The sequence below is a fragment of the Eutrema salsugineum genome, unplaced genomic scaffold (genome assembly GCF_000478725.1).
Source record: "Eutrema salsugineum unplaced genomic scaffold, Eutsalg1_0 scaffold_9, whole genome shotgun sequence".
NCBI lineage: Eukaryota > Viridiplantae > Streptophyta > Magnoliopsida > Brassicales > Brassicaceae > Eutrema > Eutrema salsugineum.
Window position 1 is genome coordinate 1,285,022 of NW_006256342.1, and position 216,764 is coordinate 1,501,785.

General features: G+C 37.4%; 49 protein-coding genes and 2 non-coding genes across 65 annotated transcripts in view; 24 read left to right on the forward strand and 27 right to left on the reverse strand.

Moving 5' to 3' along the window:
- Window positions 1-2,797: 2,797 nt before the first annotated feature.
- Window positions 2,798-6,481, reverse strand: LOC18008848 (phosphatidylinositol 4-phosphate 5-kinase 2). The gene is made up of 8 exons (XM_006389998.2): window positions 5,352-6,481; window positions 5,108-5,272; window positions 4,837-5,002; window positions 4,570-4,680; window positions 4,295-4,488; window positions 4,064-4,194; window positions 3,871-3,964; window positions 2,798-3,497 (listed from the first exon to the last, which is right to left on the reverse strand). The coding sequence occupies exons 1-8, from the start codon at window positions 6,479-6,481 to the stop codon at window positions 3,197-3,199; spliced, it is 2,292 nt and encodes a 763-aa protein (XP_006390060.1). The 3' UTR covers window positions 2,798-3,196.
- Window positions 6,482-10,779: 4,298 nt separating this feature from the next.
- On the forward strand, window positions 10,780-14,124 carry LOC112090229. The gene is given in 4 exon segments (XM_024160999.1): window positions 10,780-10,813; window positions 11,533-11,673; window positions 11,940-12,047; window positions 13,841-14,124. Coding segments are annotated over 4 exon segments (567 nt in total).
- A 1,988-nt stretch (window positions 14,125-16,112) lies between these two features.
- LOC18008374 (oxysterol-binding protein-related protein 1C) lies at window positions 16,113-17,309 on the reverse strand. Its single transcript, XM_006390000.2, has 2 exons — window positions 16,819-17,309; window positions 16,113-16,490 (listed from the first exon to the last, which is right to left on the reverse strand). Exons 1-2 carry the CDS (start codon window positions 17,218-17,220, stop codon window positions 16,113-16,115), a joined length of 780 nt encoding a protein of 259 aa, XP_006390062.1. The 5' UTR covers window positions 17,221-17,309.
- A 327-nt stretch (window positions 17,310-17,636) lies between these two features.
- On the reverse strand, window positions 17,637-21,186 carry LOC18007897 (probable serine/threonine-protein kinase mps1). The gene is made up of 6 exons (XM_006390001.2): window positions 20,769-21,186; window positions 20,044-20,445; window positions 18,961-19,829; window positions 18,672-18,872; window positions 18,411-18,572; window positions 17,637-18,304 (listed from the first exon to the last, which is right to left on the reverse strand). The coding sequence occupies exons 1-6, from the start codon at window positions 20,920-20,922 to the stop codon at window positions 17,780-17,782; spliced, it is 2,313 nt and encodes a 770-aa protein (XP_006390063.1). The 5' UTR covers window positions 20,923-21,186; the 3' UTR covers window positions 17,637-17,779.
- A 323-nt stretch (window positions 21,187-21,509) lies between these two features.
- Window positions 21,510-23,261, reverse strand: LOC18008177 (ubiquitin-fold modifier 1). Its single transcript, XM_006390002.2, has 4 exons — window positions 23,058-23,261; window positions 22,831-22,928; window positions 22,106-22,138; window positions 21,510-21,851 (listed from the first exon to the last, which is right to left on the reverse strand). Exons 1-4 carry the CDS (start codon window positions 23,123-23,125, stop codon window positions 21,760-21,762), a joined length of 291 nt encoding a protein of 96 aa, XP_006390064.1. The 5' UTR covers window positions 23,126-23,261; the 3' UTR covers window positions 21,510-21,759.
- Window positions 23,262-23,428: 167 nt separating this feature from the next.
- LOC18008395 (thaumatin-like protein) lies at window positions 23,429-25,016 on the reverse strand. The gene is made up of 3 exons (XM_006390003.2): window positions 24,889-25,016; window positions 23,985-24,648; window positions 23,429-23,703 (listed from the first exon to the last, which is right to left on the reverse strand). Exons 1-3 carry the CDS (start codon window positions 24,947-24,949, stop codon window positions 23,574-23,576), a joined length of 855 nt encoding a protein of 284 aa, XP_006390065.2. The 5' UTR covers window positions 24,950-25,016; the 3' UTR covers window positions 23,429-23,573.
- Window positions 25,017-26,907: 1,891 nt separating this feature from the next.
- LOC18008871 (auxin transporter-like protein 3) lies at window positions 26,908-29,481 on the forward strand. Its single transcript, XM_006390004.2, has 7 exons — window positions 26,908-27,093; window positions 27,175-27,360; window positions 27,443-27,555; window positions 27,651-27,834; window positions 27,940-28,037; window positions 28,141-28,606; window positions 28,956-29,481. The coding sequence occupies exons 1-7, from the start codon at window positions 26,926-26,928 to the stop codon at window positions 29,148-29,150; spliced, it is 1,410 nt and encodes a 469-aa protein (XP_006390066.1). The 5' UTR covers window positions 26,908-26,925; the 3' UTR covers window positions 29,151-29,481.
- Window positions 29,482-35,717: 6,236 nt separating this feature from the next.
- LOC18008479 (DIS3-like exonuclease 2) lies at window positions 35,718-40,138 on the forward strand. Its single transcript, XM_024157110.1, is given in 8 exon segments — window positions 35,718-35,993; window positions 36,274-36,468; window positions 36,471-36,661; window positions 36,760-36,813; window positions 36,905-36,973; window positions 37,064-39,217; window positions 39,306-39,377; window positions 39,475-40,138. Coding segments are annotated over 8 exon segments (3,195 nt in total). The 5' UTR covers window positions 35,718-35,878; the 3' UTR covers window positions 39,820-40,138.
- Window positions 40,139-40,412: 274 nt separating this feature from the next.
- On the forward strand, window positions 40,413-42,498 carry LOC18008774 (probable N-succinyldiaminopimelate aminotransferase DapC). The gene is made up of 2 exons (XM_006390006.2): window positions 40,413-40,698; window positions 41,191-42,498. The coding sequence occupies exons 1-2, from the start codon at window positions 40,519-40,521 to the stop codon at window positions 42,343-42,345; spliced, it is 1,335 nt and encodes a 444-aa protein (XP_006390068.1). The 5' UTR covers window positions 40,413-40,518; the 3' UTR covers window positions 42,346-42,498.
- A 1,243-nt stretch (window positions 42,499-43,741) lies between these two features.
- On the forward strand, window positions 43,742-45,801 carry LOC18008683. Its single transcript, XM_006390007.2, has 3 exons — window positions 43,742-44,977; window positions 45,085-45,313; window positions 45,463-45,801. Exons 1-3 carry the CDS (start codon window positions 44,055-44,057, stop codon window positions 45,619-45,621), a joined length of 1,311 nt encoding a protein of 436 aa, XP_006390069.1. The 5' UTR covers window positions 43,742-44,054; the 3' UTR covers window positions 45,622-45,801.
- A 7,554-nt stretch (window positions 45,802-53,355) lies between these two features.
- LOC18007867 (ethylene-responsive transcription factor ERF013) lies at window positions 53,356-54,345 on the reverse strand. The gene has a single exon (XM_006390008.2). It carries the CDS (start codon window positions 54,278-54,280, stop codon window positions 53,537-53,539), a length of 744 nt encoding a protein of 247 aa, XP_006390070.1. The 5' UTR covers window positions 54,281-54,345; the 3' UTR covers window positions 53,356-53,536.
- Window positions 54,346-58,803: 4,458 nt separating this feature from the next.
- Window positions 58,804-61,053, reverse strand: LOC18008882 (lysM domain-containing GPI-anchored protein 2). Its single transcript, XM_006390009.2, has 5 exons — window positions 60,185-61,053; window positions 59,709-59,826; window positions 59,469-59,630; window positions 59,344-59,375; window positions 58,804-59,250 (listed from the first exon to the last, which is right to left on the reverse strand). Exons 1-5 carry the CDS (start codon window positions 60,840-60,842, stop codon window positions 58,946-58,948), a joined length of 1,275 nt encoding a protein of 424 aa, XP_006390071.1. The 5' UTR covers window positions 60,843-61,053; the 3' UTR covers window positions 58,804-58,945.
- A 553-nt stretch (window positions 61,054-61,606) lies between these two features.
- On the forward strand, window positions 61,607-67,139 carry LOC18008119. The gene is made up of 16 exons (XM_006390011.2): window positions 61,607-62,124; window positions 62,282-62,428; window positions 62,563-62,730; window positions 62,811-63,092; window positions 63,182-63,276; window positions 63,357-63,414; window positions 63,539-63,751; window positions 63,864-63,923; window positions 64,073-64,152; window positions 64,266-64,486; window positions 64,576-64,667; window positions 64,734-64,860; window positions 64,994-66,171; window positions 66,281-66,549; window positions 66,702-66,860; window positions 66,937-67,139. The coding sequence occupies exons 1-16, from the start codon at window positions 61,858-61,860 to the stop codon at window positions 67,028-67,030; spliced, it is 3,510 nt and encodes a 1,169-aa protein (XP_006390073.1). The 5' UTR covers window positions 61,607-61,857; the 3' UTR covers window positions 67,031-67,139.
- Window positions 67,140-67,197: 58 nt separating this feature from the next.
- Window positions 67,198-69,616, reverse strand: LOC18008065 (UDP-galactose transporter 1). The gene is made up of 5 exons (XM_006390010.2): window positions 69,205-69,616; window positions 68,711-68,960; window positions 68,415-68,622; window positions 67,802-68,033; window positions 67,198-67,692 (listed from the first exon to the last, which is right to left on the reverse strand). Exons 1-5 carry the CDS (start codon window positions 69,298-69,300, stop codon window positions 67,468-67,470), a joined length of 1,011 nt encoding a protein of 336 aa, XP_006390072.1. The 5' UTR covers window positions 69,301-69,616; the 3' UTR covers window positions 67,198-67,467.
- Window positions 69,617-72,548: 2,932 nt separating this feature from the next.
- LOC18008073 (sister chromatid cohesion protein PDS5 homolog A) lies at window positions 72,549-83,195 on the forward strand. 2 transcript variants are annotated; one of them, XM_024154896.1, is made up of 32 exons: window positions 72,549-72,763; window positions 73,253-73,486; window positions 73,610-73,791; window positions 73,895-74,081; window positions 74,165-74,386; window positions 74,554-74,770; window positions 74,871-75,016; window positions 75,115-75,272; window positions 75,362-75,511; window positions 75,582-75,630; window positions 75,728-75,916; window positions 76,213-76,392; window positions 76,639-76,778; window positions 77,542-77,668; window positions 77,860-77,997; window positions 78,099-78,167; window positions 78,524-78,660; window positions 78,835-78,952; window positions 79,369-79,503; window positions 79,595-79,788; window positions 79,865-79,982; window positions 80,066-80,209; window positions 80,289-80,375; window positions 80,490-80,882; window positions 80,960-81,027; window positions 81,104-81,155; window positions 81,604-81,690; window positions 81,807-81,850; window positions 81,954-82,057; window positions 82,318-82,361; window positions 82,494-83,036; window positions 83,139-83,195. In XM_024154896.1, exons 1-31 carry the CDS (start codon window positions 72,668-72,670, stop codon window positions 82,527-82,529), a joined length of 4,245 nt encoding a protein of 1,414 aa, XP_024010664.1. In that variant the 5' UTR covers window positions 72,549-72,667; the 3' UTR covers window positions 82,530-83,036; window positions 83,139-83,195. The 2 variants fall into 2 exon arrangements, with proteins under 2 accessions (XP_024010664.1, XP_024010688.1); XM_024154920.1 differs by having other exon boundaries at window positions 80,499-80,882.
- LOC18008044 (long chain acyl-CoA synthetase 9, chloroplastic) lies at window positions 83,140-87,183 on the forward strand. 2 transcript variants are annotated; one of them, XM_006390014.2, is made up of 12 exons: window positions 83,140-83,297; window positions 83,640-84,139; window positions 84,227-84,307; window positions 84,560-84,814; window positions 84,975-85,106; window positions 85,200-85,373; window positions 85,530-85,759; window positions 85,846-85,963; window positions 86,111-86,242; window positions 86,330-86,464; window positions 86,559-86,765; window positions 86,849-87,183. In XM_006390014.2, the coding sequence occupies exons 2-12, from the start codon at window positions 83,690-83,692 to the stop codon at window positions 87,014-87,016; spliced, it is 2,082 nt and encodes a 693-aa protein (XP_006390076.1). In that variant the 5' UTR covers window positions 83,140-83,297; window positions 83,640-83,689; the 3' UTR covers window positions 87,017-87,183. The 2 variants fall into 2 exon arrangements, with proteins under 2 accessions (XP_006390076.1, XP_006390075.1); XM_006390013.2 differs by having other exon boundaries at window positions 83,142-83,297; window positions 83,627-84,139.
- A 1,222-nt stretch (window positions 87,184-88,405) lies between these two features.
- LOC18008046 (filament-like plant protein 1) lies at window positions 88,406-91,832 on the forward strand. Of its 3 annotated transcripts, XM_024153254.1 has the most exons (5): window positions 88,406-88,543; window positions 89,209-89,336; window positions 89,435-89,633; window positions 89,720-91,212; window positions 91,308-91,832. In XM_024153254.1, the coding sequence occupies exons 2-5, from the start codon at window positions 89,247-89,249 to the stop codon at window positions 91,689-91,691; spliced, it is 2,166 nt and encodes a 721-aa protein (XP_024009022.1). In that variant the 5' UTR covers window positions 88,406-88,543; window positions 89,209-89,246; the 3' UTR covers window positions 91,692-91,832. The 3 variants fall into 3 exon arrangements, with proteins under 3 accessions (XP_024009022.1, XP_024009026.1, XP_024009017.1); XM_024153258.1 differs by lacking the exon at window positions 88,406-88,543 and having other exon boundaries at window positions 89,082-89,336; window positions 89,720-91,231; window positions 91,308-91,821; XM_024153249.1 differs by lacking the exon at window positions 88,406-88,543 and having other exon boundaries at window positions 89,083-89,336.
- Window positions 91,833-92,027: 195 nt separating this feature from the next.
- TRNAQ-UUG lies at window positions 92,028-92,099 on the forward strand. The gene has a single exon. It is a non-coding gene; the product is annotated as a tRNA-Gln (tRNA).
- Window positions 92,100-92,384: 285 nt separating this feature from the next.
- On the forward strand, window positions 92,385-93,051 carry LOC18009280 (acetyltransferase At1g77540). The gene is made up of 2 exons (XM_006390017.2): window positions 92,385-92,727; window positions 92,835-93,051. The coding sequence occupies exons 1-2, from the start codon at window positions 92,452-92,454 to the stop codon at window positions 92,907-92,909; spliced, it is 351 nt and encodes a 116-aa protein (XP_006390079.1). The 5' UTR covers window positions 92,385-92,451; the 3' UTR covers window positions 92,910-93,051.
- Window positions 93,052-93,633: 582 nt separating this feature from the next.
- On the reverse strand, window positions 93,634-95,337 carry LOC18009025 (indole glucosinolate O-methyltransferase 4). The gene is made up of 4 exons (XM_006390018.2): window positions 94,799-95,337; window positions 94,347-94,657; window positions 94,162-94,226; window positions 93,634-94,060 (listed from the first exon to the last, which is right to left on the reverse strand). Exons 1-4 carry the CDS (start codon window positions 95,269-95,271, stop codon window positions 93,761-93,763), a joined length of 1,149 nt encoding a protein of 382 aa, XP_006390080.1. The 5' UTR covers window positions 95,272-95,337; the 3' UTR covers window positions 93,634-93,760.
- A 965-nt stretch (window positions 95,338-96,302) lies between these two features.
- On the reverse strand, window positions 96,303-96,391 carry LOC112087180. The gene has a single exon (XR_002899943.1). It is a non-coding gene; the product is annotated as a small nucleolar RNA R12 (small nucleolar RNA).
- Window positions 96,392-96,904: 513 nt separating this feature from the next.
- Window positions 96,905-99,814, reverse strand: LOC18009097 (protein disulfide isomerase-like 1-2). The gene is made up of 10 exons (XM_006390019.2): window positions 99,593-99,814; window positions 99,358-99,388; window positions 98,971-99,258; window positions 98,676-98,864; window positions 98,453-98,578; window positions 98,076-98,213; window positions 97,854-97,973; window positions 97,644-97,761; window positions 97,448-97,560; window positions 96,905-97,354 (listed from the first exon to the last, which is right to left on the reverse strand). Exons 1-10 carry the CDS (start codon window positions 99,763-99,765, stop codon window positions 97,124-97,126), a joined length of 1,527 nt encoding a protein of 508 aa, XP_006390081.1. The 5' UTR covers window positions 99,766-99,814; the 3' UTR covers window positions 96,905-97,123.
- A 1,388-nt stretch (window positions 99,815-101,202) lies between these two features.
- Window positions 101,203-104,497, reverse strand: LOC18008045 (nitrate regulatory gene2 protein). The gene is made up of 4 exons (XM_006390020.2): window positions 102,851-104,497; window positions 102,465-102,664; window positions 102,153-102,376; window positions 101,203-102,073 (listed from the first exon to the last, which is right to left on the reverse strand). Exons 1-4 carry the CDS (start codon window positions 104,334-104,336, stop codon window positions 101,335-101,337), a joined length of 2,649 nt encoding a protein of 882 aa, XP_006390082.1. The 5' UTR covers window positions 104,337-104,497; the 3' UTR covers window positions 101,203-101,334.
- A 1,916-nt stretch (window positions 104,498-106,413) lies between these two features.
- On the reverse strand, window positions 106,414-108,930 carry LOC18008059 (L-ascorbate peroxidase T, chloroplastic). 3 transcript variants are annotated; one of them, XM_006390022.2, is made up of 12 exons: window positions 108,662-108,930; window positions 108,454-108,588; window positions 108,217-108,337; window positions 108,040-108,140; window positions 107,855-107,942; window positions 107,674-107,741; window positions 107,484-107,570; window positions 107,307-107,381; window positions 107,111-107,188; window positions 106,928-107,032; window positions 106,730-106,804; window positions 106,414-106,636 (listed from the first exon to the last, which is right to left on the reverse strand). In XM_006390022.2, the coding sequence occupies exons 1-12, from the start codon at window positions 108,854-108,856 to the stop codon at window positions 106,463-106,465; spliced, it is 1,302 nt and encodes a 433-aa protein (XP_006390084.1). In that variant the 5' UTR covers window positions 108,857-108,930; the 3' UTR covers window positions 106,414-106,462. The 3 variants fall into 3 exon arrangements, with proteins under 3 accessions (XP_006390084.1, XP_006390085.1, XP_006390083.1); XM_006390023.2 differs by having other exon boundaries at window positions 106,414-106,639; XM_006390021.2 differs by lacking the exons at window positions 107,855-107,942; window positions 108,040-108,140 and having other exon boundaries at window positions 106,414-106,639.
- Window positions 108,931-109,430: 500 nt separating this feature from the next.
- LOC18008675 (aspartic proteinase Asp1) lies at window positions 109,431-112,147 on the forward strand. Its single transcript, XM_006390024.2, has 9 exons — window positions 109,431-109,740; window positions 110,136-110,253; window positions 110,343-110,569; window positions 110,663-110,896; window positions 110,988-111,126; window positions 111,230-111,427; window positions 111,518-111,590; window positions 111,689-111,776; window positions 111,896-112,147. The coding sequence occupies exons 1-9, from the start codon at window positions 109,541-109,543 to the stop codon at window positions 112,023-112,025; spliced, it is 1,407 nt and encodes a 468-aa protein (XP_006390086.1). The 5' UTR covers window positions 109,431-109,540; the 3' UTR covers window positions 112,026-112,147.
- Window positions 112,148-112,653: 506 nt separating this feature from the next.
- LOC18008884 (replication factor C subunit 5) lies at window positions 112,654-115,131 on the forward strand. Its single transcript, XM_006390025.2, has 9 exons — window positions 112,654-112,941; window positions 113,274-113,487; window positions 113,695-113,774; window positions 113,866-114,025; window positions 114,124-114,205; window positions 114,301-114,430; window positions 114,526-114,589; window positions 114,660-114,728; window positions 114,857-115,131. Exons 1-9 carry the CDS (start codon window positions 112,755-112,757, stop codon window positions 114,954-114,956), a joined length of 1,086 nt encoding a protein of 361 aa, XP_006390087.1. The 5' UTR covers window positions 112,654-112,754; the 3' UTR covers window positions 114,957-115,131.
- Window positions 115,132-115,497: 366 nt separating this feature from the next.
- Window positions 115,498-124,006, reverse strand: LOC18008530 (protein CELLULOSE SYNTHASE INTERACTIVE 3). 3 transcript variants are annotated; one of them, XM_024156026.1, is made up of 8 exons: window positions 123,890-124,006; window positions 123,473-123,654; window positions 123,045-123,137; window positions 119,828-122,894; window positions 116,935-119,482; window positions 116,318-116,772; window positions 116,123-116,239; window positions 115,498-116,008 (listed from the first exon to the last, which is right to left on the reverse strand). In XM_024156026.1, exons 3-8 carry the CDS (start codon window positions 123,107-123,109, stop codon window positions 115,847-115,849), a joined length of 6,414 nt encoding a protein of 2,137 aa, XP_024011794.1. In that variant the 5' UTR covers window positions 123,110-123,137; window positions 123,473-123,654; window positions 123,890-124,006; the 3' UTR covers window positions 115,498-115,846. The 3 variants fall into 3 exon arrangements, with proteins under 3 accessions (XP_024011794.1, XP_024011814.1, XP_024011774.1); XM_024156046.1 differs by having other exon boundaries at window positions 123,045-123,131; window positions 123,499-123,654; window positions 123,890-124,000; XM_024156006.1 differs by having other exon boundaries at window positions 123,499-123,654; window positions 123,890-124,000.
- Window positions 124,007-125,976: 1,970 nt separating this feature from the next.
- On the reverse strand, window positions 125,977-127,457 carry LOC18008771 (NAC transcription factor 32). The gene is made up of 3 exons (XM_006390027.2): window positions 127,133-127,457; window positions 126,760-127,034; window positions 125,977-126,672 (listed from the first exon to the last, which is right to left on the reverse strand). The coding sequence occupies exons 1-3, from the start codon at window positions 127,299-127,301 to the stop codon at window positions 126,298-126,300; spliced, it is 819 nt and encodes a 272-aa protein (XP_006390089.1). The 5' UTR covers window positions 127,302-127,457; the 3' UTR covers window positions 125,977-126,297.
- A 1,794-nt stretch (window positions 127,458-129,251) lies between these two features.
- On the reverse strand, window positions 129,252-131,401 carry LOC18008034 (proteasome subunit beta type-3-B). The gene is made up of 7 exons (XM_006390028.2): window positions 131,298-131,401; window positions 131,044-131,225; window positions 130,823-130,930; window positions 130,598-130,687; window positions 130,299-130,383; window positions 129,648-129,742; window positions 129,252-129,552 (listed from the first exon to the last, which is right to left on the reverse strand). The coding sequence occupies exons 1-7, from the start codon at window positions 131,301-131,303 to the stop codon at window positions 129,504-129,506; spliced, it is 615 nt and encodes a 204-aa protein (XP_006390090.1). The 5' UTR covers window positions 131,304-131,401; the 3' UTR covers window positions 129,252-129,503.
- A 608-nt stretch (window positions 131,402-132,009) lies between these two features.
- LOC18009158 (caffeoylshikimate esterase) lies at window positions 132,010-133,957 on the reverse strand. Its single transcript, XM_006390029.2, has 8 exons — window positions 133,667-133,957; window positions 133,564-133,593; window positions 133,336-133,465; window positions 133,106-133,252; window positions 132,896-133,026; window positions 132,666-132,803; window positions 132,471-132,569; window positions 132,010-132,382 (listed from the first exon to the last, which is right to left on the reverse strand). The coding sequence occupies exons 1-8, from the start codon at window positions 133,919-133,921 to the stop codon at window positions 132,164-132,166; spliced, it is 1,149 nt and encodes a 382-aa protein (XP_006390091.1). The 5' UTR covers window positions 133,922-133,957; the 3' UTR covers window positions 132,010-132,163.
- Window positions 133,958-134,440: 483 nt separating this feature from the next.
- Window positions 134,441-138,917, forward strand: LOC18009060 (beta-galactosidase 16). 2 transcript variants are annotated; one of them, XM_024151762.1, is made up of 19 exons: window positions 134,441-134,602; window positions 135,107-135,202; window positions 135,300-135,412; window positions 135,504-135,570; window positions 135,641-135,733; window positions 135,794-135,952; window positions 136,029-136,123; window positions 136,213-136,318; window positions 136,408-136,492; window positions 136,567-136,685; window positions 136,768-136,929; window positions 137,009-137,190; window positions 137,298-137,386; window positions 137,473-137,582; window positions 137,723-137,827; window positions 137,911-138,018; window positions 138,102-138,247; window positions 138,334-138,697; window positions 138,777-138,917. In XM_024151762.1, exons 1-19 carry the CDS (start codon window positions 134,441-134,443, stop codon window positions 138,885-138,887), a joined length of 2,472 nt encoding a protein of 823 aa, XP_024007530.1. In that variant the 3' UTR covers window positions 138,888-138,917. The 2 variants fall into 2 exon arrangements, with proteins under 2 accessions (XP_024007530.1, XP_006390092.1); XM_006390030.2 differs by having other exon boundaries at window positions 135,809-135,952.
- A 131-nt stretch (window positions 138,918-139,048) lies between these two features.
- Window positions 139,049-140,580, reverse strand: LOC18008521 (pentatricopeptide repeat-containing protein At1g77405). The gene has a single exon (XM_006390031.2). The coding sequence runs from the start codon at window positions 140,560-140,562 to the stop codon at window positions 139,207-139,209; it is 1,356 nt and encodes a 451-aa protein (XP_006390093.1). The 5' UTR covers window positions 140,563-140,580; the 3' UTR covers window positions 139,049-139,206.
- Window positions 140,581-140,696: 116 nt separating this feature from the next.
- LOC18008292 (proline-rich receptor-like protein kinase PERK2) lies at window positions 140,697-141,953 on the reverse strand. Its single transcript, XM_006390032.2, has one exon. It carries the CDS (start codon window positions 141,686-141,688, stop codon window positions 141,008-141,010), a length of 681 nt encoding a protein of 226 aa, XP_006390094.1. The 5' UTR covers window positions 141,689-141,953; the 3' UTR covers window positions 140,697-141,007.
- Window positions 141,954-143,168: 1,215 nt separating this feature from the next.
- On the forward strand, window positions 143,169-145,978 carry LOC18008405 (cyclin-A1-2). The gene is made up of 10 exons (XM_006390033.2): window positions 143,169-143,596; window positions 143,732-144,151; window positions 144,234-144,326; window positions 144,487-144,620; window positions 144,713-144,788; window positions 144,877-144,953; window positions 145,044-145,077; window positions 145,173-145,322; window positions 145,430-145,564; window positions 145,664-145,978. The coding sequence occupies exons 1-10, from the start codon at window positions 143,405-143,407 to the stop codon at window positions 145,724-145,726; spliced, it is 1,374 nt and encodes a 457-aa protein (XP_006390095.1). The 5' UTR covers window positions 143,169-143,404; the 3' UTR covers window positions 145,727-145,978.
- A 4,320-nt stretch (window positions 145,979-150,298) lies between these two features.
- LOC18008407 (amino acid permease 3) lies at window positions 150,299-152,659 on the forward strand. Its single transcript, XM_006390034.2, has 7 exons — window positions 150,299-150,594; window positions 150,690-150,923; window positions 151,021-151,114; window positions 151,207-151,421; window positions 151,547-151,686; window positions 151,787-152,145; window positions 152,228-152,659. The coding sequence occupies exons 1-7, from the start codon at window positions 150,501-150,503 to the stop codon at window positions 152,520-152,522; spliced, it is 1,431 nt and encodes a 476-aa protein (XP_006390096.1). The 5' UTR covers window positions 150,299-150,500; the 3' UTR covers window positions 152,523-152,659.
- Window positions 152,660-152,959: 300 nt separating this feature from the next.
- On the forward strand, window positions 152,960-154,910 carry LOC18008691 (pentatricopeptide repeat-containing protein At1g77360, mitochondrial). The gene is made up of 2 exons (XM_006390035.2): window positions 152,960-153,060; window positions 153,265-154,910. The coding sequence occupies exon 2, from the start codon at window positions 153,296-153,298 to the stop codon at window positions 154,742-154,744; it is 1,449 nt and encodes a 482-aa protein (XP_006390097.1). The 5' UTR covers window positions 152,960-153,060; window positions 153,265-153,295; the 3' UTR covers window positions 154,745-154,910.
- On the reverse strand, window positions 154,909-156,486 carry LOC18007903 (keratinocyte-associated protein 2). The gene is made up of 5 exons (XM_006390036.2): window positions 156,365-156,486; window positions 156,091-156,257; window positions 155,848-155,899; window positions 155,367-155,433; window positions 154,909-155,242 (listed from the first exon to the last, which is right to left on the reverse strand). Exons 2-5 carry the CDS (start codon window positions 156,244-156,246, stop codon window positions 155,152-155,154), a joined length of 366 nt encoding a protein of 121 aa, XP_006390098.1. The 5' UTR covers window positions 156,247-156,257; window positions 156,365-156,486; the 3' UTR covers window positions 154,909-155,151.
- Window positions 156,487-160,015: 3,529 nt separating this feature from the next.
- Window positions 160,016-162,933, forward strand: LOC112090240. The gene is made up of 5 exons (XM_024161087.1): window positions 160,016-160,085; window positions 160,189-160,259; window positions 160,717-161,466; window positions 161,793-161,843; window positions 162,433-162,933. The coding sequence occupies exons 1-5, from the start codon at window positions 160,016-160,018 to the stop codon at window positions 162,931-162,933; spliced, it is 1,443 nt and encodes a 480-aa protein (XP_024016855.1).
- A 3,313-nt stretch (window positions 162,934-166,246) lies between these two features.
- Window positions 166,247-167,628, forward strand: LOC18008345 (1-aminocyclopropane-1-carboxylate oxidase 5). The gene is made up of 4 exons (XM_006390037.2): window positions 166,247-166,445; window positions 166,524-166,756; window positions 166,858-167,223; window positions 167,301-167,628. Exons 1-4 carry the CDS (start codon window positions 166,344-166,346, stop codon window positions 167,527-167,529), a joined length of 930 nt encoding a protein of 309 aa, XP_006390099.1. The 5' UTR covers window positions 166,247-166,343; the 3' UTR covers window positions 167,530-167,628.
- A 310-nt stretch (window positions 167,629-167,938) lies between these two features.
- Window positions 167,939-174,243, reverse strand: LOC18008658 (DNA topoisomerase 2-binding protein 1-A). The gene is made up of 16 exons (XM_006390038.2): window positions 173,895-174,243; window positions 173,741-173,783; window positions 173,532-173,653; window positions 173,109-173,216; window positions 172,277-172,415; window positions 172,112-172,203; window positions 171,779-171,872; window positions 171,188-171,668; window positions 170,896-171,038; window positions 170,405-170,772; window positions 170,136-170,300; window positions 169,647-169,937; window positions 169,112-169,561; window positions 168,823-168,896; window positions 168,407-168,497; window positions 167,939-168,240 (listed from the first exon to the last, which is right to left on the reverse strand). Exons 1-16 carry the CDS (start codon window positions 174,072-174,074, stop codon window positions 168,163-168,165), a joined length of 2,919 nt encoding a protein of 972 aa, XP_006390100.1. The 5' UTR covers window positions 174,075-174,243; the 3' UTR covers window positions 167,939-168,162.
- Window positions 174,244-174,509: 266 nt separating this feature from the next.
- On the reverse strand, window positions 174,510-179,827 carry LOC18007863 (ubinuclein-2). 2 transcript variants are annotated; one of them, XM_006390039.2, is made up of 14 exons: window positions 179,430-179,827; window positions 178,646-178,732; window positions 178,404-178,496; window positions 178,227-178,303; window positions 177,690-177,822; window positions 177,238-177,606; window positions 176,769-176,850; window positions 176,573-176,685; window positions 176,398-176,481; window positions 176,083-176,208; window positions 175,637-175,774; window positions 175,476-175,523; window positions 175,230-175,340; window positions 174,510-175,072 (listed from the first exon to the last, which is right to left on the reverse strand). In XM_006390039.2, the coding sequence occupies exons 1-14, from the start codon at window positions 179,670-179,672 to the stop codon at window positions 174,716-174,718; spliced, it is 2,061 nt and encodes a 686-aa protein (XP_006390101.1). In that variant the 5' UTR covers window positions 179,673-179,827; the 3' UTR covers window positions 174,510-174,715. The 2 variants fall into 2 exon arrangements, with proteins under 2 accessions (XP_006390101.1, XP_024011670.1); XM_024155902.1 differs by having other exon boundaries at window positions 176,398-176,484.
- A 2,008-nt stretch (window positions 179,828-181,835) lies between these two features.
- LOC18009302 (histone-lysine N-methyltransferase ASHH2) lies at window positions 181,836-191,227 on the forward strand. Of its 2 annotated transcripts, none has more exons than XM_006390040.2 (18): window positions 181,836-182,044; window positions 182,339-184,810; window positions 184,945-185,149; window positions 185,519-185,691; window positions 185,784-185,863; window positions 185,989-186,120; window positions 186,197-186,313; window positions 186,464-186,556; window positions 187,154-187,231; window positions 187,418-187,474; window positions 187,680-188,403; window positions 188,487-188,542; window positions 188,734-188,813; window positions 188,914-188,996; window positions 189,086-189,165; window positions 189,406-189,485; window positions 189,885-189,930; window positions 190,075-191,227. In XM_006390040.2, exons 2-18 carry the CDS (start codon window positions 182,350-182,352, stop codon window positions 190,981-190,983), a joined length of 5,454 nt encoding a protein of 1,817 aa, XP_006390102.1. In that variant the 5' UTR covers window positions 181,836-182,044; window positions 182,339-182,349; the 3' UTR covers window positions 190,984-191,227. The 2 variants fall into 2 exon arrangements, with proteins under 2 accessions (XP_006390102.1, XP_024009200.1); XM_024153432.1 differs by having other exon boundaries at window positions 181,857-182,044; window positions 182,336-184,810.
- Window positions 191,212-192,896, reverse strand: LOC18009392 (glutathione S-transferase TCHQD). 2 transcript variants are annotated; one of them, XM_024153439.1, is made up of 3 exons: window positions 192,791-192,896; window positions 192,068-192,305; window positions 191,212-191,952 (listed from the first exon to the last, which is right to left on the reverse strand). In XM_024153439.1, the coding sequence occupies exons 2-3, from the start codon at window positions 192,274-192,276 to the stop codon at window positions 191,361-191,363; spliced, it is 801 nt and encodes a 266-aa protein (XP_024009207.1). In that variant the 5' UTR covers window positions 192,277-192,305; window positions 192,791-192,896; the 3' UTR covers window positions 191,212-191,360. The 2 variants fall into 2 exon arrangements, with proteins under 2 accessions (XP_024009207.1, XP_006390103.1); XM_006390041.2 differs by having other exon boundaries at window positions 192,720-192,873.
- Window positions 192,897-196,565: 3,669 nt separating this feature from the next.
- Window positions 196,566-200,030, forward strand: LOC18009388 (probable receptor-like serine/threonine-protein kinase At5g57670). Its single transcript, XM_006390042.2, has 10 exons — window positions 196,566-196,917; window positions 197,031-197,128; window positions 197,239-197,491; window positions 197,588-198,289; window positions 198,383-198,631; window positions 198,721-198,884; window positions 198,974-199,047; window positions 199,118-199,265; window positions 199,361-199,507; window positions 199,593-200,030. The coding sequence occupies exons 1-10, from the start codon at window positions 196,746-196,748 to the stop codon at window positions 199,836-199,838; spliced, it is 2,253 nt and encodes a 750-aa protein (XP_006390104.1). The 5' UTR covers window positions 196,566-196,745; the 3' UTR covers window positions 199,839-200,030.
- Window positions 199,974-203,530, reverse strand: LOC18009183. 2 transcript variants are annotated; one of them, XM_024158612.1, is made up of 6 exons: window positions 203,044-203,530; window positions 201,482-202,871; window positions 201,147-201,372; window positions 200,699-200,787; window positions 200,378-200,496; window positions 199,974-200,085 (listed from the first exon to the last, which is right to left on the reverse strand). In XM_024158612.1, exons 2-5 carry the CDS (start codon window positions 202,868-202,870, stop codon window positions 200,410-200,412), a joined length of 1,791 nt encoding a protein of 596 aa, XP_024014380.1. In that variant the 5' UTR covers window position 202,871; window positions 203,044-203,530; the 3' UTR covers window positions 199,974-200,085; window positions 200,378-200,409. The 2 variants fall into 2 exon arrangements, with proteins under 2 accessions (XP_024014380.1, XP_024014417.1); XM_024158649.1 differs by lacking the exon at window positions 199,974-200,085 and having other exon boundaries at window positions 200,168-200,496; window positions 203,044-203,112; window positions 203,292-203,530.
- Window positions 203,531-204,226: 696 nt separating this feature from the next.
- LOC18008033 (probable methyltransferase PMT10) lies at window positions 204,227-207,459 on the forward strand. Its single transcript, XM_006390045.2, has 9 exons — window positions 204,227-205,125; window positions 205,277-205,426; window positions 205,530-205,800; window positions 205,893-206,003; window positions 206,099-206,258; window positions 206,395-206,652; window positions 206,732-206,854; window positions 206,942-207,019; window positions 207,100-207,459. Exons 1-9 carry the CDS (start codon window positions 204,496-204,498, stop codon window positions 207,296-207,298), a joined length of 1,980 nt encoding a protein of 659 aa, XP_006390107.1. The 5' UTR covers window positions 204,227-204,495; the 3' UTR covers window positions 207,299-207,459.
- A 211-nt stretch (window positions 207,460-207,670) lies between these two features.
- On the reverse strand, window positions 207,671-208,276 carry LOC18008991. Its single transcript, XM_006390046.2, has one exon. The coding sequence runs from the start codon at window positions 208,274-208,276 to the stop codon at window positions 207,671-207,673; it is 606 nt and encodes a 201-aa protein (XP_006390108.2).
- Window positions 208,277-208,508: 232 nt separating this feature from the next.
- LOC18008729 (PHD finger protein EHD3) lies at window positions 208,509-211,735 on the forward strand. 2 transcript variants are annotated; one of them, XM_006390047.2, is made up of 5 exons: window positions 208,509-208,695; window positions 209,056-209,381; window positions 209,869-210,180; window positions 210,401-210,490; window positions 210,599-211,735. In XM_006390047.2, exons 2-5 carry the CDS (start codon window positions 209,133-209,135, stop codon window positions 211,508-211,510), a joined length of 1,563 nt encoding a protein of 520 aa, XP_006390109.1. In that variant the 5' UTR covers window positions 208,509-208,695; window positions 209,056-209,132; the 3' UTR covers window positions 211,511-211,735. The 2 variants fall into 2 exon arrangements, with proteins under 2 accessions (XP_006390109.1, XP_024012652.1); XM_024156884.1 differs by having other exon boundaries at window positions 208,550-208,695; window positions 209,059-209,381.
- Window positions 211,736-212,080: 345 nt separating this feature from the next.
- Window positions 212,081-214,094, forward strand: LOC18008782 (probable acyl-activating enzyme 4). The gene has a single exon (XM_006390048.2). The coding sequence runs from the start codon at window positions 212,246-212,248 to the stop codon at window positions 213,875-213,877; it is 1,632 nt and encodes a 543-aa protein (XP_006390110.1). The 5' UTR covers window positions 212,081-212,245; the 3' UTR covers window positions 213,878-214,094.
- LOC18008795 (tetratricopeptide repeat protein 33) lies at window positions 213,590-215,620 on the reverse strand. The gene is made up of 5 exons (XM_006390049.2): window positions 215,298-215,620; window positions 214,707-214,845; window positions 214,563-214,594; window positions 214,225-214,311; window positions 213,590-214,126 (listed from the first exon to the last, which is right to left on the reverse strand). The coding sequence occupies exons 1-5, from the start codon at window positions 215,568-215,570 to the stop codon at window positions 213,989-213,991; spliced, it is 669 nt and encodes a 222-aa protein (XP_006390111.1). The 5' UTR covers window positions 215,571-215,620; the 3' UTR covers window positions 213,590-213,988.
- Window positions 215,621-216,215: 595 nt separating this feature from the next.
- Window positions 216,216-216,764, reverse strand: part of LOC18008166 (protein LAZ1 homolog 1) — a 3,287-nt gene continuing 2,738 nt past the window's right edge. The window contains exon 9 of the mRNA XM_006390051.2: window positions 216,216-216,720. Within this exon, the coding sequence (XP_006390113.2) occupies window positions 216,422-216,720 (299 nt within the window). The 3' untranslated portion in view covers window positions 216,216-216,421. The remainder of the gene's footprint in view (window positions 216,721-216,764) is intronic.

Genomic DNA, 216,764 nt, shown 5'->3' on the forward strand with positions numbered 1-216,764 from the left:
TAAATAAGATTCTCCTGGATTCAAATTTGTTCGCATTACCGCACGAGGATATTTATAAACAATTCAATATAAATTACCTAGTTGAAGGCAATTAGACAAAACGATTGTCTAGGGCTACATGTATGATGTATCTATCACAAATTGTCGTGTTAGAAAATCCTAGTTAAAACATCTTATGAGTCTATTACAGAATGACAAAAACACTACAGCAATAATTAATTGTTTTCCTAAGAAAATTAAATCTAAAAGTTTTATTTTAGAGTTTATTAAATCTTGAATTCTAGGTGCAGACTTGCTATAAAAAAAATAACGAGTATAATTCCCTTTCTAGTTACAGTTATCCTTTTGAAACAGTACATAGATTTGTTCATCTCACTTGTTGTCGATCATCGATAATATTTAGCGTGTTGTGTCATATTTCTAATTTAGTTTGGCTTTACATTCATATTGTCATGCATATATTACACACACACACAAGAAAATCGGAAGATGTATAAAATATTAAATCATTTCGAGAAGACAAATTAAACATGACAAAACAAGACAGATCGATAGAACAGACCTCTCATAGAAAAAGATCTTACTGTATCTTCGCAAGCTTATTGGCTTATAGCCCAAATCAGTAAATAAGATTGTTCATCTTTTTTTATAAGGTAACACGAGAAACAAAATGGTTTCAAAAATTAAACACATGAGAAACAAATAATAACACGAGTAAGAGAGATTGTTGAGATCTGTGACATTTAATTAAAGGGCTTTTTAGGCATGCAAGTTTTTGGCAGACCTAGCTACTGTTCAAGGCTCTGTCTTTTTCCTATTTTCTCGTTTAGCGAACAGTTGTTTCTTTTATTTATTTACATCATAATTTATTTATTCATAGAGTACGTACAAGATACACTTATATCTTCTTCTTCTTTTGTCTCTTTGTTTATCGAGAAAACCGTAGTGAAGATTTGTATTTTTTTTTCTATTCGTTTTGTGATTGAAGATCTGTATAATAATGAAACTTTTGTTCATTAGCTTTTTTGTAACAATCAAATTATAGTACTCCCTCTGTTCAGAATTATTTGATGTTTTAGAAGGTTTTTTTTGTTCAAAATTATTTGATGTTCTCACTTTTCAATGCAAAATTTAATGAATTTTTATAGTTTTTGACCTTTTATATTCTGCAGATTGTCTTCTTATTGGCTGAATGATATTTAAATGGATTATAAATAATATTTTTAGTATAGAAAAAATAAAAATTAAATGAATCCTTAAACTATGTGCAAAAACCTTAAAAATCAAATAATTCTGAACAGAGAAAGTATTATTATTCGCTTTGAAATTGGGATGAATGAAATTTTTGACTTGTCACCTGCCTGTAAGAGGGCAGTTCGTTATTTAATGCGGCAGAAAGAAAGTCTCGTCGATTTATGTAAAAATAACCAAGTGAATACAAAACTTGGCTCGCAAGAAATATGAGCGTTGGTCCATTCTTATATTTAAGTAGTAATATTAATCCCTACATTACTGCTTGAGAAATGAAACAGTATAATTTTATAGAATGTTCTTCTTAGGAATTTGGACTCTAGGATCTGAAGAAATATGAGAAATGGGCACATCATGAGTCCATGACACGTATTTGTTCACAAAAATGTTCGAAAACCTGTTACTTTATAGGGAATTGTTCATAAATAATTTATATAATTTGACTTTGTTACACTCCCTCCTCTCCTCTGGTAGTGGTCGGATTTCATCTTTAAAAAAATCGTAACTCCCCAGTAAACATTTTTTAATACATGTACTGTTATTGAGCAAATTATAGTGGATTATAAATGTTTTTTATTCCGTATACGTACAATAATTGTATTTAAATTTTTGGTTATGTCCCAATGTGTCAAGATAAAATAGTTTTTGGCAGATATTGGCTCTAATAGAAAACTATTAACGGAATTTGCTCCAAAAAAAAACCTATCAACGGAAACAAAAAAAATGGTATTCTCACTATTATACTACTCGTCTAAAAAGACCATCTCTTCATTAAAAAAAAAAAAAAACAGCTTTACATTTAATATGAAGTCATACTAATAAATTTACACCGTAATCGACCAAAAAGTTTAACACCGCAATAACTAGGCAACGTGGACTGGTGCTCCTACCGATTAGATCGGACCGGAGAATATATAGAAAAAATTGTCAACATACACATTATTTTACGTGTTCTTCAAAACCCATACTCGAAAATTATATAAATAAATAGTAATTAAATATGATAAAGAAAGCGTAATGTGAGATGTTTATTCAGAGTTTACAAAAGAGGACATGTGGTCTTCTCTCTATGCTTTCTCTTCTTTTCATGTTAACACAACCTCAATTTCAAGCTCTCTCAACTTTTGACCATAATATTGTGTACTTTTTTTAATATGAGTTATAGTAACATCATATCAAATATATATCCACGATAGAATATATCATTTCTCTATTTTTATGAATAGACAGATCACTGGTAAATGTATTTTCCATATATAGAACATTATCATCCGAAAATAACTGAATATCTCCTTGTTCAAATTGAGAAAATTTTATATTGTGTACCGAATATGTATTCCAGAAACATACGACTCAAAATAGAGTTTGAATAATAATTGGAAAAGTATCTTTAGATGCGAAAAGCATGGTGAAGAGAGAAGATGGATCCCATGGGAATATGGGACCTCTTTTGAAGATTTTAATAAATCTTTAGCTTTTTCTTTTGTCGCAATTTTAAAAAAGAAATTAAAGTATACTTCCCCACAAAATTACACAAAACAAATAATTTAATGGAGAACTAAGACAAATGGGATTAAAATAAACCACCCATCCTTTTCATAACTTGTACACTTGTCTTATTCCCCATTTCCAAATCTCTCAAACCCAATTTTTTTTAAAGCCTATGTACTTTTTTTCTCCTTCACAAATCTATATTCACATATATCTTCTCTGACCCTCCAAAAAAAAAATTCCCCACCCAAAATTTGTTTTGATCACCTCTAACTCTTCTCATATATATAAATGAAAGAAATCAAATCGTCTTCTTCCCTTCTTCGAGCTTTTATCAGACGCAAGGAAATTACCTTTTTTGACCTCATGCCGGCCGCAGCGTCTTTAGACCTCTCAATTTGAGGTAAAAGAGAGGAACTTTAGATTAACATTTCCAATGATGAAATACCTCTTATTAGCCGTCTTCAATGAAGATTCTGCTAATGAAATCTCTAAATCTCTTGGAGTATAGTTTGGGATCAACGGCTGAGATCGAAGCAGGATCGGCTTGAAGAGACTTATAAGCATGCTCAATCTTCTTGCTAATGTCGTAATCTTGCAAAATGTCAATGATTCCAAAATATAGAACCACTTCGTAAACCTCTCCGTGAGATAAATAGTTTGTTCCCCCCGAGGAATATTGATCAAAGTCGCTTCTTCTAGCCATTCGTTCTGCTCTTGCAGGCATGTTTGTGCCTAGTCTTATCAACGGTTTCCTGCAAAAATTAATCAAATTATCAAAATGGTCAATCTGTGGTTGATCGATCTTTTCAGAATTAGTTTAAGTATGGAGCAAAAACGACAACATGATCTGTTACGCCCCCACAAAGTTATTGTGTGTTTTCTATTGAATGAAATAGCCCCCACAAGATTTCCAAGCAACTTTTAATACAATAATGATGCGTTGAGATGTAACATTGTTATCAGATGAAATCATTCGTAATCAGAAAATGAAACTCTCAACCACTCTCTCTGTAGTAGTAATTACCAAGACTATGAATGCAAAAAGACTGTTATGGTAGGTCAACTTCTTGTGCTAAGAATTAAACTCACTGTAATGATTGGCAAGAGAATAAATTATTGACGTACCTGCCAGCTAAAATGCGGTCCATGTCTTGAAGTTCAGCCTCCAGAAAGCGACAACCGCGCATGAATTTCTCGTTTTGATATGACTCTATCTTACCTGCAACAATAACACATGAACAAAAGTCATCAAAACGGGTCTGGTCGAGTCTAGCTGAATAAGAAGACTTGTGGAAGAGGAATGGTAAGTGCAACTAACCAGATCTCAAAACGAACGGAGAAAGCCCCATCTTGTCTCCTGTGTTGTCATCGCGGAAGTGAACTCCAATCAACAGGCTATAATCCATTATTCTCTCAGCTTCCAAGAACTCACAATCGCGTTTAATTTGCCTGTTTAATGGAAAAATGAAGGCAGATTAATAATTTGTTTGACCTTTCAAACAGCCAAATAGCAGAAGCAAAAACCTAAGAAGGAATTAAGGCAGCTTACGTCATAAGCTCTTGGTACCAATTTCTCTGAAGACGGAAAGAAAAATTGAGATCAAGGTCCTTAAGAGTAGTGGTCTCATCAATTTCCGCTTCAGGTTTGGAGGTGGTACGTCCATGGGAAGACCCTTTCAGGTCAAACCGTCTCTGGATTCTATATTCGGAGCAGAACAAGTTCCCCATTACGATAAACCGAGTCTGGAAAGATGGTAAACAACGTGAGAAAAATGTCCATTGGAAACAAAAGAGTCTTATGAAACATAGATGAACAACACAAACCTTCTGGCCACCAACAGGTTTGATACAATGCACGCCGTAGAACTTCGTCACAAGTGAATTCTCATACTGGCAGACATGTTTGTAGTAACTTGAAAGCATTCGTAGAAGGACCTGGATAAAGAAAACAATCACTTCAGGTCAAATTTCCTTAGCTAACCACACTTAGTGGAGTATATGATTAAGAATGTAATGTGAAAGCAAAGAGAGAATAATACAAAGGAATTTCAAACAAGACAGAAGAAGTCAAGAAGAGAGCCAACGACTAACCTTGACTTCTGATTTCTTCACTGTCTTAATCATAAATCTGTCATCTTGAGTTAAGTAAAAAAAACTTCCACTCTTTCCAGGTGAAGACAGTTCTCGAAGAGCATCGTTTCCACATATAGCTAACATGTAATCCGCAGGATCCACCGTGAAAAGCTCCCTCAGGCGTCTATCAAAAGAATTGCCGGAAAGAAACACATCATCACAAACACTGATATAGAACAGACACATTGATACAAAATAGAAGACCATTTAACTGCAAAAGAGTGAATACCTAAACACCAAAGGGCAATAGTCCTTCCATCGGAAATCCACAGACTGATGCGGCGGTGTGGTCTTAGAACCCTCCGGAGGAAACCTTGTCCAGAACTTTTCACTCGGGTCGAAGTCGCTCTGTTTGAGATCTCGAACAACTGACGCATGTTTGCCGACAGAGTACCTAAAGTATCGCACTTTCGTAAGCACACAGATCCAGAAACTCATAATGGCTACACCATTCCTTGGGTTTAAGAAGTTACCTGATCCCATGTTGCAAGTTGAGCATCAGATCGTATTTCTTATGCCCCTTGGATATGGTCTCTCCAGGTTTCTTTGCCTCGCCGCTGAAACAACAAGGATTCTTCCTAAACTGACGAAACCCATCTCGATCAACGGAAATCCTATCTCTGTAAATCACCGATGCATCAAGATTATCAACGATGTCACAAGTGATATCCCCAGCTTCGCCATCTGATTCCCATATACAGATTCTGGGGAAAATCTTCTCCCCACTCAAGCTTCCAGCTCCACTATCAACAGAGGATCTCTTCCTCGTCGCCACAATCAACTCATTCTTCTCGATCCCGTCGAAGAAACTTCTTATGAGGTTGCTGCTTTCGTTCCAAGAACCGATCCAAGAGCTTCCATCAGCCCAAGTGAAAACACCACCTCCTTTGGGAACTCCGTTCTCCCATTGTCCTTCGTATCGATTCCCATTGGGCCAAGCAAGCACACCTTTCCCACAAATCACTCCGTTACGCCATTCTCCAGTGTACTGATTCCCGTTCAACCAAACGTATCTTCCACGTCCGTCCTGGAGATTGCGCCGCCACGTACCCTCGTAGAAATCGCCGTTCGCGTAACGCTTCTGGCCGTGACCCTGTTTCCGGTCAGCGACCCAAGAGCCCCGGTAAGTATCTCCGTCGGCTCCGATGAAGGTCCCGAATCCTTCCATCCTCCCAGACTTGAATTCCCCTTCGTAGGTTGCACCGCTCGGCCATGAAAACTTGCCTTTCCCCGAAGCCTTCCCACGCTTCCATTCCCCTTCGTACATACACCCATCCTTCCACAAATACTTCCCGGATCCGTTCGGAAACCCGCCGGAGAACGTTCCCATATACAGATCTCCGTTTGGTAACGGTTTCTCAACGTCCACCGGAGGCGTGGGTGTGACGCGCCTCGTGGTTCCTTGAGATTTCGATCGCACCATCGGAGTTAGAGCTAATAACAACAAATCGTCGCGTCTCTCTTCCTCCGCTTCGTCTCCTTCTCCAGCTCGTAGCTTCTCTCTCTTGCACACCTCTTCTAGAACCTTCTTCTCGACGGCGACGCTGCTGCTCAGTAAGACTTCAGTAGCTTCTTCTTCGCTCACCAGCGGTTCACGCATCATCTATTCATCAGATAAAACCCTCGCTTCCACCCTCGATTTCTTCTCGATCTTCGAAATGGCATTCGACTACGCAACTCGATTCTGGAGAATCGAAGATTACAGCTAGATCCGTCGGAACAAATTGTAAACTCCGGTGAGAAAGAGGAAAACAATTTCCGGCGTTTCGAGCCGTGGATTTGAAATCAAGGAGGAAAATCTCCAGATTATAACTCCGTTGAGAAACTTTTCAAATCTGAGAAGAAACCTTGGTGAGATTCCTCCTACAAACGCCACAGGGAAAAAAAGAAAAGAAAAGGAGAATGAAGCATCAAAAGAAAAAGAATAAAGAGACAGAGAGAGAGAAAGAAAGAGAAGGAGAGAAATTATAAAACCTTTGAAAAATGAAATTGAATTTATTAGGGTAAATTAGTAAAATTCCATTAAAGGAAGAAAGAGCTGCAGTAGTAGTAACCTGTCGACAAAAAAAAAACGTTGCAGTAAACTATTGGGAAGTGGCCACAAAAAGCCCACCAGCCCGAGGAAAAAAAAAAGTCTTATTGTTATGACCAATGTATTGACTTCAGTAATTACGGGATTTGGGAAACAAATATTACGGGATATATTATTACACACAGAATATCAATAATTTTTGTCACACAAGAGATAATTCATTATTAAATTGAATAATACGACAGTGTGTGGGGTACGTGTTAGTATTTTCGATGTGTAAAAACTTCCGAGAAAGGGTAAAAAACAAACAATAATCACCTGACCAAGTTTAACGTATGTGTGTGTGTTTTTATTATTTGACAACAACCAGTTTATGTAAGGATATTTTAAAGTATAATATATATATATTCTTTTTTTCCAATATATCTCAACTTTTATTATGATTCTACTATAAAACATCTTATTTTAATTATAAAAAAAAAATAACACTAACCAAACAAATATTAACCTGTTCAAAACTGGAGTATATTAACAAAAGTTGATACGTCAAAATTTAATCAAATTTAATCATTTAATAAAATCATGATCATTTATATCCAACATTTTAATTAATAAACAGGTTATTGATATCTGTATTTCTACTGATTTAAGAATTTAGTTTGGATTTTGCTCAAAAGTTCATCTTTGTTTATTTGTTATAATCAGGAATGAATAACTTTTTTTAAACGAAAAATAACATAAAAATAAAATTGTCGGATAGCGTTCGTTGTTTTAAAGTTAAACATATGAAATGTAGCAATCTACTGTTCACTTGTGAAATCAACACATTCACAAAACAAAGAAATTACTCTAATGAACATACAAGGATAAATACTGGCAAATTTTATGCATAGGAAACTATTTTACTCGTCAACACATAATCAATGCAGATGGGTATGCGTGCATGAAGTAATATGTTCACTCGTCAACATATAATCGCAGTGAGTTAACTTCTTCTACCGTTTGAACAACAATAAAATCATTAAAATATTAGATCTCGAACCTTACAACTATTCACTGGTTATTAGTTTACTATACGTTCTTAAATACAAGTCGTAAGGAATAATTGTAATAAAAAATAAATAAAATTAAACTAGTGCCGGCGTGCCCTACGTTGTATGGATTTAATGTGACACCCACGTAAAAGACCAAATGATTAGTTATGTTTATCTCCTTCTTCGAAAAACACCTAACAATTAAATATATTTTGACGATTATAACAATTAAATATATTTATAAATAAAAATGTGACCAATTATCAACAAAATATCGTCGCTAACGGAATGAAGTAATAAAACCAGGTGATAGTGTTTGATAACTACATAATAGATAAAAAACTCTGTTATCATGTGTGATTTTATCATGTAATGTTTGCTCAGTCGCCGATCGGTGTTCAATTTCGGTGCCCCGTTGTATTTAGAGTCGAAGATGAATCGAAGTGCCATATATTGAGGAATTGTTATACTGTGTAGATTCATATACGCACATACACAATTGTAAAATAATACACATATATGTTTATCAGTTTTAGTATATATACACTGCATTAGATTAAAAAAACGTATATAGAAATAGAGCAAATCGTTATTTGATGATCTAGTACGAAGGTGAAGTATGTTCTTTTTAAATTACAAATATACAAGTATGTTCTTCTTAAATTACATATATATATATATATATATATTAGTTTTGAAGTTTCCGGTTATATAAAAGATAAAGAAGAGAGCATCTACTATTATATTTTTGTATATTTATTCGCCCAGACTTCTACATCCGAGACTATTAGTCGAGTCTCAAATAATCCAATGCAAAGTTCTTAACTTCTCTTGTGAATTATGATCACAATAAGAATATATCACCATGCAGTCGGAAAAAAAAAGATAATAATATATTACCAAATTCAAGAACCCAATGTCATAATTCAATATTGATATATGCTTATGTTTTCATGATTATGCAACTAGAATATTGCTCTCAAAACGAGCAAAATGGCAACTGTAGTTTTCTTTACTGTAGCGTTAAAAATTGATTTCAAGTAAAATCGAAGGTTATTCTACTTTAGAAAAGGCCAAAAAAAAAAGAAAAACCGTTGAAGATTCTTATTGTATACAATGCATCGTTCTCACCAATGATCAAATAAGTATAGGATCTCATTCTGTCAGATAGAGCTATATAATGTTTAATTATTCAATAGCTTCTTATTGGTTAATTTGATTAAACTAAAGTGTTTTAAAACAGTGGGATAATACCCATCTTTTTTTTGTTTTTTTTAATACCCATCTTAATAATGCAGGAAACTACATGTTCCCCCTTTATATTTTGATAGGGTCTATTTTGATATCGATAATAATATAAATAATATTCCATGACTGAGCGACGTTGTAAGAATTTCATTAAAATATTTGATCACATTAGATTTGGATTCGCCATGATTCGGGAAAAAGAAGGACATTAGAGACAGATATGATAAGAGACAGAACGACTCCTAATTTGACGATAAATAAATAAAATAAATCCCTAATTACGCGTCATTATCTTTGATAGTATTTCAATTACATAGTAGAGAGGCGAAGAAGAAGCTCTTTTCTACAGTTGGAAACGATCGAGCTGAGCTGGCATGTATATGGGACCTACCTTTCGAAACATTGGCCTGTCACGGCCCACCAAATACCGTCGTCTATGAAGAATCCAACGACATAGACGGTGCCGCGTGTTGAACAGTTTTGCGGTCACGATTGTAACCACGTCATCAGAATTTTAGAGCGAACCACCTGTCTCGGGCTAGCGTCAAAGATCCTACGAAGATTACGTTTCTCAGAGTAATCACGTGCAAGTGTGCAACGGCCTTGTTACACACGTGCAACGGTTAAGATTATTTTTTGAGCTCGTGAAATTTGGGGAATTTGAGTTAACCTTTTTTTTTTAATTCAACAACCAGCGAGTAATTAGAATTTGAACGAGTAAACAAATCAAATCAAATCAAAATATTCCACCATTCGATATAGGTATCAAATTGTTTCGATAATAAGATAATTCGTAAATTTGAAATGACAATAGTGATAGTTATATTTTGTTGACCAGGAGAAAAAGAATTAATAATAATAAAAATGTATAAAATGCAAAGATGAAAAGAATGAGAAGAGAAAAGACAAAGAAGATGAATGACCGGGATAAGTCAGATAGCCGTCCGCCGACCTACAACGTACGCATCAAACCAAAGCCTCACAATTTATATTTCCCAATTCCAAACCCTATTCAAATTATATATTTCACTAGACAACAGACAAAAATATCATCTGATTATAGCTGAATGTCGTTTTTTTCTTACATGAATCTGCTTTTTTTTTTACCAGCCATATAACTATAATTTTAGATATCGAAATGTAAGAAAAGGTAGTCATTACACAGTAGGTAAACGACATTTAAATTTTCTACAACATTAGTACAGCTTAGTAATTAAATGAGAAGAACAAATTATTCATCGATTTTTCTTCTTTCTGAGTGATTCTACTATAATTACTTTGATAAATCAGTAAAAATAAGAAAATTTATGTGTCACTTACTCTACTATTTCTGCTCATTTGACTATACCCATCAAATCTATATTGGTACGAATCAAACAAACTATCTTTATATATATATAAGTATATATATTTTGGGGGATAAAAGAGTGTTCGAATGAAAAATTTCAACTATGGTTAAAATTGGTATGCTTTTTGTGTAACCAGGAGTTTGTGAGCGTAGTGTACTTCTTTGTACATTAAAAAAAAAGATTATTGTCCAATGAAAGAAACTAGAAATATACTATTAACTTTTGGTCACGCCAGGATATGAAATGTATCGTGGAGGTGGTGACGTACGCAAGTAAAGCATGGAGAGAGAAGCTCAGATATTGATGTAACAACAAGATTTCGTTGGTTCTGAAGAAGAATCAAAGCCCATTCCTCAATAAGCCTTACACCAACGTCTTGTCACTCCTGATTTCACCAAACTCATCCTTCCTTACCATTTTATTAATTATATTAGACTGAAAATCCTCAATTTTATTCACAATTTCAGCCAATTTATTTACGTTTTTGTAAGACCATCTTCAACCATGCACCAAAACACCAAATTTGGTGTTGATTTTTCTCCAATGATGTACCAAATGTTGCACCAAATTTTTTTTTTTGTGTTTTGTGAATAGTGTTACACCAAATTTGGTGCAACACTATTCACAACACCAAACATTAAAATATTATTTTTTTCTCATTTACTCAAATAAGTATATTACTATTTATTAATTAATTAAATTATATTAGTTTTAAGAATGTAGGATCCATTCTTGTAATTTAGAATTGCACAAAATTTTGTTATTAATATATAAATAAATTAAGATTAAAAATTCATAATAAAATTTAATTAAACATTTAAACATAAATTATTAAATTAAAACAAAAAAACATTTAAAAAAAACTAATACAACAAAATAATTTTAAAGACATAATATAACCTTAAACAATAATCTAATAGTCTGGATTACCATTTCCGCTAAAATAATGATAGTACGGGGTATAATCTTGTTGGTCACTTGGTGATATTAGGTCTTCTTTTTGATTTTGTTCTCCTTGGATATGGTCTCCTTGAATTTGTTCTCCTTGAGTTGGATCTCCTTGATACTGAAATTCTCGATATTGAGATTCACGATATTGGCTTCGAGAACTCTCTCCGTGCCCTCCATATTGGTTTGATGGCGATCTTCTACTCAGAATTTCCGCTCTTTGACTTTCAATATATGCACGACATGCTGGATCGGTTATAGAACTCAAATCCGCGAATAATATTTTCTGCTCTTGTTTCATTCTTCGTAACTCAAGCTTCTGTCTTCGAATTTCAACTTTTTCAGAAGAATGTTTAGCAAGAGCTTTGGTAAGCTTTTCATTTTGCTCCAAAATTTTTTGAAAATTTTCATCATCTTGTTGTTTTTTCTTTGCTTTTTTCACACCCATAGGTCTCTGAGATAAATTAGTAGTGGTTTCTTCGTTATTCATATTTAGATCAAATGAATTCATACCAGGGGATGGCGATGATTCATCTTGGAATGATGGAGATGACATCACATTACGACTTTCTTCTTGGAATGCAGAGAATCTAGAATTCTGACTGTTTGAAAATTTTTCACTTCCTTTAAGGATGGGCCAGACATGATCGAATTTGAATCCAGACTTGTAATTGGCATCTTGCATTAATAGCATCTTCGCTTGGTTTAGCTGATTTAATATTAACAAGAAAAAATGCAAATAAGTTAGGAAGTACAATAAATTAAGATAGATAGAGCAAGTACAACTAATCAAAGTTAAAATATACTTCCAATGTCTTGTTCGGAAGCACCGCTGGGATTCTTATTTTCAATTTGGTTAACACATCCCCTCAGCTTGGAGACTGCAGACAGAATTTTCCCCATTCGACTTCTTAAAGATCTTTGTGGTCTTGGTCGAGTACGAAAGAACTCAGATTTTTCATATTCAGCATGAACTCTTAACCAAAACCTATCGGATGTTTGATTTATCCCTATGATTGGATTTTGGGAAACATCAAGCCACACATGAGATAAATGTTTATCTTCTTCAATAGAATATGAAACAGAGCGACTTGTAGTCATTTTAGAAAAAAAAATAGAATGTGGTAATAAAATGAATGGAAGATGTGTGATCATTCAAAGAGAAGTATAGGTTTATATAGAGAAGTTGGATCTTGGCCGCAGAAATCCAACGGCTGAGATTGATCCATATTTTTCATAAAGATGATACAGACATTATTTGACTAATGAATGCAACGGTTAGATCTTTGCTTCAGAAATCCAATGGCTGAGATTGATCCGTTTTTTTCTCGAATATGATAATTGATATAAAAATGATGTGACTAATGAATGCAACGGTTAGATCTTTGCTGCAGAAATCCAATGGCTGAGATTGATCCGTCTTTTTCTTGAATATGATAATTGATATAAAAATGATGTGACTAATGAATGCAACGGTTAGATCTTTGCTGCAGAAATCCAATGGCTGAGATTGATCCTTCTTTTTCTCGAAGATGATAATTGATATAAACATGACATGACTAATGAATGCAACGGTTAGATCTTTGCTGCAGAAATCCAATGGCTGAGATTTATCCTTCTTTTTCTCCAAGATGATCATTGATAGACAAGATGTGACTAATGAATGCAACGGTTAGATCTAGGACGAAGAAATCCAACGACTCAGATCAATTTTCCTGCACTATAAAATGAGTATCATGTTTAGAAATTGTGAAGAATATCACCATCAAATTCTATTTAGTTTCATAAAAGATGAATTTCAACTATGGTAGTTCATCTTATATACCAAATTCTTCGTCTTCTTCTTCTTCTTCTTCTTCATCTTCTTCAGAGGATGATGATTTACAAAAGCAAGTAGTAGCTCAAATTATTGCAAACAACAATTTTCTCATGAACAATTACCTATTTAACTCGGAGGGTTCCCATGGTGGATCTATTCCAGGTCATATAGTTATCAACCGCGACCGGGAAAGTGCTTCTAGAGGCTGTAGCCGATTATGATCTTTGGATTTGGCATGCATTTTTTGGGCTACCTGGATCTAACAATGATATTAATGTACTAGAGGCGTCTCATCTTTTTGCTAATCTAGCTGAAGGAACTGCTCCAACCGCTAATTATGTTATTAACGGAAAAAATTATAATATGAGTTATTATCTAGCTGATGGTATATATCCGAAATGGTCCACTCTTGTTCAAACAATTCATGATCCACGTGGCCCCAAAAAGAAATTATTTGCAAGGAGGCAAGAAGCATGTAGAAAAGACGTGGAACGTGCATTTGGAGTATTGCAGTCAAGATTTGCAATTGTGGCAGGACCATCACGCTTTTGGAGTAAGAAAGTTTTACATGATATAATGACAACCTGTATCATAATGCATAATATTATCATAGAGGATGAACGTGATGTTGATGCAATAATTGAAGAACGAGTGGAAGTCCCATCTGCAGAAGTTGAGATGGCGAGTAATGAAGATGTTCGATTTCAAGAATTCTTAGCTCGGCATAGGCAAATCAAGGACCGAGAAGCTCATATTGAACTTCGAAATGCATTAATTGAACATTTGTGGTTAGAATATGCTAATTCTAAAAATTAGTATAATGTAATTTCTTTTTAGTATTTTTTTTTTATTGATTATAATTTTTGTTTTTTATCACCGAATGTAATGTTATAACAAATTTATAATTAATCTATTTTATGAATAATAAGTACTCATCAAAATATGAAAAATAAAGAGAATTTTAAATTTAATAATATAATAATATAAAAGATTGTTTTTAGTGTGAGATTTGGTGTTGTTGTTGGAGATGAAAAAAAATACTATTCACTTTTACACCAAATTTTACACTATTTGTGACACCAAATTTGGTGCTATGGTTGGAGATGGTGTAAGTATCTGGTTCCAACGTGCGGGATGTTTCTTTTGACCCAACGTCAGAACAGAACCGCAGCAAATCTTGTGGTTAATTACTTGGGGGTCATGTAATTCAAAGTACGCAGATGTTTTGTTTTCTATTAGTAATTATTAACGAGTTATAAAGAAATGTGTCACGTACTATTGTCCAATGAATATAGAAAACAAGTACAGCCGTATTTAAAGTGTTGTCCATTTTTCTTGGTTTATCTGAGTAATTTTTTAATGAAGAGAACACGTTGAACTTGAAGTTTCAATACGTTTATTCTCCTTTAAATTAAAAAATGGTTATATAATTTATTGGACTTGCGTAATGGGTTTTAAATTTGGGAGAGACTACAAATACGTCTCTTTGTCGTGTAAGCTTGAAAGGGAAAGCCCATGCTAGTAGTTTTAGTCTTTTCTTTCGTACTTTTCTGCTTCATTCATTTTTCGATATACGAAACATTTTTGTTTAATAAAAAAGAAAGAAATATAAAACTGAAAAGGAAAGCTTTATTATCAGATTGAACAGTCAGTCATACGTCTTCATCTTTGGCAGATATTTAACCCGTTTTATGTTAGCTGCATTCTATTCTTTTTTTTTTGTGGTCTTAAATATCAACTTAAAAAATTAATCTGCTAAGTAGTAAGTACATTACATGATTCGATGATTTTAATATTATTTTAATGCTTAGTCGTGAGTTCGTGTCCATTATGTAGTGTTTTCATGCATTAGATTAATTTGTTGACGGTGCATACAGCTAACGACTACGTTAAATAATTACATTCATATATATGGATAATGTATTATAGACGTTTACAAACTTCATAAGGCTACTTTGAATGCCCCAATCAAACTGAATTATCACATACATTGACTTCATCAATATCTTAAACCAAAAATTAAAATTGTAATATCGACATTTATAACCTAATGATATGTTTAGCAACGCGCGCGATCCGTGGAGTTTTGAGATAATTAATGTATTTTGCATGCTTGACTAACTTTAATACAAAGTAGTGTCCGCCTGTAAGCTCGTCCATTAAAACTATTAAATCTTGTTGTAATTACAACAAATCTCATTAGTTCGTTAAAAAAAAAAATCTCATTAGTTTAAAGATAATGTGATTTGTATCTGTAAGGTATTATTGACCTAATCTCTCATTAGATACCGAATCTGATGGTATTTGCAATTATCAGATTCAAAATTTTGACCTGTGTGGCTGTTTATATTACTTTCTATAAATTGTTGGATAAGTTTTGGTTGTTATATATGTTATGAAATGTTTACTGAATATTTTGAATTCACAAAATATTTTTTTTAATAACATCTAGGAGTTTAACTTATAATTTTCCTTTTAATTCTGCATCATTTTTATTTGATATTTTACATTAAAAACATGCTTGACTCGAATAAAAAAATAGTTGTTGGGTTTATAACTTTACAAATTCTTTGTAGGGTAGACGATTCAAAATTAATTTTCAAGATTTACATGAGAAAGTCTAATTGGGCCTAACCTGTATAGACTATACGACAAACTCATGGGTTTCACAAAATGGCCCATAATTTACACGAGAAAACCATATCAAACAATGGCTTTTCCATTATTACGCTAAATAATCGACTTTAATTTTATTGCCAAAACAAATTATACGTTGAGAGAGATAATTCATGAGAAAAGATTGTTTACTGGATCATAGATTTGTTATTAACGTTCTTGAGAGAATCTACGAGATGATATTGGTATTGCTTAAGCGTCATGACCTCATTATGCAATGCGACGAAATTGTTCTTCATTATATCTTCGCAGTCTTTAATGATTGTCTCGTCAACTTCTTCTTTCATTAATCTCTGTCTTAGCTTCTCGGTCGAAAGTGAGACATTAGTTGTCGTTGACATTAGCTCTTCGTTTGACATTCGTGGAAACGTTTCTTTAACAGCTTCCAAGGCTTCAATCCAAGCCGTACGATCTTCGCTTGTTGCTGCTCGTAGATGCAGACTTTTCGTACCGGTGAACACAGTAAATCTCTTGCCGTCTGATATGCTTTGTCCGATCGTTGAGACCTGTTCTTAAATACAAGAAGTCAATCACTTATGCAATTGGGAGTGGATTTGAAAAAATAAAACTGATTGTGATGTATCTTACATTTTGAAATTACTGGCGTATTCCAAAATAAATCGAAACCTTGAGATGAATTCGGCTGAGAATCACATATGCAACTAATTGGGAGTGTATGTTTTATTTCTAAAATATATGGGGCACATTTGAAACCTTTCGTAAAATTTGGCTGATTACTGCAATTTGTGTATGTTTTGTAATTTGTAAACGTTTGGGGTACATTTAAAATGTTTATAAAAGACTGAGGTGTTGCGCGAAATAAACAAATCAAACCTTGAGGTGAATTTGGCCGAGCGGTTTTCCGGGACTATGAACATCACCGCGTTTGCTGTGGCGGCAGATGAACCGTAACGATTCGCCGCCGATTAGTTTAGATCGCCGATCCATCTCGACGGAGAGAGAGATCTTATCCGGACCGTGGATTCTGTAATACGACAAAACTCCATCGTGGAGGACAAACCACCGTCGTTTCCACCCTTTGCCGTAGTTTACCCATTTGTAGAGGATTCCGGCGATGCCGTTTCCCGATGGAGGACGATCCTCGTTCGTACGAGGACCAGCAGAGAGGCTATACCGGAGATCGTGGTCGCGATTGGTGGTAGTCGATTGTGGGATGTTTAAAGAAGCGGATCGAATCGTCGTCGGATTGGATTTCGCGGCGACTGGAGAAGACATTGTTAGAGAATAATTGGAGAAATTTGGTTTAAGGAGCTAAACCGGCGATTGAAAGGAGTGAAAGGAGGGGATGATTAAAAAAAAGTTATGGAGAGAAAGAGAGAGAGAGGAATAAGGAGAAAGAATTTCCAAAGTTGCGAAGTTTGCGTGGGACGCAAGGTCGCTTGAGGTGCTAATATCTGTGGAGAAACAATGTACAAAGGTTTAAAAAATGGAAGAAAAGTTTGAATTTAGGTGAAGTGTCACGTTGTATTATAGGATTAGAAAACTAATATCGTATTATTTGATAGGATTGGTATGAAATTGTGTATTAAAAATATATATGAAGGAGAAACCGACGTTTGGTTTTATATTTCTAAAATAAATATCTAAAGAATATGTAGACTCATAGGTTTCATCTGCTTGAACGTGGAGAAGACTAAAATGATACCATTCCATTACACAAGAAATCAAACAAGACACACTATAAGCAAACGTCTCCTCTTCCAATGCTAACAATTAACATACCAATTTACAGGATCCCAAAAAAAAACCTTAGAATCAATCAGACAACTACTACTTACTGTTTTTCTCCTTCAAGACCTCGTAAACGATCCTGGAGTTGAACACAAAGTTCTAACAGATCATTTCTTGGAAGAGGAACAGGATCTATAAGCAGTTGCTCAAGCTGAGGAATGGCTTTATGGTCATCACTACCAGAAGACTCAGCTATGTGACTGAGCAGTTGAATGTTTCGGACTCGAGGCTCAGGTGGAATAGGCGGGGCAAGGAAAGGATGTTGGAGAAGCTCAGGGATTCTCCATCTTTGATTACGGTCCCAAGCTAGACATTTCTTCATTAGGTCGATAAGCCACGGGTTCGAGAGTTGATTGTAAGTAATCTCATGGTTTGGATCGGTTATGACTTTGAACTTTGCCCAGAAGGTCTTATAATCTGCAAAAGGTGTCCTTCCATACACCATCTGGTAAAGTATGCAACCAAGTGACCAAATATCTGATGGCCTTCCACATTTTATAGTGTTTCCATTTTCATCGCTTTCGTTGCACATGAATGCTTCTGGTGACATGTAACTCAAAGTCCCCACCTGTCGCAATACATATCCCGCTGATATCAGTAGCAGGCAACTGAAAACAAGTATTTGTATTAAAGAGGATGATGATGACAAAAACAGAAACTTGGGAGGATTTTACCTGTGAATCTCGTTGAATATTCGTAGTGTCGCTATTAATGGCCTTGGCGATACCAAAATCAATAAGCTTTAAAAAGCCTCTGACAAGAAGAAAATTTGCAGGTTTCAAATCAGAGTGCACAATTCGTTCCTCATGTATGGTGTTCACAGCTTGAAGTATTTGCTGCAATCGTTTATAGTTAATATGAGAATCAGTGCTTCTTCTAGTATCCTTGTAACAAGGCCCCAAAAATAAAAAAAAGTTGATGGGTTGTGTAAGAACCTGCCAGTAAAACCGAAGCCAATTTTCATCAATTGTCCGGTCAGATCCTTCAATTTCCTTCCATTTTTGGGACAACATGTGAGCCAGATCGATTTCTCCATATTCTAGTACCATATATATAAATCCATCGTCCTTAACTCTTCCATCTTTGTTGATCATTGTGCCATTCAAAACCTCCTGGAGTAAAGTCTTATCCGTGACCTAATTGCAAAAGAGAATGTTGTGTTATGTTTGTGATGGAAATTGCCAACCATGCACTTAGATCACCAAGCTAGCTAAAAGGAAGTACCTCATAGTCTACTAGCTGAATGATGTTGGTTTTCCCTTTCAGCTTCTTTAAATATCCAATTTCTTGGCAAAATCCATATGCCGTAGCATAGTCACGACCCTTGAGCTTGATTTTTTTGAGAGCATATATGGTACAATCCGAAGAAATAACCTTGTGGACCTCACTGCTTCCTCCGCTTCCTATCTTGCCAAGCCTCTGATAGAGCTTCCCGTTGACTTTAAAGAACAAGTCTGGATCATAATTTTTTTTACGAGGCGCGGATGTCCCTTTGCTACTTGCGACCTTTTCATGCTTATCTGGTTTTTGTGGCTGCGAGCTAACACTGGTATGCAACTCATCAGGTAGACGAGCATTAGACTGACTGGAAGATGCCACTGGAACTTCAATTTCTGTGGTGCACTGTTGATGCTTAGACATATTTGTCTCCTTCACTCTTACTTCTGGATCCATAGCTGAGCTTGGCATCTCAGATAAAGGAGCATCCTTATTGACATGCAGAATGTTGTTGTCCTTGGAAGAAGGATGAAAAGAAGGCAAGTTCCCTTGAGTTTGAACAGCATGGGCATTTACATTCTGATCAGCCTCAACATAAGAACGAGAGACTTGGGTAGTCGCGTTTAACATAGGAGCTGAAGACGAATGAATTAACGTAGTTGTGGCACATGATGACCCCATGACAGAACATTGAGATGCAGGTTGATTCAAGAAGTTGCGAAATTCTCCCAGCTGACCCTGCATCTTTGCCAATGATGATGAAACCCTGTATTCAGATTTCAAACTGATCTCAGAGTCAACAGATTGGAGATTCTGATGTTTACGAGCACCAAGATTTGATGCTTCTGCCTGATTGGTTGCATCCCATTCCATATCTGCAAGGACAAGTCATAAAGATTCTTAGCTCAAACCGGACAAAAAGCATGCCTGTGTGAATTGAGCCGAGGAGAGATTAATTGATAGTTGTTAAAAAGAGCTGAGTATCGTATAAGATACCAGTGGTTCAGCTTTCTGGCAACTTTCAAGTATTACATACAACAGCAACGCAAACAAATAAGGGATATCCAGACGAAAGGCGAGGGACATTACCATGAGATGTGAGGGTGCTGCCAATGAGAGATTGGACCTTTTTGTGTGCATTTTCGTTCCGAGATCCTACAACATCCAGATTGCTTTCTAAACTAGCAAAAGCAGGAGGTTTTGTCAAATCCATCTGTCTGTCTGATGGGTTGAAATTCTCGCCAAACATAGTTCCTGAAAGCGAAGGAGGCGTAATGGACGCATTCTCTATAGATTCTCCAGCAACAGAAGTGGCTAAGTTTCTTGAATCCTGTGTCAAAGTGTTGGCAGCAAGACTCTGACTCAGCGTAACAACATCCTGAGATTTCGGCCCTTCAGCTGTAGAAACTGTTTCCAAACGGGAACTTCTTGAAGGTTGTCGTTGCGGAACAACACTTCGCCGAGGCCCTATAGTACTCGTCTGCATTTTATCTGGAGACAAAGCTATAAGAGATCCGTTGCAACTAAGGAGTTTAGGGTACCCAAAAAAACAAAATCAATAATGGTGAAACCAAAATCAAAAGGATTGAGAAGCATATCCCACACCACAATCCACAAACCCAGTAGCCTAACGATTGGCAAGGATTATGAAGTAGACAACCTAGCGGAACTAAACTTTCCTGAAAAGCCCTAAATCCTAGGGTGTAAAACGAGATGAGAGAAATGCGAAACCCAAAGAAACCATAAATTAAACAAATGAAAGTTCCAGAAATAGTGATTCCTCTTCACAGCCCAGAAAGAGATAGAGAGATTACTGAGTGGGCGGTGGCGCTTGAAAGCGGCTTGAAGATGGCGTATAAGTTCAGGCGAGGAAGAAGAAGAAGACGACGATTCCTGGTTTAAGGTGGGGCGGACCATACTCTTCGGAGGTTTATCCGGTGGGACCGGAAGGTTAGCCTCCCTGTCCATGGCTGGATCTCAACTGCATCTCCGAATTTGCTACAGCGTTGAACGGAATCACAACGAGAGAAGCAGATTCAAATCTTCAATTTCTGGTGATTACAAAGTGTTGAGGCTCCAATTAGTTTACTGCCATGGCCGTCGAAGAAGAAATCACCCACACTCTCTCTCTCTATCTCTATCTCCAGAGATTAGTAGACACAAAGAAATGGTTTGAAATTCATGGAGGAAAGGAAAGGAGAGACCGAGAGAGAATGTGTTTGAGATTCGAACTCCCTATTGCCGCTTCTCTTTCTCTCTCTCTATTGAGACACTTGATTTACACTTCCAATTAATTAGAATTAAGATCCATTGGGCCTTTTGAAAAAACAAATAATCCACGTGTTTTTTGGGCCAATAGTACAGTTCTCTTCTACGACGTCGTTTGGTAGATGCAAAATTGCAATCGCCTGTTTCTCTTCTTCCATTATCGTTGATTTCTTCTTTTTTTGATATGATTAAATAAACTACAAGACAAACGTTTGTTTGATGTTACTTGAAACCTAATGGCTATAAACGCAAATATCTGACACGAATAAACAAGCGCAAGACAAATGAGAGACTCACAGACATTCAAGTTTGCATTCATAGAGAAGCATACTCTGTATAGTGCACATACATCATATGAAGCATATATGAATATGAATTGTACCCAGAAATATATAACTTTACCCAAATCCAGTTCCCTTTAATCCCTAAAAGGAGGAGGATGTGAGCAGTACATATTTATTCAAAGAGCAAAGTTGTACATTAGGCATTTCAATATGTTGGTTTTTTAAAAGGTATGAACTGAGTTTTACTCATTGCTTAAAACAACCATGGATCCATAACAAACGCAGATCCAACTCTATCGCGCGGGATCAGTCTTAGCTCAGAGCCATGCTTGAGGAACACATTTCCTGAGATCATTCATACACACCACATTCATTAACATTTGAACAAAAATTGGTGGAAAGCAAAAATAATCATAGATCAAGAAGCTTGATTTCTATTTATATGTAATGGCCACATTTCTCTTTAGTTGCTGAGCTTTTGAAATGCAAACACTTGGAATGGCATAAAAGATAGAACTGAGAGAAAGCTTTAAGTTTAGGATTTTGCAAACCAACAAAAACAATCATCCAAGTCAAAATGTTTAGGATTATGAAATTACCTGCACTTTGTTGGGGATTGATCCCGATCCCATCTGCACACATTAATACACAGATACATCACACCAGAAATCTTGAGTATCGATAGATTGTGGATAGAATGAGTCGAGACTTATTAATGGGTGACGACTACAATCAAAGATTAGTTGGGTGTGTCTCTTCAAGATCTACCGGCACAAGAAAGCTTTGATTTTTAAACTTTGTAGACACAGAAAACAAGCTGAGAGAAAGAGTTACTTGCAATACATAATTCATGTCTAAGAGAATTCTTGTGACAAATCTGTGAACATAAAAACGAACGAAATTCGAAAGGGAACACAGTGTTTTTTTTTTTAAAAAAGAGTTCGATCTGTATCCTGTCTTCAGGCTAATCCTTTCTAGATCTTCTCGCACAAGAATGCTTTAAATCTTCAGATTTTTTTTAAAACAATGTAGACAAGGAAAAAGCTGAGAGAAAGAGTTACATGCACTCTAAAATTTAATGGTCTAAGACTGCGAAAAACATCAGTGAAGGAAATATATGCAATTATAAGCTTATCCCCTAGGTCTAAAGAACACAATTGGGATGTTCTTATTTAGGTTGAAGATTCATTAGGAGAACACTTTTCAAATTCACCTATCGTACAATATCAAGACGGTAAAAATGCCCAAAATTCGATAGTTAATAGATTCCGATTGATTTCGATGAAGCTACGAATCATATGAATATCATGGAGGTTTTAATTACCATTAGTGATGATGGCGCTGGTTTGCGGAGGAACCTTGAATTCCTCTGCTGCAAATTTCAGAACCGCCGTGAACGGAGCTCCCTCTGGAACGCTGAAACTGGAATTCACCGATCCGGAAAAGACGAAAAAAAAAAAAAAAGATCAATCACAATTCACAAGCGAAATCAAACGCGTATAAGACCGAAGAAAAAAAAAACGGAAATCCGAAAAATCACGATTCGCATACACTTTGAAAGGAAGCTTAGGGTCCGAAGTCAAAGTGACTTTGAAGGAGACTTTTCCACCAGTGGCCATTTTCCGATGAGGGAGGAGATCAGGCTAGAACGGTGAAAATGGCGTTTTCGATTTCTTCCTTTTGTTTTCGTCGCGTTTCAACGACGCATACACCAAGAGGGTTCACGAGTCGTGTGTGAAACCAGATAAAATGCCAACATAAGTTGGGTTTCTTTCGGCCCATTTATTGACATTTTTTAGACCCATTTAATTCCGGTGTTCATCCTTTGTTTAAGGTAACTAATTACACATTTTATGTAGATAACTATTTTTTTTTTGTTTGCAATTATGTAACTTCATCTTTCTTTTGACGCCCAAATCAACCTTAAATTTACTTTGAAATTAACTTTACTAACACACGAAAACTTATAACATTAGCAAGCAAATGAGAACTTTTCCGCGAGAAAAAAAAAACAGTAAAAAAAACTTGTTTATCTATAAACGTAGTCACGAAATTAGATAGCTAACATTAGCTAAAAACAACAAGAGACAACGTCAATAAAAGCCACAATCTTCCAATAATCATCCTAAATCCACCAGAGCCGGTACCATCGCTGCATACCAACTTGTTATCGTGGTACGTGCACACCGGCTTCTTCCTATTCACATAAAACATACAAAAATAAATGAAAAAAAAATTGTTCAAAAATATAAGAAATGAGAAAGTTTATATAGAACGAATCATGGTTAAAGACTCAACTGTTTATTTTCTGGTTTCAAAATTAAACATTATAGCTTGCTTCTAAATGTTAAAATTTATTTACATATATATTTGAAATCTAAACCACTTGTTAATCAAATATTGTGGAAATGATAAATGCAAAATCGATACATAGTAAGAAAATTATATGAAAGATTGTTTTTTTATTTGTAGACAAACCTGGAGGAACAGAAAGAGATGACGTAATCAGTGCCGGAACAAGTGAAGATACTGGTCGGATCATCATAAGCATAACTATAAGCAGTAGGACAAGCTTGCTTGAAGATCTTCGAGTAAAAAGTTGGTTGACACACCACAGGATTCCCATAAACTCCTCTGCAACAATATTCATCTCTATCGAACACATCACAAGCACTCCTACACGATATCACTTTGCCGTTTGATTTCACGGCGAGCTCCTTCGGACATTGCGGCCTCAGGTCGGCGACGCAGCCGGCGACACTACAATTTCCTTTTCCGTTCATCGGAGTCACCGACATCGGGAGATTAAATCCGTCGACGAGACTCACGTCGTAGAAATCCACCGCGGCTAGTGTGAATTCCGCGAGTGAAGCTGGTGGTTTTCCCGAGGCGGAGCATTTTAGAGTTGAGCCGCATGAACCGGTTTCGCAGGTTCCGGTTCCGGTTTTGTCGAAATTACAACCGGTTCGTCCCCATATTCGACCTGACCAGCCTACTGGTGCGTTGAATACGATGGATTGTCCCGGTTTGAGCTCGAATCCTCCGCCGTTGAAGTTTTCTCCGGGAGTTATCGCCGGCCAGATTATTTGGTTACATGAGTTCACGATCGTGAATACTCGAGCTGATTCGGACCATTTTGTCCCTGTGGATTTTTATATTTTCACAGGAGTTATAATCACTAATCAGTACTACCCAACCCTTAATATTTAGGGAGATGAAACATTAAACATATCCATGAAATCGTATAATATGCCAGACAAAGATACTAAGATCTAACTGGCAGAGGAAGTTGAATGTGTATACGAATACATGTGTATACGGGGGTATATATAGAGACAGACATTCACGATGTGAAATATAATATAAAAATTGAATAGTTTACCTGATAATAGTGTGAGAAATAGTAACAAGATCCTTTGTGACAAATTGAAAGGAATTGGCATCCTAACGATTAAGATGTCCTACTTTTTAGTTCGTGTAGGGTTCAGTTTTACGGATAATTATTGAAGTGAGATTGCCTGTTTTAAGGGAGGAAGATAGAATAACTTGCATGGAGAGTCTATAGGTTAAATTATAATAATCGTTTCAATTAAGGTTCCTTGTTTCGGTATTTCGGAAAAGTTAAACTTATTCCTTTCCTGATGGTTCATGCAAGTATTCTTTGGGATGATTTTTTGGTTAAGGTTATCAAGTCTAAAGGGTTGTGATATACATACATAATAAAAATCGTGTTATCAAAAGAAGATAAACTTATAGATATATTGATAACTACATATATTGTTCTTTATAGTGTATATATATCTATACTTATTGATAATAAAAATTAGCAGTATATGTAAATTTGGATTATTTGTCATTTACAGATAAAAAATTATATCTGTCTAGTTCTTTTACTGTTGCTGTAAATTTGAATTATTCTCTTAATCTGTCTGCTATGGGCTCATGATTTAAGAATGTAGTAGCCTAGTTAACGGGTCAGTTGACCCATTGTGTTCGAACTCGAATGACACGTTCTTCAGCCCATTTCATGCAGTTTGTTTATGAATCTGTCCATCCCTATTCGTCACACTAACAGTGTTAGGGTAAATGTCAAAACAAAAAAAAGTGTGTTAATGTATATTTTTCTTTGTTTCTAAGCAGATATCCTAATGAAGAAAGATTCCAAACAAATATCACAGTCTTTGTCGTTGTGAATATCATTTTTATATTACGCACTAACCAGTAGGATTTAAATCCCGATTTCATGAGATATTAACTTATATAACTACAATCAATCGGTGTTTTTGTCAATATTATTATCAATGATATCTGAAATCTTTGCTCTATTTAGGGGAGATGATATTTATTTCTTTTGAAAACAAAATTGATGGTCTACTTCATTTAGCCTATAAAGGGAAAATCACAAGTTATACAAAAGAAATTTGTAAACTTGTGATCAGTTTTCTTTCCGCTGCATCCATTTTGGCCGGGTTAAAAAGCTATAAAGATCTAAAATGATGATTCCGTCTCAATAATAATTCGATCCATTGTAAAAGTTAGGGGCCAAAAAGGAGCAATTTTAAAAGAAAGGGATATATAGTGAGATTAAATAAGACTAAGACAGCTAGACACGTGTGGTAATTATGCTCACCACTAATCCCATTTGATTAGCAATCATTCTTTCCATTGGATCCATTCCCGATCCTCGATTAGCCTCACAAATCACAATTACTTATATTCTAAGTATTTTTTTTCTACATCAAAATCTAGCGTTTGGATGTGTGGTTCTGCTGGACAAGGGCATGGTTAAATGTATTTTCAAGTTCCAATTAACAGCTATACAATATAGTCGGACAAAACATGAAAACTTAGAATTATCATTGTATCGATATTATTTTTGCATCAAATAGACGGAAAAAAGGACCAGGATGTATTATTCATTGTTCTAGTTGCTGCAATCATCATGGTTGAAATAATTATTAATGATAATAGTAGTTTTTGCTTTTCTTTGTAAAAAACCATCATTGTCGTCGCTTCTATGATCAATTTTTAAAAACTCTATTCCCTCTTTATGTACCCTCTTTCTTGCATATTATCGGGGTCAAAATATAATTAATAATCTCAAAGTGGGCCTACCCCGCTCGTGTAGTGCTCAGTAGATATGGCCCATAAGCCTAACGATAAAATGAGGCCCATTAAAATACAATCCACGCTCGCCGAAAACAGTAACAGTCACAAGCAGGTGACATACACTTCGTCACCAACCAATCATAGTCACACCTAAGGCTTTGTCCCCGACATTCGTAGCTCAATTATTGCCTGCGAGAGAAAATCCCATAAAATAAATAAATGAAAAGGGAACTTAAAAAAAAAAAAACTCTATTTAAAGAGTGGAAGAAAGAAGCTAAAGGAAACTGTGAGAAAAAGAAGTGAAAAAAAAATGGCGGCAGAGAAAATAGAGACAGTAATCGCAGGGAATTACTTAGAAATGGAGAGAGAAGAAGAAATCAGAAGTAATAAAAATTCTTCAGCTAAAACAAAACTCTCTAATTTTTTCTGGCATGGAGGTTCTGTCTACGATGCTTGGTTTAGCTGCGCTTCAAATCAGGTATGTATATACATAATCTTTACATATAGTTTGTATGTATCGTCGTCTCAAATATTAAACTGTATTAATTAATAATGACAGGTGGCACAAGTACTGTTGACTCTACCATACTCATTCTCACAACTTGGGATGATGTCGGGAATTTTGTTTCAACTCTTTTATGGATTAATGGGAAGTTGGACTGCTTATCTCATCAGTGTTCTCTACGTTGAATATCGAACTCGTAAAGAGCGAGAAAAATTCGATTTCCGTAACCACGTTATTCAGGTTTATTTCACACCTTTAAATTTGTTAATTACAATTATAACTTTTGGTTATGTTAATTTCTTGCTTTTATTTCTTTAAAAAGTGGTTCGAGGTGTTGGATGGATTGCTCGGAAAACACTGGAGGAATATTGGATTGATTTTCAACTGCACTTTTCTTCTCTTTGGATCCGTTATTCAACTCATTGCTTGTGCCAGGTTAATTTAATAACATATACATTCACTTTAATTTGCTTTATTATCTTTGTTGAAAATATTGGGAAATTTATTTATATATGATTAATTAATTGCAGCAATATATATTACATTAACGACAAATTGGACAAGAGGACATGGACATACATATTTGGGGCGTGTTGTGCAACAACTGTTTTTATTCCTTCGTTCCATAATTATAGAATTTGGTCATTTCTTGGACTCGCTATGACTACTTACACTTCTTGGTATCTCACCATTGCTTCCCTACTTCACGGCCAGGTAATTTCTTTAACCCAAAAGAAAACTTGTTTTGTTTAATTAGTATAATATATTGTCGTGGTTAATAATTGTTATGTATTTTTAACCTTGTTAATAAAAATAAAGGCTGAGGATGTGACACACTCGGGTCCAACCACAATGGTTCTCTACTTCACCGGAGCCACCAACATTCTCTACACCTTCGGTGGTCACGCCGTCACCGTGTAAGCAATTTTTATTTTTACGAGGAAAATAAAACTTAAAAAGTTGCTCATCAATGTTTTATTAATTAATACTATATACGTATTGAAAAAAAAATGTAATTAGGGAGATAATGCATGCGATGTGGAAACCGCAAAAGTTCAAGGCAATATATCTACTAGCGACTATATACGTATTAACGCTAACGCTACCTTCTGCGTCTGCGGTTTATTGGGCGTTTGGCGATCAATTGTTAACTCATTCCAACGCACTCTCTCTCCTTCCTAAGTCCGGTTTTAGAGACACCGCAGTGATCTTAATGCTTATCCATCAGTTTATAACGTTTGGATTTGCGTCCACACCGTTATATTTTGTATGGGAGAAGTTGATAGGTGTGCATGAGACGAAAAGCATGTTCAAAAGAGCCATGGCTAGGTTACCTGTGGTCGTACCCATATGGTTCTTAGCCATTATCTTCCCCTTTTTCGGACCAATCAATTCTGCGGTCGGATCTCTCCTAGTCAGCTTCACTGTCTACATCATCCCTGCTTTGGCTCATATGCTTACTTTTGCTCCTGCCCCATCTAGAGAGGTTAGATCTTTTTTCCTTCTTCCACACATATATAATTGTATAATTATCTTCTTTTTTTTCATAAGAAACATGCACTATTAATTAAGACATAAAAAAAAAAGCAATTGGTTACTAGTGAATTTTGTTAAGTGGTTTTTTTTTTCTTAGACTGTCAAGTGGTTTTATTTTGTGCATGTGAGAATAATTTTTTTTGGGGATAATTATATATATCTTAGAGCAATAAAATATTTTTAGGTTGTGTGAAAATTGTCAGAACGACTTTTATAATACATCTAATTATTGAGTTTCTTGTTGGCTAAATCATCATCTACTTAATTATTGTTACTTTTGATTAATATATCGTTAACAGAACGCAGTGGAGAGACCGCCGCGAGTGGTGGGAGGATGGATGGGGACTTATTGCATAAACATATTTGTGGTGGTTTGGGTGTTCGTCGTTGGGTTTGGGTTCGGAGGATGGGCAAGTATGGTCAATTTTGTTCGCCAGATCGACACTTTTGGTCTATTCACCAAATGTTACCAATGCCCACCTCACAAGCATTGATATTTACGTATTTAACCATTCAAGACCTTCTAGACAAGAGTTTCATCTCAGAGGTTTTTGTTTCAGGATCGAATATTATATCCATGCTATTATAATTTATTGAAAATCACATCTCTTTGTATTTGTTTGACGACAAATAATCTTTTACTTCGGTTTTTTTTTTGATTTGTTATGTTCAGTTGTACTTAGTAGATTTCGGGGAGGGGGTATTCCTTAGTTAAGGTGTGATGGCTATATCTTATGCCAACCATGTTATTATTAATTAGTGTTCTTCCCATAGATACTGTGTGTGTTTGTATGTGGTCTCTTTATTTTTCTACTACCAGAAATATAAAATTCCAGAAATTTCCTCTGCTTTCTTGGATTTTTTTTTTCACTTAAAGAGACTAATTAAATTTCATTATTCGTTATGAACACTAAGCTATTGATGAAAATTAAAAACAAATCCTGCAATCAATCAGTGCAATTATGGATATGGATCATTTAACTAATAAGTTTTTATCCTATAATGTGCATATGTTAAATAATATAGAAATTTACTGGCTTTGTTAGAGAATTTCTTAATTTCTTTAACAAATGCAACAAGTTATCGTCGAAGCATTCAAGTATAGATCTAACATTTTTTTTTTTGAAAAAGACTATGGATCTAACATCTAATTTTCTGTTTCTGAATGCGAGTGATCGCGAAATATTTCCATCATGGGCAAATTAGCATCACATCAAAAAAGGAAAAAAAAAGAGAAAAACAAATGAAAGGCGATTATTCGAAAAAAAAAGTTTCTGACTAAAAATAAGAGAAAAAGAGGCAAAAAGGCTATGGCAGGCTGTCAGTGTATTAGGACTTATATGAGTTGGGGAGCCTTTTCTTTACAGTCAATTGGTTGGTCATCACAATCTTGTTAATCTCAAATTACTACACCGATCGATTTACTGGGTGGTTAGGACGCTTACGCTTTCATAAAACCAAAACAAATCATTCCACTAAATACATTGCTCTAGTTTAGTTTTCGTTATGATGTAATTACAGTGTAAGTAAAACCCATCGATTTATCTTTTCAGCTGGTAGTAATTGAGTAGGAACAAGCTTGTTGTAAGAAGAAAAGTAATGATAAGTAGGAACAAGCACACTATCAAATTAATCCGAAACCTGACATTTGTGTTGATTTAGCGAGATGTTGACGTTTGACTAACCACTTTTATTATGTACTATCCAAATGAAATTCGTTCCTTTATATTTCGATTTGATATATCAATAAATAAAAAAAAAATTCGACTAAATTAATAAGCAGCTTTCTTTTCGTTGATCATAACCAATGTCTTTTTTTTTTTATGTGTGTGCAACTTGTCTATTTACTCGCGAAAGTATCCCGTCAGAGTCATTTTTCTGGTAACAAGTCTTTTTGTTCTGGTAATAAGGGGGAATATAAATTTCTAAATGTTTTTTAACACCTAATTTTTATATGTCTAGCATATTTCAAAATTTTATTAATTTTGCAACAATACCAGCATGACGGAATAATATATATTGATTATAGAATGAGAAAAATAAAACAAAAGTCAGGATTCGGAGTGTCAAAAGATTTTTGTTAACAAACACTATAAACGCTTTAATGCTGCTTTTTGACTAGCTTTCTAACTTCCATACTCCAATCAATCTCATGGGAAGTCGGGTCACCATTCTGCCATTTTCTTTACCTGCTAAAGAAATAGACAAAATAATAAAAACTACAACAACAACATGGCCAATATGAAATGATACAAAACACACTATCATAATCTTATCCCTGAATATATATTTAACCTAATTTGTGTTGCAGTGAGATATTGCAATGGAAGAAGTTAGCCAGGAAAAGGACGAACTTTGGCAAAGTTTAAGAAAAACAATTTACAATCTTTCCTGATTTTTTTTTTTGTATATTCCCTTAACTAAAATACTACAAAATAAATCTAAGCCCTGTTAACTATTTTGTTTTCTCTGTTTAGTGTTTTCTATCACAAACAACCAAATACGTATGTTATGGTTTGCTTGGGCACATGAATTCCAAAACCAAAATTTGTGATATAATTTTAGAATTCGAAAGGGTTAAATTAAGTTTAGCTAGTACTTAATAAGAATGAATGTTCTGTATTCAGAAGAAAATCCGAAAAGAGCAAACTTTAAACCATCAACAGAATTTAAAATAGATTCAAAGAGTGTAGTTTAATCATTAATCTCATTTCAAGTTGCACTAAGACATTACATAGGAAAACTAAAAGAGTCGAATTTTGACAAAGTTAGGGGAATTTTTTTATTAAAAAAAAAATTAAATTTTTTTATTGAAATGTTCTATTATGGGGGCAAAAGCTTGTTTCAAATTCTGGTGGATAAAATTTAAAATCGTTATAAGAAAAAAAAATTTATATATACACTTTATATAGATGTAATCATCATAAAAAAAACAAATAAGATGTGGGTTAAGATTTAAGAGTATTACTTGGATGGGATATGGATTTTTTTTTAAGTCCGACAAGAACAAACATTAAATCATTAATAGACAATTAGATAGAATTTACAACAGAAGAAAAAGAGTTTTCGATCAATTTCTAGAAAAGTTACGAGAACACGACAGGACACGAAAAATCAAGATGAACACGTTCTCGCGTTGCGTTCAACCTTCGTGTATGATTGCGAAACAAAGAATGCAAATCTATCTACTAGTGAACTGAATTTTCTGCAAGTGAGCAAAGAAATTGAGAAAAGGAATGACAAAAAAGCGTGTGGATAAGGCTCGCACGTGCATGGGGTGGCCTGGTGAAGAAAAAAAATCATCTTCGATATCTTCACCCTTTTTCATTTTCCACAACCTAAATTTCAGAGAAAAAGCGACAAATCACATGGCAAACTTCAGATGGCTTTCGTTTAAAAAAAAAAAAACATTTTCAGCGGCATCATCAGTTTCTGTTACTAAATATAAAACCATTGGTTCTTCGTATTCAAAATTAATATTTTAATTGTTATTTGTTAATCGCATCTAACATATTGGCGGATATCCACTTTTCTATAAAAATATACAGCACAGCTAAAAAACTAAGATTGTATGAAAACTCTATCTAACTTTATTTTCAACTTGAAATCGATTTAGAATATAAATTTATTTAGAACTATAAGGATATGTCGCCAAAACGTAATTTATAAAAGTGTCAAGTTAAGAATGTTTTGAAAACATCCATACTAGTTTTAAAAATGTTCGAAACATGTTTTGAAAGCATTGATTCCAGATTTGAAAACGTTATGGTTTTCATGATTTTAATTATAAACCCGTAGCTAGGGACATGAATAAGTTAAAAGTGTATGAATACTTTCGTACTTTTAAACTAAACTAAAAAAGAATAAATAAATCTTAGAAAAAGTTGTTTTAGTTTTTTAGCTTTTTTTATAAACGTGATTTAAAAGACAGTTCTATGTAATCTTATGTTTTCAAAACCTCTCTGTTTCTTATATTAAAAATCATATTCGATAATTTTAAAACATTTTACTTCCACATACACGCATCCGGTTCTATGCAACCCTGCAAAAGCATAGTTTTAAAAAATTATGATAATTCAAATGAATAGATAATTAACCCAAATGTTCTATGTTTAAACTATTATCGTTTGATATTCGAACCAAAACACTCTAAGTTCTAACTAACAGTTGTGATTCAGTTGTAACCAACTATATATCGAACTTTTTTCTTAGTATTTTCCTTGGCATTTATAGTTTTTTAACTGACAAAAATATTCAGTTTTTTACATGTTTTAAAGATAGTTTGAACTTCATCATATGATATATCTTAGTTACAGAAGAAAACATTATAAATTTACGTTAAAGTAGGTTTCACAAATAAACAAAAACAAAACAGACAAAAGATGGGTATATACGTGACAGATTTGTAATCTTATGCGTTGGAGTGTTTCTCATAAATATGTATGACGATTTGTAAGCTTTTGCTTTGAATATATATGCATGTGTTATATATATATATATATATATATATATATATATATTTCTTTTTTGGGGTGGAGGGGGGGGGGTGGGGGGAGGCAATCGTATTGTCATTTCAATTAACGTATCAGCATAGTTTTAAAATTGAAGATGTTTGAATTATAATATGATTAAAATGGATGATATTCTATATTTTTGTTATAAGTAAGTAAGTAAGTCTGACTCATAAAAAATCAAAACTACCATTTGAAACGCCTACTTAGTTTAATCAAGAAAGAATTTCAAATGAGACTCGTGTATTGTAGTAAACTTCGATCATCATAGGAGGGTTTGGAATTTTGGGGATATGATTTTATAGTTTAAAGCAGATTCTAAAGAGCCTGAAGTCTCATCTACATTAAGCTATGGGCTTCTTCATACACACACATGTTTTATTCTAATTAATTAAAAACTGATATGGTTTTGGTTTATAGATTAATTAATGTTTCTACCCTTGGTTTGTTCCATACTTATATGGCTTTGCTCTCTGACTGGTCCATTTTATATTTATGGTTTTATCCTCTAACTATTTCATATTTATTTCTATACATTTGGTTTTTTTCAATAAATATGGTTTACCTTATATTTCTTCCATATTTGCGTATGTACCCTCGATTGTTTCATAAATATGGTTGTGCTATCTGATTGGCCATTATTATGGTTTTCACCCTCTGATAATTCTAAATTTGCGTATTTTCCCTCGGGTTTTTACTTGATATGTATTATGCCCTCTGGTTACCATATGATTGGTATATATTTATGTAAATGCAAATCCATTATTACGTAACAAACCAAGAGCAAAGGGGACAAAAAAAGGAACATGAGAGTGAAACACTGAAACTGTAAATATAGTTTAGCCAGTACAAAACAAACGAGATGTATACGCTAATATGGAGCAGTTAGATGTTGAAACGACTATTCAGAAGGAAAAACAATTATTATTATGAAAATCAATCTCTCCTCCATTGTAAGTTTTTATATATGGATAAAATCTTTCTATTTCATCGCTTTTTCATATTAACAGAATTGAGAACAAAATTTATAAAGAACAGCCGAGTTAATATATTTCTAATTAACGTTGCCGAATTCAATTTAACTCGGTTCAAGACGTATCCAAACTTCGAAAGGAAAATCACAAAAATTATAACAAGCAGCTTGACTATATGAAATAAGCTTAATGCGATTACAAAAAATAATGGCAAAAAAAAACAAACTATTTAGAAAGAGATATCACATTTGTAAATATGCTCTCCAAAACTTCACCAATACAAACCACAATCAATGGACTTTATATCTCTTCAAGATCGCAAACAAACAAAAACACACCGACTTGGTGAAGAAATCAATATTCCAAATAAGAAAATGGCAGTTAATGGAAGAGTGATTATAATATCAATGGCAATGGTGGGCTATGGTAAAAACATTGGTTGAAGGAGTCACCGAGTCAGTCCTGAAGAGTTAAAGAGTTGCATCGAGAGTTGTATACCGATTACGATTACCGGATAAATACATGCATCCTGCATGAGGCTAATGATCTGACCATGTGCGAGAAAGCATGTCGCAAGTATTGCTTTCAAATCGTTCGTAAAGCTCCTAGTGGTGGGTTTGTGGAATTAAAGGATTTTCTGCAAGTTCTGGTGTAAGCCCTAATTAATGATCTCAACATCATTAATAATTTCTATAAATATCTATTTTTTTCTTTTTGTTTGTAATTCAGTGTGTTGGCAATTAGTAAGTTAGTATTATGTTTTTTTTTTTTTTTATCTACATCACTGCCAACGTTTGGCAAACTACATAAAAATGATGTAAAATAATAATAATTATATACTCATGTCTTTGGCTGTATGCATGCAGGACAAAAACATTTCTGGAATTCTTAACCGGAATTTAGAAATAAACCAAATGACCGGAATCTCAATTAACCTCCCCTACTGATTCTTGATGAAGCATGAATAATATCCTCAGTATTGTGTTTCGGTGTTTCCTAATATTGTTCCAAATATTTAGGTATCCGTCGTTTCTAGTTAATAAATGTGCCCTCCCCACTGATAAGAGGGTCTAAAGCTAATTACCAGAAATTTGGGTGAATATGCTAAAACGTAAACAATAAAGGGGGGATAAGTGAAAATAATCCCTCAAGTAAATCACCTACTTTAATTAAAAATATAGTGTAGCTCAATAGCCGTCCGATGAAATTCTAAACACACGTGTTACACGATGAAGCAACCGAGTCAAGCTCTGTATAAAATAGTAGATGCCAAACAAAAAAAAAGAGGAGAAAATTTAGAAAGAAAGCAAATTGGAAAAGGCGAGAAAGTGAGAAAGAGAGAAAAAAGAAAACATTAAATAAAAGGAAAGAAAAAGAAAAGAGGGAAGACAAAAGGAAAGGCAATAACAAGTCGGCGTAATCCGCCGACCAATCATCACGGTCGTTTTCTCTCTTGCCCAACCAATAATATATACATTTTTTTTAAAAAAATTCTTCTTCATCTAATAAGATCCAGGATCTCGTTTTCTTCTTCTTCTCATCGTCGCGATTTCTACTGTCTTTTTTTTTTCTTCTTTTTCTTTGATTTGTTTTCATATTAGGTGGTTGGATTTTTTTTTTTTCCATTTATGTTCTTCCGTTTTGTTTTTTAAATCTGATCGGAAGATACCCTGGATTTTAGCTTCTAGATTTGTACGTAGAAATCAATTGGAGTTAGTAAGTGTTTTACTTTAATCAATGAAGAGTGCTTCGCCGGAGCAATCATCAGTTAAAGCTGGTGAAAGAATCGAAAACGGCGACAAGGATAAGAAGAAGAAGCGCAGAACTAGTCGTCGATCCAAGAACAGCTCAGGTAAATAATTTTTGAATTTTGTTTGCGAATCGATTTCCTAATGTACGTTGCGTTTTTCTTTTTCTTTTATGGATTAGTTTGATTGAATAGTTAGTTAGGATTTGAACTTAGTTCTGAAACTGATTAGGTCCTTAGATTTGCTTCGGTTTTAGTATCTATCGTTTTATTGGTAATTCTGAGGTGTTTTTTAGTTTGAATCGATTGAATATTAGCTACTTAGCTTTTGAGTCGGATAAATGTTAGTTGCCTTACACAACAACCTTAATGTCTGGGAACACAGTAGGTTGTGCAATAGAAGACATCAATTTAGAAGCATCGGATGGACGAACCAGTTTGAGTAAAGCAAAAGATTGTGCTTCTTCTTCACTTTGTACTAAGCAGAGATCAGGCTTGGATGATTCCAGTGAATTAACGAGAGCGTCTAATGTTGCTTTCAATTCTATGCCGCCTTTGCGTTTCGAGGGTGGTGTCCCGAGAGCTCTGGAAGTCCCCTGGTCCGTTCTGCTGAAATTAGTAAACAGTTGTTGTCCAAGTCGTGTCCTGATCCTAGGGATTGTGAGCAGTCTCCTAGAATGGATGGTGACTTGTTCCACCAAATTGAAGGTTCCTCGCAGCGAAAGATTTTCCCTTCACACTGGTCTCTCGATGCTGTGAAAGAGGCTTTAGAGGTTTGTCTGAGATGTTCTCTTTATTATTTTTCTCATGTTTTCTTCAAAACAAAAATGGTTTAAGTAATAGTTGTCTTCTCCTGTATGCATCTCTGTAGAAGGGTGAAGCTTTTAAGGCACTATTTCGGGTGAATGCTCATAACCGCAATGAGGTTAGAAGTAACATCTCATTTTCCAAGAGACTTAAAAGTTCTTAACCGTCTGTTTCTTCTATTCACTTTGAATTCGTTTTTTCCTTTGAAGGCTTACTGTAAGATCGATGGAGTCCCTACAGATATTCTAATCAGTGGAAACGTTGGCCAAAATAGAGCAGTAAGTTTGGATCATCAACCTTCCTGACTTGTGTTTTTTGGCAGAGAGGTTTTATTTAATTCAAGTTCATACTTGTGTTTCTGTATATAGGTGGAAGGAGATACTGTTGCTATTAAACTGGATCCGCTCTCACTGTGGCCTAGGATGAAAGGATTTGTTACAGAAAATGTTGCAAAGTCTGAAGAAACGAGCAGTCCCCCAGATAAAGATGAGCATGTCCGCCATTTAGGAAGGGACGAGATAAATGCTCAAGTGAAAAATTCTGTTGGTGTGGTGGAAGGTTTTGAAGATGGGTATTCGACAAACAAATCTTCAGTTATAGGACACGGGGTTAAGAACTGTGTTAGTCGCGGTTTTACTCCATTACTGGATTCATGTTTGGGCTCTTTTAGTGAGCAGAAAGGAGTTGGCAGTGCGGCGGAGAAGCTATGCGCTATCATTAGTTCTTTCCCCAACAAACGACCAACTGGACAAGTAGTTGCTGTCGTTGAAAAATCACTTGTAAGAAATTCTATTGTTGGTTTGCTGGATGTGAAGGGATGGATTCATTACAAGGAAGGTAATGAAAAAACGAGCAAGTCTCCTTTGTCTCTTTCTGATGATGAATACGTCCAACTGATGCCTGCAGACCCTAAGTTCCCAAAATTGATTGTTCCCTTCCATGTCTTACCTGGAAGCATTAGAGCAAGACTTGAGAGTATGGATCCGACTCTCGAGGCAGAGCTGGTAGCTGCCCAAATTGTGGACTGGGGCGAAGGGAGTCCATTTCCCCGAGCCCAGATTACACATATGTTTGGCCGAGGCAGTGAATTGGAACCCCAGATCAATGCGATATTATATCAGAATTCGGTTTGCGATTCTGAATTTTCTCCTGGCTCTCTTGCTAGCCTTCCACGTGCTCCTTGGGAAATCCCAGAAGAAGAGGTTCAACGCAGAAAAGATCTGAGAGACCTGTGTGTATTCACCATCGACCCCTCGACGGCTACAGACCTCGATGACGCTCTATCAGTACAAAGTTTACCCGGCGGTTTTTTTAGAGTCGGTGTTCACATTGCTGATGTCTCCTACTTTGTTTTACCAGACACTACTCTTGACACAGAAGCTCAGTTTAGGTCGACAAGTGTTTACATGCTGCGGAGAAAAGTACCAATGTTGCCTCCATTATTATCGGAGAACGTTGGTTCACTTAACCCAGGAGCTGCTAGGCTTGCTTTTTCTATCTTCTGGGATTTAAATAGAGAAGGAGATGTGACAGATCGCTGGATTGGTCGTACTGTTATACGGTCGTGCTGCAAGCTTTCGTATGACCATGCTCAAGACATTATAGATGGGATGAATGACGTTGCAGCGAATGCCTGGCCTGCTTTGTACGGACCTTTCGAGTGGAGTGATGTAATTCGATCTGTCCAACAGCTTAGTGAGATTTCCACCACTTTAAGGCAAAAAAGGTTTAGAAATGGGGCGTTGCAGCTGCAGAATTCCAAACCCGTTTTTCTCTTCGATGAACATGGAGTTCCGTATGATTTTGTGGTGTGCAGTAGAAAGCCTTCAAATCTCCTTGTTGAGGAGTTTATGCTTTTAGCAAATATGACAGCGGCTGAGGTGATTTCTCGAGCTTACCCTCACAGTGCATTGCTCCGGAGGCATCCAGAACCTAATATGCGTAAGCTCAAAGAATTTGAAGGCTTTTGTTCAAAGCATGGTATGGAGTTGGACGTTTCTTCTTCTGGCCAATTCCAGGTGTCATTGGCGAAAATCACAGAAAACCTCAAGGATGACTCAGTTTTTGTAGACATTCTCAACAATTATGCTATAAAACCAATGCAATTTGCATCTTACTTCTGCACTGGGAACTTGAAGGAGGATGTTGCTGAGTGGGGACACTATGCACTTGCTGTTCCTCTCTATACTCACTTTACATCTCCTCTTCGACGATATCCCGACATAGTTGTTCATCGTGCGGTTGCGGCTGCTCTTGAAGCTGAGGAGTTGTTCTCAAAGCTGAAGCAAAAATCAGGTGGTGAATTGAGAAGCTGCTTCACTGGCATTCGTTTCGATAAAGATGCTGCAGAATCTATGGAGGGCAAGGAAGCATTATCAGTCGCTGGTTTGAAACATGGTGTTCCCTCCACTGAAATACTCTCTGATATCGCTGCTTATTGCAATGAGAGGAAGCTGGCGGCTCGAAAAGTCAAAGATGCATGTGATAAGCTTTACACTTGGTGTGTGTTGAAGAGAAAAAAGGCAAGTAAATTAGAAACTTTTGCATCACATAGGGTTGTTTTTTATGTTTATGGTTGTTAAGAAATCTCATTTATTTCCTCCTCTGCAGGTTTTTCCGTGTGAAGCTAGAGTAATGAACTTGGGATCAAGATTTATGACTATTTACATTGGCAAGCTTGGCGTAAGTCTCTGCTGATTCATTTGCCATATTTCAAATTATCTTGATCGTTATTTTTACAAATCAATGTAACTCTTCTTAACCATCGATGCTGTTACAGATTGAACGGAGAATATACTATGACCAGATTGAAGGCTTGTGTGCAGAATGGCTAGAGGCAACATCAACCTTAATCCTTGATAAACTCTATTCCAAAAGAGGTGGAAGAGGCTATTTCAAGCCCTTGAAAGAGGTTGCTTATTTGGTGAGTCCTTGTGACCTATGTGTTGCCAAATACAATGCACTGTCTGTCAATGACACCGAGCGAGAAGACGAGATTGCCCCTGCGGTATTTCCTTTGACCATCCAGCTTTTCTCGACCGTTCCTGTGGTTCTTCACGCTGTTGGTGGCGATGACGGTCCGCTAGATATAGGAGCGAGACTCTACATGACTTCATATTATTGATGATTGGAGCAAAGAGATCTCTGAAGATGCAGATTATAGCAACTGTTGTATATTTTTTTTTTTTTTCACATTACAGTTGCTGAAAAAGCAATCATGTCGGACGAGAATACAGCTCCGTAGTTGGATGATATAGACTAGACACAAAGAGACCAAATGTGGAGACTTGCCGTTGTTTTTGGTTCGGTTTGGATCCACATTGGTTTGAAGTTGTGTTAAAAATGTGTTTCTATTTTTTTTTGTTTTCATGGATTTCGCTTTCCCAATATGTTTTAGTTTTGGGTTAGCTGAAGAAATCATCAAAAGCTTTCTTGTTTGGTGACTTGCCGTTGTTTTTGGTTCGGTTGGGATCCACATTGGTTTGGTGAACTTTGCCACTAGCGACTCTCGTCCAACATGTCTTTATTTAAACTGATTCCTTGTTTTTTCTTCTTGTTCTTTGTTAGAAGATTTGTACCCCAAAAAAACATACATACACAAAATTAAAATTTGGCGGGGTCATCTAAGGCGGCTAGGCCCACAAATCATACTGTAAAAGCCCACTGACGTCAACAAAAAAGCTTGCGACTTTGGGAAAAGCTTGTTATTTATTTATTTTTTTTGTCAAAAAGGGTTGCAACTTGCGACTTTGGGAAAATTCCTGAAATTCGAGCGAATCAAAAGCCCTAAAAAGCTTAGGGAATTTCTGGTAATGCGGAGTCAATGTACCTGGACACACATGGTGTGATGCTCAGACAATTTAGCTTCAGATCCTCTCTTCTCCCATTTTCTTCTCATTCCCAACGAAGCTTTCTGAAGTCAGCATCCTCGACCCACCCTCGAATCGGAGCCACCATGGCCACAATTTCGACCCAGAACGAGTCGACTCAGAAACCCGTTCAGGTGATCTTTTCTCTTCATTTTCTCCATTCCGTGGGGTCTCTATCTCTTCTTATTGGGTAAATTAGTGTCTTTGCTAATCAAATGATGAAAAGGGATTGCTTCGATTCTCGCGTTTGGAATTTGGGAGATTTTAGTTTTGAATTTGGCACTGCTTTTGCAACATTGGAAGCTGCTGTTCTGTCAATTTGATGTTTTTTTGTTTTGATTTTCCTCTGTCCAAAATTATGTCAAAATTGGATTTTTCCGATCTGGATTCCACTTAGTTCATGCGGTACGGTCCCACGATACCTTTACAGATTACACTATGCCCATCAATCCAAAATTTCTTCCTGAAGCTTTTTAGCTCGTTTTCTTAAATAAGCTTAGTTATATCGGTTTTGCTTTATTGCCAGTTTTCCTGTAGACTTTCACTTGTAGGCAGAGTTGAAACCCCAAGAACTGATGAACTGATTTATCTATACATTTTGAACATTTTGAAATCTCATCTCTTAGGTGGCTAAGCGGTTAGAAAAGTTCAAGACTACGATTTTCACTCAAATGAGCACATTAGCTGTCAAACACGGAGCAATCAACTTAGGCCAAGGCTTCCCCAATTTCGACGGTCCTGATTTTGTCAAAGAAGCTGCTATCCAAGCCATTAGAGACGGTAAAAACCAGTATGCTCGTGGCCACGGCCTTCCCCAGCTCAATTCTGCTGTAGCTGCGCGGTTTCGTGAAGATACAGGTCTCGTTGTTGATCCGGAGAAAGAAGTCACTGTTACCTCTGGCTGCACAGAAGCCATAGCTGCAACTATGTTGGGTTTAATCAACCCTGGTGATGAAGTCATTCTCTTTGCACCCTTTTATGATTCATATGAAGCAACGCTCTCTATGGCTGGTGCTAAAGTAAAAGGAATCACTTTACGCCCACCAGACTTCTCAGTCCCTTTGGAAGAGCTGAAAGCTGCGGTATCTAACAAGACCAGAGCCATTCTCTTGAACACTCCACACAACCCAACCGGGAAAATGTTCACAAGAGAGGAGCTCGAAACCATTGCATCTCTCTGCATTGAAAATGACGTCCTTGTGTTCTCGGATGAAGTATACGATAAGCTTGCTTTTGAGATGGATCACATCTCCATAGCTTCTCTTCCCGGTATGTACGAAAGAACCGTGACCATGAATTCTCTTGGAAAGACTTTCTCTTTAACCGGATGGAAGATCGGTTGGGCCATTGCACCAACTCATCTAACTTGGGGAATTCGACAAGCTCACTCTTACCTCACATTCGCCACATCAACACCGATGCAATCCGCAGCCATTGCAGCTCTCAAGGCACCAGAGTCTTACTTCAAAGAGCTGAAAAGAGACTACAATGCGAAGAAGGAGATTCTGGTTAAGGGTTTGAAGGAAGTCGGGTTTGAAGTGTTCCCATCGAGCGGGACTTACTTTGTGGTCGTGGATCACACGCCATTTGGTTTGGAGAATGATGTCGCTTTCTGTGAGTATCTTATCAAAGAAGTTGGGGTCGTTGCGATCCCCACGAGCGTCTTTTATTTGAATCCGGAAGAAGGGAAGAATTTGGTTAGGTTTACGTTCTGTAAAGACGAAGAGACGTTGCGTAGTGCAGTTGAGAGGATGAAGCTCAAGCTCAAGAGAATAGTCTGAAGTTTGATACTTTGACTCTGAAGATCTTCATTTAAAAAAAACAAAAAAAAAAGCTTATTTGAATATGTTGTTGTGTTGTTTGTTCTTCTTCGGTTTCCATTTGAGGAGAGATTTTGATTCAGTAAAGGAAGCTAATAAAGTAAGTTCACGTTATTAAATGAGTAGAGTAAGTAGTTCAAACAATTAAAAAAATTAAGTAGGTAGACAACTTGTTATCGTAAGTCGTAGATTGGTTAATTAATAAATTAAGGTTGAATATTCTCTGCAAAACTGAAAATGATGTGATTATTGTATTTTTGGGTCGGATTATCTTTCCTATGCCGAAAGTTTAAAAGTAATTGAATGCATCAGAGAACTTAAGACTTTTAGATCTCAGTGAAAGGCTTAATAAATCAAATACTAAAAAAACATTTCATCAATGTCATTAGCTTAAGATTGTCGCTTTCTTCTTTTTGATAAAAACTTTAAGAAATATAATTTGACTATCTTACTCTGATCCAACGGCTATTATGTAACTATCTCTAATTCCGAATCTCATTATCGCCAGGTACCGAGATGACTAATGTTTTCCCCTTTGATGTTTTCAGAGATAAACTTGTAAAACTGGAACGTAAATGAACTATTTCTCTAGTAGAGATCATATGAATATAATTATTTGCTTGTAATCACATGCGAATTTTTAAAAGATATAAGAAAAACATCATAGGCCTACTATTGCGGAATGCACCATGCGACTATGCGAGGATGTTTGGTAAATGTTTTGTTTTCATTCACAATTTGATCCAAACCCATTTTTTCTTGTTTCTTCTCTTTATTGGTATATCAATTTCCTTATCAAGTAATTCATCTCGACCGTCCGATTTGGTAGATTACCAACACTTTACAGTTTTCACCAACTATACCCAATATGAATCGTTGATTCATTTTAGTCTATGGTATCGTACACTTTCAGACATATATAAAATAAAGTAGACTTACCACGAATATAGACTAAAGTTTATAAACATTTCTGTTCAAGTCCAAATCAACTGTTATTGATTAATATAGAAAATTCCCCCCCCCCCCCCCAAAAGCAGAGATATTTCAACAAAATTTAAGTTTTAAAAATAAAAAGTTAAATTAAGTTTTTTTAATTTAATTAATAGATGTGTGTGTAGCGGCACGTGCCGGCCTGCAACAGTAAAGCTAAAAAGCGTCCGCCTCCTAATATTCCCGTCAAGACCGGGACTTCTTCTTCTCTTACTCTGATCCAACGGCTACGGTTCTTTGCTTTCGCTAATCAACCGTCAGATTGAATCTAACGGTAGGTATTGAATCTAACTCCATCTCTTCTTGACTTCTTAAAATAAGCCCAAACTCGCTCCAAAGCCTTCTCTCTCTCTCTCGATCTCTCTGAAGCCAAGTGAGCTTCTTCTTCTTCTTCCTTTCGGCTTCGCCATGAATATTCTCCGGTACCGTAAAACTTTGAACAAGATTTTCTGGAGTTAGAGATCTCTCGCCTGCTTCTCCGTCAGCTATGCTCAGCACGGTGGTGCAGTGGTGGTTAACGTTTTTCCGTCTGAGATTTGGGCGGAGAAATCGAGAAAGAAAGTGGTGATCACTCTGATTAGGCTCTTCGCCGAGATCGAAGATTTTGAGATTTTTTGTTTTTTTTTTAGGTTAAGTTTGCAATTTTTTTTAACGCGAGATTATCGGAGCGAGGGGGAGAGATGAGCCAAGCGAAACTGACGAGGACTCAATCGTCGTTGCTCAGATCATCTCCGACGATAAGATCATCGATTCACAGCCTTTCTTCAATCACAGAATGTGACTTCGACGATATCTCTCACCACCGCGAACATGATTTGGAATCCGGCGAGAAAGAGGAGAAGCAGAGGAGAAGAAAACCGCCTAAATCATTCGGGTCAATTATTCGAACCGGGTCGACCCGAATAAAACCGGGTCTCACCTTCACACTCGCTTCCCTCTCCTTCCTCAGCCTCTCGTCTTTCTTAATATTCTTCGTCTTCTCTCAAACCGATGCGATTCTCACGTCGGAGAATCTTCTACTTGGTTTGATCTTCGTCGCCGTCTCTCTGTTCTTCGCATCGCGAAACATGGCGGTTATCAACAAAGCAGTATTCGCAATCAAAGAAACCAGGAAAAAGCTAAGATTCCGAATCAAACACAAACCGAAACCGGTTCAATGGTACATCGGCGACTCGAATCCGGAATCGATCGAAAACCAGAGAGAAGAAGAAGAAGAAGAAAAGAGACTGGTCGTCAAAGAAGGAGTCCAGTTCTTCAGCAATGGAGATTTCTACGAAGGGGAATTTCACAGAGGAAGATGCAATGGAAGTGGAGTTTACTACTATTTCGTTAACGGAAGATACGAAGGAGACTGGATTAATGGAAGATACGATGGCTATGGAATCGAGTGTTGGTCTAAAGGAAGTAAGTATAAAGGACAGTACAAGCAAGGACTGAGACATGGTTATGGAGTTTACTGGTTTTACACCGGAGATTCTTACTCCGGCGAATGGTTCAACGGTCAAAGCCATGGCTATGGTGTTCAAACCTGTGCTGATGGAAGCTCTTATGTTGGAGAATTCAAATTTGGTGTCAAACATGGACTTGGATCTTACCATTTCAGGTTAACAAAAAAAAAAAAATTATTCTTTTTTACGTATACAGATGTCTCTGTTTAATTTTCTGAGCTCTGGTTTTTGAGTTTTTTTTTTTTGTTTGTTGATGTTGTAGAAATGGAGATAAGTACGCAGGAGAGTATTTTGGAGATAAGATCCATGGATTCGGTGTTTACCATTTCGCTAATGGTCACTATTACGAAGGAGCTTGGCACGAAGGTCGTAAGCAAGGCTATGGCACGTATAGATTCAGGACCGGTGATACCAAATGCGGTGAATGGGATGATGGTAGTCTCGTAATCCGGCTTCCTCCAGAAACCGGCCCGGTACATAGAGCGGTTCAGGTATATAATAATACCAAAAGGATTAAACTTTTTGTTTTTTTTTTCAATTAACAAATGCCGGACTTTAGTTAAAGACTGAAACTTGGAAAAGTCACACATTGTTTTGATTCAAAGATACTTAAATCGTTTAACTTGGTACTTAATTGCAGAGTGCTCGAGATATGGCGAAAAAAAGTGTAAATCAGAGACGGGTCGATGAACAGGTGATGCGAGCGGTGGTTGCGGCTAACAAGGCTGCGACGGCTGCGAGAGTTGCAGCTGTGAAAGCCGTTCAAAATCAGATGGATGGTAAACTTTGTGAAAATTGAAAATGATTAGTAAAGATGACATTAACAAAGAAGTCAAGTTTTTTTTTTTTTCTTTTTGTCTTTTTATTGTAGCCCTGGTGAGCTTGAAATTATAAGAAAGCTTTACCATGGAGGTTTTTTTGTTTTTCTTTCTTGAACTAAGAATGTAAATGTATATAGAAGAAGTCATGTTTTGTTCTTCCTTTTTGTACAAAATTTAGGTGGATGATTGATTGATGTTTTGATATTGATCCGAATCACTGACAAGATATATTTTTCTAGTTTTGATTAAACGTTATCCTCAAATCGGAATCTGTGTTCCGTTTCGTACTTGATTTGATTTCCTTTTTCTAAAAAAAAATGCAGATTTTAGTATTATTATTACTATGACTTTTTAAAAAAGAGAAGAAAACAATGAAGAAGATTCTTCGTACCCAAGACTTGTCAACGTAAGCTATATGGTAGCCATTTCAAGTAAAAAAAGAAGAAGTAAAAACCAATGGATCGCTATGGCCTGCAACTGAAGTGGTCTGACCAAATTAGTTGCAACAATTCAAAACTTCTCGGAAACTCTCTTCATATTATGCATTATTAGGTGAACGCATTAAATTATTTTATAGGTACTATAAGAATCACTAGTTTTTTTTTTTAAATAGTTACATATATAAATCGTACCTGATCATGATTCTGTGATTGAACAACGGAATAAATAGGTTAGTAATTTTAAGAAAAAAAAAAAAGACATTCTTGAGTGTACGAGCCAGTTCAGTTCAATCTCAATGCGTCATCTTATGTACTCCATTGATTTTTCTGTTAAAGCAAGATTGAATTATATATATATATATATATATATATATAGGTGGATAGCTAAGCATCATCTCGAGTCATTCATTCTTTCAAGTTATATCTAATCACATTTATGGATATGAATAACAGAATGAAGTTTAAAACAAGCTTTTATCAGCCTTGTCATCATAACATCAACATTAAATTTTAAACTTTGATTACGGCAAAAACACGTCCAAAGCATGCCTCGTACGTTAATAAATGGTAGAAGAAGTCATGCATGTGTCCTCATCATAACTATCTCTCGAGGATGTTATTCTTAATTTTTGCTTTTATATACATCTTTATCCTTTTTATTTGGTTTTATAATTATATATCCTTCTTTACCAAAAAAGTAATTATTATATATCCGTATCTTCTCTTATCTAGATATAGATATACGTACATTCTTTTGAATAATTTTTATATGTTTGCAATGGCATGTTCTAGTGATAAAATATTCATCTATATCAAACATGTTAGTGTGCCATTTATGTTATTAATACATCTATCCATTTAAAATAATACTGTATTTACGTGATAGACTGATAGTTATTATGTTAAGAAACTTTGAGACTATAATTGTCGGAATAAGAAAATCGTTAACACTAATCTACATTCTAACACCTAGCCATGCTTGAGTTAGAAATGAATCATATTTTAGCCTCAATTCTTTAGCAGCAGGCCTGTACATCTATATCATTTGTCTTGATTCCTTGATTCATTTGGGCTGATTCATATCATGGCTACGTCTTAAATTGAATATTTATATATTATTGTAAATCGAATAATCGGTACCCTACGGGAGGTAACTGAGGTCATTGTAGATTTGCTTACGGAGTTTGACCCAAATGTTTGCATATTCAAACTTTGAAGTCTTTAACCACTTAGCATGCATAATTCCTCTAAGAAAAAAGCAGTCGGTCCAATTTTCCAGCTCCATAAACAGAAAATGTACTGTGCCCAATAAATGAAAACCAATTGGCATTAAATATTTCCATATACATGGCTATGAGTAAAAAGCATTTATTGAAATTATTGATATATTTAATCACTCACGACATGTAATTTAATTCTTTGATTGGTCAACTACAGATTAAGGCTGCCATGCTATTCGATATAAGACATATACGGACAGCCAATAATTCGTATCATTGCATGTAAACCATTTATTAGATGATTGATTATTACAGTTACACCCTTTCCATCTGTTTCAGAAAAAACAGTATCGTCGTAGTATCGTAGAGTTATTTTTTAAAAAAAAAAAATCGTATTTTTTCAATATCGAGGATTAAAGAAAAATTCAATATCAAATTTTCAATCTAAATAATAAAATTATCCTTTATCTAAAATTAACAATTGTATATTCAATTCTATTTTAAGTTAATCATGAATATAGTAAATCTATGTCTATTTATATAATTTAAAGTTTTTAATATATATAATTTACTGAAATAATTTGAAAGGAAAAAGTTATAAATAATTAAGAATATTTGTGAACAAAAAAATACTTATTTCCGTAGTATTAATGTACATTAGTTTAGTATGGAGTGGTCTAGTTTTTATGTAAATTTTTGGCATATGATACAGCTATTTCCCAATTTTACATATTTTATGTAATAACTCAATTCACAAAGCTAGCTGATTATACATTAAAGACTTCTTCATTTGTGTGAAATCTCTACAAAATTATTCATCAAAAACATATGAAGTTTCTAGATTTATATTGAAAATCTTAAACAACACTTTAAATTGTAATGAAATTCTTAAATAACACTTAATTTAAAACGGGAAAAAATTAATCATTGTTTTTTTTTTGTTACTTTCTTGAGATTTCATCATTCCATGTGACATGCATGTCTATTGCCTCGTTTACTACAAAGTTTGTTACATTCAAAGACTGAAGGTATCACACTAATAATTTTTATGGCGCTTCTTAAAAATACTAAACTCACGTATTAATATAAAATTAGTTAAGGGAGTGATCAAAGTGTTTGTCCAATGGGTTCATATTGGTCAAATAACTTTCCACGCGACACTCCGCATTCAGTGATGTACGCTAATACGAGGGGAAAAGGCCGTACCTCAACACCACCAGTACCAATAAATACCCAAATAATTTTGATAGGTTAATTAGTACCTGAACTTATTAAAATCGGTAAATACATACTTCAATAATGTTTTTTGGCCAATTAGTACATTGATTTTCTCTCTATTAATCAAACCCGTTAATTTGCAAACGGAATCCGACTCAGATGCCACGGTGGCAGTGCCGTGCTTAAACTCATCGAAGCTTTAGGCGAATCGGAAAAATGTAGCTTTTTTTTATAAATAATAAAATATAATATTATCATTAAACACACAATAATATTATTTTAGTATATTTTGTATTTTTCATATCATACATTATTATAACATTTGTTAACATATGTGGATCCATATTTATAAAAATGAAAAATATCATGAACAATACTATTATTATAGGGTTTTCAAAAGAATATCCTAACCATTTTTACCAAATTATATATTGGTAATTGTCTAATTTTTAACACTATAGGTACGGTTCTGCACAGTGGATACTGGTGTTCGAATAAAATCAATACGACATCATTTAAAGTTAAAAATCAGGGAAAAAAAGACAAAACGACGTCGTTTTAAATTTAGATATATTAAATAAATGCCGCATCTATATCTTCTTTCGTGGGAGAAAAAACATCGATAGTTAGGATTTAGATGGTGTTCAAAATCAAATCGGAATGACTTCATCGTCGAATGCTAACGCTTTTTCGGAGATTCATGGTAGGTTTAGGTTTGCAATTTTGGTTTTGATTTTGTTTCAAACACTTTTGGAAAATCAAATCGAAATTTTCAATTTTGATTTTTTTAATGTATAATAAATTTAAAACGACGTCGTTTTTGTCTTTTTCCCCCTGATTTTTAACTTTAAATGATGTTGTATTGGTTTCATTCGAACACAGTATCCACCGTGGCATCTGAGTCGGATTCCATTTGCAAACTAACGGGTTTGACTAACAGAGAGAAAGTCAATGTACTAATTGGCCAAAAAACATTATTGAGGTATGTATTTATCGATTTTAATAAGTTCAGGTACTGATTAGTCTATCAAAATTGTTTGGGTATTTATTGGTTACAGATGATAGTGTTGAGGTACTAATCGGCCTTTTTCCCCTAATACGAGTATAAGTTTATTCGTAAACATGATCAATTCACAACTTCGATACAAAAAAATCCTTTAACAAAAAAACAAATTCGATACAAAAACTTCCTTTAACAAAAAAACAACTTCGATACAAAAACAAACAATTGGTTTAATCTTTATTAAAAGAGAGATTATTTTTAAATTTAAAAACAAATTCAGATATATTCCATACTGTGGTGACATTCACTTATAACGTTTCGACATTCTTTATATCACTTACAACGTTTCGACACTCAAAATAACATTATTTATGCAGAAATCATCTATCCTCAAACAAATTAATTCATTTAACCTTTTTTTTTCTCTTTATGGATGATACATATACCACGACGAGATAAATAAACAACAACAACGAATTTCTCAATCATTCAACTATTATGTTGTCAGAAACATTTTTTGGTCAGTGAATATTGAATTCTATAATGCAGTTAAACTTTTAATATGTACAGTAAAGAGAACGATAAGTTTTTATACTCAATTAATCTAGAAGTTTAGCACAATATTATCTAACAATTAACCTCTTCAAATTACCAATCAAACAGGAGGAGACAAATGGTAACCTCTCGAAACTCATGCAGTCATGCTCTCTTTCTTCCTTTAGTTTATTTGATCATTAATATTTCAAGTGGATTGCTACAAAACATGCAAAGCAGACAACATAATTACAAGTTGCATTATCAACACTAAAACTAAAAAAAAAAAGCAAACTGACTTTTCATTTGTTGTCATTCTCGAGTTTGGCATTTACCAGTTACCACCTTTTGGTGGACCATTTCATTTCTCAGTCGGCCCGCTCCTCTCTTCCAGCAAATGTTTTTTGTTGAGTATTTATTTATTTCTGCTGACGAAAGATTTAATTATTTATTTTAGTTATAAATATATATATATATATATATATATATATATATAATGTTCTTGATTGTTTTGGATTTGAAATCTAACGAAGACTCCCATGTTTCATGATTTCAGCAAACAACTCAATTAAAGAAAATTTGGTTTCAGAAGAAGCATCCGTTTCAGAAGTGACCAACACTAGTGACAATATTGTAAGAGCAGCTTCATCAGGGCTTTTTACCCATTTTTCAGCACAGTTTCATAGACAAATCAATTAAATTTAAATGAAAAATCCAACATTTTTGACGGACTGCTCCTTAGATAAGGAGCAGAGGAGACGGTCTCGTCGATGACGTGGAAGAACGTCATTGATTCGTTCTTTTTTATGTTTTATTTGTTAAAGATATTTTTTTAGTTAGGAAAATTATTTCCTCATTCTCGACCAAAAACCCGACTCTCTCTATCTCTTTTTCTCTCGTTTGTAACGATGACTTTTCTTTTGGCCGATGATTTTCTCTCCTACGTCGACTTCTGGTAATTTATCTTCATCTACTTGATCGAAATTCCCAATCTCTTCTTTTGCAAATTTTATTTTTTATTGTTTTGTTGGGTTCAATTTCAATCCCATCCTGATGCGTTTTCTATTAAACCCAAGGATTAAAGATCTCAGCAATGGCGGTGACAAGTGAGAAACAGAATTGCGAAGCAGTGGTTCATTGTTTTCTATTAAACCCAGGGATTAAGCCATTGTTTATTATGATCTGCGAAGCAGTGGTTCATCGATCATTTTTGTCTACTCTGTGTTTTTTTGCTTGAGTTACACTAATGGAGGAGATAAATAAAAGAGTCTCTTAACTATTCTCATCTTCCAAAAAAAAATATTAATTAAATCCTAGAAAACCCAAAATGGGTTACACTAGTGGAGATGCTCTAAGCCTCCTCTTTCTTTTTCGCGTTTTGGTGAGGAAATTTTTTTATAATAGAAAATTCTTTCTTTTGGTCTAATGTCAACATGCCCAATGAGGCAATGATCATCATAATCAGAAATCAGAATGCTATTGATTGTCGCTTAATATATGTTTATATAACCTCGTACAAAATAATTTAACTAGATTTTTTTATTTTATTCTTCTAATATATAATATCCTCAATAATCATAATACTAATCAGAAAATCGAAAGCTATTGCTTGATTTAAAGCTGAAGTTCTTGCTCCATTTTCATGGATTTAGAAGATTCAGAGGCAGATAATTTCTTAGGAACATGATGCGGACATTGTATATATATGTTGTTTTAAGTTTAAGCTTTTTAACATTGTTGTTATAAGTTTTAAACTTTTTGGGTTGTTCTCTTCTTTTTTTGTTAAAAGTTTTTTTTTTGTTCATAACAAAAGAAAAAGACTTTAGAAATTATAATTCTACATACTTAACTATTTTATCTATATAAATAATCTGGCATAATTTATCTCTAGGAAAATTTTGAAAAAAAAAAATACATATCTTTCATACAAGAAAAAATTAAATATAAGGTTGGTCTATAGAGATTTCTTATAGGAGATACCAAGCCCAAGCCCAAGCCCGTAAGAATAGTATGTTTATATTGTCAAAAACCAATCATGTCCAAATCACAAAACCAAGACATTCTTAGCTATGATCAGATTATTCAGATCCATGGCGTTTCCACTAAGATTCTCAAGTCTCAAGTCTTCAAAGGATGTTTTCGAATTCTTCCACTAAGATTCTCAAGTCTTCACTAAATGTTTTCGAATTCTTGGACGAATCTCTTTGATTTCAAAGTGTTTACGAGATTCTCACCAAAAGACAAAAATCGCCACATAGACATGCTCCGCTCCTATAATGGTAGAATCTCATATTATCCCTCATTATAATCACCTCCCTGTAACTTCCGACGCCAAACGCATGAATGTGTGACAAAATGTTAACAAGATTGGTTTCTAATTTTCTATATGCATCAGCTACTTTCACCAAAAAGTACTATGTAATAAGTAATATATAGGTTTTCTTTCAAATTTAATTTTGATGTAGTATATATGGAATAATTTTATTGTTGTTTCTAGTTTTAGGAATTTTAGGGCCGGATCTGGATGCGGTTCAAGAAAACAATTGAGATGGATGGTTCAATTATTCGTTTCCAATAGCACAAAAAGAAAAGAAATAAAGAAACATATTCAAAGATAGATTTCAAGTTTCAAAGATATGAACTTCGTGCATTATTTGACCTACCACGCTATGTAAGGCACATATGAATAATGGAATTATAAACTCTTATATATATAATTATTGATTCTTATATAAATATCGTATATAAATTTTTGGGCTTTAACATAGTAACATGCATGTATGTACTAAATAAAATAAAGTATGAAACATCTATTAGGGAAAACTTGTACACATAGATTTTGTTTTTCCTCATGTTGTACATACGCATTTAATGTATCATATATGTATAGCTGTTTTATATAGACTCTAGTGATTGAGAGCTTTCATATCTAAGGTATAGTCAGGTATACCGTTGTGTATCGTGAATGGTTGATTGTCATTTATACCTCTTATAGTGTTTTGGTTTTTTTGTTTACTATAGTGTTATGCTACAAGTTGAACCATAGATTACTCCATACAATTCGAAACGCTTCTTTTAATTATTAAAAAAATAGAAAAATCAGAGGTTTATGAATCGAAATCCAGACTAGTATGTGATACTATTTCTTACTTTATTTTATAATGGTTTGAGTACTATTACTTATTATAAGTTTAATAAAATAAACTGAAAAAAAATATATGAAAAAGTCAAGAAGTGACAAAAAAAGGCTTCTAGTTCATGTGATCTTCTTTTAATTAGTGTGTATATAATCTGTGTGTGTATAAATACATATTTGTCGTTAATTCGCTCCGAGCAAGTAGCAACTTGAAGAAACAACAACGAATGATAATTGTTACAAAAAAAAAAACAACGAATGATAATTGATAAATTTAAAAGAATAAATTAAATGAAATAATGTGAACCGAAAGTGTTTCGTAGTATAATATGGACCGTTCGATCAACTGAAGCTCCATAACTGAATATCAGCATCGTCGTAGAGGTCATCCAATATCGTTGTCTTCGAGCTAATCAATTGTGGAGAATAATCAAACGAAGCTCCGTTGATGAAGTACATCTCATTATCATCATACCATGATGGAAGATCCATCAAAGAAACATGTTCATCCACGAATGATCCCATTAATGACACCAAATCATCATCATTTTGGTGATCTTCTGGCGGAGAAGATGCAGCTGAAGAAGAAGGAGATGGATGGTGATGGAGATCACTATCATGCTCATCATCATCATCATTGGAGGAGGAAGGAGGGGCAATAGGGTCAGAAGAGATGGAGATAGCGGCTTGAGCGGCGATCTTTTGGATGGATTTGGGGGACAAAAGAGTCTTTTCATCGATGCCAATAAGAAAAGGAGGAGTAGTAGTGATGTAGGGGAAGTTGAGATTGGCTTTAGGGCCTTTAAGACACAAGAGAGCAGCGTCGTAAGCCCTAGCAGCTGCTTCTGCGGTTGAGTAAGAACCTAACCAGATTCTTGTCTTTTGATTTGGTGCCCTAATCTCCGAAACCCATGATCCCCAGCTTCTCATTCTCACCCCTTTGTATTTCTTTATCTTGTTCTTACAAGATTGATGATGCAATGTCAACGAGGAAGAAGAAGAGGAAGAAGAATAAGAAGAAGAAGAAGGTTGAGACAGTGACGATGAGGAAGTGGTAACTTGGAGCTTACGTTCTTGTTTCACCATTGTGTATAATACTTTTGTGTTTGATTGGAATGTTTGATACAAATTTTGATGGAAGAAAGATTATTTTGGATGAGAAATAATGTTGACGGAGAGGAGATTATATATAGCAATGGATTGATTTGATTTGGCGAGTGGGGGGCGTGGGGATAATGGTTTATTTTATAGATTAAAAATTTAGTCAATGAAATAGTATGATTTTTGATTTTTTTGTGTATGAATGTATGACGTATTTGGTGCATGACAGGTGGATATGTCAGATTTGTTTTTCTGATGTATATAATATGATTTCCATATATCCTACTACTATTTAATACAATAAATTGATTTACCGGTTAATTAATAGGAGTATGTTTTTTTAAATATGTATTTGCTTTGGAATTCGAATACTACGTTTTTTCTTTTCTTTTCCGAATACTACGTTGTTTGTTATATTTGTATAATATATATGTAAAACATTGGTGTTACCGTGTTAAGGTGAATAAACTTGAAGATCAGTAAAACACACATAGTAAATATATATATATATATATATGAATATATATATTTCTATATATCTACGATAGCATTGGTGTTACCGTGTTAAGGTGAATAAACTTGAAAGGAACTATCGGAATTAAATAACATTGTTGTCGGGGAAAAAAACGAGTGTACAGCTAGCTGTACGGAATCTACTTAATGAGGAAATCGAGAATTGCTTTTATTCGTAATAAGTTGAGGCTCAGATTTTTATCTGTAATAAGGAAATTGATTTTGGTCGAAGGAAAATGAGGTTTTAATATTGAAAATTTTGATGACTTATTGCCATCGCTTTCCAGAAATGCAAATTACAGCTGCGTTTGAATGTGTCAAATCCTACGATTTTTCGAAGAAAGTGACTCTTCAAACCTGCTCAATTCATTGGTCTATGTTTTGTTTTGTTTTTTTTTTTTTTTTTTAATTTCAAACGAATTAGTTTTACATTCTGTTATTTTACATTGTGCTTTAATCCATGGGTGGTAAAAAAATGCCGAACATAACATGCAGAAGGAATACTAATTTTATACTATATACACCAAAGTGATATGTTCGGAGAGTGTTTAACTTGCATCCCATTTCCCAAGCTACTCTTTTCTTAATACCATATTTTACTCTATAATACTATATCAATTGGATTAACTTAGCACCCAAAAAAATATCAATTAGATTGACTATAGGCTAAATCGTAAATTCTGTTTTTACCGAAAAATGAAGAATGATTGATATATAATGAAGTTAATAAGGATAAACCAAAAGGGAATAATAAAGAAAATACATAGGATTCTGATATGAAGGGGCAACGAGAGGCAGCTTCGTGAAGTAACATGTTAGGTCTCTCTCGCAAACAAAAATGATCATAAACTAGAATAAAAAGTTTATTAAAAAAAGGTCTAAACATCTATCAAAATTTCTGTGTACTTGTGCTGTAAATTATAAGATATACTATGATAAGATAAGAAGATATTTTAATAAAATATCAATGGAAATGGAAACGCGCAGCCAAATAGTGAAGAGCAAATATATTGGCGAAGACTGGAGTGAGTGAATCACTTCAAACAACAGCTGTATCCACTCTGTCTGAACAAAACCGCGTTTTCTCTCACTCTTCATATTTTATTGGTTAGAAACATTATTTATATTTCGCTATTTATATTTTGTTTCGTATGATCATACGCTCTCAACACTCCTTTATACACACAGAGAAAGCTGTAAACCGAGATATCGACAGTCAAAAATCTCTAAACCATTATGGTGTGAGTTTATACTAATGGTCAATAAGTACTATATTGATATCAGCGTAACAAAAACTATATGACTACAATATTTTCCTTTTTCTTTTTATAACATTTTCAAATAGAAAGGCAACAAAAAAGTTAACCAAAACTGAAAAAGGCAAAGCAAAGTTACGTGTGATTAGAGACTGAAGGAATCATGTGTTTTTTGTTCTTTCTTATTTTCCATATAGATTCAATTAATACACATCATATTTAAGCAAACGTTACTTTAAGTGTTAACTTTCCCCTTTGCTCTTTTAAGTCCGTTTTGTGAACTTTGAGGAGATTCTCCACGTCGAATCTAGCTAAACTACACAACTAGATTTACCTATCTGTTATACTTAAACAGCCAAATGATTAAAACTTTTTTCCAAATTCTCCATGCATATTGTATTTCTGAAACTTTTATACAAATCAGAGGATTATAACTCAGTATAATTTCATGTCTTTGGTTAATCAATAATTGATTTACATTATTACTTAGAATGTATCTGTCGAAAGTGACATAATTAAGGTGAATATTGGATATTTTTGTTTTTATTGTTTTGCCTTTATTTGATCGTTTCTACGATCAGATTTGAAATCCAGTATCATAACAGCATATTTCAAAATTACTTTAGATTTTCTGATTTACGAGACGTCGAGATTCTATATATATACTAAAAATAAGTTAGATACCAAATTAATTAGTATGTTATAGACCAAAAAAAGAATAATTAGTATGTGCATGCATGTGAGAGAATACGGAGGTGTGTAGATAGATACTAAACCAAGATAATGATTTTAAAAGAAGCATGTGTATTTTGGAAAAGCCAAAACAAACCTTATATGACTTTAAGACACACAAGAGCACATGTTGGAAAAAAAAAAGACACACAAGAGCACATGATCGAAGAGTGGAGAGATGGCATGTTCTTTTTTGGGGACAGCCTTGACTTTCTCACGAAGCCTTAAGGGCTTATGAGACTTGTCTTCCCTTAGACATTTCACACTTTGGTCCTAAGCAAACCCTTAAAGGGTCAAAGAGAGACGATTTTTGTCAGCTTTCCAGCAAAAATTACTTTTTTTTTTGCATGAAGAATTTAAGAAAATAAAGCATGTGGAGGCTTCTTGATTCCATTTCCACTATAAGGCCAATTCTGGCGATGTATTTTTAATTTGATTATTCCTGCAAGAAAATTCTCCATGCAAGAAATTGTGTGTGTGTGTAAATGTGTGTTGGTTTGTAACAATTTTTACCGGTATGAAACATTAACCGTACAGTACATCATTTTCGATATTAAATTATTATATCCAGACGGAAATTTTCATAACTATCACGCGACTTATTATGACATAGCTACTGACAGAGATTTACAAAACATATGTGATTCCATGTGTGGTATAGTTAAAATATTTTGATGTCAAGCTGGTATACGAACAATCTTATGCAGTTTTTTTTTAAAAGAAAATGGTGCACACATTGGGAAAATAATGTCACTTTCCCAAAATAGTTTTCATCGCACATATAGATTAGTGTTTCCATACACGCACACGTATACATGTATCCTTTCTTCACTGAGAGTATACTATTTCATAGCTATAGTTGGTTCGTTGGGTTCGAGTTCGATGGACCTAGATAACACGTCGTCATTTGGATAGATCAAAGTAGTGTTATTAGAGTATGTCCAGCAGGGATTTATCAAGAGTTCATGACACATGTTTTAAGACGAAATTCAATAAAATAATAATTTTAAAGGTAGAGGTTTATGGCTAAAATTCTTCCCAACGAACCTGAAGAATCCAAGTTCATCCAGATTCATCATACATGGAGCATCCTGATTGGTCCAAAAAAATAATTTTCGAATTTAAAAAAATAAAAAAACAAAATAAAAAAAAAGTATTATTATATTGGAATGAACCTCTTTCTCAGAAGTTCACTGTGGACATCGTCTTAGATTACCAAACATTTGGTAATTTGTGAATAACTTATATGACAAATGTTTTGTATTTGTCAACAGTATTGATCATGGCAAATGTTTACAAATAGTTATATTATTTTATTTTTTCCGAAATTTACATGAACAGCATATTGGTTAAGCGGTAGCCCATACCTGGCGGCTTCACCGACGCACCGTACTCCCTCCGTACCTTCCCAACAACTAAACAAAGACACGACCTTTACCATCACATCACATATGTTATCTAACAATATCTTCTTAATTTTTTTTTTGTTAAAACTTTCTTCAATTACATAGAAGATTAAAAAAATAATATTATCGTTCTCTTAATTAATTCATGTAGGGGCAAATAATTTAATGCGATATCCAATATAATAAATTTTTAGACACGCTGAGGAGAAAGTTCTAGGAAAATAGAGATGCCTTGGGTTTCATCATTATGGCTGGAGATATGCTCATATATAAATACTTAAATTACACTAATCATCCTCATTGTCACCAGTTCACCAGATTTTTTTTTACTTTCCTAGGTTGCATAGTTTCAGTAAGATAATCTAATTTCTGTTTCAGGATTAAAAGATTCAACATTTGACCTTCAACATTGGAGCTGTATACACAGGTTCTTCTCCTCATCTACCTTGTAGTTCTTGTTCAACGGATTTGGTTCTATAGCTTGAAATTTGGTTTTGGTAGTATTCCGGTATTCATCTTGTAGGGTATTGTGATAAGATTATCTACTTGCTAGACAAGTTAACCGGAAAAATTTCAAACCGGAATAAACTGTTGGCCGGCTTTCCATCGATACCAAGTTGATTCAATCACTAGTGCTTATATAATTGAACAAACAAAAAAAAGGGCTAATGATGAGATCTTCTTGCATCACACCAAGAAAACTAAAGAGTAAGAAGCAATGGAGATAAAAAAATCTTCTTGCATCAAACCAAGAAAACTAAAGAGTAAGAAGCAATGGAGATCAAAAACGCAACGAATGAGAAATAGCTCAATGAGGAAGAAGCAATAGAGATACTCCCGGCGGGACCATTAGCTGGATTGCCCGGAATCGAACTGCTTGAAGAAACCGTAGATCCTCTTGGTGAAGCTGCAATGGATCCTCCACCAACGACACCGTCAGACTCTGGTGAAGGTGTAGGTGTAGGTGAAGGTGAAGGTGAAGGTGCATACATCAGTTCCTTTGGAACAGTATCAGGTGGGGCTAAAAGCGGCGCTAACTGTTGAGGTCCTGCAAAATATTTTGCCAATTTTGTACTTTAGTTAGAGACCAACCATTTCATTCATTCATAGAGAGGACATGATGAGTCATCATTATACTGACCGGGACATCGAGGTTGGAGAGACATGGATAACCTGAAAATCAAACCGAGAGAGATAGAGATCGGTTAAATAGGTTGTTTTAGACTCATTAGCACCTGAAATTGCGATAAGAAAAAGACTCATTACGTGGTCAAGATAGTGCCATTAGCGAAACCGTTGTAACTACAAGTAGTAAGTTTACAACCAGCGCTACTCTGCTGCGAAGTGATGTTCCCAAGCATGAACTTGCTGTTTCTACATTGCATACTAGAGCAAGAGACTGCCAAAGAAGCAGGCTCACAATACATACTGCATCACACCACAAAATTGCAAATGATCAGCTAGTTAGCCAAAATCGACTTAACACAGAACTCAACCGCTAATTACCTGCGGCTTCCGAGTGCACAGCTGCATTGTACACAGTGGCCTGCGGTGAGGGCATAGCTTCCATTTGGAATGATCAATCCGTAATCCGTAGCGTATTTGGGGAAATTCGAACCACAAGCTGTGACGTTTTGGTACAAAAGAACAACAAAAACATTCAACATCTACGTAGTTACACAGAAAGATTGAGACTTAAGACTTCTTATGCCTCTGAATCGAAATTTTTTCTAGAAAGATTGAGACTTTAGACCTCTTATGCCTCTGAATCGAAAAATTCTATAGAAAGATTGAGACTTTAGACCTCTTATGCCTCTGATCGAAAAATTCTATAGAAAGATTGAGACTTTAGACCTCTTATGCCTCTGAATCGAAAAATTCTATAGAAAGATTGAGACTTTAGACCTCTTATGCCTCTAAAGATAATTTTTCTGATTCCAGGTTTCTAATTCAACAAGGAAGAGAGAGAGCGTGAGTCTTACCTAGCAATGGGACAGCGAGGATATCGCCGGGATTGATATCAGGAGCTCCCATGGCATTGACGTTTGTTAAATCCGTAACAGAGGTCGAGAATCTCTTTGCGATTCCAGTCATTGTATCGATTGGTCTCACAACGTAAGATAGATAAAGTGCCGGGAGAGATTCGTCGGTACCATTGAAGCAAGCGCAAGGAAGGGGAATCACAAGGCTTGTACCTACATCGAGAGTAGAAGATTCAATCGCCGGATTCGCCACCTGAATCTGCTCCGGCGAGACCAGACCACCGTAAACAGAGTCGGCGATCGATCCTAGGGTGTCGGAAGTACGGGTTTTGTAATGGGTAGAGAGGGATTTCCTGATTCCGTCGACACATGAGCAAGTGATTGGGATTTTGAGGAAGAGGTTTGAGGGGAGGACATGGTTCTCGACGTCTGGGTAAGAGATATCGATGGAGTTGGAGAGGAGCACGGAGATTGGGTCCACTTGGAAGAGGGATGCGACTTCTGTTACTTTGAGATCGGCGTAGAGTGTGTACCCGAGCAATGAATTACAAGTGTCGCTCGTGGAGCAGGGCTCTATTGTGGATTTTGCAGTCGCCATTGAAGATAAGCTCGAAGCTAGAATTAGAAATAAAAGTAAGGGTTTTTCTGGGTTCTTCATATCTGATTTCCCTTCCACAACAGAAAATAAAACAGGTAATTGCTAGGGTTTTACGAATTTCAGAATTTGTAAGGTTTTTACACACACACACACACACTCACTCTCTCTTTTTCTGGAAAATGCTAGTATCAGCGGAGAGTACAAGCAACAAAAGAAGAAGCTCAGAAACAAGATTACAGGTGATTTTGGGTTTGGAAATCTCTTCGTCCTCTTCCAAGGAGAGAGAGAGAGAGAAAGGAGAGAGAGAGAGAAAAAAAAAAGTTACAAACTTTTTGTAATACACTATTGTAGTTGAGAGCTGAGTGAGCAGCAGACAAAAGACAACGGTAGCTTTGCGATTTTGCAGTTAACATATTTTGCTATGACGGATTTGCCCCTCTATGTATCCGTTCGGTTTGACCCCACCATGTAGGTACATCATTGAATAATTCACCGGTTCAAGGGTTAACAAACGTAAATTAAAACTTCTTTTAAATTTTCATCAGTTAATTTTTAGTCAAAAAATAATTCATCAATTACAGTTTTCTTATGATAAATTATATATTTAAAATAAATATATCATTTGAATCCTGTAAACTAAATATTTCATATCATTTGAATCCTGTAACTTAACTTCAACCGGAGTCGGTTAAGTGGTAAGAGGTAAATCCGGGAAATTATGTCCCTCAATTGAGGCCCACTTCAAAGCCCACTCGCCTTTTTTTTTTGGAGCTAAAGTGCTAAAGCGAAGAGATTGTCACTAGTGTAAAAGAGCTGGGGAAAAGCTTTGATCCAAACACGGTCTTCAAGTTTAGCGGGAAAGAGAAAAACAGAATCTTCTTCCCTCCAAATAAACAGAATCAATTTATCAAGAGTTGTTATTTACATCGGACATATCGGTTTTCTTTTAACCTTCAACGTCGTAATTTTATCTTAACCAAGATCCCCAAATTCACACCAAAACCCTAGATTCTACCGTAAAACTCTGATTTCTCGAAATTCAAGTTCGTAAACACTTAATTGACGATTTGTCCCCATGGACGAATTAACTGAGAGAGACGGGATTGCCGCGACGGTGATCGAAGTGGATCAGACTCCACGGAGGAATGTTCGCCGGAAGTTGGTTCAGTCGACGCTGGTCCCGCATAAATCGGAGGATGTAATTGAGTCCAATGGGGATCGAACCTGCGATGCCGGTAATAAGGATGAAGGCGAAGGAGGAGATGGAGATCTCTGTAGCAGTCAAGGGAAGAAGACGAGAAAACAGAAAGAGAGGACTCCGAAGAACGGAGCTACTAAGAAGGTTGGTTCGATTATTTTTTCATGCCTAGATTACGGTGTTTAGCTTGCTATGTTTGTCCTCCCGAATTTGGCAGCTAGGAGAATTTAGGTAAGGACTCTACAATGTGCATTACTTTAGAGAAGATTTAGTAATCGTGGTCTCTTTTTGTTTGATGCAGTTGGCTAAGGGAAAGTCGCCTCGAAAATCAACGCCTAAGAAAAGTTCAACTAAAAACGGGATTGTAGCTGGTTCTGATCAATCGATTTCTGCCAATGTCTCAACTCCAGTTCCCAATTTGCGGCTTGAAGCAAAATTAAGAGCTGAGGTAAGTAAATCATCATCAGAATTAAGCACAGATGTGAAGTAGCTTTAAACACTTGGGACAAAATTTGTTGTGACCTTTGGCCTGATGTAAATTGAGTCTGAATTTTGGGCATTTATTGGTTTCTATATGATCAGGAAGATTCGAGGATGTCTGCAGGCAAGCAAATACATCCGTTTTTCTCGTCTTGGAAGGGAGGTAAGAAAAATCAAGAAGCAGCCGCAGCAGAGAATGGTAGCTGTCAGGGTCAAGGAAGAGATAAATTCGTCACCATCGGCCCCATCCATGTATTTGAGAGGTTTCAGGTATGCCGTATAGATAAAGGGTAACTTCCTCGATCGTGTTTACTAACTAAGCAATCCGAATAACGAAATCTTCTTCTTAGGATGTACATCGGACCATTGATTGGAAGAACTGGACTTTCTGTGAGCAAACATCCACCACTTGGAGTTCTGATCAACAAAAAAAGTTCGACTCTCTTGAACGCCGACCCAAGGAATTTGATCTAAATGAACTGCCGCCTCCTGACGTGTGCATCATCGATGATGAAGAGCCTAAACAATGTGCTAGTCAATCAGAAGTTGACATAGAGGTATCTCCGGTAGTCTTAGTAGCGTATCAGGAGGAGAAACGTGGGTACCTTGGCTCCTTGGAAGGAGCAGAAGCGGTAATAAGCTAAAAATTTCCAGTTTGGTCTTTGTTTTTCGTTTCTTGGAACCATTCATGACAAAGGGTCCTTCACGACATTCTTTCTAGGGTTGTGAAGTTCATGAAGCAGTTAACTTGTCTGATCGTGCTGGTAGTGCAGCAGACATTTCTTGTGAACTGCAAAGCATATCATGTCGAGAAAGGTGGCAATTTTGTGGTTTGATATCACTAGTAGAACACATGTTTGACCTTTTATTTCTAATCTGTGCAATAATAATTTCAGTAGCCAGCCTCGTAATAGCTTATGGGTAGATAAGTACCAGCCAAGAAGTGCCTCGGAGGTAAGACAATTTGAACATACTGCCTTCATAGTGGAATATGCATGTTTATATCTTCTGGGAAAATATGATTAAAGAAAAGCAGCAAACTCAAGTTTCTCATATTTTCTTACTCGAGTTCTTGCAGGTATGTGGTAATACTGAATCTGTAAAACTAATGAACGAATGGCTGTGCCTATGGCATGAGAGAGGATTTCAGCCAAGCAAAGAGTTTTTGAGTAGTGATGAAGAGAAATCGCAAGATGCTGATTACAACTGTTCTGAAAGTGATTCTGACTCAGAAAATATTGGTGCCGAAGAATGCCTGAAAAATGTTCTCTTAATCGTTGGTCCAGTTGGGGTGTGTGATAAGATATTCTGCCATGAACTGACAGTTTTTACTTCTACATTGCTTTCTGAGTTTCATGAATGGGACTCTTACATTTGTGAGTATGATTGTGGATGTGTTTCAGAGTGGGAAATCTGCAGCTGTTCATGCATGTGCTAAGGAGCAAGGATTTAAAATCCTTGAGGTATGAACGTGTTACTACTAAATGTATCTGAAGTGTTTTATTCTGCAAGATGACCCTTTTTTCTCTTCTGGCATGGAAATATTTACTTTTGGAAATAATCTCTAGCTAATGTATAGTGAATGCCTCTAATGACTTTTTTTTGGCTATAGTCGAACGCATCAGAATGCCGAAGTGGAACAGTTGTTAGGCAGAAATTTGGGGAGGCTCTCAAGTCATATAGCTTGCAAAGGTAAATAGAGTAGCAGCAGTTATGAATGTTTAAATCTGCTATTATCTGTTTTTTCATCGGTGCATGCAAAGTCAAGGATACTGTGTTTATATTCACGTAATTTCTTTTGTCAGATCCTTGGACCCTCTTTTCTATTCCTGTAGTGATGGTACTGGGGTAGAGGATGTGATTGAAGTGACACCTGTATTGCATATCCAGAATGACAGAGCTAGCGTGAAGCCTTTAATTCTTTTTGAGGATGTAGATATTTGCTTTGCTGAAGATCGTGGTCTTGTTTCTGCTATCCAGCAAATTGCTGAGAAAGCAAAAGGGCCTGTGGTATTGACTACCAATGGTAGTATTCGTTCAATATACTTTTTTCCCTCACTTGTTGTGTATCTTAATTATCTAATGATAGCGTCTGTATTACATGGATATTTACAGACAAGAATCATGTTTTACCAGACAACTTGAAGAGGATAGAAATACGCTTTTCTTTACCATCAACAGAAGAGCTGTTTAGCCACCTTTCTTCGGTAAATATTCCGATGCGTAACCTCTGATTGTTAATTGGATTCTTCTAACATTTGTTTGGTTCACAGGTTTGTGCGGCAGAGGAGGTTAAAGTTAATCCTGGTTCACTAGAGCAATTAACCAATTTTAGTGGTGGTGATATACGGAAAGCAATGATGCAATTACAATTTTGGTTTCAGAGTAAATCCAAAAGAGGTACATTCAAAGAAATATTTTATTTTTAGTCTCCACAGGTTCACTAGTTAAAGACTAGGTGAGAATATGTTCAGCTATGTATAAAATATGTTCTAACGTCTGATCTCTTTACATTTCAAATTCCAATACCCAGCTAGAAATGCGAAGAACACTGGTGATCCAGATTTCTTTGATCATGAAGCTAGTCACGTGCTCCTTCCCAAGATAATTTCACGGGATTTTCCTTCTCAGTTATCTCAGTTTGTGGAGAGTGAGATTGCTAGATCATTATCCATGGCGGAGGAAACTTATAACACAGTTGAAGTATTTGTTGAAGAGGTTGAAGACGAAAAAATGCTTAATAGATTGTGGAGGCGGGGCACAGAAAAGAACAGCATAGAATCCAAAAAAGCAGCCATGTTAAGGCAGAACACTTGTTTTGAGGATTATGATGAATTAGAAGACGTCTTAAGTATTCCGTTTGACCTTAGCAACACTTCCTACCAACCACTGTCTTTCTCTCAGCCAAACAGAAGGAGGAAGCTCAATGTCGTGATGTCCTCTGACTCAGAAGATGACCCTTTAAGTGACATACGGGTTTCAATTTCAAGACATCAGAAGGACGAAGGACTAGTTGTCCAAGAAAATGGTACGGTGTCCTCATATTGTCCAGATATGCAAATGGAAACAACCCCACTAGCTGATCCTTCAGTTCCTTCCAGGGCAGAGATATTAGAAACAAGTTGTTATCAGTATGAGAAATCAATAGTCTCTTGCATTAATGAGGTGTCCCAGTCAGTTGATGTATCGTGTGTACCAGAATCTTCATATGTTCCAGAAACTTTAATGGATGGTGATGCTGAGCTGTCCCCAAGAGCGGTATCTTGTGGTCATTTTGATGGAAGAGTAGAAGTGTCCATGAGTGAAGATGTTGTACATAATTCCCCATCAAAAGAGATATACATAGACAGATTTCCGAGTTTTGATTGCTTAAAGAATACATGTGAGAACACTGCAGAATCTTCTGATGGGGCAATGATGGAAGATTGTTTTAAGGAATTTGTAGGGAGTTCCCAGAAGATGCAACAAGTAACAGATGAATGCAGCCGTATAGATTTTGGTATGACAGTCAAGACCGCTCAAAAATCGAAGGTTAATACCTCAAGATATACGGTGCAAGAATCATGGAAAAAACTCAGTTCGATTCAAGCTGATCTGAAGCCATACTTGGATTCAGAACCTGTAGAAGCTCCAGAAGTTCTTGACATCACTCATCAGATAACCAACTTAATTTCAGAAGCTGACCTGACGCATTCTAGATGCCTGAAGTTTGTGAGTATTACATTTACCCTTCAGCTTCCTTTATTTCTAGATTTACATTCTAGATTACACTCACAGTTGTCAGGTCGGACGTTTTTAACTAATGGAATTTACTTCTTAGGTTGCTACGGAGCCAATGATGAACACTTCTGGAGATCTTGACACGTCTGGTCTACCTCATGTGCTTGAACATATGACTTCCACCGTGGCGCAGCATGGATTTAGCTTTTTCACAAATCAAATTGCTACAACAGGATCTGTCCCTACTTCATCAGCCACCATGGTACCAGAAAGAGGTTTGGTAGTAGACGAGACAAGGCAGGATTACACATCGAGCAGTGGAAGCTGCTTGGATATGAAACCAGAAACACATATAGACGTATTGAAAAGGTAATATCATCCTCCCAATATATTTGAGCTAATCATTTTCACTGGGTTTAACTGTTGCAATGGCAAATTTCTTGCTGATACAGTTATCTTCCAAAACTTTTAACTGTTAAATCTTTCTCATTATTCGAGCTGCTGTTTTTTCTCGAAAGCAGTGAGCGAATGGTACACCTTTCCAGCATATTAAAGTCAGTAGTTCCTCCGAGATCATTGGAAGGAATCGCTTTCCATGAATATGCTTCATTCATAGGGCAGATTTCAAGAGCAGATCCCTCTAACTTATCCGGAGCCTTGGAGAAAAGCAGACGGCGAAGGTCAGTACGAATTGCTTCACGATATATTCTTCGTATGATTGAATTCTCTCTTAATCTCCATTTCTCCTCGATTCAGGTCAAGAGAAGCTCAACACTATCTGTCAATGGATCTATCCTCAGAAGATATTGCATTCTTAGGTCAACACAGCACATACAGAAGAAATGAATAACAATAGACTAGTTTCAGTTGTATATTATTTAGAAAAGCTCCACACATAGGAAGAGTTTTTAACGTGTTTGCTCAGCAACAATTTAGCAGGGATTAGGGATCGATCTTTGGGACCTTGCTTTAGGCATGAACTTAGTATAGTTTCTTCATTTATATACACAGAAAAAATTCAGAAAGCAGCAGTTGTTGTAGTTCTCTCCTTCCGGTTTTGAAAATGTATTCGATAAATTAAAGATTCTACATATCACAGAGATATAAATAGTAGGAACCATTATCTCTTCTATGAGACCCAAAAACAAGACGAAAAAAAAACAAAATGTTACTTTTTCTCTATTAAGGTTTTCGAGTAAACTGCATATTTAGTAAAAATTCAACGCCTCTTGTGTGAATGCTTCTCTTCTGCAGCAGCAGCTTGCACCAGTGAATACTGAATTAAGTTCAGACTTTGCCTTCGAGTTTATCGTTATTAACGAGAGGGAGTAGTTCCATCTTGTTTCTTGGGGTACGAGGAGTCCTAGGAGTTCCAGGCGTTTGCTGCGAAAGCATATGCCTCACGTATCCATAAAACGTGCAGCCCAAAAGCGTAATTCCGCATCCAACAGCATTCATATACGATATTGGGTTACGGAATATCAACCATGACACCAATACAGCCACCGCAACCTGCAAACAGAGTATGAACCATGCTCAAGACATAGATGCGGAGAAAATAAACTCAAGAGCAATTTGAAAGAAATTGATTAGTTACGTGGTTTAGGATTGTCTTTGTTACCTTAAGGTTTCCAGCTACGTTGAATGTGACTGCGGTTGTGGAGTGAATGACATAGAAGATGGAGAAGTTGAGACAGAAGGCTAACACACCAGAACTGAATATTATGATGAGAGCTGACCATGGAGACGGGTGTGCTTCAAACCAGCTCAGAATTCCGTTGCCTTCCAGTAATAATGCCGGTATCCCCAGAATCATGGTGGCGAAAGGCGCCATGTAGTATACTGTGTTTATGCTATATAAAGAAAAACAGAAAAAAAAAATCAAATCTTTCTTCTTCGCAGATGAATATTCAATCACAGGCTCACTTCTCCAAAGGTGATGTGATTGACTCAACCAGAAATAGAGATATATCAATCACCACTGAGGCTAAACCCAATTAAAGTGACTGTTTTTTCAATTTGGACTAAGATACCATCACATGATTATCTAGTGCAACAGAAGCAATTGATTGCATATCAAATCCAAAAAGACACAACAGGAAAATACAGACACTGAAATTGGAAACTACATGAAGTTTTCATGACTTAGCACCCATCATGGAAAATAAAGTTCAAAACTGAATGGTATAGTAGCAAGAAATTCATGAGGATATCCACCAGGTAAGAGCACTGACCTGTCAAATTTGTAACCATGAAGAAGAGATTCGGCTAGAATGGTCTTTGTGGAGGTAGCTAAACATCCAAACAGGGCAGCACAGAATCCAAACATGTTAAAACTAAGTTCTGTGATAGATGTCAGAAGAATTCCTCCAACAATGGGCACAAGAGACGCCCAAATACGCCAATCGAAGTATTTCCTCCATACCAGCCACTGTAACACAACTGCTCATACATATATGTATATAGGAAACATCAGATTCTATTGAGATCCAAAGATCAGTAACTGCAAATTCCATCTCAAAACACTAACCTGTAGTTGCTGGAGTGAATGATTTAATCGTCTGCATAAAAGAAACCGGGATGTACCGAAGGCTGACATTTCCCAACACTATGTTGATACAGAACACGAAAGACATTGGGAAAATCCTCCTCCACCGATCTTCTGGATCGACCACAATCAATGGTTTAAGCTTGAGAACTTTGATCACAATGTATGCTCCAATCGACGAACATATGAAGTGAACACATGAAACCGATAGTGGAAACTTGAAATCCAGTTTCTGCATAAGTTTTCAAAACACTATCATCAGTCTGTGAAGCTGAAACCCCAGAATAGACTCATCCGAAATCAAATTCAATTTTGAGAAAAGAGGAATCTCAAATCAAAACGCCAAACATTACAGTTTTTACAATTACGGAGACAGATCAGATCAATAGAAGATAGATTAAACGAAAAAGAGGATTATACAAATTAAGTAAAACCTAATACCAAGGAATCGTGGGGAAAGTGACGGTAAAAGATACCTGGAAGATCCATTTGTTCATGATGATGACGGTAACGTTGAAACCCCACCACTGAAGAATCGCTAGTAGAGATCTGAACACACTTCCCTCTTCCATCTCTCTCAATCTTATCTCTCCCCCGGAAATTCAACGAATTTCGGAATCAGATCGCAAAATGACAAAAACCCACAAAAGTTAACGAGTTTTTAGAAGTGAATCCGTGAGAAAGAGAGAGACCGAGAGAGCGAAAGCTGCGCAGCTAAATAGAGGAAAAGAGGGAAGAAGAAGAGAAAACCCTAATGAAAGTGAAAAGTGGAGAAGGTAACGGTAGCAGTGAGGTCTTCTTCCATGTGATTTGTTTCGAATTCTCTTCTGTTCATCAATCTCAAACGTCTCTCTCCATCTTTCTCTCTCTCTTATGCCATGAAAATAGTGTTTTGCTCTTCCGTAGGATTCCATTTAGTATAAGAAATTAAAAAAATATATAATTAAAAATTAAAAAAACTATTTGACAATTAAATTCTTTTGTTGAGCTTACTGTAATTCAATTCATCCGAAAGTAAAAGTAAAATCTATCGGCAACACAGAAAAAAAAAAAAAAAGAGTTCAAATATCACGAAATAGTATTTCCATGTTATGTGGAGGTTGAGTCAATTGTCAATTTCCAAATCTCAAAGCATATGGTATATTGGTATTACAATATCTTTTGGCGACAAGGTTTTATTACATGTGTAATATATATTTTGTCAACAATATGTAATATATTAATTTAAACATATAATAGGAAAATTAACCTAAATGTGATACAATAAGTCAATACACTATGTATAAATATCACTTGACTAAACGTGATGACTAATTTTATATCTATAGAATATAAACCTTTCGTGCATGTCTAACTAACATATGACTGTTTTATATTAGCACTATTAAGTTTGGATAATAGCCTAATATCAAGTAAAACTAATAGTGATGCTGAGTATACAAATTTTCACCAATACAAAGCTAAATTTTCACCAATACAAAACTCTGTAGTCTCCCTTTTCTTTTTGAAAGTTTGTGTTTATGTTTTTTTCTTTGTATACAAAGCTAAATGCACAACTAATATCAATGCGGTTGTTTTTTTTTTCATGTGATAAACGACCCATTTTTGTTTTGTCACAGGATTTTGCTATTGTCGCAATTAGAAAACAATTTTAGAAAAATAATATTTGTTCTGTGGTATATTGTCCCACATAATTCCGAGTATACGGGGAGATCACTGCCGTCCGATGAACATATTTTTATCATGACGTTGACATGCTATGCTACTGTCTATTTTTATTGGTTATGAAATATCCCTCTAATTTATTGGTTACAAATTTTTTTATTGTTAAAAAAATATAGGGGGAAATTTTAAAAATACATATTTTTTGTGGGTGATTTTCAAAACTACAACTGTTTCATGTGTTGTGATATATTGGTTACTGTTTTAACACTTTTGTTCTATTAAAGTTGAGCGTTTACTGTCAACAAGTTAGACGTTCTATAGTCCACATTTAATTTATTGTTTAGACGTTCTATACTCTAAATTAATTACTCTAACGTTATTACTTTTGTTCTGGAGTACTATTTGTACGCTAAAGTTAAATTTATCAAAATTATGGACCAAGCTACTCAAAAAAATGCAAAAGGATATACTGAGGAAATTTACGAAATAGCCTTTAAACTTTAATATGGTCTTAAGTTTTCTCTGAATATAGAATAGGTTTGGCAGCCAAATTTATTTAAATAAAACGGCGACGCTATTTAGCCATGGACATCATTTATTATATATTTTCAAAACTCTTTAAAAAAAAATTAATGTATACGATATCACGAGCAAAATGCATATAACATTTATATAAATTTACATACACAACCCGAATTTAACATGTTTTACGTACGACCATCCATTATTGAGTTTTTACTGACTTGGTCAAACCACGAGAAGGCAACCCATCTGATGATCTAACTTTATGTGAACAATAAGACAGGGTATATACATATATATATATATATATTAAAATAAGAACTTCAACAAAAGTGAAAGATTCAATTTCTTGAATGAAGTAGGCAGCAAGTTTTGGTGTCCCTTTTGCATAGTGTAAGCAATGAATACTAATTGTGAATTAACTACATGTGTGAAATGCAAGGCAAGTACTAGTTTTCAAGCTAAAATATCAGAACTTTAGCGGTCGCCTATAACTAAGTGAAAATCATTTTTCCTATCAAACTTTAGGCGGTCGATAAACATAAAAGGTTAGCCAAAAAAAGAAAGATAAGTATAATATAGTGAAGACGCTGCTTGCGTGTCGAAATGCATAATAGTATTAGCTAGGGTCTGTATGAACAAGAGAAGCTGAGGATATTGGGTCTTGATTTGATTTTGTTTTCTTTCCTCGAGGTCTTGGTTACTCGTAAAATCATAAACAGAAGGAAAAAAATCATTATTCAAATGTTAATTATGAATTCATTTTCATATTTGCTCTCCATAGCGACCAAAGTCATTTTCCCACATTACTAATTTACTCATTGATTACACATAAACCAACCTTTCACAAACAAACAAATGAGGAAACCCACTTGAGAAATAGGGGAAGAAACCTACAAAAGTCAAAAAAGCATCTATTTAGAGAAACTTGTCGTCTTAATTATCAACCACCATTATTGTTATTCCTTATGCGGGTTTCAATTATTGAACATTGATCCAGAAGTTACAAACCCAAAAATGAGATGAAGGCAGAAAATGATTAAATGATTATTATGGCAGAGACTAGTGTGTGTTGCCACTAAGTGTGTATGGTTGTATCATGCACATGGGTGGTATTTGTCCCTTTTGCTTACTACAACACCAGTTAATGAGTAGAATCTGATCTACAACACCAACCAATAATAATAACTATATGATATGAACAAATCATAATTACCTATTCTAAATGTTTTAAAAATTGGGAGACGCTGACCAAGTAAGCAATTTTACCATTTTTTACATTTTTATACTTCAAAAACTTTAAAATTTGTTCTCTAAATTAAAAAAGTAAGAATTACCTTTCCTATATGCAAATGTTGACTTCGAAAAAAAAAGAAGCGAACGTTTCCTCTTCGTTACATATAATTGAGGCTTTTGAGGGATTTTTAAGTGGGCCTCGTAGGCCCATTTTGATAATCCTTTTTCTAATGAGCCCAGTAAGTTGTCACCATTCTCAGTAGAATCTCCAATGGGGGCAGTGACGACACGCAGAGATTTTTACTACTAAAAGGAAAATAAAAAAAAAGAGGGAAAAAGGGTCCCTCCCGCCCAAAAGCTCCCTCCCCTCCTTCCTTGCTCCGCAGACACACCGTTGTATTCAGATTCGCTCTTTCTTCAGTTCAGTGAGGAGGAGTAGTATCTAGGGTTTTTTTTTTCTTCTTCTTTTCCGTTTCGTCTCCATTTTGATTTTGGTTTCAACTAGCGGTGTACGGAATGGAGAAAAATCCGACGCAGATTGTTTCCGAACTGGGTTCTCGATTGCTTCAGTTATCTCGCCCGAACAAGGGTTCTCTGGTGAAATCACTACGGGTAATTTTTCTAAAGCTGATTCTGATGAGATGACTAGTTTCCAACATGCAAATAAGAACTGGGTTTGTTTTGATTTACTAGATTTTGATCATTTTGGGTTTGATTTCTCCACTGTTGAAACCTTGTTCTTACTCCTAAATAGCTCGATTCCTCGGGAATCGACTTGAATTTGAGTGGGTTTGTGACTGGGTGCGATGGGAATCTAACTTGCGAGGATTTCTTTATACCTATTTCAGTGTGCCTTGGCTCTCAAGGGTTTTGTGGTAACTGCATCTCTCGCTTTGCACATTTGAAACCGATTTTGGGGGTTTTTTTGTTTGTTTTTGTTTTTTCGTTGATCTACCTGTAAGCTAAGATCTGACGGTGATATGATATATCTATATTCTAATCAGATCCGAAATAGTCTATTGGGACGATTTAGCTTCATGGCCACTTTAGATCATGTTATTGTGCAAGAGTTTGCTTACACCTATTTCTGTAACTCTGCAGGAAGCTGCTACTACCCTGTCACAAATCGAGCAGCCTTTAGTCACCGAAATTGTGAATAAGAAAAAAGCTCTGAAACTGCTCGAAGCTGAGCTAAGACCTCTGAAGAATTCCATTTTAAAGCATGACCTCCTTAAAAATCGTGATAATGACGTGAGTCTTTTAGTCACTGTTTGTGTCAGCGAGATTTTTCGGATTCTGGCACCTGAGCCACCTTTTGAAGACAAGTATCTCAGGGTATGAAGATTCTTCAAATCCACCCCAATAAACATATTTCTTGTTATTTTTTTCTCCACATTGGATCCTCATCTATGGATATGGTTAATGTTTGAGCAGACACTTACGTATTCACAATTTCAGGATATTTTCAACCTCTTTCTTGCTGAGTTTTCTGAGCTATCTGATACTGTAAGCCCTTATTTCTCAAGAAGGGCGAAAATCTTGGAGACGGTTTCTCGATGTAAATGTTGTCTGCTAATGCTGGACGTGGACTGCCATGATTTAATTCACGAGATGTTTAACATGTTTTTCTCTGTTGCAAGGTAAGAGTTGAAAAGATTTATTTCGTACTTTCACGGCTACTCTGATATTTTCTTGGTAATAATGAACTGTATTAAAATGGCTGTTTTTCCATTTGCTTTACAGAGAGCACCATCAACAAAATTTAATTCAGCAGAAAAGTTCTAAAATGCAGCAGCGAAAGGCTACCACGCAGCAATCACAACAAAGTTTATTTAATGACATTTCAACTATAATGAATGATATCCTGAAAGAAGAGGCAAGTTCGTCGCTTGTCGATGTTATTCTGGAAAATCTTGTGAAGGAGGGACAGGTATGAATGTACGGAGTTTAAGTCTCCATTGATTATGATTTTCAAAATTATCAGATGATTATTTTACTCTTGTTTGCTTACAGGATGCAACTCCTGGTGCTAATAACCTTGCCAGTTCTCTCATTAAAAGCTGTACCGACACGCTTGAACCGTTCATTTGTAGCTTTCTAACATCCTGTTTTATGGAGAAAGATTCCATCCAGAGCAATCTCAAAGATTCTTATCATGAGATCATATTTATGGTCTCCTTAAATGCTCCCCAGATACTGCTAGCAGTTATCCCGAACTTGACCCAAGAACTACTGGTATTTACTATACACTTGCTTTTAAATAAACATATGATCTAACTTTTCTATGAAATTGGTTAAATTGTGTTATTTAGGAAGGTATATACTGCTTTGTTTTAAATTAGTTTTTATGTTCCTGTTTGGTTTTTTGGCTATTCACCTGGGCTGCTATTTTCTCTGTGCAGACAGATCAGGTCGATGTGCGAATAAAAGCCCTTAACTTAGCTGGAAGGATTTTTGCACAGCCTAAGCACTGTCACGGAGAGATATATCAAGATCTTTTTGCGGAGTTCTTGAGACGATTCTCAGATAAATCTGCAGAAGTCAGAATGGCTGCATTGAAATGTGGCAAACAGTGTTACGTGGCGAATCCCTCTGGAAATAAAGCATCTGGAGTTCTCAGTAATATTCATAAAATGCTTTCCCTTTTTGCTTTGGTTCTTCCTCTCTGCTTATCTTCTAATAATCCCTGGTGTCCTTTATTGGCTTTTCTATGTCTCAGCTGCCATCCAAGAACGCCTATTAGATTTTGATGATAGGGTTAGAACACAGGCTTTGGTTGTTGCTTGTGATATCATGAAGTTTAATATGAAGTATGTTCCTTTGAATCTGATTTCTGAAGCCAGTGAGAGACTTCGGGATAAGAAGGTACTCTACTTTTCAGTATATGAGGCGTTACTAAGGGGGCTATTCTTTTTCCAGATTACTCACCACCTTATTTCTTATTGTGTTTTTTTTTGAAAAAGATATCCGTTAGGAAGAAGGCTCTGCAGAAGCTGACAGAAGTATATCAAGATTATTGTGACAAGTGTTCAGAAGGATACATGACAATAAATGATCAGTTTGAGCAAATCTTATGCAAAATCTTGCTGCTTTGCTGCGATAAAGATTGTAAAGAATTATGGTAGCATAATTTACTAACTATTGTTGAATTGTTTTAAAGAAAAAAAATATATTTTTTGACAAACTAATATAGTTCTATGAATCCCGTAGGTCCCAAAATATGGAACTTGTGCTCTCCGATGATCTCTTTCCTCGCCATCTTCCAGTTGATGAGAGGATGCGGCACTGGGTCCAATGTTTTGCCGTCATGACCCATATTCACTTGAAGTCACTCAATTCAATATTATCTCAGAAAAGAAGGTATTCATTAGAGTTCACCATCTAATATAGGTTTAAAGGCTTTCTTATTATTCACTCAGTATGTTTTCAGGTTGCAAAATGAATTGCGGCATTGCCTGACCCTGTGGCGGGAAGCTAAGGTCTACATTTTTCTCTTAAGTTTTGGTGCTCATAGATCCTGAGGGCTTCTGGGTTTGCATTACTAATTTTAATAATTTGATCTGATGCTTGCTTTAGGATCACAATATAGAAGCAGTGCAAAGAAAACTGAAGAGCTATTTTGCAAAGCTTTCTACTTGCTTTCCAGATGCCTCCAAGGCAGAAGAGTTCTTTCAAAAATTAGACCAAATGAGAGACACGACAATTTTTGATGCCTTAACTCTACTGCTGGATGAACTGACATCCACAAAAGCCCAGATTATCAGAGTAAGTCCAAAATTTTCTGAGCATCAGATAGATTATTTACTAATGTGTAATTTATGCTCAATGTCTTCACAATTCATAAGGTTTTTACTTTTGCTCTGATATCATTAGTATTCTACTCTTTTCTATTCTTGAAAAATTCTATGATGCATTATTTTAGTATTATCAGCAAGCGTATTTACTGGAATTGCATTGGTATTCAGAATGAAGAAAATAAATTGACCTTTTAATGTGCATAGTGCATTTATCTACATATGTGAGCATTTTTCTCATTGTTTTTCTTTACTTATTGTTTTCAGGAGAAGTTTCTCGAGACGATTGGTGCTAAACATCATCTTTTCGACTTCCTGCGCATACTTTCTACAAAATGTTCGCCTAATATATTTAGCTCAGAACATGTCCAGTATCTTCTGAATCAGCTTTGTAGCAACACCTCTGTTAACACGCAGTTGAAGGCCCCTTCCATCAAACTTCTTCTGGTAAGAACAAATGTTGGGAAATATGCTGACATTCTCTAATTGTTATCCTTATATTTAAATTTTTCCTTGTTTCCAATTGATATTTGTACTTTGTTCATTTTAGGTGTTCCATTGTTAACTTTTAATGTTCCATGAAAATCTTAACTTGTCTTTTAGATATATCGGCGTTCGTAAGTATACATTAGTATAATGCTTACATCGACTTCGAATATGAGAATGAGACAGAGTTACTGATTTCTAAATTAGGTTATCCTCAACATGTTCCCTTCTTACCTGAGAGGTTCAGAGAAACAGTTTCTGAAGCTGCTAAAGGAGAATGTTTCAGTTGGTGACGAGCTAACTGAAGCTTTATCAAAGGCAGCTCCTTATATTTCTGTCAACTTCGGGTAAATCTCTCCACCACTATTTGGCTTGCAATGGATATAGGTTAAGTTATCATTATTATATGTAGCGATCCTGTATATTACTGTGGTCTAGTAGTCAGAGTACAATCTGGAATGCTAGAGCTACTTATGATATCTTATGAAAATGTTCATCCAGTTGGAGTACATATATAGAATCTTAGTGTTGGTAGAGAAATCTGTTAGTATGGCATTTTCTACTGAGTTTGTTTTCGTACCTAGACACAAAGTAAATAAAACTATTTTCAAAGCTAATTGATTAGCCAATTGTTTGATCAAATCAAAGTATTTCCTGTCTGTCTCTGTATTTTACAGAGTCTACTCTCTGAAATCCGGTCCTGGAGTGCCAAGTTTACAGACAATACCGTTCCATTTACCTCCACACTGCAAATTTGTTGTGCTGATATATAATATAAACTCAGCAAGCTGTTAGGCTTAATAGTTCTGCCTGTTGTTTACTGAAAGTGTACTCCTCCCATAACTGATCGAAAGTCTGTGATGGAAAAATAATTAAAAGATATTATTGTTCGAGAAGATACACTAAACATTCTTATTACAAACTTTTAGGTATAGTCACGTTATATAGTCTATTTTTAAACAGTATTTATATTTTATTAGATGCTTTTAAGTTCGTCTTAGATATTTTTTCTTCTTAAATATGGCTTATGTAAGTTAACCTAGACAACTAATATTCTTTTATGAATTAGTTAGATCTGGACTACTTTAGACATTAGTTTGCCTTTTGCAGTGACTATTACCCTGCTCTGGAGAAGGTGTGTCTGGAGGGTACTCGCTCTCAAGCAAAATATGCTGTGTCTGCCATTGCTTCATTGGCTGGATCATCTGACAAATTTGTCTTTTCCGAGTTATGCGAGGTTATTTTTTCCGCAACCTGAATGTGTGTTTATTTTTTATACTCCACACTTACGTGTTCACTTATGGATTTCCTAGATTGAAGGCTTCGATATATTTCACCTTCACCGTACACCCTTTTTATTAGTGATAGTTTTCCTTTTTAGAGAAAGTTGAGTGTTGCCATTGATTGTTTTGCTTTCCTCTTACTCAGATGCTCATAGATTCTTTGCTGGGTGGACGGAACATTCCAACAACTTTGCAATCTTTGGCGTGTGTTGGGCAATATTCTGTTTTGGCATTTGACAGTATATATGAAGATATCAGTAGATACGTATACCAGGATTTTCAAGTAAGTGACAAGAGGTGCTATTCTTGGAAAGTGCTATGGAGATATCCAGCTAGTTCATTGTTTTCTTATATTTTCCTAATTGTTGATGGTAATATTTATAGGCGGAACCATCTGAAAATCAGCCTCCCTGTGACCAGTCTTCTGGTTGTTGTAACTCGTGCAAGCTTAAGGCAAGTATTAGATAAATAAACACTTTTGCTTTCCGTGTATTAGTGTCTGAGAAAGTTTAGGTCTTTAACATGTAATTACAAAGTTTGCAAGCGAGCCGGCTTCTGCTCAACATGTTCCAGTTATATGAGTACTTTGGACGAAGTTCAGCATTTTCATAGATTAATGCCGAATTTTTAGGAAAACTGCTGCCGCATAAAGCATTAAGTGTGAATCACATTATCGTTAAGAATGATTCCTTTGGTAGTTAGACAAGGATTAAAGTGTGAGACTTAAGATTTTAAGATGTTTGATTTACGATAAGTGCAACGAAGTTCTCAAATATACATCATCAGTTTTGACATGTTATCTTTGGCAGATATATGGCCTCAAAACACTTGTGAAAAGTTTCTTGCCTCGTCATGGTCGTGGTCAAGTCGTAAGAAAAATCGATGACTTGTTAAACATTTTGAAGAAAACACTAAAATCACGAGGATTAGATGGCATCAGATCATGGTATGTTCTTTTGGGTTGTTATGCAAATCAACCATGTCATACCGGCTCTTAACACGAAGCAGCATTTTTTCATGAGTTTTCACAATTCCATTGTCAGTGTTCTCTTGGTCCATTCCTGATCCTTGTTGACTTCTCATATGATCTAAGGTGCTTACCTGCTCTTGAAATTTCTAGCGATGACACAGGGGCTAATGTTAGATTGGCTGCTGCGAAAGCTGTTCTATTGCTTTCAAGGAAATGGGACCATCATATTTCTCCTGAAATTTTTCGTCTTACCATCTTGATGGGAACGGTAAAGTAACTTCCATCTTGACCAACAACCAAACAGTTTTTAAAAGATTCTTGAATATTATGTTAACTGCTTTTTTTTTCAAGTATTTTTTTGTTAAAGTGATGGCAAGTCATGAGTCCACTGTTACAGCGGCCACGTACTGCATCCTGCATTTTATAACTTATGAGAGTATCTATCCTTGCATATACGAAATATCCATAAGTTTCTCTAATAGAATTGCCGTGGGTTTATGGTAATATATTCCTGAAGAAAGAAATGTTTTTAGTAGTGTTAACCATGTAATGGCAGTGAAGGCTTTTAATTGGTTCTTTTGGTCTCTTGTACAGGATATTTTGTGATTACAAATTTGGATTCATTTGGTGAATTTATGGTGCACTTAATTGTCTTTCTGACCGTTTATCTTTGTCTTCTACCAGGACTCCAACGCCTTTATTACCAGGACTTTTCTCACCAAATTACACAAGCTGCTGACGGAAAATATGATACCCAGTAGATATGCATGTGCTTTTTCGTTTTCCTTGTCTGGTCCATGCAGAGATCTGCAAGATGATGTAACTATCTCATACTCACTCTAAGAAGGGAATATTTCGGTTGTTTTACCCTATAGGTTCTCTGAGAAATTTCTTGTGTCTTTTTGTTCAGTCACTTAGGTACATCAATGGATTCATCAGAAATGCTACAAGAGAAGCTCGGGCACATCGTGATTTAGATCAAGGGGAATCACTCACTGAAAGTCCAGCTTACATGATAGTGTTCCTGATCCATGTTCTTGCACATGACCCAGAGTTCCCTTCAGAAGACTGCAGGGATGAGCATGTCTATGCTCGGTTTTGTGGGTAATTGCTAAGTTCCTATTATTGTTGGTAATTCGTTTCTATTTGAATTTTTGTTCTTACTTCTTCCCTTTGGCAGCCCTCTGTTGTCGGTCTTACAGGTGCTACTTGGTAACAAGGAAACAGCCCCTTTCTTGTTTTGTATCTTCCGTGCAATTAAAAGAGCCGAGGATGCTGTTTATGCTTGTATAACTCCTGTAAGTGTGGCGTGATAGCACTGAATAACACAGATGCTCCTTTACCATTCTTAGGCCTAACAATATTTTGCTTTAAACTGCAGAGGCTGCATATTCTAGCTGATATTGGTTACGCAGCTGTCAACACATTAAAATGTATTGCCGTCACTTCCCCAGAAGCTCCACGGTCAATTTTACTACCATCGTCGTTGTACAAATTAAGCGTCACTAGCATGTCCGATAGCCAGGCAAGTCCTGCATTGCGTCAATATTGCTCCACTTGTGACATTAACTAACATTTTATGATTCTGGGAATGCACTTTGCAGAATAAGAAGAAGTCAAATACTCAAAATGCTTTGGAACAAAGTTTCACGGAAAGAGTGGTTCATATTTTCCAATCACAGATCTCCATGGTATATCCACGTTGCCACTTTTTACTGTCCTTTTACCAGTTTACTTGCTTATATTATGCTATGTAAGCTTTCCTTTTCCTGATCCTGTTTCTGCCAACTATAACTCTTTCCAAGCATGATCAGAGGTGTCAAGAAGATATCCCAGCAGTTGTTTTGGAGGATAGAGTTTTGCCTTCATTATTGCGCAATCAAATCGAAACCTCACTGACTGGTTCAACCGAAGCCAGCAAAAACAACACAAGGTGTAGCAGGAAGCGGGCTCATTTGGGATTGCCTGAAAAAAGTACTACATCCAGAGAGAAGAAGAATTCTTCTTCAAAAAAGTGTAAAACAGTAGAGGGCGCAGAACATATATCATGTAATTCCATATCTTTGAGAACAGTTGAGTCGGAAATTCCTATAAAGAAGCTAGAAAGACACAGTACTTGTTCAAAGGAGAGTGTTGGGGCAAGTGCTAGCAATAATGTTACATCTTCCAGTCACTCCGGGGTAGTATCTGCTATAAAGGTAAATGCATAAGTGTATGTTAGATCTTCATATATCTATCTTTATCCTCCTGTAATACCAGAAAATGATTGTCACAGGATATCAGCAACCATGGCGAAGCAATCATTGGACAGCGGATTAAATTACTCTCCCCTACTGATGGATGGTAGAAATTTTCTTATAGACAGACGACCAAATATATGCCGGAGTTTCTGTAATATTTTTTTTTCTTTTTTTACCAGTTTCTATCCGGGCACTGTCGAGAGGTTTAATTCTAAAAGCAACGCTCACAAGGTATGCCTGTGACTTCTGAGCCATGTTATTCTGTTTTTTTTTTTCTTTCGTTCATGACTGTTTATCCATTCGTCCCCATGGGTGTTGGCAGTAATTCAATACGAAATTTGTCAAATTCTATACTTAAATTAGTGCAGAATACTTCTTCGTTGTAGATCCATGGCATATGATCAGATGAAGGACAATATTTATTGTCTCATCATCGTATCTTCGTTTGTACTAATTTCGGAAGACATTACATTCTTGGAGATATTGAACATGCTTCCTTTGATTGAAATTTCAATAGTATGAAGGCATCATTAGTATTTTATTTTCAAACAATCTTCTGCTTTACTTATGAGCTGTCTATGCTGGAAGTTGGTCATATAAGATACATCTTTGCATGGCTTTTCCTATGACTTTTGCTTTTTCATTGAGTACTATAGCTTATGTTTTTGCTTTATTGCAGATTGCTTTTGATAATGGCGATGTTGAATTGGTTTGCTTGAACAGCGAGAGCTGGGAGACCCTGAGTCATGAATCCTTGGGGCAACAGGTAAATCGAATGTTTTATGTATAATTCATCATTCAAGTGCTAACATCTTGGAATCCAAAATGAACCTGAGACATGTACAATAGTGTAACATTTATGTTTGGCTTCCTGTTATTCAGGAATTATTGGGAAAGGAGACAGAATCTTTTGGTTCTCGGAATTGGTGAGTTACAATTAACCGACTTTCTTTGAACTGCTGCATCTCTGGTTGCTCTTTTCCCGTGTCATCTGTAATGATCCAGCGAGAGATACTTTGCTTTCTGCAGCGTCCCTGAAATTACTCATGCAAAGGCTAATAACGACCAAAAGAAGAAAACTACAACAAAGCAGCAGAAGAAAAAGATGCCTACTAAATTGATAACTCCAGCTGGTAAAGTGTTGCAAACCTCTCAAGTCCATCTGTTGGAAACATAAACATATGAGGTTTCCATTAACCATTAACCATGATCCATGAATGATTCGCATAGTCCTTTTTATTCTCATAAATGAATAACAATTTCAGATTTGCTCACATTTGGTTGGTTATTCATAATGTTCTTCTTGATTGCATTTGGATTTTGAAATCTAACGAAGACTCCCATGATTCATGATTTCATCAAACAACTCAATGAAAGGAAATTTTGATTTCAGGAGAAGCATCAGTTTCAGAAGTAACCAACACAAGTGACAACATTGTAAGCATCCTCCTCTATAGACAAAAATCTTGTTTTTTTTTTTTTTTTGTTTCATCTAATGTTAGTATGCCCAATGATCGTTAGAATGCTATTTTGCTTGATTGAAAGGTGAAGTTATTGCTTAATTTTCAGGTACTTAGAAGAAGTCGGAGACAGCGAACTTCTTGAGGAGCATGCTGCCCGAACAACGGAGTTGCTAAATATATATGTTTATAACCTCGTACAAAATAATTAACGAATCCTTGTCTAAATCTAAATTGTTAATGATCGAATTCATGCCAAAAAAGAAGAAGAAAAGGGTAAAAATATAGGACAGAAAAAGTCGTTTAAAGCTCTAAACTGTGTTTTAACATTGTTGGGTCTTCCCTTGTTCATTTTGGGTTCTCGATTTCATAATCAATCAGGTGAAGTCACTTTCAAACGTATCTAATTAAAACCCAAAATATACCCAATTTCACCAAACTTATTATTAATAATATTAATATTATTTTAGTTTGTTGTAAATGCAGTTTAAATTTGGTTGTGGAATTAGGTGCGAAAGGTATGAAAATCGACAATTAGAGCATTTTGTGGAATGAGATTTGGCGTAGCAACTGGAAGAAGTTATTTTGCATTGCATGGCCGTTTGTCAGATGGACCTAACTCACATCCTACGGCCCACATCACCCTCCACGTGTATGGACTTGTTATTTCCTCCTCAAACTCAAATCATTTCAAAACAAAAACCAAATTCTTATTTCTTTATTAATTGCTCGTTTCGTCTTTCCGCCCCCACAGTCCTCTCGACGTCTCCGCTAAAAGACCGTTATACCCTCGATCGCTGTTCTCCGTCTCTAAAATTGGAGCTTGCTTCCATCCCTGCTGCTTGTTTTTTAATTCCCGACGACGCTTTCGTCTTGCTTCTCTCCAATCCATTCATCTGCTTTCGATCACACGGTAATTCCCATTCTCTACTTCTTCTTCTTCCTCACAGTTCTGATTACATTATTCGAATGTTTCATGGAAGTCTTTTCGTCACTCTCTCCCTTTTTCTCTCTATGCGGCTTTGATTAGTTTGTTCTACTCTCGCTTTTCTCAGATCTTTCACTCCTTTTGTTCGCTGATCAAACGAAATGAATAATTCTTAGTTCACGAGAGTGTTCTGCTTAACCAATGTTATTTGTAGCTCTTCTCTGTATTATATATAACTATCCTCTGACGTGTTTGCCTTGTATTCAAGTTGGTTTTTCGCGAAATTGATTACATTAGTAATGAATGATGTTCAGCATTTGATTGCAGGAAGAGGTGTTCATTAGCTATTATATTCATATAGTGAAATCTTCTGGAAGATGGTTCCTTATGCTGCTGGTGTCATCGTGCCTTTAGCTTTGACGCTTTTGGTTCGGAATTCGAAGAAAGAAAAGAAAAGAGGTGTGATTGTTGATGATGTTGGTGGAGAACCAGGTCATGTCATTAGGAATCACAGGTTCACTGATCCTGTTAGTTCCCATTGGGATGACATCTCAACACTTCCAGAGCTCTTTGAGGTATCGTGTAAAGTTCATGCCGACAGGTTTTTCCTTGGAACCCGTAAGCTCATCTCAAGAGAGGTTGAGACTAGTGACGATGGAAAATCATTTGAGAAACTTCATTTGGGTGACTATGAATGGATGACGTTTGGGAAAACACTTGATGCTGTCTGTAATTTTGCTTCTGGTTTGGTTCATATTGGACACAAGTCGGAAGAACGTATCGCCATTTTTGCAGATACTCGAGAAGAGTGGTTTATTTCCCTACAGGTGCGTTTCCATTTTTTTTCCCTACTGTTTTCATTTGAATGCATTGCTGATTCAGCTGTGAAAATATGCTGTGATTCACTTTTGCAGGGTTGCTTCAGGCGCAACGTCACTGTGGTAACTATCTATTCATCTCTGGGAGAGGAAGCTCTTTGTCACTCGCTGAATGAGGTAGCGCCCTTGCTTCTCTTCTCTGTTTCATCTCTATTATGGTGGCCTATATCCATGCCATCACCTGTACCGCTTATATGTTCTAGTTAGTTATGGTGTTTTGTACACAGTACGGTATGATATTCCTATTGAATAGGGTGAATGGGCTTTTTGTTATCCTGTTATTAAGTATATATTTTATATTTTTGTATGCTTTCCTCTTCTTTTTTTGTGCTTTCATGTGTTCATGATTCCCTTTCTTTTACTCTCCAGACGGAGGTCACAACCGTCATTTGTGGTAACAAGGAACTCAAAAAGCTTATGGACATAAGCCAACAGCTTGAAACTGTGAAACGCGTCATTTGTATGGATGATGAGTTCCCATCTGATGCAAGCAGTAGTTGGAAGACGACTTCATTTGCTGATGTTCAGAAACTTGGCCGTGAAAATCCTGTCGACCCTAATTTTCCACTTTCAGCAGATGTTGCTGTCATCATGTACACCAGTGGAAGTACTGGACTTCCCAAGGTTAGAAGGTTTTCAAAACCAGTTTACACTTACCTTTATTGTTTCTGAAATTTAATACTTTTTTTTTATGGGTTTCGGAAAATGTCTTTATCAGTTAAGAATACTCGGTTGTGCATAAAATTTCTCATTCTGTGATTTTCCCACTTGCCAAATTGTATAGGGTGTTATGATGACACATGGCAATGTCCTAGCTACAGTCTCAGCAGTGATGACAATTGTTCCAGACCTCGGAAAGAGGGATATATACATGGCATATTTACCTTTGGCTCACATCCTTGAGTTAGCAGCTGAGGTATCTTAAGAAACTTTATTGCTCAATGCGTTTATTCAGCATTTCTGTGACTCTCAATGCGATTTTTAAACGGCCTGAATATCGTTGTTGTAGAGCGTAATGGCTACTATTGGGATTGCTATTGGATACGGGTCTCCTTTGACGCTCACTGATACTTCAAACAAGATAAAAAAGGGTACAAAAGGAGATGTAACAGCACTAAAGCCCACTATAATGACAGCTGTTCCAGCCATTCTTGACCGTGTCCGGGATGGTGTGCGCAAAAAGGTTTGTGCATGTTGAATACATATTGAAATTCTTTGGCTTGTTCAAGCAGTTGAGCTGTTGCTCTGCTAGTTTTTTTAATGATATCAGCCATCTCCCAGCAACCAAATTGTGCTAAACCTTATAATTGCAAGAGCACTGACAATTTCTGATCGTCAGGTCGATGCAAAGGGAGGATTTGCAAAGAAATTGTTTGACTTTGCATATGCTCGGAGATTATCTGCAATCAATGGAAGTTGGTTTGGAGCCTGGGGATTGGAAAAGCTCCTATGGGATCTGCTCGTGTTTGGTAAAATCCGTGCAGTCTTGGGAGGTCAAATCCGCTATCTGCTCTCTGGCGGTGCCCCTCTTTCTGGTGACACTCAGAGATTCATTAACATATGCGTTGGGTAAAAGCATCCCTCTTTCTGGTGACACTCAAGAGATTCATTAACATATACCATTTTCTCTGATCTAACTTTCTGAAATTCCACAGGGCTCCAATCGGTCAGGGATATGGACTAACAGAGACTTGTGCTGGTGGAACCTTCTCTGAGTTTGATGACACCTCGGTTGGCCGTGTGGGTGCTCCACTTCCTTGCTCCTTTGTAAAGGTAACCTCTTTACCTTATAGATCCTCTAGTTTTGTTTCATGTCTTACGCACACAGGTTGTTCATCTTAATGCTTTGTTAGCTATTTATGGTTTATTCAAATTGGATGTAGTAGTCTCTTATGGTCATATGCTTATATCTTATTTCAGCTAATAGACTGGCCGGAAGGTGGGTATCTAACCAGCGATAAGCCAATGCCCCGTGGTGAAATTGTAATTGGTGGCTCAAATATTACGCTTGGGTACTTCAAGAATGAAGAGAAAACTAGAGAAGTTTACAAGGTGGTAAATCATCATTATCGGGCTTCTGCAATGTTTTAGATTTGTTAATTTTTGCTCTAACCGTTCTATAAACATTAATGTTCAAAGGTTGATGAAAAGGGGATGAGGTGGTTCTACACAGGAGACATAGGACAATTTCACCCCGATGGTTGCCTCGAGATTATAGACCGAAAAAAGGATATCGTTAAACTTCAGCATGGAGAATATGTCTCCTTGGGCAAAGTATATTCTGAAACCAAAAAAATTCCTCTTGTTTTTACTCTTTTTTCACTCAGTTCTCCAGATAAGCTTATTAAGTAGAGTCGTGTCTTTGCAGGTAGAAGCTGCTCTCAGTATAAGTCCCTACGTTGAAAATATAATGGTTCATGCTGATCCATTTTACAGTTACTGTGTGGCTCTTGTGGTCGCGTCACAACAAACTCTTGAAGGGTGGGCATTAAAACAAGGAATAGACTCTGCCAACTTCGAAGAGCTGTGCGCGAAAGAACAAACAGTGAAAGAAGTTTATGCGTCTCTTGTCAATGTATGTTCATCATGAAAACGCATTCCCCAGTGATTTGAGTCCACCAAATCAGATCTCTATAATATATGTGCTGTGTTTTGTAGGCGGCTAAACAATCGCGATTGGAGAAGTTTGAAATACCAGCAAAGATCAAATTGTTGGGGTCTCCATGGACGCCAGAATCAGGCTTAGTCACAGCAGCTCTAAAGCTTAAAAGAGATGTAATCAAGAAGGAGTTCTCTGAAGATCTCACCAAGTTATATGCCTCCTAGATCTTCTTCTTCTATTCTTTTTGTTTTTTCTTCTTCCCAACGCATTCGAAATACATAAACAACAAACAAACAAAACTCAGTCTCCAAAAGTACACTGTACACAACGTGTGTGCCTTTCTCTTTGTTGTTTGCATTGCCTGGGAGATGAAAAAAAATAGTTGTGGCCACAAAACTTCATTAGGAGTCTCAACAATCTCTAGGCTTATAGCCCATACCACTTAATGGGTCTTTATCAAACTAAGGCAATTGTTGTCAAATCTTAATCCATCTGTCATGAAGCCAAGACTAACTGTATGAAACAGCGAAATTATAGTATTGTTCTTGATAAAACTATAGTTTTTAATTTGTTATCTCTAGTCTCGAGATAAACGACACTAAGTGGGACTAGTAAGTAGTAATGGTGATTTGGAGTGAATATAAAGCTATCTTACCAACTACTAACGATTAAGATTTAATAAACAGGAGAGTGGGAGTTAATAAAGCACTCGATGTTTAAATTAGTGTACACTGTAAGAATAAATAAAAGAAGTATATATAGATCGTAGAAAAGTAAGAAACTGGAAAGACAAAGGAATTTAAAGCAGAGTAAGAGGAGCAATATCCGCCGTCAGATAAATTGTGTATCTCACTGATTTGTCAGGGAATCCAATGGTCAGCGTCAGCTCTTAATCCCATGTACTTAACTTTTCCATTACAACCTTCCTTAAATTCAAAGCTGCTTTCTATGTTCGATAATTTTCTTAAAATAAATTTCAATAATACTTTTGCACACAAAAAATTTCAATAATACTTGATTAGTATTTTTCTAGCGTGAATTGAGTCAATTGTGGCGCAATATAGTTTTATTTTTGGGAAATTTTTGGATCTGCTTTTACAAAACTAGAGATCTTACTAATTTATTTAATTTTCAGTATCTTTTCCTCAATTCCAGTTTTTCTTTTCTTCCTATGTAACGGCCTTTTTTAGAAACGGGGAAAAAATGCAATGGAGACAAGAAATAATTAATGTATGTTTATTCACGGGCGGGAATTGTAAGCAAGTTTGGTTTTGAAACTCATATAGTGGAAGATCGAAAATTGAAGTACTTTTTTTCAACAATTCAAATTAAGTGTAGTTACTACTGTTTTTTTTATAGAAAATACGTTTCTTCATACATTAGTACATTTACATAAATAAAATATTATTCAAGATATAAAAAAAAATAAAAAAGCTGGAAAAGTTAGATTTTAATGTTTGAGTTCACAGCTCCACATACAGAGGATCACATGCCTTCTCTCTCTCTCTCTATCTTTTGAATTAAAGAAGGAATATGTTTTAAAAATTAGAAAACTTAAATTAGCAAAAAACAAAGATATAGAGCATTCTCTCTCTCTGCGCCTTGTCGCTGTTAAAAATCGTAATAGTGTTCCAGACAGTAGAAGAAAGCTTATTCTTCTTTTTTTTCTTTCTTAATCGCTGATTTTTGTTTCCATTGGGACGTTTTGGGATCTCAAAGTTCTTCAGACAGTCCCCAGGCTTCGGACAAAGGTAATTTTATTTCATGCTCGTTTGAGCTCTTGTAAGATTCTCTCTTCCACAGTATTATTTTTCGTATTTCATTGCTTCTTTAATTGCTTTTTGTTTCTGGAGAGGCCATTGTTTGGAAATGTCTTTAAAGAGCAACTTATTTTCTGGAGTTCCGAATCATCAAACGAAGATTTAGACTAATTTTATCAAAAAAGAAAAGATTGAGACGAATTAATACTGTTTCATTACTGTGTACTTCTTTGATGTGATGGCCTTGGATTTGAGTTTTCGGGAGATTTCAAATTAAGCAAATGGGTAAATATAATCGAAAATTTTCGATTTTGAATGTGGTTTGAAGCAAAAGGTTTCAAATTTAAATTTTAAATCTTCCAAATTGATAAGCTATGTAATTGTCTTGTAGCTTTCTCTGTTGTTAGTGGATATTTAATAGTATGAAACGGACATCTGGAACAAACAAAGGCACATTTGGTTTGATATAAGACAAAATGAGTTTCTTTTTAAGATAAATGATTGGGTTTACTCAAGATTTCTCTTCTCTTGCATGTTAGTTGGTTGGCTGAGCTTACTTCATCTCAAAGTCTGTTGCTTTTATTTTATTTTTAGGGGAGTTGAATTGGTTTCAACGTTTGGAAGAATCAAATTGTGTGTTTCTCTTCTCTCTTCAGATCCTGAGACTGTTATGTGCTGATTGATTACTGTTGCAATGGAGAAACGAAAGAGAGAGTCATCTGAGAGAAGCTTTGGTGAAACAGAGTCGGTGTCTTCACAATCTGAGAAGGATTCTGAAATTCAAGTAAGATAAAGAGCATAGCTGGTTTTCTTTTTTGAAATTTCATATTCTAGTGTCGTTTCTATCTAAAAGATCCTTATGATGCGTATTTTTTTCTCAAGCCTGAGAGCACAATAGAGTCTCATGATGATGGGAAACAATCAGTGGAGGAGGTTTCTTTGGAAGTAGAAACCGAAACTGAAGACTTGAAAGATAGCATGAGGACTTTAACAGAGAAACTTTCAGCTGCTCTTGCAAACGTGAGTGCTAAAGATGAACTAGTGAAGCAACATGTCAAAGTCGCTGAAGAAGCTGTTGCTGGTATCAGTCCTTTTCCATTTTCTGGATTTTTTTTTTGGTTATGATTCGGTGAATCTTCTTAGAGTGAAACATATGTTCTCTTGAAGGGTGGGAGAAAGCTGAGAATGAAGCGGTTGAGTTGAAGGAGAAGCTTGAAGCTGCCGATGATAAGAATAGAGTGTTGGAAGATAGAGTTAGCCATCTTGATGGAGCTCTCAAGGAGTGTGTTAGACAGTTAAGGCAAGCAAAAGATGAACAAGAGCAGCGAATTCAAGACGCTGTGACCGAGAGAACTCAAGAGCTGCAATCTTCTAAAACCAGCCTAGTGAACCAGATTCTTGAAGCTGCCACCAAATCCGAGGAGCTTAGCCAAATGGCAGAATCTGTGGCGAAGGAGAACGTGATGCTGAGACACGAGCTTCTTGCACGATGCGAAGAGCTAGAGATCAGAACGATTGAGAGAGATTTGAGCACGCAAGCAGCTGAAACTGCTAGTAAGCTGCAGTTAGATAGCATAAAGAAAGTGGCGAAACTCGAGGCTGAGTGTAGGAAGCTTCGGATGTTGGCTAAATCATCATCATCGTTTAATGATCATCGATCTACTGATAGTCATTCGGATGGAGGAGAAAGAATGGATGCGAGTTGCTCAGAGTCATGGACATCATCTACATTGATTGAAAAGAGAAGCCTTCAGGGAACTTCTTCTTCAATTGAAGTTGATCTCATGGGTGATTTTCTTGAGATGGAACGTCTTGTAGCTTTGCCCGAGACACCAGATGGAAATGGTAAGAGTGGACCTGAGTCTGTCACAGAAGAGAACTTGTTGGCTGCTGAAATAGAAGTATTGACTTGCCGGAATAAGGAACTTGAAGAGAAGTTGGGGAAGCTAGAAGCGGAGAGAGATGAGCTCGTTAAATGTGAGAGAGAAGTGGTGAGCACATTGAGATTTGAGCTCGAAGCTATCGTTTGTGATAAAGTGGAGCTAGAAAATAAGTTGGAGAAGTTAGAAGCAGAGAAAGATAGGCTCGAAAGCGAAGTGAAATGTAATAGAGAAGTGGAGAGCACATTGAGATTTGAACTTGAAGCTATAGTTTGTGATAAAGTGGAGCTAGAAAATAAGTTGGAGAAGTTAGAAGCAGAGAAAGATGAGCTCGAAAGCGAAGCTAAATGTAATAGAGAAGTGGAGAGCACATTGAGATTTGAGCTTGAAACTATAGTTGGTGATAAAGTGGAGCTGGAAAGTAAGTTGGAGAAGATGGAAGTTGAGAAAGCTGAGCTGCAGATATCTTTTGATATAATCAAAGATAAGTATAAAGAATCTCAAGTTTGTCTCCAAGACATTGAAACAAAGCTAGAAGAGATACAAAAGGAGATGAAACTGGCCAACGAACTAAAAACAGAAGTTGAATCTCAAATCAAATCCATGGAAGCAGAGGCACAGAGTAAATGTGCAAAGATCGAATCCTTGGAAGAAGAGGTGAGAAAGGAGAGGTTTGCTTTAGATGAGCTTAGAAGAAAATGTGAGGCTCTTGAAGAAGAAGTGTCTCTCCATCAAGAAAACGCAATCAAGAGAGAAAATATAGAACCAAAGATCAAACAGGTCTCTGTCCACAAGTCAGGTCTTAAGTAAACTTTTGCTCTGTGTTCCAAACTCAATCCTTTTTACTCACTAAACTCTTGATTATGCATTTTCAGGAAGACATGGTAACAGCTGCGGGGAAACTGGCGAATTGTCAGAAAACAATAGCTTCGTTGGGGAAACAGCTGCAATCTCTCGCAACGCTTGAAGATTTCTTGATCGATACAGCGAGAATTCCAGTGGCTACAAATGGTGTAAGCAGCAGTAACACAGAGAGTTGGAAAGTACACAAGAATGAAACTTTCATGGCGAGAAATCATCCCGAGTCCATCAAACCAGCTAAAGAAACATCTTTATCTTCATCTTCTTCTTCTTCTTCTTCTTCTGTTGGTGCTGCTTTGGCGCCAGTTTCATCAAATCGAGGGAGTTCAGAGAAGAATCGCAATGGATTTGCTAAAGTATTCACTCGAAGTAAAGACGGGATCCATCTAGCCATTTAGCATAGCTTTGGCTCTAGGCAGACACAATCTTCTGTTAGGTTGAAAGATCCTTTTAACGGTTATTAACACCTCTTTGTTCCTTTTCCAGATTTTGTATCCTAATCTATAATGTTATCTTTAGTGTATTCAAGGGATTTTCAATGCATGATGTTTCTTCTTCCTCTTCCGTTTTTGACAACATGAATGATCTTTCTAAAGATTTCAATTTTGTTTTAAGTAAGCTTTTATGTGATGTTCTGAGTCATAAGATGATCATAACAACGTTGATCATGAGGTTGGTTGGCAGTCAAAACGTCATCGTAGAAATACAATCAATGCAACAGAATAAGCATCTGTGGTTCTATGGTGTAGTGGTTAGCACTCTGGACTTTGAATCCAGCGACCTGGGTTCGACTCCCGGTAGGACCTCTTTTTGTCCATTTTTTATATTTATTCCATGATTTCTATTTTCTTGGCCTTTCCAAACCATTTATGGTTAGTTCGAACTATCTTAAGTGATAAAGAGTACGGGCCTTAATAAAATGTTAACGTTAAGTCTCTAACTAAAACATGTAGTCAACAAAAAGAATTATAGTTCAAAATCAAAACCCTTTGTTTTTTGACTATATTTAAGGGTTAAAGGCCTACTTGAAAGCCCATTAAATGAATCATTAAATATCAATAGTAAAGCCCATTAAAAGGCCCAAATATGATAATTGGAAGGATCAGATGAAGAAACTTTCCTTTTTGATTTCACATTTTACAAAAGTTTGGACAAATCATGACGACGAACACGGCGGCGACATCGGAGGCGAAGATGGCGGTTGAGCCACCGAAGATAGTGTGGAGCGAAGGGAAACGCCGGTTCGAGACGGAGGATCACGAAGCTTTCATCGAATACAAGACGAGAAACAACGGAAAAGTGATGGATCTGGTCCATACCTACGTTCCTTCCTCCAAACGAGGGTTAGGTTTAGCTTCGCATCTCTGCGTCGCCGCTTTCGAACACGCTTCCTCTCACTCCATCTCCGTCATCCCTTCCTGCTCCTACGTTTCCGTATGAAAATAATTTTTATAGTTGTAATCATATATATATATTCTGCTCTCGAAATTTCCTGGATTTGTTGAAAATTGAATCGGTGAGTTTTCATGTGATTTTGCCAGGATACGTTTCTTCCTCGAAACCCGTCATGGAAGCCTCTGGTTTATTCAGAGGATCATCTCAAGTCTAGCATCTGATGAAGAAGACTCGTTTTCTAATCATCTCTGATTGTAATCAAAGCAATGAATAATTTCTTAATCGAAATTTGGGTTTTTTTTATTTATTTATTTTGGCTTGTGCTTCTGCATATGACTAGAGATAAGAAAATGGCAAAGCACGCAATTAAAATAGTAAAAACCATATTTTACCTTTAATATGAGGATACAATACCTGAAAGTGATTAGGCCTAGTCTAACAAAACTTTCATGAGCCCAATTTCTTACTAAAACAATATAGAAACGTTTTAAGACAAGGAACAAAATTTCCCGACAGGAATTTAAGCATTTGAGACAATGTCTCAGTTACAAGCCTAATGTTTTCATACTTATCGGAATGATTAGACTCGGTTTTATTCTTTTGAAGAATATTTTACGATCACATTCCGTTTAATGCTAAACAATCACTATAAAACTATACTCCCTCCGTTTCACAAATAGTGTCATTTTAAGGTTTTATTTTTGTTTCACAAAGAGTAACGTTTTATATTTTTAATGCAGAATTTTAAACAATATTCCAGTTTTAACCTCATTGATTTAATCTATTAATTAGAGAAAAAAAGTTTTTTAATGTATTAATGAAGGGCAAAGTAGTATTTTTAATAGTTTTCTTAATAAGTGTGAAAAATGTAAGAATGACACTCTTTGTGAAACGGAGAGAGTATTACATAATAAAATCATTAACAAACTAAATTAATAAGTTCCTCTCATCAATTTATTAATTTTGCGCACACACACACAAACAGGATTTTACAACCACTTTTTTTGTGAAATCATTATTTTGTTTCACATGCACCAGACCCAATCATTATTTTGTTAAACAAAATCCAAATCTATTTGTGGAATTCGATAACAGAATATGAATAGGCAGGACAAATGATTTCACATCGAAGAAAACCTGAACGGAATGCTAAATCCTCGAACTGCGAAAGCGATCTCTCTTTACCACCCGAGCATTGTGTCAGCATCAGCATGTCCATAGCATACACAGTGTTACAGGAAAAATCACCACCTTTTGGTTCTGTTGGTGTAACCATATCTACAATTATCACTTTTCCTTTTTCTGGTAGACTCTTCCAACAATTTTTAAGAAGCTTTATACAATGTTCGTCCGTCCAATCATGCAGGATCCACTGTCAATAATTTCACCATTTTTATATTAAAAAAATTGGCTCAGAAGATAAAAATATTTATACTCATTTATATATAGCCACATATTGACATATATACTTACTTTCATAAAAATGGCATCTCCCTTTGGAACTTCTACAAACATGTCTCCGGAGACATGCTCCACTCCTATAATTAGTGAAAATTAAAAAAAAAAAAGCAAAAGTTTTTAAGAGGTAGTTACCTAACTAAAATTTGCACTAATTCAATATACAACTTAATTATCAAATATATTGCTGAGTTTTGTACCTGAATAAAAAGGAGCATGAGCTAAAACTTGAGGCAAGTCGAAATTAAAACCCTTGATATGAGGATACTTGGAAGTCACCAGACCTAATGTGGTGCCAGTTCCTCCTCCAACATCTACCAAAGTGTTAACATCTTCAAATCCTCTGTAAACTTCTAGAACCTTCTTGATGATCATGTTGGAAGGTTCCGACATGGCACGATCAAACACTTCAGCAAATTGTTTATCTGAACAGACGTATTCAAAAATTCCCATGCCATGGGCAGAGCTGAATGCATCTCTTCCTTCTAGTATCACATCTTTAAGATTTGTCCTGTGAACACAAAAAATATATACATTTATATATACAGTAGAACATTTTGTAAATCAGTTTAATTAGTTAGTTGTTTATTAAATGGTTTAATGATCACTAACTCGATTTGACTTATTTAGTATAGAACAATGAAGCACGTACCAAGTCTTGAAAAACACTTCGGTGTGGAGCAACATAAACAGAGACACCAAAGAACCTGAACCGTCACTGTCTTTCAAGAAATATTTGCAAACCGGTTCGGCTGCATAAACCCTCTCCATCTTTCCGGTTCGACCGTTTTCTCTGCTTTCAACCATACGGCACTTCAAGATCGAGTGGCTTACGAGCAACCGCAGCATCCGGTCGAGCAACACTGGCGCCTCCGGGTTGGTGGGTTTGGTTGGGAGACTACGCGCTATCTCATACGGTGAGAGCCACGCGCCTTTTTCTGCCGCAGCGACTGTGTCGATGACGCCAAGCTCCAAGGCGGCCTTGAGAACCATAGGGAAAGCCACGGTGTTGACGATACTCTCTGCTTGCAAGCTCACCATTTTCTCATCGGTTTCTTGTTCTTCTTTGGTTAATACCGGTTCAGGGTAAGTGGTGGTTAAGGGATCTTGAAGATGTGTTGACATTGTTGTTGTTGGTTAGAAGATTGAATAAAAAGAAGATAAGATTGCAATGGTAGAGTTTTGATTCGAGAGTGTGGTTTTAACAGTCATAGTTAGTGCCATTTTTATAGGGAAAAACTCTGAGTCAAGTGTACTGATCCAAGAGTATGGTCAATAATATTTTATTCATGGGGATTTGCGAAATGATGTCAAGATGTAATGTGAGTGGAGCCATGGACCATCCCCAAAAAAGGAGAAGGTTACACAACACCTAACGTATTTTTTATACTTCAATTTGATTTTTCTTCTTCGTTCTGATATTATATTACGTAATGGTACGAAACTAGAACATGTACAAGACCACAAGCACTAATTCTCAAATAGCCTATAGTCTACACAAGTACTTAAAAGACTTAGAAATATCAAAAATGTATTTAAAGATATATTTTAGCTTTTGTACCTGTTCGTTTGTGCTTTTCTTTAATATTTATAGGATATTATTTCCAACCAGAGGGGTGGGTAATGGAAATGAATAGATTAGATGTATATTTATTGACCAACCAGAGGGATGACACCAATTACACTCCATCTAACACATACAGGGCAGGGACAGTAGTCACGTTACAAAGAGCCAAACGAGAAGAATAGCCTTTTGTAAAGTTAAATAAGTTGCACCTAATAAACAATAGGACTCCATAGAACCAAACAAGGAACGCATAACAAAAAATATAATGCGGAACCTTCCAAAAAACTGAACCTAACAACAAAAATATTAACTACGCATCAAACACTAGGAAAACCAATTACATAACCTAGGAAAACCAATAGCTACATAAGACTGAAAGCGAAAGTCATTCGTCACATTTTGAGCAATGAAAGAAACCCCTCTATTTGAAGATCTCTTATATATCCACTTCCACTCTCCAATTAGTTCCAAAAACTAAAAACACACAACTTTTAACATTTATATAATACTCATTTAGAGGAAAAAACTGATGATACCCAATGATTATTATTATTTTTTTCTTTTTGAAAAGTAAAAAGCATTGATGATGATGCGTCAAAAGTAGCTGATAAATTATCACATCTTTCCCCGGAGGAAATCAATGGGAATCCGAATGATATTTTTTTTCATCACCCTCAATACCCAAAGATATGTAATCATGAGATTGATTAAAAGGTCCACAAATCCACGTGAATCAGGATATCACTTTAAAGGAACCAAACAAAGAATGATTGATTCATTTCTTTCTTTATTTGAATATACGAATAACTGGTGGAAACTTCATATATATTTATCATGTGTTGAATATCGCCGACAACGCCATCGTCATTGACAACTGAGGTTTAGTAATTTAATCAATACATCGTATCTCCGCAGCGTCATACAGATTCTCGTCGGATTAGTTAATTGAATATAAGTTGGAAACACAATGTTCAAAATTGTTACAATGTTTGCAAGCTGAAGATGAGAAAAAAATATGTTTGATGCTAACAAAACTAAAAATCTTAAAAACCATTATAGTATCCACCTTTTCGATTCATTTTGTTGATTAGAGTAAATTGATAAATTTCTTCTCTCATGGATTAAAATCAAAGAAGGACGATTTGCTTAAAACGTTCAAAAGAAGTTGAATTAAACTGAACCATATACCAACAGTCAAACGAATTAGATGATTATTACTTTATTAGGTTTCTTTTGATCGAAACTTTTATTGGTGAGAGACTTTTGAGTTCCAATGGCAGAAAAAGAGAGAGCAAAAAAAAAAGAAGAAGAAACTGTAACTATAAAATAAAAACTCGGATGGATAGGGAGAAGAAGAGAAATGCTCCTACTCAAATTCCATTAGAAAACAAATAAAAACTCAAAAGACTTTTACAGCTCGTCCTTTGCGGCCGATTCATCAGTCTTCTTCGATTCCTCAGTCTTAGTAGTAGAATCTTCACCATGAGAAGTTGGCTTGTTCTTCTCAATAAAGCTTATGAAGTCTTCCTTTGTTCTGCTTCCTTCGTACGGTACAATGTTTCCACTCGCTGACCTGAAGTAAATGGTCGGGAAGCCTTTAACATCGAAGGGTTCACTTGGGATATCATTTGCGGTTGCGTCCTGTATGTACACACCAGACATTTGCGGTTAAGTCCATCCTGTAAAAGATTGATTTACATGTAGACAAAACAGAAACACGAGAAAGAGGCTTACTAGTTTCGCTATGATCACACTTGGGTCGTTCTGGAACGACAATGCCACTTCGTCCAGGATCGGGGCAAGTTTTTGGCAATGTCCACACCACGGTGCATAGAATTCAATCAAGACTGATTGATAAATTGATTGCTTAATCAGTTTTTGATTTGCAAGAAAATTTGAAACGATTATTAGAGTTTTCATATGTGCTCACCGTTCTTTCCTGACTTGAAGACTATGTCGTCAAGGGTCTCAGCTACAACAACCTTCACTGGTTCGTTGTTCTCAGCTGGAATAGGCTGAGATTTTTTGAAGGCTGCAACTTTCCCATCCTGTAGTAAACATGTACTTTGGTTAGTTTACATTGATTTTATGTAGTTCTTTTACATAAAACTCACGAGAATGTGTGTAAAGAGAATGAAACCTTGAAGTCCTTCATCCATGATTCAATTTGGTCAGCCTCAACATTTGCTTTCAAATACTTCTTGCTATCAGTAGTCTGGATGATTACGAGTGGAACTTGGCTCTCTTCGAGTCCGAAGTACTGTTAAACCGACACATGAAAAGAAATACTCTGCTTAGTGATGCGTATAAGCTATTAATTAGCAGAAGAAAATAATTGGGAGAGACAAACTTAGATGGCAACCTGCAAAGCGCCTTGGCTGTTCTCAGCATCACCCACAAGGAAGGCAAGACCTTGTCCTTTGTAGGATGTAGCAACTTCACGGAACTTTGATTTTAGAGAATCAGCTGTTTCTCCGGTGAAGTTTACAAACATCATTGCCTGAATTTCAACATATAACCACCCATCAAAACCAGAGGATCATATATGACTTTGTAAGCAGGAAATTTTTTTTTTGAAAACCAGAACCACACAGATGCTTTGTTAGTACTACGCAACCATGAACAACCTTCAAGCAAAAACAAAATAACTAAAACTACCTTCTTCAAATAATATAGAATAGTTTTTCAGTAATAAAGCATAACAAAATGTCCATTTATGATATCTAACATAACTTTTACCTTAGTGGCAGGGCTGTCAAAGAATTTGGCAACATATTTGTGGTTGCTTGGATCACTATCAAAGACGGTGACAAGTGGAATGCTTGATTCTTTGACAAATTTCTCTAGAGCTTCCCCATTGAAATCCTGAATTCATTATTCGTAAAACAATCTGCATCATTATTTCATATAACATATGACAAGCCATTGATGTAATGTACAAAATGACAAGTTTCCCATGTACCTTGGAATCGACAAACAATTCATCGAAAGGCTTGAATAGCCTCACTAAAGGTCCTGCAACAGATGACTCTCCACGAGGAAGAAGCTTAGCATCCAAAGTGTGTGCGAAATCATAGTCAGCGCGCAGTTTCTCAGCAAGGGCCATGAAAGAATCAAACTCCTCACCGGATAACTTAGGGAACACACCAACCTAAGACAACAAAAATAGACATCAACAGCTGCAAGACATGATGAATCAATGGAAAAGAAAGTATTTTTTTCTTTTTCCAAAATGGAATAACATCAGAGGCACTTACAGCAACAACATTCTTGTCACCCACAACCTCAGAAGCAGCAGCAGCTGACTTAATTTCAACTGAAGCAGGTCCACTTTGCTTCTTCAGGTAAGTTACAATACCCTCAGCCTCACGAGGTCCGTTGTAATCTTGAATTGATTTTCCTCCATTTCTCAGAATCTTAATAGTGGGGAAACCCTGAATCTTGTACTCTTTTGCAAATTCTTTGTTTGATTCCTGACTAGCATCAATCTTGGCGAGAACGAGGGGAGGATCATGGCTTCTCAACTCTGCTGCAGCCTTCTCGTACTGTATGCAAGCAAATATCGCCCGTGTTAGTCTTAAGCTGCATTAGTTTAGCAATGTTTAAGTTCATCTAATTAAGTAATTGAAAAACCAATATATCACCTCGGGAGCAAGCTTCTGGCAGTGACCACACCTGAAAATTAGCATAACAGAGATTTTTAAGATGATATGATTTCACGCATCAATTACAGACGAACATAAATTAAGAATCATTGACCCAAATCCACAATTGCGACAAAACAAATGCCTATGGAAACCAATCAACACTCGAAACACAATCAATGTCAACAGAGATCTCTCGATTAAGATTAAGAAACCGGAGAAAGAAAGTAATTACCAGGGGGCGTAGAACTCGACAACGATGAAGTCGTGCTTGTTGATGGTTTCGGTGAAGTTAGAGTGATCCAGAGTCAAGACGAATTCCTTCGTCTCCGACTGTTCGCTTCTTATGGACGAAGCGAACAAAGATAACAAAAGGATCGAAAACCACGCGAAACCCTTAAACGCCATTATCGCTCTCTTCCTACTCTGCACCAACGTAATATCCTCTTTGTTTTTGTGTCTCAGAGGAAGCACTGAAACGAGAAGCTGTATTTATATTAGCGTTTTTTTTACACTGGAAAATTAGTCAAATTACGAAAACGCTGTGTCCTAAATGGTCAGAAATACACATGGCCAGTTTTCATTGGATACACCTCGTCATTGTTTTTTTTTTTACTAACTTGGAAACGAATTTTATTGACTATTGACCACATCGGTTATTAAATATTTCATGATTTACTTCCTTATCCAGCTTGTGGAAATCATAATGAGGATTCCACAAAATTGTCAAGGAAAACCATTTCTAAATTTTACCTTGTGGAAACCACGTGGCACTTTCTAATTGATCGTCTCTTAGTAGTTTTGGTCCCCCACTGGGTCAAAATAAAAATTAATTCTCTTTTTTTTTTTAAAATGGATGACTAAAAAATGTAACGTAGGTTTGACTTCGATAATTCGACATGGATTAATCTAATACTCCCATAGATGGTGCCTAACACATATTCTCTCCCTCTGTTTCTATGTTGCCATATTGCTTCACAATGGCAACATTGCTCTTACCAATTTTTTAACATTTCTCTTACAATATTAGCCCTTAAGAATTAAAAAGTTAAATGTAGGTTTGACTTTGATGATTCGCCAGGATTAGTATAATAATAACAATACTCCCATAGATGATGCCTAACACATTTTCTCTTCTTCTGTCAATATGTTGCCATATTGCTTCACAATGGCAACATACCCCTATATGAACAGTGCTCTTACAATTTTCTTTCAAAACAATTTGGAAATGTATCCCACTTTGTATCATAGAAAAACCGATTTTGTTCATCTATAACAGATGGATATAATTTCCGGTAATGAATGAAATAACATGTAGACCGTAATGCACATAACAGACTATAAACGAATCCAAAACATGGACATTCTTGAGACTTTTCTAGTTTATGCATCTAAACTTGTCAAAAGTTTGAACCCATTGCCTGCAAGGCTGAACATTTTACGATCGTATTTGTTTTCAATAAAAATTCAGCAGTACCTTATGGGATCATATGTAGTTTTTTTTCTTTTCTTTTCAAAACAACGATCCAATAGTAACCAATTGATAATAGATTAGTTTTATATGGTCATGCCTAACCATATTCTCTTCTGATCTGTTCTACATACATATATCCTCACCAAGACACAATGTTCATGTATACTATTTTCTTTTTGAAATCCTTGATACTCTTGTAATCTTTCCTAAGCTATGATTGATCATTTACCATTTTCTATTCAAAAAAATGGGCGCATATAAGTAAATAATTTCAATATCCTCTAAGTAATTTAAATATCCAAAACTGGATAATTTCTCTTCGCAATTTGAACCGGATTACAAAGCAAACTAAATAACACCTAACCAACCAATAAATGAATATTAAAACTTATTCTATACGGCAATTGCCTATATGAACCTACAGTATATCTATTTTTTTTTTTTTTGTGGTAACAAAACTTCAAAACGGTGCGAACTGTGGCAAAAAGGTCCACACTCTCTACTCAAGAAGAAGTCTGAGGATGTTGAAGCCTAACAACTTCATGAGCTTTCACAACTCCTGCGGTGAATTTTCTCAATGCACCAAAAATGGGAACTAAACCAGCTTTCAAGCTACTCGAAGACGCATTGTTCACAAGCTTGATATTTTCTTTACCCTTGCCTCTCTCATCTACTAGCTTCTTCCTCATCGAATCTAAATCCACTTTCAGATCATCCAACACCGATATCGCACTCTCTGACCGACCTCTCGAAACCACGCTTCTTTTGTCTGACTCCGCATCTCGATGCTCAAGTTCCGCTTTTATCCTTTGTTCTTCTTCCTCTTGCTTCTCCCATAGCTCGTGTAGGCTTGACGCGAAACCTTGCATTGCATTGCTCACATTCTCTCCAGATATTCTTCCCATTGCTTCTTGCCAATCTTTGCATATGATAAAAACGGGAGGCGCGCCAATCTGGCTAGGAGAGAAAGGAGCGATTCCGTCCTCTGTTGCCTCGGGTTCATAGTGAAGGCATCTCGAGAGCCATCCGTTTAGAGACTGGACGTATGATTTCTGAGTGTTGATCCAGTCGTTGAAGCTCTTGCACCATTCTCTAAGCTCCATCTCAAGATCAAGAATTGCTCTCGAACCAGAGTCTCTTTGTAAGACGGTGTTCGCCTTCACAGATCGAACCTTGCTCTCCATGATTGCCTTGAACTGTTTCTGGTGGCACTTGAGCATCGATCTCCACATTCTTATCAACCTTCATAGAACAAGTGTCAGTTTTCTTACAGCTTACTAATCTGTATGTAGATATCAAAAATGGATAAAAGTTGATGTACCCATAAATTAACTGTGTGATTTGTGGCTGCAATTCTTCATCTCTGAGTTTATGGATTCTATTGGAAATAGAATCAATAGATCTTATAGAGATATCTATTTTGGTCAGAAGCTTCCTGATATATGCTCGAGTAGCGTCGATCTTGCTAGATTCAGCTCCAAGACTATCCATTTTTTTCAGTGTCTTGCACTTCTCTTCATAGATGGCACGGAGCTTTTCTTCGTCCTGCCATCAAACACGAATCACAATGTAACGAGATGCAAGAATAAAAAAGAATAGCTAAATCACATTGGAGATTCGTAAGCATCAATACCTTGACTTCCGTGTACAATTTCTTTTCCCACGCATACAGTTTCTCCAAGGTTGATGAAAGGTTTCCATTGAAGCCTCCATTAACATCTTCTCCGTTATATGCTTTCGCCATTTTCAGTGTCCTAGATGTTAACCGTATTGGTCGTTCGGGCTGAGAGCGCGTGGATGGTGCTACCAGATACATGATTCTGGATAAAATAACTGAAATAAAACATTTTGTTTAAAACATTACTTCCAAAACATGAGATAACATTGCAAAATTTGAAGGCACGGTTGCAAAGCAGATGGTTTCATTTGATTTGTAAAACTGTATCTATATACCGAAACGCAAATGATTCAAGAGTACAGAATCTCAGACAGGTAAGACATGAGTGAAGACACGGTTACCTTTAAAGCCACTGTTTTTATGCTGATAAGGTAACTTGCTGACCTCAAGTAACACAGCAACCTCCTTCCCATACGAAGAAGCAATCTCGAATTCACTCTTGATCTCCTTGACAACTTCTCTGAGTTCTCTAGTGGCATGGATCGACAAACTGGATAGGCTACTAATCTTAGAGGATTCAACATCAAAAGAGGAAGAGCTCGTCTCCTCCAACTCAAAGCTCACTCCTTTCTTCCTCCCATACTCATCTTCTACTTCTCCCGAGCTCTTCGTTCCCATGATCGTCTCGTGACCGTTTGAACTGTTGCTGCTCTTTCCCTCACCGCTCTTAACATAGTGAAACTCAGATTCTACATCACTTCCTGAAAACGAAGACACTGTCTCTGAGTCGACGGAGCTCTCAGTGACTCTTTCCGGCATTGGCTCTGCCTTGGGAGTTTCTTTGCCAACATAGCCTCTTCTGCGCTCAGGGAAATTGTTGTTCTTGCGCTCGTCTCTGTGTTCTTTGACCTTCTCCAACCCTGGTCTCTTAGGACGTCTATATGCTTGCTTGATCACTTCGTGCTCTGATTCTTCCTCCAGCTCAGGAATCCCTTCCCTCTCTCTAACTTCCTTGGAATCAGGGCTACTCGAGATTGACGCCATTCCCGGCGGATAGTAGCTCGAAGCACGGTGGCTATAATCATAGGCATCAAACACATTCAGGAAATCCCAAGTGGAAACCGTAGGTGGTGATGGAGGCGCCGGAGACGGCGGTCTCCGTTGGATTCCTGAGCTTGGAGGAGGAGGGTAACCGGAAAACCCAGGATTAGGGGAATAACCCGAGAATCCGAACCCAGAACCCGACGGCTCCACTCGGTGATTTTCCGGCTGAAATATGAACGGTCGAGATGGTGGCGCAGATTTCTTCATGAAATACATACCTGGATTCGCGTTACCAGCGAATCCCCATCCTCCAACCGCGTATGGGTAACCCGGTGGATAACCCGATGGATAACCCGGTGGAGCATAGCCAGTTGGATAACCGGAGGAAAATGTTTCGGTTGACCGGTTTAGCTCTTGTTCCGGAGTGCTGTCAATTTGGATATGAGATCCAGCTTCAGATCCCGATTCGGATTCAGATCCGGACGATAGATGCAAATGTGAATCCTCTGTATCTTCTTGCTCGAGTTCTCGTCTGTCTTCGATGACTGAATGAGAAATCGAGGTTGAAGAAATCGAGCCCTCGTGTTTCTTCGGCTTCCCTTCGTCGGACGGCAGTGTAAGAACAGGAGAATCCGGCGAATAAGACGACGAAGAACCAACTGCGATTTCCTCGTCGACGAAACGTTGAATAGCTTCGCCGACGTCGGAGAGAGACTGGAAGTAAACGAGGTGAGCGACGGCGAGAGCAGAGCGATGATGCGACGCCGCTTTAATCAGTTCCTTGCGCTCTCTACAAAGAATCACAAGCTGCTTATCATCTACCTTAGATCCTCCGCAACCCATTTGATTTTAAGAACAGAGAACGTTCTCAGAGGAGTCTCATTCTGCTTCCAGCCCGATAATTCATCATCGGACATGGAGCAACCATCACTAAGAAGCAAAATCTCAGGGGTTTGTTCGGAAAAATCGGAAGAAGAGAGCAATTTTTCTTCGAAGAAACAGAGCAAAACTGTGTTTGAAGAGCCCTTTGTTCTCGTGTATAGACGAATTTTTATACATAAACACGTGCATGAGTGACAGAGAAAGGAACAGAAGAATCCATGGCTGCTGATTTATGTGAAACGTGAATACACGAATCAGAGGAAAGAGACAAGAGAAAGAAAACAAAAGAAAAGCCTGTCGTGTTGCAAATAATTTAGCTTTACTAAATTTCTTTCAGTAGATAGAGATGTGCGAAAGCTAGGGGATCTGGGTAAAATATTAATTGCAAATTTAATTGGGGAAGAAGAAAGTGGGAGCGACGACTACGAGGAATGCAAATAAAAGTATATAAAAACTGACATTGTTTTTTTTTTTCTCTGAAATTCTTCGCAATTCACCGGGAGAAAAAGAAGTGAAAAAGAAGAGATACTGTATTTGTTTTTTTTCTTTTTAACCATTTCTACCCTAATATAAAGATTTATTTAATCGTAGCCCTTACCAATTTTGCCAATATTTCTATCTTTGTGCACACAACACGATACTGCGGTATACAATTTGTACATACATGTCCAAAAGTGGTAGATTAAAGCTTTTTCGTTCTATAAGACTATATAACACACATAGACAAAATAGATTCCATCATTTGGATTGCTTGTAAAATTAGGAAAAGACAAGAAAAATGGATTATAGATTACCAAAAAAAAAGGCAAATAAATCGGATATTGTGAATCTTTTTTTTTTTTTGTATTGGTCCATTCCCAATGACCCCTTGTTCTCTTAATTTCAGTTGCATATCTCCCCACATCTTAATGTCGCTGAGGATTCATTTTTACAATTTGATAGTCACACTCTTCAAACTTTTTTTCTTTTCTCATACTGAAAAGATAAAAGAGATCAAACAGTATTTAAGCCGTTTGTATCACTAGGGGGCGTATTGAACTTTTTTTTTATGCAAGTGTTTAAGAGAATCAAAATGTAAATTAGTAGATATCGTCCCTTTTTCAACCGAAGTTTCATTATTTTTAAATTTGTAACAACTAACAATAATGCTTTTTTTTTTTGATAAAGAAATTGTAACAATAATGCATATAAATAACATGAGACATTGAGACTGTTGGGTAAAAAAGGAAGACAGGTGCTTCCAAATCCAATTCACATGCACCACCTCCTTATCCTAATCACCAAACGACCAAATCATAACTTAATCTTTCGTTTTTGTCCTCAAAATTAATTTTATCCCTTAAAGTTACATGATTGGCACTTGCTTTCTCTTTAGTTAGCTCTGATTTCGTCATAACAAACGAGAAAATATGATCACATTTTATAATATACAAATACAATAGAAAGAAAAGAAAAAAAGGTTTCAGATATCGATTATAGAACAATGGGAATGAGTCTGAACAACCCCATCGGCTCATCGTAAGCTTCTTGCGTCATTAGAGAGGTAGGAAAATCGTTTTCCATACCAACCATTCATAATTTAATATTGAATCATAATCAAACTTTGGTTGTTGTAAAGGAAACATTGATATTCCCAACAAGTAAATATTCATGAGATACATCGAGCATCACTTTGCACGTCCATGTCGCACGTGGTGTTGCAATCTTGAAAAGTTCATCATCTAAGTTAGTGGAGTAATTTTTTAATACCTTGTGTTCGTATAGAATTAGAAACAAGTACGATGGTTAACCTAATCCACGAGAGAAGACTTTCTTTTTTTTTTAAGTAGGAAGAATCTTGGATGAATCTAAAGAAAGGTCTATCGATAAAACTTTATTTTAATCTCCACAATTATAGTCGTGCATATGCGTAACAGCGATTAACACACTGCTCTCAAAAACATTTTAATCAATGCAAACTATATAACAGTGATGTGTTCGTTTGCAAAGAATATATATATATATATATATATATGAACACCACGTGAACCCTTATGTATACAGGTAAGATAAATCAAAAATATATATACTTTTTCTAATTTATGCAATTAGAAACCAGAGTAATCGGAGTTGTTATTACCAAAGAAAGTGAACAAGAGGACCAAAACGCTGATGGCGATAATGATGTTGAGGAAGTAATTAGTGGGTAAGGGCTTATTTGGGCTTCCTCCAATTGCTTCATACTCTGCTCTTATCTTCTTCTTCATTGACTCCGAAAGCTCCTTCTATTTAGAAAAAAAAGAATCAATCTCCTCAAAAAATGTATATTACAGTAAGCTACAAACACTTTTTTCTCTTGTGTACTAAAGACAAACCTTTCCAGTGGAATACTTAGCGGCTACGAACTTCTCTGGAGTTCCTTGTGCAGGGTCGTTGTCAATGATGATACCCTGATTAACAGCAACATTAGCAGTTTTAGACTATGTTTAATGTTGGTTAAGTCACTGAACTGGATTTAAAACGCATAGTTAACACTAGTGGCTCGAGATAAGATTATTGTCTTTAAGATGTACCTCAGGAGGATCAAATTTAGCCCCGAGATTGCTGAGCTTGGCATGAGCTTCAGCGTAATCCTTGAAAAATGCAGCCGGATCTTCAGCATACTTCTCTGCATAGTTCTGTACAAAAAACAAAGTGTCAAAAAAAGAGAGTAGGAACTACTAGTTCTGTGGCATCTTATCACTGGTTTTGTTAACCTTGAATGAAGGATCTTCAAATAGCGCAGCATCAGTTGGTAACACGAGAAGATCTTCGTCCCTCTTTTCTTTGATATCCTGCAAGTCATACAACTAAGAAACTGAGGATCTTATTCATATATATTAACTTGTTGAAAAACTCTTCTTCATTCCCCAGTCCAAGCTACTTAAGACAGACAGAGATAGAGAGGTAGACCTTGAAATAGGAATTGTCAAACTTAAGCCATTTCACCGTCCAAGACTGTCCCCCTGCTTCTCCAGGTCCAGTTTTCTGCCAGTTTTGAACGTTTACATAAGATCTCTACACTGTCATCGCTACGACCACTATTATAAGAGAGCTTTACGTTTTGTCGTTTATTCAATATGTATATACCGTGTACTTTGTCTCAGGTTTTCCCCAACCGCTACGTTCTGGTCTGGCTCTTCCTAGGGTATGTGCACCAGATAAGGCAACAATCTCCTGCTTGAAAAAAACAACATTCGACTGTCAGCATAAAAAAATGAGAGTAATTCCTGTTTGACATGAGCAACAGAAAATGAGACAAAAAAAAAAAAAAAACGACCTGATCATTGAGTCCCATTCTGTAGAATACATCTCTCAAATGATCAGCTGGTGAAGGCGGTCCAGCATCTAAACATAACATAAATTTTCACCCTCGTTATTTCAATTATTCCATAAACAAAATCTGAAAACAAACTCAATCGAAGCCAAGAAAACAGACAATGCTAAAAGATTAGTTTAACCAGGGAGTCTTCCTTCTTCTGGACATTGGTCTGGTACCGAGACATCAACTCTCCCATATTTCATCGGGATCTCAGGACCACCAGCCTCCTGAAGTTTTTTTTTTATCTAAAGTTATCAGTAAATTTTCAAGACCAACTTAGTATCACACTAGCTAATTCAGAATAATGTAAACTTTTAGGACGACCTCCACTGCAGTGGCACTAGCTAACTGGAATAAGTCGGCGTAAGAGATGTTAGAATACTTGTCTTTGATAGGCTGAATTAGATTTAACGCACTAATGAGACCTGTAGAATGTAAAGATGAAAAAGCGGTAAAACAAAAGCAAGTCTTGAGGAGGCTAAAGACAAAACAAGTGTATACCAGCATTTGCAGCATGCTTAAGCTCAGCCTCAAATCTAAGACTTCCATTAGCTCCACCTCTCTGTGGCCACTCCTCGATGTTCTTGTTATATGTGCCAGCATCGTGCCATCCCAACCTGACCTGCAAAATGTAAATATTTGTCAAAAGACAAAAGCACAAGAATTTCAATTCTTCAAAATCAAGGGATAAGAAGAAGAAGAAGAAGAAGAAGAAGAAGAAGACAAAGGATACTCAACGAATATCGGATGGCAAAACTTTGTCCGGAGAAGAACTTTGATATCTTCTTTAGCGCTTCTCAATTGAGCTGCATCAGAGGCGGCACATTTCGTGCTACAACCTCTGTTCTTCGTCCCATTAATCGGATATTTTCTCTGTAACCAACACAAATTGTTAAACTTTACAAATTTCTTCTGATTCCGAAACCGAAATTCGGCGATTGATTACCTGAGTAAAGGAGAAATGTGGAAATAGAGAGGAAGATTTGACGCTTCGGAGAGAAGAGAAAGAATGTGGTTGTGATGAAGAGGAAGAAAGAGCAACGAGAGGGGCTGAGGAAGAGACGGCGGGGGAAAGAGAGACTTTGGTGGAGGCGGAGGAGCAGAGTGATGAGTGAGAAGCGGCGGAGAGAGAAAAAGCCATTTTGTCTACGGCGGCGAAACGGCGGAGGAGAAGAAACTAAGAAGACATGTGTCAGTGACTTAAAGCGATGCCTTTGCCAGTTGGATGTATTTGGAGTCACTCACTCGAAACTGGATAACGATATCTTCTATCACCTAATTCGCAAGTGATTCTCACGCTCCTTGTATCTATCTACTAATTGACAAGTGATCCTCACGCGCCTTCACAACCAAAAATAGCCAATTCCTGTGAAAGTTTTTTTTTTGAATTATTAGAAGAAAAAAAATCTGATATAGAATTCACTCAGAAATGGTTAGAGAAATTATAGAAGACAGTGGAAAAATTGAATTTTCTAAAAGTTATATAAACTTGATTAAAAAACAATTAAGGAAATTAGTATTTTTCTAGAGTTTATGGGCCGAGCATGTTGGGCCTAGTACATCTGAATAAAACTCATCGGTTTTTGAATCAATTGTGCTTCGCGCGTGCTTTACACGGGTCAGTGAGCGTTGCGCGTTGAGATTTTTGAGCCAAAGTCCAATCTTCTCAATTAGCTTACGGGGACTTAAAAACCTCTGTAGCAACTTGCAAGAAATTGAGTGAGAATTCCTAAAGAAGCCTCCTTTCTGTTGCCTGGTGTCAACTTTTCTTCTTCAAAAGGGAAACTTTCTCGGGATTTGGTTTCGCTTTCTTGGGGAAAAGGAAATGATGAATCCGAAAAGGGAGACAAGAAAGCTGTTCCCAGGGGTTTACTTCTTCTTCTTCATCTATTTGCTCGTCCTCTCTGCTCGCTTTCAACCCTCAGAAGCTACCAAAGATTCGTCAGTTCGACAGGTCAAGTTACAGAATCATCGACTTGGCTCCTCTATCGTGTTTCCTGTCTCCGGGAACGTTTACCCTCTTGGGTAAGCTGATCTCTCTGTGGAAATTTCACATCTTTTGTTTGAATCTCTCCTTTTCTCGGTAGTTTCTAGTGACCCATTTGCGAGTTGGATCTTCTCCGTTTGATTTCTGTTTCGGGATTCTCGACTCATGTCTGGATTTTGGGTTTGGTGCGGAAACTTTGTGCTTCTTGCATCTGTGGGGAATCAATCAAATGCTTGAGAAGAAAACTTTTAATGTGAATTCTTGATTCTATTGATGTGAGGGGATTTCAAATTGCAGGTTTTTTGGCAATGTGATTCCGAGATCCACTTAGATTTTAAACGCCCAATTTGATTGCTTAAGTTCTTGTTTGCACTTGAAGTCATTTTTGGCTCCTTTCACGAATTCATCTTTTTCTTCTACGGGGTTTTTTCAGGTACTATTATGTGTTGCTTAATATAGGAAACCCACCAAAGCTCTTTGACTTGGACATTGACACTGGCAGTGACCTCACTTGGGTTCAATGTGATGCACCCTGCAACGGATGCACAAAGGTATAACTTTGATTTGCATTTTTTAGTGTGTGACATAATAAGAAAAGGTCTTTTTTGAATCTAGAATCTATCTGTCTCTTCCTGTGCAGCCTCTTGCTAATCAGTACAAGCCTAATCGCAACACTTTGCCTTGTTCACACCTCTTGTGTTCTGGCCTAGACCTTCCCCAGAGCAGACCTTGTGCTGACCCTGACGATCAGTGTGACTATGAAATTGGGTATTCTGATCATGCATCGTCTGTTGGGGCTCTCGTTACTGATGAGTTTCCTCTGAGACTCGAAAATGGCTCCACTATGCATCCCCATTTGACATTTGGGTTAGTTTTCCCACACATTCTAAAGAAAGATAAAAGACACTGAATAGGTGGGCTGTAAAAGTTGGTGATTTTTGAATGGATTTCACTTTTCAGATGTGGGTATGATCAGCAGAACCCTGGTCCACACCCTCCTCCCCCAACAGCAGGAATCCTTGGCCTTGGCAGAGGCAAAATAAGCATCTCATCACAGCTTAGTTCCTTGGGGGTAACAAAGAATGTGATTGTACATTGCTTCAATCATAATGGTAAAGGCTTTCTCTCTATCGGAGATGAGCTTGTTCCTTCTTCTGGCGTTACATGGACTTCATTGGCTCGTAATTCACCTAGGTGAGCAACCTTTGAGCATCATCTTCTTTGTCACTTAACTTTTTTAATTCCCAAGTTGGAACTCATGGTGCGACTGTTCTGTTTTCTTTAGTAAAAACTACATGACTGGACCAGCAGAGCTTCTCTTTAACGACAAGACTACAGGTGTCAAAGGCATTAACTTAGTTTTTGATAGTGGAAGCTCGTACACTTACTTCAATGCTGAAGCATACAAAGCAATTCTCGATCTTGTAAGAGACAGTTTCTTCTCTGAAAGAAAAAAAAAGATTAGTTTCACCAGTTGTGTTTTACCACAATTTTATGACTAAATTGGTATGTGTATATCTCTTGCAGATAAGAAAAGACGTTAAGGGGAAGGCTTTGATGGACGCAAAAGAAGATAAAAGCTTACCGGTCTGTTGGAAAGACAAAAAACCTTTGAAATCAGTTCATGATGTCAAGAAATACTTCAAGACGATTACTTTACGATTTGGGAGTCAAAAAAGTGGTCAGCTATTTCATGTTCCACCTGAGTCATATCTCATTATCACTGTGAGTCACGTCTATACTGACTATATTATTGACTATAATCTCCATAAAAATCCATGGCTGAGAGTTTGTTTCTTCGTTTTGGGTTTTCAGGAAAACGGAAACGTGTGTTTGGGTATTCTAAATGGAACTGAAATCGGGCTCGAAAACTACAATATCATTGGAGGTAAGCAAATAGATATGCTAAGTTTCCGGTCTTAAATGTTCTTGGTTTGTCTATGTTCATCACTTGACAACAATATCTGATGGCTATTTGTGTGACAGACATATTTTTCCAAGGGATAATGGTGATCTACGACAATGAGAAGCAGAGGATTGGATGGATTCCTTCAGACTGTAACAAGCTTCCTAAGTTCTGAACCTTTTTCACCTTTCTTTCTAGTTGTTGTCTTCCTCCAGTTTCATCCAAATCTATAAAATACAACTCTGCTTTTCTTATTCTTTCTATTTTTGCCTTTTTTTTCTTAACAGTTTGGATCAAGACTACGGAGAAAATTTGTCGGAGGAGGCATATCCAAGAGGGTTTGGTTTTCTAGGAGGGCTTTTCTCAGGAACTGATTCTTCTAAAAACAAGAACTTGGTCTCAGATGGAGAGCTATGACACAGAGAAGAGTTTTTAGTCGTTCTAATAATAAAAAAAAAAAAGTAAAAACTTTTTGAGGTTATGCGGTTATCATAGAAACAAGGAAATATTTTGTGAATATATATACCCCTTGTGTATCATATGTCATCAGATGTAAACATATAATGAAAAAAAAAAAAAAAGAAGAATCAAATCTTTGAAGAGCAAAGTGCAGTGTTCCAGCAAGATATGAAAACTTTCCTTCTCTGAGTGAGGTATTTGAGTCTGGTGTAAGAGAGATGTGAAGTAGAGAATGCTTAAAAACTTTTCTCTACGCATGTAACTCATATCCTAATTTTTCTACAGATTTTGCTCTTTAAGCCTACATGAACTTTTAATTTCTGTAAATTATATTTGTAAAATATAAAAACAAACAAGTCAAATATGTTATAAATGTTGAAATAATATTCTTACTTTGAAGCTGATGGATATGAGTAAAACATGTTTTAATCTAATTTAATTTTTCTACAGTATATTTCACATATATTTTGAATTTCGGATACAATTGAGTTGGGCTTTTGTTCTCTAGGATATAAGCCCAAGCACAATTCATTTCTTGAGGGTAAAATGGGAAATAACGAGTAGACAAAATGGCGGAGGAAGGAAACCTCAAAAATTGGAGCTTGGCGCCATCAGCGAGAGAGAAAGAGTGAAAAGAGGGCTGAGTGAGAGAGATTCCGAAGCAATTTTCGTTTTTCGGCGGCGAAGATGACTGATATAACATCTGCGATGGACATTGACGTAGACGAAAATCATTCTCGCAAGCCGAGTAACAAGGGCAAAGACATCGCCGGTTTTGGTGGTCCGCCGCAGAGTAAGGCGACGCCTTGGGTCGAGAAGTATCGACCTCAGTCGCTAGATGATGTCGCAGCACATCGTGACATTATTGATACGAGTAATTGAACTTACACACTCTCTCCCTCTCTATTCTCACCACCTAGGGTTTTCTTTTCCAATTTTAGGGATTTAGTTCTATTTACAGTTTTCTATTTATCCATGGAGAGATTTCTGAAAAAGCCTAAAAGATTGTGGTTTGAGATTTTGGGTATTTTTCTACTTACAAAACTATTTGAATTATGGCATTGTGCTTCTTATATTGATAAGCCAAGGCTTTGTGTTGCTGAATTGAAAACTGACTTTGTTTCTACAAAGTCTATCAAATTATCTAGACTAATTGCTCATTGAAGCTTCTGATTTTTGTTTTTTTTTTTGGTGATTTGAAAACAGTTGATAGGCTGACCAATGAGAACAAACTGCCCCATCTTCTGTTGTATGGTCCTCCCGGTACAGGCAAAACATCGACCATTCTAGCGGTTGCCAGGAAACTGTATGGACCAAAGTACCGTAATATGATTCTTGAACTGAACGCCTCAGATGATAGAGGAATTGATGTTGTAAGGCAGCAGATTCAAGATTTCGCTAGCACGCAGAGCTTCTCACTGTGCGTGATTCCATCTGTGCTTTTGATTTCTTGGTTTGTTTATCATAGTATTTGAATGCATCAAATTGTTTTCTTTACCTTATAATATGGAATGCAATTGCGTGGCTTGAGCTATGTTTAAGTGTAGCATCATGCTAAGTAGAACAAGATATTCTTTTGTGTAGCAAGTTTGTTGTCTATTAAAAAAATAAAAAATCATGGTTGCAGAGGAAAGTCTTCGGTTAAGTTGGTTCTGCTAGATGAAGCAGATGCCATGACAAAAGACGCTCAGTTTGCTCTGCGTAGAGGTAAAACTTTATCTTATTCCTAGCTCTCAGTTTTTCTGTTTAAGTACGGTACTAACATGTTTGGCATGCTTATTTTCTTAAATTTGGCAAGTGATTGAGAAATACACGAAGAGTACTAGGTTTGCGCTCATTGGAAACCATGTCAATAAGATCATCCCAGCTCTACAGTCCAGATGTACCCGATTTAGATTTGCCCCTCTTGATCCTGTTCATGTGAGTCAACGTCTTAAACATGTCATCGAAGCTGAAGGGTGAGAATAAAAGTTATCTCTTTCTTAGAAACGATTTTGTTGCTGTTTTTTTCTCCACCCTTCTCTTTGTTGATTATTTTTATTTTTAATTGGACTAGGCTTGATGTAAGTGAGAGTGGTTTGGCGGCTCTTGTACGGCTGAGCAATGGAGACATGCGAAAAGCCATGAACATTTTGCAGGTTCTGTAAATGTCTCCTTTTGCAGATTCTGTCTCCTAATGTACAATTGTAAATCTACAGAAGAACGTCTAACGGGTTAATGTGTGTGTGGGCAGTCAACGAATATGGCGTCAGAGAAAATTACAGAGGAAGAGGTTTACCTCTGCACTGGAAACCCACTACCCATGGACATTGAGCAGATATCTCACTGGCTTCTGAATGAACCATTTGCTGAGAGCTACAAAAGTATGTAAACCATAACTTATATCGTATTTTATGTACTATAGGTAAATTGATTTCAAATTTTCCTGGATCTTGATTGTTATTTTCACTCTCTGCAGATATATCAGAGATGAAGACGAGAAAAGGACTTGCCATTGTTGATATCGTCAGAGAGGTTACCATGTGAGTGACATACTTTCTACTTGTGTGTTATCTGTGGGCGTCTGAGAACTAACTCTTGTTTCTCCATCAGGTTTGTTTTTAAGATCAGCATGCCATCAAATGTCAGAGTTCAACTGATAAACGATTTGGCAGACATCGAGTAAGTATCTTTTGCCAATATCTTGTTATAAAAACTTTGCAGATTGGTTAATTCTAAAATGCCTGGAGTAGAGTGTTAGCTTGTTGTGATTATTTATTTCAAGTCGTTTTTTTTTTACGGGTTTATAGGTACAGATTGAGTTTTGGATGCAACGACAAACTGCAGCTTGGAGCTATTATTTCTACTTTCACACACGCCCGGTCTGCCTTGGTTGCTGCAGCAAAGTAAACACTCTGTGTTTTTTTTTTTACCCGCAGTAGCTTTGTATGAGTTGGTTTTTAACTCAACAAAACAAGAATGTTTTACCTCGGTGATGTCTGCTTATTTTGAAAGTTTCAATTCCTCGATCAAAATGTATTCTACTTTATTAATGAACAAAACGAGTAACATACTTAGAGAAAAAGAGTGAACTGATGTGTCCATACCAACAGCAACATATTGAAACATGGTTCAAAAAAATTCGAAACATACCGGTCGGTATAAAGATATGCTGAATTCTACTATGATGAAACTTGTGCACTTTTATTTATATATATTATAAATGTTTCAACCATTAGATATTTACAGAGGCTCATTACATAAGTAGTTTGGTGTAGAATCTATGTCTCTCAAAATTTTGAGAGCATGTTTCAGTCATATGTATCATGTATGCGGTTTCTTTTGGATACATATAGGTCATATCGTACCTGAACCGGACTCATCTTAATATATACTTCTAGAAGGAAAGACGTTGCAGGTGTGATATTGGTTACTCGTATGAAATCAGGCAAAACAATGGTATAATAAAACATCGCTGCAGGAATCAGAGCACTTCGTGCTGCTTAGCTGATCCCCGAGCGAAAGAGTTTCCATAAACAAACTGACAATACATAGCGCATCGAAGCCAATAAAGAAATAGAATAAGAAGAGAAACAAACTATACAAAAGGCTCTGTTTCTTGCTACGTAGGAACTCTTTGCTTATACGTTCCTTTCCACACACCATTACTCATTACTCATATACACGTATTTGCTATACATCTGCTGCAGACTTCGCTTTCGTTCTTCTCCTACCAAAATGCAACCATTAGACAGTTGACGAGCTGCAATGTGCTTGTGAAATTGGAGTTGTTTTATCCATCAAAGAGTGTCATCTGTTGTTCTATTGGACCATGCAATCTCAATGTCCAGTGATCTGGAAGAAGCATCTTTGCTGTTTTCATGATTCAGGCTTAGTGATCCATTGTACACTCCTTCAGTCACGACTTTGTCGATTTGGATAGTGACACGGCCTAGAGTTGTCTGCAGAAAAAAAAAAGGAATGTATTCTGTGTTACAAAAAGACCAGTTAACTAGATATAACATATCGAAGATCTCTTTCAAATTCCAACTCTGCAATTAAGATTACAATGTTACCTTCCCGAATGTGCTTTTGCTCTTGCATATGATGTGAAGCTTTTGTCCTTTGGGGGGAACATCAAATCCCCAAGTAAAGCCTTCTTTCCACTCAGGAGAAGTGCTATTGCTCACAATCTGGAGTAAACGAGACAAAACCCATTATGTACAAAGAAAAATGTTATTGGCAATGGAGACTATATGAATAAGGTTTACCTTAGTTTGGCGTGGAGGGCAGTTTCCTATTGTTAATTGACAAAAGGCGTTTGTGGTCCCCATAGACTGCTTTAAGTTATTTGCACGCATAACGTTCACTGTTAAGCAACCTGGTAAGCAGTGCAATAGGCTGTCTGCCTTGTCATGGAACCTAGGCGGGCATGTTTTCATCAACATTTGCAGGACGGGAATTGCTTCAGCTGCAATCATGGCTTGAGACTTTGCAACATCTATAGCCATATTTGTCCACGAGTGTCTTAGCAAGTAGAGAATTTCCAATACTAATCCCTGGACATCTTCAACACCAGACTTGAGTGCCCCGACCAAATGAGGGATGCAGAACGTAGCAGCTTCTGAGGCACGGAGCTTAGGAAAATTGGAGAATATCACATTTAAGGTTCTCAAAACTTCGATATTGATTGTTGCTGTAGACCACAAGCCTCTCTCAAGTGCAGCTGCTCAACAACAATTGAAGATACGAGCAAAGGCATCATCAGAATATTAAAAAAAAAAAAAAAAAAAATCTGGAACAAAGGCCCTGAGGAAACGCTAGCACTTTATTGCAAGAGTGGCAGGGACATAGGATTATAAACGTAAATTTTAAAATTGAAAGGTACCCGTTAATGATCTTATAAGCTCATTCGAGACATATTCTTGGAGTGTGTGGTTGGAGAACAAAAACTTGACCATCAGTGCAGCCTGCCCAGAAACTTCTGCATTGCAAGAAAGCAATAGCTCCTGAATTAACAATACGCCACCAGCCTCTGCAACTGCTCGCCTATTCGTTCTACTATTCATCACAAAATTCTGCAACGCACAGATGGCCACCACTTTCATTTCTTCTGTCGGTTGTTCTTCTAGCACGCTAATGAGTGCACGGCAAGCAGAAACAGAACCACTGGATCTAGAAAGCCTTTCATGCTGAGAAAGGTCCCCAAGTGCTAGAGCAGCAAGAAGTCTACCAGAGTCTGATTTTGTCTGAGGATCCAATAGATATTGAGAGAGTGGTGCTATCGCATATTTGCATAGCTTTAACTCTCTTACCCTCGGGTTGTTAAATATTACTTCAAGTAAGCTTCCCGATTCTTCCTCGCATTGATGAGATCTCAGGAGGTCCAGTAATGCATCGATTGCGCCAAGCTCAGCCATTTTTACGGTGCTTGAAGAATCGTTCTTCTCATGAATCATCAATGCTTTAAGAGCCAGCATCACTGTGCTTTCGATTGTCGAGAACAACAACTTCACTAAAACTGGTAGCTCGACTCTGAAAAAGCATTCTGCATCATACTGTAGAACATTGGAGAGAACAAAAGCAGCTGACTCCCACAGCTCAAGAGGTGGCTGAGGATCTTCTTGAAGAATAACCTTGGATAGCTCGAAAATACCTCCAGCATCAAGAACAGCCTTAGGCCAGGTAGCAGATATCTTCTCCAGTGCCTTTATCGCAGTTTCCTGGATCCTCAGTATTCCAATTCCAGCAAGCCGAACCAGAGGAACCACAGCACTCTGTGTTGTGATGTCTTGCTGGAAGTCTTCCATTGTAAGAAAATGGCTCAGAAGTTCTGCTCCAAGCTGCTGGATAGCTTGAGATGAAGACTCCAAAAATGAAATCAGAGGCACTATGGCTTCACTGGGTGTAAAACTAAAAGCGTCAAGGCTTTGTTGTTTTTCCAAAATGTTTACAAGTGCTTGTAGGGCACTATGTTGCCCCCATAAGGTCAAGTCTGATCGGAGCAAGACCATGAAAAGAGGTTCTACCGTTTTTGTAACATCTGGTCTTCTCGCGATTACTCCACTATTTGTTAGAATTCGAAACAGCTCTGCAACAGAGGAACATAACGAACTTGAGGCTCCAGGTAGTAGCTCAAGACATCGATCAATTATTCCAGCTTCCACCATATCCAACTTGCGTGGTACTCTGTCTTTCCCCAACTTAATGAGAACTGATAAGCTAGCCTCAATAATCCTGTAATGTTCTCCGCAAACCAAGCCAACAAGAAGCTCCTGAATGTCATGAGCTGCCGCGAGTTCCAACTGTTGCTCGTCATCCAATAATATCTTAATAGCACAAACTGCAGCTTCAACTGCTGCACTTCTTTTAGAGTGCATAAGTGTTATCAGATGCTTCATGCATCCGGAGGCGGATGAACTTGTTCTGACGTTTTTATTCGAGAAAACAACAGAACAAAGTCTGGCAGCATTTATCTTCAACTCCTCTGAAGCAGAAGCAGATGATAATATTTTGTTCACATTTTCCAGCAGACTTTCTTCCACATCAACCAGAAGAGCTGTATTCGAAGTATTTTCTGAACTTAGCTTAATCAATGCAGAGAGAGCTACCTCTTGCTCAGTCTCTGATACAGTACCGAGCATGTCCATCAATGGTTGAGCAGCCTGGCGGGCTATTTCAGTATTTCTGACGTTTTCAGCATCAAAGAGTTCATTCAGAGCCCCAGCGGCGCTGTTTCTTGCACTTCTCGACCCCATACGAAGTACTGCTACAAGCTGATTCAAGGAACTTAGTGTCACTTCGTTTTGTCTAATCTCGTGGTTGCTAAATAATACTCTAAGCAATTCAGATATGATGTGTTCCGTTGAATCTTGCGGGCTTAGAGAAAGGTATTTCGTTAAAGCTTCCACAGCTCCAGCTTCAGCCATTTGTAATTTATTTGTGTCACTCCCATCAGCAATGCGAATCAGGATTTGGACGGCAAATTGAGGGGCTCCTGGCCTATCTGGAATTGGCCTTAAGAGATCTACAAGCAGTGGGATAGATTTGCGTGCAGTGGAGCCAAGCCTCACATCTTCAATTTCGAAGAGGTGTTGAAGAATGACTTGATCAGGTTCCTTCACCAGAGAAAATTCATTTGCCAAAGCAACCAAGTTCAGAATCTCTGACTCCACATAGCCAAGAATGTTTATTATCCCAGAAACAGCACCTGAGTTTGCAATTGTCAGATTTATTCCTCTGTTCCTAGTACAAACAAGACTAGCCATTGCGTGGGCAGCAAAATACCGATCTATCAGTTCATCAGATCTTAGCAGAAGTGCAAGCGTTGGAATGATTCGCATCGTCGTTGATGACAAGGACACATTGTCATCCTGGAACATGATAGCCAGGAGGAGGGCGCTAATCCAAATGCCTTCTGTATCCTCAAATTCAGCCTGGTATAAACAATTTAGCTCAAGATTATTTAAGGGGGAAAATTCGTACAAGACATCTTTGCCACAAAAAGTAAGAATCAAGTCAAACCTAAGAGAAAATAAGAGCAGTGTGATTCAACGCCAAGATGCACAATTCGTACTTGACAAGTCTGAAACGATATAAAGAAGGGATAACTTCTGAAATCTGACTGTAATCTGTAACAGAACCACTGAACTAACAAAAGGCCCTAAAAATTTGATCCACAAGTTGTATAACACAACACAGAAGTTGGCTAATTTATTTTTAAGACATACCCATGACTTATAAAGAATATAATTATTTCTGTCCGAAACAGAAACATTTACCTGAGGACTGGATGTATACCTAGCAAGCTTCCCAGAGAGCACCTCAATTCCGCCAGCTTCCAGGACAATGAGCTTGGACTTGGCATCAACGGAAGTGAGTATGCATAGCAGCCACAATGCGACTGTACCACCCAAGATTTTAGCTGGATCAGGAAAATAAAAGCCACCTGTATCCTGGAAAACGTTTTTTTCCATAAAACCTTTAGGTGTCAGGACTTCATTTTCTATAGAAAAGCATTTAGAATTGTGCTTTATCATATCTACTAGGGCATGTAACAAGAGTTTTAAGAAACCAGACTGATCAAGTGCCTCCGTCATCAGCTGCTTCTTTTCTTTTGTAGCACATAAGAGCAGCGCTGTCCCCCCAACTCTCACTTCTAAGCTGGATGCATTTACTATTCTATCAGCCAAAACCCTAATTGACTTGGGTCTTGAAACTATAACTTCACTGAGTAGAAATTGTTGATCAGAGCAAAGCCTAGACAATATTTCTATTGCCTTATCTTGCACAAGAGTACGGCCTTCAGCAAGGCATTGCACAAGGGTCTCCAGGCTTGATGGCACTTCGGCAAGGACAACCCATGGAGGGTAAGAGAAATTCACCCCATTCTTAGTCCGTGCCAAAAGTGAAACTGCTTCTAATACGTTGAAAGCATCTGGGCTATCCATATCTAGTGATTTTAGAGAATCAACGAGTGAAAGTAGAGCAAAACGGCACTGAGCACTTCCCTTTAGCACATCACAAACTGGGAAAAATTTAAGTAACTGATGAAGTGCCCGTGATGCATTTCGCTTACCCTCTGAAGATCCATCAGCCAAAATTCTTGTGAAAGCTGAAACAACATCTTCAGCTAATGCTTCTGCAGCTATATCCGGATCAGTCATAAGATTTGCCAGTGCAGAAACTGCATTTTCTGCAGACTCTATGGAAGAGTCCTTAGCCAATTTTATGAGGGACTTAAAATCTCCTTCTGCAATGTAAGACTTCTTTTTATTAGAATTTTTCCTAACTGGGCGGGAAAGTGCGTCCAAAGCCCTCGCCACCTGTTTAGCCACATTCTGATTGTTGTTTGTAAGGAGCTTGATCCAGGGATTAATAATGTCATCAGTCGCAAGATGATCACAGATATCTTGTCTTGAACTGAATAGATCAGCTAAAACAGAAGCTATATGCTCCTTAGTTTCTTCTCTGGAAGATGTAAGGGACTGGACAAGAGATCTGAGTCCTTTGTTAGCGGCACATTCTTTATGAATAAGATCCTCTTGTGAAGCTTTGGAGAGCACATGACCCAATACTTGTATTACATGAACCTTGGAAGTCGGATTATCTCCCAGAAGTAAAGCCAACAATTGATTAATTGTGGCAGGATCAGCTGTACAAACAAGCTTCAAAAGTGTCTTTGTAGATGTTTCCTGGGAATGAGGTCCACCGGTCTTCAGTAGCCACAAGAATGCTGGAATACCACCAGCTCTTTCAACACAATCGCGGATTTCCTCACTGTGACAGCACAAATTCCAGAGGATCTGGGCAGCGTCTTCTTTGGCCTTGTGAGATCCAGTCTCGAGCAACTGGACAAGTGGCGGAATCCCCCCGGCTGCGGTTACAGCCCATTTACTATCATCGACCTGAGCCGTCAAAATTTCCAACATTTCAACAGCATATTCTTGGTGTTGCTCACTAGACAAACCTAGAAATGATATAAATAACTGGATTCCTTCTCTCTTTCCAACTGCCTCCCAAATTCCAACCTTGTCATGGCATAAGCGAGACAAGCAAGCTATTAGATGTTCTCGTACATCAGCAGATGCCATAGTTATGAGAGCTATTAGGACTCTCTTAGCTTCTGCATCATCTAGGTAACACGATAGACTACTGTTTCCATACAAGCTCGCCATAGCCTCCAAGATCCGCTCTTGGATTAACTTTGTGTCACGAGGCTTTAGTAACTTCACCAAAATGCTTTCTATCACTCTTGGATCCAATATCTTCTCTGAACTCTCTGGTTGTTTGAAAATCATTAGAGCATAGGCAAGGGATCCAATTACATCACCAATTGGTTCTGTTAGACGAGGGGATTGTGATACTTCTCCAAGATATATAATTAGATGGCGCATCCCGCCAAACACATTTGCCAAAGCTCCAGTTGCATGTTCTTGTAGAGATTGTCCATGTTTTCCCTGCATACACTCTTTCGATGGAGCAACAATGGCTCCAATGAGAGCATGAACACCTCCTGCATCTTTAACACATTTCTTAGCTTCATCGGATCTTGATGAAAGAGCTTCCAAAGCATCTGCAGCACTAGCACGGACATAGATATCATTTTTCTGTTCCAAAAGATGTATCAGAGAGTTGACAACTCCAGAATTTAATATTTTCTGGATGCTATCACAAAAGGATAGTACGAGACGAGCCAGCAGAGAAGCAGCATTTGCTTGAGAGTTGGGATTATCAGATGACAAAAGAGATACAACTATGTCTACACCACTACCCTCTAGTGTCACTCTCCAATAACCATCATCAACGCCACAAAGATTCCTCAAAGCACCAGTAACGTACCCTTCAACTACGGTGTCCTGCTTTCCTTTCAGACTAAGTTGATCCCACAAAGTTGGCACCACACCTTCTGTGACAAATATTTTCATGCCAATGTGATCATTGGAAATTCCAGCAGAAGAAACCTCATATATAGCTTCTGCCGCTGCTTTCCTAGTGTCAATGGTTCCAGACTTCAAAACCGAAAGTAATGGTGGGATGCATCCTCCTAGAAGCACTTTTAGTCGCAAGTCTTTGTCTTTGCATAATACGGAAAGGATTGAAGCGACGTTTACTTTTGCCAAACTCGTGCCATTTCTAAGCATGGAAATGAATAGAGGCATTGCTTGGGCATACGAACCAATCAGCCTTCTTGCCTCTCTTCTGCCTTTTGCAATACCAAGAAGGCGAGCTGTTGTGAGTTCTTTGTCTTGAGGAGACGATGTTTTCGAGTGAAGCTGCTCTATGAGCTGAGCAACCGTAGCCATTGCCTTCTCTGGATCATCCATTTCCAATTTTGCATCGACTTCCCTGCACATATATAGGCTATGAGTTCTGATTTTATTTATCATTAAAACGAAAATTGCAAAAAGAGAATGAAAACTGATTAAAGAAAGGAAGGAGTTAGCAAAAATTTAGAGTATTTTCTCTAAATACTTTTCAAATATAGAAAGTGCCTACCTGGACTGCGAGGAAGATAATGTTTCCTCCTGCGTTTCAGGAAGGAGAGCCTTCAACATCTGCATAGCAATCGCCTTTAGCTTCAACCTAACACTGATTGAGTTTGGGTAAGTAAAAGAAAATAGAAACTTTGGGTAAGTATAAAACCGCGATTGACTGAGTTTATCAAACATTCAGCCTATCTTTACACCTACACTAACGAAGTGAAACTAGTACTTAAAACAAACAAAAATGGAAGAGTCTATACGAAGAATCTTCACAATATTTTGGAATAAAAACTCCTCAAGATTTCATCCTTGGAATTCAACTATGCCAAAATTCTACATTCTCCATTACAACTCATCCAGTGCCAAAAATATCGACCTCTAGCTCAAACATATTTGCAAAAGAATCTACATTCTAACACAGATAGTAAATAAGAAAATTACATAGACTTCGTGGATGATGCATATACCTACGAAAATCCTTCCGCCTTGCGGGACCGAAAAAATCATCACCGCAGAATCTCCAAACGCCGCCGGGAAACCAGTTCCGAATCAGAATCCATCTCTCAACGACGGCAGCAACCAATCCAAAACCAATGCTAAAACTCACCTTCGAAGCTCCGCTTCTGGAAATTCAAAGAAACAGCAGAAGCTTACTGAATCAGAGACGAGGAGAAAGAAGAAACGAAAAGAGATTGGATCACAGAAGCCTAGGGCAAAAACCAAAATTGAAAACAAAGAGTGGATTCCTAGTTTCGTTGGATCAATTGGCGGATAAAAAAACATATATATTATTAACAAAATGGAAATCGTAACGAGCATTATGATTTTCAAAGACGAGGAAGCTCCCAGGGAAATCACCTTTTCTCTCTTTGTCGTTGGCGAAATTGAAATGCCGAATTACCTCGAAGGAGGAAGAAGAACGTACGAGCAGAGAGAGAGAAGAAGAGAACAGTCCCTATATTATATTTTCTTTTTCTCTTTAATTTTTATTACTTCCATTAATCATCCACTCTTTTTTTCTTACCTTACCCTTAATAATCCGTTGTCCTTTGTTAGTTAAAAACTTAAAATTATACATTTTCTCTCATCACAGAGCTTGTAATTGTATTAATTGAAAATGGAATTGAAAGTCTACTCTCCCCTGTTCCTCGTCTCATAATCTCAAATTATTATTCTTCATATCTTAGTTCAAAAAATATATTGTATGATTCAGAATTTGATTGTTGAAAATTACACGGCAGCCATAATAATGGAATTAGAATTCTGAATTACCAAGCATGATGTTGCCCAATCTAAACAATAGGACTATGGTTAGGTTTCTATAATCCGAAACTTGGACTTTTTCAATGAAGTCTGATTGAGTCTCAATCTTTTGAGCTAATTTTTATTCAATTTTTTTACATGGTTTTTGAGCGTTGACACTTGACAGCAAAAAAAAAACAATGGTTGCCCAAGATATACTCTCTTTTTTTTTAATTACAAGATATACTTTTTTTCATTTTTCTTTATTTAACATTGTTATGGATCATAACTTCTGATTGAATTCGACGGGTTGGAACTTGGTGCAGTTCTTAATCGTGTTATGCATGTTATTTAGAATCTAAATCCAATTCGGTTAAAAAAGACCTAAATACGTATATAATAGTTTTAAAGTCTCTAAACAATTTATTTATGTGTTTAAAGCAAGAATGTAATATGAACAACGATGTGTGATGTGCCAATGAATCTTCTTGAGTCTTGACCAATCTCAGTCGGGTATAACTCAGAATCATACATAAAACCAAATAATATGTCGTGATAATACAAAATGATTATCCCGTTTGCATTAATAACAGTAAAAATTATCCATCTTATCCATACAGCAAAAAATCTCACACACAACACAGGCTCTCGTAAAACAATATAGCCCTTAAATTTAACCAAGGCAGAAAAAGATTCTCCTGGCAATTGTAATTTAAGCAAGGCGTAATCCTCGGATCTGCCCCTCAGTTTTGTTAAATTATTATATACGTGTACGTAATGTGATCTTACTATTTTTCTATTTGCAACGACAAAATTTATGTGCATCTTTTATACAATGTCATCAGTGATGTAAGTATTCACAAATACATACAATGCAATACAAATGTGAATTCAATCAGTCAAATAGAAATTATTAAATATCTGTAACAGTTGCGAGTTTAAACACAACACAACGCTATATATGCATGTGGATAATAGATTTACACTATTTAATACATCACATGCAAATGATATCATATATGAAGAAGAGAAAAAAAAATAGATATATGATTGTAAATGGTTATGTTGCTACATTGAAGACATGAATAAGAAATTAGTATAAAGTGTAAAGATAGATTGGTTGTAAATTGAAAGTGAAAGTTGTAAGAGCAACAACAAACATAGCTAACATGGACTTAAAACCCCACTTCCCCAGTGATACTGATTGTCTCCATTTTTTTCCAGTCCGCAACAATATATCTGGGCCCCATACTTAAATATCCCATCAAGTCTCACTTTTTTGTAAATCAATTTTACCTTTTCTTCTAGCAACACAGTTTTATACATTTAAGTTATGAGATGCTAATTATATTCCCACAATTTCAGTCGATTGTTTGCAATGGATAGTGATGTTGTATTTGAATTGGAACCCGTGTTAACCTGAAAATTCCACCGGTTAAACTAATTGTATTACATAGAATAATAAACTCAAGACAAAATCTAATAAATAAACAAAAGACAAGAAAAAAATTGTAATCAAAGAGAAGAAGGGGATTTGTTTGGATGCAAGTTGCAACGATAAGACTGTTATCTGACTAAGGGCCTACCTTCACCGACAAGTTCCAATACGACGGATTCACTATGTAAAAGCGGATCTCGAGCTTACGATATTTTTTCGCTTTTTTATTATTATTACACATCAATTCATATTTTCTCTGATACAATTTACTATTCAACGTATGGAATATTATCCATTCCATGATTGTATTATGAAAACAAAAATTCAGTACTACAACTTACAGATTTGATTCAAAAATGAATTTATTGCAAATCAAATATCGTAGAGAACCATGGTATTACTATGTTGGATCATACAAATACAATTGCATAGTCTAGCTTGTATTAATCGAGTAGAAAAGCCAAGGCCCAGTTGTTGGGGAAAAAAGCCCATTCCGTTCCTTCAGGCTCAGCTGGCGGGTTGGAAACCGGTTATCCGGCACGTGCGACGATAATCATAGTTGTTCCACTAACTCGCACGTGTCAGCTCAAAAAGTTCTCTGCTGAACCACAAGTGGATCAAACGTCGACCACATCTGATTCCCGCCCAATAGCCGTGAGACAATCTCGTTATTGGCGATGGCATCTACGTAATTAAACGGAACATCAAGGGCGTTACTCAACCGACCGTCGCTCCACCTACTCGGCTCGCTCTCAGCCTCGCACGTGAATTCGGGTGACACCACATGGTGGTCCGAGCAGCTCGAGCCGGCGATAATTTCCGGTCTGTCGAAGTTTAACTTCACCGGAGCCGCTACATGACACGTGTCGGTCATAGGCTTCACGTCACTCTCGGTCTCGCTCCGTCGCTTCTCGATGACACCTTTCTTGTTGTATATACGACACAGTACCCAATCGTCCAGCTGTTTCAAATGAACACATCCGGTTAACAAAACCCAACCCGGTTTTAATAATATTCAAGTATGTATTTGAACCGATAAATCACTCACTCTTAGACTGTTTTTCATGCGAACCGACCGGTCAACGTCGGCAAGGCGGTATTCGTGCATAATCCAATTGGTTTTCTCTCCTCTAGGAGGTTTTCCGGAATAAAACACTAGAGCCTTCTTAATACCGACCGGTTTAGGACGACCGATTGGTTTATCAGCACCGGTGGCTTTCCAATAACCTGTACCAGCCGCCCGGTTCGGTCGTGAGCCGTTTGGGTACTTTCGGTCTCTTGGTGAGAAAAAATACCACTCCTTTTCTCCGTACAAAGCCATGTCTGTAAAATGAGAATTTTCAGTTGGTTAACTCTTGGACCGGTTAAAGGAAACCGATTATTCGTTTTATGGTGATTTAAGCAAAAGGAAACAACCGTACCGGGAAGGTCCCAAGGATCATATCGGTATAGGTCGAGTTCGGTGATGATCGGGGCAGGGATCGGCTGCGACGCGCATTTACGGCAGAGATACATGAGGACGAGCTCCTCATCCGTGGGATGAAATCTAAATCCTGGTGGAAATTGCAGATCAGCCCCTGGTTTCATCATAAATTCACCTTTTTCCTCCTTGTTTTGTTCTTTGTTTGTTTACAACAAAGAGAACTAGAAAGATGTTTGAAACTTCTGAAAGCAAAGAAGAGAGATGAATATATAGGACGAGGGGCTTGGACACGTGGCGGATAGACAGGGGATTTGTGCTGGTGGAATGGAATCTCAACAAAAATAGTAAAAATGTTTTCGGAAATAGGAGTGAGTGTATAGGTTAAATTGTAGTGGGCGTACGATTCATTGATGTAGGAAGGACACGTGGCAGACGATAATGTAGGTAAGTTTTGTCATTGCTTACGTCAGACTATTTGGACTATAGCGGTCCGAAGCATGTCGATTTTGGGAAAGAGCGACGAGAATCGACACGTTCGATCTCACGCGTGGTACTTTCCAAACGAGACCAAACGTTGACCGTATCAAAAAATATTTCTCTCTTTGATCTCAAGAGATTTCAAGGCTCGTTCATTTCGATCTTTTTTTTTTGTTTGTCATCTGTAAATTTTTATTCATCAAAATCTGAAACAAAAACTTGGACAAAGTTAAAGCCGACAGAGTCAATGACTTCTCCAGAAACAAAGTTGGAAAAAAAAAAAAAATTCAGAACCAACAGCCGATAGAATATAAAAACATCTCCGAAGACTAAGATAAGCTAAAACTAACTATAAGGCATGAGCAAACAGAAGCAAACTAAAATCACAATAATGGTTTCGCGTCCTTCTTTGCCAATGAGTATCTCAAAGCCGCGTGGTCCGTGTGCACTATTACTTTGGAGCCCACCAAGTAAAACCTAAACTTCTCAAAGGCGAAAACTACGGCGTTTCTAAAAAGAGAAGTATCTGCGAACTGAAAGATGAAATGAAGCAGAACATCCAACAGCCGATTTATTGAAGCTGACACCCTTAAAAAACTCATTTTATTGCTCCGACGGATCATGGAGCCACAGAGTTGAATTCACAAGCAGTAGATCAACCGAGATAGACGAAGAAACACCTTTTTATCATTCGACGACCCACGACTTGATGCTATAAGAGCCGAAGCTCCTTTTCCTCACTATCGAGTCGGAGAAAACCCAGCATTGACGATCATAAGACTTGTTGATTTATATATGAATTGAAATGTTAGTATATAAAAAACACTTGTTGATTTATCTAATGGAGATATTTTTATTCACTGACAATCCATTGTAAGCTAAAAAAATTGGTTAACGAAGAGTAAATGTGGAGCCACATTAAAAAGAAAAAATGACGTTGCTTTCATATTATTTGGTGTGTCACTTGGTCCACTTATGAAATTTAAGGGTACCTATGGTAGGAAATCTATACTTTTACAGTTTTACTTTTCAAATTCAAGTTCGAAAGTTTTTAAACTTTCTTTCTTTATAATTTATAAAAAGAACTAAACAGGTCTACGGTTGATAAAATGAATAAAATCACCTCATAATTATGTATGCCAATGCCACTTTGACTCGGTTACTTTCTATAATGGAGTGCACAAAATAATGTCATCTCGAGCCGCATTTGCCACCGAATAGATAGACGCTTGGATCTTTGCCACGTGGAGCGGTAATGTAAGTTCGGCCGCCTTTTATTTTGGTGTGTCGAATTTGATAAAAAAGCTGAAAAGTGACAGAAGATCTAGACACGTGACAGGATGTAGGTGGTTCATGGATTTATAATCGCAATAATCAGAAGCATGAATTTACGAGCATCGCTAATGATTGACGAAGTAGAACATTATGTATATACACACACACATCTATATATGAATATCCACCGGCCGAGAGAAATGAGGTCGGCAGGATTTAATTTATATTCGTGGAGCGACCAGAACGATTGCACATGCCACGTGCTTTTATTACAAACCTTTGCACGCATGTATTTCACGAGTTTTGCGAGCGGATTTTAGCTACTCTTGCTCAATATAACGCCATGAACCGAACCAGCATACACGTACACGCAAATCATTCACGTCGATGTGACATATCATCCATCATTCATCATCGTTAACGACGAAACTAAAGACAATATTTGGTACGAAATTTTTAAATCAGAACCAAAAGGGACATCAAGCGGTCGAGTATTTGAACAAGACAACAACAAGCGCTTTTCTTAATTTTCTGTAAAAGTGAGTAACCAACAATATTCAATTTCTACTTATCCGGATTAAACCGAACTCGGATGAAAGCAGATATGTGATTGTAGATCAATCCATCCTTCCCTTGAGGATCCTCTCCTTGACCTCATTTGGTGTTCTGAAAAACATCACCATGAAAATGTTTTACTCATCAGATGCAAGATGTGAAAAGAAGAAGAATAAGAAGACGACGATGAGGAGAACAAAACTTACACAACGTAGACATGTCCTCCCCATCCACTCAGACAATCGCGGTCAACGGAAGAGAGAAGTGCTTGTGAAATTGTCTCAAACAATTCCTCAGCTTCCTGAAAATCCCAATTTTTTAAACCAAGGATCAGCCCCAACCTTAACGTTATAATATACATTTTCATGAAATCAAGTCTGTTACCACAATGCACGTCCCACTTCTTAGAATGATGCTTTTCAATTTCAAACTTCATTTATACAAACTTATAGCAGGGAACACCGCAGTATAACTTACAAGCCTGAACTATGAAACACCTCATTTCTAGGACAGATTAAAATTATCGGAATTCCTTCATCTACGACCAGCATTATGCACACATCAAACCTAGATTCTACGATATAATTCTTACAAAATAAAGGATTTTATTAAACAAGATCGAACTCTGATACGCCTCATTCCTATGCAAAATGAAGATATTCCGTCATCTATGACCAGCATCATTATGCAATCTATGACCAGCATCATTATGCACACAATCATTCCCACCAAATCCAGTTTCTACAACAGAATTCCTACATATGAAGGATTTTACTAAATTTTCAGGCGAACTTAGCAACAGAAATTGAGTTTTCAGTGATCCGGTAAAAAAAAAAGAGGCTTTTAAAAGCACATACCATATCTGGTTTGTACATGGCTTCACATGCACCATATAGTGATTCTGAAGCAGTTCCAGAGACAACAAAGTCTTTAGCCAATTCCCTACGTTTAGAGAGAACAAGTGTCATTGGATGAGAAACGACCAGAACAAGATTCCACTAAAACCAAAATCCTGATCCACTACCCTTGTGGTTCTCCTAGCAAGATTCAGGACTAGACTCACTGACTAACAACACTAAATGGCGATACAGATGAAAAATGAGAGATAACGTTTTGAATAATAGGAGACTCAGCAAAGAAATGATGTGAAACATACTTGGCTCCAATCGAATCCATTGTGCAAATGAAGGGTTTGTTATCTTCTCCCAATCCAGCAATCACAGGTTGGCACAAGTATGGACCAAATCTGAAATTAAGTAAGTAATTTAAAATCCATCAAACATTCAACTTAGTCCCGGAATTGTAACATAAATTATGAAAAAAAGCAGCTTGATTAAGGCAAGCTACAAATGGGAGAAGAAGGCATTTTAGTTTTACATACCTTTTCTCATAGAGAATAGCAGATACAAGACTAGCGAAAGTGTCTGGCTTCATGTCTCTCTCTTCTCGAAGCTGATATAGTTTATGACGAAATACGAGTCGCTGGTACCTTCAAAATCCCAAACGCAAACAAAAAAGAATCCATAATTTATGAAATTCGCCTATTTTTTAGGAGAAGAGGAGAAAACATATGAAAAAAGTGGAATAGTCAGGAGAGGTCACAGTGTCTGGACATCGGTGGCGAGACCAGAAAGGCCGATGAAGAGATGATCATGGATCTTGAAGATTCTCTGAAAATCGGTAGCGATAGTCTGTAACTGCACACCAAGCCTCCGATCACTTGCTATAGCGAAACAGTTCTTCCCCACCATAGCCACGACGGCACTTCCATTGTACTCAAAGATCTATATCACCACAATGTCCATCAATCATTTCCCAAAACAAACAAAGATTAGAAATCGCAGGGGAAGACTTACCGACATCGGAAAACTAGGGTTCACTGAAACTTGGGGAGTTTTTCTAACGGAGAGAAGAAATCTGAGCAAGAAAAGAGCAAATTGTAAAGTCGACGGTGGCTTACTGGCTTGGACGAGACTCTAGACAGTTTGCTTTATTAATGGGCCTCGTTATTATTGGGCTTTCAGATAACTTTTATATATCATTCAATCATTCTTCATTCTTCTTACTCTGTTTATTTTGACTAGAAAAAAACAAAAATTCACTAGAAATATGCTTTGACTGCTTTGAGCCTTTGAGTATCCATATCCATTCTAACTGCGAAATTCTAAGTGCTTTGAGTATTCATTCTAATTGTCTGCATCAACAAGTGTGTTTTGATTTCATTCACACAACACAATGCTGTCAATGCATAGATGTCAAGAAGCATTTTTTTTTTTGTCCAGGCAATTCTATAAACATAATTAATTGGTCAATGTAAGTGCCACCACGGTTCTGCCTACAATCTTCAGGGGAGCCGCCCAACAGTCGATGATCATCTGGACGACATTATCAGTTGCTCAGTGTTTATAGACATAGTAGGTCCAAATTTTGTGGAGATCTTGCACAAAATTAAACAATTGTGCATTTTTCATATGTATAGTTTTCTTTGCCGGTGTTATGGTCTTCAATTTGAGTCTGGGTATAACTTTTGCGCAGCCAAACACTACTAACTACCATTTGCAAGATGCAGCCGAAGTAGCGTTAAAGGCACTAGCTAAAGAAGCAAGGGCCAAGATTATGTATTCATTGTAAGTCAGATTTTTTTTTTTGTTTTTTTCAACTTTATTCAAATGAGAGTAAGACAATAATAAATAGGGTAGGACATTGGAGATATACTCTCATTTTACTTGGGAGCGGAGCGGGCATCGAGCCAAGCAACGATGTCGTTGATTACGGTGAAAATATTATCGTCTGTGTCACCTTCTAGAATGCAATGGTAGCCACCTGGATAGAGTTTTAGAGTTTTGTCTTGGCTGATTGCTTGCTCGTGAAGGAATTTGCTCACAGTTGGATCTGTGACTCTATCTGCCGCTCCATGTAGTATCAACAATGGCAACGATACCTGCAACATAGAAGAGACGGAAGTTATTAGAGACGAGCCTATCTATGACAAAGAAGTTTCCTTTATTGTATTTGTTTCTACAACTAACCTTATCAATTTGCATTTCAATGTCTCTTGTGGCATTTAAAAGTTCAACGGCGGTTTTCAGACGCGTTTGGTCATCGTAGCATATCACATCATAGTCGCACTTGATCCATACGGAGAGCAAAAACATGGCAAAAGGAAAAAGTCAGCAACAAAATGCTTCAGAAAGTGGTCTGTTGAAAAACTTAAGAGAAGGTACCAGTTTTCTTTTACTCGGGTCTCTGAAGAACATATCGCTCAAGTCTTTCTTTGGAAAGAGCTTTGCTTTCGGAAATAGTGTTGACATCAAGATTAACGCATTCAGGACTAGCTTAGGAGGTTTTACATCTTCTGAAATCTTGGAAGTAACTCAAGGTCACGTATTTCAAACACAACTTAAGGTAAAAAAAATGTGAGTAGTAAAATACTTCCAAGCAGGGTTTGACTTACCTTACACATTGGAGCCACAAGGACAAGACCATCCCAAGCTAGAGGTTCTTTCAGATGAATTTTCAAGGCAATAGCTCCTCCCATTGACTGTCCGAATAGGAACCGGGGCACATTTCTCAATTCAGGTCTCCCTAATAAATCATAGCAGTTTAAAAAAAAACCGAAAAGCAGATTCAACACAAAACACAGGAACAGGTAAATTTGGGGTACCTTTCATTTTGGTGAACTGTTCAATAGCATTTTCAGCTAAGTAATCAAAATTTGGGATGTGACCATGTAAACCATCTGAGAGACCAAAACCAGGGTGGTCTATAGCATAGACGCCATAACCATAACCTGCTATTTGCTTTGCTATGCCTGTAACAACAAACCCAGAACTATAATAGAAGAAGAAGAAGAGCCTGATGCAAATTATGATTAAGTAGAAATATCTAACGAACCATCAAAGAAGAAAGTGCAAGTGCTGCCATAGCCATGACAGAAACACACCGCCGCTTTGATTTCAACGCCGGCTTCAGGCAACCAACTCTTGCAGAAAATTTCGTCCCCTTTCGAATTTCTCTCATACCACTTTCATATACAGAAGAAGAAGATTTAACAACTACTTTGACTTAGTATAAACTACAAGCAGAAGGCTAAATGAAAAAAGAAAAAAAAAAGCTGCTTACCTCCTCTGTTCTGATCCCAATCGGAGCTTTCTGTCACCAGATTCAGATGATTAGAGACGAGATCATGTTCGATTTTGCTATAAAAATAAAATAGTCAATGCACCTTGAACAAGCAGTGATCGAGCTGCTGCTGCAAGTCAGCAAAAGCGGAACGCACTCGCCTTCGTGCTGGAGCTTGATCTAACTCCTGAGAGGCGATTAGATTCAGCTCATCACTCACTCCATCGATCGGAGATCGTTTCGCGGAAACAATCGCCGGCGCGAATCGTCGAGTGATGGCCGGAGAACTCGTACGGCTGTTTCGGAAAGGGGAGAAAGTAGACGGAATGTCAAAACGGGAAGTTAAAGCACGATCCATGGATGCCGGAGAGTCAATTCAAGGATCCGAGATTGTAAAATCAGATGGGGAAGAAGACAAAAGAAGTACTATACATTTGTGCGGGAAATCTCGCACGCGCAACACGTGCTTCTAACTGTGCGTTGACGACGAGTCTTTAGAATGAAGATCGGCGTCTTCCTCTTCAAATCCGGTTCGACCGCAACCCGAATTTACTATCCGGTTTGGTTTAGGATAAAAGCAAGCGGTATGAGGAAGCCAGTCAAATCTAAACCCGCGCGTATTTAAACAACGTTTTGTTTGGGGCTTATTTATGGGCCTCTCCAATGTTGGGCTTTTGTAAAAAAATCTATTTTATTCCAGCTGCATCGTATAAAACCGCATTTTAAAAAAATTATAAAAAGAAAAGAAGAAATTTCGATCCGAAACGAAACGAAGGTGTGATATATACAGTGCACAGTTTCGCCCCAAACTATAAAACAATCTAAAATCCTCAAAATCTCAGTGCTGAACGATAATCGACTACAGTTTAGGAGAGAAATGGCGTCGTTTCGGTATTCACTGGCTATGTTCATTCTCATGGCGGTTATCGGAGCCGGTGACGCCGGAAACGTAACCTACGACGGGAGATCGCTGATCATCGACGGCCAACATAAGATCCTTTTCTCCGGCTCAATCCATTATCCTCGCAGCACACCTCAGGTATTCTCTCTTCATCTCCAGCTTCCTCTTCTTCTTCATATTCTCTCCGTTAATGGAAGTTTCGTAGCGTCGTTGGACTTTAATTTCTGCAACCTCTCGACGAAATCGCGTCGAGCAGTCACGTGAATTAGCACACTGGAGTCGGCGGTAGGTTTGCGAAGACGAAATACGTGAGCCGTTAGAGAGAAAGAGAAAGAGAGAGAGAGAGAGGATAAAATCGTCTTTTTCAATATCTTGGCCGTTTTGAACTTATGGAATTTGCGAGAATAAGTGCTCTCATTTTCTGATATATTCTCATTCCACCCCAAATATTCTGATATTGTTTTTTGGTTGCTGAATTTGCGAGACTAAGTGCTCTTATTTATGATTTGTTCTCATTTGACCCCAAACATTCTGATAATGTCTAAAATCCCTTCAAGGAAAGCTTCTATGTCTTTTAAGATTTGGCGGGATCTCTTCTTCTTCTTCTTCCTCTGCAAATATTAATGGAAGTCGAACTCGCAGATGTGGCCGTCTTTGATAGCAAAGGCAAAATCTGGAGGAATAGATGTAATAGACACATATGTCTTCTGGAACATTCACGAGCCGCAACAAGGCCAGGTTTATCCCTTCTTCTCTATATCTTCTATTCAGACGAATCCAAGTATATATATGTACCTATAGGTGTATAGGATTGATGAAATTTTGCGATCTGTAGTTCGATTTCAGTGGACGGCGTGATATCGTGAGGTTCATCAAGGAAATACAAGCGCAAGGCTTATATGTCTGTCTTCGGATTGGACCATTTATCCAGGGTGAATGGTCATATGGGTAAGCTTTTCCCGGCATTAGTTAGTTACGATTTTCCGATATGAAAAAACCAAATTCATGGAATTTTAAGTGTTTCAATACACATTTGCAGGGGTTTGCCTTTCTGGTTGCATAATGTCAAGGGGATTGTCTTTAGAACAGATAATGAGCCATTCAAGGTAAAAATTTTATTGAACTCAAATGGTTTCCATAATTCTATGGTTTCACGAAGATACGTTTTATTTGCAGTATCACATGAAGAGATATGCACAAATGATTGTTCAGTTGATGAAATCGGAGAACTTGTATGCTTCCCAAGGAGGACCTATTATACTCTCACAGGTTTACATTTTTTTTTTCCCATGTATGTTTCCTTCAAAGTTATTTTAACTGATCTCAAAGTTATGGGAAAAACAGATTGAAAACGAATATGGAATGGTAGCTAGAGCTTTTAGACTAGAAGGGAAATCATACGTCAAATGGGCAGCAAATATGGCTGTGGAGCTTGAGACAGGAGTGCCATGGGTCATGTGCAAGCAAGATGATGCCCCTGATCCTTTGGTTGGTTTATATGTTCTTCCTGCAGTGTTTTGCCTCTTAATCTGTTATTTATCTAGTTGTTTTAATGATGCACCAGATTAATGCTTGCAATGGGAGGCAATGTGGAGAAACGTTTAAAGGACCCAATTCTCCAAACAAACCTGCCATATGGACTGAGAACTGGACGAGTTTGTATGGTCTCCATTCAGAATCACTACGTTTCTGTTTAATTCCCAGTTCTCAGATAAAAAAAATAACTTTTTGCTGCTCCCTTTGTATAGTTATCAAACATATGGTGAAGAACCATTGATAAGGTCGGCTGAGGATATAGCATTTCAGGTTGCTCTATTCATCGCTAAGAATGGAAGTTTTGTAAACTACTACATGGTACTTTTTCCAGTCTCACTCTCTGTTTTATCTTTAATTTACAAGATATGCGGAAATGAATGATAGATTGACACAGTATCTTATTCTAGTATCATGGAGGAACAAACTTCGGAAGAAATGCTTCGCAGTTCGTAACCTCGAGTTACTATGATCAGGCTCCACTTGATGAATATGGTATACTCTAAACCATTTCGCGCCAAACTCAAAACTCTGATCTGAAAGTATAGCATTAAGGGTTGGTGCTACAGGATTACTTAGGCAACCAAAATGGGGACACCTTAAGGAATTACATGCTGCAATAAAGTTGTGTGAAAGGCCTCTGCTTTCTGGACTGCGAACTGCAATACCTATTGGGAAGCTACAAACTGTAAGAAAAATCCATCAGTACCTTCTCCTGCTTGATATAATGAAAAATGTAGTAACATTGATCTTTATGTCTTCTTTAACAGGCTTTTGTGTTCGGGAAGAATGCGGACCTATGTGCTGCCTTACTCGTTAACCAAGACAAAAACGATTCTACTGTGCAGTTTCTTGATTCTTCATACCTTTTATCTCCAAATTCTATAAGTGTCCTGCCAGACTGCAAGAATGTAGCCTTCAACACAGCCAAGGTAAGCTCATAGATTTAGACTATCATTTATGCATCTTTCTTCTTTTGATGCCTTCATTTATCCTTTGTGGTGTGGATAGGTCAATGCGCAATACAACACGAGAAGAAGGGAACCAAGACAAAATTTGTCTTCTTCTCACATGTGGGAGGTATTTACTGAAACTGTCCCGAGTTACAGTGAAACGTCAATAAGATCAGAATCCTTGCTTGAGCACCTGAACACGACACAGGATACTTCGGACTATCTCTGGCAAATATTTAGGTAAAGCCAATTTCATTCCGGAAGATATACATCATTTATTAGGATAAGTAGTATATGCTAGGCTGGTTGGAGATTCCAGTAGTTACTATTTTTCTTTTGCGATACAGGTTTCAACAATCTGAACCAGCTGCATCAATTCTCAAAGTCAACCACATTGGGCATGTTCTACATGCATTTGTTAATGGGAGACTCATAGGTATGTTTTTGTATCTCGGAATCCTTCTGGCTACATCTCATCATTGCCATTTTATTTAACTGCTTCTAATATTGAGTATTCTTTAGGTTCTATGCACGGTGCTTTCAAAGCGCAGAAATTTTTGCTAGAGAAAAATGTGTCACTGATTAATGGCACAAATAGCATCGCATTACTCAGCGTAATGGTAGGATTGCCGGTGAGCCCCAATCTTTTCTTCTGGATCTAAGTAATATTTTTTTCCAAACAGAGTACTTCCACATACGTGTCTGAAGCTGAGTATCAAAAACACCATATGAAGTCCATTTTTTCTGAAGTCGTTTTCTCTTTGGATCACAGAATTCAGGAGCACATCTAGAAAGGAGAGTTGGTGGATCACGGAGCGTAAAGATTTGGAATGGGAAATATGCACTGTACTTCAACAAATATGCCTGGGGATATCAGGTAAAACTTCTGACTTTGATTCGTCGTCAACAGATCTTATCTTTCTTCATGTTAACTGATACTGGCTGAAAATCGTTGTGGAGGTTGGGCTACATGGGGAGCAAGTACATGTTTACACTGATAATGGGGCGGCCAAAGTAAAGTGGAAGCAGTACAGAGACTATAATAGTCAGCCTCTAACTTGGTACAAGGTATAGGACAACACAATCGTAAAATAGTACTAGTTCAATATATTACTCAAACTTCACTCTCTGAGGTATTTTTATATCTACAGGCCTCATTTGACACACCAGAGGGGAAAGATCCCGTGGCCTTGAACCTAGGATCAATGGGAAAAGGAGAAGCTTGGGTGAATGGCCAGAGTATTGGTCGGTACTGGGTCTCATTTCATACTTCTAAGGGGAGCCCTTCCCAGATATGGTATGATATTGTTCACTTTTCTAATTGAATTATCTTGGTATATTGATTGGATGTTATTTATTGAAGCTATGTTCTCCTATTTTAAGGTACCATATACCGAGATCTTTTCTTAAACCCAAGAGTAACTCACTAGTCATTTTCGAAGAAGAAAGAGAAGGGAATCCTCTTGGTATAACTATAGACACAGTGTCAGTCACCGAAGTCTGTGGTCATGTCTCCAATTCATATCCTCCTCCTGTGATTTTTTGGAAAAGAAAAAGCCACAAACGAAATGAACACCGACATCGAAAACACCGGTATGATATGAGGCCTAAGGTTCAGCTCCAGTGTTCTAATGGCAGGAAAATTTCAAAGGTTTTGTTTGCAAGCTTTGGTACTCCAAATGGAAATTGTTGGAGCTATTCGGTTGGAAAATGTCACTCACCCAAATCTCTAGCTGTTATACAGAAGGTAAGTTACTGTCCCTGTAAATTTTACCTGTTCACTGAAATCGTAAAGCCCAAACAAATGTTCTTGTGAATTTGTGCAGGCTTGTCTGAGCAAGAGTAGGTGTTCTGTTCCAGTATGGAGCAAAACATTTGGTGGTGATTCATGTCCACACTCTGTTAAATCCCTGCTTGTTCACGCTCAATGCTCATGAGAGTCCAATTCTTTAGTACAAATTTCTCTTCATTTTTTTTGTTTCTTTCCTATTACTAAGTATGAACAAATAACAAAAGTATCAATGAAATATTACAAAAGCACAATACAAGATTTGAGTTCCATAGGAAACATCTTGAGAACATGTAAATCACTCTCAAATCAGTGCAGCCGCCAGCAATTAGCCTCCATTTACTCAGTCAACCAGTTAGATCTTCCGAGGGCTCTGGCTTAAACCAAGTCTACAATTAGTGTTTCAATCAAACTATCCAATTCATCATGAAAGCCAGGCAAAATTGAGCGAATAATTCACCACCGCATTAACCAACATCAATCTCATGAAGATCCGATTTCCCGACTTGATCTTTTCGAGCCATGACCGGTTTGATCTTCATGACTCTTCTATATCTATGTTCAATTCCTTCTCTGATTCTCTTATGCAGCTCTTCATCAAGTGTACTCGACATTCCCTCTGAGCTTAAAGCATCCAACACCACCTTATATGTATACTCTCTCGGAACTAACCCGGCCTCCACCATCTCTACCATCAAATCCCGAGCCTCGGCCGCTCTTCTGGTCTCAACAAGAGCGTGTATTAGCGGCGTGTATGTGCTTGAACCAGGTACACCATGACCCATCTTCTTCATTGTCCTCATCATATCAACTGCACGTTCTATCTCATTGGTAACACTGTAATACCTTACGAAAGAATTATACGTCACCTGGTTCGGGACGCACTCTCTCTTCTTCATATCATCAAACAGCTCCAGAGCCCGACCGATCCGATTCGTTTTGCAACATCCATCGATCAAACAATTGTAAGTCACCACATCGGGTACAAACCCCCTGAACAGCATTTCCCGAAACATTCGATTAGCCTCCCACATTCTCCTCCTTATCGCCTTTCTGCATCCGGTTTGCATCCCGTATTTACAGTATGAGCTTATGAAAATGGTGTAAGTATAGGTGTCTGGTGGGTATCGGAATCCCGGTAATTGCATCTGATCCAACAAAAATCGAGCCTTTTTGAAGTTCCCTACTCGGCAAAGAGAGTTGATTATTGTGTTGTAAGCATAGACATCAGGTTTGCAATGATATTCCTTCATCCTATAAAAGGTAGCTAATGCCTCTTTCACAAAGCCTTCTTCTCCTAGGCATTTCATCAAACACGTTATAGACGCTGTGGTGACCACATTTCGTCCATTCTCTCTTCTAGAGACTTGCCGGAGAAAATCCCAGAGACCTTTAAAGTCATTTCCTTTGGCCAACAAACATGCCATATCTCTACAAGTGATCTCATTATGATCGAAACCGAAATGGGTCTCCACCCAAAAGAAGAACTCTATGGCTTTCTGCAACCCGAGAGAAACTTTCTTAGGATCCATATACGCGCCGGGACCCATAACAAGGACTTCAGAACGGCGTCGTTGTGACTCGTCACGGAGGTTCCTCTGTTTCAACGGAGACCGGTGGCGAAAACCCTTTTGCCGACCTATGGATCGTGGGGATATGAAGAAGAATCTTGGAATAGAGCGGAGGACATCGGAGACGATCTGTTGACTCCACGGACTCGAGACCGTCACAGAGGCTAGTACGGCGTCGAATGGGCGGTTCTGGATCATGGCGGTGATGAGCTGATCAATAATGCGGTTGCTTAGCGGTTGCGACGGTTTCATGGTGTTCTGAAACTATGGCAAAAGGTACTAACTTCGAAATTAAATTTGTTTTTCCCAGAAAATCTCTGAAGTTGTTTCAGTAAATTTCAATTTAGGCATATACTTTTTGAAGTGATTGATTCGCCCTTCACTAATGATCAGAGATGTATATAATACAATCGCCCTTTTTGAAATACACTTCATACAAAATAAAATAAGATTTGACTTTCACATCTTCTTACATTCCTTTCTCCCACACTCAAAACTTCAAAATTTTGGGTTGTCTTTGGTAAATCCACCACAATGGACATATTATATTGACATTAGATAATAGCCATTTAGGACCCTACACTATATAAATATTCCATTATAGCCCAAGATTTGCTTTAATTTGATTTGAGCGATTCAAGCTTTCCTTGGTTCGGATGGCTAAATAACCGATCTCGAGACGTTCATCCAAATGTGCTCAAAAGAGCCCAAACCCGACCCATTCAGCTTCGTTGGCGATTCGTGGCGAGAATCGGAGCGAAGAGAACGACGATTTCGGCGAGTCCCATCTCGGAGAAACCGATCTTCGGCTAGAAACAGTCCACGGCGACATCGTCTCCTTATCGGAGCAGTAATCACGCTCCGATCTCGACCCGGTTTTTCTCCGACCACTGCTCTTGTTCTTCCTCAACCTAAACTTAGGCGTCGGGAAACACCCCAACCCGGCAACAGCAAAATCGGGTCTGGGTTCGGACTCGGATCCGGGTCTGCCCCGGTTAGGGCGGTGGAGCTGCCACCGTTCAGAGAAAGCACGCGGGGATGATCGGAAAGAAGGTCCCGGAGAGTAGAATGGAGATTGGGACGGTGGTGGCGGTTTGAGCTTCGATGGAGTAGAAAAGGAAGGAGTGAGAGGAGACAAAGGACGGCTTTTGGAATTGGAGATGAAAGAAGACGACGGCGGAGATAACGCCGGCAGGTTAAGTGGCTGAGAGTGAGACAATGGTTTTAAACGGAGAGGAGAGAGTTTCTTGGGAGGCTGAAGCAGAGGAGTGTTACCGGGTTGAGAATTTCGGGTCTTGGGTACACCGGGTCGGATCTCCCAGCTGAAAGGTACGGTTCCTGGTCTCTTGAAAGAATCGTCAACGGCAACAATGGCCATTGCTTTTGTTTTTAAGAGAGATGAAACAAAAACAGAGAGAGAGAGAGAGAGAGAGAGAGAGATGACTTATAGAGTTGGATTAAGATTCTTAATCTAAGAATGAGCTTAATGTCTTTTATATGAGGACAAAACATGAGATAGGAGAGAGAAAGAGAGATGAGAGGCGAGATTAGAGGAAGATAGAAGTGGGTGGCGGGAGAGATTAGAGAAGTTTATCTGTGTATTTGACTTGTTTCAATATGTCCCCACCATTATTAACATAACTTTTCAATTATGCAATGGTCACCACAAGTATTCAAATTTCCAACTCTAATTGGATTACAATACCCACATACAAAAATCTTAATTTTTGTACATTTTATCGTCAAAAATATTCTGTCTTTTAATCTAGGCCATGAGACCTGCAGACTACTTTGAAGAATATACAAGTACTTATTTTAACTTTTAGCTGACTTCTTAAATTATTCAGTTTTGGTATATACCACAATGACTTAATGATATGTATGTACAATATAATAGGTCGACAGAATGAAAAAGGCTAAAGGTTTTTAAAAATCAAGTTTTCAAGTGCTCTAAAATAGTTATAGCACGCGGTCTCTCATGATTTAGACGTGAAAGGGAAAAATGAAACCAAACCAAAGAGAATTTGGGGTAAAAAATTCAAACTTTGAAATGATCGATCAGTGACCTTTTTCCCTTACATGAAACGCAAAAAGGGATAACCACTTACATTTGTCTTGTCTGCAAAAGATTCCAACTTTTGGTTTTAAAAAACTGTAGAAAGGCATGATGATGATATTTGTCACGTAAAGGTCAAACCAAACTTCAAACAACCACCATGGAATCAAGAAGTGGAGCTACAAATTGGAATTGTGGAAAGATCACAATATTGTATTGCTTGCCACGTCCAGTAGCAGCAGGTACTTATCAGCGCCGTCTACAAGACTCTTATCGCATAAAAAATGTAGATTATAAACCATGGAGCGAACAGAAACAGATTAACAGTTTCTTATGATCATGAAAGATAAATAGTTTTATAGTTAATCAGAAAACAACACATCATTTGAAAGCAGAATCTCAGCATATACTGCATCACCCTCAAATTACCCCCACAGACTAATCAACAACAAACAAATCAATCACACATTTATCCACAATAAGCCAAAAATACAAAGCAACAAATAATTAAAAAACCGGCACTTCGATTTTCCAGAACTCAGTTTATAAATAAAAGAAAGCAATTTCCATGATTGGTCTACAAGGCCAGAACCAAATTCAGCATCTAGGGTTTCTTCTAATCCAACATTTCAAAATCTAAATTTTTGATTCCAAACACCGACTAAATTACGTTATAAATCAGACTCCATAGACTACTTAGAGTTTTTTCTTGTTAAACCCTCTTTTGCGTAAAGAGGGTTCAATGATGCTTTAGCCAAAGGGTTTGGTGAATCAAAAAGTTTCGCGCTTAACAATAGTGGGACCCATTGAATATCAATCTCGTAAGTCGTAACGGTTTTTGACTTGAAGCGACGGCCAGGATTGATCCATTTTTCTATTAATAAATAAGAAATAGAAAAACCCTCCCGAGTTTTCATTTTCCGTTCTTCCTTCTCTTCTCGTTCAAGATCTCTCTCTCTTTCTCTCAGAAGAGAAACCCTAAATCTGACCGGAAAATCTCGACGCCGAATCGGAGATCTTCCTTTTTTTTCATCAACAATGTCTTCCTCGGCTAAACGGACATCTTCCTCGTCGTCATCGGGGAATCTATCCCAGGAGAATCCGGTTTCTCGGTCGAACGTAGCCAAGACTCGAATCCCACTCGGCGATGGTGGAATCCACCGTAACGCCCTCGGCGACATCACTAACCAGAAGAATGGATCTAGAATTTCCGCTTCGTCGTCTACTCTGGTAAATTAATTTGGATTCTCTCCTCGTCTTTTGTTTCCTTTTCAATTCCGGTGTGTGTTCGAAGAGAAAATCAGTTTTGGGGTTTATCCTGGAATTGCAGTCTATGAGTAATCTGAAAATGGTTCATTTTTGAAGGTGCATTGTTCTAATAAAATCGGCCAATCAAAGAAAGCACCAAAAACTGCTTTATCTCGTAATCGGAATTTGGGAATTCTCGATAGCGGTTTGCCTCCCAAGCCAAATGAGAAATCAAACATAATCGTTCCTTACGAAGACATCGACTTGCCTCAACCCAATGAAAATCTTCTTGCTTCATCACAAGGATCATCCGTGGATGCCTCTCCCACTCAATCAGCATCGACTCGTGACTCTTCCAAGAGCCCCAAAGTTGAGTATATGGTCGACAGCAGTATTGCTCTCCCGGAGCATGCAGATTCATCATACTCAGATTTGGGAAAAGATGATAAGATTGTGAATATCGATAGTAACTTGATGGATCCACAGCTTTGTGGTGCCTTTTCTTACGACATCTACGAGCACTTGCGTGAATCCGAGGTGGGTTTGCTGTAAAGTTTTCTCTGGCATAGTTCTTGTACCAACTTGCTCTGTTTTTGAGTTCGCTCGTTACTCTTTTCAGGTTAAGAAAAGGCCGGCTCTAGATTACATGGACAGAATTCAGCTAAACATCAATGCTAGCATGCGTTCCATACTGATTGACTGGCTCGTGGAGGTAAGCTTTCGATGAATCCGGTTCATTAAAGCAATGTATTTAGTTTTGATTGATGAGGAAAGACGTGTATTTGTAGATAAAACAGTTATGGATAAAACGTTTCTTTATAGATTTTCCACTGGTAGGTAATTTATAAAGCTGTTCTTTCATAAAACTGCAGGTTGCTGAAGAGTATAGGCTTTTGTCCGAGACGTTGTATTTGGCAGTGAACTATGTAGACCGGTACCTTTCAGGCAATGTAATTACCAAGCAAAACCTGCAGTTACTTGGTATTTCATGCATGATGATAGCAGCGTAAGAAATCTAGAAATTTGGCTCTGAGGGTTTATACTTTGTCTTCTTCAGAAGTATGCAGTTCCTAACTAGTTTACATACTGAACTTCCAGAAAATATGAAGAAGTGTGTGTGCCCCAAGTGGAGGATTTCTGCTACATCACTGATAACACATACTTAAGAAACGAGGTTTGTGCTTTGTTCTTCCGTGGAAAGACTTATTCTTGTGGTTTGATATGCCAGTAATGCATCGTTATCCTTAACTTCTTTTTAACAGGTTTTGGAGATGGAGTCTTCTGTTCTGAATTACTTGAAGTTCGAATTAACAACTCCAACAGCAAAATGTTTCTTGAGGTAGCTTCTGATCATATTGATGTTACTTCGATCATCCCTTTTTTTTGTGGTGGTTCCCTGCTGATCTGGAATTGTTAAAATGGTGGGTAGGCGCTTTGTTCGTGCTGCTCAAGGCAAAAAGGAGGTATAGTGTTTGTTATTTGAAAATTGAAGGATGAGCTCCCGACGCAATGGGTGATGTGTTATAAACGATTCTAACTGGTTACTGCTTCATATTAGGTACCATCACTGCTGTTTGAGTGTCTAGCCAGCTATCTCACCGAATTATCTCTCTTGGACTATGCTATGCTTCGATACGCTCCATCACTTGTGGCAGCCTCTGCAGTTTTCTTGGCACAGTACATACTACACCCTTCAAGAGAACCATGGGTATATGACCAGAAAACTGTATTGGCAATCCTATTTTCTTTAGTACTTAAGCCTTGTTCAATTCAGGTGTTGTAATAAGAAAAACTGTCAATTTGGGGGTTTTGCAGAACGCTACGTTAGAGCATTACACATCGTACAGGGCGAAAGATTTGGAAGGATGCGTTAAGAGTCTTCTTCAGCTGTGCCACGAGAGTCCCTCAGCTGATGTAGTTGCAGTCAGGAAGAAGTACAGTCAACACAAAGTAACAAAGCACTCCACTTCTTTGATTATTAGCAGCTTCATATAATTAAGATGCTTGAGATGTTTACTCTTTTTTTCTTTTTCTTTTTTCTTCTGGCAGTACAAGTTTGCAGCAAAGAAGTTTTGCCCCGCCTCACTACCACAAGAGCTTTTCATCTGCTAGAGGGTTATTTCCTCTCGTCTTGTAGATATTGTTGAAAAACTCATCGGGTCAAACAAATGTATTCAATTCTCGATAGATGTGTAGATGATAGTACTACTTATCAATACAAAGGGTAGTATCGTTACAAGTATGTGAATAGAGTTCTGAGCCATACGGTTGTGGTGGTTTGGAGTTTGTTGCAACCGTCTTTGTGTTACCATTTGTGTAAAAAGCTGTTGTAGTGGAATTGCCTCTAAAATGATAAGAATTGGGAATCAAACAAAACGTTTTATACTGAACTATAAAATGTTCCTAAACATTTCGTTTCCTTAATGCTCTCTCTGTTTTATTATAGTTAATGAAGTAAAGCAACATGCATTAGTATTATTCATTTAATTTAAAGAAGAAACATGCATTAATTAGATGTAGGAAATCAAATATTATAAAACAAGGAAAAAAATCTAGAAAATCAACTATAATGAAACAGATGGAGTATTTGTAGTAATAAACACAACCTTCTTTATTTTATTTATTAAAAACAACCAAACTTCCTCGGAATGAAACAAAACATAGGTTATTCTCTTTGCAGTGTTGACTTCTTTTTTTTTTTTTTTTGCGCGGTGTTGACTTCAATTTTTGGGTTAATTAACTTGATTCATAGATTTCGGACACCAAAGATTTCGTTGGCATTGCAGATTTCTGCGAAGTTAGTAGTCCACAAGACATTAGTAACCACAATGTCCCTATGGTTGCCAACATCCTTTTTTTTAATTTAAATGAGAAAATAAGTTATATGGGTTAACCAAAAAAACCGTTTCATCAGTTGTGCAGACATGGAAAATGTTACGTTAAATAGAATTACGTACTATTCTTTATGGTCCAACCATGCATTCTCTCTATGTTGGAAATGAAAGCATGTTCATTTTTTATGGTCTACGCACATGTCCTTCTAAAAAAGAAATGAGATAATGTATTATATATGGTCTAAGCATGCATCCCTCTAAATGGGAAATTAAATTATGTTTGCTATCAGACTAGAAAAGTTTTTAGGAACTAAAATAAATGAAATAAAATAAAGAATGGGTGTTGAAGGAAGAGAAGTGTCAAATGAGTATGAATATTTATTTATTTATCTCTTTATAAAAGGAAACAATTTAACCAGAATGTAGTAGTGATTTTTTTTTTTTTGGTAGTGAGTATATTCGATAATTTATTTGTAAAATTGATTTTAAATAATATTTAAAATTTTCCCTTTTGTTCATCTCCAAAAGAGTGGAGGAATATGAACTGATCTGTAGTCTTAATCTTAGGTGAATTTTCGAGCAATAAAGGCTAGTTCCGTTTGTGATTTTATGTGATTTTGTTCATGGAAGATGATTAGTATTTGAGTTGAATGAGAATGATGGTTGCGTGATAGTCTTATAGCTATTTGTGTAATGATCCTAAATGTACAAAACACACGTATATATTAACTCATGTAAATTTCATGCGACTTTGAATTATAAACTTTATACTTTGTATAACCGTTATGTTGGTCGATTCTTACTTTCATGGCAGTGAAAACCTCTCCCGGGTATGTTTGACTACACTATTGTATAGAGCCATAACAAATATCATTTCTATATGCTTCTCTTTGTTTCACTATAACAAGAACATAAGGAAGTTAGGAATCTTTTCTTGATGATCCTAATTAAATTAGAAGCACTTACTAGGAAAGTTATGGGTTACATTCAGAAATACGAACTAGGAACTTGCGGTTGTCGCCATGCGCAGGAGTTTGGTAGCAGAAAATGGCTGTGATTGAATTGATCTTGCGGTTGCAAGTGAAGCCAGTAATCTATACGAAATATATGATAAGAGTTATACAGGTACGGTTAGGTGCTTCAATACCTCATCTTTCTTTTTTTTTCTTCTCCTTGATGGATTTTGATGAATTTGAGTATCATTTGGTGTGTGTGGAAGAAAGTATATAGCAACGATGAGAAATAGTGGATGAATTATAAGAGAAGATGTCCAAGTTGAGCCATAGAAACGTGCGTGTGTGGATTTTTTTTTGCCCCTTCCTGCATTACAAATTTACAACGTTCGTGGTGTATTATTAATTAAGAGATTTTTAATTTGGAGAAGTTCATAGTCCACAAGACATTACTAAAAACATAGAGGAAACCACCCAAATCGCCTAAGAATGATAGGAATTGACAATTTTAACAAAACCTGAAGTAAGGATCGATCGTCATAAAGTATGAAGTATACAAATTATGTAACAGGATGAAGAATCACTACAAAGTTGGGTTGCCCTGCCGAATTTTAATATCGAATAAAAGAAGAATATAATTCCTTTAAATAGGAATACAGCTCCATACCATAATATTAACTTTCCTTGCGAGTTGAAATTATAAAAATCAATGATCATTACAATTGATAAAATACGATCTATAGTGGACCAAATCTTTTGTTTAACTATCGAAAACCAATAAACCATGTGAAAATAAGTGTAGAGTATTCATTATAAACTTTCTCTTTAGATATTTGTAGATGTAGCCACGGAGTGGGTTGGCCAATTAATGACGGAAAGCTAGATGTTACAAAGATACAACTATAAAGATTCGTATGGTGGTTCTTACTATTTTCTTTTCAATAAGAATAGTTGTTTAACTTATCAGAATAAAAATAGTTGTTAAATGTTAGTGTTGTCTTAAGTTAATTTGTCGCCAAAGCTTACTTAAAGTTGTCTAATTATCAACACTCTTTGCGTCATCTTGATCAAGATGACACTACATGCATATTTGTATTGTTCATGACCAACTCTCTTCAGCTGATCTGCAAGCATGTCAGCTCGGATGCAGTAACAGAAGTCATACTTGATCATAATCATAGCAACACTACATGCATATCTGTATATATTTGTTGATGACAATACAGATTTTTTCCTGAAATCAACATGAGAACATATTAATTATTGTTGTCTTTTGTCAATAATGTATTTATATATTTGATCATGTCTCCATGACAACATAAAACGTCATACTTCAACACGGTAATTTTACTTTCTAACTGTCATAGATATACAAAAGAATTTTCAATGCGTTCCATGTAAATTATCTTGTTAGTAGTGGAGTTCAAATTTAATACGTAAAATACAGATTCATTTTGCTAAATAATTTGTCCACTACCAAACCGGCCTGATATTTTGTAATATCAAATAATAATTTATATAGGCTAAATGGCTAATTATAGCTAGTGCAATATATCTAAATCGAAACCTAACCGGGAATAGTAAGCAAGGAATCCGATGCCCTTCTTTCGCCAAATTGGAATGAGATAAATCGCAACGGCTGGAAATTATATAAAAAGGAGTACTAGCTCAAGTGTCGAGATGATAAACACATGGCGATATGTATACTCTTAAAAATATACTCCACTGGAGTATTATTAATTTTACTATATAGTGAGAGGATAACACTTTAAAAGGAACAAGTTGGAGAAAGTGGCTTGATGATGAAAGGCGTTTCTGGTTCACTCTTTTAAATTCATTTAATTGAGGATGGCTGTGTGTGTCTGCTTAAATCAAGTGGATCATCTGAACGAACGAACCCTATTCTCTTTCTTGATCTCCTCGATCTTTCTAATATCATTAAGAACTTCTTTTTAAATATACACATGGAAAGTAAAGATCTACCATTAGTTAAGATGAATCAGTACTTTAAAAAAGAAGAAGATGATCAGTACAGTTTGTATGTGTTCTTGCGGTTAAACGCAGACTTGGAGTTAAAAAGATTCTTTTCTATTGGACTATTTTCCTTTGAATTTTAGTCTTATGACTTATGGTCTGAAGACAGTTTTGATATAAATTCCTAATGGAAGATTTGCTTTCCCACGAATCAAATTTATATATGGTAGTGTAATGAAAACTTTATAGTAGAGATTTGAAAAAGAGAAAACAACAAGAAAACCTTAAACTTTCACGAACCCAATGCAATAATTTAAGATTATATTCTTTACCAAAAAAAAAAAATTATGATTATAAACAATCTTTTTAGGTGTTACTTTGTGTAGTAATTTCTATTCAAGTTTTTTTTTTATGATTATAAATCTTAAGTAAACCCGTAAAAGTTTATGTTTATTGAATACTCTAAAATAAATTAGTCGTGAGTGAAAATAACATGAAGTTATTCAAAGTTGAACAATGACATTAAGTCATTTCCACACACGTACAGAAAAAAGTTATTCAAAGTTGAACAATGACATTAAGTCCAAATGAAAACGATGGCAGCATCTTGGACTCACATTTCCTCCTATTCCCATATTTCTTTCTTCTTAGTTTTTTATACAGTACTATTTTCGTTTTATAATTATTCATATAGATAGATAGATCATCAAGTCAAATTTTTACAAAAGAACACATGATTATGGTCCTACCAACTTTTTACCAATTTGCTTTTTTTCTTTCTTTTGGTATTAACTTTCTACCAAATTCTGTGTATATAAATCTGTACTCCAGTGTCAGTTTCTCTTCATCCACCTTCTCTTTCGTCTTCTTCTTCTTCTTTGAATTAGAAACTCCAAGACGGTTAAAAGAAAACAGAGGTCGTCAAAAAAGAATTGTTAGTTCTGATTATATCTGCGTATTGATTTCTTCGAAAAACGCATTAAATAGTACCCATACAATTTCCTTTAGCATCTGTCTTTATCATCTAAAGGTCAACAGTTACAAACTACAAACGCATAATTTTAAGTTCCAACATTCAACACACAAACACACAAAAAAAGAACAGAGCAAAAAAAAAAAAAAAAAATGAATCACAACCAGCAAGCAGCTTTCGCCGTCGATATGCCACAACCCGGCGGCTCCAAGTGCTTCGACGACGACGGTCGAATCAAACGAACTGGTAACAATGTTTCCCTTTCTCTCTCTCTTTCTCTCTTTTTCCTTATTGAAAAGAAAAGAAAGTTGAAGTTTTTAAGTACTTTTGGGTCGTTTTAGGGAGTGTTTGGACGGCGAGTGCGCACATTATAACGGCGGTGATAGGATCGGGAGTTTTGTCGCTAGCGTGGGCTACGGCGCAGCTAGGTTGGCTCGCCGGACCTGTGGTGATGTTGCTCTTCTCCGTCGTCACTTATTTCACGTCTACTCTCCTCGCTGCCTGTTATCGCTCCGGCGACCCAATCTCCGGCAAGAGGAACTACACTTATATGGACGCCGTCCGATCAAATCTTGGTAAATAATACAAATTATAAGAAGAGATTCTTTAACAAAGATAGACGGTGGAGAATAGTAATTAGAAGAATATTAACATGTTACACTCTCTGGATAGGTGGCGTGAAGGTCAAGCTATGTGGGATTGTTCAGTATCTTAACCTCTTTGGTGTTGCAATTGGTTACACAATTGCCTCAGCTATAAGCATGATGTGAGTGTTCTCTCACTTATAAAGCTACCAAATTTGAGTGTTCCTTGGTAATGGGTTATGATATTTTTTTGTGGTTTTTAAATGGATAACAGGGCAATTAAGAGATCCAACTGTTTCCACAAGAGTGGAGGGAAAGATCCATGTCACATGAACAGTAACCCTTATATGATAGCTTTTGGATTAGTCCAGATTATATTCTCTCAGATTCCAGATTTTGATCAGCTTTGGTGGCTCTCTATCCTCGCCGCCGTCATGTCCTTCACTTATTCCTCCGCCGGTCTCGCTCTCGGCATCGCTCAAGTCGTAGGTCCGTCCGTAATAAGAAGAGGAAAAAAAACCTCTTAAATGGTCTTAGTGATTTTATAAGTAATGAGTTGCTAAATGTGAAAAAAGGAAATGTCATTTTGTTTTGTTTATTTTGGTTTCCATCAGCAAATGGGAAGGTGAAGGGAAGTCTCACTGGGATTAGCATAGGAGCAGTGACAGAGACACAGAAGATATGGAGAAGCTTTCAAGCTCTTGGAGACATTGCTTTTGCTTACTCTTACTCCATCATTCTTATTGAGATTCAGGTACTACTCCATCTTCTTTACAAGTCGTCATGCTTAAAGGCATGCATTCTTGGTCCCATCCTCAAGCTTTTTTTTTTTTTACTTTTATCTGAAAAAACAGGACACAGTGAAGTCACCACCATCAGAAGAGAAAACGATGAAGAAAGCGACACTTGTGAGCGTAGGTGTAACGACTATGTTCTACATGTTGTGTGGTTGTATGGGATATGCAGCCTTTGGAGACATGTCTCCGGGAAATCTCCTAACCGGTTTCGGGTTTTATAACCCTTATTGGCTTCTTGACATTGCAAACGCAGCCATTGTGGTTCACCTCATTGGTGCATACCAAGTCTATTGCCAACCTTTATTTGCCTTCATCGAGAAGCAAGCTTCCATTAGGTTCCCTGGTAACAAGTTCATAGCGAAAGATATCAAAATCCCCATTCCTGGTTTCAAGCCTTTCCGTTTGAATTTCTTCAGGTAAAGAGTCTTATTTATCAGTTTATAAGTTTTATATGTAAATACTCAAAAGATTTTGTGTGGTGTGGAATGGCTTACACAGGTTGATATGGAGGACAGTGTTTGTGATGATAACGACACTTATATCAATGCTTCTTCCGTTTTTCAACGATGTTGTGGGACTGCTCGGGGCACTAGGGTTTTGGCCATTGACGGTGTATTTTCCGGTGGAAATGTACATTGAGCAGAAGAAGATAGCTAGATGGAGCACCCAATGGGTTTGTCTTCAAGTCTTCAGCTCAGCTTGTTTGGTAGTTAGCATTGCTGCAGCTGCAGGGTCGATAGCTGGAGTTGTTCTTGATCTCAAGTCCTACAAGCCATTTCGAAGCGATTACTGATAAAATTTTCTAAAGTCATTTTTAGACACAGAGGACGGATCAAGAACGGTCAAGAGAATGAAGAACCGTGAAATGTGATATATTGATTAGCTTGTGTTTGATAGATAAAAAGCAAATAAGGATGAAGTTTCTTCTCTGTAATCTTATCTTTCAGCTGTAGGATCCTCCGTATCCAAATCGTAAGAATTGTAGTTTTAATGTGTAAATCTCTGATTTAGCAACATCATTAGCACATTCATGTAAGATGTGTAAGCCAAAGCACTGGTTACTGGTCGGAATGGTGTCTTACCATTGGTCAAACTAGGGCACAAATCCTGATTGTCGTTTAAGTGCCGCCATGTATTCGCATATTTTGGGCCTTTCTTTTCCTTTACTAATGGGCTTTTACATGTGGCCCACTTATCTCTCTTTTGAAACGCTGCGTATTCCTCGCTGGTCTTCAGTCTTCCGTCACTCGACGCTCTCGCCGACTGGGCTTTCTAGCCTCCGGTGAGCAAAACCACAGTTCCTGAAAAAAGTTCCCACTTGTTACGTAAAGGTAAAACCCACGATTTTCTGATAAAGTAGGTATATGATTCCATATATGTATATATATATCTCTGTTGTGTGTATTGGCTTGTGTTTTTAGTTATGTTCATTAACTGTTCGATGAAATGCCTCACAAACGCATATACCACTTGGCTGTTTATACGTCGTCCTCCTCACTTTTTTTTTTTTTTTTGTGTCGGCGATGGGAATGTAGCTCTGCTTCTTTGGTTTGGGTTCGATTCAACATGACGATCAGAGTTCTCAATTGTCAATCCAGATTATCTCTGCGAAGATATATTGTGTCTGCGAAGCTGTATAGTTCAGGTGGACAAGCCATAGATGTTGCGGTTGTGGCAAATAAGATTTCTAAAGTAATGATGTCCTCTCCGCAACCCGTGCTTGACTCGGCATTAGACCAAAGCGGTTTAAGGGTCTCACCGGAAGTAGTAGAAAATGTTCTAAACAGATTCAGGAACGCTGGTTTGTTGGCATACAGGTTCTTTCAATGGTCTGAGAAGCAACGGCATTACGAGCACAGTGTTCGAGCTTACCACATGATGATCGAGTCTACGGCAAAGATAAAGCAGTACAAGCTCATGTGGGATCTCATCAACTCTATGAGGAAGAAGAAGACGCTAAATATCGAGACTTTTTGTATCGTAATGAGGAAGTACGCAAGGGCGCAGAAAGTGGACGAGGCGATCTATGCGTTCAATGTGATGGAGAAGTATGATTTGCCACCGAATCTTGTTGCGTTCAATGGATTGTTGAGTGCTTTGTGTAAATCCAAGAATGTGAGGAAAGCGCAGGAGATATTCGAGAAGATGAGAGATCGGTTTACTCCTGACTCCAAAACTTATAGCATTTTGCTTGCTGGATGGGGCAAAGAACCCAATTTGCCAAAGGCAAGGGAAGTTTTCCGGGACATGATCAATGCGGGTTGTGATCCGGATATAGTGACCTACAGTATGATGGTTGATATTCTTTGTAAAGCTGGAAGAGTTGCTGAAGCTCTTGGCATTGTGAGGAGCATGAATCCAAGTATCTGCAAGCCGACCACTTTTATCTATAGTGTGCTTGTGCATACTTGTGGAACTGAGAACCGGCTTGAAGAGGCGGTTGATACGTTCCTAGAGATGGAAAGAAGTGGAATAGAACCAGATGTAGCGGTTTTCAATTCATTGATCGGCGCATTCTGCAAAGCAAATAGGATGAAGAATGTGTATAGGGTTTTGAAAGAAATGAAGGTTAAGGGTGTGACGCCTAACTCCAAGTCATGTAACATCATTCTACGCCATCTAATAGATCGTGGTGAGAAAGATGAAGCTTTTGATGTGTTTAGGAAGATGATCAAAGTGTGTGAACCAGACGCAGACACGTACACGATGATGATAAAGATGTTTTGCGAGAAGAAAGAGATGAAGACTGCGGATAAAGTGTGGAAGTACATGAGGAAGAAAGGGGTTTTTCCCAGTATGCATACATTCTCGGTTCTTATTAACGGGTTGTGTGAGGAGCGTGATACACAGAAAGCTTGTGTTTTGTTAGAGGAGATGATCGAGATGGGGATTCGACCATCAGGTGTGACGTTTGGGAGATTAAGACAGCTGCTTCTCAAAGATGGTAGAGAAGATGTGCTCAAGTTTCTTAATGAGAAAATGAATCTTTTGGTCAATGACCCTTTGTGTGATTGACCTTCTTTGGTTTCATGTGAACCACATAGCTTAATACATCTCACAACATATTTGGTTTTGTCTGATTTGCTCAGGATCCATTTCAATTGTTGTAAAGTTGTAACTGAAGTTGATAAGCTACTGTTATGGTTTTGATACACGAGATATTAAATTAAAGAGATGAAACAAACCATTTGATGTGTCAGGTCGCAGATGATATCATATTAAGTCTAAAAGACACCAATCCAGTTTCTCTAAGAACATAAACACAACTAAAAAGATGACCTCTCTATGATTATAATCTGCAACGGAAATAGACTACGGTGTCTAAGTTCTCAGTTCATGAAGTAGGAATGTTCCTGTATCTTTCTAGTACCAAACAAAGTTTAAGTCCAAACTAATTTATATAACCAATTCCATTTTCTGGTTCAGTGCCTCTTAGACTTTGACTCGGTTTTGGATAGCATGTATCCCGAGATCTTGTTCATCTCGTACAATAGCCCAGCAGAGAACAGGAAACTGCAGGCAGATTAAGAAAAAAAAAAGCATTGTAATCACTAATCACCACATTGCTTTTAGCGAGAAAGGTTTGAAAAACAGGTAAGACGAAAAGTTCAAGCAGAGCTAGTGAGTTTCCACTTACCAGGTTGTAATACAAACCCGATGCACCGTGCTAGCAGCGATAAGAGCTATGATTTCTGCAAGAATGACTGCCACGACAATAAAAAAAAAAACTTTACTTCAATAAAATTGGTGTACCACTTTTTACGCAGCGGAAGCAGGAGTAGGCAAACAAATTAGAATACTTTGTCACTGTGTTTCTTACATTAATGATACAGATAATACATTCGATGACAATTTTCAAGTTCCAACAATTGATTCAATGAAAAAGCCTTTGTAACACATAAGAGCAATGCATTTGTAATATGTTATCAGAAAGTAAACTTAGAGCATCATCAAAATGTCCACTCTTAAATCCTCAAACTTCTGAACCAGAAGACAAAATTGAGGTAGACATATAAAAGTAGCCAGACCATAAGCAAGCTAGCTACAATTCCGATTTCAATTGTGTTGATTTCATGATATAAAAGCAAGGACAATTTATTGCCAAGAAAGAAGCATACCTGCACCCCAGCCACTCTTCATGCCAGAAGATTCCTGGAAATTTCCAATGAACTGCAAGTAAAGAACCCGGATCAATCGAAGCTGTAAATCAACAATGTAGAGGGATTCTAGAAAACAAAAAGGTCTCAAATTTCCAAAGGTAAGATCAATATTGGCACATGCTTGTGGTAAAGGGAGTGCATTTCCATGAAGACGAGGAGGTTTCTAAGAAGTGCGAGTAAAAGCATCGCAAAGGAGCTTACAGTAAGAGAAAACAAAAAGAGGAGAGAGCTGGTGAATCCTCCAAGGATCGTGAAGAGCTCTGAAGAAGCTAGCTTCCCTCTGTAAATTTCTTGAAACGAGAGGATCACTGTAAACACAAGAAGAGAGCCCAGCATGGATGTTCCAGATCCCGCCATGGTTCTAAATCCTAACCAAACAATCAAATCAATAGACACCAATCAGACACGAGTTTGATCGAAAAGTTTGACGATAACGAGAAAGCAACGGAAAAAAATCGAATGTGTGATGATTTACCTTAAAATCCCCGCCTTGATAGATCAGATCTTTGCTTCTCGCTCGTCACTGCCACAGTTCCACTTCCAAAATCGCAATAGAGGAGATGGAGAGAAATTGGGACTTGCCTTTTTACCATAAACACACATGTTAATCGCTAATATTACAGATATACCCTCGCGGACCAGTTGCGGTCAAGGGAAGCGAGAAATCGATATCGAACGCTGTCGTTTACTCGAGGCAAAAACGACCTAGTAGTAGACATGAACGCTGTCGTTTTGACCAAGCAAAAACGACTTCGTACGTAGTACGTATGTATATTTGATGAAGCATGTTACAAAGATTTACTATTTCAAAATTCTAAGAATACCAATAGTCTTATAGTACGTTACGTACGTACGTCCCCACATGGTAGACCTTGGTTAGTATCACTGAATTATCTGAGGAACTCAAAAATTTAGCTTGAATGAAAATTGGTGAACTATAAATCTATATATAACGAATAAATTGTGTCCATAAATAACTTGTTAAAAGACTTGGGAGTATTTCAAATGCGGGTTACAAATGAAATTTCAAGAGAATGGTGGAGAAACCGCGTTGTGACTTTGTTGGAGAGTAACTGTTTGGAGATATGGTGTTATCTTTCGACGGTATTATTGGATTAGGAACAAGAGAAATTGTTTTCGTACTAGATTGTTTGTTTCAAAGACCACTCTTTGTGTTTTATTACGGAAGAATTACACAAATTTCCAAGGCTGTGAATCTTTTTGATGAGATAATGTTATTTAACTTTTGGGAGCTATCACAAACCAAGGAGATAGTTGTAAGATTTCATCAGAGGGAACTAAGCCAACTTACCACTAAGCTTTCATGGCTAGGCATTCCTACAGGTAGATTAACAATATAAAAAGATTTGAGATCATGAGATCAGTTCCAATAAGGCCTAGTACTCTCAGTTTCATCATGAGGCTTCCATAGTTGAGAAACAAATATCTGAATCAATCAGGATACATACAATATCAAACATATATCGCTTTTAGTCCAACCATTTTTTGTTTGTTTGTTTAACTCTTAAGATTTAAAGTTAACATGGACGTATTATATAACAAAAAGAGGATTAAGGTTTAATTATAATTAAGATATAATCCGAATTGAAGTTGTTGAAACGTACGTGAAGAGATGGAAGAAATGATTTAAAGATAGTTTGACTTTTTTTGATAATGCAGTTAATTTAGTTTGCAATAAATTGCATTTGGAGTTGGCTCCTCCGCGTCGATGGAAAGCCAAAAATCGAAGACCATGACGTGGAATATTTTCATTGTACATTGATTCTGTGCCCATACAATTTGATTTGCATACATCATACGCTTCATATCTATAAAAATTTATTTTATTTTTAACCATCAATTACTAGATGTTAGACATGTAATTAATAAATCATAACCGATTTTCATAGTATCATTGCTTTATGGAAATATAACACCAAATCTGAATTTCATTCGAAATTTGCACTTTCAAACTAATAGAACTGATTAACTTTTAGATACAATATAGTATCGAATAAAATTAATCTCAGAATGCGTATTAGTACTATAGAGCCATATGGATCAAGATTTATTTATTTTGTTTATATTATAGTTTTGCCAGGATGAAAGAATTAATGTTATATTGTGTGTTTCACTTTCACACCAAAACATCAGGGATATATATATATATATATAATGTATAATTGGAGTCGGTAAATGAAGTGAAGATCCCCATAAAATGTCGGTAACGGTTAAAGTCTTAAAGAAGACGAAGATTATAGACGATAATAAGTTATTATGGTCAATTAGGTGCTCCAAAATATATGGAAACGAACCGACCACGTCTCACTGTTTACTTTGCGGAGTAAGCACATTTAATAAGTTTTTTTTTTTTTTTTACAAAAAAATTAACACCACAGAGCCAAGAATCAAACCAAGAAGATAATGTTTTTTTTCTTCTAATTTTTAAATATACAGTTTTTATAGTAGTACGTTCACTAGATTTGAGGATTTATAGCACTGTCGACATTAGTTCTTATTACAAGATTTAATTAGCTTTTTTCTTGTCTCGTTAAATGAACCTCATATATTATCGAGGAAGATGTTCATTCATTGAACCAAGCTGGTTATTTCGAATGGTCTTCTTTATTATGATATTATTATTTCCGGTTTACAGATTTTGATATTTTCTTTATAAAGATTGTCGATTTGCATTTTTTTTCAATACAATTAAGACTAACTGAGACAAAATTGGTTAAGACAGACTTAAAATGATATTTAATTAATTTAAAAAAAAGTACAATACAAACAGTATTTTATTATACGTAAATACATTATAAACGGACATCTATAGTGATCAAAACTAAGCGATTAATTAGACAACATTTTTATAATATACGATTTCGGTGGATAATTTTATAATAAACAGACATATAGACATATATGGTATTTTGTTTTCGGTGGATAATCTTGTTTCAACGGATAATATAACATCTTCTACTGATTAATAATACTAAAAATTGGTGCGTACACAATATGAGGCCAGTTTTTAATTTACCTTATAACGATCAAAGATATTATAATTAAGCTGAGCTTTGTATTCCATAGATTCGATTTGCTGCAACACAAAAGAGACAGAGATCACTCAGCCCCATGTGATTCACTCAATTTTCCTTCAAGACTAATTCAATACTTCTCTTTTCTTAACTTTTTTTCGGTTACATATCAATTTGTTTTTGAAAACAAATTAGTAGTTAGAGCATCCACATTAGAGGTTCAGCCCGGGTTCAAGCTCAAAATCCAATGCTATTTGGATTAAAAAAAAAAAAAAATGGGCGATCTGGTATTGTCCGGACGAGCTTGAGGAGCCCGTATCACGGCCACGTGGCGTGTGCTGGTTGGACGAGAAATGGGGAAATTGGTGGGACAATATTTTTTTTCGTCATTTCTCGTTTTCTTCACGAATTTTTTTTTTCTTTCTCGCGAAGGCGATTTTCTGGGCGACTCGACGGAATCATGTCGACGACGACAAATCAACCGTCGAAACTTGTTTCCGATCGTCCATCTTCTCTTCTTATCATCCAGGTTAGAGTTTTTCTCCATAAATCAGTCCGTAAAAATCGAATCGGTATTTTTTAGGGTTTCGAATTGGGGAAATTTTGTTAGGATTTTTTTCTTCGATTAAATTTGGGGAAATCGTTTCGATTGTCTTTTTATGTGTGTGTTTGCTATCGATTCTTCTATGCGAGTTAATTTGCATGACGATTAGAGTTGAAATTAGGGTTTTGTCGAATTTGGGGAAAATTTGTTTAGGGTTTTTTCTTCGGGTAAAATTGGGTTTATTGATTCGCTTGTCTGTGTCTGACTCTTGTTTGCTATCGATTCTTGTTTGCGAGTTTAATATACTAGACGATTTGAGTTCAAATTAGGGTTTTCTCGATTTGGGGGAAAATTTTAGGGTTTTTTAAATCTGGTTCGAATTAGGGATATCTGATCGATTGTTATGTGGTGTATGTGAATTGCGATTGATTGTCTCAGTGAATTGGTTGATTATCTGATTCTATATGATTGTTGATTATCTAATTCTATATGATTGATCGATTATCTGATTCTATATGATTGTTGATTATCTGATTCTAATGAGTAAATGGTTGATGATGGTGAAATGATTGATGATGATTCAATGCACGATTATGATGATGATGAGATGATATATGGTATATGTTTGGCATTTTAATGATCGGTTATATTTGGTATGTGTTTGATTGTTGTTGCTGCCGTTGCTTAGTTTTACTAACTTCGATATCATTTTTGTGTGAGGGTATTTGGTTGATCAACGGCTACATGCTTTTGGGACTTTGAAGTGGTTAAGTGTGTCTCAACGATTACAGGTTAGACTTCAAACTCTCTTTTATTAAATTGTTAAGTTTGTTTGGTTGGTTGAAAGCCGTAGGTTGAGCTGTTTGGTTTAGCTGGTTGGTTTAAAGTCGTAGGTTGCTTTTGTTGACAATTGATAAATGCTTGTTAATATGATATGACATGTTAGGTGTGATAAATGCTTGTTAAAAGACTTAAGACAGATACAAACTATTAAAAACTTGTTAAAAGACACTCAACCATATAATTTTAAAAGACTTAACTACACTCAACCACAAAACTTGTAAAGACTTAAATACACTAAACGCAACTATCTTCTTCCTCTTTCTATAAATCCGTTTAAGTGCCATATTGAAATTCATCATCTATACCATCTTTCTTCTTCATCTGCCATCTTTATTCTTTCATCTTCCCTATTTCTTCTTTTATCTTCCATCTTTCTTCTTTCATCTCCCATATTTCTTCTTTCAGTTTCCGTACTTCTTCAGTTTTCACTTCCATCTTCCTTCTTTCATCTTCATGGAATCTCAAAACGCTTTCTCTCAGTCTGAAGGCTTCGTTAACCTTCTAACTAGCCAGATACCTCTTGACAATTACTCGCCTTGTACTGAACTGGGATCATCAGACTTTCCTGTGTTTAGTACACAGGGTTCTGATGAACCTACGGCTAGTAAAGTCAGAAAGCAATGGACTCCGAAAGAAGACCTGGTTCTCATAAGTGCATGGCTCAATACAAGCAAGGATCCTATTGTGGGGAACGAACAGCGGGCTGGTGCATTCTGGCAGAGGATTGAAGTCTACTATAATGGAAGCGAAGACCTGATTGGACTACCAAGAAGAGGACACTCACAGTGTAAGCAGCGATGGGGTCGTCTCAACGACCAGGTGTGCAAGTTTGTTGGTGCATACGAGGCTGCACAGAAGCAAAGGACAAGCGGCCAAAACGAAAACGACGTCATGAAGGCAGCCCATGAGATATTCTTCAATGACTATCTCATCAAGTTCACCCTCGAGCATGCATGGAGGGAGCTCAGGCATGACCAAAAATGGTGCACCACTTTCAATCCTGCTACCAAGGATGGTGAGAAGGCCAAACGAAGGAAAGTTGAAGACACGGCTAACTCATCCACCTCAGTCGCCGATGATGTCTTCGTTGAGGCTCGGCCACCTGGTGTCAAGGCGTCCAAGGCGAAAGCAAAAAAGACAGCCGGAGGGAAGGAGGTGAAGGACTTCGCAAGTGTGTGGGAAATCAAACAACGAGACTTGGAACTGAAAGACAAGATAACTGACAAAAGACTTCTTGAAAAACTGTTAACTAAGACAGAGCCACTCAATGAGAATGAAATACTTCTTAAAAACAAGATAATTAATGACTTGCTTAAGTGATGTATGAAATTTTTTTTTAAAAGTTGGTAGTTTGGTACTTTATCATTTGCTTAAGTGATGTATGACTTGTTTCAATATATTTAGTGCATGGCCTTGTTTCTCTTTATCATTTGCTCGTCTGAATCACTTGTCAACTTGCTGATGTATCTTTGGTTTTGCAGGGGACTCACGGGAAAGCACTTGGCCACTTGATGGATGCGTCCAAGAACTGGGTCCATGTCGTTTTTGTTGTTTTCTCTGCTACACCATTCATTTTCTAGTGTAATGTACACCTAGTGTTAGTGATGTCTTTGTAAGCCACATATTCATCTTTTCTTTGTTCTATAAATGTAATGTGTGCGATGAACATATATTCAATCTCAGTTGATATCTTTCTTTCTTTTTTACAAACTTTTCTCTATCTCTTTTACAATCGGTATTCCATCTCTTTTACAAACATTTCTCCATCTCCTTTTCAAACGTTTCTTTACCCAAAACAATTGTATGGCATCATCATCAAATAATGGGCCATATGATGATTCAATCGATGATGTTTTTGATGATTCTGATGATGATGCACTTGATCAACAATTTGATCAAATGTTTTATGCTGCACTTGATAGTCTCGCAAGAAAAAAAAACAAAAAAAAGAGAGCATACATTGAAAGAGACCGGGAACAAGGGCATCACCGGCTTTGGAACGACTACTTTAGTGATGATGCAATCTATCCGTCAAATCTATTCCGTCGCCGGTTTAGAATGAACAAGGAGTTGTTCCTTCGTATAGTTGACCGTCTCTCCAATGAGATTCCATATTTTTAGCAAAGAAGAAATGCTGCCGGGAGATTTGGTCTATCTGGCCTTCAGAAGTGTACTGCAGCTATTCGTATGATGGCTTATGGTACGACAGCTGATGCGGTTGACGAATATCTCCGGCTAGGTGCTAGTACGGCTTTATTATGCTTGGAAAATTTCACGGAGGGAATAATAAACTTGTTCGGGGATGAGTACCTCAGAAGACCCACACCACAAGATCTCCAACAACTTCTCGATATTGGAGAGTCACAGGGTTTTCCCGGAATGATAGGAAGCATCGACTGTATGCACTGGGAGTGGAAGAATTGTCCAACCGCATGGAAAGGACAATACACACGTGGTTCCGGCAAACCGACAATCGTCTTAGAGGCAGTAGCTTCATATGACTTGTGGATATGGCATGCTTTTTTTGGACCTCCAGGTACGTTAAATGATATTAACGTTCTTGATCGTTCTCCAGTCTTCGATGATATTTTGCATGGTCGAGCACCAAAAGTGCAATATTAGATCAACGGTCACGAATATAGTTTGCCGTACTACCTGACCGACGGTATATATCCAAAATGGGCTACATTTATACAATCAATTCACCTTCCTCAAGGAGCCAAAAAAAAGTTTTTTGCAACAGCTCAAGAATCTGTCCGAAAAGATGTGAAGCGTGCATTTGGAGTTTTACAAGCTAGATTTGCGATAATTAAAAACCCAGCTCTTTTTTGGGATAAAGAGAAAATTGGGAAAATTATGCGGGCATCTATCATATTACACAATATGATAGTTGAAAATGAACGAGATTTTCGCATTCAATTCAATTTGGAAGAATTCCAACCAGGTGAAGGAAGCAGAAATTCGCATGTCGATATGACGTATACTTCAAATAATCGTTCAAATGTCAGAAATTTGATGATGGCGAAACGAAATGAAGTCCGTAGCAGACACGTGCATGATCAGTTTAAAACGGATTTAATCGAAAATCTATGGAATAAATTTGGTTCTTCTTAAATGTCCAATTATGGTTATAAATTTCATGTATTTTATCTTTTTCATGTTTTTTTTAGTACTTGTAATAAATTGTATGCTTATTTTAAATTATTTCTATGTTTAATTTTTTCAAATTCAATAATAAAAAAATATTATTATATTCGGGATGAACCCCATTATCAGGTTCACTGATGAAACCCGAAAAAAGACACAGGTTCCATAAACAAAAACCCAAAAAAATTAGTATTCTAATCTAATGATACTCACTAAGAGTATCACTAATGCACATGTTCTTATATTGTTGTCAGTATTATTAGTCTCGTACCGATCCCACTAAAACAGTGGGTGGGGGAATGCATTTGGATAAATAAATGATTCACTTTTTTTATAAAACTTTGAAAGATAATTAACTAACAATTTATTGATAATTTGATACTAACACCACTTCCAAGTGTAGCCCCATGTGAGCATGGACGGCTTGCTTTTTCAACAATCAGAAAGCTAAAACAATTATAATTTACTTTTGGAAAGAAAGGTCCTTGGGTTTATTCTTGCTCTACATTAGTTAATTAGTAGTACAATATGGTTGGATTTAGTTTTTTGGAAATTATGTGGAAATTATGTAAACTTGGTTGGAATTAGTTTTTTGGTTTTAGGTGTAGTTTGTCATAGTTTTTCAATTTTGAGACTGTTGACTCCGGAAGTGTCTTGTACTTGCTGGCTTTTGTCTCTAGAAGGGATATGTCCCTTGCTAGCTTGCTGTATGTTAAAACCGTATTCTGTCTGGAAAACTACTTAGTGAGAAAAAGAGAGTTAATTAGTATGTTAGGGGTGTAGTGGTGCAATTACTGTCTGCAGGTGAAATAGTAAGATCAAATAGATTATCATTTTAAATTAATCATACATCAACTAGTCACTTATCATGAACTGGAAATATATTAGTAATCTCAAATAACAGAAATTCATATAACAAACCACGATCATAACTTCTAGCAAAATCAAATAATTAAGATTAACACACACATGCACCGACATATGGAAGATGCATTTCCATAATTTAAAAATTCGTGTTAGAAACATATCTCAGCCTCTAGACTTAAAAAAATATAATTAGTACTTTATTTGCAGATCAATTAAGTTCCGTAGAGAGTATAGTATTTTTGCTTTTAAAATATATGCAGTTTAATTGTAGAACAATTTGAACCATGTTTCTTCAACCCACGCAATAAACCATTTCGCCACTTAACAACTATGACTTGGTTTCATTAGTCCATGTATAGTGTCAACTTTATACTCCCTCTATTTCATAATAAGTGATGTCTTATAACAGATTATTCAGAAAAATAGAATATACAAATTAATATTTGTTAATTGGCGTTGAGATTTGGGTTGAGGACAAAAAGAGGCATCACCTGCTCATGTGTACAGCAGAGATGGCTGTGCTGTACTGACAATAATTTCCACCATATAACTTTCTTCTAGTTTTATTTTATAAGTATTTTGTTAATTATCTTCTACTGTGACGACAAAAATATAAAAAGTTATCTTCTACTATTATATTCGGTAGCTTTACAAAAATGTATATGTTCTTTCTTCTACTATTAGTATGTGATATAATTACATCCTCCATGTTCCCCTAATTTGTTCACCTACCATGAAAACAAAGTCGATTAACTATTATGGATATAATTCGCTAACCTATTATTACTTTCCACGTTCATAACCCATAATTCATAAAAAAAGGTGATCAGTATTAAAAGAAAAAAAAAAACCGTATCTATGTCTCTTATGCTAACTAATCATGTATGGATGAATATACTCCATCGCAATCTAACGTAAAGAGGTCCACGGATAAAGATCAATTTCAAAGAGGAGTAACCTTAATTAATGGCTTAACCCCTACAAAATTTTAATTTATTGAGAGAATTATTTGTTACGGTGCAGATTGGACGATGTTGGACCTTCGCTTACGGTTTGATCTCAAATTCCAAAAAGCAAATGGTTAATTTATTGTCCGAGACCTGATCACGTTTCTTAACTATCATTTTTTTTTTAAGTAACTAAGAAATTTTGGTTTGATCCATTATATGTTTAATTCCAAAATAACAAATTTCGGATTCTTGACCTACTCTTTAAACCCGTGAGCTTTTTTATACTATATGTAACGGATTCACCAAACATTAACAAAATATCTTAAACCAGTTGAATTAATCCCCTTCACAGTAAAATATGTTAAGTATATTTAATATATTATTCCCTATTTTTATTTTTAAAACAACAAAGTTAAAATGTGTTTTTAAAAAATAACAAAAAGGGACGGGTAGAAAATTGGGATAAAACATGACAATTAGCAAATATTTCATATGTAATGTCCCCTATAGTTCTCTCTTTTACTAAACTGAAATTAACGGTGAAACCGGTTGCGCCGAAAAAGAGGATTATCGGTCAAAGCCTTGGCGAGACCATTAAACTTTATTTAATGGCCCATGATTACGCAAATGTAAGTCTTTTAACTTTATTTAATCTGATTTTAATAAGTAATAAAAATTTTAAAAAGTCCAGAAGATGGACTAAACTCTCACTGCTTAAGGATAGTCAAATCTCTTAGACACATCGACTTTAGTGCATCTATATTTATTATAAGTTTTTTTTTATTAAAAAAGAAATATGAATGATTCAACGGTAGCAATGCTTTATAATAAAATAAATACTGTACAACATAGCGTAGCGTAAAAATGAACAGTTGACATTTTAATCTAGTTTTCTTAGAGAAAAAAAAACACTTAAATAAAGGGAAAATCTGGGAATAGTATAAATACAGGCATAAGCTTTCCATAATCTTCACAACTAAATATAATTACAAAACAGAGTCGTCTTTGACTTACCAAAAACAGAGCGTTTTTGCCTAATACACACCTCTCTCTCTTCGCGGATCTGAAATGGCGATACCTGTGATCGATTTCTCCAAGATCAATGGTGAAGAAAGAGAGAAGACACTGTCTGAAATCGCTAGAGCTTGCGAAGAATGGGGATTTTTTCAGGTTCGGATCTAAAAAAAAAAACAGAACTTTCTCTCTCTCTGTTTTGATGGGCTTAACTCTGTGTATGTTTGCGTGTAGCTGGTGAACCATGGGATTCCACTGGAGCTTCTGAATAAGGTAAAGAAGCTAAGCTCAGATTGCTACAAAACAGAGAGAGAAGAAGCATTCAAGACCTCAACTCCCGTGAAGTTGCTCAACGAAGTGCTTGAGAAAAACTCTGGCGAGAAACTTGAAAACGTTGACTGGGAAGATGTCTTCACTCTCTTTGACCATAACCAAAACGAATGGCCATCCAAACCCTCTGGACTCAAGTAAACAACTTCTCTCTCATATTTCAACCTCAAATCATTCACTTTCGATTCTAACTTTATGTTTTCTATATTTGAAAAAAACCAAAAAAAAAAAAAAACAGAGAGGCGATGGGAGAATACAGAGAAGAAGTGAGGAAGCTAGCGAGCAAGATGATGGAAGTGATGGATGAGAATTTGGGATTGACTAAAGGTTACATAAAGAAAGCATTTAACCAAGGAATGGAAGATGGAGAAGAGACAGCTTTCTTCGGAACCAAAGTCAGCCATTACCCACCTTGTCCTCATCCAGAGCTTGTTAATGGCCTTCGAGCTCATACTGATGCAGGAGGTGTCGTTTTGCTGTTCCAAGACGATGAATATGATGGCCTTCAAGTGTTGAAAGATGGAGAATGGATCGATGTTCAGCCGCTTCCTAACGCCATTGTTATCAACACTGGTGATCAGATTGAAGTTCTTAGCAACGGAAGGTAACATCTTTTCTTGAATCCAAGTTTTTTGTTAATTAAGAAAAAAAACTAAATTAAGACTCAAATGGGTTTGGCAGGTACAAGAGCGCATGGCACAGGGTGTTGGCGAGGGAGGAGGGAAACCGGAGGTCCATAGCTTCCTTCTACAATCCGTCGTACAAGGCGGCCATTGGGCCAGCATCGGCAGCGGAGGAAGGAAGTGAGAAGAAGTATCCAAAGTTTGTGTTTGGAGACTATATGGATGTCTATGCAAACCAGAAGTTCATGCCTAAGGAGCCTCGTTTTCTAGCTGTAAAGTCTCTTTAAATTGTGTCATTGTTTTTCTAAACTATTATATCACTATTTTATTTACACCATGATGTAATTTCTCTTAAGTTATAAATGCCTTATTAAATAATTTGATAATTTGGCATCTGGTCTTCTGGCATTGTGTTTTCTTCTTCTTTATATTCGTGTTCATATCATGTATGAATCTTCGTTGTGACTTGTGTTCTTAGTTTTTGATTTATTTATATCAAACAGACTTTAAACTTTAATAAGGACGATTTGTACTCTGTATCTAGAGACAAGAGTCTTTCAACTTTTGTGGTCAGCCTCACGAACCAGACTACAAATAGAGATTATATATGACTAAACCTCCAAGGACTCGTATTTAACCACACATTTCTACAGAGAGATTAACAAATATAACAAGAGTATGAGAAAGCTAGGCACAGATGTTTCCATTCCAATAAGGACTCTATCTTTGATTAATAATTCTCTCTGTTTCATCAGGCTTTCATAGTTGAGAAACGAAAATCTGATTTAATCAGGATACTGTACAACACAATAACGAAATCAAACTATTTGTATGAACCCAATTTCAAATTCCAATTTCTCTCAGACATGGATGGAAACAATTCAGACTCCGGGATTTGAGAGTCTCTCGGATACATCTCTTTATGTTAAGCTGCTTCGTGTTCTAACTCTGTCTATAAGCATCTGCCTTCCTGAAAGATCTTCCTCGTAACCAACAACCTGCAAATCAGAGTAACCCGTTTCAAATCAAGAACTAGGATAAGAGTTATAACCTGCGATTTCGTTTTTAATTCAGAACTAGGATTTCGAAACCTGACTAATTATCCAGACCTGAAAGCTTTAATTATCAAAACTCTCCGAGGTATTTCCAGAGTAAGATTATAACCTGCGATTCTGTCTGTGTCTCACTAAAGTTTCCGTAAGTGCCTGTAATTACATCTCCTGGAGGATTGCATGCGCCGTCATTCTCCAGGACCCTGAAAAACACATCAGAGTATTAATAGGTAAACAATGATTTCTTACATGAGCAGCGTTTAGATTTGTGACAGTCTAGTCTCAGATCATTGCACACCATTACTTTGCTTACACTCCCTCCATACAAGATAGGTACCTTCGTACAGTCATGCTACGGTATTATACGGAAATTAGGGATCCAAACAAAACGAAAAAGATTTAGGGGGTTCATGAATCCGGATATGTCAATTTAAACACCAGGCAAACTTATGTCGCTAATTCTTTATAATTCATGGCATTTGAGGTTGGTACCAGATATGTATCAACAATTAATGAATATAAGGCTACCTGTTTATCCAGTGTCTAGACAGGCCAGTGACGGAACGATCCCCGCTGTTGTATTGTTCACTAGTTGAAGTGAGCTGTTTTGTCATCAAGGAGTCAAAATTATTCCAAGTATTAATAACTCGGGGGAAAAAAATTGAACGACCACACAAGCTATAAAAACACAGTTTTTTCTGAAATCCTCCCAGGAGAGTTCTCTCCTGCTCTTGAATCTAAACAGAAAACCAGAGGTGAATACTGAGAAAATCTGACTTGGATTAAATGATTGGAGAAAGGAGCCAATCGTACTCACTTTACTTGTCTGCTCCAACAGATCCTCAATAGCATCAGCCACATCTGGAACTTCACGACCACTTGCTACGTCATTTCCAGACACAATGCCATCTCCAGACTTCAAAGTGCGAGCACAACTGCTTGGATGTTCTCCCACAGGAAACACATTACTTTCCTGACCATCTCTCAAAAGTTTTGCCTTCTTAGGCGGAAAACTCTCTTCCCTTCCAGTTTCTCCAAGTCTGTTGTTTACCTCACTTTTACCGCAGCCGTTTTTGCCACCAAAACTTTGAGCTATTTCCCTGTCTTCAGAGTGGCTTACAAGCAGAGACTCATTGTCACATGAGGCCATACTGGAGGCCATTGGCACAAACTGTGTATGAAGTTGACTGGTCAAGCCAAACCCAGCATCTCGGTCTTGAGTGGTCAATTCCTTTGGACGAAAGTTATCCGGACAAACAACTCGATTCTACACATGAGAAAAACAAAAAGAACTACTTGTTAAATTTGAAGATCCCATGTAAAAGAAACTATGTGAAAAGACATAGGCCCACCTGTCTAACACATTCATAAACCCATTCAGATGTCACGCAAACTGTTCCCCACTTGGAAGTGGCCTCATACTTCTGTCCGCCAGCAAATTTGCATAGCAAGTGAGTCGTTCTCCTGGTAAGTTTTTCCCCAAATTTTGCTCCAAGAACAAAACACAAATTTCTCAGGAGTAATTTCTCCTTCTCTTCATAACGGGAAACACAAAAGCGAAGGCTTTCGAATCCAGGCAAAGGAATCTGGCAGGGAAGAGGCGAATAGAGGATATGACTGCTAACGTCAAGTAAACAACCATCCTACATCACCAAGATAACACCTTAAAAATAAGCCAGAAACATAAAGCATAATAAGGATAAAGATAAAATATACAAATCAACAAAATGAAAAGCTAATGTAGATATAAAAACTTTAAATGAATGATGGTATAGCAGTTGGAGGCAGGTACTCCAGGATTTAGCCAGTAGATAACAGATGAACACTGAGAAAAATAATACCTCTAAACAAGATCGAACCCAGTGACTCGAGACATAAATAGTTTGGGTATTCCCAGCACTCCGGAACGCACCATGGCATTCAATAGTAAAATGTGTATTATGCATAAAAGGATCATATACAACATCTCCTCCTCCTTGATTCACCCATTCCACGATTTCAGGTCGCTGCACAATATGGTAGCACATCAATCAATTGACTTCAGAGATGCATTATCAGACAAGAAACCAGTGCAAGACAAGGAAAGCCTAATCTTCGAATTACCACATACCCTATCTTCAGAAAAAGAATCTGAGAAACAAAATGTCTTCCCCTTAAATACCGATGACTTTCTTTCTTGCTTATTCTGAACATTGATTTCACATTGAATTTTCTGTTGTTCTTTGGTTTTATTAGTTACAAGGGAATTAAGTGTTTCTTTTTTCTCGAGTGATACTATTTTTCTTTCCACGTGAATCTCATCTTTCCTGCCAAATTCCAGCATTGCTTCTTTATTCTGTCCCAGCAAAGTTGCTGCCTCATTTGAGACATTGACACTCCTTGAAGAGGAATCATATGCCATGGTCTGAGGAAAAGTATTTTTACCCTGTTCCATACCTGACATCCCTGCCAGGGTTCCCTTGGTCAAGCATGCAGAATCTGTGCCAAAAACAGGTCACTTAGAGAAGTCTAACACAGTGCATTGATATGTCTTGATGCATCTTGGATAGATGGAATGCGCCCCAGATAATAAAAAGTTGGTGAAATGAGATAACAGCAGACCTCTTGGAAGAATCAGGTTGTGAGCAGTATATAATTTATGAATGGGAATTTCTTTTTTCTCACGATCACAATCTTCAAGCCAACTGGGTGTAACTACTTGAATGACACCAGAAGCTGCAACACTCCTCGCCTCTTTTTTCTCACTGTAAATAATATTCTATGTTGAGATCATAATGTCACAGACAATATGCTTAGAGAGACCCACCTAACATTCAGCCAGCACTACAAGAAAAAGGAAAAAAACTAATAGCGCAAAAAAAAATCACTTTGGCAGTGAAAAGATTGAGATTACCTCTCTGAAGGAGTTCCAACAACAATATGTGTCATTCTTTCGCTAAGCATCATATACCGTGATCCACCACCTCTGCGGACCAACTTAACAAGTCTACGCATTTCAGAAGCTTCAAAACCAAGCAAGAAAATTCTACAATCTGATAAGTACAAGTCATTGTCTTCAGATTCTGAATCCCTGGCAGTACAGCCATCAAAATTTTGTTCTTGAGGCTCTGTACTTGGGCCTTTAATTGGTTCTTTAACATCGGTACTGGGATTCATAGATGTGGAAAAAAGTTTTTGTGAGGCAGAAGCTTCTATATCTGAGTCTCTAGACTGAGGATAAGAAGCATATGAGTCTGCTGCAGCCACAGCCGAAGGCGACAGTGATATTGGACATCCAGGAAACTTTTCTTGGCCATCATGGCTCACCAAATTTCTCACCCCTCTACTCAAAGGCATGGAACCCAGAACAGGATATGACTCTTCATTGAGACAAACTGCGCATAAAAGGATGACATATCAGTATCGAATGAATCTGTTAACTTTTAGAGAATATATATACTGATCAGTACGAGAATGCAAAGGATGCAGAAGCACCAAACGTCACCTTTTCTAGCAATGGACTGCTGAAACCATTTCCGTGTAACAATTTGAATGTGACCCCATTTTCGAGCAACTTTGTACTTGTCACCTTCGGCAGCGTATGCAATGTCAAGGACTCAAATTTCTTTAAAGTCGACTATGAAATCTTAAAATTTTTTGCACAATAATTTAAGGAATATTTAGGGCATCTACATTTCAACAATGTAATGGTTAAAGTCACATATCTTCTAACTTTAGAAAAGCCGAGTATCAGACCTTGATGCTAGTTTATAGCACAATTAGATACACCTAGAAAATCAACATATGTCCATTTTTCAGATTTTGATTCAAAGGATATATCAGCGATCAGATGTGTACACCTCCTTGTTAGCTCCCCAGAGTACCTCCCTCCATATTCTAAAATTAGCTTCTCCATTCCCTTACGCTCGTCTAATAATAAGTTACTGATTAACTATCAACAAAGAACCTGATTCGCACATGTTGAGCACAACGGGTTTCTAACCTGCTGGAATTTTTGTGACACAGATTGTCAGTCCATAAAAAGGAGGAATCTTGTAGGGTTCCTGGGGGACCACACGGTGCTCATCCCAACACTTAAGTAACCAACTCAGTGCAACAACGGGCTTCTTCTGAATATACGACTGCAAGCATAAAATAATAATATTATTTAGCTGTCACAATGAAATAGGCATAACTGGTTTTGAACAGCTTCCTCAAGAACCTCATCAGTTCACTCTGCTTCCGGATATCATATATAATGATAAGTCATCAGAGGCACAATACTGATCCAAATAATTTCTGAAAAAATAGTGCGAGTTGTTTCACTTTGAGAACTAAAGTTTTATTGGAGCTGAGTGTCATTTACATCATGCTACCATCTGAAAATGAATAGAGCAGAACCCACCAGAAGGATCCAACATCCTAAAATTTCATTGGAGCTAAGTGTTATTTACAGGAGTATGTTAAATCTTTTCTTCTTCTTGAAAGGCTTCTTTTCTTCTATTAAAGGCAGTATATGCTGCTGGAAAAATGTATATGCACCAAGCGAAAGATCAACAGCCAGTTCTATCTTACTTTAATATAGCAGCATCGACAAAGAAAAAGTTCACCTTTGTTTCTAACAAAATAACCTAGTGCTTATTAGAGTGAAGTTAAATGAACTGAAAAATACGTATAGTTTACCTAACATAACTCGAGAATAATCTTCTGAGATGCATGAAGAGAAACAGCAGTATTGATATGTTAATTAAGCGTAGATAAGAAGCCAATGATAATCTACAGATGTGCACCCTTAGAAGGTAAAGAACATTGATTGCAATGTTTGAGCAAAAGACCTTGTACTTGCCAGCCAAGACATTCTTCACAATGACGAAGTTGACATCTGGAGAAGCTTTGGAAAGAAAAACTCCCCCCATGGAAGTAACCAACTCCTCGATCTTGACCTACAAAATAATTGCAATCAACCAGTTAAGAGGGATGAGTCGTTCAGAGTAACTGAAAAAAATTGCTCTAAACAGATATCATTTTTGTCATCTCTAGGCTTCTTACAGTGTGAAAAGACATTTCTACAATGTATAAAGAGAAGTCAGTCTTTTTGTTAAAAATAGAAACTAAACCACAGAATTACCAAAAAATAAGATATCCAAGCCAACATAGAGTCACAACAACTCACATCGACAGTACCAAGAAAAAAAGGGGGTAATGATGGATTCTAATACACTATAAACGATGTCTATTACCCTGAAAAAGAGAAGTACCTTTTCATCCATCAGAAAACCAGAAGCGAGAACTTTAAGACCATCCATCGCTAGGCAACAATTGAATCCTCCTTGAGGTAGCGGTCTACCCTCTTTTGCACAGGAGAGCACACATTGTGGACCTAAACATTAACTCTTGGCTTGGGTAAGGAAATTCAACAAGAAAGATTCAATTGGTTTAATTTGATGAATTCAGAGAGGTATCTCACCAATCAAGTTGCAACCCTTAGCTTTAAGATCCTTGAACTTCTCCTGGAGATGGAATAGTAGTACGAGGAGACTAAGAGCAGTTTCTTACAGGAAATAAATGCAATTGAACTTCGTAAAAACAAAAAATTAAACAAAATGAAAGCAAACCCGCACGTGATCGGGAGAAGCGATGACGTGAAAATCGCAGGGGCCGCTACGGGAGGGATCGCAGCAGAGGAAGATTTCGGCACCGTTAAGCTTCAATGCATCGAGAAGTGTGTCGAAGACTTCAGGGGGCACCAGATTTCGAGACATGAACACGTTTGCCCCTTTGAACAGTTGCGTCGTCTTCATCGCCGCCGGAAACCTAAACACGCACTTCTCCTCTCCAAGAGCTTCACGGAGGAGGAGCGTTTTCGGAGAGAAATTATAACCCTAGAATCGGCGGAAGAAGGTGAATAGCCGAATCATTAGCACAGAATCGTCTACCCGTGGATTCGAGGTGAACAGGCGCGGTAACTGGTGAGAGAGAGAGAGGGAGAGAAAGGGAGAGAGAGAGAGAGAGAGAGAGAGACGCGGGAATGGTCACTGGTAAGTGAGCTTAGTTTCACATTTTAATTTTTCTTAGGGCTTTTTGATGCCCATTATTACCCCCAACTTGGGCCGACCACAAATTTAGAAGTTCCCGATTTTGTCCTTAAATAATCTTCATTATCTCTATAGTTTCAAGTATTTTTACGTTTTATAAAATTTGCCAGGAGATTTCTTTAATTCTACCTGATAATCAACTGCAAAGAAAAACCGAGCTTCTCTTTTAAATCTTTATTTTGTACAATGAAAAGAGGACTTCGTCGTCTAATTAAGGAAAATATACTAAGAGAAAACATAACTAGACGCAAAATTAGAAGCGACAGTAAAGCTACAAAGGACAAAGGCAAGGCAAGAGGCCAGACACTGACTAGAAAAACCTTAACTAAAACCAAGCCGGGGGGTACTTAACTTGGCAGGTTCAGGTCCGGCGGTGCATGTGGATGGGTTTGCTGCCTCAGAGCCAGGACAAGTTGTTTCTCCGGGGGCTGGTGTTCTACACCCTGTTCTGTCTTTTTTCTGACTGTCTTTGCTTCTCCTGAAGGGTTGCTAGAGCTTGAGTTTCCCTTTAGTTTCCCATGTTGCTGCTTTGACTTGTCACGGGAAGAGTCCGCTATAGCTTGACTGTGGACTACGGACGTGGTGGTTGCGCTTGGCACAGTACCCGTTTTATCTACTACAGCTGGAGCCTTGTCGGGATGAGTAGTACTCTCTGATTTTGTTGCCAACTGTGTCTGTTTCCTCTTTGTCATCTTCGCTTGATCCTTAAATAAGAGAAGAGGTGAGGAATGCCAAAAACTGAGAGGGATGTGCGAGAGCATGGGAACAGTCTATGAAAAATGGATCTTTTCACATCCAAGAGATAGCAAATTAGAAACAAATACAGTGCTATGATGTAAAAGCAGATTATTTCTCAATTACCATCTCCTTCCCAAGGTTTCCATACAATGCTCTCCGCCTTTCCTTTGCCCGGCAAATGGCACGCTTGATCTCATGATTGTCCATTAACTTATTTGGCCAGAGTTCCGCTAGCTGGAGCATGAATAAATACAATAGAAAATCATTTAGAATGATTTGATAAACAATTATCGAAGTTTAGGCAAGGTCTAGTCTACTGATATTAAATGAACTTGGAAAGCAAATACACCACGAGTGCCAGGAACTTACGCTTGCATAGAGCTTTCTGATCTGTGGACCTGCATCTTCATCCAATCCCTAGTATTACCAAAAAACAGAGCACAAACTTATGTTCACACTTCAATTCTGGATCTAATTAAGTTGGAAAACATTTGTTATGTAAGGTTGCCGAAATGAAAAATCTTAATTACATCAACAAAGATGTCATATAGATCACACAATTTGTCCTCCAGCGCCGCATCCATGACAAACTTCTTCTTCATAGGTGGCTTTTCAACAGATCCGACATCCTGAAAATCATCTGATGTTCCAGCTTCTTGATTCGTTGCCTGTGAAACAATTTATGTCAGTGCATGGAATATCTCATGATATCAGATGTGCCTCAATGCTTCAATAAAAGTGATAAACGATACAAAGAACAGAGAGAACCTATAACAGAGAACCTAAAACAGAAGAATCAAGTGCTTAGTCTATGGCCAGCCATTATCAGAGAGAACTCTGAGTATTGTGATTCATTTGACAACAGGATGTCTAAATCCAACAATAAAGACAAGAACAAAAGTATCTATTCAAAACAGCGGATAAGAAATCCATCTGAAAATCATATCAGTGAAACTAGTTGAGTACAAGAGAGAACCTGAGATTCCATCAATGGAACTTTTATTTTTATCATCTCAATAACTTCGTTCTTGATCCGTTGAAATCTAGTATCTTTTTCTCGATTTGCAGTGTCCCCGGAATCAATCATGATTTTCAAGTTCCTCTGTAACAATAAGCATTACTATACTGTCAGAACTTACCTCCTTCAATAAAGCATATCTTGTTAACACTTTCAGAAATCAAAGAGCTTTCACCTCGAACTCAAGAAAATTCTAACTACTCTTATGCCTCAGTAAGAATCACAACTCCATTCCAATAGCAAGTATCGGTATACAGAGGTAGAGGTGATTACCTTCAACGATCTAACCTGTATGAGATGACCGACAATGCTCATGAGACGATTTATTAACTCTCCCGATACAGTACCTTGGCTTGCCTGCTTTAAGAAAAGAAACAAAAAATCTAGTCTTTTTAATGCATCTGGAAGATTGTTTTAAAAAAAAGGAAAAACAGAAGTGTTTGATTACCGCAATCCTAGCAACTTTAGCAAGCTTCAATTTTACGTCTCTTGGCAATCTCCTCTTCACTGCTTGGGATGCGGTATCGGCATCTTGATTCTCAGTGGCAGCAGGAGGCCTTGCTGCAATAATTGGACATAGTTTGTAAAATGGTATTAGCTTGCCATGCACGTAGAGAACAAGTGGTCGAACAGTTGAAACTCACATTCAGCGACCACTTTCTCCAATTCCCTGATGGCTTTGTCAAGTGTCGAGGTTTTAGGCCTGGCATTAGAACCGCCTTTTTTCTGAATAGAAAAAGATTGTCACAGAATTTAAATCATATAACAATCTAAAATATGCGAAGAGAATAAAAAGAAGCATGAAAGCGAGAATTAGCCAGGAAGATCAACCCAGAGTCGATATAAAAACTACAGATACAGAACTACAAAAACAATGTTGAATGGGTGCTACCTACACAGCAATGACACAGAGAGACCATACAATATTTTAACTATCCTGAATAAGTGCTAATATTTTCGCAATTACAGATCATTTTTCCAGTCTCAGAAATTAGAGAACCCACTCGTGGAGTTATAGAAAATGAAAGACCCCAAATACATGCTTCCTTCAAATTTTCTAGACCAACTGATTTGAGGACTCTTATATACTTAAGGTAGCTGGAAAGTACTTACAGTTGTTTGAATAGATTGTCTGCTTACTGTTGCATTGTCCAGGTCATGCATGCCATTGTTTTCTTTCTGACGGACTACTGTTGATTTTGCCAAAACATTCGGCCGAGACTTTCCTGGCAGGGAATTAGATTGCTGATGAGCACTTTTGTTGCTGCACTTCAGATGAAGGGCGCCAGAAGATCCAACTGCCTTTGCCTTCGGACTTGAGGCATTCCTTGGCTGATGATTCACTTTATCAGAATGCTTCACATTTTCCAATAATAAGCAGTCATTGCCACTTTGCGCTTTCAAAGGGGAAATCGAATCCTGCACTGTCTTTGAATCATTAAACTTGTTCTTCGAAGAGGGCCCAGAAGCAGCTGATTGATCCTGAACTTTCACATTCATATAATCAATTGTCTAAACTGGAACTCTGAAATATTCAAAAATTTATTTGTACGCAATGGTGGTACCTTTCCCCCAGCCGTCTTAGCCATCTTGGCTTGTTTTCTGGATACATCAACAACATCGCCGCAAGGTTTTGCTGACTCTTTCCTTTGCCTTTTCTTTGGTTGCTGGTTCGTTGTTGTTGTTGTTGACGGTTCACTGAAGTAGAAAGGAATCACAATTTAGATAAACTGGTAAATGGAAGATAGCCTATTCATAGGGCAACTGGGCAACCTGAATCCTATCAAGAATCAGAGCTCACATCAATACGAATTGGTATTTGTTAGGTAAGTCAAAGTAATCATTGCATTTTGAAAATTATCTATAGATTGTAGCAGCAAAGTAGCAAGATTGGCAACAAAAAGTGAATCAAATATTTCTTCCCTGAGGAAACACTGCATAAACCCCAATAAGAGGGGAAGAAACAGGTATCAAAGTCTGTTTTCAAATTCTTATGTTGTCCATTGTCGATTTTCCAGAAGTCCATATCATTAAATGGAAAATGACAAACCCGCCACATAGTAATGTGAAAACATGCAACAATAAGAGGACAAGAAACTTACATCCGTTCTAACTTTCCTCTATTGACAAAAAAACCATCATGTTTAATTGCCGAATTATCAACTTCAAAATACTCATCCTACAACGCAAAACAATAAAAAGGATGTCTCAGCTATCATGATACAGTTTGACCACATAAGAAAACAAAGATAAACCATAAGAAGGATATATATACTAACCAATTCAACGTCATCGATAAAAGAATCTTCAGTGTCATACTCGTCATCGTCGGGAGCACCATCTAACTCTTCCCCATCACTGCTATCTCTCCCCTGAAATTTATGTTATGAAGTAAGTATACAGTAATCAAAAATTTGTGAGAGAAGCAGTGCTAATACATGGTATGAAATAAAGTTCTGACTGATAAGTCAAGCATTCATCTGACTTGATGAATAGTCAATTGAAAAATAGGGAAATGTACCATGTAGAGCCTCTCGATCTTCTCTATAACAGCGTTAAAACGATTAGAATGAGGTTGGTCAACGTTTTCACCTTCTGCTGGTGGTCCCTGCATTGGATATATCAATAAAGCATTACAAATTGATCTGATCCGAATCGTATGCATAGAGAAAAAACTTGCAAGAAAGCCACACACATCTCCTATTTCCTTCGAATGAAAACCATCACTATTATGCACTTAAAATTTGCCCATTCTTTTGCACGAGATGCTGTGAGTTGGATTTGATGCATATCATAATCTACACTCATACGTTTACAGTAGATATGGTTACTATCCGAACCAAAGTTCTTTCTAGATCAAACAAAATCGATGGCATATTAACGTTCTTAGTAACGAGGTTGCAACCAAATCCCATATCAAACTGCAAGTCAAATTACTGACTGAGGCAAGACAATCAAATCACTATCAGTTGTAGTTTTCATTAGTTTCAAGAGTTTGCCCTTTGAAACCCTAGTAGCCAGCCCAATGTCAAGGAGCAATGACAACACAATTCCTCCTAACCCTCATATCCACTTCACCAAAACTTCTAGAAATCCCCCGGAACCAATATTAAAAAAAAAAATTTAGATAATCAGACAAAACAGTGAGGCTCTCCCTGAATAAACCAGAAAGTCGCGAAAGCAAATTCAGCTCCCAGGAGGATACAAGACAAGGGTTGGTCCAATAGAGACAACGAAATTAAGAGCGCAGAGAAATGCAGGTGAGCATATATCAAAGTATATGTATGTCACAGCTAAACACTCACCGGTGCAAGGCGAGACTCGAGATTAGGGTTAGCATTAGGAGGCGGGTCGGGCGCGGAGGAGAACGAGGCATTGCCCTTGCTAGCCTCCTTCATAAGCTTCTTCCAGGAAACATACGTCGTCTCCCCTTGCCGGAGTTCCACCTTAAGTAATTTCCGATCACCGGCAGTCAAGAGCTTCGGCGATATCCTCGACGATTCGCCGGGAGTTGAAACGCCATCGGTTGTGGCCTTTGGTTCTCCCATTAGTGATTGGGTCGGGTCAGAGTTAAGACTCTGTACAGACCCAGATCGGAGACAAGGCGAGTTGGAGAACAATCAGGAGCGAAAATTGGGGAAATTTGATGTGGAGACTCGAGAGATTGGAACTGATAGGAGGATTTTTGTTGGAAACGTTGCGCGGGATAGCCAGCAATGATGCTTTGCTTTATTTTCCTCGATTTTTTTTTTATTTTTTTATTTTTTATCTCTCCTTGTGAATTTATTTTTCATTATTTTCTGTTCTTGAAAATTGAGTTTTTTATTTTAAAGTTTTTTGTGTTGCCGAGGACAATGTAGTAAAATGGCTCTGCATTGCGAAACTAGCGAGTTTCTCTCTCTCGTGCACTGATGGGCTTCGACCCCTCCTTCATCTAAATGGGATAAGTAACATACAGCTGTGGACCATAGGCCTTGACAACAAAAATAGAAAAATTTATGTACATATATTCTGATTAAATTTACAAACAACATTTAATTCAAATAAAAAAAGATAAGTGTAATAAAATTAACTAGAAAGGTTTTCTATGTTTGAAAATCCTAAGAAGTCACTTTCCATGAAACAAATAAAAAGTGAAAAAAATCATTAAAAGGGAAAATCTGAACAATTGCCTATATTCACCAAAAATCATTCTAAAAGCTTAATTATTATAGATCTCAACTAAATTCAAAATATTTTTATTTTCAATTCAAATGATTTGCAATGTATCACACTTCTAGTGATTTATCAGATACAGCTATTCATTTTCTTTGCTTGAAAGTGATTAGTAGTATCGTAAGAGCTTTTTGCTGTTATAATGTGATTGAGAAGATGTGGTGTGAATTGTGAAACATCTGTTTTGTCAGGGTGCTGTTTACTTATTGAGATAACCTCTTAAACCAAAGTTAAGATTTCAGTCGGTTTTCTTAAGATTTCAGTCGGTTTTCTTATGCACGCTTCCGCTTCGATGTTTGAATCCGATTTACATCCACAGCTAGACATAACGCTGGTTTGGTGCTAATAAGTTATATAGCGATTGCGCACAAACTACGGTGAGCTAGGTCGTGCAGTGAGTGGTTTTGGATGTTTCCAAAGTATATATTGACTATATCCAATGCATTTATCTTAAAAGCACCATCTTTTATTTTTGAGGAAAAAATTAGCACCATCTTTGTTATACGTTAGCTTGTGTACATTTCTGATATGTGAACATTCTACTATAGGAACCACAACAGATGATATATGTGATACCAAGTCAAAGTCAATCACCAAAGTCCATAGCCAACGTTCTGGTAGAGCCCAGTGTAATGTACAGAGACATGAACACAAACAAGTCTACAACAGTGAGAACAGTGAACACAAGACTCTGGTTCGGCTAAAAGCTGATTGGCTCATCGCATCTGTTTGCATCTTCAGCTATGAGAATACAAATCAACCGACCATTTTTGGCTGATTTGGGACTGTGAACTCCAACTGCTTCCTTCTCTCTTCGTGGAGGAAAAAGTCTACTTATCTCCCTTCTCCAGTTTATATAATATTTTATAAGAAATAGACTTGTATATAAAGATTCCGAGTTATGATTGCGAATAGGTGGGGCTTGGTAGACTGAAGATATTTGAGACTCTATGTAATAACGATTCACCATTTATCTAACTCTGATTATAGAAACGACTAAACGATATCAATCAGATATGCTAATTAAGAAAAAACATATGAAATGAAAATGATCTTACAATTTTGGGTCTTTATGGACCACCTCTGGGACCATGTCGAACACGGACACTCCCATAGATCTGAAATCTTTAAAGAAAAGATTGCCAAGGGATTTTTGAAAAAGCCGGTGAGAATTTCTCAATGGAAAGTTATTAACTTTTTTTTTTTCGTTACTGATGTTTTTGGTAATGATAAAACAAAAACCTAGGACTTTACCCAAAAAATAAGAATTTTACATATTTCTATTCCTTTGTCAACAAAATTTTCTTCCTTTTTTTTTTGTTGGGTCGTCGTCAAAAATTCATCTGAATCATTGATTGAGATTAAAATATAATCACCACAAAAAACAAGACAAAGCCCCCCCAATAACGACGCAAAGACCTGAGTCCAAAGCAAATTAACAACAATCAAAAAATAATAATTCGGAATCGCAGCATCGTTTGGGGATTACATAAAAAAAAAAAAAAAAAAGAGAGAAAAGGAAAAAAAGAAAAGAAAAGAAATCGGTATCTGACCGCCTCGCGTCGTCTCTTCCCTACTTCCGATTCCTTCATCTCTCTCTGCCATCGCAATCGTCTCCGCCTCTATCTCTCTAGGGTTTCCTCAGTTTTCTCGTTTTACCAGCTTGTGTTCGTTGGCATTCGCTTAATCGCTTCTGATTCATGAGGTTAGGGTTTCGTTTTTCCTTTTTTTTTTCAGGGTGTCGAATTTCTTTTATTTATTATCCTTGTGGCGTTTTTGATTAAGGGTAGAAATCAGGGTTTGGTTGTTGTTGTCATCAATGTTGATGATTGAGGCATCTATTGTATTGGGTTAAGCCTTTGGTTGACCTTCTCAACTTTTGATTTTTTTCTTCCCTGGAAGGTCTTCTCTAATCGATTTATGGATCAGCCTTCTTTGATGCATTTCTCATAAAACCTTGTTTTCTGATAATGCAATTTTTATTTTTGCTCGGAAGCAGGTAGCATTACGATGGATTGCAAGGAAAACGGTGTTAGTGGCCCTTCTGGGTGTGGCTCCTCTTCCGGCGATAAGAATGTTAACTCTCCGGGCTCAAGTCTTGCCATGGATTTCGATAAAAACTTCTCTGAGAAAGCGAATTCTGCTGGCCATGATATAAATTTAATCAGTAGTTTGGCGACTCCCCAGGCTGCATTAGTTTTAGACCCTACGATCGAGGGCCAGAGGGAGTGCTTTATAGAGGCTGAGCAAATGGGAGACGGAAACAGTATCAGTAAAGAAGATGCTGAAAAATCTGATGCCGGTTTACCTGTTTCTTGCATTGATAATGGCTGTCAGAAGCAGGGAATGGTTTCAGATGAATTTGAGCAAACTCAAGGATCAGTTCCTGATGCTGTTTTACTAGTAAATTGCAACAAGCAGGATGCTGGGAAAGAGAGCCAGGACACAGAATTATCCAGCGTACTTATTGTTTCTGGGAGCATGCAAGAGAAAGGAGTTCCTTTGACTAAAGAAGATGAAGGGTCTGCTGGCACAATATTATTGCCTATAGGGGTCAGTGAAACAGATACTGAATCGACTTTTGTAAATTATGCACCTGAACAGTTTGAGTCTTTGGAAACGGCAAAGAACATAAACAATGATGAAGTTGGAAGTGCTGGTATTAACCCCACCTTTGATTGTGGAGGTAAGGAAGGAAGAAAAGAACCATCGAGTGATCAAGATGCTGGTTCTTCTGATGATATATCTTTCATTCAGAGTTGTCCGATTCCAGATTCTGTATTGGATTCTGGAATTCTTAGCTGCAGCGCCACAGAGAATTATATGAAGTCTCCAAGCGAAATTGAAGGCAATATGCCCCTCGTGTTATCCCCTTCATTAGATTTCACAGAAATGTTAAGCAATAATGACGGTGGCCTAGGTTCATATGATCTTGACGACATCACAGACACAGAGACGATCAATCCAGATTTGAAGTTGGTACATGAGGATGACCTTCATACTGATCTTTCTGAGAAGAATGAAAATCTGCTAAGGAATCATGTTGGGGATTCATCAAGTGAACCTGCAGTGGCCGCTCCGAGCATGAATAATAATATGGCTGCTGATCTGAGAACTGAAAATTTCCATAAGATATCACCCATAGATGAAAAGAGCTTAGGTATGGAAGCCAACTCCCCTATTACTGACTCTTCTTTGATATGTGGTTCTCCTTTGAAATTTGGTAATGGAGCTCTTGAAGCTCGTAATTCTGAAAACGCAGTTGAGCCACTCAGAATAGTTGATGACAATGGCAGAATAGGCGGTGAAGTTGCTTCTGCATCTGGGACTGGTGAGTCTTCATCACGAAGGAGGACCCGAGATGGTAAACAGGGTAATATGTCACAGACCAGAAGGAGTGTTCCTCGTCAGAGAAAATCACCGAAAAAGAAACAATCAGAAAGAAAACTGGAATTAATTTTCAAGTGCTCAAAGCAGAAGAGGAGCTCTGTTTCAAAACCAGGCCGTTCATCTCAGTGGGGATTACCAAGTAGGACCGCTGAAATCTTCTTACAGAGCACTTATATTCCTTCTGATGGACCTCCACATCACGCACCACAGCAATCTCAGAGCAATCCTAAAAGTGGAGAGCATAATAGTTCTCATAACGGATATGTAGAAGGATCTAACAGGAATAGCCAAGCATCCAGTGGCCCTTGCCTTCGTTTGAAAGTTAAGTTTGGTAAATCAGGTGGCCAAAATCCTCTGAACATTACAGTCTCTAAGGTCAGTGGCAACTCTTTGCCTGCTAATGGTATTGTTAAGACGGGAACAGGTTTAGAGTTTCCAGGGCCAGCAAATGATGTCGAGGATAAACTCCGAACTGTAGAAACTATAGAGCATTTAGAAGAGAAAAGCAATCCTGTTGAGGAACTTTCGATGTCATCTGATTCTATTAGGGATGAAAAAAATATCCAAGACGCTGGGGGGATATGTAGGAAGCTGGGTGGTGATATTTTAGATGAGGACCCACACCTTTCCTCGAGTATATTGGTTGAAGAGTGCGAAAGGGCCACTGGAACCCGATCCCTGGACGCTGAAACTTCACCAGATTCAGAAGTTATTAACTCTGTACCTGATTCCATTGTCAGTATTGGGCTTAAAGGGGATTTGCATCATGGTTTTTTCAGCACTCCAGAAGATGTGGCCAACAAGAATAGAGGATTAGAAAAAGAAGATGAATTGCTTGCTTCAAGGTCTCCTGTGGAAAATGGTTCACATCTAATTCCCAGCGCAAAAAAAGGTAAACATCCTAAGTCAAAAGGTAATGGAACAAAAAAAGGGAAATCCAAGTTTTCCGAATCTGCCAAAGACAGGAGAAAAAATAAATCTCACGAGGGGTTAGAGCAACGCAAATTTATAAAGAGGAGTATTGGAAGGGGTGATAGTTATTATCATGAAGTAGGGAGAATAGAGTCTCACGAAACGACAGGTACGTCCTTTTCTATTAGCTTTAAGAATTGTTGTCCACTGTCTACACCCTTCTTGTTTCCCGAAAATATTGAGGTCACTATTTATGTTTACTTGAATAGCATCCAATGTACATTATGTGAATTCATGTTATAGGTTCTCTTCGAGACGTTGATATTGGACAAACCTGTGCTATTAATGGTACCAAATCATCAGATGTGATCCATGGGGAAGCGGTCCTGGATGTTGCTATTGAGGATAGCTCTTCCACAGAGAGTGCCTGGGTTCGATGTGATGATTGCTTCAAATGGCGACGAATACCTGCTTCTGTTGTAGAGTCAATTGACGAGAGCTCGAGATGGTATGTTGTTTGTACGTGTTTACATTGTCACATGGTCATAACTCTGGATGAATGTGATCAGTTTTTACTGGACATGCATATGTATTTGATCCATCAAGTTCACGGTGTTCCATGAGATTTCCTGGTTTAGCCTCATAAACTTAGTGAGTCCTCAACCGATTTTTTAATGGACATACTGCTTCCCAAGTAGTGCCACACACTGTTCTGGCTAAGTTTGCCATTGTGTCCCTCACGATGATAGATCCTCATTTTTGTAGATTATACTTTTCGTTACATGTTAAGTGGATGTTCTTATCAACAAGTTTCAGTGTGTTGTATGATAGTTATTCCTGTTGTGGGTTACTAATATGGATTTTATATTGTTGAAAGGATCTGTGGGAACAACTCAGATAAAGATTTCGCTCATTGCTCAATATCTCAAGAGATGTCAAATGAAGACATTAATGAAGAGTTGGGTATAGGACAAGATGAAGCAGATGCATATGACTGTGAGGCGGCTAAAAGAGGGAAAGACAAGGAACAAAAGAGCAAACGTTCGTCAGGTGCTTAGAGTTCAATATTGGTGAACAATTATCATATGTTGTTTCCTTGTACTGAATTCTTGATTGGGTTTATTTTGCCCGTAATTTGGCAGGTAACCGAAAGGCGTGCTTCAAAGCTATAAAAACAAACCAGTTTCTTCATCGTAACCGTAAATCTCAAACAATTGACGAGGTTAATTTTTTTTGTATTTTTTTTGTTTATTTGTTTGTTTTGTTAGCAATGCTTTAGTAGAAAATGTGCTTTGTCCTTTTCTACAGTTTCTCCTTAGTTATCATGTTTCCTTCTATTTTGGACAGATAATGGTTTGTCACTGTAAACCACCACCTGATGGTAGGCTGGGTTGTGGAGAAGAATGTCTCAATAGAATGCTTAACATTGAATGTCTTCACGGTACCTGCCCGGCTGGCGATTTGTGCTCAAATCAGCAGGTAAGATGTCTTGTTTGCTAGCAAAAGCGTTACATTCACAGTTAGTTTTCTTAATCTTTGGATCATATCTCTACAGTTTCAAAAACGGAAGTATGTTAAATTTGAGAGATTCCAATCTGGTAAGAAGGGTTATGGCCTGAGATTGCTCGAGGATGTACGCGAGGGACAATTCCTTATTGAATATGTTGGAGAGGTATGCTTGTGATGATCTTTTAACTTTTTGGAGGATGTTATCAGTTGTAGATGGGCTTTTGTCAGTCTCGAGTGTTTTCCGAGTGTTTTATTCTTACATGTGTTAGCCAATAGATGGAACTATCATATGAATCATCTCCTTTCATAACAGGTGCTTGATATGCAATCCTATGAGACTCGTCAGAAGGATTATGCTTCCATGGGTCAGAAACATTTCTATTTCATGACACTGAATGGGAATGAGGTAAACATCTTTCTTTCTAATAACTCAGCTGATTTTTTTCGTCATCTTTGACTGAAATGGTTTTTTGGGCTGTTTAGAGCTGGGTTGAGTTGTTGAATGTGTGATTGATAGTAAAATATATCGTTCCCTGAATGTGTCTCGTGTAGCATATTAGAGTAGTCAAGTTCCATCTGTGAACCTTTGTTGCTAGGGCAATATGCTTCCAGCTCTGGTTACTTTCTCTTTAGTCTCTTTTTTGATACACTTGCGCCAAAATAAAAATTTGTTAGATGTCGAGACTATCCCCTTCTCTTTGCATCTTCTTTCCTCTGACACTCGTCTGTATCTTTATCAGTATCACCATATTACGTAAGGTTAATAAAATGACTTTACTATTATATTGTAAACGCTCGTAAGGGGTTTGCACCTTCATTTAACTGGCATATGCATAGAGAGGTTACTTCTGTTGGTTATGCTTGTACTAATTGCATCCATTGACATATCATCTGCACTGGCTTGAAAGTCCTATCTCGTATTGCGCTTTTTATGCTTTCTTTTTGGAAGCTATGCCTCTGTGTTGCACCTTGCAATAACTTTATAAGTTTTTTGTGAATGCAGGTCATAGATGCTGGTGCAAAGGGAAATTTAGGGCGTTTCATTAACCATAGTTGTGAACCAAACTGTCGTACTGAAAAGGTGACTGTTAAACGTTCTTTACGGTATCATTCCTCATGGTTTGATTATCAATTCAGTGATAAAAATCGGAGTTAGGAACTTTCTTCTTGAGCTCATCTGCTTCTTTGTTTTTCGATAAGTTATTCCACTTCTTATGCTTTCTTATGTGTATGTTGTTCATTTGTTACTTCTTAAATGTCGTTGCAGTGGATGGTGAATGGTGAAATTTGCGTTGGAATATTCTCCATGCAAGACCTTAAGAAGGTAGGCTCTCTCGCACTTATGATTGTGGAAGGAAAACTGTCTTCTCTTCCTGGCTTTCTCATCAAACATTCTTTGGAAATCGAACACAGTATTAAAATGTTAACATAAATACAAACGCAAACGCCAAAAGCAATCAAGGTCTGATAATAGCAATATGTGTGATTTTCACTTCAGTAGTTACTTAATCTGTCTGGTCCGTTGCCAGGGTCAAGAGTTGACATTTGACTACAACTATGTGAGGGTTTTTGGTGCTGCTGCAAAAAAGTGCTATTGTGGATCATCACATTGCCGAGGTTATATTGGGGGAGATCCTTTGAACGGTGATGTGATTGTTCAAAGTGATTCAGATGAAGAGTATCCTGAACTTGTGATCCTAGATGATGATGAAAGTGGGGAAGGAATCGTAGATGTTACATCTAGGATCTTCATTGATGGTGCTGACGTGCAACTGCCACAGAACTCTACAAAGGTTAATGATTTCAAGGAGCTTGCTTCTGATAATTCCCAATCGCAGAGCTCAGTGTATGTAAAACTTCCAGAGAGAGAGGTTCTTCCATCTCTTCAATTAACTGAAGTTTCGAAGGAAACTTCGACGGACATGCCTGTTATTGCTGTCCGGCAGGAGGTTCATGTCGAAAAGAAGACTAAAAGCACATCTCTTACGTCGAGTTCTCTCAGCAGACTGCCCTCAGATGGTGCAAATGCTGATAAGACAGTAAAGGATGGCTCGGGTGAAGATAAAAAGATACTTCCACGACCCCGTCCTCGAATGAAAACTTCTCGTTCATCTGGGTCTAGTAAGCGGGACAAAGGAGGTCTTCCTACTGGTGTTAGTAAAGCACAGAGTATACCGGTCAGTAAGTTGCAGCAACAGCCCGTCAAATCTAAAGCATCAGAGGAAGTTTCTCCCAGCGGGCGTATTGAAACATGTATGGTACTAGTATTAGGCGTGAATTGTTAAGATACCATCATCGTTCGGTCATATTCGCTAATAACAACACTAATTTTGCAGTTGAAGGGAAACTGAATGAGTTACTCGATGCTGTGGGAGGGATAAGCAAGCGGAGGGTAAGTTGGGGTAGCATTACTCAAGTCGTAAAGTCTTTTTTCCACTTTCATTAGTTATGCTATAAGGTTAAAACATCATCCGGGATCATACATTTTCATCATTGCATGATTTTATACATTCTTAATATTTTCCCTCTATCGGGCAACAGCACCAGTGCAATCTAATGGTTTTCCTTTTCTTAAACAAACAGGATTCAGCCAAGGGCTACTTGAAACTTCTGCTTCTCACTGCTGCTTCCCGAGGCAATGCCAATAATGAAGGAATTCAAAGGTCTTCATCTGACCTACTTATCTTAGTTCCCATTTTTTAGATTTATTATACTCTGCATCTGATGGCTGAATTCCTGATGTTGTTTGTTAACCTATTTCAGCAATCGAGATCTTTCAATGATTCTTGATGCCCTTTTAAAGACAAAGTCACGAACGGTTTTAGTGGACGTAATCAACAAGAATGGTACTTGGCTACTTGCGTCCGTTTTTTTTCTTTTCCTTATGAATCTTTTTTCATCTTGTAAAGATGAAATAACCTTTAAATTCATCCAGGTCTGCAAATGTTACATAATATCATGAAACAATATCGGAGGGATTTTAAAAAGACCCCAATTCTCCGAAAACTTTTGAAGGTAGATTCCTTGTAACCTGCTGCTTCTGTTTATATATTGTTCAGAACACACTTAGCATTCGTTGATTAATGATTTATTCCCCCAAAGGCAGTTTTTCTTTCATCTTATGCAATGTGAAACATTCGTTAAATTGGTATAAGGCCTCTGGAAAAGTGAATACCAGAAAGTTTTGAGACTTTTCTAGCTGCGTTATTGAAATTCGAGCTTGCTTACCATTCAATATAACTGGTTTTGCTTCAGGTATTAGAGTATCTTGCTACAAGGGAAATTCTTGCACTAGAGCATATAATCAGAAGACCTCCTTGTGCAGGGATGGAAAGGTTGGTAATTTTAAATCAACGCTATGACGCTGTTGGTACTTTACGTTTGACTCAATATTCATATTCATATTGATTCTTATCCTGGATTGAGTGATAATTACCATCTCAAATAAAGAATCTAGTGTCAAGAGTACTATCGAGCCATTGAAATTTGAAGTATAACAACAGATTTACCTTTTAATTAATTTGATTTGTTTCAGTAATCGCATCATGTTTGTGTAAGCCGAAATTAGTTTTATGTCAGATTTTTAAGTTTAGACGGCTCTATGATTAAACTATAGTTTTTAGACGAACTTCTTGAAATTGCGAAAGCCGAAACTAGTGTGACTTGTCTTCAGCCAGCCTTGCTTTTAGACCTCTTAGGACACCGTATGACATTTCATGTTTATCTATGTGCAGCTTTAAGGACTCCATTCTAACACTCACCGAGCATGATGACAAACAGGTACCGGGCGTCCCATTTACTCTTATGGAATTGTATCGAATCTTGGACTTTTGATTTGTTTTAGTAATCCGCATTTCTGGACCTTGATCAGATTGAGTGGGTTTAGCTTCCAATTTCCAATCGTTTTCTTGTGTATGCCTGCAGGTTCATCAAATTGCACGGAACTTCCGAGACAGATGGATCCCTAAGCCTTTTAGGAAACCGTGGCGCATCGACAGGGAGGAGAGATCGGAATCTATAAGATCGCCTATCAACAGCAGATTCAGAGCATCTCAAGAACCTAGATATGATCATCATTCGCCAAGACCTGCAGAACCATATGCGTCTGTCATATCATCAAGGGCTGCAACTCCTGAAACAACTCCTGTATCTGAGGCAAGTTCAGAACCTAATTCCAGTAATCCCGAGACAAATGGACGCAAGCGTAAAAGCAGATGGGACCAGCCGTCTATGTCAAAGGAACATAGGACCATGACTGTCTCATCTCAACAAACAGATGTGACTAATGGTAATCAGGATGTCCAAGACGACCTTCCTCCCGGATTTTCATCACCCTGCATGGATGCGCCTGATGCAGTTACTGCACAGCCGCAACAAAAGTTCCTTTCTCGGTTACCAGTTTCCTACGGGATCCCGCTTAGCATCGTTCATCAATTTGGTTCACCTGGCAAAGAGGACCCGACTAGCTGGTCTGTTGCCCCTGGGATGCCCTTCTATCCATTCCCACCTCTACCGCCTGTTTCTCATGGTGAGTTTTTCGCTAAAAGAAACGGAGCAGTCTGTTCCTCATCCATGGGAAACCCGACTTGCTCTAATGAGATCTTACCGGCTACAACTGTGCCCAACCAGTCCTCGTGGAACATCCCAAGTGTTGCTGGGACTGACTCAACCGCTCCAAACCGGAAGAGAGAGTTTTCGTCTGATATAGGAACAAGTTACTTTCGGCAACAGAAACAGAACGTTCCTCCTTGGATGCGGAACAACGGGTGGGAAAAAACAGTAAACAGCCCTATACCTGGGAATCTAACTTTAGAGAGGAAGCTCAACAATTAAGTATTCTTAACTTTAGAGAAGTACAGTCCATGAAAGTTGAAAATGGAGACAATGCAGCTCTTGAGGAGAATTACAGTGATTGATTGGTTAATTTGGCTCATAGGAAAGTCCCCTTTTAGGGAATCTTGTGCTTTACTTTCCTTTTTTTAGTATATTCTAAATTCTTTTTTTTATGACCGAAAGCGAAAACCTTCTGCTATGAGTAAAAGTCACATTTCAATGTAAGTGCAATCACATTCTTTTATTCTCTTCTGCAAAGATATGTATACCCTGAAATATCTGCGTCGCTAATATTTTTCTCAACGCTTTACAAACAATGTTCCGTAAAATGAACATAGAAGGTGAAAAGAAAAGAACAAACCAAATCTTTGGACAATTCAATATTTCCTGAGCAAACTTCTGACTCTAACAAACATCCAAGTTTTTACAAGTGTTGCATATTTTCTCCAGCCATTGAAGTACCTTCCAATTACCTTCTTGTAGCTTGATCTACTTTTCACAACCACCCAATAACCAGCAAGATTTTTCCTGCTACTGATATACTCCTCTTCCAAATCCAACAGTGATAACCGAGCAAGCACTGGTACTAGCATCACATCAGCCATGCTAAACTCATTCCCTGCCACATACGTCGTCACTCCTAGCTTTGTTTCAACCTCATCTAGAAGCCTAAGCAAATGGTCTTTGCTTCTCGTTAAGGCCCCAGGGTCCTTTAGTTTGTCCTCTGTATCGTAAGCTTCCCTTAGCTTCCGATGGTAAGCACTAGCCAAGTCTGGAGACTCAGCCATCCGTGCAATCACAACCATCCTCAAGAACTTGGAAACATAGAGTCGACGTTTATCCGGTATGTGAGCAAGAGTGAAAAGCTTGGAGTCCCATTCCCTAATCTTCCGCATCCATTCAAGAACTTCTCTACCAAAAGTAGCATCTTCTATACCAGAGGAAACCTCAGCTATTCTCTCTAAGTACCTGCAAAAATCAGAGACCCCCGCAAAGGTCTTTATCACTTGTCCTCGTGTTTTCTCAACTAAACAAAGTATCACCAAAAGGGAGAGTATTACATAAACAACGGTTGGTAACATACTCTATGATCTCGATAGTGTCCAAAATGATGTGAGAACCATTCTTGAAAACGGGAAGTTTAGCGTTAGGATTCATCCTAAAGAAGGAAGAGTCCATGTGCTTGCCTGTAATGGGATTCACATGGTATGATGTGTAATCAATGCCTTTCTCTTCCAGAGCTAATCTCACTCTTTGACTGTCTAATGAGTAAGGATGATGATATAACTGCATAGCTTCAGACCAATTCCCACGAACTATTACTGTAAGATAAGAAACACATTCAAATCCAAAGCTATCATATTATACAAGGAGGAAGATTCCAATTACATTGGAGCCAGTGAGGTTCACATTTCAAAATACTAAAATAACTTAAATTCGAGCAACAAGTCCTCAATTGAGCAATATTTCCTCACATTAAATAGCACCAAATAGACAGTAAAGGAGGAGAAACTATAGACCTCAGGCCTAGAACTTGAAAAAAAAAAGAAAACAGGGATTCATATTACTATATTAGGGACTAAAAATGGTTTTGGGCAAGATATTGAAGGAATCGAATCCAACAGATGAGGGTAAGTTGAAACCACAAAGAACATAGGAGAACATCTTCAAGCAGAGGTTGAAGGAAACGAGGATAAGAACTGAATCCAAGTGGAGGAAAAAGAAAAAGACTTTACCCAACAAAGCAGAACACCTTGGAGAAGAAAGATGAACAAGAACTGAATCAAAGTGGAGGAAAAAGAAAAACCTTCGTAGCTTCTCGAATTGAGGATTCCTTTTAAAGTTTTGTCCTTTTCCTTTTCACCAGACTTTTTATGAAGGGGGAGACAAAATACAATACAGCTCAGATTTCCTCTGATTAAATTTCGGAAAGTGCGAGTATCTAATTCTCCACTGCTTACGTTTGATGTCACGTAGACGTGTAAATGTGTACTCGCTCTCACATGATGCCACGTGTATATATATCTTCTTGTCAACCCTCCGTCAAAGTCAATGGTTTTGGTCAGACACAGTCTCTCGAGGGTATATCTGTCTTTTTCATTCTTCTCTGCCAACCTCTTCTTTTTTTTTTTTTTTTTTCTATTTACATGCACCTGAATTATTGGTTCTATTATTGCATCCCAAATATTGCAAATACTGTATTATTGGTTCTTTCAATTCTTTGGTAATTTCTTTTATTCTTTATGTTTTAAAGATCCATGCTGACTTAGTGACTTTCTTGTGAAAAAAATTTCGATCACGTGGTCTAGCTCATTTCCATGTAGACTCTTTGATTTTCGATTTGGATGGTCGCCGAGACTAACCTGTTAGAATCCAAAAAAGGAAATTCTTCTGCTTGGGCCTAAAAGAGAGTGTCGAGATTTGAGAAAGAAAATATACTATTTAGTACAAAAATTCTGATTACGGCCCAGTTCTAGATGTAATTTGCAAGCCCACTTTGGCATAGCTATTACACAATACATCTTCTTCTTTTTTAATAAAATATACATCTTCGATTATCTAATCGAATGATCTCTGGTTCCCCTGGTAAAGTGTTCGAGTAAAATGGATATAAACAGAAACAGCAAATGAACTACTTCACAGATATCAGTTACAAAAAAAAAAAAAGACTATTAGAATATTAGATAGAAATATGAGAACGTATATGATATGTAGTAAATGATGTACATAATTCACGTGCATGGACCAAGTAGAACACCAACCTCTAAATAGAAGGGACAATTAATATAAGCATCGATTTGGTGACACGTACCTAGCCAAAATTATCACAAAGGTCCATTTCATCACAATCTATTGAATTTAAGAACTTTTATGATGTAACAACGTTTTTGTCTCTTCTCTTCTCATATTTCGCCTATAAAAAGAGTTAATGTAGGTAGAAGCATCTTAGTTCATATAGTAGGTCCAAAAATAATCATATACGGAAACCAAAAAAATTAAAAACGAGTTTTTCAAGACTTTCACCCACAAGTTAGAGAAACATCAACATCAACATCATGAATATTGCAGTTTTGTTCATATATCGTAGTCATTTGTGTTAATTACTAGTTGTTTTGTTCAGTGAAATAGTTGAATTTTATCTACAACGCATCGAGGTTTGTCAAATATATATGAACCACTCGTGTAGATGTTCAAAACAAAAGCAGTATTTACCTGTCGCGGTAATTTTGAATTAATGATCCATCAATCACACACGTGTTTTCTATCATTCAAGGGTATTGATTAAAGGAAATAATCAATGAAAGATAGGGTGCTCAAATTAAATATCAATTAATTAATATCGTTATGACTTATGATGAATTAAATTGGCCTTACTCTGACATCTTTAAATGACATGCTATATATATAAATTGTCATTATTTCATGACTGTATATATTATGGACATGATTCATGCTTCTTTGAAAAATCAATCAATTTGTTTTTTTGGTAAATTTCAAATATTCAACTAATCCAAATTTTGTTTTCAAAACTGAGCCAATTGTCAAAATATTTCCCAATATATGCTAAAAGATTGTCCCCAGCCGAAACTTTTCATGGAGTATTATAAAGAGATGTGGACTGTAATCATCATTTATGTTAGTACAATAGTACTAGTAATCAATTTAATAAACGGAGAACATCTAAAGTATTCGGCTCCCGAAAATCATGCGAATTATTCGGACACGAATTCTGGATTCGAAGTATTAATTACGAAATTACGACACAAGTCGCAATCAGTTAATACAAGAAAATGAAAGAGAATGATTGGGTTTAAGACTAATTAAAATTAAAGAGACGAGATATCTAAGTTCGAGTGGGGTTATCGTGGCAGAAAACAAAAAATAAAAGCCACCAACTGAGTAGTCTACGTTTCCTTGTCTTCTGGTTAATGTTTTTGACCTCTCAGTTTGTTGCCACTTTCATTTCTCATCATCAACTCTAATCACATTATGGACTAATAACCAAACAATACATTCATTTAATTTTGTTTTTATTCCATATATTGGTTTCAACTTTCATCTATATCAAAATGTATTTGAAAAAAAACGTCCCAGAGAATCAAACTATCAGTTTTCCGCAAAACCTCAATTTCGAATGACAAAACATAATATAAATTAACATGATTCTCTTCAAGACCTTTATGGTTCCATTTTTTTGTGGTGTAGACAAAAAAAACGTGAACAGTTAGTTAGAAATCAAATCCAAAACTAATAATACATTTCCTTAATCGTAAAGTCGAATCACATAAAAAAGAACCCCCTAGCAATAATCTTTTAATATAACCGTAGTTTGAATTTTATATTTGCCTCGCGATAGAGAGAGAAGAAAGAAAGAAGAAGGTAGGGACCATGACTCATGAGGTAGACGCTGACGCATGGCTTTCAGATTTAGTTGACGTGTCGTTTCTTGCTACTAAAACGGCAGGTATTCCGTTACTACCTCCGTCCATCATTTTCTCCACCACCAGAATAACTAACCTCTCTCTTCTTCGGCAATGATGAACACAAGTAACAAATCATTTAAGTGACGTTTAAAATAAATTAATCGGGCATGAGGAACGGCGTTAAGTGACGTTACTAATACTTTGACGCCGTCTTATCTAATTACGTAATTAATGTTGTGTACGTTACCTGAGGCGCCGGTAAGCATGGGAGGAAACGTTTTTCAGTTATGCTGACGTGGATCTATCTACTGACACGTGTAGGTTATATGGGTTGTTAGAGAGATCACATGACATGGGCGCTTTTCTTCTTTGGACCGGACATGTTTGAGCCACATAACGGGCTATTTTCCACCGACCCATCCTGCGAGAAGCAAAATTTATTTCCTTATTTAATTATTTTTTGGAGAATAGATTTACTATTTTACTTTTTTTTTTATTCACCCACATTCTCAGTCTCTTAATTCATTACGATATTTTTATGGTGGTGCAGCTATGTCAACTGATGGCCTATAACCATGGACAAATTAACTGCTAGTTTATGGTGCAGCTATGTCAACTGATAGCCTATAACCATGAACAAATATAAGTCAAAACAGTTTATCCAACAAAATAATTTCAAACAGAATTTTATCCTACCCGTAATCTTCTTTAAGAATTATCTTTCGCCATCTTTATCTTCAATTTTTATTTTTTATTATTTTGGTTTGTTTGCCGTTACTATTCTTAGGTGCATGATATATACCATATAATGTACCATACAATCGAAATTCCAACTGATGTACGTATTTGTTTTGGTCATCTCCAACTGATGTAAAGTATTTTGTTCGGCTTTTCAGATGAAAATAGGGACATTTATAAATTTTTTAAAATTACTAATAACATACAATGTTTCTATCATTGTGATTGAATGCAGTAAGACTATGTCAAAATTAGAAAACGACAGAAAACAAATTAATGATTAATAAAAAAAAATTGGGTGAATTACTGTCAAGTACTACTAGTAGGCTTAGAAAATCATTTTAAACATTATTAAAAAAATGGAAAAAAATAAATTCTAAGATGGCTGCTCTTCTCTTTCTTTCTGACGAGCATCAGAAGCAAAACCAAACCTGCGGTTAAAACTTAAGCCTCTGCAACTAGACAGAGAGAGAGAAAGGATCCTGTCTTTGTTTGGGTATAAAATCCTGACGATGTTCTTTTGTCTTTGGGAAGCACACGTCAGGCAAAAAGGGTACACTTGAAATATTGAGATAATCTCTGTGAGAGGAAACATCAGAGATGATAGAAAACGGCGGAGAGAAACGGATCTCCGTCGAGGAAGAAGGATGTGGCCGTACGATTCTTGTCGGCGTGAAGCTCGACGCGCCGAGCAGAGAGTTACTCACTTGGGCTTTGGTTAAAGTCGCTGAGCCTGGTGATACTGTGATCGCTCTTCATATTCTTGGAAATGGTACCATTTATTGGGTTTTTCAGGGTTTCTCCGACAAAAACAAGCTTTGATTTTTATTTTATATTAAACGTTTTTTGATACAAATGTTTCGATTTTTGTGTGTGTTTGTGTAGAGATTGTCGATCGAGCTGGGAACTCTTCGCTTCTCTCTCTGGTGAAAGCTTTCGACTCTGTTCTTGACGTTTATGAAGGTTTCTGCAATCTGAAGCAGGTAAAACTAAAACAAGATTAAAAAAGTGTGCAACTTTTCAATTTCGAAACTTCCTTTTGATCCGATGCATAAACAAAGAAATGTTGAATTTTTGTTGTCTCTCTTTATAGGTTGATCTGAAGCTGAAACTATGCCGTGGTTCCTCTGCTCGAAAGATTCTAGTTCGAGAAGCGAAATCATTCTGTGCATCGAAAGTTTTAGTAGGGATTTCAAAAAGCCACCACACGATTCGTTCATCAGCGTCCGTAGCTAAGTACTTAGCGAAGAAACTACCAAAGGATTGTTGGGTTCTTGCTGTAAACAACGGTAAAATCATGTTTCAAAAAGAAGGTTCTCCATCATCGATCACTAATCACTCTCAAGGTTTGACCTTTTTCTTTGAAAATTGAAAAAAGTTTCAGCTTTTTTTTTTTGTATCTGAATGATTGGTTCTAAATTGCGTTCTGAGTTGTGTCATAGGAAAGGAAGATGTTCGGAGGAACACTTTGTTGAATGTGCTTCAGAGATCTGTTACACTGAGTAAGACGACTACCAAAGTTGTTAGCCACTCCGAGGAGGTTTCCAAGGAAGAGGAGGATGATAAGAACCAATCATGTGGCCAGAATCTGCAGCAGGCCTTAGCAGCTGCTCGTTGGGAGAATTGCTCGGTTTGTGGTTCGGATTCTCTGTCTCCAAATGATACAACTACTCCTGGAAAGTTATTTGGAGCTTCAAATTTCGATAGGTGTGAAGATGATGAGTGCCACAAAGAGATGGAGATTGTGCCTGTGAAAGGTCTAGAGGAATCAGGCGGTTCTATAACTATGCTGGTTAGGAAATTGCCTGAGTCTAGACCAGGCTGGCCGTTGCTTCGTCGTGCTGTTACTTCGTTAGGACCATCCGTTACTACTCATAGGCCTTCTTCGAAGCAGATACCGGTAGCTCAATGGGCTTTGAAGCTTCCCTCGAGGAGCAGTAAGCAAATTGGTTTTGAATCATCTGACGATAGATTGTCAAGATTAAACGCAGTTGGTAGTAACTCTATCACCAAGATGTCTTCTCCTGACAATAGTCCAAGAAAACTCCCGGAGGAATTAGAGGGACTCTATGAGAGATTCTCTTCAACTTGCCGGTTTTTCAAGTACAAGGAACTTGTTTCAGTGACATCAGATTTCTCCGCTGGTTTGTTCTTATTCTCTCCTTTATATGGATGACATGTTATTAGTTTTGTCTAATCCTCATGCATTAGAACTAAGAAATCCAATGTGATTTCAGATAATTTCATCGGGAAAGGAGGCAGCAGCCGGGTTTTTAGAGGTTGTTTGTCCAATGGGAGAGAGGTTGCTGTGAAAATCCTCAAGCAAACCGAAGATGTCTTGAATGATTTTGTGGCTGAGATCGAGATTATCACAACACTACACCATAAGAACATCATATCCCTCTTAGGCTTTTGCTTTGAAGACAATAACCTACTACTTGTATACAATTATCTCTCGAGAGGAAGCCTTGAAGAGAACCTTCACGGTACTTGTTAGACAAGTCCTTGCCTTGTAAGCAACTCGAGAGTTTCTTTTATGAACATGGTTTTAACAGATGCTTGGTTGCAAATCCAGGAAACAGGAAAGATCTGCTTGCATTTCGTTGGAGCGAGAGATATAAAGTAGCTGTGGGAGTAGCCGAGGCCTTAGACTATCTGCATAACAGTGCTTCGCAACCCGTCATCCACAGAGATGTTAAGTCATCAAACATACTATTATCAGATGATTTTGAGCCACAGGTAAAACATAAATTCTATTGGTTTTTCATGTATCAAGTTTAAAAAACACGAGAATGCTAAAAAAGATAAGTAATCCTATTGGTTTCCAGCTTTCTGATTTTGGGCTTGCGAGGTGGGCGTCTATATCTCACATAATCTGCTCGGATGTCGCGGGAACCTTTGGGTATGGAAGATTCTAGGTTTCTTGCAAATTTTTGAAAGTGTTCTTGGCTAATCTTTGTTTCTTGTTGCAGCTACTTGGCTCCAGAGTACTTCATGTATGGTAAAGTTAATGATAAGGTAGATGTGTATGCATTCGGTGTAGTTTTACTCGAGCTTCTCTCTGGAAGAAAACCGATTAGCAGTGGATGTCCAAAGGGACAAGAGAGTCTTGTCATGTGGGTATGTGTCGCTCTACATACCCTTAAAACTCATCAAAACCATGTTTTTTCTCTGCTCTTGTTGAAACAAGTATGTATCTAATGGTTCATGTACAGGCCAAGCCAATTCTAGATGATGGAAAGTATTCTGAGTTATTAGACCCGAGTCTGCGGGATAACAATGGTGACCAAATGCAGAGGATGGCGTTAGCTGCTACTCTTTGTATTCGACGTAGCCCTCAAGCTAGACCAAAAATGAGCATTGTAAGTCATGTTTATTTTTTGTTTAAAATCTATTCAAATCATTAGCTCTATGTAGTTGTGTCTTAACGAATGTGGAATGATGCAGGTCTTAAAGCTACTCAAAGGCGATGAAGACACGGTCAAGTGGGCAATGCAGCAAGTGAGTAGTTCATCAGAAGAATCAGAGGTGCTTAAGGATGAGGAATGTCAAAGATCTAACTTGCAGTCACACCTTAACGTAGCGCTTCTTGATGTTGAAGATGACTCTATCTCAATGGGAAGCATCGAGCAAGGCGTCTCTGTTGAAGATTATCTAAAAGGCAGGACAAGCCGTTCTTCGAGCTTCGACTAAATGCCCTTTTTTAACTGAAACCATTCTTGTGTATATATATGTATGGACGGGTGGTGGATTTGTGGGGTTCTTTTTAGCCCTTGTTCCTCCCCGCTTTAGGGTTGTAATTGTAGATTTCAATTGTTGGGGGGTTTGTTTCGCTATTTTCATCTTCTTTCTTTTTTGGGGAAACATTATAGTTGTGGTTGTGAAACGAAAGAGAACACGTTATAAACGGAGCCAAAAAAATCTTGTAATTCGTCTTCCTCTGAAATAAAAAGCGAAATTGTGTTAGATAAAAACATGAGTGCAAAGGTAAGTTTTCTTGTATGAAAAACACTTGCGCGTCTTCTTCAGCAATGTTCTTTATACTCAATAGATAATCACATTAAAGATATCTGCAGCTCCCGACATGACATGAAGTCATAAACTACTACAAGTCTACTACTAATACTACCTAAAAGAAGCCTTGAGATAGCAAATACATATCTTGAAGAATCTCTTGTTTTGCTTCATATCCAATACACAATGATAATTGTAGAGTCTTGAGTTTCACTTACGTTGTACTCTTTAAGGGCTGTGCAGTGCTGCCCTACTTGATGCATACAATAACTTGGCATTCTCTCTCCACAAGTTTTTCATGCACCCAGGGTTTGAATGCACCTTCAAGAACTATGTTCTGCAAAAGAAGCAAACCATAAAAGACATTAATCCATGGTGCAAACGACCCTCACATTCCTTTTTTTTTGTTATATTCATAATAGTGCATTCACGGTTTTAGTGGTAACCAGGAGAGTTTCTTGACACCAATTCACACATACGACGACTTGAACATATTGTAGCCATAACATTAGTCCATGAAACAAAAAAAAAAACTGTACCTCGAGATAAAAGAAAAATCCGCGCAATAGGTTCAAAGCTCTAGGAAGATCCTTCCCATAACGACAATGACGAAACTTCTTGTTGAAATCTGCAGAATCAAACCAAAGTAAGCTCAATATGTTTGCAATCGGAGTATATATCCAGTGGAAAGCAAAGGTAAAACTGAAGGACATGGTGAAGATGATATAAAGGAAAGTATTATGAATTCAAATACATCATTCCTAGCAATAGTCATAGAGATAGCAGATCCCAACAAGTGTAAATATTCAACTAAAGATGTATGATCTGCATAAATGTAAGAATGCCTTCAACAAGCTTTCCTCTAGAAAGTTAAAGTGACCTGAATGATTCTCAAGCTAGCGGGTTTTATCTTGAGAATACAGTTCAGCAAGCCGCACTCAAAGCATTACACGCTTCCACAAGAACACGTTTAACAAGTTGATTTACCTGGATACTGTTCGAGATATGAAGGTCCCAACTGGTCCTCAACTTGATATTCGATCTCTTTTCCATCTCGTAATTGCCTAGTCCGGGTCAATTGCCTCTTGCGTGATGCCTCAGTACATCGTTGCAGAAACTCATTTTTATCATAAGGCTTTCTGAGAATTTCCAACAGCTTCTTGCTAAACGAAGAATTGAGTATATTGTCAGGTACAATACCATCTTCAAGATCCTTGGCAAACATTAGGACATAAGGCAAAATGTCAATAAACCAAAATTAGAAAGAATCAGAAAAGACAGGATTTGATAGAGAAGTGAGAGAGTGAAGGTAGTAGACATACTATCACTTTGCCGTCTTTGTTTGCCTGGAATGTGGAATCGCCTCCATCAGAAAATGGATAATTACTGATTGCAATAATATCAGGATCGGACAAAGAAACTTTATCTTTTTCAGGCTTCACTTTTCGATCCGGCTCAAAGATAGTAATGGAATTTCTTAGATATGATAAGAAATATTCATAGCTTTTATCATTTAAAGACCGGCTCTCTTCATCCTCCTTCTTGCGAGCTTTGAAGCTGTTAAGTAAGTTGTCTTTAACAAGTGGTCGTGAAGACTTTGATTTAACATTGGTCTTGGTCACATGGATCTTCCTTTCCCGCGAAGTCTCTCCTTTCTTTCGTTTGGTGTCTTTGGTGTTAAACACTGGGATAGTCCTTGAAATCGAGTTATGATCTGCTCTCCCAATTTTAGCCTTCACCCTCTTTGAAGCTATGAAAACCGACTGAGGCTTTTCATTTATCTCCTCATCCTCCTTTTTGCAGGCTTTAAAATTGATCTTAGTCACAGAACTCTTCCTTCCTCGTCGAGCATCCTCTTGCTTTCGTTGGGTTTTCTTGGTGTTCACCACTGGGATAGTTTTTACAGCCTTCACTCTCTTTGAAGCCCTCAAAACCGTCTGAGAATTTGCATTTCTCTTTGCGCTGCTCTCCTCATTCTCCTTCTTGCAGGCTTTGAAAATGTTGTTGGTCACATAACTCCTCCTTCCTTTGGTGCCTTTGAGATTACTTGTAGGCTTTGACTCGATTTTCTTCTTCTTGATGACAGAACTCTTTCTTCTTCCCCTTCGACCGTCTTCTTTCATTTGTTTGGTGTCTTTAACATCACTTGTAGGCTCTAATTTGATAGTGTTCTTGGTCAAAGCAGCCTTCCTTCCCTGTCGAGCATCCCCTTTCTTTTGTTTGGTTTCTTCGACAGTCCTCGAAATCGACTTATGATCTGCTTCACCATTCTCAGTCTTCAACTTCTTTGAAAAACTGGAAATCAAAGGAGACCTTGCTCTACGCTTCCCAACTTTGACTGCTCTGCCTTCACTCCTATCAGTTGCTTCATCATCAACGTTGTACATAAGACGCATTGGAGAAGTGTCCATCTCAAGCAAAGATGGGAGGGTTAACGTATAGCTTGCCAAGTACTTCTTATATTCCACATCACATTCCAAACCGGAATCGGGATCGGAATCATCAGCTAAAACCATCGACATACTAAAGGTTGTGTTGGTTTCAACATTTTCAGCAGAAGTATTAAGTGGCTTGCATGATGCACTCACTTCACCGCAACAAAGAGCCAGCATCCCACCACCAACTTCATCTGTGTCTGAATCTGAATCAATCTCAATTATTTCCTTCTTCACATTTGTCGTACCGACCTTAGAGCTTGTCGGTTTCCTCATCCTGAAACAAACATTGACGCAAAAAAAAAAAAAAAAAAATTGAAATTGATTGGAATCAACGTGAAAACAACTTGAATCGAGGCATGTTTGACCATGTAAAAATGAATTCTTTGACATTCGACGCCCAATTACACAGCATTGACCCAACAAAAAATGAAAAATTCATAACGAACCTTCAGTTTAGAATCTCGTGGTCCGCTGTCCGAAGCGATAGTTATCGGTAATGTTTCTACCGTCGACAGCTGGAAACAAACAGCCCCAGGAAATTATTCCCAAGAAAACTACAAAAATGGCAACTTTTATGGAAGCAACGTTGAAATCTCAGCACAATTTCATCTCTTTCTAATTAAAGGACAAATCAAAACATGGATAATGCTTAAAATCGAAAAAAAAATGGTGGAATTGAGCTCAAACAACAAACCCTAGAAGTAAAATCTCATAGAGAGACGAGAAAATTAAACGGAGGATTCGAGTTGATGATCTGTAAAAGAGAGTACTGTTTCTCAGCAAAAAAACGGAAACTTAAAGCTAAGTTAACAAAACGGATCAAGATGGATTTGACGGGTTCGTATGAGAGGATTTGGTGCTTTGGACCGTATGAGTAAACCTCAGTCACAGTAGGTCCTAATTAGGTAGGTACAGTAAACCATAGTTCGAAAACCAGAGCCGTTTCCTTCCGTCACCTAATAATCGCTGCTCTTTTATAAAATAAATAAAAAGAATTTCGACTTCTTCAAAGTACTCAAAATGGGCCACAGTGAAATCATATAATAAAGCCCAGTAAGATTATATATTTATAGCTCTTCTTGTATCACATTTGACTCCTATTTAGATCCCTCATCCCTTCATAAGAAAACAAATCATGAATTAATGACAATTTTGGTCAAGTACTAACTATGTTGTATTTTATTCCTAGTAAAATTCGTTAATTGCCAATTTACGTTAGGATTCTACATACGACTTTAGATGTATTGGGACGAATGCACTATTGGTAAGCATGTGAGCATGTGATTTATATACGATTCTCTCTCTCTTTTTCCCTCTGAAGTCAGCAAGTCAGAAGAATACCTAACTGACACTTTGTAGATTTGTAAACCCCACTTCATAAATCAGATCTGATTTTTTTAACGATAAAATACCAATCAAATTCGACTTTGAGCCACTAGGTTCTAACTTCTAAAGACATTAATTACACTATTTACATTAAAATTAAAGTAAGTTGTAAATAGAGAAGCATAACCTTAATAAATAGGATAAAAGCATAGGTTCTCACACTTGTAGGTTGTAATTAGGTTTATTAAACGTTAATGTTATTTTTGCTGAATCTCTTTCTTCTTCTGTTTCATTGTCTTCATGCGAATCGTCGACTTTCGTCCCCTTCCTTCACTCACACACACACACATCAAATTCCTCACCACCTCATCCACGTGCCTCAACCTCCACCCTCCTCCGTCTCTCCACCGTCGCCGGCGTCTGATCATCAATTCCTCGCCGCTTAGATTTTCAACTCTCTTGAGAAACCATAAATAATCAACTATATCTCTCTGTTTTGCTCGATCTGTCGTGACATTGATTTGCTTTGTCGCGTTCATCAGATCGCCGGCGTGAATCGCCGTTGCTACACGATGAAACTCTCCGACGTTGGATTAGACGTCGTGAAGACGCCGAGATTGGTCAAATTCATTGCCTTTGCGCTTTTCTCAATCTCAACCATATTCCTCTTCAACCACTTCTCAGATTCCTTCTCTTACCCATCCCTTCGTTTTCCCCTCACCTCCTCCAACGTCACCGAAGCTGTTCAGACCAATATAACCTCCGTCGCGGTGGCACCATCTCCTCCACCGCGTCCGCGTCTCAAGATTTCGCCTCCACCGCTTCCACCGACGGTGGTTAGGACAGGAATCGTCGACGAGAATGGTGCGATGTCGGATTCGTTCGAAATCGGCGGCGTCGATCCTGATTCCGTCGATGAGCTTAAATCAGCCACCGGAAATTCTTCGTCGGAAAGGGAAAAGGAAACAACCGGAGACGATGATTCGAAAGTTGGATTCCGGATTGAGAAATTTAGTCTCTGTGACAAGACGAAGACAGATTACATTCCCTGCTTGGACAACGAGGAAGAGATCAAGAGATTGAACAAAAGCGACCGAGGAGAAAACTACGAGAGACATTGCCCTAAGCTGAGCTTGGATTGCTTGATCCCGCCTCCAGACGGTTACAAGAAACCAATCCCATGGCCACAAAGCAGAGACAAGGTGAAATTTTTGTGATCAAGTAGCTTACTTTACTTCCGCCGTAGCTTGTCTAAGCCTTTTACTTGTGCTGATTAGTTGTAAATAGACCCAATTGTTTGAGATTTAGTGCAAAGTCACTAATTTTTTATGGACTGATGCATTTTTGTGGCAGATATGGTTCAATAATGTGCCTCATACACGCTTAGTGGAAGACAAAGGTGGTCAAAACTGGATAAGAAGAGAGAAAGACAAGTTTGTGTTCCCAGGAGGTGGAACTCAGTTTATTCATGGAGCTGATCAGTATTTAGACCAGATCTCTCAGGTTTGTTTTTTTAGGGTTTAGTTTTTTCAATCCCTCAGCCTTTTTCAGGGTTTTTGTTATTGGCTCATGTTGATCTTATATTCTCTTAGATTGAATTTTGCAGATGATTCCTGGCATTACATTTGGAACACGCACCCGTGTTGCCCTGGATATTGGCTGCGGTGTGGCGAGCTTTGGTGCCTTTTTGATGCAGCGTAACACGACAACCTTGTCTGTAGCACCAAAAGATGTCCATGAGAATCAAATCCAGTTTGCATTGGAGAGGGGCGTGCCTGCAATGGTGGCTGTCTTTGCCACACGGAGGTTGTTGTATCCAAGCCAGGCTTTTGAGATGATCCATTGTTCCAGATGCAGAATTAATTGGACCCGCGATGGTTAATCTCTCTTCTTTCGTTACTCGGTTTTTGCTTTGAGAGATTTTGCCGTCGTATGTGACCAGAGCTTTTTATTGGCATGAATTACACAGATGGGATACTTCTTCTTGAAGCTAATAGAATGCTGAGAGCAGGAGGCTACTTTGTTTGGGCTGCACAACCCGTTTACAAACATGAGGATAACTTGCAAGAGCAATGGAAAGGTCCGTATTGTTAGTTGACAGAATAAATATATTTGTCTGCTATCGAGACTGAAGTAAAAAGTGTTGTTTCTGCTCTTCGATCTATCTTATTTCAGAAATGGTAGACCTTACGAACCGAATCTGCTGGGAGCTTATCAAGAAAGAGGGATATATTGCTGTGTGGAGGAAGCCTCTAAACAACAATTGCTATGTCAGCCGTGAAGCTGGCGCAAAACCTCCTTTGTGCAGACCTGATGATGATCCCGATGATGTTTGGTACATTAAGAAATCTCAAAGTCTCATTTCTAATCGTTCCTACATTGAAATTCTGTGATAGAACCACCAAACTCCCAGCTTTTCAATTCGAACTTTCTAAAAGTCAGAACTTTGTGGTTATGGTTTCCTGTACCAGGTATGTGGATATGAAACCGTGCATCACCCGATTACCTGATAATGGCTATGGGGCTAATGTCTCCACATGGCCTGCACGTCTTCATAATCCGCCAGAGAGGCTACAGAGCATTCAAATGGATGCCTATATATCTCGCAAGGAAATTATGAAGGCAGAGTCAAGATTTTGGTTGGAAGTAGTAGAGAGTTATGTGCGGGTATTTCGCTGGAAGGAGTTCAAGCTAAGGAATGTTCTGGACATGAAAGCTGGTTTTGGAGGGTAACAATCAATCACACGTTTGATGTTTCTGTCATATCGAAAGTTTGTTTGATCTAAGTATTTTTCTTGAATCTGGTAGGTTTGCAGCAGCATTAAACGATCTCGGGCTTGACTGTTGGGTTATGAACGTTGTTCCCGTAAGTGGATTCAACACCTTGCCAGTTATCTATGACCGTGGACTTGTAGGGACTATGCACGACTGGTATGGATCGATCGATATATACCCTTATTCTATATTACTTGTAAATCCCACATAACTTACACACAAGATTGCACTTGCTTTCTCTAGGTGTGAGTCATATGACACCTACCCAAGAACCTACGACTTAATACATGCTGCATTTCTTTTCTCTGTTGAGAAGAAGAGGTAAAAAGATTGAAACTTTTTTGTTTTCTCTTTTGGTGCTGAATTTGATATTGGGATTGGTGTGGAACATATATATATAGGTGCAACATAACAAACATTATGGTGGAGATGGACCGGATGTTGAGACCAGGAGGAAGGGTTTACATAAGAGATTCACTATCTTTGATGGACCAACTTCAACAAGTGGCTAAAGCCATTGGTTGGACAGCTGGTGTTCATGACACCGGCGAAGGACCCCATGCAAGCGTTAGGATTCTCATATGCGATAAACGGATGTGAGAAAGAAAGAAAGATACGGAAATGGAATCTGATGATAAGTCTGCTCAAAGCGACACTAGTACTGACACTTGACTTGTAGAAGGAAACGTGTTTATACACTTGACGTGAGCCATTTTTATGACACTACTCCATAGTAACACAGAGAGAGTTGTTTTTTTTTAGTAGTCAGGACTTTGTTTTGGTGTCTTTCAGTGATGGACGTTGGATTGCTAAAAGCTGAAAAATCCGACGGTAGAGACTACTATAGGATTTAACACTTGCGCACACCAAACAAAAAGAAAAAGAAAAACAAACTCTTAGCATACGAATGGAATGGTAGCGACCAAAGATATTTCCCATCAACAGAGGAATTAACTAGCAACGAACACAACATTATATAAGGTTAAAGCGAAACAAAAATCGAAAACCTTTGGTCGGACGTTTCTTCCGCTTATTGGCAAGACCAAGTGCCCTTCTTCTGCAAGCAGAACAATGTCGAGAAGACGGCATAACTGATTCTGCTCTCATGCTGTGGCCATGGAGAGGGCTCCCTCCAGTTGATAGGCTTTTCCAAAGCCATTTTGAAGTTGCAGTATCACGCAGCACTCTTGGTTTTTTTCGAGGTTGCGCTAGGAGAAGATTGTTTTCTTTCTCGCTGAAAAGGCTTTGTGAGATTACCATCAAATTTGTTGGTTCATAACGATGGTCTATTCCCCACATGAAAAGGTTCTGATACATCGCGAAAAGACTTGTTTTACGAGTCCCTAGGTTATGTTTAAGCTTGATTTCGGCGGATTCAAACTTTACTTCTTCGCTCTGCTCCGCAACAGAATAAGCAAACATAGACACCTTGCCAGTATAACCTAAATTCTCGAGAGCTAATTTGATATTAGCAGAGATCGAATCAGGACTCAGACCAGTGGGGGTCGGGCACTCATCCAGGTCCCAGAAGACGCCTGTCTCAGCCGCCGAGAATTTGCTCTTCAAGGAGGAAGACATGGTTTTTCTCTTTAGAAAATTAGGTTTAGGTCAAATAACGAACAACGCGCGTGTTTCGTCTTTAAGAAGTAAAAAAAATAACTAACAACGCGCGTGCACATCACGAATCAGCTGTTACTGTAGACTCCGTTACCGTTACCGTTACCTTGACTCTCCGTTGCGGTAATTGTTACTTGCACGTGTCAGTCTCACGTCACTGATTACCGGTTTTGACCGGTGTCAGATCCAAGTTGAAATGGTACCGGTTCAAGAGGAGAATCTGGGACGCGGAGGTTTAAAAATGATTCAAAGATAAGAGAAGCCGGGATTTGCAGAGCCACCGGCGAGTCTGAGTCTCCGATAGACCGAGAAATCAACCCTCTCCCAATTTTTCTAGGGTTTGCTCTTCGTTGTTTCGGGACGCAGATTTCTTCACTCTGGTACGGTTTTTACTCTTCTTTTCTTGTCGTTTATTGCTCGCTATTCGCCAGAATTTTGAAGTTGGATTTAGCCTCGTTCCGTCTCTTAGTGTTTAGAGAAATCTCCATTGAAGGTTCTGTATCTCTGAACTTAGTTGTTTCTAAATAAGCTTATTTGTCTGGGAATCTAGTGTTTTATAGAGAACAATTTTATTGCTTTTGGTTGGCAATTAGGAACTACATTCTTTATATCTCGATGGTTTCTTTGGGATGCTAGATTGAAGGCATTTTAGAAATTTCTGGTAATAATTGTATATCAAATGAAATTCTTCCGTGGCTGTGTAAAGGATTCTAAAGACTTTTTATCTGTTTTATCTACAGTAGGATGGTAGAATAAATCCCTAGATCCAGATTGTGAAGATCAGATTATTTGATTCTTCTGTGCGTTTACGAAGTCCATGGAGGAGGCGACAAGCAACGGTGAAGGTACAGAGAGTAATCAGTTAAATGGTTTGGTGAAAATTGATAAACTGAATAATTGCGGTGGAGGAGGAGGTGGTATGGCTAACTCTGCCAATGCAAGTTCCAGAGATAACAGGAGCTTACAAATTTACAAGCGGAGAAAACTTGGAAGATCGGTTTCTGGGACTAATTGTAAAGAAGATGAGAGAATCTCTATGGAAGGCCTTAGTCACTCAGGAAGCCGGGTACTTTTCATGAATCTTCTATCTTGATGACTCTGGTTGTGATTGATTTGAAGTGCTTGAATGTATGCTGTTTCCAATACTTTGCAACTTTCGCAGACCTCAATTGTTACGTGTCTAGTAAATTTGGTTTAGTTCAATCTGGTAATGGTTGATAGGTACTTCAATACTGACTATTGGCCTCAATTATGCAGCATGTTGTTGATGGAACTAAAAATATGGGTCATTCCTTTTTATCTTTGTGCGTGATTGCTAGTTTCAGCAAATCTTTGCAAATCATAGAAACTCCCATTAATGGTGGCTGCTTACACTGTGCTTGTTGAGAACCTGATAAGTGTTTGCTGCATTGTGCATTAAATCCTGAAATTGTTCTCATTATATTTTGTGATAAACTCCTGTGGCCATGATTTATTTTCACAAATATGCTCCTAAAACATGTTATCTCGTTCTTGTTGTGGATTAATGTTTTCATTGAATTTTTTTTGCTCAGGAGTCTGTCGCTTGTGATGGAAATAATCAAAAGTTCAGCATAGGAACTCATCTTATTGGTGAAGTCCATGAGCTTTCCAATCCACATAAACCGTCAATTGAACCCAAGTATGAGACTGCAACAGTCAGTTGCCAGAATGTTCTGTCTCAAGTTTTAGCTTCAAAGGAGTTTGCATCCCTTAGTAAGTTGCTTTCTGAAAATCTTCAAGGGGTCAAGATTGAAGACTTTACGTGCAGGACTCTGATAGACACCAGGATGAAAGAGGGTGTTTATGATGGTTCACCTCTGCTCTTTTCAACGGATCTCCAAGAGGTAATTAATGGAAACTCTGCGTAGTCTGAAGATAACTATGCATGATAGCAGATTATCATTTCTTTCTTATCCTTATCATTTGAAAAAATATATTACGATGCCATGGTTCAGAAGCTGAACTCAAACTGTCAACTTGAAGGAATGTGGTTGTGTTTTCCTGAAGTTACTCTACGTTAGATCTAATGTAGACATAGAACTAAACCTAACTACTGATTTTCAGGTCTGGCAAAAAATACAGGATGTTGGTAATGATATGGCTGTTCTGGCTAATAGTCTCTTAGAGCTTTCAAGGACCTCGTGTACCGAACAGGTGAGGGTCAGGCATAAATGATCTTCTTCAAGGTGCTAGTTTATTCTAACTTTATCCATAAATCCCCTAATATCTCTTCTTTTCTTTTTTTTATTCAAAATCTGAAAGTTGAAGGAATTCTATACTGGGGAATCGAAGCCATGTCCTGATGTAGAGATCATCAGAAATGACAGTGTTTATGACATTTGCAAGATATGTGGAGAGAAGGCACCGGTGAGAGACTGTTTGGCATGTGATCATTGTGAAGATGTGTACCATGTCTCATGTGCACATCCTGGTGGGAAAGGGATGTCGACGAATAGTTGGTATTGTCTAAACTGCACAGCTAATGGAATCGGATCACCTCACGAGAATTGTGTAGTGTGCGAAAGAATGAAAACCGAAAGGATGATGAAGACAGATAAAGGATGTGTTGATATGAGCGCAGAATGTAAAGAAGATTCGAACGAATCTGGAGAGAATTCAAGCTGTAACATGAATCATGGAGTTCACCACGTCACGAGAGATTCTGAAATCTGTAGGACCTGTGGAACAATAGTGGAGAATGGCGGCGGCGGAAAGTTCATAACATGTGATCACCCTTTTTGCCCACACAAGTATTACCACATCAGGTGTTTGACTTCAACGCAAATAAAACTACACGGTGCTCGTTGGTATTGCTCGTCGTGCTTATGCAGAAACTGTCTAAAAGACAAGGACGATGATAAGATTGTCTTGTGTGATGGGTGTGATGATGCGTATCACATCTATTGCATGAGACCTCCGTGTGCATCGATTCCAGATGGAGAATGGTTTTGCAAAACATGTAAAGCTGCAATCCAGAAAGTCCGCAAAGCGCGAAAGGCTTTTGAGAAGAAGATGCCGAAACAAAAAGGAAGGAAGATTGGGAATCTTGAGAGCGAACCGCGAAGTAAAGGCATTGGAGAATTGGATAAATGCGTAGGAGGAATGGACATGCTTTTAAACGCAGCCGACACTCTGAAAAATCAAGAACAGATGACATTCCATTCCATCAAATGAAGGATTGGATTAAAAAAACAAAACCACGAGACAGAGTATACAGCCAACTTCTTGTCCCTAAAGATTTTTTCTTTAGTTATTCATCTTCCTAACTTGCAAGACTATTAATATTGATTCTTCTTGACAAATTTGTGTTCGTTTTGGAATTTTGCTAACTTTTAATAGGAAGACAGAGGATTCTGAAGATAACCCTTCTACGGTTGAATTCTTTTAATAAACAGTGCCTTGTTGTGATCTGCTGATTTTGCACCCTGCTCGACATCATACTGAAGTAATATATACCTGTTAAACTATGTGCGTAGAAACTTTCGTGCAATTTCAATAAATACGATGTTGTAGCAAAAAAAAAAAAAAAATAAACACCCTTGATTGTTTACTTAGATGATTAAACAGTAACCATATTTTCGAATGAAAAGAAACCAAAAAAAAACTGAAACCATACAGATGCATGATATAAAAAAGCAGCTTTAATTTCTTAGAAGTTGGCTTTCCATTTTCCAATATGATTATCCCAAACGATAATACGACCCACCACAAGAAAATAATCACGAACCCACATTACTTGTAATTTTAGTATTAGCTAACCTCGAAATATAAATATTGCAAGAAAATGATTTCTGTTTTACCTAACCACTTCAGAAAAAAGATATACATTTCACCAATGCCTTATCAAAGACGATAACTTAACGATATAAACAAACACATGTTTAGTCATATAGCTAAAAACATTCAACTATGGAGCTTTTACTCCCACATCCTTCAAACTCATCTCCTCTCACTGTTCTCGGTTTCTTAGAACGAGCCGCCTCCGTTTACGGCGACTCTCCTTCCCTCCTCCACACAACAACCACCCATACTTGGTCTGAAACCCACTCTCGATGTCTCCGCATCGCTTCGACTCTATCTTCCTCCTCCCTTGGAATCAACCGTGGCCAAGTCGTGTCGGTTATAGGTCCCAACGTCCCTTCCGTCTACGAGCTTCAGTTCGCGGTTCCAATGTCCGGTGCAATCCTCAACAACATCAACCCGCGTCTAGACGCTCATGCACTCTCTGTTCTTCTTCGTCACAGTGAATCCAAGCTCGTTTTCGTCGACCATCACTCGAGCTCTCTAGTCCTCGAAGCTGTTTCGTTCTTGCCCAAGAACGAGAAACCTCGTCTCGTCCTCCTCCACGACGATGGCGACGACACGTCATTGTCTGACGTGGAATTTCTCGACACGTATGAAGGGTTTATGGAGACCGGAGACTCGAAGTTCAAGTGGGTCCGTCCTGAAAACGAGTGGGTCCCAATGGTGCTAAATTACACCTCCGGAACGACGTCGTCTCCCAAGGGAGTGATGCTTAGCCATAGAGCAGTTTTCATGAGCACTGTTAACTCTTTGCTCGACTGGTCTATGCCTAACCGTCCGGTCTACCTATGGACCCTACCGATGTTCCACGCCAATGGCTGGGGCTACACATGGGCTACAGCCGCTGTAGGGGCCACAAACATCTGTCTCCGAAGAGTCGACGCGCCAACTATTTTCGAGTTGATAGACAAGCATCAAGTGACTCACATGTGTGCTGCGCCTATGGTTCTCAACATGTTGACCAATTACTCGGACCGGAAACAGCTTAAAAGCCCGGTCAGGGTTATGACAGCCGGAGCTCCACCGCCGGCTACGGTCATTTCCAGAGCTGAGAACCTCGGTTTTGATGTGGGTCATGGCTATGGTCTGACAGAAACTGGTGGTCTGGTTGTCTCATGTGCGTGGAAGCCCGAGTGGGATTGTCTGGGACCAAACGAGAGAGCAACATTGAAATCAAGGCAAGGAATTAGAACCGCGGTTTTTGCAGAAGCTGACTTGAGAGACCCGATAACCGGGAAGAGTGTGAAGCATGATGGAGCAACCGTGGGAGAGATTGTCTTCAGAGGCGGTTCTGTCATGTTGGGTTACTACAAAGACCCGGAAGGCACCGCAGCAAGTATGAGGGAAGACGGATGGTTCTACACTGGAGACATGGGTGTGATGCACCCGGACGGTTACTTAGAAGTCAAGGACAGATCAAAGGATGTAATCATATGCGGAGGAGAGAACATTAGCAGCACGGAAGTCGAGACGGTTCTGTACACAAACCCGGTGGTTAAGGAAGCAGCTGTGGTGGCTAAGCCAGACAAGATGTGGGGAGAGACCCCGTGTGCGTTTGTGAGCTTGAAGTATCATGATGGGACTGTGACTGAGAGAGAGATAAGGGAGTTTTGTAAGACGAAGCTACCAAAGTATATGGTTCCCAGAAATGTGGTTTTCCAGGAGGAGCTTCCAAAGACTTCTACTGGAAAGATTCAGAAGTATCTTCTCAGACAAATGGCCAAGTCTTTGCCTTGATGAAGAACAAGATCTTTGGATTGATGAAGAAACAAACTTGATTCCTCGTTATATTACTATACTGTACACTACGAAGTTCTTCTCTCTACCTAAGTACAAGTCTCTGGTTCACTAGTTTGGCTCTATCTTCTTGTCGCCGACCACGAAACGTTTAGTGTCAGTGTCCTGTCCTGATGTCTGAAGTTGTTCTCTCTTCTTAATTAGTTGTTTTGCAGCTTGTAAATCGTCTTTCGCCTCTCTGGAATCCGCCTGTGGAATGGTAATAACACGTCCTTAAGATCTCTGTGGGACTATTGAAATGCAAAAAGTGAAAATATTTGGAAATTTCGGTTTTTCGTGGAACTTACATTGATCGATAATGCACTTTCAAAACTCCTGATAGCACTATCCGGCTCGCCAAAATTTAGTTGAGCTCTTCCAAGAGTAGTCCAAGCCTTAAAAAGGGCGATATTTTGACAAAAGTTTAACCATATATAAAAGGGATCTGATTCTTCTAACAAAGCTATCAACATCCATATTTCGATATACTGTAGACTCAGTATCACGACTCACGAGCATACTACAGTACGCAGATCCACTTGCCCGGAAAGTTAGTTTAGTTACAACTTACAAGTAGTTTTCAGCTTTTGCGATTTTCTTACTTATAGAGAAACACTGTATGATATAGACTATAAAGTGTAAGTACCTCGGCCCACGATGGATCTATCTCAGTAGCTCCTGTGAAGAATTAAAATCATAAGAACTATTACGAGGGTTCTTAGCGAATAATCATCAAACCTGATATTGTACATATATAAAAGTAACAATAGATAAAGGCTTCTAGCATTACGTGTTGCAGCCTTGAGCGCTTTCCATGCATCACCAAGCTCAAGTAACACTTGTGCTTTTTGTTCATGCAAGACTGCATTTTCAGGCACAAGATTAAGAGCAGCTTCCCATTTCCCTAGAGCCTCCTGGTATTTTCCTTCCTTCAATAGCAAGTTCACAGTGAGAAAACGAATCAACTGTCAGATTTTCACTCAAGTAGTTCCATAAACAAAGGAATGCAATTTCAAGAAATATAATGAATGATGAACTTGAGGCCATTCAAATGATAAGATGTTGCACAAGAAACGCCTTAACTTTATGGGAGATATCCAACCCTATGTTTGTTTGGTAACACAAAGTTTGAGACACATTAACTAGTTCTGATATTTTTCATGTTTACGCCTCCTTTACACTCCTCACTCTTAGCTAATTCCAGAGTAATAACAACAGTAATCTTCGACAAACTAGGACTTCTGGAGTTTGAGGCTCAGAAAAAGCTTACAATCAATGGCTAGAGACAATTCTAGACCAGAATCGCTTTCATGAATTTGAACTAATCCAAATGAGCAAAATTGCTGAATTTGAAGTATCCCAATTTTGTACAGCCGGTTACCTCAGCGAGCTTGTCTCCTTGTGCTCTAAACGAATCTGCGAGATTCTTAGCTTCGACTCCAATATCGAATTTCCCATTATTTTCCGAGTGAGTTGTCACTCCGAGCTCCGACGACTCCAATTGATCTGCAGCTTGTCTGCGCTCAAAATCATCTTTGCGAATTTGGCGCTGAGATTGAGTTTCTGGAGCCTCCTTCTCGAAAGGAAGATCCGGGAAATTCGATAAAGCTACGCGAGGTCGTTTCTTAGGGTTCTTGTTCCATGTTAGCTTCATCTTCTTCGTCACACAACTTCGCTCTGTTCTTCGTTTCCAATTGCCTTGCCCCGATGATTAGAGCTAAATCCCGATGACCGATTTTGTAAACAAAAAAATTAACAATGATTTCGCGGGCCTGGAGAAACTAGACTTAAGTCCAATTTATTTATGGGTCTTATCGGGCTAGACCTATAAATATTTTCAGGCAAGATATCAGCCCAGATATGGAGAAAAATATTAGGCTCGGCATTCGCCAATCGGGTTAAGGTTGATTTCACTTTGGTTTAAATATACTTTGGTTCGAATTCGGTTTTATACACTTCGGTTCGATAATATGTTAAAATGTTTACGATGTCATCGGAGCTTTTTGAGAGGAGAAAAAATGGCAACATTCGAGAATTCAGAATACACAATACTTCTTTAGTGATACGACTATAATCATGACGAATTTTATATTATTTTTTGTGTAAGAATCTGTCATTACGCGATACAGATCTAACTTGTATAAGAGTTTTAGACCAAAACAAAATTTGTTTAAGAGTAATAGCTATTTATTGACCTCAAACTTTAAGTTGTGATAAAAAAAAAAAAAAGTAGTTTCGAGATATGAGCAGTGTATTGGTGATCAAAGCTCAAAAATAAAAATTTAGCATAGACCAAATATAATAATATATTTTCAAATTTGATTTCTAATTTTTACATTGAGTGACGTAGGCGAATGTTTCAGTACGTGTGTAATCAAGCAGATTAGCATCTCCTCATAAAATCTACAACTTTCTTTCTTTGTTAGATGGTGACGAAGATGAGACTTCGAGTAAAAAAAAAAAGGCATCTTCAGAATTGTTGCTGCACCACCATTTTTGGTTTTCTCACCGTCGCATTCGAGTCCACAATCCTGAGACTTTAGACTGGTGTTGCCGCCTTGTTCTTCCTAAACCGCTGTCGCTCACACTCCCTCCTTCATGGATGTTTTCATCAACCTCTGAGAACTCTTTCGTCCATGGATTCAATGGAATCACATATGAATCATCCTTTGCCCTTTTCTTCTGCTGCTCGAATCTTTTCACGTTTTCAGATATCTGATGGAATGTTCTGTTTATCTTCGCTATTCCTCTCTCAACCGGTTCCACCACGTGCGAAACTGTGAACCTCATGTCATCCACAATCTAAGCCAAAAGAAAAATGAAACATCTGGTCATGAGCAAAGTACTA

Coding starts and splice junctions, on each gene's coding strand:
- LOC18008177 (XM_006390002.2), bottom strand. CDS start 23,125: ATGGCCACTGGTGGAAAAGTCTCCTTCAAAGTCACTTTGACTTCGGAC. Junction 22,929..23,057: donor CCTAAGCTTCCTTTCAAAGT/GTATGCGAATCG, acceptor GGTGAATTCCAG/TTTCAGCGTTCCAGAGGGAG. Junction 22,139..22,830: donor CAGCGCCATCATCACTAATG/GTAATTAAAACC, acceptor TAATGTGTGCAG/ATGGGATCGGGATCAATCCC.
- LOC18008292 (XM_006390032.2), bottom strand. CDS start 141,688: ATGGCCATTGTTGCCGTTGACGATTCTTTCAAGAGACCAGGAACCGTA.
- LOC18008774 (XM_006390006.2), top strand. CDS start 40,519: ATGTACCTGGACACACATGGTGTGATGCTCAGACAATTTAGCTTCAGA. Junction 40,699..41,190: donor CGACTCAGAAACCCGTTCAG/GTGATCTTTTCT, acceptor CTCATCTCTTAG/GTGGCTAAGCGGTTAGAAAA.
- LOC18008405 (XM_006390033.2), top strand. CDS start 143,405: ATGTCTTCCTCGGCTAAACGGACATCTTCCTCGTCGTCATCGGGGAAT. Junction 145,323..145,429: donor ACCCTTCAAGAGAACCATGG/GTATATGACCAG, acceptor GGGGTTTTGCAG/AACGCTACGTTAGAGCATTA. Junction 145,565..145,663: donor AGAAGTACAGTCAACACAAA/GTAACAAAGCAC, acceptor TTCTTCTGGCAG/TACAAGTTTGCAGCAAAGAA.
- LOC18009388 (XM_006390042.2), top strand. CDS start 196,746: ATGATAGAAAACGGCGGAGAGAAACGGATCTCCGTCGAGGAAGAAGGA. Junction 197,492..197,587: donor GATCACTAATCACTCTCAAG/GTTTGACCTTTT, acceptor GTTGTGTCATAG/GAAAGGAAGATGTTCGGAGG. Junction 199,048..199,117: donor GATGTCGCGGGAACCTTTGG/GTATGGAAGATT, acceptor TTCTTGTTGCAG/CTACTTGGCTCCAGAGTACT.
- LOC18008073 (XM_024154896.1), top strand. CDS start 72,668: ATGGAGAAAAATCCGACGCAGATTGTTTCCGAACTGGGTTCTCGATTG. Junction 74,387..74,553: donor ACTTGACCCAAGAACTACTG/GTATTTACTATA, acceptor TTCTCTGTGCAG/ACAGATCAGGTCGATGTGCG. Junction 81,028..81,103: donor CTCTCCCCTACTGATGGATG/GTAGAAATTTTC, acceptor TTTTTTTACCAG/TTTCTATCCGGGCACTGTCG.
- LOC18009302 (XM_006390040.2), top strand. CDS start 182,350: ATGGATTGCAAGGAAAACGGTGTTAGTGGCCCTTCTGGGTGTGGCTCC. Junction 189,166..189,405: donor TTCTCCGAAAACTTTTGAAG/GTAGATTCCTTG, acceptor GTTTTGCTTCAG/GTATTAGAGTATCTTGCTAC. Junction 189,931..190,074: donor CCGAGCATGATGACAAACAG/GTACCGGGCGTC, acceptor GTATGCCTGCAG/GTTCATCAAATTGCACGGAA.
- LOC18008882 (XM_006390009.2), bottom strand. CDS start 60,842: ATGAAGAACCCAGAAAAACCCTTACTTTTATTTCTAATTCTAGCTTCG. Junction 59,827..60,184: donor CCTCGCTGTCCCATTGCTAG/GTAAGACTCACG, acceptor AAAACGTCACAG/CTTGTGGTTCGAATTTCCCC. Junction 59,376..59,468: donor AATGGCACTATCTTGACCAC/GTAATGAGTCTT, acceptor TTTGATTTTCAG/GTTATCCATGTCTCTCCAAC.
- LOC18008884 (XM_006390025.2), top strand. CDS start 112,755: ATGACTGATATAACATCTGCGATGGACATTGACGTAGACGAAAATCAT. Junction 114,026..114,123: donor CATGTCATCGAAGCTGAAGG/GTGAGAATAAAA, acceptor TAATTGGACTAG/GCTTGATGTAAGTGAGAGTG. Junction 114,590..114,659: donor ATCGTCAGAGAGGTTACCAT/GTGAGTGACATA, acceptor TTTCTCCATCAG/GTTTGTTTTTAAGATCAGCA.
- LOC18007867 (XM_006390008.2), bottom strand. CDS start 54,280: ATGGTGAAACAAGAACGTAAGCTCCAAGTTACCACTTCCTCATCGTCA.
- LOC18008771 (XM_006390027.2), bottom strand. CDS start 127,301: ATGATGAAACCAGGGGCTGATCTGCAATTTCCACCAGGATTTAGATTT. Junction 127,035..127,132: donor TGATCCTTGGGACCTTCCCG/GTACGGTTGTTT, acceptor CTCATTTTACAG/ACATGGCTTTGTACGGAGAA. Junction 126,673..126,759: donor GCATGAAAAACAGTCTAAGA/GTGAGTGATTTA, acceptor CATTTGAAACAG/CTGGACGATTGGGTACTGTG.
- LOC18008658 (XM_006390038.2), bottom strand. CDS start 174,074: ATGAAGACGACGCAACTGTTCAAAGGGGCAAACGTGTTCATGTCTCGA. Junction 170,773..170,895: donor CAACCTGATTCTTCCAAGAG/GTCTGCTGTTAT, acceptor TTTTTGGCACAG/ATTCTGCATGCTTGACCAAG. Junction 168,897..169,111: donor TGTTGGAGCAGACAAGTAAA/GTGAGTACGATT, acceptor ATGACAAAACAG/CTCACTTCAACTAGTGAACA.
- LOC18008795 (XM_006390049.2), bottom strand. CDS start 215,570: ATGAAGCTAACATGGAACAAGAACCCTAAGAAACGACCTCGCGTAGCT. Junction 214,595..214,706: donor AGCGCTCAAGGCTGCAACAC/GTAATGCTAGAA, acceptor AATTCTTCACAG/GAGCTACTGAGATAGATCCA. Junction 214,127..214,224: donor AAAGTGCATTATCGATCAAT/GTAAGTTCCACG, acceptor ACCATTCCACAG/GCGGATTCCAGAGAGGCGAA.
- LOC18007897 (XM_006390001.2), bottom strand. CDS start 20,922: ATGGACAGGGAGGCTAACCTTCCGGTCCCACCGGATAAACCTCCGAAG. Junction 18,873..18,960: donor TTCAGCTAGTAGACTATGAG/GTACTTCCTTTT, acceptor TTTTGCAATTAG/GTCACGGATAAGACTTTACT. Junction 18,573..18,671: donor GGCTTCGGTTTTACTGGCAG/GTTCTTACACAA, acceptor AAACGATTGCAG/CAAATACTTCAAGCTGTGAA.
- LOC18008119 (XM_006390011.2), top strand. CDS start 61,858: ATGGACGAATTAACTGAGAGAGACGGGATTGCCGCGACGGTGATCGAA. Junction 63,415..63,538: donor AGCCAAGAAGTGCCTCGGAG/GTAAGACAATTT, acceptor GAGTTCTTGCAG/GTATGTGGTAATACTGAATC. Junction 66,172..66,280: donor ATTCTAGATGCCTGAAGTTT/GTGAGTATTACA, acceptor TTTACTTCTTAG/GTTGCTACGGAGCCAATGAT.
- LOC18009280 (XM_006390017.2), top strand. CDS start 92,452: ATGACGACGAACACGGCGGCGACATCGGAGGCGAAGATGGCGGTTGAG. Junction 92,728..92,834: donor CTTCCTGCTCCTACGTTTCC/GTATGAAAATAA, acceptor TGATTTTGCCAG/GATACGTTTCTTCCTCGAAA.
- LOC18009060 (XM_024151762.1), top strand. CDS start 134,441: ATGGCGTCGTTTCGGTATTCACTGGCTATGTTCATTCTCATGGCGGTT. Junction 137,387..137,472: donor TGTTAATGGGAGACTCATAG/GTATGTTTTTGT, acceptor AGTATTCTTTAG/GTTCTATGCACGGTGCTTTC. Junction 138,019..138,101: donor AGCCTCTAACTTGGTACAAG/GTATAGGACAAC, acceptor TTATATCTACAG/GCCTCATTTGACACACCAGA.
- LOC18008065 (XM_006390010.2), bottom strand. CDS start 69,300: ATGGAAGAGGGAAGTGTGTTCAGATCTCTACTAGCGATTCTTCAGTGG. Junction 68,623..68,710: donor ATTCACTCCAGCAACTACAG/GTTAGTGTTTTG, acceptor ATGTATGAGCAG/TTGTGTTACAGTGGCTGGTA. Junction 67,693..67,801: donor ACGTAGCTGGAAACCTTAAG/GTAACAAAGACA, acceptor CTCTGTTTGCAG/GTTGCGGTGGCTGTATTGGT.
- LOC18008871 (XM_006390004.2), top strand. CDS start 26,926: ATGGCGGCAGAGAAAATAGAGACAGTAATCGCAGGGAATTACTTAGAA. Junction 27,094..27,174: donor TTAGCTGCGCTTCAAATCAG/GTATGTATATAC, acceptor TAATAATGACAG/GTGGCACAAGTACTGTTGAC. Junction 28,038..28,140: donor GGTGGTCACGCCGTCACCGT/GTAAGCAATTTT, acceptor AAATGTAATTAG/GGAGATAATGCATGCGATGT.
- LOC18009183 (XM_024158612.1), bottom strand. CDS start 202,870: ATGAGGAAACCGACAAGCTCTAAGGTCGGTACGACAAATGTGAAGAAG. Junction 201,373..201,481: donor ACAAAGACGGCAAAGTGATA/GTATGTCTACTA, acceptor ATGTTTGCCAAG/GATCTTGAAGATGGTATTGT. Junction 200,788..201,146: donor ATATCTCGAACAGTATCCAG/GTAAATCAACTT, acceptor TTGATTCTGCAG/ATTTCAACAAGAAGTTTCGT.
- LOC18008374 (XM_006390000.2), bottom strand. CDS start 17,220: ATGTCTTCTCCAGTCGCCGCGAAATCCAATCCGACGACGATTCGATCC. Junction 16,491..16,818: donor TCGGCCAAATTCACCTCAAG/GTTTGATTTGTT, acceptor ATTTAAGAACAG/GTCTCAACGATCGGACAAAG.
- LOC18008045 (XM_006390020.2), bottom strand. CDS start 104,336: ATGGGTTGCGGAGGATCTAAGGTAGATGATAAGCAGCTTGTGATTCTT. Junction 102,665..102,850: donor TAAAAACAGTGGCTTTAAAG/GTAACCGTGTCT, acceptor GTTTTATTTCAG/TTATTTTATCCAGAATCATG. Junction 102,377..102,464: donor AATTGTACACGGAAGTCAAG/GTATTGATGCTT, acceptor GTTTGATGGCAG/GACGAAGAAAAGCTCCGTGC.
- LOC18008407 (XM_006390034.2), top strand. CDS start 150,501: ATGAATCACAACCAGCAAGCAGCTTTCGCCGTCGATATGCCACAACCC. Junction 151,687..151,786: donor TCATTCTTATTGAGATTCAG/GTACTACTCCAT, acceptor CTGAAAAAACAG/GACACAGTGAAGTCACCACC. Junction 152,146..152,227: donor TTCCGTTTGAATTTCTTCAG/GTAAAGAGTCTT, acceptor TGGCTTACACAG/GTTGATATGGAGGACAGTGT.
- LOC18008691 (XM_006390035.2), top strand. CDS start 153,296: ATGACGATCAGAGTTCTCAATTGTCAATCCAGATTATCTCTGCGAAGA.
- LOC112090240 (XM_024161087.1), top strand. CDS start 160,016: ATGGTTGATGATGGTGAAATGATTGATGATGATTCAATGCACGATTAT. Junction 160,086..160,188: donor TGATGATGAGATGATATATG/GTATATGTTTGG, acceptor TTTTTGTGTGAG/GGTATTTGGTTGATCAACGG. Junction 161,467..161,792: donor AGACAGCCGGAGGGAAGGAG/GTGAAGGACTTC, acceptor TTGGTTTTGCAG/GGGACTCACGGGAAAGCACT.
- LOC18009097 (XM_006390019.2), bottom strand. CDS start 99,765: ATGGCGTTTAAGGGTTTCGCGTGGTTTTCGATCCTTTTGTTATCTTTG. Junction 98,865..98,970: donor GTGACAAGAATGTTGTTGCT/GTAAGTGCCTCT, acceptor TTGTTGTCTTAG/GTTGGTGTGTTCCCTAAGTT. Junction 97,355..97,447: donor GTGTGATCATAGCGAAACTA/GTAAGCCTCTTT, acceptor GTGTACATACAG/GACGCAACCGCAAATGATAT.
- LOC18008046 (XM_024153254.1), top strand. CDS start 89,247: ATGGAGAAACGAAAGAGAGAGTCATCTGAGAGAAGCTTTGGTGAAACA. Junction 89,337..89,434: donor AGAAGGATTCTGAAATTCAA/GTAAGATAAAGA, acceptor TTTTTTCTCAAG/CCTGAGAGCACAATAGAGTC. Junction 91,213..91,307: donor TAGAACCAAAGATCAAACAG/GTCTCTGTCCAC, acceptor ATGCATTTTCAG/GAAGACATGGTAACAGCTGC.
- LOC18009158 (XM_006390029.2), bottom strand. CDS start 133,921: ATGGATCGTGCTTTAACTTCCCGTTTTGACATTCCGTCTACTTTCTCC. Junction 133,594..133,666: donor TCGATCACTGCTTGTTCAAG/GTGCATTGACTA, acceptor ATCTGGTGACAG/AAAGCTCCGATTGGGATCAG. Junction 133,466..133,563: donor TTGGGATCAGAACAGAGGAG/GTAAGCAGCTTT, acceptor TGTATATGAAAG/TGGTATGAGAGAAATTCGAA.
- LOC18008044 (XM_006390014.2), top strand. CDS start 83,690: ATGGTTCCTTATGCTGCTGGTGTCATCGTGCCTTTAGCTTTGACGCTT. Junction 84,140..84,226: donor AGTGGTTTATTTCCCTACAG/GTGCGTTTCCAT, acceptor TCACTTTTGCAG/GGTTGCTTCAGGCGCAACGT. Junction 86,766..86,848: donor TTTATGCGTCTCTTGTCAAT/GTATGTTCATCA, acceptor TGTGTTTTGTAG/GCGGCTAAACAATCGCGATT.
- LOC18008059 (XM_006390023.2), bottom strand. CDS start 108,856: ATGGCTTTTTCTCTCTCCGCCGCTTCTCACTCATCACTCTGCTCCTCC. Junction 107,382..107,483: donor AACCTGAGACAAAGTACACG/GTATATACATAT, acceptor CAAAACTGGCAG/AAAACTGGACCTGGAGAAGC. Junction 107,189..107,306: donor TTGACAATTCCTATTTCAAG/GTCTACCTCTCT, acceptor TATGACTTGCAG/GATATCAAAGAAAAGAGGGA.
- LOC18008848 (XM_006389998.2), bottom strand. CDS start 6,481: ATGATGCGTGAACCGCTGGTGAGCGAAGAAGAAGCTACTGAAGTCTTA. Junction 5,273..5,351: donor AACTTGCAACATGGGATCAG/GTAACTTCTTAA, acceptor GCGATACTTTAG/GTACTCTGTCGGCAAACATG. Junction 5,003..5,107: donor TATTGCCCTTTGGTGTTTAG/GTATTCACTCTT, acceptor TTCTTTTGATAG/ACGCCTGAGGGAGCTTTTCA.
- LOC18009025 (XM_006390018.2), bottom strand. CDS start 95,271: ATGTCAACACATCTTCAAGATCCCTTAACCACCACTTACCCTGAACCG. Junction 94,658..94,798: donor GAAGTGTTTTTCAAGACTTG/GTACGTGCTTCA, acceptor TTGTGTTCACAG/GACAAATCTTAAAGATGTGA. Junction 94,227..94,346: donor TCATGCTCCTTTTTATTCAG/GTACAAAACTCA, acceptor CACTAATTATAG/GAGTGGAGCATGTCTCCGGA.
- LOC18008521 (XM_006390031.2), bottom strand. CDS start 140,562: ATGAAACCGTCGCAACCGCTAAGCAACCGCATTATTGATCAGCTCATC.
- LOC18007863 (XM_024155902.1), bottom strand. CDS start 179,672: ATGGGAGAACCAAAGGCCACAACCGATGGCGTTTCAACTCCCGGCGAA. Junction 178,733..179,429: donor TCGAGTCTCGCCTTGCACCG/GTGAGTGTTTAG, acceptor TATCCAATGCAG/GGACCACCAGCAGAAGGTGA. Junction 176,209..176,397: donor TACAGGTTAGATCGTTGAAG/GTAATCACCTCT, acceptor TTATTGTTACAG/AGGAACTTGAAAATCATGAT.
- LOC18007903 (XM_006390036.2), bottom strand. CDS start 156,246: ATGGCGGGATCTGGAACATCCATGCTGGGCTCTCTTCTTGTGTTTACA. Junction 155,900..156,090: donor TCTTTTTGTTTTCTCTTACT/GTAAGCTCCTTT, acceptor CTTTACTTGCAG/TTCATTGGAAATTTCCAGGA. Junction 155,243..155,366: donor CGGGTTTGTATTACAACCTG/GTAAGTGGAAAC, acceptor ATCTGCCTGCAG/TTTCCTGTTCTCTGCTGGGC.
- LOC18008345 (XM_006390037.2), top strand. CDS start 166,344: ATGGCGATACCTGTGATCGATTTCTCCAAGATCAATGGTGAAGAAAGA. Junction 166,757..166,857: donor TCCAAACCCTCTGGACTCAA/GTAAACAACTTC, acceptor AAAAAAAAACAG/AGAGGCGATGGGAGAATACA. Junction 167,224..167,300: donor GAAGTTCTTAGCAACGGAAG/GTAACATCTTTT, acceptor TGGGTTTGGCAG/GTACAAGAGCGCATGGCACA.
- LOC18008530 (XM_024156026.1), bottom strand. CDS start 123,109: ATGCAGATGTTGAAGGCTCTCCTTCCTGAAACGCAGGAGGAAACATTA. Junction 119,483..119,827: donor GGTATACATCCAGTCCTCAG/GTAAATGTTTCT, acceptor TGTTTATACCAG/GCTGAATTTGAGGATACAGA. Junction 116,009..116,122: donor GCAAAAGCACATTCGGGAAG/GTAACATTGTAA, acceptor TTTTTTCTGCAG/ACAACTCTAGGCCGTGTCAC.
- LOC18008991 (XM_006390046.2), bottom strand. CDS start 208,276: ATGTCTTCCTCCTTGAAGAGCAAATTCTCGGCGGCTGAGACAGGCGTC.
- LOC18008034 (XM_006390028.2), bottom strand. Junction 130,931..131,043: donor GCCACCGATGTCCAGACACT/GTGACCTCTCCT, acceptor GGGATTTTGAAG/GTACCAGCGACTCGTATTTC. Junction 130,384..130,597: donor ATGGATTCGATTGGAGCCAA/GTATGTTTCACA, acceptor CTCTAAACGTAG/GGAATTGGCTAAAGACTTTG.
- LOC18008675 (XM_006390024.2), top strand. CDS start 109,541: ATGATGAATCCGAAAAGGGAGACAAGAAAGCTGTTCCCAGGGGTTTAC. Junction 109,741..110,135: donor GGGAACGTTTACCCTCTTGG/GTAAGCTGATCT, acceptor GGGTTTTTTCAG/GTACTATTATGTGTTGCTTA. Junction 110,254..110,342: donor CCTGCAACGGATGCACAAAG/GTATAACTTTGA, acceptor CTTCCTGTGCAG/CCTCTTGCTAATCAGTACAA.
- LOC18008033 (XM_006390045.2), top strand. CDS start 204,496: ATGAAACTCTCCGACGTTGGATTAGACGTCGTGAAGACGCCGAGATTG. Junction 205,126..205,276: donor GGCCACAAAGCAGAGACAAG/GTGAAATTTTTG, acceptor TTTTTGTGGCAG/ATATGGTTCAATAATGTGCC. Junction 206,653..206,731: donor ATGAAAGCTGGTTTTGGAGG/GTAACAATCAAT, acceptor TGAATCTGGTAG/GTTTGCAGCAGCATTAAACG.
- LOC18009392 (XM_024153439.1), bottom strand. CDS start 192,276: ATGCAGTTATATCATCATCCTTACTCATTAGACAGTCAAAGAGTGAGA. Junction 191,953..192,067: donor GACACTATCGAGATCATAGA/GTATGTTACCAA, acceptor TGATTTTTGCAG/GTACTTAGAGAGAATAGCTG.
- LOC18008395 (XM_006390003.2), bottom strand. CDS start 24,949: ATGCCAATTCCTTTCAATTTGTCACAAAGGATCTTGTTACTATTTCTC. Junction 24,649..24,888: donor ATTTCTCACACTATTATCAG/GTAAACTATTCA, acceptor AAAAATCCACAG/GGACAAAATGGTCCGAATCA. Junction 23,704..23,984: donor ATCTCTTTCTGTTCCTCCAG/GTTTGTCTACAA, acceptor TTATGTGAATAG/GAAGAAGCCGGTGTGCACGT.
- LOC18008782 (XM_006390048.2), top strand. CDS start 212,246: ATGGAGCTTTTACTCCCACATCCTTCAAACTCATCTCCTCTCACTGTT.
- LOC18008683 (XM_006390007.2), top strand. CDS start 44,055: ATGAGCCAAGCGAAACTGACGAGGACTCAATCGTCGTTGCTCAGATCA. Junction 44,978..45,084: donor CTTGGATCTTACCATTTCAG/GTTAACAAAAAA, acceptor TTGATGTTGTAG/AAATGGAGATAAGTACGCAG. Junction 45,314..45,462: donor CGGTACATAGAGCGGTTCAG/GTATATAATAAT, acceptor ACTTAATTGCAG/AGTGCTCGAGATATGGCGAA.
- LOC18008729 (XM_006390047.2), top strand. CDS start 209,133: ATGGAGGAGGCGACAAGCAACGGTGAAGGTACAGAGAGTAATCAGTTA. Junction 209,382..209,868: donor TTAGTCACTCAGGAAGCCGG/GTACTTTTCATG, acceptor TTTTTTGCTCAG/GAGTCTGTCGCTTGTGATGG. Junction 210,181..210,400: donor TTTCAACGGATCTCCAAGAG/GTAATTAATGGA, acceptor ACTGATTTTCAG/GTCTGGCAAAAAATACAGGA.